The sequence below is a fragment of the Nuphar pumila genome, chromosome 11, assembly GCF_984573655.1.
Source record: "Nuphar pumila chromosome 11, dmNupPumi1.hap1.1, whole genome shotgun sequence".
NCBI classification, from domain to species: Eukaryota; Viridiplantae; Streptophyta; class Magnoliopsida; order Nymphaeales; family Nymphaeaceae; genus Nuphar; species Nuphar pumila.
The window spans coordinates 85116749-85405106 of record NC_143259.1 but is presented as its reverse complement, the minus strand read 5'-3'; the positions used below and the strand labels follow the sequence as shown (position 1 = coordinate 85405106).

Below are 288358 nucleotides of genomic sequence, written 5' to 3'. Positions count from 1 at the left end.
TCCCACGATGATCTTTTTGCACTCTTTTTGAGTCACTGAACTTTCTCGGTTTTTCTCATAATCCTTCATTTGGATGTGTCCTGACTTTTCTCTCTTTTTCGGGGAACGGTACGTCACAAACTCCATCTTGGAGATGTTCCGATCCTTCTTTTATCTCAGGGATTCTATTGATGACATTGGCTCGAAAGGTCTTAAGATGTAGCTGGAATCAAATATCTTTTAGGGTTTGTCGGTAGGTTTGTCGCACTCGCCTTCATCTCGACGGTGATCTGAACTTTCTTTGGAAGGATTCTTCACAAACTCCTTCATCTCGGAGATGATCCAAATCTTCTTTGGCCCCGGGGGTCTAGCTCGCATATTCGTCTTCATCTTGATGAAACTTGAGAGATCCCTTTTGCGGATATTTGATTACAACTTTAAATGAATGAGAAGATATGGGTTGAGTGGATTCTTTTTATAGCGCAAGATATTTCCACTGCCTGATTGCCAGAAAGTCATTTTTAACATGCACCATAGCCAAGATCAATATCAATTCGCTTCTGGCTTTTCAACATCATTGAAGATTTCTTTCATTGATCATATCGAGGACATTTCTTACATCCTTTTGATTGATCAACAAGAAAAGATTTGAATTTTACCTCTTTTTCGCAAAAAACTTCACCTTTTTGGAAAGAAATATTAGAAGTAATCTGAGGAATTTCTTTTGCGTAACAAGAATATTTGGAATCAACGATGTTTTTAGCAAATTGGCATAATATTCCAGAATTCTTTTGTGAAATAATCACTCAATATTGATGAGACCTTTAGCTGTAATTAAAACAAATGGTGTAAGAATCAGACTTTAGAAAACTTGACTGATGAAATACATTAGGTTTTGGAAATCCCGACCAGTTATGAGAAACTGGATTTTAATAATCCCGACCAGTGAAAAATACTGGATTTCAAATCCCGACCAGTTATGAAAATTGGATTTTAATAATCCCGACCAGTGAAAAATACTGGATTTCAAATCCCGACCAGTTATGAAAACTGGATTTGAAAATCCCGACCAGTTATAAAAACTGGATTTGAAAATCCTGACCAGTTATAAAAACTGGATTTTAAAATGAAGGATTTAATCTGATGGTTTGAAAGTGATTGAATTTGGGAGGTTATAACCCGAGGGTTGAGAAAATGATGAAGATATTGCAACCAGAGGTTGGGAAACTCATAGAATTTGAGAGATTGAAGAACTTGAAGGTTTGGAAATGATAGAATTGAGGAGTCGCACCCTAAGGGTTTGATCTTTTGGAACACATGACCAGCGGGAGCTGGATCTTTTGGAAATACATGTCCAACGAGTGTTGGATCTTTTGGAAATACATGACTAGCGAGATGCTGGATCCTTTGGAAATACATGACCAACGAGATGTTGGATCCTTTGGAAATACATGACCAACTGGTGTTGGATCTTTTTTTGGAAATACATGACCAGCGAGATGCTGGATCTTTTGGGAGACATGACCAACGAGTGTTGGATCCTTTTGGGAAAATACATGACCAGCGAGATGCTGAATCTTTTGGGGAAAATACACGACCAGCGAGATGCCGGATCTTTTGAAAACATCAAATCTTGGGAAGTTCAAGTCAAAATTTGAATTTTGCAAAAGGAAGGTATTTGATCAGAAGACTGAATGTAGAAAGTTATTGGTGCGATGATCGAATCCTCCAAATGAGCTCAATATATGATTGAAGATTTTGAGAAATACCCTAGTGCGAGGACTGGGTTGTAAAGATGAGCTAAACAAAGTGAAATTTTTAGAAAATAAAGATTCTTTGGTAAAAATTAATGGACCATCATAGTTTAATTGCATGTGGTCGACTTTCAGGATTTTGTCCCCTTGTCCTGAACGGGGAAATAAGAAAAAGAATACCTCATTGAAAGGAGGCATCAGGTTTATCCCTTAACCTGAAAGGGTGTTTTTAAAGATAAAGGTAGATGGAATTTTAATAAGATTGACGAAAATTTGTTTAAAACTTGACATAAATGAGCAATAGCTTGATAAAAATTTGATCAAAACCAAAAAGTGAATCAAATGAAATGAAAATAAAGATACCAAGATCTATTGAGAATTAATAAAATTTGAGGAAGAGAGCTTTTGTCTAATCCTGCCTGCATATTATGAAAGAAGGCGATTATAGATCAAAATAAAATGCCCTAGTATCATGGAGAAGAATGTAAGAATTTGACAGAAGATCATTATTTTATTGAAATGGCTCTTTGAAGAGTACAAAGGCTTTAGAATGGACATTTCAGGTATAAAACTTTTTTAAATGCAAAGTATTGATGGGATCTGGCATTTCCACTCCATCTGCATTGATTAGACGATATGAATTGCGAGGAAGTGCTTCCTTAACCACATAGGGGCCTTCCCAATCGGGTGACCACTTGCCCCGTGGTCGGTGCTTGAGATGAGCCATTGATCTGAGTACCAAATCGTTAACTCGAAATCTTCTCTCAATGATGGACTTGGCATAGTGTCGAGCTATCCTTTGTCGATAAGCTTGAGCGTGCTCTGCTGCCTTGAGCCTCTTCTCATCCAGTAAATCCAGCTGCACCAATCTCTGCTGCTGATACTGATCGAGTGGCAATTCTATAAGGGAAGCAAATTTGAGAGCGGGCTTTTGGATATGGAGTGACAATACTAGTTTAGTTCCGTAAACAAGTTCTGAAGGAGTGACATTAGTTGGGGTCCGAATGGTGGTCCGATATACCCAAAGTGCGTCATGAATTTTCTCATGCCAGTCTCGACCTGTCTTCACAGTCCTTTCCAAAATACGGATCAAGATTTTATTGATGGCTTCTGCTTGACCATTCCCTTGAGGATAATAGGGAGCTGAGAAATGATGGGAAATTTTGAATTTAGAACAAAATGTTTTCATCCTCTCATTTTTAAAATGGGTTCCATTGTCTGAGACAATATCATGTGGTATGCCGAAGCGGCAAAGAATGTTCTTGTGAATAAAAGAAACCACATGACGGCCTTCTACTGTGCGTAGAGTAACAGCTTCAACTTATTTTGTGAAATACTCTGTCGCAGCCAGAAAGTATTTGTGGCCGTTGGAAGCAGAAGGAGTAATTAGGCCCACGATGTCAAAAGCCCACATAGAAAATGACCAAGGAGAAACAACTAATTGTAGATATGTGGCCGGTGCATGAATGTAAGGCGCGTGCATTTGGCACTTGACGCACTTCTTCACAAATCTATGACAGTCCTGTTGCATGGTATTCCAATAGTAACCTGCTCGGACGATCTGCTTGATGAGAGTCTGATAGCCAACATGGCCACCACAAATCCCTTCATGTGCCTCTTGGATAATTTCCATAGCTTCTTCCTTGTCTAAGCATCTTGAATACTCAGAACTGAACCCACGGCGGTAGAGGACATTGGCAAGAATGAAATATCGGGTAGACATACGTTGAATTGCACGTTGCTCCCTTTTTGGCATTTCTAGTGGAAATTCACCAGTCTCAATGAAATTTTTGATATTTTGATACCAAGGTTTCTCCTTCTGATTGACCTAGTTTACTTGCATATTTGAATCGAAAGCGGGTTGCTCAAGTCTGCCAACTTCAAAAGAAAGACATGACTGACTGCTTTTGAAGGATAAAATGGAGCCCAAGCTGGCTAAGCCATTAGCTATCTAATTGTGCTCTCTTCTTATATGGCTGAGTTGAAATTCTTCGAAGCTGTCAACAAGAGCTAGGATGATCTTCTGATACGGAATTAATTTGGAATCTTTCACTTGTCATTCAGTGTTAACTTGACTGACAACAAGTAGTGAATCGCCAAAGGCATGCACTCTTTTGACATTGAAATTTTGCAGAATTTTGAGGCCTTGTATTAAAGCTTCATACTCAGCCATATTGTGAGTGCATTGGAAACCAAGCTTGAGAGAATAAGGGATCATTTTTTTTCTGGAGTGATTAACAAGACTCCAATCCCTATGTCAGAGATGTTTTTAGAGCCATCGAACAACAAGTTCCAAACTGGGGGCTGTTGGATATTGCATATGTGCTCATCAGGAAAATCATCTTCTGCTTTAATTTCTTCTGTCAAAGGAAAATCTGCCAACTGATCTGTGATCGCTTGGCCTTTAATCGACTTTTGAGAAACATATTCTAAGTCATATTGCATCAGGAGGACCTGCCACATCACAATCCGTCCACAGGCATTCTGATTGACAGAAATGTATAGTAGGAGAGGTTTCCCCAATTTTGGCGGCTTCAAAATTGGTGGATTAAGGAGATACTGCTTGATGCGCTCAAACGAGAGTTGGCATTTCGATCTCCATTCAAATTTAACTCCTTTTCTTAGCAAATGATTGAAAGGTTCACATCTCATGGCCAAAATGGACATGAACCTGCGAATAGACTGAATATGCCCTTGAAGGCTTCACAGTTCCCTAAGATTAGTTGGAGGCGGTATATCAATAATTACTTTTGCTTTAGCTGGATCCACCTCTATTCCTTTCTTGCTGATAATGAAGCCGAGTAATTTGCCAGACTCAACTTCAAAAACACATTTTTGAGGATTAAGTCTTAACTTGTAGAGGATAAGTCTTTCAAAAACTTGACTAAGAGCATCGAGGTGATCCTCTTCTTTTTTAGATTTAACTAAAATGTCATCCACATATGCATCCATATTCTTGTGCATTTGATCGTGGAAAATAACAACCATCGCCCTTTGATAGGTTGCCCCGACATTTTTGACCCCGAATGGCATGACTGTGTAGCAAAAGGTCCCCCATGGTGTAGTAAATAAAGTCTTCGACTGATCACGAACGGCCAACTTGATCTGATTATAGCCTGAATATTCATTCATGAAAGAAAACATGGCATGACCCGATGTGCTATCAATCAACAGGTCAATATTAGGAAGTGGATAATCATCTTTCGGGGTAGCCTTATTGAGATCCCTGTTATCGTCGCAAAAATTTTCCCGTCTTCCCTCCCTTGCGGAAGAGAGAGGGAAACGCTTTCGCGATTCAAACTTGACCGGATTTTGGAAATTGTTTTGAAATACTCGCCTCCGTTTTGAAAATTGCGGGAAAATCCATGGGATGGGGCTCGACCTGTCGGTACGAGGTTCGATCATTCCTGCCACATTTAACAGAGGTAATCGAACCAAGGACCAAAATTGTGCTTGACTTAGCGAAATTATCGAATTTATGTTCTATACTAAATGCACAGAGAATTCAGGCATGTGCTATGAAATTTTGGAAAATGTCAGTTGGAAAATATGATGTATGCTTGGAAAAATGCTTGGGAGTTGAAAATAGTTCTAAGGCAAATGATGGAAATCAATTTCTCAGGAAAACTTAGATGGAAAGGATTGGAAATCTCGAGAAAGCTCATAAAGATGTGGGAAATCATGAATGGATGAAAATCTTGGGAAAATGGAAAGAATTCTTGAGAAAAGGATAAACATTTGAAGGAAAAATGCTTGTCAGGAAAAGCTCCAAGTTTTGAAACTTTTTTTGGAAAATGATTGAAATTCATTGGAAAATTCTTTGGGGAAGGAAAATTGAAACTCGAGAAAACTGAAATCCTAAGAATCTTAGCCTTAAAACACTTGGAAAATCGATTTTGATCTTTGAGAAAGGTGAGAAACTTCTTTTGAAAATCTTGAGAAAATAACCCTTTCATGGAAAACTGTGGAAAAGCTTGACTTGGGAAAACCGATTTTGGAAAATCCTCAGAGTTTCTTGAGAAATTGATTTCTTGAGAACGAAACTTTCTTAAGAAAATCACGAGAAAACCAATGATTTCATGATGCAAATGATATGAGTGAATGAATGCACTTTGAAAGATTTTCTAAGAAATTTGTTGGAAAAATGTGTATTAAGTCAAGATAAATCCTTCACATATTCTGACTGTGGCCATGAATATGTTCAGAGTTTAACCGACTTAATGCACAATACTTTGAAAATATTAGAAATATGATGTGCATTTTAAGATAGCCTAAGAGTGTAAGCTCAATGTGACTGGTAGAAAGATGATGGATCTGGGTCTCATCCATATTCCGACTAGGGCCGTAAATATGGACTCCACCGAGTCTGTCAACTCTCTAAGAGTTGGTGCACGTGCCATTCGTGAACATCCATAGTGCTTTTGAAATAAAATGCATGAATCATAGAAACAGGATATTGCATGAATTTAAACTATATGATATGCATCCTAGTCTAAGCAGAAAATTAAATCTTATTCCAAAATTTACATTATTACATTACTAAATAAATGAAATAAAAGAAATGGCAGACTTCAGCTTCTTCTTTTGAATATCCCTGCCAAACTTGAAATAAGGTTAGCTCAAATATGTGGGTTTTTCCAAGATTTTCCAATAATATTACGAATTTATTAGAATTAATTGGATATAAACCATATTCTCATGCTTCCTTGATATTTGAAATAATGAAAATGCAAGAAATTCAGTAGAAAACAGTTTGAAATTCGAAATGGTGGTCAAAATGACCAAAATACCCCTAATTATAAAGTTATACCTTTAAAATCAAGGTTTTTTGAAGGAAAATTTGGTAAAATTGATATTTCGAAATTCAAATTGAATCAAATGATGATGAAATGCAGTATGAGGCATAATGAAATGCTTCTAAACACATTAGGACTGTAAAATCAGAATTTTACATTTTGCAATTTATCCAAAATAACGAATTTCGCTTGTTTTTCGCTTGGATCCGGGTCCCGCGGGGCCCTGTTTTGATGATATGGCTAAATCAAGCCTCAAATGAATTCCAAATTACACCAAATTCGGTATGAAGCATCTACCTACTCTGATAAACAGCCTAGATTGCTAAAAATTACGAAATAATATGATTTGAATGCTAAACTTTAAAGAAAGTCCTAAAAAGGGTGGATTTCGCCTATGGACCCGAACCAAATGCAATGCTTAATATGATAATGCAAAATTTACACCATAAAAACTTATGATATTTTGTATACTGCTAAAGGACCCGGAATGGAACACTTTTGGTTTTTACAGTCTCAGGATTTGAACTATGATGAGTTCGGTAACGGGGATTCGGTTCTGATGGAGGCAAAATTGACCTAATCTAATATAAAATGCAAAAAAATAGAAAACAGCCATAGAAATTTCTGATATTTAACAGAGCTACTCACGACACCTACAGGGACAACTTTAATGTTCATGACTTTGGCATTTGATCAACATAAACACGGATAAAAATATAACTATTCATGCCTAAAGCAACAGAACATACAAATGTGACAAAACAGAAGACGGACAAGAAAAATACGAAACAGATATCACAACTGTTCTAAAAATCACCATCTTTCAGATGAAAATAGAGGACATCTCGAAAATAACATTCACTTTTTACAAATTTGGATTTGAATCAATACCTAAAGAGAACCCATCGACCTAAGTCAATCCAAAGTCTCAGAGGCCCAAATCAGGCTCTGACACGTGTCCCGCACTCTCGGATTTTAGTCATACATTAAAAAAAATCAGAAAAATCTGAGAAACTTAGGTTAAAAACTAGACATCCTCTCGAGCTCAGAACATCTTTCTGATGGAAAATCGAATTTTCCATGAGGGATATCTCAATTTTATAAGTGAGAAATGAGTTTTTAAAACGCATCCCGGGTAACAAAAGCCGACTTATCATTTTGAAGGTTTACCATAGTAAACAAATTCAAATCCATCCGCATTTTTGGTAAATTTTTAGGGACACCTAAGGGCACATTTCATGATTTTTTTTAGAATTTGTAATGAAAAATAAATGCATGAAATGACATGTGGACTGACTGACAAAAACAGAGAACTACTGAATTTGAGCAGAATTGAAATAAATACCTAATTAAACCCAATTAACCTAAAAAAACATGTTAAATTAACGAAATAAAATACAAATTAAATTTAACTAAATGCATGAATGCTAAAAATCATCAAGGAAGTATAATTATATATTTTTATATTTGTCGTTTTATGAGAATAGCTCAATCCATCCCTCGGATGAGCTCTTTCTTCAAACGACACAAGAATCAAATCATGATATTATGAAATCAAGAGGAAAAGAGGTGCATCTTGCTTCATTATGCAGCTTTGAAACTCTTGAAAGGGACGGCTACCAATGGTTTCGTTCGTCTTTCGATCCGGGCTTCAGATGATTCACCAAGATCGACCCACGCTTGAATCGAATTGGCCACTGCACGAGCAATGTAGGTACTTCACTGCACCTTCTCCACTGAGCCCAAGGGGGGCGTGAATTCCAAGGAACACAATTGAGTTCTAAAAGGGATCTAGGCTGAAGTTCAAAATCAAAATTGGAGTCCTCTAGGCTGGGCGTGAGCCCTTGTATTTGTAGATTTTTTTTTTTAAAATTTGAATTTCAAAAAGGCTCAATTTGAGCCCTCCATGTGGCGCCATCTCAGGGGGTGCTATTTTGATTTTTTGAGAAAATAAAATGGGAAATTTGTGGGTGAGACACCTCAGCAGAATTTGAAAATTTTCAAAATTGGGGTTTGCTTGATTTTCTCTGCAGGAGGCTCCCAAATTGCGCCACCTCAGAGGGTGCTCTCTTGGAGTTTGAAATTCAAACTTTGCTTTTCTGAAGCTTCTCAAATGGCGCCACCTGAGGGGCTACTTTTATTAAAAAAATATAAAATAAATATCAAAATAGAGCCAAGTGGGGTTCTGGAATGGCACCACCTCAAAGAGGTTCTGAGGTGTAAAGTTGGAAGCAGTAGGAGCTTGCCATGTGGCGCCACCTCTGGAAGCTCTTGACACATGTCAGAAGTACAGGAATGGAAGAAGCAGACTATGCCACCCTGTCTGGAGGAGCCTTCTCAAATGGCGCCACCTCAGAGGGGGATTTGAATTTCAAATGGAGGTTGGCCCTAGAGGAATGGAGGGTGGACATGTGGCGCCACCTTAGGGTGGCTCCTACAATGCCATGTGGCAGCTGGGGAGGAGCAAAGAACATGTGGCGCCCTCATAGACAAAGTAGGAAAAGCAGAATTCAGGATTTACGCCACCTAGGTCTTGTCTGAAGATCTTTGAATGGATGCTTTTTCTGAAGAAAACCAAGAGTGACATGTGTCCTCTACTTTTTTTGAAGGAAGCTGGAGATGACATGTGTCACCTACTTTTCTGAGAAAAGTAGAAGGAGACATGTGTCATCCTGCTTTTTTTGAAAGAAGCAGAGATTGACACGTGGCAGAGGGAAGAGAAGGAGGTCCAAGCCATGTGGCGCCATCTCAGACAAAATAGAAAAGGTGAAGTTCAGGATTTGCGCCACCTCTGGAAGGATTTGAATTCTAGCTTTTTCTGAAGAGAGCAGGAAATGACATGTGGCATTTGCTTTTTCTGAGAAGAGCAGAGAATGACATGTGTCATTTGCTTTTTCTAGGAAGAGCAGAGAATGACACGTGTCACCTGCTGTAGAAGAGAATACCTCAGATGGCGCCACCTCAGAAGGAGACAACTCTACTTTTTCTGGAGGAGGGTAGGAGTGACATGTGTCTCCTACTTTTCTGAGAAAAGTAGGGAGAGACATGTGTCAGTCTACTTTTCTGAAAGGGGGGAGGGGTTGACACGTGTCCTCTGTAGGAGACACTTCAAATGGCGTCACCTCAGAGGAGACAAGCCTCACTTTTCTGGACAGGACAACACATGACACTTGGCATCTCAGGGTGATCTTTGGAATGACACATGGCGCAGGGTGGAGATGGTGGATACTGACACATGGCATGGAATGACATGTGGCGGCTTCTTAAGGTAGCCCCACACTGACACTTGGCAGATAAATGGGAGGAGAGAGAAAAGAAAAGTGGCGCCAATCCAGGGGACAAGGCTCCTATATTTTTGGGTTTTTCAAAATTCAGGTTTTTCAAAAGAAAAGCCTATGCGACACCACCTCAGTGTGGGTCCTACATTGCTTCTTTATGGAAATAAGGACAAGACAACAAAACCGCTTTTTGTAATTTTCACAAAATCTGGACTAATTGGTAAAACAGAAATTTTTGAAAAGAGTTGGCCCTTGTAGGGCGATTTTGTAAAAGAATGATAGTTGAAATAGTTTGACAAAAGGGCAAAATCTGAGGTGAAGTGGCTGAAATCCATATTAAAAACTATCCAGATCATTTTCCTGAGGAAATATTTTGAAATTCAGATCCCTGGAGGTAAAATGGGAAGAATTGATAATTTTGAAGACCCAGGGTTTTGAAATCAATTTTGAAAAGAGTTGAAATTCAAATCTGGATTGAAAATTTTGAAATCGAGAGTTCTGGACCTCGAAATGACATGTTGTGCAGTGCAGTGATATGAAATGCTCATGCAATGATATGCAATGCCATGTCTTATGCAATAGAATCTTGAACTAGGACTTGGAGATTCCTGTCTTCTGTCAGGAATAAAATTTTGAGAATCTGAGCTAAAAATAGAGAAATTTTGAGAGTTCTAGATGAAATTTAGACTTTTTCAAGGTCCGGGCTCAGAAAATGACCATTTTGCCCTTCGGCAATTTCAATGGCTGGATGATGATGTTTGGTGGAAATGCTGGAGAGGTGAATGAAAATTTGGGGTGTTTACAGATGCCCCTCTTTGCTACTAAGTCGGCTTGTGGCTGAGCTTAGTGGCAAAGAAAAACACTCCAAATTTGGGCTATATATAAAAAAAATGCCCCAGTTAGAAGGATCTAGCTGAGTATGAAGAAATTAGCCTGAGGAAGATGGTAGATATGAAGCGAAGAATGAAGAGGAAATATTTGCTCTATGAGAGCAAAGTTCAGGTTTTTGCCCTTAACTTGGATGGGACAGAAATACCTCGCATGGAACGAAGCTCAGGTTTTAACCCTTAACTTGATTGGGGAATAGAATATCTCATCGAAATGAGACTCAGGTTTGTACCCTTAACCTGATTGGGTGAAAGATGAAATACCTCTTTGATTGAGGCTCAGGTTTGTACCCTTATCCTGATCGGGCGGAAAATGGAATACCTCATCAAAGAAGGCTCAGGTTTGTACCCTTATCCTGATCGGGCGAAAAATGGAATACCTCTTTGATTGAGGCTCAGGTTTGTACCCTTATCCTGATTGGGCGAAAAATGAAATACCTCTTTGAATGAGGCTCAGGTTTGTACCCTTATCCTGATTGAGCGAAAATGAAATACCTCTTTGAATGAGGCTCAGGTTTGTACCCTTATCCTGATTGGGCGGAAAATGAAATACCTCTTTGAATGAGGCTCAGGTTTGTACCCTTATCCTGATCGGGTAGAAAATGGAATACCTCTTTGAATGAGGCTTAGGTTTGTACCCTTATCCTGATTGGGCAAAAACTGGAATATTTGGAAGGTGAATAAGACAACTTTTCTTGAAGAGGAACGAGGCGACGAAAACGGAATTGTAAGAGGCAATTTTGGAAGATGATCAAAACGATCATTGTGAAATATGAATAAGGTAAGGAGTAAGACGACTCTTTCGACAATGTGAAAGATGGATATGGCAATCTTTTGATAAGGTAACTCTTTCGGCAACACGAAAGACAGACAAGGCAAACTCTTTTAAAGAAGAGTAAGGCAACTCTTTTGACAATACAAAAGATGAATAAGGCAATTTTTCCAACGAAGAATAAGGCAACTCTTTCGGCAATGCGAAAGATGAACGCAGGCAATCTAAAGGAACAAGGCGATTCTTTCGACAACGCGAATGATGACAAAGGCAATCCAAAGGAATAAGGCGATTCTTTCGACAATGCGAAAGATGATAAAGGCAATCCAAAGGAGCAAGGTGATTCTTTCGACAACGCGAAAGATGACAAAGGCAATCCAAAGGAACAAGGCGATTCTTTCGACAACGCGAAAGATGACAAAGGCAATCCAAAGGAAAAAGGGGATTCTTTCGACAACGCGAAAGATGATAAAGGCAATCCAAAGGAACAAGGCGATTCTTTCGACAACGCGAAAGATGACAAAGATAATCCAAAGGAACAAGGCGATTCTTTCGACAACGCGAAAGATGACAAAGACAATCCAAAGGAACAAGCTGATTCTTTTGACAACGCGAAAGATGACAAAGGCAATCCAAAGGAGCAAGGAGATTCTTTCGACAATGCGAAAGATGACAAAGTAATCCAAAGGAATAAGGTGATTCTTTTGACAACACAAAAGATGACAAAGGTAATCCAAAGGAACAAGGCGATTCTTTCGACAACGCGAAAGATGACAAAAGGCAATCCAAAGGAATAAGGCGATTCTTTCGACAATGCGAAAGATGATAAGGCAATTCAAAGGAGTAAGGCGATTCTTTCGACAACGCGAAAGATGACAAAGGCAATCCAAAATTATAAGGCGATTCTTTCGACACCGCGAAAGATGACAAAGTAATCCAAAGGAATAAGGCGATTCTTTCGACAATGCGAAAGATGACAAAGGTAATCCAAAGGAACATGGCGATTCTTTCGACAACGCGAAAGATGACAAAGGCATTCCAAAGGAGCAAGGAGATTCTTTCGACAATGCGAAAGATGATAAAGTAATCCAAAGGAGCAAAGAGATTCTTTCGACAATGCGAAAGATGAAAAAGTAATCCAAAGGAATAAGGCGATTCTTTTGACAACGCGAAAGATGACAAAGTAATCCAAAGGAATAAGGCGATTCTTTCGACAACGCGAAAGATGACAAAGGTAATCCAAACGAACAAGACGATTCTTTCGACACCGCGAAAGATGACAAAGTAATTCAAAGGAATAAGACGATTCTTTCGACAACGTAAAAGATGACAAAGGTAATCCAAAGGAACAAGGTGATTCTTTCGACAACGCGAAAGATGACAAAGGCAATCCAAAGGAGCAAGGAGATTCTTTCGACAATGCGAAAGATGACAAAGTAATCCAAAGGAGCAAGGAGATTCTTTCGACAATGCGAAAGATGACAAAGTAATCCAAAGGAATAAGGCGATTCTTTCGACAACGCGAAAGATGACAAAGGTAATCCAAAGGAACAAGGCGATTCTTTCGACAACGCGAAATATGAAAAAGGTAATCCCAAGGGGAGAAGGCTAATCTTTCAACAACGCGAAAGATGATAAAGGCGATCCAAAGGAACAAGGCGATTCTTTCGACAACGCGAAAGATGACAAAGGTAATCCAAAGGAACAAGGCGATTCTTTCGGCAATGCAAAAGATGACAAAGGTAATCCTTTCGGAGAGAAGGCTAATCTTTCAACAACATGAAAGATGATAAAGGCTATCCTTTCGAAGATAAGGCTAATCTTTCAACAATGTGAAAGACGACAAAGGAAAATCTCTCGAAGGGGTCAAGATGCATCAATATGGACATCAAGCTTTCACTTAACGTCAGGATAGCTAGAAAATATTGTCAAAATGTTGAAAATTTATTGTTGATTCAAAGTAATTGAAAATGATGCTCATTGTTGTGAAAATATTCCTTCTTTTCTACCTGAAGTATTACCTCCAAACGAGATTCACTTCGTAGACTCAAGATTTGAAATCCAAATTGCTTGCGATTGACCTTTTTGAAAGAAGCTATCAATTTTTTCGATATGAGCAGGAAAGAGAATTTAGTATTATGAAAGTGATTGATGAAAGAATATTGATAATAGAATTCTACACATTTAAAGAAGATTCTTGATAAATTTGGCAGTTTGATATCCTGGGAGTTTCTCTCATGATAATCTTTCTGCACTCTTTTGAGCTGTTGGGTTTTTGCTACATTCTCCTTCATTTTGGAGATGTCCTGACTTTTTCTCTCTTTATTTTTCCTCTCTTGCTCTCTTTTGGGAAGGGTACGTTACAAACTCCTTCAACTTGGAGATGTTTCGATCCTTCTTGGACGATATTGGCTCATGGGTTAGAGATCTTTGGATGATAGCGGAAATTAAATATCTTTTAGGGATTGTCGGGAGGTTCATCGCATCTGTCTTCATCTCGACAGTGCTTTGGACTTTCCCTGGAAGGATCCATCGCAAACTCCGTCATCTTGGAGATGTTTCAAATCTTCTTTGGCCTCGGGGGTCTATTCGCTTAATTCGCCTTCATCTCGACGACAAGTGAGAGATCCCTTTTGCGGATATTTAATTGCAGCTTAGGTGATTTTAAGGAGACAGGGCTTGGATGAATTCTCTCTTTTTCTAGCGCTTAGAATATTTTCACTGCCTCATTTTCACAAGAATGGTCTTTAAAAATGTGTCATTGACTGCGATCAATATCGATCATCTATGGCTTTGCAAAACATTGAATCTTCTTTGCTGGCCATATCGAGGATTTATCTTTCATCCTTTTGGTTGGCAAATAGAAAGAATTTGGATTTTGAATCCTTCTTCACAAAATTTTTGCCTTTTTGGAAGTAATACTGAAGGTAAACTGAGGTAAAAATTTGTGCAATAAAATTCTGAAATCAACAGGTAATTGATTGACAAATTGACAAAGTGTTCTTGAAATCCTTAGTAAAAGAGATCGCTTGACATCCGAGTTGACACATCCCTGACGATGGTACTCAATTTCGAAGGTAAATCCAATACGAAGTTGGAATTTTGAAGGTAAGTCCTGGCATAATGCTGGATTTTGAAGGTAAGCCTAACTCAAAAGTTGGTTTTGAAAGACCATCTGAATCAGGACTCAGGTTTTACAGGGAAAGTTGGAAGATTCGAGTCAAAACTCGAGCCTTCGAAGGAAAGCTAGGAAGTTTGGTTTCTAAGGAGATAAAGTTTGGGTCGAAACCCAAATCTTCAAAGGAAAAACTAAGCCAATTCAGATTTTTGAGTCGAAACTCAGATATTCAAAGGAAAGTTGTAAAGTTCAAGTCGAGGCACGAATCTCAAAGGAAAACTGGGAAGTTCAGATTTTGAAGGAAAGAAAACTTGAGTTAAAACTCAAATCTTCAAAGGAAAGCTGGAAAGTTCGAGTCAAGGCTCGAATCTCGAAAGGTAACTGGAAAGTTTAGGTCTTGAAGGAAAGAAAACTTGAGTTAAAACTCAAATCTTCAAAGGAAAGCTGGGAAGTTCGAGTCAGTGCTCGAATCTCAAAGGAAAATCTTTAATCAGAAGATTGAATTTTTGAAAATCGATAGTGCGAGAGCTGAGATTGAAAGTTTTGAGAATGGCCAGTTCGCGGACTGGATTATTTGACTTGCAATGAAAAGGACCATCATATTTAGATGTATGTGGTCTGATTTTCAGGATTAACCCCTTATCCTGAACGGGGATATGAATAGAAATTGGAAAATCATGGAAAATGATTCAGGTTTATCCCTTAACCTAAAGGGGAAAAAATGGATGCAGATTTAATGCAAAATGAAATGCAAATGCACATGAAATGTAAATGAATGCAAAATTAATGCAAGTGGGTGCATATACATGCAAAATGAGAGATTGGTTTATCCTGCCTGCATACAGGATGTTTTGAGGTAAAGATAGATTTTTCAAAAAAATGCCCCAGTGTAACTAGGGAGGAAAAATTTTGGATTTTTGGATGAAAAATGTGGTAGACCATTGGAAGATTATCCCATTACTAGGGATTGAGTCGTCGTAAGGATTCGACAATTGTGTTGTCAGCCTTTTGCAAGGGAAATAAACAACGGAAAATGTGCCTTGTTACCTAGGAGAGGTCGTCAACCACGAGGAAAACACTGTTTTGAAGGAAAGAGATATCTCTTGGAAAAACAATCCGCAAACAGATTTAGAATAAGGAGAAGGCAAGTGGGTAAACAATTTCCACCACAATAATCAAGGTATGCATGAGGCAAATAAGATGAAGAATTTTGCAAATAGACAAAAGGATTGAAAATCCAATGAGAGAAAACATATGATTTTTGAAAATTGCAGGCAGGATAAAAATGCAGCTGGAAATTCGAGATCCAGTAGAACGAGAGAATGAAAAATCACCTGGAGTTTTAAAAGAAATTGGATATTTGGGAAAATCATCCAGGGTTTGAGAAAGTAAAGGGAAAGGATGAGAATATGGAAATTTGAAAATATTTTTGGGAAAATATGAGGGAAATAAAAGTAGCAAACAATCACATCCTGCACAAACATTTATGCACATACAACACTCCCTAAAAGGCTGACTTTAGATGCATTATTTTGAAAAACAGTTGTAGAACCTTAATCCTAACTCTAGGTTCAGATCATCTTTGTCCAATCCAGTTATGCCGATATACTCGAATCGAGATTCGAGGTACGTGGCATATAATTTCAACTCCGGTTCTAAGGTAAGGTTTTCCAACATCCTTGAGCGCCTACCGATATACTTCGGACTGTGGCCCGCGGTACGTGGTAGGGGGGTGTTAACCCAAATAGGTGGCCCAGTTGTGAGGCTCTGTCCCGAACTAGGGTTCTAGAAGAGAGCCCAGCAATGTGAAGACCGGGTAATGATAGGTAATTGAGGTTTGTTAAAATGATCACATGCAAGAAATAGAGGGCTCTAAGTGCTAGAGAGATAAATTTTTAAAAATCTTTGAAGAAGCATACATTGTTTGCATTCAGATCCTAAATTGAGGAGAGTTGTATTTAGACCTAAGTCTATGTGAGCATGAAAATATCTCCTCAATCTGGTCCTACCAAACCATGCCTAGGCTACATGCAGTCAATGTCAGCTAGGTCAGAATCTAGGCTCCTAGGTTCGCATGATATCAAAAGTAAAAGAGCTGACATTTTGTGAACACAGTTTCGATAATTGAACTAAATCAAGCACAATTTTGGGCAGACAAGGACAGGTCCCATCACGATCGCCAAACCTGTTATCGTCGCAAAATTTTTCCCGTCTTCCCTCCCTTGCGGAAGAGAGAGGGAAATGCTTTCGCGATTCAAACTTGACCGGATTTTGGAAATTGTTTTGAAATACTCGCCTTCGTTTTGAAAATTGCGGGAAAATCCATGAGATGGGGCTCGACCTGTCGGTACGAGGTTCGACTGTTCCTGCCGCCTTTAACAGGGGTAATCGAACCAAGGACCAAAATTGTGCTTGACTTAGCGAAATTATCGAAGTTATGTTCTATCCTAAATGCACAGAGAATTCAGGCATGTGCTATGAAAATTTGGAAAATGTTAGTTGGAAAATATGATGTATGCTTGGAAAAATGCCTGGGAGTTGAAAATAGTTCTAAGGCAAATAATGGAAATCAATTTCTCAGGAAAACTTAGATAGAAAGGATTGGAAATCTCAAGAAAGCTCATAAAGATGTGGGAAATCATGAATGGATGAAAATCCTGGGAAAATGGAAAGAATTCTTGAGAAAAGGATAAACATTTGAAGGGAAAATGCTTGTCAGGAAAAACTCCAAGTTTTGAAACTTTCTTTGAAAAATGATTGAAATTCATTGGGGGAAGGAAAATTGAAACTCGGGAAACTGAAATCCTGAGAATCTTAGCCTTAAAACACTTGGAAAATCGATTTTGATCTTTGAGAAAGGTGAGAGACTTCTTTTGAAAATCTTGAGAAAATAACCCTTTCATGGAAAACTGTGGAAAAGCTTGACTTGGGAAAACCGATTTTGGAAAATCCTCAGAGTTTCTTGAGAAATTGATTTCTTGAGAATGAAACTTTCTTAAGAAAATCACGAGAAAACCAATGATTTCATGATGCAAATGATATGAGTGAATAAATGCACTTTGAAAGATTTTCTAAGAAATTTGTTGGAAAAATGTGTATTAAGTCAAGATAAATCCTTCACATATTCTGACTGTGGCCATGAATATGTTCAGAGTTTAACCGATTTAATGCACAATACTTTGAAAATATTAGAAATATGATGTGCATTTTAAGATAGCCTAAGAGTGTAGGCTCAATGTGACTGGTAAAAAATGATGGATCTGGGTCTCGTCCATATTCCGACTAGGGCCGTAAATATGGACTCCACCGAGTCCGTCAACTCTCTAAGAGTTGGTGCACGTGCCATACGTGAACATCCATAGTGCTTTTGAAATAAAATGCATGAATCATAGAAACAGGATATTGCATGAGTTTAAACTATATGATATGCATCCTAGTCTAAGCAGAAAATTAAATCTCTTATTCCAAAATTTACATTATTACATCACTAAATAAATGAAATAAAAGAAATGGCAGACTTTAGCTTCTTCTTTTGAATATCCCTGCCAAACTTGAAATAAGGTTAGCTCAAATATGTGGGTTTTTCCAAGATTTTCCAATAATATTACGAATTTATTGGACTTAATTGGATATAAACTCTATTCTCATGCTTCCTTGATATTTGAAATAATGAAAATGCAAGAAATTCAGTAGAAAACAGTTTGAAATTCGAAATGGTGGTCAAAATGACCAAAATACCCATAATTATAAAGTTATACCTTTAAAATCAGGGTTTTTTGAAGGAAAATTTGGTAAAATTGATATTTCGAAATTCAAATTGAATCAAATGATGATGAAATGCAGTATGAGGCATGATGACATGCTGCTAAATACATTAGGACTGTAAAATCAGAATTTGACATTTTGCAATTTATCCAAAATAACGAATTTCGCTTGTTTTTCGCTTGAATCTGGGTCCCGCGGGGCCCTATTTTGATGATATGGCTAAATCAAGCCTCAAATGAATTTCAAATTACACCAAATTCGGTATGAAGCATCTACCTACTCTGATAAACAGCCTAGAATGCTAAAAATCACGAAATGATATGATTTGAATGCTAAACTTTAAAGAAAGTCCTAAAAAGGGTGGCTTTCGCCTATGGACCCGAACCAAATGCAATGCTTAATATGATAATGCAAAATTTACACCATAAAAACTTCTGATATTTTGTAGACTGCTAAAGGACCCAAAATGGAACACTTTTGGTTTTTACAGCCTCGGGATTTGAACTATGATGAGTTCGGTAACGGGGATTCGGTTCTGATGGAGGCAAAATCGACCTAATCTAATATAAAATGCTAACAAAAATAAAAAGCAACCATGGAAATTTCTGATATTTAACAGGGCTACTCACGACACCTACAGGGACAACTTTAATGTTCATGACTTTGGCATTTGATCAACATACACACAGATCAAAATATAACTTTTCATGCCTAAATCAACAGAACATACAAATGTGACAAAACATGAGGCTGACAAGAAAAATCCGAAACAGATATCACAAATGTTCTAAAAATCACCATCTTTCAGATGCAAATAGAAGACATCTCGGACATAACATTCATTTTTTACAGATTTGGATTTGGATCAATACCCAAAGAGAATCCATCGACCTAAGTCGATCCAAAGTCTCAGAGGCCCAAATCAGGCTCTAACACGTTTCCCGCACTCTCGGATTTTTGTTAGACATTAAAAAAAATCAAAAAAATCTGAGAAAATTAGGTTACAAACTAGAGATTCTCTCAAGATCAGAACATCTTTCGGATGGAAAATCGGATTTTCCATGAAGGGGATCTTGATTTTATAAGTCGGAAATGAGTTTTTAAAACGCATCCTGGGTAACAAAACCCGACTTATCATTTTGAAGGTTTACTGTAGTAAACAAATTCAAATCCATCTGCATTTTTGGAACATTTTTAGGGACACCTAAGGGCGCATTTCATGATTTTTTTTAGAATTTGTAATGAAAAATAAATGCATGAAATGACATGTGGACTGACTGACAAAAACAGAGAACTACTGAAATTGAGCAGAATTGAAATAAATACCTAATTAAACCCAATTAACCTAAAAAAACATGTTAAATTAACGAAATAAAATACAAATTAAATTTAACTAAATGCATGAATGCTAAAAATCATCAAGGAAGTATAATTATATATTTTTATATTTGTCGTTTTATGAGAATAGCTCAATTCATCCTTCGGATGAGCTCTTTCTTCAAACGACACAAGAATCAAATCATGATATTATGAAATCAAGAGGAAAAGAGGTGCATCTTGCTTCATTATGCAGCTTTGAAACTCTTGAAAGGGACGGCTACCAATGGCTTCGTTTGTCTTTCAATCCGGGCTTCGGATGATTCACCAAGATCGACCCACGCTTGAATCTAATTGGCCACTGCACGAGCAATGCAGGTACTTCACTGCACCTTCTCCACTGAGCCCAAGGGGGGCATGAATTCCAAGGAACACAATTGAGTTCTAAAAGGGATCTAGGCTGAAGTTCAAAATCAAAATTGGAGTCTCAAAATTGGAGTCCTTTAGGCTGGGCGTGAGCCCTTGTATTTGTAGAATTTTTTTGAAAAATTTGAATTTCAAACAGGCTCAATCTGAGCCCTCCATGTGGCGCCATCTCAGGGGGTGCTATTTTGATTTTTTGAGAAAATAAAATGGGAAATTTGTGGGTGAGACACCTCAGCAGAATTTGAAAATTTTCAAAATTTGGGTTTGCTTGATTTTCTCTGCAGGAGGCTCCTAAATTGCGCCACCTCAGGGGGTGCTCTCTTGGAGTTTGAAATTCAAACTTTGTTTTCTAAAGCATCTCAATTGGCGCCACCTAAGGGGCTACTTTTATTAAAAAAATATAAAATAAATATCAAAATAGCGCCAAGTGGGGTTCTGGAATGGCGCCACCTCAAAGAGGTTCTGAGGTGTAAAGTTGGAAACAGTAGGAGCATGCCATGTGGCGCCACCTCTGGAAGCTCTTGACACATGTCAGAAGTACAGGAATGGAAGAAGCAGACTGTGCCACCTCAGAGGAGTTCAAATTTCTACTTTTCTGCAGGAAAGGAGAGGCTGACATGTGGCAGTTCAGGATGATCCTTGGTTTTGACAAGTGTCAGCTGTCTGGAGGAGCCTTCTCAAATGGCGCCACCTCAGAGGGGGATTTGAATTTCAAATGGAGGTTGGCCCTAGAAGAATGGACGGTGGACATGTGGCGCCACCTCAGGGTGGCTCCTACAATGCCATGTGGAAGTTGGGGGGGAGCAAAGAACATGTGGCGCCCTCATAGACAAAGTAGGAAAAGCAGAATTCAGGATTTACGCCACCTAGGTCTTGTCTGAAGATCTTTGAATAGATGCTTTTTCTGAAGAAGGCCAAGAGTGACATGTGTCCTCTACTTTTTCTGAAGGAAGCTGGAGATGACATGTGTCACCTACTTTTCTAAGAAAAGTAGAAGAAGACATGTGTCATCCTGCTTTTTTTGAAAGAAGCAGAGATTGACACGTGGCAGAGGGAAGAGAAGGAGGTCCAAGCCATGTGGCGCCATCTCAGACAAAATAGAAAAGGTGAAGTTTAGGATTTGCACCACCTCTGGAAGGATTTGAATATTTGAATTCTAGCTTTTTCTGAAGAGAGCAAGAAATGACATGTGGCATTTGCTTTTTCTGAGAAGAGCAGAGAATGACATGTGTCATTTGCTTTTTCTAAGAAGAGCAGAGAATGACACGTGTCACCTGCTGTAGGAGAGAATACCTCAGATGGCGCCACCTCAGAAGGAGACAACTCTACTTTTTCTGGAGGAGGGTAGGAGTGACATGTGTCTCCTACTTTTCTGAGAAAAGTAGGGAGAGACATGTGTCAGTCTACTTTTCTGAAAGGGGGGAGGGGTTGACACGTGTCCTCTGCAGGAGACACACTTCAAATGGTGCCACCTCAGAGGAGATAAGCCTCACTTTTCTGGACAGGACAACACATGACACTTAGCATCTCATGGTGATCTTTGGAATGACACATGGCGCAGGGTGGAGATGGTGGATACTGACACATGGCATGGAATGACATGTGGCGGCTTCTTAAGGTAGCCCCACACTGACACTTGGTAGATAAATGGGAGGAGAGAGAAAAGAAAAGTGGCGCCAATCCAGGGGACAAGGCCCCTATATTTTTGGGTTTTTCAAAATTCAGGTTTTTTAAAAGAAAAGCCTATGCGACACCACCTCAGTGTGGGTCCCACATTGCTTCTTTATTGAAATAAGGACAAGACAACAAAACCTCTTTTTGGAATTTTCACAAAATCTGGACTAATTGGTAAAACAGAAATTTTTGAAAAGAGTTGGCCCCTGTAGGGCGATTTTGTAAAAGAATGATAGTTGAAATAGTTTGACAAAAGGGCAAAATCTGAGGTGAAGTGGCTGAAATCCATATTAAAAACTATCCAGATTGTTTTCCTGAGGAAATATTTTGAAATTCAGAGCCCTGAAGGTAAAATGGGAAGAATTGATAATTTTGAAGACCGAGGGTTTTGAAATCAATTTTGAAAAGAGTTGAAATTCAAATCTGGATTGAAAATTTTGAAATCGAGAGTTCTAGACCTCGAAATGACATGCTGTGCAGTGCAGTGATATGAAATGCTCATGCAATGATATGCAATGCCATGTCTTATGCAATAGAATCTTGAACCAAGACTTGGAGATTCCTGTCTTCTGTCAGGAATAAAATTTTGAACATCTGAGCTAAAAATAGAGAAATTTTGAGAGTTCCAGATGAAATTTGGACTTTTTCAAGGTCCGGGCTCAGAAAATGACCATTTTGCCCTTCAGCAATTTCAATGGCCGGATGATGATGTTTGGTGGAAATGCTGGAGAGGTGAATGAAAATTTGGGGTGTTTACAGATCCCTAAAATCTATGCAGATCCGAACTTTTCTGTTCTTTTTAGGGACTGCTACAATATTTGCCAACCAATCTGGATAATCAATGGCTCGGATGAAGCCTGCTTTTAACAAATCTTCAAGTCCTTCCTTAACTTGCTGCTCAATTTGAGGGTCTAATTTTCTCAATTTCTGTTTGATTGGTCTGGTTTCTGGTTTCAATTTGAGGCGATGCTCAACTAGCTTGGGATTTAATCCCGTCATATCCTCATAAGTTCAAGCAAATATTTCATGATGCTTCTTAAGGAATTGGACGAGTTTTGCTTTCTCTTCTTCCTTTAGACCCAAACCGATTTTTAGAATTTTCGCATCATCTTCCGACCCAATGTTGATATCCTCAGTTGGATCTTGAACCAAAGATGATGGCTCATCCTGTTTCTGAATGTGGGCAAATTCTAGCAATTCCTGAATGGTGGAATCAAATTCGGCTGGCTCTTCGGTCTGCTCTGCTGCCTGACTGACCTCTGCTCTGTCTTTCATCTCAGGAAACCTTGCCAATTTTAGATATTTGGGATTGATAACGAATTTTGTCATTGATTCAGGAGTTAATGGTCCTGAAAATGCCAAGAAGAGATTTTTAAGGGAAAGTACAAGCCAAAACAAATTTTTGTATAAAGTAAAGAGAATGACATAGACAAAATATAAGAATGAAATGATGGATACTCAAGTATGGAGAGAAAATTGATCTTTCATTTATTGAAAGTGAAATATTTACAAGATTGACAAAAGGATGGGACTATGTCGTCCTTACAGAATTCAGTAGAAAAGAAAAAGACAGAAAGCAGGAAAAACTAAGGCATCATCTTCTCATTTGTTTTCTCTGACAAAAATGGTCTTTTTGTTGGAATCCTGGCCGGTGAACCCCAACCCTGAACTGTCCGCATGCTGAACTGGAATGATAGGCTCTACTATGCCATCCTCATTCTTCCCCATGCCTTGGAATGGCTGATATCCATGTTTTATCAGCAGATCAAATCCATTTCTGCCTTTGAAAAACTGAGAAAATAAGGGATGAACTTTGAAGGAGGTGTAATTGATGCGGCCTCCTAACTTGAAGAAACAAGGTCCCTGCCATTGGACCGTGGCTGCAACATTCTCTTCGTCCATGACATCTTTCAGTTTCAACATCTCTAAGCTCTCGCTGAGATTGATTTCATCCGCTTCTCGGATGCTTGGAATATCAGCTGTGAATGTTGGATGGGGAAGCATAGGTTGTGGCAACCTTTCTTCAGAGTCTTCGCCCAGAATGGTGGTAATCATTCCTCCCTTGGACCATTTTATGCACTTGTGGAGGGTTGATGGAACGGCATTGGCGTTATGGATCCATGTTCGTCCCAACAAAAGATTATAAGTTGGCGGCACATTGACGACATGGAATAGAACGGTGTGTACTGAATAGTTGATAAAAATTTCCAGGAAGATCTTGCCCTTTGCAGTTTTCCCATGATTATCGAATTCATAGATTGTAATGGAATCGGGCACGTACTCTTCTTCTTTTAATCCCAGGGCCTTCGCTGTCATTTATGAGCAAATATTTAAACTGCTGCCCCCATCAACAAGTACGTGCGAGACAATCATGCCCCTGGTCCTGACCACGATGTACAGTGCATTGTTGTGGAATGAATAATGCTTTGGCAGGTCCTCATCTGAAAAAGTAATAGGCACATTAGTCATCGCCTGATTCACTATTTGTGCCATATCTTCAGGCGTGGTGCCCGGCTTCACCTTGATCTTTCTTAGTAGATCATTTAGCTTTTCCCGATGCTGGGGAGAATCGTGAGTTAATTCAAAAATAGAAATGTTAGAGAGCGCGATAATTGGCTTCTGAAGGCTTTTGGCCCGCTCTTCTGCTGCCTCAGAGGTTTCTGCTTCCTCTATGGAGGCTTCTTTTTTCAAAAATCTCCTTGGAAAGACTTGGGTTTTTCCGCTTTCAACTGACATATTCCTTATGTTTAAAAATGAGAGGATATCCCCTCTCTGAGATGCAGGCTGATCCTGATGTAGAACCATCACCTGATGCTGCAAACTTATTTCTTCGCTGGAACATGGATGTATGTGACTCTGTGGCAGGAAAGAATTTTCCAAAATGGTTGATGCTGAATGTTTTGGAAATGGGGCGGACAGGATGTCCATTTTGCCTTTTTCTTCATCCTCGATGAGGATGCTCTTATCAATGCGGTCCTTGATCAAATGCTTCAGGATGAAGCAGTATTCAGTATCATGGTCTATCGCTCTATGGAACTTGCAATACTGTTCCTTGAATCTTCCCATGATCACTGGCGGATCTGCAACTTTGGGAAGCTTCACCATTCCGTGAGATAGCAAATATTCCAGAAGTTTTTCCAAAGGTTGGTCAAGGGGAGTGAATTTTCGATCCCTGCTCCAGTTTATGTGCTTGGGTTTTTCTTGAAGGTCCCCTTTTTGTTGAGGACCGGCTGGGAGTGGTTTATCATTGCTCTTGAAGAACTTGCCTTTTCTGCCTCTATTCTGCTCGGGCTTCGTGCCACTGCCGCTGCCCTGCTTGCTGCTACTGCCCTGGTCATCCCCTGGGACCTCGGCAGAGTAAGTGAAGTGTGCTTTCTTTTTCGGATCCTGGACATTCTTGGCCAGAGCAACACCTTCGTACATTCCATTCTCTACCCCCCATCTCGAGTCATTTTGCTCGCTCCGTTAGTTCAATAAATGACTTGGAGGGATATGGGAACAGAAGACTTTTTAGGGGTTGGGAGAAGTTATTGAGGATGGCTTGGAGGGCATGTTCCTCAGAAATAGGGTTTCTTATCTTGTTACAAAGGCTCCTCCACTTGTGGATGAAATCTCTGGCCTTCTCATTGGGCTCCTGTTTGAGGTTGCACAAATGGTTCAGGGTGGACAGAGCTTCCGTATTGAACAGGAAGCGTTCAACGAACATGTTTTCAACTCTGTCAAAATCCCTTAGCTTAATGGGATTGACGTGCTTGGCATACCATTTGGTGGCTATCCCCTCCAGACTACGGGGGAAACAGAGAAATAGGGCACGGTTGTCCTCACTGAATCGGGCATATTCGGCAAAAAACATTGCCAAATGGGCCTTGGGATCTCCGGATCCATCAAACTTAATGAATTTTCGGGGGAGGTTCTCCAGATTGATGTCCCCTTCCAAGCCGAAGTAGAAGTCTTGCTTGGTGTATGACCTTTTTCCTTTATCCCGAATTTGCAGGTCTTTGACTATCTTGGTCAAGGCTTGGATCAAATCCTCTGCGGAGGCCCCATACTTGGGCTTGTTTACTGACAACGGCTCTTCCACTGGCCTTTTGGATTGCCGCAGATGTTTCAGGATGTAAATCAGCTGCTCTTCTTCAGAATTCTCTTCTGCTGACTCGGAATCTTCAGAAGTGTTGTCACGCTGTACCTTATGTTTGTTGATCTTGACGGGCCTTTTTACGGGCTTCTTCTTAACTTTGCTCTTAGAAGCCGCCTTCTTGGGACCAGCCTTAGCCTGCTCGGCCATCATTTTGGTCATCATCTTTTGAAAGAACTGGTACATGTTCAGATCAACGTCGCTCTCATCCTCTGAGTCATGCTTCTTGGATAATCTGGGAGAATTCATCTCCTCTGGTTCGCTGTCACTGTGTCGTTGAGCAGCCTGCTTACCAGCCCTTGTTTGAACCATCTTTGGATGCCAAAGTTTTTCTGCAAAATATGGGAATGGTTAGAGTATGGAGAAGCTTTTGAAAACCAAAATTTTTTTAGGAAAAGGAATGAAGGATTTCGGCAGACAATTTCAAGAGATTATCCCATTACCCGGGATTGGGTCATCACAAGATTTGTGATAATTGTGTTACCATTTGATGATAACAGAGAAATGTGCCTTGTTACCTAGGTAAGGTCGTCAGCCATGATAAAATATATTGAAGAAATGTGGGAGGAATGTCCTATTTACCCGGGATGAGGTTGTCACCAAAATTGTGATCATTTGTGCTATGAGACAAGAAATAAAAATTTTGGCCAAAAAGTAATTTTTATTGATATTTTTAACATTTAAAGACAAAGAGAGGGTGGGCAGACAGTTTGCCACCACTCTTGATATTCAGATGATATATTTGGCCCAGGAAATACAGACAGAGAAACAAAGGAGTCTCAGGTATATTTAGTGACATGGTATGCCCCAGACCACTGATCCGACTGCAGGTTGAATTCTGGCATGTTGCCTATCGAGAAGCGGGTGTTGGCACGAACCTGCCGCTGCAAAAACTGCCTGAGACATTGTTCTGGCTGATAATCAACACAAAAGAAAGGGCCAAGCAATCTGTAGCGCTTGCTGCGAGCATAGGTGTATCGAGGAACAATCTCTCTTCTGTCAAAGAAGTCTCAAATAATCTCCTCCTGATGCAGTTTCTCGATCAAAGCTCGGTACTGAATGGTTGTCTTCGGCTGCTTACCGCTGAATCTGAAAGAATTGGCCTTCGAGGGAACGTGTCGCAGAAACCACGACTGCAGGGCGTAAGTGCACCCTTCTACCAGAATGGTCTCTTCGAGGGCAAATCAAGCCAAGCCTCTGTAAAGAAAGGCTAATGCGACCATGGAGACTGAAAGCCGACGGGTCTGCTGACTTCCCCATCTTCGAAAGAGTTGGGCAACTCTGATATCTATGAAATTTTGACCATCTTGGAAGAAAGCTAATCCTACTGTGCATAGGATCATGGCATGCTGAATTCTGTCTTTTGCTGCTCGAGACAGAGTGTCAACCTCTTCGTAAGCTCCGTACTTGCGATAGAGTTTGAACAGGTCGATGAATTGATTCCCACCGATCTCGGTAAGAGGCCAAGATCTGCTTTCGGTTGCTCTGACCAAAGCTTCTCGAACATCTACCCCTTTTACGTTGATCAGGAACTACTGCTCGACGGGATCATCTGGCTGGCCAGTTGGTTCGGGTAATCCCATGATATCGCTGAATTCCTCCATTAGTAGAGTAATTTCTCCCCAAGGAAACCAGAATGTGCAGGTACGTGGATTCCACCGTTCTGCCATAGCCTGAATCAGAGTTCCATTGATGGTTCGCTTGCCTGCTGCCGATGCCATCTCCAACCCACAGTCATCCAAGTGATTTGGGAACATACGCGAGAAGGTGGAGAATCAAGAATAATACCACCGAGGGAAGAAAGGACGAGACTGGATGACCCAATGATCCAGGGATCCATCTTGAATCTGATAAAAGACATGATCTCGGGGAAAGACAGCCTCGAGGGAATCAGACGCCATTGAAATGACACTGGGGTAAAGAAGAAATGAGGAGAATTAGATAGAATGCAGGACTTACGGATAGACTCTTTGAAGATACAAACCTGGAAATTTTTAAAAGATCGAGGAAATTTTAAAGGAATTTTCTAGGGTTTTGAAGAAAATTTGATCTAAAAGAGAAAAGAAATGTAGGTAGGAAAAAATATACACCTGGGGTTCTTGAAAATAAGGGTAAGTTTTGAATAATACACCCAGGTTTTTTTTTTTGAAAAAGGTTTGATACATATATATGAAAGAATAAGAGAAATATCACACAAGTAAAGCTGCACAAATAAGGATGCGCACACAGCACTCCCTAAAGGCTGACTCTAAATGCAATATTTAAAATAGATTATAGGACCTTAATCCTAACTCTAAGGTTCAGATCACCTGATTTCAATCAAGATATGCCGATATACCCAAGCCGAAGCTTGAAGTACGTGGCATAGAAATATTTCTCTAGTTCTAAGGTAATGGTTTCCCAACATCCTTGAGCACCTACCGATATACCTCGGACTATGGCCCTTAGGTATGTGGTAGGGGGGGCGCGAACCCAAATGACTGGCCCAGTTGTGAGGCTCTCTCCCGAACTATGGTTCAGTGAGACAGCCCAGCAATGTGAAGATCGGGACAATATAGGCAGGGATGTTTTCAAAAACATGATAAACATGCAAATAAAAACCAGAAGACTCTAATGCAAGTCCTAAAGAAATAGATTAAAATGAAGAGAAGCATACACTTGCATACATTGTTTGCATTCAATCCCTGAAATTAAGGAGAGTTGTATTTCAGACCTAGATCTAATGTGAGCATGAAATAATCTCCTTAATATGGTCCTACCAAACCATACTTAAATCCTATATGCAATGATGTCAGCTTAGGACAAAATCTAGCCCCCTAAGGTTTGCATGGAAATGAAGTTGACATTTGAAGAATAAAGACTTAGATAATATCAAAGCAAAAAGAAAAGGCATAATTCGACTGGACGGAGATGGGTCCCATCTCGGTCGCCAAAACTGTGATCATCGCAACATTTTTTCTCTCGTAATATTCTCTCTTTTCCTTCTCTTTTCCTTTCCGACCTCTATTTCCTCCTTTTGAATGGAGAAAATAAAAGACAGAAAGAAAGAGAGAAGAGAAAAGAAAAGAAGAGAGAAGAGGATTTTTTTTGCGGGGTCTCACTTGACCTTAATTTTGAAAAATATTTGAGAAAATAACTTGCCTCCGTTTTGAAATAATTACGGGAAAACTGGGAGACGGGATTCGCTCGTCGGTACGAGGTTCAACCGTTCTTGGCGCCTTTACCAGGGGTAATTGAACCAAGGGTCGAATTCATGCCTTTTGCTTTGCTAAAAGATTATCTAAGAATTTATCCTAAGTCTAAATGCACAAAGAATCATGCTTATGCAATGCAAAGATGTATGCTCCTTTTAAAAATGATTTAAAAAATTCCCAAGTGTTTCTGAGATGAATCTGATAATAGAGTGAAGAAATGATTTCTAACTTTAGAACTTTAAGATTTAAAGTTCTAAGTTTTTAGAGTAATCAGAGTTTTGAGAATAAATCTTGGCTTTGAAAGGAATAATTCTGAAGTTGAGATAAAAGGAGAAGAAATGAAATTTCAAAGTCATAAATGGACTTTGAATCAGAATAGAGATGAAATGGAATTGAATTCTAACTTTGGAGTTTGAAATCAAAATGGAATGTGGGAAATCTAAATGGAATTTGAGAAATGGGATTGATTGGAAAGTTGGAATTCAAGATGGAATTTGAATCTGAAGTCTGGATTCTAAATTAAGATAAAAAATTGAATTCTAGATTTAAAATCCAAAAATGAGAATTGGGTTTGAAATCTGGGATGAAATGGAATTGGATTTAAGAATTGGAATTGAGAAAAAAAATGAGATTTGAATTCAAAGTCTGGATTCTAAATAGAGTTGAGTTTTAAAATTGAATTTCTGGATTTAGAATCCGAAATGGGAGTCGAATCTGAATTTTGAGATCCGAGATGGAATTGGATATGAAGTTTGAGATCCAAGGTGGAATTGGATCCAAAATTTGGAATGAAATTTGGATCTGAAATCTGAGATCCAAGATGAGATTGGATTCTGGAACCTAAAATGGATTTTGGATCTGAGATCCAAGACGAGATTGGATTCTGGATCCTAGAATGGATTTGGATCTGAAGTCTGAGATCCAAAGTGAAGTTGGATTCTGGATCCTAAAATAGAATTGGATCTGAAGTCTGAGATCCAAAGTGAAGTTGGATTTTGGATCCTAAAATAGAATTGGATCTGAAGTCTGAGATCCAAAAATAGAATTGGATTCTGGATCCTAAAATGGATTTTGGATCTAAAATTTGAGATCCAAAGTAGAGATTATACTTGGAAGTCTGGATTCAAGTTGGGATTAGGATTTAACTTTGGATTTGGGTTCTGAAAAGTCCAAATAGAACCTTTAAAGATGGATCTGGGTTTTGAAAACCCAGATTGAATTTTAAAACTTTAGGAAGATTTAGACTTTGAGATTCAAAATCAATCTCAAACTGTGATTGAAGATAAGAAGATAAACTTGATTTTGATTTTGAGAATGAATCAGAAACTTCAAAGTTAAATTTGAACTTTGAAATTTTGAATTTTGCATTGAATTGGAATTTTGAATATAAAATGATTTTGAAATTCCAAAGTCAAATTGGACTTTGAAATTGAGATAGAATTGAAATTTGAAATAGAAGTTCGAAGAAAGATGTTCAAAATCACTTGGGTTTTTGAAAGGAAATTTTGAAAATATGATGCAATTCTATCCTAAATGATAAATGAATTTAAAGAATTTGAAATTGGATTTTGAAAGCATATTTTATTCTTTAAATAAATTAAAAATGAGATTGAAGATATAATACATCCCTGACTATGGTCATTGAAGGTATTATATAATAACCACATTTAAATTCAAGTGAAGAATAAAATACATTTTGGTGCTTTTATAGAAATTAAAATGAAATCAACTCTCAATATACCCTGACTATGGCCATTGGTATATATATTGAATTAATTTTAAATTAAATTCTGATAAAAGAGGAAAATATTTAAAGAAAATATGATGATTTTTTGAAAAGGATCCAGTGTGGATCCAGTGTTATTTTATAAAAGATAAAAATATTAAGTTTTGTTTACATCCTGACTATGGCCATTGATGTAAATCATCAACTTAGGATTAATTACCTCTTACGAAATGGTGCACGTGCCATTCGTGTTGTCATGTGTGAGAATTTGAGAAATAAAGGAAAAAAATACATGAAAACAAGCAATTCATGATCTTTACAATGCTCATTCATTCTACCTAAAGCAGAAAATGTAGATTCTCATTTAAAATCTAATTTATTACAAAAATTGAATTTACAACCCCCAAGTAATGATATTTTCCATATATTCCCTGCAAAACAACTGGTTAGTAAAATTTGCAAAATATAAAGAAAATGGAGTAGGCTATGCTGAAGACTGACTTACATGCAATCCTATGTCTAGGTTAGTGGTAGGATGTAAATGAACCTGTTAACTACAAGGCTCATGGAAAAAAAGGGGCATGTATGTATGCCTGAATACCATACCTGTGTATATATAAAATGCTTAAGTAAGGTGCTTATTATACTGATGAGGAGAAAACTTGTAGAAAATTACACATGGACTTAGTGAAAGCTTATAGATAACTAATGTTGAAGGTGAATTTGATGCTGCCATGGAATTAATGTTATACCAAACATGATGTATTTGTGACAGCAGGTGACTGAAGGGATGTAATGTGCAGGATGTGTAGTTATGGTGATGACAAGGGATGAAGCCTGCTGATAGGGTGCAGCTATGGGTTAAGAAATGTGGCAGTGACATAGTGATGGAGCTGAACTATTGATGATGGAAACGTGCAGGTAAGTAGTGGAGGAAGAACATAGGAAATGGGGTTCAGGGAATGAGGTAGTCACATAGCAAGTTGCTGCTGTGTAGGACAACTTGATGCTACAATAAGCGCAGCTGGGGTTTATACAAGAAACAAAATGACATGGGGTGCGGGCTGTGCACAGGACAGTGGTATGAACAGTATGTTCTGCAGAAGATCTGCATAAGATGAGATGTACATAGGAGGTGTAATGGCCACAGGTAGATTGAAGATTTGTTGGGTGGTGGCAGGTGATAAGGGTTGTGTGGCCCTGAGATAACATACTGTGTATGCACGACAATGCTGAATATACAACAAGGTATCACATAGTAGAGTGCTGAAGTAAGGGGGATGTGTAGACACGACAACTTGAGGGCTGCTATGGGCACTCATAACAGTGTGGGTTTTACTACCAACCAAGGTCTGATCTCAACCCAGCAAGGCCCGGATTTCATAACAGATCTGTTGTAGATCAGAAGGATACTTGATTTCAGCTCAGCTGATTTGGATTTTAGGGCGAATCAACACCCAACCTAGGCATTTAATTTGGTTTCAGCAAATCAAGGTTTACAGTACATCAGAATTTTGAGCTAAACATTCTAATTCAACGTATCCAGGTTTTACAGCAACCAGAAATTGAAACCAAGGCTTCAGTTCTTGACTCAATAAATTAGGATTTTTCAACAAATCAAAACTGGATTTTAAGTTGAGCAAGACATCTCTTGGCTGTAGCTCAGGACACAGGGAAAGATTTGTGAGTCCTGAGGTGCAAATATTGTGCTTGAAGAACGCAACATCTTGTAAAGCACAGGATGTTGTATGCTATTAATAGGGAGGTGTAGGGAGTGAGACCACTACTGCAAGTGCAGGAGATGGTTGGTGAATGTGGGATTGCTTATATAACAGGAGATGAAGGCTGGTGGATGTGGTGTTAGTAAAGTGGTGATAAAGCAGGGGTGTGCAGAAAATGGCCTGCGTAACATACGGGGAGGGGTGTATGAGTGTGATGCTAAAGGTAAAAATGGAAGTGAAAGTGGTGATGCATATGGTGAACAGTGTGTTTTGTAGAGAAAAAAAAATAGATATATGACAATAGATAGGTATGAACTGGATACAACAACGGTGAGATGCAAAACTAATATAGATGCAATAGTGCAGTGTAGCAGGGGATGAAGATGGGCATTTGTGAAGTGTAGGTGAACATGGTATGTACACAAGGACCTTGACACACGTTGGTGCAGCTAAGATAATGTATCCAAACTGTGCCAAAAGAAGTAAACAAGCAACCCACAATTCAATTTTCTTTACTCCAATACAAAGACCGAAAACTGATCATTCCATACTTGTCTGATGTTTTATTCACTCCCGCAACCAGCTCGTTTGCTTTATTGTCCTCAAAATTTTCAATGCAACTATGCTTCTACATTATCAAAAGAATTTTTGTTGGTAAATCTTGATCATGACTTGTCTCTTTCCTCTCCTTTTAGCATTGTGCAGACTCTTTAGAGCATCAAAACACTGGTTCTCCTTATTTTCACAAACCTGTATAAAAAAAACTTCCAGATGGGAGGGGTCTGAAGGGATCTTATTATGAATGTCATCAAACCCGACACCCTCTGTGAACACCCCAAATTTTTCAAAGTTTTGTAAAAATGACCCTTTTGCCCCCGGTCCCATTTTTTGAGAAAACTGAGGCTAAATTTCAATTATTCTTCAGATTTTCTGGATTAAATTTCACATTGATATATTCAAAAATCAATTCTGGATCCAAATCCAGTGCTTTAAAACCATATTTCTTCAAAATCCGGATCCAAACGCATTTTTCTGAAGAAATTTCTCCAAAAATAGCTTTTAATTCTCAGAAAAACTCCCTTTTGTAAATATTTTACAAAAACACAAAAAAAATTAGTTTTAACCTTTGATTTCTCATAAAACTTTAGGATTTTATTCTAAAAATACAAAAAAAATTGAAAAATAACATAAAAAACCAAAAAAAATGAGAAAAGCTACAAGAAAAATGAATGATTTTTGAACTTTTCAAACCTTTTAAGATAATTTTTCTGAAAACCTCACATTTAAACCATTTTTTAAAATTTTTTCTAAAAGGGAACCACCTTTTTGAAATAGGGAAAACCTTACAACGGAATCCTCCCGCGCATCCTCTCTCTTGATTCACGATCGTTGATCTTCTAACAGCCTCCCCTCCCCTCAACCTTCAATCCTTAACGGCCTCCTCTCTCGAGCCTTCCAGGCCCTCCTTAAGAAGAGACCCCGATCTTCTGTAGGGGATGGATCTTTTTCCTTGCTAATATCCATCGACCGAATTTGAGGATATCGAGTCTTCCCACTATCACTCCGACTTCCTCCTTCTCCCTTCCTCCCTGAGCTCTTTTTGCGAGCCGCCGAAGAATAACCTCTCCTCTGCAAGAAACCGGTAAGTGCCTTTGCTCATTCCCAATTCTCTGCTAATATTCTTTACCTTGTGTTTTATTTTCTTTTTTTATTTCACAGCATCGTCCATTCGTTTTTTTTTTCTCTTTTACTTTGGATTTCACCCCATTGAGGCAACATTGTGTGCTTCGGTTTGCTTGTAGCAACACCGACCTCTCACTTGCCAAATGAACGGGATCACAATATCCCAACACATTAATGTATGGTTCATATAATTACCTTCTATTTAGATTTCGGCATCAAATGATCACAAATTTTTAGTTTGTTTTCCTTTAAAGTTCAATTTCTGTTCTTGCCTCTCCCTTATTTCAATCTGATTGCGATTTCTGTTTGATTTCAATTCCCATCTGTCTCTAATTCCATTTTCGTGCCTACTTGATTTCTGTTTAGCTGAGAATCTCCATTCATTTTTTTTTTAGTTTAAATTTTCTTTTGATCTTTTGGTAGCTTAATCATCCCTTCTATGTTTATATCTTAATCTCTGTCGTTTGACCTCTCATTTTCACTTTTTTTTTTCTTCTTTCTCCTCTTCTTCTTTATCATTTGTCTTGATTTTCTAGGATTTCTTCTGGTTTATATCTTCTTGTCTTCAGATTTCGTTTGCTCATTCAGGTGTCCGATTTCAATCTTGATTTTACCCCTCTATCTTCATCATAAATGCCTACCACATCAAGCTTCACGATTATTGCTTTCGATTGCTCCCCTGTACAGGAAGCTAACATGTACCTCTGTTCGTGGGAATCTCTATGTAGGCATGCGTCTACACTTTGTTGTAGCACATGCACAGATTCTGGTTTCATCTTTAATTTCCTTTCATCATGATTTCCCATTTATATTTGATTTAAGGCATTTTTAATTCGATTTGAGTTTTCTTGATGCTAAACATCCTGATCACTCCACATATTATCATTTCAGTTTACTGCTTCCCTTTATCTTCTTTCATTTTTTTTCTTTTTTCTTTTTTTTTTGTTTGCTATTTCCAATTCCCTTTTGAATACTCTTGGAGTGATACAGTGACATCAACATGGCATATAGCCAACAGTGATTCATGCACATCACATCAAAAGTAATCTGCATATCCCAGTATTCAGTATTTATAATTTTTAACTTTCTCAATTTCTCTCAGTTTAGATAGTTGTCTATTTGATTTGTGGCACATCTATGCAAATTGTTTCTGCCGCATCTGGATTTCTGGAAACCACATTCATTGACTTTGTTAACCAAAGTCATCGTATGTTTTTCTTCCTTTCTTTGGGTTAGGTTGCTGTAAATAGAGCTTTAGATGCATCGTTTACCCTTCTCTTCTCAATTGATTCATGTATCATAAGCATCATGATATTGAAATATACTCCCTGTTATATCTCTACAGCCCTTCCTTCAGATTTTATGTTATTGCATATTTTAGTTTATTTGATTCAATGGGTGTAGCAGCTATTCATGCCATTCACTGTATATCTTATGCACAACATTATACAAGCCTCATTCATAACATCCCACAATGATTAGTTCTTCCATGATTTGTTGTAGCTTGTGTGCACTCATAGCATATCCACTCTACCATATATTTGATTCATTGCTCTTTTGTCACATTCATTTATTTGTATATCCTCCGTAAATGGCTATTATAAAGTGGAGACCAGACGGACATGCTCCTGCTAGTCCATATCCCTCTCAGCAGATGATGGAAATGAACAAGAATCGGTTTGGACAGTTGAAGAACCTAGTTCAAGCATGGGTCGAGTTAGCAAATCCCTGTACATTTGTCTTGACAATAAATAGCATATACTCCTTGGTTCATTCTGAAAGCTACATTACCTTTCAAATGAGTGTTTCCCTTACGGCTTCCCCAGAAGATTGTTGAATTAACTACAGGCTATGATCAGGAGAATAAACTGGGAGTCCAGGTTTTTGTTTTGCTTTCCTGTTATGAAAATGTTCAGTATATGGATTGGAATACATTCTAACCTCAGGTATCAGCTAGCATTTTCTCTCTCTCAGGCCATCAGTGTGAGTCTCACTGTTATTAATTTCAAATTCACATGGATCAGACTGGACTTGGTTGAAAAGATGAATTGCCACATATTGGGCCATGGAATAAACAGTTTAGGGTGATTCTCAAGTTTAGATGTCATTTGGAATCATATTTTTTTTTCACTACTTAGGCTGTATATTGAAGAAGATGGAATATCTGATCTGACCTCACTAAACCATTTTGTTTCCGGCCTACTATCATCTGATTATGCTGATATATATACCACATTTCATCAAGTTACCTTCATCCTTTTTCTTGTAGCTTCAGGTATACAAACAATTTCTTTATGTCGGCCTCATTGCATACCAACAACATCATCCCTGATGCCAGTTCACTGCATTTCATGACATCAACATGCATATCCATCCTATTTTTTTTTTAGTTTGTTAGGTAAACATCAGGTTTTAGATGTGTGCTGGAGTCAATTTGCAAACAACTTGTGTATTTTAGGTATTGATCAGTACTTTGTTTCATTAAATACTCACTTCCTGTATTGTCTCCCATTTACTATAGGTATTTCTTTACATCTCCCTACAATATTCTCATCCAGCACATACCATTTGCATACTTCCATTGCATCATTTCACTGTCAACACACACCCTTTCGCAGTCACTGTCATCTACTTCATCACACTACATTCTTTTACAAACTATATATGTGCAACCTATACTGCAGGCCGACAAACCCTGCTATATCCTCTGCCATCATTTGTAGCATACTCCCTTCGTGTAATCATCACTCATAACTTCATTTTCTCTTTCTCCCCTTTTAGCATTCATAAGATTAATAAACTCTGTTGTAGCCCTCACTGTGCACAACTGCCTAGGCTATGATAGTGCTTGTTGTGGCTTTTTCAGCATTCATAGCAGTAACAATCGCTGCTCCGGCCTCCACTTTACACCTTTGGCAATGTTTTAGTGATTTTTAATATTGTTGAAGCCCTCACTGTGCACAAATGCCACCATGCACCTCTGCAATCACCCACACTCCTTCACGTATACACTACTCACCATGCATTGCACATCCAGCACATACATCACATTGCAACTCCTCTTTATTACCCTTACCTGCAGTGTGCCGGTTGCTACAACCTCACTGCAGCACAACCAACATATATCACCACTTGTAATTTTTATGCAGTCACTTACCATCCATACACACTACCTACAAATGACATTATCCCTCCATTTTGCTGCAACCACTGCAGCCATCTAATCCACACAGTTGCATCATTTCACAGCCTATTACAGCACTATCAACCCACGTAGCAGCCCCTATAGCTACTACACCTACCCTACCTGCTATCACATACATCCTTCCCAACACCTATATCACTTCATTGTTGCATTCATTCCACCTCCACAACCATCACATAGTCCCAACACACTAAGGCTTTAACTCCACTCTGCTGCAATTCCGCATACATTAGCAGTTATAACACCTTATTCACTGTATTTACGTGAGCACCCTGCTAAAATGATTCACTCACCATGCACCTTCCTTCCTTCCCCACAGATAGGATGTGCATCATATACATAGTCCAACAAGACTTTCTCATATATCATGTGTGTATTATAATAGGCACTTCCTCATTAAAGTAGCATATCATATATACATTCTACCATGCATCATGAACATATGTATCTCATGTACATTTAAATTCATTTTGTTATTTACCTTCTTGATCCCATGTGATATTTTTCATCCCTCTCTGTATTTTGCCTATTATGCTAACCCCTTTTGCAGGAAAATATATGAAAAGTGTCATTTTTTTTTAGAAATTGTAATTTCAAACTCCAAGTTGTAATAGCTAGATTTGAATGAGAATTTACATTTCCTGCTTTAGGTAGAATGAATGAGCATGATAAATGTCATGAATTGCTTGTTTTCATGCATTTTTGCCTTTATTTCTCAAATTCTCACAATGGTGAAACACGAATAGCACGTGCACCATTTCGTAAGAGGTAAATTAATCCTAAGTTGATGATTTACATCAACGGCCATAGTCGGGATGTAAACAAGACTTAGTATTTTTATCTTTCATGAAATAACACTGGATCCACACTGGATCCCTCTTTTCAAAACCATCATATTTTCTTTAAATATTTTTCTCTTTTATCAGAATTTAATCTAAAATTAATTCAATATATATATCAATGGCCATAGTCAGGGTATATTGAGAGTTAATTTCATTTTAAATTCTATAAAAGCACTAAAAATGTATTTTATTCTTCACTTGAATTTAAATGTGGTTATTATATAATATATCCAATGACCATAGTCAGGGATATATTATATCTTCAATCTCATTCTTAATTCATTTAAAGAATGGAATAGCTTTTCAAATTTCAAATTCAAATTCTTTGAATTCATTTCATCATTTAGGATAGAATTGCATCATACTTTTCAAAAATTCCTTTTAAAAATCCAAGTGATTGTGAATATCTCTTCTTCAAATTCCTATTTCAATTCTATCTCATTTCCAAAACATCGAAATCAAATTCAAAGTTTAAATCCAACTTGATTCATTTTATAAACTCCAAATTCAAGTTTTGAATTCAAAGTCCAATTTGACTTTGAAAATTCATCCTCAAATCAATTTTGAAAATTCCAAAATCCAAAGTTAGATCCTAATCTCAACTTGGATCCAGATTTCCAAGTATGAATCCAACTTCACTTTGGATCTCAGACTTCAGATCCAAAGTCCATTCTAGGATCCAAAGTTCAAATCCACCTTTTGGATCTCAGATTTCAGATCCAAAATCCGTTTTAGGATCCAGACTCTGACTCCATATTGGATCTCAGACTTCAGATCCAAATCCATTCTAGGATCCAGAACCTAATTCTACCTTGGATCTCAGATTCAGATCCAATTTCATTCTATGATCCATAATCCAACTTCATCTTGGATCTCAAATTGCAGATCCGAATTCCATTTAGGATCCAGAACCCAACTTTACTTTGGATCTCAGACTTCAGATCCTAATTTCATCTTGGATTCCAAATCTTGAATCTAATTCCATTCAAAATTTCGGATTCAAATTCCATCTTGATTCCAATTCTTAAATCCAATTCCATTTTTATCTCAAATTTCATATTCAACTCCCACTTCAGATCCTAAATCCAGGATTCAATTTTAAATCTCAACTCTATTTTAGAATCCAAAACTTTGGATTCAAATTCCATCTTGAATTCCAGATTTCAAATCAACTTCTATTCCCAATTCCAACTCTTAATGCCAATTCCATTTTATTCCAAATCTCAAATCCAATTCCAATTTTCGGATTCTAAATCCAGAATTCCATTCTTTTTAAAATCCAGGCTTAGGATTCAAATTCTATCTTGAATTCCAAAATTCAAATCAATTTTAATTCTATTTTTTTCTGATTTTAAACTTCAAAAGTTAGAATTCAATTCCATTTCATCTTTATTCTAATTCAAAGTCCATTTATGACTCTGAAGTTTCCTTCCTTCTCCTTTATCTCAGCTTCAAAATCATTTTTCTTAAAGATCCAGATCTATTTTTCCAAAACTCTGATTATTCCAAAAACTTAGAACTTTAAATCTTAAGTTCTAAGTTAGAAACCATTTCTTCACTCTATTATCAGATTCATCTCAGAAACACTTGGAAAATTTCAAATCATTTTCAAAAAGAGCATACATCTTCACATTCGCACAAGCATGATTCTTTGTGCATTTAGACTTAGGATAAATTCTTAGATAATATTTTAGCAAAGCAAAAGGCATAAATTCGACCCTCGGTTCGATTACCCCTGGTAAAGGCGCCAGGAACGGTCGAACCTCGTACCGACGAGCGAATCCCGTCTCCCAGTTTTTCCGCAAATATTTCAAAACGGAGGCGAGTTATTTTCTAAATATTTTCAAAATTAAGGTCAAGTGAGACCCCGCAAAAGAGTTCCTCTTCTTCTTTTCTCTTCTCTCTTTCTTTTTCTATCTTTTATTCTTCTCCCTTCAAAAAGGAGGAAAATAAGAGGTTAGAAAAGGAAAAGAGAAGGAGGAGAGAGAAATCACAAGAGAGAAATTTTTTTTTGATGATCACAGTTTTGGCGACCGTGAGGAAAAATCTCTTGATTGATTTCATAGTAAACAGAGCATTGAGCTAAAAACTGAGCATCAAATATGCATTGGGACTTGAAATATAAATTGAACATAAAAAAAAAATTAAAAGCACTAACTAGATACAAGGGAATGGTAGGCTATATCAGATGAAGTTATAGGGGAAGAAACAAATGAGCTACAGCAAAATTGTGAAATCCCACTTGATCCATTAAATACAAAAAGGGAGAGAACTATATTGATTTTGGCAGATATGCAAATTACATAGTAAGTTACTATGAAATAATATCTTATGATGGTGGCAAATTACATTTCCTCTGTGTTGCAATGGCCACACATTCGAATGCTGGGTGTTAAGAATTGAACTCATCTCATTTGCAGAAAATTCGATGATGACTGCAATCGAATCCAGTTGGAGGAATCGAACTCAAATCCAGGATCAAACCAGATGATGCCTCGGATCCAGTTACTTAAATGTTAAATACAATAGGGAGAGGAATGGCCTTATGCTACAATAGATGGGTTTGGTATTCATGCAAGAAGTTTCGAGAGGAGAGCTATGAGCCCAAGAGCAAGATATTTTGTTACACGGGTCACTTATCTTTCTCAGAGAGAGGGGAGATTGATCCCCATCGTAGAAAGGATATCAGTGTAACCCAATGAAATGCAATGCTCTTGAACATTGGAGAGACTCCAAGCGATGTTATGGGGTACTATTTACAAATTAAATCTGATCTGATACTGGATCAGATCGGAAGCTAATTGCAGATAAAAAAAAATAAAGGTGAAAAACTCCCTCCGGATGAAAGTAATTCTAAAAATCTCAAGAATGCTAAATGGATATCATGCAGACGGGAGATGATAAAATGAATATAATGCCTATGGATGAATGCAGTAGCGCGATGCCAATGGGAGATCAATTTCCCAAGGCGCTACTATATGGTGCAATGGGGATGATATGCAGGTAAAGCAAAATGTATACAGATAGTCGTTACTCAACAAGAAAATGAATCTAAAACAAATAACATTAAAAAAAAAAGAAAAATGTGCAAGCCAATCTATCATACAGGAACCAGAATTTCTATGCCAATGACAAAACAAAATCAGAAATCGACTCAACTACGGGTGAGAAGGGCATGTAAACTAAAGCGTAAACGGGAAAATTGAAAGAGTATCCCATTACTAGGGATTGAGTCATCGATGGGATTACGACAATTGCATTGTTATTCCTTTGCAAAGATAAACAACTGAAAAATATGCCTTGTTACCTAGGCGAGGTCGTCAAACCAAGATAGGATGAAATTTAATGGAATTTTATTGAAGAAAAAAAAAACATGATTTTATTAATAATAAACTTGATAATCAGAGGACACTCGAGGACCAGGAAAAATAGTGAGGGTAACAAAAGAATCTCAGCCATGTCTGGCAGAATGGTATGCTCCGAACCACTGATCTGATGTGAGATCGAACTCTGGCAAGATCCCTGATAGTGGGTGAATTTCTACGTGCTTCTGTCTCTGAGAGAACTGCCTGACACACCACTTTGGATGGTAGTATGCGCAGAAGAATGGGCCAAGTAGCCTGAATCGCTTGCCATATGCATAAGTATATCTGGGAGGTGATTCCTGATGATCAAAGTAGTCCCACACGACCTCTTCCTCCTGAAGGTTATTGATCAAGAATTGGTATCACACAACTGGGAGAAGCTTTTCACCATTATATCTGAATGAACTGGCTCAGGCTGGCACATAACGAAGGAACCAAGACTGCAATGCGTAGGTACACCCTTCAACTAGAATTGATTCTCCAAGTGTGAAACGGGTCAACCCTCGGTACAGAAAAGCGAGTGCGACCATGACTATGGAGAGACGGCTAGTCTGTCGACTTCCCCACCTTCGCAGAAGTTGAACTATCCTGATATCCATGTAACTCCGTCCATCTGGAAAGAGAGCTAATCCCACAGTGCACAAGACCATCGCATGCTGGATTCTCTCTCGAGCTGTTCGAGACAAGAAACTGACTTCCACAAATGCTCCATACTGTTTGCAGATTTCGAGCAGATCCACATATTCATTTCCATTCTCCTCTATCAATGGCCAAGACTTGTGTCCTGTCATGCGGGCTAAGACTTGCGTCCTGTCATGTGGGCTAAAGCGTCAAGGGGATCCAGACCCTTGACATTGATCAAAAATTGCTTCTCCAATGGGTCTCCAGGCTAACCAACTGGTTCAGGTAATCCCATAATCTCTGAGAATTCGTTCATCAACAAAGTCATTTCCCCCCATGGGAACCAGAAGGTACTAGTGCTCGGATTCCACCGCTCTGCCAGTGCGTGGATCAAATTGTCGTTGATTGTCTGCTTTCCCACTACAGATGTCAGTTCCAATCCACAATCGTCCAAATGGTCCGGAAACATACGAGAGAAGTTCTTGAGCCATGAATAATACCACCGGGGAAGGAAGGATCCGGTGTTGAGGACTCAATGTTCGGGAAGACCTTGTCTCACCTCGTAGGAGATGTGACCCTCAGGGAAGACTGAATCAAGTTGACTGGATTCCATCAGACTGGAAAACATGGAAAATTGAAATAAGACTTGGGAAAATACAGGAATTTTGAAAAAGATACAGGCAGAATAAAAATGATGCAGGAAATTCGAGATCCAAAAGAAAGGAAGGATGGAAATCATCTGGAGTTTTGAAGAAAATAGAGAAGAATTTGGAAAATTGTCCAGGGTTTGAATAAAACAGTAATTTTAGACAGTATATGGAAAAATTGGAGATTTTAAAAATCGTCCAGTATTTTAGAAAACTTGTGGAAATATGGAAAATAAAAGGAAATGACTATAACATATTCAATCACATCTTGCACAAATAAGTATGCACATACAGCATTCCCTAAAAGCTGACTCTAGATGCACAAGTTTGGAAATAGCTGTAGGACTTTAATCCTAACTCTAAGGTTCAGATCATCTGTGTCCTATCATGCTATGCCTATATACTCGAGCCGAGGTTCGATGTACGTGGCATAAAATCAATTTCTCCAGTTCTAGGTTCAAGTTTTCCAACATCCTTGAGCACCTGCCGATATACGTTGGACTATATCCCTTGGTACGTGGCAGGGAGGTTTTCACCCAAATAGGTGGCTCAGTTGTGAGGCTTTGTCCTGACTATGGTTCTGGAAGAAAGCCCAACAACGTGAAGACCGGGCAAAGATAGGTGGGGTGGTTTTTTAAAACATGAGCACATGCAAGCAAACAGAGGTCTCTAAGTCCTAAAGAGATAGAATTTTGAAATATTTGAAGAAGCAAACATTGTTTTCATACAATTCCTAGATTGATGAGTGTTGTATTAGACCTGGGTCTATGTGAGTGTGAATAATTCTCCTCAATATGGTCCTACCAAACCATGCCTAGTCTATATGCAATCCATGTCAGCTGGGTTCAAGTCTAGGCTCCTAGGTTCACATGATAACAGAAAGTAAAAGCTGACATTCCATGTTACACGATTTTGACAATTTGAACTAAGTCAAGCACACAATTGATCAGGCGAAGACAGGTCCCATCTCGATCGCCAAACCTGTTATCATCGCAAAATTTTTATTTTTGCAAGTCAAACTGACCTTTGAAAAAGATTTTGAAAATAACTCGCCTCCATTTTAAAATGCGGGATAATTCTGAAGAATGGGACTCGCCTATCGGTATGAGGTTCAACCGTTCTTGGTGCCTTTATTAGGGGTAATTGAACAAAGTATCAATTGTGTGCTTAGTTTTGCTCAACTTGTCTAAATCATGTTCTATTTCCTAAATGCACAAAGAATCAGACATGTGCTATGAATTTTCTGAAAATACAGATTTGAAAACATGATGTTTGCTTCTGAGATTTGAAATACTTGGAAAATTCTTGGAAAAGATGTCACTTGGAAAATCATGAATCATGGTGAAAGAATATTTCTGAGGAAAATGAAAATCGATTTCTAATGAATCTAGAGGTTTTGGGAAAATCGATTTCAAATAACTTTGGAAAAACTTGATCTTTCTGAATTCAAACTTTGAAATTGAATACATAACTTAGAAAATCATGATTTGAACTTGATAAATACTTGAAATACCATTTAAAAGCTCAGAGTTTTGAGAAAATTGATTTCTGAGAAAGACTTAGAAAATTTTGAGAAAATCAATTTCTCTGGATTGGAATTGGAGTTTGCAAATTGAATGAAATGAATGGATATAGATTTGAAAGTCATGATTTTGAGGAATTGAAAGATTTTTTTTGTATTTTTTGAGAAATGCAGTGCATTTTGAAGTTAGCCTAAGAGTGTAGGCTGAATGTGGCTAATACGAAGATCACAAATCTGGGTCTCATTCGTATTCTGACTATGGCCATAAATGCAAATTCCAGCGAGTTTGTCAACTCCATAAGAGCTTGTGCACGTGTCATTCGTGTAGACAATAGTGGATTTATAAAATGTGCATGAATTGGCATACATGGCAGTTATATATCAAAATTTAAAACTATATGCAATGCATCCTATTCTATACATGAATTGAAATTCTTATTCCAAAGTTTACATTTAATTTACATCACTAATTGAATTTAAATACAAGAAATTAAAGGAAAGTAAAGTCTTCAATGTCCCTGCAAAACTAGAAAACTTGTTAGTGAAAATATGTTGGCTTTTCTAGATTTATCCAGTAATATCTGAAAATTACTGAATTTTGCTAGATATAAGCCTTTTTCCATGATTCCATGAGATAAACATGATGAAATATGAAATAAAATAGAAGAAATAATGAAAATAGGATTTAAAAAATCGAAATTGGGGTCAAAATGACCAAAATACCCCTGATAGCAAGACTATGGCCTTGAAACCAGGGTTTTCAGAAAGATATTTTGTAAAATACAACTTTTAAAATTCAAATGAGGATAAATTAAACCAAATATGATATGTCATGATTAAAAACATAAAAATTAGGGTTTAGATTTTCGAAATTTAGGTCAAATGACCAAAATGCTCCTGATAGCAAGACTGTGGCCTTGAAATCAGGGTTTTCTGAAATAGATTTTGATAAAAACTTGGGATTTATGATTGAAATAAACATAAAATCAAACATGAAACATCCTAACATGATTCTAAACATAAAAAAACCCTAAAATTATGAGCTTATACATGAAAATAAAAAAATATCACAAATATCACAATTTTGGCAGTGTTTCTGGATCTTTCAAGTACCCTGTTTTGCAATTTGATTTATTCAAGCATCAAATGAATTCCAAATTTGATAAAAATCAACACCTGCACTTATTATCACCCTAAAACCATATTGGAATCATAAAAATATATTTTTGATATTATTTTAATTCAAAAATTACATTAAAACCCTAAAATAAGCTATTTTTACCCATGTTCACAGACTAGTTCCAATGTTAGACCCAAATCAGGGGTCAATTCACCATGAAAATTTCTGAAATTTTACAAAAAGTAAACTAGACAAAAAAACAGAATTTTTCCTTTTTATAGATCAGAAAAATCATCTCCGGTTAGGGAGAAACCCTTCTGGCAATCTGAACTAAAATATAACGAATCTAACATGGGTTAAAACAGATACTTTGGGTTGAAAATACAGAAATAAATAAAAAAACTTAATCAAAAATTTCTGAAATTTCAGCAGTGAATAGTAGACAGAAAAATAATGAACTTTTTTTTTTACAGATGCTGAATCGGATCTACGGTTTGAGATCTATGATCAGTACAAGTCAGATTAGGGTTTTGGTAAACCCTAACGAGTTTTAAATTTAAAATCCGACTCTCTGACAAAGGAAAAATATCAAACAGAAGCAAAAAATTATCAAAATTTCACAGTAAATAGTTCACATCAATAGGCATCCACTGCACCTTATAGATCTTGAATCGGATATCAGATGAGAGAAATAACACAACTGCCAGTTAACTATGAATTTCAACAACGATTCTAAACGATTGAAACTCATGGTTTAATCTTTTATTTTTTTAATAAGGTTCCCGAATCTTAAAACATCTGATTTTTTTACAGTAGTTCACTGACATATTCTTGTATCACATATAAAAAAATAAAAAATTTACAGTGAGTATTTCAATATGAACTAACATGCTCTTTATTGATCTAAGCTTAAAACACACAGAAATTTAATAAAACTCAATAAAACATGCTTTAATCAATGAGAACAATAAAAAAATACTTAAACTGTAAAACAAAATTAATTTCTATGCTGAAATACATGTAATAAACATGAATAAGTAAAAAAATAAATAAAACACAGGGAATCCATGGCTGGAATTTGATTTTACCTTTGAAATCATGGATTTAACCCATTAAAAGGGTAAATCTCATGTTTTCATGGTTAAGAATATGGAAATCAATACAATAATCGATTCTAACGGATTAGAATCTCTGAAAAAACAGTAAAACAGGGTTAGATCACCTTCTTGGACCGTTCTTGAGGTTCTTGAGGTTGAATCCATGGTTTAATCCATGCAATAGAAGGCACCAATGGCTAAATCCATGTTAAAATATGAAAAAGCATTAAATAAAACTAAAAAATTAAGAAAGTTTCTTACCTTGAGGTTGCAGCAATGGAGGAAGGGCTGGAGAGGAGAGAGAAGCTCCAAGAATCCTAAAGGAGAGAGATGATAAAATCGACCCCCCTTATGCCTCTTTAAATAATAAAAAAAATTATGTTTAAAATGGAGAGTTTTGAAGAATTTGGACTTCTAAAGGGGGGGTGCGATTTTTGGGTAGAGTTACCTATATACCCCTAACCTAATTAACCCTAATTAACCTCTAATTAAACTCCTAATTAAACCTAAAGACCCCCAAATGTGGCACCACTTGGCGTTTTTCCACATTTGGTTTTTAAAATTTTAACTAAAACCTTTAAAAACAATAGTTTAAAACCAAGTTTTAAAATAGGTTTTCAAAATAGATTTTGACTCTTCTAAACTTCTAAAACTAACCAAGACACTAACTAACCCTAGTCTAGCCCTGACTTTATCAAATATGGCGCCACCTTGAGTGGGCCCACTTGAATTTTCAAAAATGATTTTAAAGCTTGAAATTGAGAGAATTTTCAAAAGATCTTCAAAAGTAAACTTGAAATTAAAAGTTTTGAAATGGCATAGAGTTCCAACTGGGTCAGAACTCCTCTGGATATGGCGCCAACTGAACGGGCCCACATCAAGTTTTGAAAATTTTGAAATAAACTTTGAAAATAGCTTTGAAAAGGGGTTAAAATCAACAATTGAAATTCAGAATTTTGAAACTAGAGTCTCAAGCGAACTGAAACTCTGGGTTAGAGTCCTGGATTTTTAGGACTCTGAGATTTTGGGTTTTAAAGGCCAAATGAAGAAGTTTTTGAAAAGGTTTTATCAAAAAATGGTGAAATAAATCAGAAAATACAGTCATGGTTAGACTCCTAACTCAATCAGAACTCTGAAATAGAGTCCTGGATTAACCGGACTCTACAAAATGACCTAATTTTTTAAAACAAATGGAAATAAATGAAAATGGAAGTAAAAGCGAACTTTAAAACAGACTTCTGACTGGATTAGGACTCCGGGACAGAGTCCTGATCAGACTAAAACTCTAGATTTTTTTTAAATTTTTCTGAAAAACAGATGAAAGAACTTGTGAAAGCAGTGAAAACAATAACAAATATTGAAATAAACCAGAGTTCTGATTCAACTGAGACTCTGTGGACAGAGTCCTAATTGAACTAGAACTCTCAGATTTTTGGATTTTCTGAGAAAACAAATGAGAGAATTTTGAAAAACAGTTAAAAATAGGATGAAATTGAAGTTTTGGTTCAGAGTCCTGATCTGATTAGGACTCTAAGAAAGAGTCCTGATTCGATCAGAACTCTAAGAATTTTGGTTTTCTGATAAGCAAATGATGAAATTTGGGCAAAGCTTTTGAAAACCAGTGAAAATGAAGTATGAAAACCAAATTTGGATAGAGGCCTGATTCGATCAGGACTCTGGGGTAGAGTCCGGATTTGATCAGGACTCTGAGATAAAACCTCAGAATTTTGAAATTCTTTGATAGAAGTGTAACTATTTTGATAGATGGAAAGAATTTTGAAAGATTTTCTCAAAATTGAAATCAGGATCAGAGTCCTGATCCAACTAGGACTCTCTGAACAGAGTCCTGTTTTGACTGAAACTCTGAGTTTTTGACTCATTTTGAAAGATTTGGTTAAAAACAGGTGTGAACACCCCAAATTTTTCAAAAGTTTATAAATATTCCCTTTTTGCCCTTTATCTTCATTTTCTGGGCAATTGAGTCACTTTTAAATATAAATCCCATTTTATTTCTCAAGTTTTCTGAAAGTAAAATCATTTTACATATCAGACTCAATTTCGGATCCGGATCCAGATGAAGGATCCAAATCTGAGCCTCGTTGTCCAAATTTTAAATTAAAATTATAGAAAATACCAAAAATAATTTTTAAATAGCTCGAACAGTCCATCCGCCATCCGTTTGGATCCATCACATTGTATTTCTCAAAACTCGATCATTCTCTCAAAACTCGGGTCCGAACCCACTTTCTGAAGAAAATGCTAAAGTTCAAAACTTGGATTTTCGGAAAACCTCTCTCTTTGTAAATATTTCTCAAAAAAATACAAAAAAATAATATAGTCTTGTCTCTCATATTACTATGGTTTTTTTGGGTTTTATTTCAAAAATAAAAAAATCAGAAAATACCCAGAAAAAGAAACAAAAAAAAAATTCAAAATAATAAAAGGAAATGTTTTGAAAAAAATCTTTTTTAGAAAAACCTCTTTTTGGAAAATTTAGAAAAAAAACCCCTTTTCAAACCTCAAAATCGAGTTAGGGTTTTGAGGGGACCCTCTCGAGTTTCCTCTCTCTGGCCAACTCCCTCAGCCGCCTCCATCGATCTCTCCATCTCGGCTGGCTGGTGCCTCCTCACCATCTCCCGTTCACCCTCCATGTGCGATCTATCCCATCAAAACCCTTCATCACCAACAACAGTTTTTTCCCCCATCCATCTTCAACGGATTCCTCATCTTCGAGAATCTCCCCTTTTCTCTTTAAAAAGAAGCGCAAGGGAAGTCCGAGGGACCGCCTCTCACCCGCGCACCTTCCTTCACCTTCAGCGATCCGTTATCTCTCCACCTCCATTTCTTTTTCCTTTCTTTGAATCCTTTCCCTTTCGTGCCTCCTCTGCAAGCGGCTGCCATCAATCCCTCTTTACGGTGCCTCCTCCACAGGTAAGTGAATCATCTCCTCCTTGATTTTCTGTACAAGTTTTCTCACAAGTTCAATATCGATTTTTCATCTTTTTTTTTTGTTTATTAGCATACATGGTAGGGATGATCTGCTTATAGCAGAGCAGCCTACCTCTATGCAACATTGATAGGAATATATCGATTCCAATATCGTTTTCTTTTCTCATTCCTTTCTAGTATAAGTTTTATTATTTTTACATTCGTTTTCCCTATTTCAGTAAGATTTAACTGCTTCTTATGCCATGTTCGTGATACCCAAAACCCCTTCCAATCATGCTTCGACCTCCAGTGTGCGTTGTATTCAGAGCTTATTTCGCTTATGTCTTGCAGTTGGAATGATTTATGCAAATGACATCCGATCTGATCCAGTATCAGATCGGGTTCATTTCGTAGAACATTTCAATCAGTCCCACATTTCTCATAATAGGTTTAGTCTTAGGCCTTTGTCCAATTTGATTTTCCCTACCAAATGATCGAATGGTTCACCTGCATTATCGATGCTCATCTTCTTGCGTTCTGCAACTTCTTAGCTGAGCATAAGCATTGTTACCCTTTACCGTGGGTGTTTGGGCTTAATTTCTGTAGCAACATCAAGCTGACACATCATTCCTCGTCAGATCGGTCTAGTATAAGAGGTATTGGTACTTGAGTTTCATCGACGTCCCAAAACAAAATCTATTGCTCTAACTCATTATACAAGGCACCCTGATCCGGCAGCGCCCAAGAGAGACATCTCTTTTCCCTCTCGGTTCTGGGCGATCCCAAGAACGACCAGCGGCAAAAAAAAATCAGGACCGCCTACAGGAGACTCGCCCGCCAGGTAATGATGCAGATATATCTGTGATTAATTTTTTTTTTTTTTGAAGATGGGTGTCTGGTTATTGCTTGAGATATGGGCTTTTTATCTTATTGGGGCTTTGAAATGCATGTTGGATATGAGTCTTGGTATTCGTAGAAGAGCATTTTGATTATGCTGATGATCGATTGTTTGTGAGAAATTTCATTTCATGATGTTTGGTTTCAACCATCTTATGCATTATCTGTTACTGGCAGTGAAGAGAAGTAACGTTCTCCAACATTGTTGTATATTTGGGTTTAAATTTGGTTCAGTTTTTCTGGAGGTAGCTAAAGGCTTGGTTTACAATCTGAAAAAAAAAAAAAATCAGAGCTCCGTGGTGGCATAAAACTGGTTCGGAAGTTCCACACCAGCAATCTTAATTTATCCTTATTTTTTGGCCTAAAGGGAATTTGGCATATATGACTTGATGATTGTAAGAGCGTCCACCAAAATTTGTTTATGTCCGTTACCACAAGATATTCTTGATTTGTGAATCCATGTCGAAATGGGAATTTTATTGAGTTTGTAATGATAAATATCTTTTAGTTCAGTTTGACATATCATGTAAGATTTTGGTAAATTTGGTTGTCATGAAGACTCCCCCTATATCTGTTGTGGCCTTTAAAAACCTGTTGATACATTAATCTCACAATTTTTTTTTTTGTGTTTGTTCTACGCAACCTTAACTGTGCTCCAAATCTAAATTTTTCTTAGTTTTCTTGCAATTCAAACAAAAAAATAACGTCATAAAGTCCCATCCTGATGTGAATAAGCAACCTGGGGCAACTGAAAAATTTAAGGAGATAAGCTCTGCATATAAGGTATGTGTATTACTCCTTTAATCCCTTTGTATTGAGAATGAGAAGCTGTTTCTTTTTTTTAGTTCTTGGTGATGCTATAGATAATATAGGAGGTAAAGTTACTAGTCATAAGCTGCTTTCTGCTATTAAAATCTGTATCAGATTTTGTCATTTCTTAACATTGTTTGAATTCTAAACTACTGCACTGTCAGGTGTTATCAGATGATAAGAAATGGGCTTTATATGATCAATATGGTGAGGCTGGGGTGAATAGTCTGATTGGGAATTCAGCTGGAGCATAGGCGGTTTTGAATGGTTTTGTTTAGTCGAAATGACTAGAAAGAAACTATTTCAATTCCAATAGGCATCGTCCCTGCTGGTTCAGATAATTCACTGGTTCAGACTGTTCTAGGAGTCAGAGATTCTGTGTCTGCTGCAATAGCTGTAGTTCTTCATCGATTACCCGAACTGTCTGTAGTAAGGTGTTTAAAGTTCGGGAACCCACTGTTGAAAAGAATTTCATCGTTTCCACTTACCTGCCCTGCTGTGGTGGATGCTTCAAACCAGATCTGAGCCCTATTTTTATTACGAAGGGCGAGTGGTGCAATTATTGGCAGTCCAGAACTGAGAGAAAAGCAGCAGAAATGATGTATAGTGGCTGCAAATACTGATCAGAAGAAAAATCAGGTAATAGCATACTTTATCTATTTATATCTCTTGAAATTATTGACGTGATGCTCTGTTAGAAATCAGGAAATGTGCCTAAACATCTACCAATTTCTGTATTTTGTGGTATTCACTATATCTTCCTATATCACAACAAAAGGAATATGATGAAGGTAGTATTTGTGTTCTTCTTAGATATGTGGAAATTATTTTTCAGATGACCTGAGCATGTGTTATCCCGTTCCATCTTCCAATTTTGAGCTTATTATCTTGACAAAGAGTAACATTGATATATCCAAACCTAGCTGAGTGACATAGTGGCATTAAGATCTGTTATCATTTGCCACTGCATGTGGTCCCCTGTTCATCCACTTCACTATCCTTCACAAACAATAACACTTTGTTACTATCATACATCTTTTTATCTGCACTTCATAGCATCATACATTTCTCACCATTTTACCTGTTATATATGTTACATCCACAAATACAACACTCTAGCACATCATTCACACTCTTTCACAGCATTACCCATCTACTACCAAACCACACCCCACAGCTACCGTATTCTTTCTTTTCTATGGTGGTCCATCAAGAACCACCATAGTTGCTACATTTCATGGTGGTTCACCATGAACCACCGTGGTCTCTTTTCTTTTATAGTAGTTCATCAGGGACTACTACAGTAGTTGTCCTTTGCGATGGTTCACCAAGAACCCCTGCAAACCTTCTTTATTATAGTAGTTCATCAAGAACTACCATAATGATTTTTCTTTCATAGTGGTTCACAATGAACCACTATGTCCCTTCCTTTCTATGGTGGGTCATCAGGAACTACCATATTTCAGGTTCATTCATCTTGGACCATCCTGGCTCTTGACTTCATCCATTATATATGCCTTTCTCATTCAGCATAAATATATCATCTGGTATTAGACTCAACACAATCATATACAATTTTGCTCTCAACAAAGTGTTTTCTCCTGCATTATGCAGGAAAGTCATGAAAAATCTTCTCAGATTAGAGAAGTTGTTTCAAATTTCAGTTTCAAAGATTGTAATAACTTAGATATCAATAAGAATTTACATTTTCAACTCTTAGATTAGAATGAATGAGCATTGTAAATACCATAAAGTGCTTGTTTTCATGCTTTTTACCTTTATTTCTCAAAATCTCACAATGGTAAAACACGAATGGCACGTGAACCATTTCATAAGAGGTAATTAAATCCTAAGTTGATGATTTACATCAATGGCCATAGTCAGGATGTAAACAAAACTTAGGATTATTATCTCTTATAAAATAACATTGGATCCACACTAGATCCTCTTCAAAAATCATCATATTCTCAAATATTTTCTCCTTTTATCAGAATTTAACTTAAAATTAACTCAAAATATATACCAATGGCCATAGTCAAGGTATATTGAGAGTTCATTTCATTTTAAATTCTATAAAAGCACCAAATGTATTTCATTCTTCTCTTGAATCTAAATACAGATTATTATATAATACATTCAATGACCATAGTCAAGGATGTATTATATCTTCAATCTTATTTTAATTCATCTAAAGAATGGAATAGCTTTTTAAAATCCAATTTCAAATTCTTCAAATCCATTCACCATTTAGGATAAAATTAAATCATATTTTTCAAAATTCTTTTTTCAAAAACTCCAAGTGATGTAAATATCTTCCTCAATCTATCCTCAAGTCTTATAAAATCCAATTCATCCTTTCATTTTTCAAATTCAATTTCATTTTCAATCTCAAAGTTCAATTTAACTTTGAGATTTCAAAGTCATCATTTTTTCAAATTCAAATCAGATTTCAAAGTTCAATTTGACTTTGAAATTCCAAATTCATTTTATATTCAAAACTCCAATCAAATTCAAAGTTCAATCTAACTTTGAGATTCTTGATTCATTTTCTAAATTCCAAATTCAAAGCTCTAAAACCAAAGTCCAATTTGATTTTGAAATTCATTTATTCTCAAATCAAGTCTGGAATTCCAACTCCAAAGTTAGATCTAAATTACATCTCGGATTTCAGATTTTGGGATCCAATTTCCATTTAGGATTCTAGAATCCATAATCCAACTTCACATTGGATCTCAGACTTCAGATCCAAATCCACCTTAGGATCCAGAAGTCAAACTTTCACCTTGGATCTCAGACTTCAGATCCGAAATCCATTCTAGGGTCAGAACCCAATTCTACTTTTGGATCTCAGACTTCAGATCCAAATCCATTTTAGGATCCAAAACCCAATTCCACTTTGGATCTAAGACTTTAAATCCAATTCCATTTTAGGATCCGGAATCCAATTCCACTTTGGATCTCAAAACTTTAGATCCAATTCCATTTTAGGATCCAGAACTCAATTCTACCTTTGGATCTCAGATTTCAGATCCAATTTCATTTAGGATCCAGAATCCAATTTCATTCCCAATTCTAGATTTCAAATCCAAGTCCATTTTCAGATCTCATCCATTTCTATTTTTAAATACCATTTGATTTTCTCAGATCCATTTTAAGATTCAAATTCAATATCACTTCAAAATTTCATCTTCTTCTTCTCTTAAATCCATGATTAAATTCAATGTCCATTTCTGACTTTGAAACTTCATTTCCTTTCATTTCAAAGCTTCAAATCATTCTTTCAATCAAGATTTATTCTGCCGACTCTGGTTCACTTCAAAGACTTAGAACTTCCTTGATCTATCTCAAGTTCTAAAGTTAGATTCAATCATTTCTTCACTCCCTTACCAAGTTCATCTCAGAATACTTGGGAATTTTCAAAATATCTTTCAAAAAGAGCATACATTCTTGCATTGCACAAGCATGATTCTTTGTGCATTTAGATTTTAGGATAAATTCTTAGATGATATTTAGGCAAAGCAAAAGGCAGAGATTCGATCCTTGGTTCGATTACCTCTGGTAAAGGCGCCAGGAACGGTCGAACCTCGTACCGACGAGCGAATCCCGTCTCTCCATTTTTCCCGCAATATATTTTCAAAACGGAGGTGAGTAATTTTCTAAATATTTTTAAATCAAGGTCAAGTGAGACCGCGCAAAAGAGTTCATCTTCTCTCTTTCTTTCTTTCTTTTCTTTTCTCTCTTTCTTTTCTTTCCTTTACTTTTCTCCCTTCAAAAAGGAGGAAAATAAAGGTTAGGAAAGGAAAAGAGAAGGAAGAGAGAGAAAAACCACAAAGAGAGGAAAAATTTTGCGATGATCACAGATTTGGCGACCGTGATGGGACCCGTCTTCGTCCGGTTGAATCTATGCCTTTGCTTTGCTTTTATATAATCTAAGTCTTTATTCTAACATATGTCAGCTACATTTTTCATGCAAACCTTAGGGGCCTAGACTCTGTCCTAAGCTGACATTATTTTGCATATAGGATCTAAGTATGGTTTGGTAGGACCATATTGAGGAGATTATTCCTTGTTCACATTAGACTTAGGTCTTAAATACAACTCTCCTCAATTTTAGGGATTGAATGCAAAACAATGTATGCAAGTGTATGCTTCTTTTCATTTAAATCTATCTCTTTAGGACTTGCATTAGAGCCTTTTGGTTTCATTATTGCATGTTGATCATATTTTGAAAACATCCCTACCTATATTGTCCCGGTCTTCACGTTGCTGGACTGTCTCACTGAACCATAGTTCGGGAGAGAGCCTCACAACTGGGCCACTTATTTGGGTTCGCGCCCCCCTACCACGTACCTAAGGGCCATAGTCCGAGGTATATCGGTAGGTGCTCAAGGATGTTGGGAAGCCTTTTTACCTTAGAACCGGAGGAATATATTTATGCCACGTACTTCGAGCTTCGACTTGAGTATATCGGCATACCTTGATTGAAATCAGATGATCTAAATCTTAGAGTTAGGATTAAGGTCCTATCAGCCATTTCAAAATATTGCATGTAGAGTCAGCTTTAGGGAATGTTGTTTGTACATCTTTGTTCGTATATCTGTGATTGTCTGATACTTTGTATCTTCCTTATATTTTCCAAAACCCTGGGTATATATTATTCAAAATTTCCTCTTTTGTTTTTAAAACCCAGATGTATTTTTCCTTTATTCTTCTGATTTCTTCAAATTCTTTGATCCTGCCTGCAGATTCTTCAAAATTTCCTTTTATATCCTCTTTCAAAATTCCTTTTTATTCCTTACCCTCTTTTAGATAAATTTTTTTACGGGATATGTCCCTTTCAAAATTAAATATTTGTTCAAATGTTATCCTTTTTCACAGAAAAATAATGCGGTTGTCATAAATTTTAGGTGACAACCCAATCCCTCGTAATGGGATATTTTCATCATCAGACTTTGATTTCTTCCTTTATCATAATTTTCCTCCAAAAATTTCCTAAATACCCCATTTTATCCTACAGAGAGAGCATTGATATCTCATCATGGTTCGGACAAGGACTGGAAAGGAAACAGTCCCACAGCAAAGTGACAGTGAAGGAGAAGAAATGAACTCCATCAAGTCATCCAAGCAACAAGGCCAAGAAGCAGAAAACAATGTTGATTCAGCTACATACAAGTTGTTTCAGAAAGTGATGGCAAAAATGATGTCTGAACAGGCTGAGGAAAACCCTGAGAAAATATCTTCTAAAAGCAAAGCCAAGGAAAAGATCAGCAAGAAGCAAGTTCAGTATGACAGCACTTCAGAGTCAGCAGAGGAGGACTCAGAGGAAGAGCAACCGACATATTTTCACAACCCCTTGTATCGGTCCAAGAAAGTCAATGAGGGGCACGAGTTGGCAAGCAAAACCAAGTTTCAGATCCCGACAGAAGATCCGATGCATAAGCAAATGAGAGAAATGACTCTCGCAATAAAAGACTTACAAACCCAGGACAAAGTCAAAAAGGTCTACACCGGTGCAGATTTTTATGACGGCCTAGAAGGAGATGACAACTGGGAAGATCTTTCTCGAAAATTCATAAAGTTTGATGGGACCGGTAACCCCATGGCTTATCTGACTACATTTTTCGCTGAGTGTAACTGATTCAGAAAGAACAATAGGGCTTTATTCCTATGCTTTCCACGCAGTCTGGAAGGAGTTGCAGCAAGATGGTATGCCGACCATATCAACCCGATTGAACTGCGGGACTTTGACAAAGTCATCAACCTGTTCATTGAAAGGTTCATTTTCAATACTGAGGCTCTGCCTACCCTCAACCATCTTTTCAACCTAAAGCAGAATGACCATGAGAGAGCAAAAGATTTCATTCATAGATGGAGATCTACTTGCAACAGGATGAAGGATCCGATATCAGAGGGGCATGCACTCTCAATAATTTTGAACAATTTCTCTCAACTTCTGAAGGGTCTGATCTCCACTTCTCCGTCTAAATCCTTCATCAAATTAATCGAGCGAGTTGAATGACTCAAAATGGGATTAGAGAATGGAACCTATCATGGCCTCACCTTGGCAGGAGGCAGTCAGGACGTGAAAAAGAAAACCAACTTCGCCTTTTCTACCAGTTCCTCCAACAACAATGGCAAAAACAAAAGAGGTGGCAGAAAGAACCACACTGGCGGGTCAGGCAGAGATGATTGCTCCGGTCAAGAGAATGGGATCAGCAAGAAGAATAATATCCCTCCCTCGAGCATCCAGTTAGAATCAAAGCCTCAAGGGAAACCAAAGCACGATGGTTGGGGATATGACCGTGAGTTTACACCCTTAGAGCAAACACTTGAGGAAGTTCTTGAGTATATGACAACAAAATAGATGGTTAAACTTCCCAAGGTAGCAGATCCTCCTGTGACTATGGGAAGGTTCAAAGATCAGTTTTGCAAATTCCATCGGGCGATGGGTCATGACATCGAGCACTGCTTTCTTTTCAAAAACATCATCCAAGACTGCATTGATAAAAAGCTGTTGGTGGAAGATCAAGAAGAAGAGTAGCTACCCGTCCTGGCCTAGCTTCCCAAACCATGTCAATATTTTTTTCTGCTTTCTCTCTTTTTTTAGTCACCTAATAGGGACAACTCAGTCCCAGTCTTTTGTGATCTTTGGTCAACAAACTTGTAAATATTTCAGTCGTTATCAATATTTTCTATCAATGAAATGTCAATTTTCTTCGTATCTATTAATATCAAATACTTTTGTCCTTCGCCACGATGGGGCATTTATTTTGAAAAAAATTGTATTTTTCCTATTCTTTTCAAAATAAGGGACAATCCCAAAACATCATCATGAGAGAAATGATATTACCTATGAGGGATTTTCAAAATCATAAAAATCTTGAGAATTTCGGCAAAAACTTCTTCATGATCACCAAAAGTTCAATATTTTAATCTAATCTTCTTCAAAATAAACTATCACATTGATTTTCCTTTTTCAAAATGGGTTTTTAAACCATCATCTTCAAAATTAACCCTCATGATGATCTCTTATGATGATTCCTTTTCAAAGATCAACTCTCACGCTAATCATTCTTGATTTTCTTCTAAAAATGATTTCTCAATTTTCTTTCAAAACATTCTCCTTTCAATTTAAAGATCCCACATGCAGGCAGGATAAAAAAAAATTTCTTTTCTTGTCTCATTTTTTATCAATTTTTTCATTAATCTTTTGTCAATCTTGTCAATTTTCACCTTTTACTAAATCTCATCAATTTTATTGATTTTTCATTAATTTTATTTTGGTTAAATTTTATTCTTTCATATTACCCTTTCAGGTTAAGGGATAAACCTGATGCCTCTTTCCCATGAGGTATTTCCTGTATTCTCTTGCCCCTTTCAGGTTAAGGGATAAACCTGACCCTCGTTGTCCGAGGTGTTCCCATTCAGGATAAGGGATAATCCTGAAACCCCCCTTAGGAGCAATAATGCTACATATGAGAATTCTTTTGCAAATACAAGTTTTATCAATCTTTATTAATTTTCTAGATTTATATCAATTTCCCTTCATTAAATTTTCTTAAATTCTATTCTTTTTCCCATTCAGGATAAGGGATAATCCTGAGACCTTTCGTAGGAGCAATAATGCTACCTATGAGAATTCTTTTTTTAGAAACACAAGTTTTATCAATCTTTTGATTTTTCTAAATTTATATCAATTTTTCTTCATTAAATTCTTCTTAAATTCTATCCTTTCCCCTTTCAGGTTAAGGGATAAACCTAAACCTCGACATTCGATGAATTCGTTTCTCAGGATAAGGGATAATCCTGAGATCGCTCATAGGAGCAACAAATGCTACTTGTGAGAATTCTTTTATAAAGTAAATAAATTCCCTCAAAATTTTCTCCATTGTTTATCAATATTTCATCAAATTTTATTTTCCTTCCATCTGTTTAAATTTTATTCTTTTTCCCGTTCAGGACAAGGGGTTAATCCTGAAAATTGGACCGCATACAACCAAATGTGTTGGTCCATCTAAATCCTAGATCATAAATCTTGTCATCCCTTCTAAATTCAAGTCTCAAGTATATCCTAAAAAATCTCCCTCTTCCCTTTCAGGTTAAGGGATAAACCTGAATCATTGTCTATTATATCCTAAATTCTCACCAAATGTCTATCAATTCATCAAATGTCTTTCATTATCAAGCCCTCGGGTTACCATTTTATCAATGTCTATCATCTTCAAGCCTTCGGGTCACAACTTCATCAAAGTATATCATTTTCAAGCCTTCGGATCACAATTTTATCTATATCTCTCAAAATTTCAAGCCTTCGGGTCACAATCTCATTAATGTCTATCACTGTCAAGCCTTCGGACTACAAATTCATCCACATCTATCCTTTTCAAGCCTTTGGGTTACAAATTCATCAATGTATATCAAAATTCAAGCCTTCGAGTTACAATTTCATCAAATATCCATCATTTTCAAGCCCTCGGGTCACAACTCTATCAATACCAATCATTTTACCAAAAAAAATCCTACTTTCGAGCTGGTCGGGCAAACAAATCCTACTTTCGAGCTGGTCGGTCAATCAAATCCTGCTTTCGAGCTGGTCGGGCAATCAAAATCCTTCTTTCGAGCTGGTCGGGCAATCAAAATCCTGCTTTCAAGCTGGTACTTCCAAAATTTTTTGCTTTCGAGCTGGTCGGGCAATCAAATCCTGCTTTCGAGCTAATTGGTCAATCAAAATCCTGCTTTCGAGCTGGTACTTCCAAAAAAAATCCTGCTTTCGAGCTGGTCGGTCAAACAAATCCTGCTTTCGAGCTGGTCGTTCAATCAAATCTTGCTTTTGAGCTAGTCAGGCAAAAAAATCCTGCTTTCTAGATGGTCGGGCAATCAAATCTTGCTTTTGAGTTGGTACTTCCAATCAAAATCCTGCTTTCGAGCTGGTCAGTCAAACAAATCCTGCTTTCGAGCTGGTCGGGCAAACAAATCCTGCTTTCGAGCTGGTCAGGCAATCAAATCCTGCTTTCGAGCTGGTCGGGCAATCAAATCCTGCTTTCGAGCTGGTGCTTCCATAAAAATCCTGCTTTCGAGGTGGTACTTCCAAAAAATCTTGCTTTCAAGCTGGTCGGTCAAAACAAAAATCTAAATATTCCTTCCCAAGTTTCAACTCAAGGTTTCATCAAAATTTATATTGAGTGATTATTTCACAAAGGATCCTTGAAAACTTTGCCAATTTGCTAAAGATACTTGTTGATTCCAATATTCTGACTACACCAAAAGAATCACCTCTGATTACCTCTAGTATTTCTTTCTAAAAGGGTGAAACCTTTTGTGGAAAAGTGGTAAAATTCAAATCTTTTCTCTGTTGATCAACCAAAGGGATGAAAGAAATATCCTCGGTATGATTAGCGAAAGAAATATTCAATGACATTGAAAAGCCGGAAGCGAATTGATATTGATCATAGCCATGACGCGTGTTTAAAGACGATTTTCTGGCAATCAAACAGTGGAAATATCATGAGCGATAAAAAGAATCCACTCGACCCATATCTCCTTATTCATTTAAAGTTGCAATAAAATATCTACAAAAGGGATCTCTCAATTGTCGTCAAGATGAAGACAAATAGGCGAGCAGACCCCCGGGGCCAAAGAAGATTTGGATCATCTACCGAGATGAAGGAGTTTGTGAAGGATCCTTCTAGGGAAAGTTCAGATCACCGTCGAGATAAAGGCGAGTGTGATGAACCTACCGACAAACCCTAAATGATATTTGATTTCTGCTATCAACAATAGACCTTTTGAGCCAATATCATCAATAGAATCCCTGAGATAAAAGAAGGATCGAAACATCTCCAAGATGAAGGAGTTTGTGACGTACCCTTCCCTGAAAAAGAGAGAAAAGTCAGGACATCTCCAAAATGAAGGATGATATAAAAAGCCCGAAAAAGTTCAATAACTCAAAAAGAGTGCAAAAAGATTATCATGAGAAAAACACTCAGATATCAAACTGCCAAAATTGCCAGAAGTCATCTTTTCTCATGCAAAAATCTTTTATCAATGTCTTTTCACTACTTACTTTTATGAAATTGAGAATATTTCTTCTCTTCTCACATCAAGGAAATAGATAGCTTCCTTGAAGAAAAACATCAGCGCTAAAATTTTGAATTTGACTCTTAAGACCTAAAAGTTAACCTCGTTGGAGGAAGTACTCTAGGTAAAAGAGGGAATGTCTTTTACACACACGCGTACATTCTTCAAACATTTGAGTCAACTACAATTTTATCCTATTGGCAAAATTTTCTAGATATTCTAAATAATGAAATAAATATTCAATATTTATTTTGGTGCAACCTAGCATTGTTTATATCTTCCAGAAGAGTTACCCCATTCAGTTGAAGTATCTCTCCTGTCCCATCATGGTTTTGAGAAATCCGTATGGTTGTTCCCACTCAGGTTAAGGGTCAAACCTATACTTTTTGCGAGAGGTCATTAAATTCAAAAGCTATTCCCTTTTTTTCAAAGCTTTAGGGAACCCCATTTTCTTCCTCCATTCACAACCCCTTTCGGATTTGTTCATCCAAACTCCGAAGGTCCCATCATGGTCTCTTCACTTGAGGATTCCGTATGGTCGTCCCCTTCAGGTTAAGGGTTAAGCTTGAACCTCGTGCATCAAGGTATCTTCCTTTTTCAGGTTTTGGTTAAACTTGAGTCTCGTTCTGACGAGGTTTCTCGTTTTGACGAGATGTTTTCCTCCAGTCCCATCATGATTCTTCCCATCGAGGAATCCATGCTTTGTATATCCATCCAGGACAGGGTCATACTTGAACTTCATCTCGCGAGGCATTCTCTCATAAATGTCCCATCAAGGTCCTCACATATTCCTTTCCCCATTCAGGTTATCTTGATATATCTTTGTCCCATCCAGGTTAAGGGCTAAAACCTGAGTCATTCCACAAGGCTGATCTAGTCTCACCCACGAGACTTGATCTAAATTCCCTATCTTTCATCATTTCGAGATCATCACCCAAAGTCCCATCACGATTTCCTCATTCTTTACCCAATTATATCATTTTCGAGGATTTCGTCTTCCCAAAGCCATTCAGGATAAGGTTTTAAGCCTGAAAAGCCATGTCTTTCAAATAAATCCTTCCACACCCAGTTCAGATCTGCTGACTGGGGCATTTTTTTCAAAATTTGGAGTGTTATCTTTGCCACTAAGCTCGGCTTTCAGCCGGCTTAGTAGCAAAGAGGGGCATCTGTGAACACCCCAAATTTTTCAAAAGTTTGTAAATATTCCTTTTTTGCCATTTATCTTCATTTTCTAGGCAATTGAGTCACTTTTAAATATAAATCCCATTTTATTTCTCAAGTTTTCTAAAATTAAATTCATTTTACATATCAGACTCAATTTCGGATCCGGATCCAGATGAAGGATCCAAATCTAAGCCTCGTTGTCTAAATTTTAAATTAAAATTATAGAAAATACCAAAAATAATTTTTAAATAGCTCGAACAGTCCATCCGCCATCCGTTTGGATCCATCACATTGTATTTCTCAAAACTCAAACATTCTCTCAAAACTCGGGTCCGAACCCACTTTCTGAAGAAAATGCTAAAGTTCAAAACTTGGATTTTCGGAAAACCTCTCTCTTTGTAAATATTTCTCAAAAAAATACAAAAAAAAATATGGTCTTGTCTCTCATATTACTTAGGTTTTTTTGGGTTTTATTTCCAAAATAAAAAAATCAGAAAATACCCAGAAAAAGAAACAAAAAAAATCAAAATAATAAAAGAAAATGTTTTGAAAAAAATCTTTTTTAGAAAAAACTCTTTTTGGAAAATTTAGAAAAAAACCCCCTTTTCAAACCTCAAAATCGAGTTAGGCTTTTGAGGGGACCCTCTCGAGTTTCTTCTCTCTGGCCAACTCCCTCAGCCGCCTCCATCGATCTCTCCTTCTCTCCATCTCGGCTGGCTGGCGCCTCCTCACCATCTCCCGTTCACCCTCCATGTGCGACCTATCCCACCAAAACCCTTCATCACCAACAACATTTTTTCCCCCATCCATCTTCAACGGATTCCTCATCTTCGAGAATCTCCCCTTTTCTCTTTAAAAAGGAGCGCAAGGGAAGTCCGAGGGACCGCCTCTCACCCCCGCACCTTCCTTCACCTTCAGCAATCCGTTATCGCCCCACCTCCATTTCTTTTTCCTTTCTTTGAATCCTTTCCCTTTCGTGCCTCCTCTGCAAGCGGCTGCCATCAATCCCTCTTTAAGGTGCCTCCTCCACAGGTAAGTGAATCATCTCCTCCTTGATTTTTTGTACAAGTTTTCTCACAAGTTCAATATCGATTTCTCGTCTTTTTTTTTTGTTTATTAGCATCCATGGTAGGGATGATCTGCTTATAGCAGAGCAGCCTACCTCTATGCAACATTGATAGGAATATATCGATTCCAATATCGTTTTCTTTTCTCATTCCTTTCTAGTATAAGTTTTATTATTTTTACATTCGTTTTCCCTATTTCAGTAAGATTTAACTGCTTCTTATGCCATGTTCGTGATACCCAAAACCCCTTCCAATCATGCTTCGACCTCCAGTGTGTGTTGTATTCAGAGCTTATTTTGCTTATGTCTTGCAGTTGGAATGATTTCTGCAAATGACATCCGATCTGATCCAGTATCAGATCGGGTTCATTTCGTAGAACATTTCAATCAGTCCCACATTTCTTATAATAGGTTTAGTCTTAGGCCTTTGTCCAATTTGATTTTCCCTACCAAATGATCGAATGGTTCACCTGCATTATCGACGCTCATCTTCTTGCGTTCTGCAACTTCTTAGCTGAGCATAAGCATTGTTACCCTTTACCGTGGGCGTTTGGGCATAATTTCTGTAGCAACATCAAGCTTACGCATCATTCCTCGTCAGATCGGTCTAGTATAAGAGGTATTGGTACGTGAGTTTCATCGACGTCCCAAAACAAAATCTATTGCTCTAACTCATTGTACAAGGCACCCTGATCCGGCAGTGCCCAAGAGAGACATCTCTTTTCCCTCTCGGTTCTAGGCGATCCCAAGAACGACCAGCGGCAAAAAAAATCAGGACCGCCTACAGGAGACTCGCCCGCCAGGTAATGATGCAGATATATCTGTGATTTTTTTTTTTTTTTTTTTAAGATGGGTGTCTGGTTATTGCTTGAGATATGGGCTTTTTATCTTATTAAGGCTTTGAAATGCATGTTGGATATAAGTCTTGGTATTTGTAGAAGAGCATTTTGATTATGCTCATGATCGATTGTTTGTGGGAAATTTCATTTCATGATGTTTGGTTTCAACCATCTTATGCATTATCTGTTACTGGCAGTGAAGAGAAGTAACGTTCTCCAACATTGTTGTATATTTGGGTTTAAATTTGGTTCAGTTTTTCTAGAGGTAGCTAAAGGCTTGGTTTACAATCTGAAAAAAAAAATTCAAAGCTCCGTGGTGGCATAGAACTGGTTCGGAAGTTCCACACCAGCAATCTTAATTTATCCTTTTTTTTTTGCCTAAAGGGAATTTGGCATATATGACTTGATGATTGTAAGAGCGTTCACCAAAATTTGTTTATGTCCGTTACCACAAGATATTCTTGATTTGTGAATCCATGTCGAAATGGGAATTTTATTGAGTTTGTAATGATAAATATCTTTTAGTTCAGTTTGACATATCATGTAAGATTTTGGTAAATTTGGTTGTCATGAAGACTCCCCCTATATTTGTTGTGGCCTTTAAAAACCTGTTGATACATTAATCTCACAAATTTTTTTTTGTGTTTGTTCTACGCAACCTTAACTGTGCTCTAAATCTAAATTTTTCTTAGTTTTCTTGCAATTCAAACAAAAAAATAACGTCATAAAGTCCCATCCTGATGTGAATAAGCAACCTGGGGCAACTGAAAATTTTAAGGAGATAAGCTCTGCATATAAGGTATGTGTATTACTCCTTTAATCCCTTTGTTTTGAGAATGAGAAGCTGTTTCTTTTTTTTAGTTCTTGGTTATGCTATAGATAATATAGGAGGTAAAGTTACTAGTCATAAGCTGCTTTCTGCTATTAAAATCTGTATCAGATTTTGTCATTTCTTAACATTGTTTGAATTCTAAACTACTGCACTGTCAGGTGTTAGAAGACGATAAGAAATGGGCTTTATATGATCAATATGGTGAGGCTGGGGTGAAGAGTCTGATTGGGAATTCAGCTGGAGCATAGGCGGTTTTGAATGGTTTTGTTTAGTCGAAATGACTAGAAAGAAACTATTTCAATTCCAATAGGCATCGTCCCTGCTGGTTCAGACTGTTCTAGGAGTAAGAAATTCTGTGTCTGCTGCAATAGCTATAGTTCTTCATCGATTACCAGAACTGTCTGTAGTAAGGTGTTTAAAGTCCGGGAACCCACTATTGAAAAGAATTTCGTCGTTTCCACTTACCTGCCCCGCTGTGGTGGATGCTTCAAACCAGATCTGAGCCCTATTTTTATTACGAAGGGCGAGTGGTGCAATTATTGGCAGTCCAGAACTGAGAGAAAAGCAGCAGAAATGATGTATAGTGGTTGCAAATACTGATCAGAAGAAAAATCAGGTAATAGCATACTTTATCTTCTTATATCTCTTGAAATTATTGACGTGATGCTCTGTTACAAATCAGGAAATATGCCTAAACATCTACCAATTTCTGTATTTTGTGGTATTCACTATATCTTCTTATGTCACAACAAAAGGAATATGATGAAGGTAAGGTAGTATTCGTGTTCTTCTTAGATAAGTGGAAATTATTTTACAAATGACCTGAGCATGTGTTATCCCATTCCATCTTCCAATTTTGAGCTTATTATCTTGACAAAGAGTAACATTGATATATCCAAACCTAGTTGAGTGACACAGTGGCATTAAGATCTGTTATCATTTGCCACTGCATGTGGTCCCCTGTTCATCCACTTCACTATCCTTCACAAACAATAACATTTTGTTACTATCATACATCTTTTTATCTGCACTTCATAGCATCATACATTTCTCACCATTTTACCTGTTATATAAGTTACATCCACAAATACAACACTCCAGCTCATCATTCACACTCTTTCACAGCATTACCCATCTACTACCAAACCACACCCCACAGCTATCGTATTCTTTCTTTTCTGTGGTGGTCCATCAAGAACCACCATAGTTGCTACATTTCATGGTGGTTCACCATGAACCATCGTGGTCTCTTTTCTTTTATAGTAGTTCATCAGGGACTACTACAGTAGTTGTCCTTTGCGATGGTTCACCAAGAACCCCTGCAAACCTTCTTTATTATAGTAGTTCATCAAGAACTACCATAATGGTTTTTCTTTCATAGTGGTTCACAATGAACCACTTTGTCCCTTCCTTTCTATGGTGGGTCATCAGGAACTACCATATTTCAGGTTCATTCATATTGGACCATCCTGGCTCTTGACTTCATTCATTGTATATGCCTTTCTCATTCAGTATAAATATATCATCTGGTATTAGAATCAACACAATCATATACAATTTTGCTCTCAACAAAGTGTTTTCTCCTGCATTATGCAGGAAAGTCATGGAAAATCTTCTCAGATTAGAGAAGTTGTTTCAAATTTCAGTTTCAAAGATTGTAATAACTTAGATATTAATAAGAATTTACATTTCCAACTCTTAGATTAGAATGAATGAGCATTGTAAATACCATAAAGTGCTTGTTTTCATGTTTTTTACCTTTATTTCTCAAAATCTCACAATGGTGAAACACGAATGGCACGTGCACCATTTCATAAGAGGTAATTAAATCCTAAGTTGATGATTTACATCAATGGCCATAGTCAGGATGTAAACAAAACTTAGGATTATTATCTCTTATAAAATAACATTGGATTCACACTGGATCCTCTTCAAAAATCATCATATTCTCAAATATTTTCTTCTTTTATCAGAATTTAACTTAAAATTAACTCAAAATATATACCAATGGCCATAGTCTAGGTATATTGAGAGTTCATTTCATTTTAAATTCTATAAAAGCACCAAATGTATTTCATTCTTCTTTTGAATCTAAATATAGATTATTGTATAATATATTCAATGACCATAGTCAAGGATGTATTATATCTTTAATCTTATTTTAATTCATCTAAAGAATGGAATAGCTTTTTAAAATCCAATTTCAAATTCTTCAAATTCATTCATCATTTAGGATAGAATTACATCATATTTTTCAAAATTCCTTTTTCAAAAACTCCAAGTGATGTAAATATCTTCCTCAATCTATCCTCAAGTCTTATAAAATCCAATTCATTCTTTCATTTTTCAAATTCAATTTCATTTTCAATCTCAAAGTTTAATTTAACTTTGAGATTTCAAAGTCATCATTTTTTCAAATTCAAATCAGATTTCAAAGTTTAATATGACTTTGAAATTCCAAATTCATTTTATATTCAAAACTCCAATCAAATTCAAAGTTCAATCTAACTTTGAGATTCTTGATTCATTTTCTAAATTCCAAATTCAAAGCTCCAAAACCAAAGTCCAATTTGACTTTGAAATTCATTTATTCTCAAATCAAGTCTGGAATTCCAACTCCAAAGTTAGATCCAAATAACATCTCGAATTTCAAATTTTGGGATCCAATTTCCATTTAGGATTCTAGAATCCATAATCCAACTTCACATTGGATCTCAGACTTCAGATCCAAATCCACCTTAGGATCCATAACTCAAACTTTCACCTTGGATCTCAGACTTCAGATCCGAAATCCATTCTAGGGTCAGAACCCAATTCTACTTTTGGATCTCAGACTTTAGATCCAAATCCATTTTAGGATCCAAAACCCAGTTCCACTTTGGATCTCAGACTTTAAATCCAATTCCATTTTAGGATCCGGAATCCAATTCCACTTTGGATCTCAAAACTTCAGATCCAATTTTATTTTAGGATCCAGAACTCAATTCTACCTTTGGATCTCAGATTTCAGATCCAATTTCATTTAGGATCCAGAATCCAATTCCATTCTCAATTCTAGATTTCAAATCCAAGTCCATTTTCAGATCTCATTCATTTCTATTTTTAAATACCATTTGATTTTCTCAGATCCATTTTAAGATTCAAATTCAATATCACTTCAAAATTTCATCTTCTTCTTCTCTTAAATCCATGATTAAATTCAAAGTCCATTTCTGACTTTGAAACTTCATTTCCTTTCATTTCAAAGCTTCAAATCATTTTTTCAATCAAGATTTATTCTGCCGACTCTGGTTCACTTCAAAGACTTAGAACTTCCTTGATCTATCTCAAGTTCTAAAGTTAGATTCAATCATTTCTTCACTCCCTTACCAAGTTCATCTCAGAATACTTGGGAATTTTCAAAATATCTTTCAAAAAGAGCATACATCCTTGCATTGCACAAGCTTGATTCTTTGTGCATTTAGATTTTAGGATAAATTCTTAGATGATATTTAGGCAAAGCAAAAGGCAGAGATTCGATCCTTGGTTCGATTACCCCTGGTAAAGGCGCCAGGAATGGTCGAACCTCGTACCGATGAGCGAATCCCATCTCTCCATTTTTCCCGCAATATATTTTCAAAACGGAGGCGAGTAATTTTCTAAATATTTTCAAATCAAGGTCAAGTGAGACCGTGCAAAAGAGTTCTTCTTTTCTCTTTCTTTCTTTTTTTTCTCTTCTCTCTTTCTTTTCTTTCCTTTACTTTTTCTCCCTTCAAAAAGGAGGAAAATAGAGGTTAGGAAAGGAAGAGAGAGAAAAACCACAAAGAGAGGAAAAAAATTGCGATGATCACAACAGGTAAAAATAATGACAAAAGACAGAGTCCTAGTCCAACTGGAACTCTGAAGAAGAGTCCTAATCCGACTGGGATTCTTGAAGAAGAGTCTGAATCCAACTAGAACTCTGGGATTTTGGCCAAAATGGAAGATTTTGAAAGGTTTTTTCCAAAACAGGTAGAAAAGGTAGTAAAAAGTAGAGTTCTGATCCGACTGAGACTCTGGAAAAAGAGTCCTGATCTAACTAGGACTCTAAGATTTTGGCCAAAATGGAGGAAATGGACAAGGAATATGACCATAACTGGTTTAAAATCCAAATGGAGTTTTGAAAATGTTTTAAAAAGATAAAAAGATAGAGTCCTGATTCAACTAGGACTCTGAAATTTTTTAGAAATTTGATAAATGAAGGAATCCAGAAGTGACACCACCTAAATGGGTCTCATCTGAGAATTGAAAATCGGTTAAAAATTGAGTTTAAAACGAATCCAGATTGTTTTCTGAGAAAACATTTCAAAATATAAGGTCCTGGGGGTTGGCAAATGACATAATGTTGATTAAAAACCCAGGTTTTAAAATTGATTTTGAAAGAAAAGTTTTAAAACTCGAATCTGGATTAAATATTTTGAAAACAGGAGTGCTGGGTCTAAAAAATGAGGTGTAATGACATGCAATGCTATGCAATGCAATGAAATGGTATGCCGAATGCATACAATGATATGCAATGACACATGAAATATATAAACACTAGATGAGGGTGAAAATTTGGGGTGTTTACAAATTTCCAATTTTGACCTACGGGTCACTCAATTCTCAATTTCGACCTTCTGGTCGCCCAATTTTCATACTCTCAATTTCCAATTTCCAATTTTGACCTCTGGGTCACACAACTTCGACCTTTGGGTCAACCAATTCTCAATTTCGACCATTAGGTCATCTAATTTCAAACCTTCGGGTTACCAATTCTATCTCAATCATTTTCAACCTACGGGTCACCTTTGTCAATCATGGTCGTATTCATTCCGCCTATTGGCCCAATATCCAAATTTCAATCATTGTCTCTTGCGAGAGACCCTTTTAGGGAGAGTTCGAGGGAGCTCATTCTTTTTGCATGCTATCCAACTCATTCACTTAGCCCCTTTTCAGGGAGAGTTTGAAGGGACAAGCGTCTTCGTGAACTGTTTGCAAAACAATTTCCAATTTCACACAAGGAACCCTTTTATAGAGAGAGGCTCGACGGAGACTCGCTTTTCTTGTGGCCCCCAATTTTCCTACTAGGCCATTTTCGTCATGGAGGATCCTCTTTTCAGGGAGAGTGTGATGGACTCGTTCCTTCATGACCCAATTTACCGACCTCACTACTATCGGCCCCCTTTCTATAAGAGAAACCTAACATTATGGATCTTTGACGAAAGCTCAATTTCTCTTCGAATGTTCATTTTGCAAACACCTTCTCTTCAGAGAAGAGAGGAGTAATTTCCATTTCCCATGAGTCTTCTCCTTTGGGGAAAGGAGAGGATAATTTTTGTCATGGATGCGTTAAGCCGGACCTTAAATGCTCTCTTTCACCAAGGATTTCAAGAACATGTTGTCAATTTGTCAATCAATTATTGATTTCAAAATCTTCATTGCACAAATCTTTACCTCAGTTTACCTTCAGCATTACTTCCAAAAGAGCGAAGCTTTTGCGAAGAAAGATTCAAAAATTCAAATTCCCTCTATTGGCCAACCAAAAGGATGAAGGATAAATCCTCGATATGGCCAGCAAAGAAAATTCAATGTTATTGCAATGACATAAATGATTGATATTGATCACAGTTATGACATATCGTTAAAAACTACTCTTGTGAATATGAGGCAGTGGAAATATCCTGAGCGCTAGGAAAAGAGAAAATTCACCCAAGCCCTGTCTCTCCAAATCACCTAAGCTGCAATTAAATATCTGCAAAAGGGATCTCTCAATTGTCGTCAAGATGAAGGCGAATTATGCAAGTTAGATCCCTGGGGCCAAAGAAGATTTGGATCATCTCCGAGATGAAGGAGTTTGTGATGGATCCTTCCAGGGAAATTCCAAAACACTGTCAAGTTGAAGGCAGATGCAATGAACCTCCCGACAATCCCTAAAAGATATTTAATTTCCGCTATCATCCAGAGATCTCCAACTCATGAACCAACATCATCAATATAATCGCTGAGGCAAAGAAGGATCGGAACATCTCCAAGTTGAAGGAGTTTGTGACGTACCCTTCCAAAAAGAGAGATAGAGAAAAAGAAAGAAAGAGAGAAAAGTCAAGACATCTCCAAGATAGAGGATGATGTAATAAACTCTGCCGAAACCCAAAAGAGTGCAGAAAGATTATCATGAGAAAAGCCTCCCAGGATATCAAACTGCCAAATCTATCAAGAATCTTTCTTTAAATTTGTGAAACTCTATTATCAATATTCTTTCATCAATTGCTTTCATAGTATTAAATTCTCACTTTCTTGTTCATATCAAGGAAATTGATAGCTTCCTTGAAGAAGGTCAATCGCAAGCAATTTGAATTTTGAATCTTGATTCTATGAAGTCAATCTCGTTTGGAGGTAATACTTCGGGTAGAAAAGAAAGAATATTTTTGCAACAATGTGCATCATTTTCAAATACTTTGAATCAACAACAAAATTTTCAACATTTTGACAATATTTTCTAGCTATCCTGACGTGAAGTGAGAGTTTGATGTCCGTTTTTGACACATCCTGACACCATTTTCATCCCTCTTTAGGACTTGATTACGGGAGTTTTCAAGATTTCTTCCCTTCTTTTTATAATTTGAGAGCGTGAGCTCTCAGATTTGCACACTTCCCTGTGTCCCCACTGTCCAACCACATACAGTCCCATTTCGATTTGAGGTCGAACCACCAATTGTTTTATCGCAAAAGGCAATTTCAAAAGCTGATTTTAGTCTCAGAAATGAGGCACCCAAAATCAATCCCTTTTCAAGCATTAGGGACCCCATTTTCCTTCCTTTTGCAAAAACCCTGTCAGATTTATTGTGCAAAATCCGAAGGTTCCATCATGGTCTCTTCCTCCAAAGATATCATTCATTTTCCGCCCAATCAGGTTATCGGTACAAATCTGAGCCTCATTTGATGAGGTATTTCATTTCCGCCCGATCAGGTTAAGGGTATAAACATGAGCCTCCTTTGATGAGGTATTTCATTTCCACCCGATCAGGTTAAGGGTATAAACCTGAGCCTCATTTGATGAGGTATTTCATTTCCGCCCAATCAGGTTAAGGGTATAAACCTGAGCCTCATTTGATCAGGCATTTCATTTCTGCCCGATCAGGTTAAGGGCACAAACCTGAGCCTCATTTGATGAGGTATTTCATTTCCGCCTGATCAGGTTAAGGGTATAAACCTGAGCCTCATTTGATGAGGTATTTCATTTCCGTCCGATCAGGTTAAGGGTACAAACTTGAGCCTCCTTTGATGAGGTATTTCATTTCTGCCCGATCAGGTTAAGGGTACAAACCTGAGCCTCATTTGATGAAGTATTTCATTTCCGCCCGATCAGGTTAAGGGTATAAACCTGAGCCTCATTTGATGAGGCATTTCATTTCCGCCCGATCAGGTTAAGGGTATAAACCTAAGCCTCATTTGATGAGGTATTTCATTTTCTGCCCGATCAGGTTAAGGGTATAAACCTGAGTCTCCTTTGATGAGGTATTCTGTTTTCCGCCCGATCAGGTTAAGGGTATAAACCTGAGCCTCATTTGATGAGGTATTTCATTTCCGCCCGATCAGGTTAAGGGTGTAAACCTGAGCCTCATTTGATGAGGCATTTCATTTCCGCCCGATCAGGTTAAGGGTATAAACCTGAGCCTCATTTGATGAGGCATTTCATTTCCGCCCGATCAGGTTGAGGGTACAAACCTGAGCCTCATTCAAAGATGTATTTCATTCTCCGCTCGATCAGGTTAAGGGTACAAACCTGAGCCTCATTTGATGAGGTATTTCATTTTCCACCCAATCAGGTCAAGGGTATAAACCTGAGTCTCATTTCGATGATATATTTCATTCCCCCCAATCAGATTAAGAGTCAAACCTAAGTTTTTTTTTTCATGCGAAGCATTTTCTGTCCCATCCAGGTTAAGGGCAAAAACCTGAACTAAACCGCCATAGAGCGAATCTATTCCTCTTTGTTCTCCATTTCATATCTACCATCTTCACCAGGCTAATATCTCTATCCCCAGTCAGATCCTTCTAACTGGTGCATTTTTTTAGCCCAATTTTGGTATGTTTTTCTTTGCCACCAAGCTCGGCCACAAGCCGGCTTAGTAGCAAAGAGGGGCATCTGTAAACACCCCAAATTTTCACTCACCTTCCTGATATCTCCACCAATCATCACATTTTGGTTCTCCGAGATCACTGGAGGGCAAAATGGTCATTTTCTAAGATTGGACCTGAAAGAAAGTCCAAAATTCATTCTCAATTCTCAAAATTTCTCTCAGAAATATCTTCAAACTGCAAATTTTCAAGACCCTACTCTTGACAAGAAGCTAGAATTTCCAATTCCTGATTCAGAATGGCATTTCAGAAGACATGTCTTTGCATATCATTGCATGAACATTTCATATCATTTCACAGCATAGCATGTCATTTCAAGATTCAGAATTCCTGATTTTCAAAATAATCAATCCAGATTCGAATTTTAACTCTTTCAAAATTGATTTCAAATCCCTGGGTTTTTCAAAATTGTCAGTTTCTCTCATCTTAACCCCCAGAACTCTGAATTACAAAAGTTTACTCAGGAAAACAATTTGGAAGGTTTATGATATTGATTTTAAAATTTCGTCAAGATTTTATTTCAAACTTTTGCAAAAAGATTTTGAATTTCTTTACAAAATCTCTGCATTTTTTATATATTTTGCCCTGAAGGACCATCTCCCTTCTAAATTTTGTAAATTTTACTTCGTATTTTCAAACTAGCCTACTATTATAAAAATCCCAAAAGAATTTATTTTGATTTTGCTTTTTATTTCAAATAAATGATGTGGGACCCGCCTTGAAGTGGCGTCACACTCAAATTCTCAGGTATTTCTCTTATTTTTAAGCAGGGCCCACCCAGAGGTGGCACCAATTTATAAAACCCTCTCTTTAATTTTCAGTTTTATTTATTTTATGAAATAATTAGTGGGCTCATGCATAGGTGGCGCCTCACTAGCACTCCCTGCAGAGAAAAGAAAATTAAAAAAAATCTTTTTATTTTCCAAAAGGTTTTCAAATCCAGCTAAGGTGGCACCACCTTAAAAAAAAAAACTGTTTGCTCATTTTTTTTTTGTTTTTACTTTTTCAGCCCCCAAATGGTGCCACCGTGAAGCCCTACCCATAAAACATTCACTTTACCTAAGTTGTAGGTAAATGAACCGAGATTTCTGAGTAAAGAAGCCGCCCCTTTCTCAAAGATGGGTGAGTTTTCAAAAAAAATCAAAAATTTGTTGAAAAGATTTTCAAATACTTTCAAAGATTGGTTGGAAAGCTTCAAAAGTTCAGATTTTTCTGATAAAACGACTTTCAAAATCTTTAAAGGGGGGATCGCCCTAGCTCTCAAGGGAGATCTCTCGATTTTTCTAAGTTCTATCTCCTTCCCTCTTCACGATTTCCAGTTTCCACCCCCTTCACGAGCCCTATTATCATCCTTCTTCAACCGAATCTTCCAGGCAGACTGATCGGACCTGTAAAGAGTCAAGGAAGTACACTATCTTCTTGCAATCTACCTTGAACATCGAATTTCTTGTGTTCAAGCCAGGCGTTTTCAAAGATCGACATCCAGGAGGCGTCCAGTTCGAGTAATTAGGTAAGAAATCATCTTATATTGGTAGTTTCTGTGAATTAGGCATCATTATTACAACATTTGCATTGTAAATCCATTACATTCATTAATGGGGTTTACATTCATGAATGTTCATGCATCGTGGATCGAGGATGCCTCTCAATGGCATCATTGATCCCTTAAAAGGTGGGTTTTAGCTGCATTCGGAACTGATTTGTTTTCAAAACTATAAATCCTCTGAAACTATATTTGCTTTTCCCATCAAGAGTTTTCAGAATCCTATCCATGCCTTCCCCATTGCATTGATTTCATCAAGAATATCAAAATCATTTGCAGGAAATCCCATTTCAGCCTCGCCTTCATGACCATATTGTCGTCTTTATATGTCTCCCCTGTTTGCTTAAGAGTGTTTATGTTTAACAGCAACATCGTCAAACTTCCTCTATTTCAATTTTTTTTATATATACCCATATGATTTTTAATAAGTATGTAGGCATATCATTGTGTTAAACGATGCCCAGAAGGGTTTATCGTACAGTAAAACAGTGCCCTTAACTCAGGCACAACATCTGTTACTTGTTCAAATCTTCTTCTTTAGATCCAGTTTTTTATTTTTCACTAACCCCCTATACTACACCTTATTTTACATCTTGTTACATTATTTCCATCATACGTTGCTTCGGTATTTCTATAGCATTTCAATAGTGTCAATTGGTTGTAGCATGATTATCATTAGCCTGGCGCCTATTGGCAGTTCATCATAAGTTCTATAATCTCTGCTGATAATGGATACAGTAAGTCAGGAAACATAGTCGTTGATTGAACAGTTGATTCATGGTTATCTTTTATAAAACCCAGATTTGGATTTTTGTTGGATCTGGGTAATAAAACTTTGCTGTAACAGAGGTGTTACGTGTTATCGCAACCATATGATTCCATTTCCTGGTGCTTGGCTGTGTATTTCTCTTAATGTTTGTTAAAATCAATAAAATCTATCATGTGGATTTTGTGTTCCATCTGGTGAGATTTGGGTTATGACATGTTATTATGAACATAGCACCTATACATTGTGTGTGCCTGATTTCATTTCACTGAACGATGTTTGAATTCAGCATCATGTATATGCCTTCATAATCTGCAAACGACAATCAGTGTCTTTGATGCACATGAGTGATCTGGAATTACTTGGCATCAATCACATCAGAGCAATGTTATTCCTGTTTTGCATATAATATATCTTTGCATCCTGTATGCGATTCTCTGTCTGTTTGTATTGCCCTGTGTCGTACCCTATTCTGCAGAGGGATCCAGCACTAGGCCCGTCACAATAGATGCCTCTAAAATATAGCTTGATGATATTTTGTACATTTTTTTATCTAATAGCTGCAAAATCGTATCACCCTCAACCCAGCACCTGTTATCTGTATTTACTTTCATTTGCAATACCATTTTTTTTTATTCCCTGTGCATAACCTCCCCTATATGCGATAAATCCTACATTTATGCTTCTATATTATGATCGATTGTTATCATTTATAACCCCTTTTGGTTCTAAGTTCGACTAGACTCATTTCCTCTATGAGATTGTTATATATATATATAGTTTTTTTTATCACATCTTGGTGTGTCCCATATCATTGTGTATATCGTTCATTGTTATATATCCACTGCCATGTCTGTATATAGGTACTTTGATCATCAGTCACCTGCCATTATGAAATCGATAAGAGCAGGAAAACATGTTTGCCTGGTATTGCGATTTTCAACTGTTGAAAGTTAATAGTGCATGTAAACTCATTTTAAATCAGCCAAAGCTCATGTATCATCTGTGTGTTACTTGTATACTGTCCAAGATTCTACACTTAGTCGTCCCAGTATATTTTTGTGATTTTATAGCTATTGTATTTCATCAGTCTTCCTTAAATCTCTTAATGCTATTGCTTGTATATATATCTAGTATTAGCAGCTTACCTCCTCTTGTAAAATCAGGTTGCCATCCTACATTAACACTCAACCATGGTAATCATTCTCTTGTGCATATTTGCAGCCTATATATATTATTCTCTATGTTTATTCTATAACCTGTCTATTGATGCTTTCATCATAGCATTCACTTAGTTATTAGGTATAGGCTCATTATTATCAATTTGTGCATTTTACCCATATCATGTCTCTTACCTTATTTGCATCGGTCAATATAAAGTTTCTGTGTTTTAGGATAAACCATCTGTTTGCATACTAATATGTGTCCTTTTTTTTATTACTATTACTCTATTACTTATGACATTTCCCATCCATCGTTATTATCCCACAGTAGTTATGTCTTTACTCCCTTTACATACTCATCTCAACACTAGCCTATTATTACCCTCACGTCTGTGCCATTCCCTATCATCCCTTCATATTGGCATTTGCCTCATCATATATCCCCTGTATACATTACAAGTCATTTTTTTTCTTTGCCATATATACTCTACATTAGTTAGCCTACCACAATTTCATTTTACTATCTGTATTAGTCCTATTGCCTATAGTATCACCTGTATATCCACATGCATCTTCTCATTAAACACAAATATGGCACTTCGTTATTGAATATATATATATTGCCTTAGATAAATGTATATACATTTAAATAGTCATGTTCCCATGCATTTAGAGATAATGCAAATTTTCATTTAATTCAAGTATTGCATCTAGGCATTTTTGTAAGCATCCCCGTCATACCTATTACATTATATTTTCCTTAAATTATACATTTCTATTGTAGTTCATGTATAGTCATTTGAGCATTGTCATCAACATTAGATTTCCCTTCTCTGTATATTGTATTTCTTGTGCCAATTCTCATTTGTAGGGAAAATCTGGAGGATGTTGATTCTTTTAGCCCTATATTTTTTTTATTTTGCTTTATGTCAGCAATGTAACAATTAGGTGTAATCTTGGAATAAGAGATTTAATTTCCTGCTTAGATTAGGATGCATATCATGTAGTTCGAATTCCTACAATATCCTGATTATGCAGTTCATGCTTTTTTTTTAGAAAATCATTGTGTATGAACACGAATGGCACGTGCACCAACTCTTAGGGAGTTGATGAACTCGGTGGAGTCCATATTTACGGCCCTAGTCAAAATATGGACGAAACCCAGATTCAGCATCTTTCTACTAGTCACACTGAGCCTACACTCTTAGGCTATCTTCAAAATCACCTCATATTTCAATTTTATAAAATAGTGTGAATTAAATCAATTAAATTCTAAACATGTTCACAGCCACAGTCGGAATATGTGAAGAGTTTACTTGGGTTTAATACACATTTTTCCAACAAATTCTTAAGAAGATTTTCTGGATATTTTTATCAAGGTGCATTCATCAACTCAAATCATTTGCATCATGAAATTACCTGCATTTTCACACTTTTCTCAAGAAAATTTCATTCTAAGGAAATCAATTCTTCAAGACTCTCTGAAATTTTTCAAAGTCAGATTTTCTTAAGTATGTTTCCTGCGATTTTCTTGGAAAAAAGTCTTTTCTTAAAATTCATTTTCAATTATTCAAAAGTTCTTCATCATTCTCAAACACTCAAAATCGATTTTCAAATATTTCAAGGCTAAGATTTTCAAAATTTCAATTTCCTGAGTTTTGATTTTCCTTCCCCAAAGAGTTCTCCTATGAATTTTCAATCATTTTCCAAAGAAAGTTTTCAAAGTTGGAGTTTTCCTGGCAAATATTTTCTCTTTCAATATTTATCTTTTCTCAAGAATTCTCTCCATTTTCCTAGGATTTTCTCACATCCTCATAAACTTTCTTATGATTTTCAAATCCTTTTATCTGGAGTTTTCCTGAGAGATTGATTTCCATCTTTTGTCTTAGAAACCTTTTCCAACTCCAAAACATTTTCCAACCATACATCATGTTTTCCAACTTGCATTTTGCAAAATTTCATAGCACATGCCTGAATTCATGTAAACACCCCAAATTTTCCACATCCATTCTCAAACAACCCTCCTCGTGCAGTGCCAACCCTGTTAGGTCAGTGTAGGAGTCAAACCCCAAGTCAGTTTCAGAAAATCACCATTTTACCAACTTTCATTAGGAAAATTACCATTTTACCCCTAGGTCATCTCGGACCTCAGTCAGTCGGAGTCAATCGAGCTCATTGGTCAATTCAGAACATTTAGAATATCAGACATTTCAAGCTCATCTGAGCTCACAATGAACAGACCAGTTTCATTTCTGACAATTCCTGCCAAAATGGGATCATTTCTTCAGAAATGAACTCATTCCTTGCTCAAATCCAAGCCAATTGTCTCTGAGTCAATCATTCATAGTCAGTCATACTCCCCAGAGTCTAACTTGAGCTCACCAGAAGTTTGAGTGCCCCCGTTTTAGTTCAAAACCATTTCTAAGTGTCCAGAAGCCCATTTTAGTCCATTTCAGCTCTTTCAGCTGAAATTGAGCTGAGTTCAGTCAGTTGAGCTAGTGTTTGAGCCTCAATTTTAGTTCATCACAGTATTACTGACATTTGTTTCAGCTCAAACCCAGTTCAGGTTTGTAATTCACTTCATTCCAGTGATCATTCCGTACCATTTCTCTAAAAATGGCAGCTTTTCTTGAAAATTCAATCGGAAAGGTCAGTTGAGTCAGTGTCTGGTCAGTTCATTTGAGTTTTGAAACTCTAGAACCCAGCTCAATCCAGCTTATCTCAATTCAATCCAGCTCGAACCCTAATTTTCAGTATCATTCTAACCCAGTAGAGTCTGAAAACCATTTCTTCAACCATTTTGCAAATTTTATCAGTTTTTATGCTTTTTGAACTGGTACAGCTGCCAATCAGGGTTTAAAATCCAAAATTCTTCATTCAGGGTTAGCACTCTTTTCTTTCCTTTCTTCTTTTCCTTTTTCCTTCCTTTTCTTCTTTTCTTCCTTTCTTTCCTTCTTCCCTTCCTTCCTTTCCCTATTCTCCAACCCATCTCACGTAAACCCTTCTTTCCCTCTCATTCCCTTCTCATTAAACCCTAAGTTGAGAATGAATTAAGACCTAAGTTGGAAAAAAAAAAGAACAAAAAGAGCCATACGGCTGCCTACCAAGGCCCCTCTCTCTCTCTCTCTCTCTCTCTCTCTCTCTCTCTCTCTCTCTCTCTCTCTCTCTCTCCCTTTTGGCTGCAACTCCCAGCCATTGAAGCCACCTCCGGAGCTCCTTCCACAACTTCAACTGGGCCTCCATCACAGCCACCTTCCTCAAGCCATTGCAGTCGATCTCCAGCACCACCTCTTCCAAAGGCTCCCACAGCAGCCATCATAGCCCATCTTCAACTTCCAGCAAGATCCCTCCATGGGTGCACCGTAGCAACATTCTTGCCATCCACCACCACCATCGATTGCAGCAGCCACCACATCAATGTCCTCGCAGTCACCCTGTAGGTACCTCCTTTCAAGCATCACAACGACGACCGGTGTCATTGCTTTCATCATCCTCTTCATAAAAAAATGGTCGCCACTGATCCAAGGGGCTAAGAGAATAGAAGATCCATCCGTTTGATGGGTTGGATCTTTTACTTCATAAGCCAACAACAAAAAAGTAAGTTATACCCCCTATTGATTTTCATTTTTCATAATTATTTCATGTTTAAAAAATGTATTTAGGATAGTTTATCATTCATTTCATGCATTTTATATAGTTTATATTATTGTTTAATTTAGAATTCATAGATCTTTGTTTACATGTAAAAATCCAGTCATTATTTCATGTCTAATTATTCGTCAATAAATGTTAAAAAAAATGTTTGTGAGTGATTTAATCTATCCTTGATTCCTTGACAAAAATCCAGATCGATTCGGGTTCTTTAACCCCATTCTAAAAATCAAAACATAAATCGGGTTTTTCTTACTCCCGAAATTTCAAGTCCAGTTTTAGCAGACAAAAACCTCTGGTACCACCCTTGTGGGAGATTCGGATTGTCCTCCAAAAATCAGAGTGGAATCATAATTGAATCTAATAATTATCTGGAAATTTTGAGGTCTTTACAAATAGTTTTGACCTCTGTCAAAAATCGAATTTCCCAGACCTCTGGGAAAATCTTGATTTTTCTTTGTCAGGGTATAGACAGACCCTAATGCACCAAGTCCACCCAATCCGTAGCTCGTCTGCAAAAACTTTTAACCCAAAAGTTATTTCTAACATGTTTTCTTGTCATTTCCTAAAATTTTGGGATTTTTGGAACTGTTTCAATATGTTTTCCAAAAATTTCTTTTCTGTCTGACAGATTTCAATATCCAGAAATTTCAGAGATTCGAGTCTCTGATAACAGTGTGCCCTTTTCCAAACCGTAACTCGAATCCCAATGATGCAAAAAGATAAAAAAAAATTCCTATTTGTCAGGGACATTTTTCCACAATTTTAGCCTTTTCCCCATCTGTTTACTATTTTTCCCACATTTTCTACCAAAACCTATCTGTTTCCCCCAAATCGTAGAGTCGCCGAATTCCGATTCAACTTGCCGAAGTGGTACAGCTCCGACCATAAGTCAAAACCAGAAAGTGTAAAAGGAAAAAATATTTTCCTTGCTATCCTCTGTCACCCCATAAAATTTGGGAAATGTTTATGGAAGTTTGATATCCGAAATCCCCTTTAGAATCAACATTTTAGGCAAAAATCACAAAATTTAGGGTTTTTATTTGAATTTCCATATTTAAAAATACAAAAAATTTATATTTTCGAGCTCCATTCTGTTTATAGGGTTATTTTAGGTGTCCATGCCAAATTTGGTTTAATTCCAAGTTCATTTGCTCCATGTGTTAGTTTATCTTTAAATTTAGAAGCGAAAATCAGGTTAAATTTGATATTTTATGATATTTTCGCCATTTTAGGGTTTTATTCATGTAAATTAGCATGTAAAATCATATTAGGGTTAATTTCAATGTCATTTGCATTTCACATTTTCCATTTTTGCAAAATTTATTTCAGAAAACCCTGGTTTCAAGGCCATAGTCTTGTTGTCGGGGGTATTTCGGTCATTTTGACCTAAATTTCGAAATTTCAATCTTTAATTTCATAAATTTTCATGCATATCATCATATTGTATTTGATTTATTTCATTTGATTTTCAAAATTCCAAAATTTACAAAATTTCTTTTAGAAAACCCTGATTTCAAGGTCATTAGGGGTATTTTGGTCATTTTGACCCCAATTTCGAATTTTCAAGATTATTTTTAAAATGTATTTATTATTTATCATGTTTATATCAAAGGGGGTATGAATTTGGGTTTATATCTAAATAATATCCGATAATTTCTCATATTTTCGGATAAATTCAGAAAAACCTACATTTTCGTTCTAATATTGTTTTCTAGTTTTGCAGAAACATTCAAGAAGAAGACTTAGCTTTTTTATTCTTTTATTTCAATTAAATGTAACATTAAATGTAATATTTGGAATAAGAGTTACATTTTCTGCTTAGAATAGGACTGCATTGCATATAGTTTAATTTCTGCAAATTCAATATCTGAATGCATCATTCATACACATTTTTCCAAATCCACTATGGTTGACATGAATGGCACGTGTACAAGCTCTTATGGAGTTTATAAACTCGGTGGGATTCGTATTTATGGCCATAGTCAGAATACAAAGAAAACCAAGATTTATGATCTTCATATTAGCCACATTCAGCCTACACTCTTAGGCTAACTTCAAAAATGCACTGCATTTTTCAAAGTTTCAAAAGGATTTCTCAATTCCTCAATTAAAATTCCCTTTCAAATTCATATTCATTCATTTATATCATTCAAATTACATTATTTTCAAATTCATTTTCCAATTTCAATTTCAAAAAAATCAGTTTCTCAAGAATTTCCAAGTCTTTCTCAGGATTTGATTTTCTCATAATCCTAAGTTTTCAAATGACATTTCAAAGCATTTCCCAAGTTCAAATCAAGATTTTCTAATGTTTTAAAATTCTCAAATTTCAAAATCCCAAGTTTTCAAAAATCGATTTTCCTGAGAATTCATTTTCCATTTCAAAAATCATTTTCCAATGAATTTCCTGATTTTCCCAGAATTCTCAAATCCATTTTCTCAGAAAAGCAATTCCAAATTTCAAAATCAATTTTCTAAAGTTCAAATTTTCCTGAGAAATTACTTTTCAATGCAAATTTCTGATTTCCAATGAAATTCAATGATTTTCCCAGGAATTCAATTTTCAAGTACTTTTTCAATCATTTTCCAAGCATAATTCAATTTTCCAAAGCAAACATCATATTTTCTCAAACTTGCATTATTTTCAGAATTTCATAGCACAAGCCTGATTCTTTATGCATTCTAGGAAAAATAGAGCATAATTTAGATATTTGAGTCGAGTTAAAGTACGTGATTGATCCTTGGTTCAATTACCCCTGGTAAAGGCGCCAGGAACGGTTGAACCTCGTACCGACAGGCAGATCCCATTCCACGGAATTTTCTCACAAATTTTCAAAACGGAGGCGAGTAAATTTTCAAAACCAATTTTCAAAACTTTGGTCAAGTTTGACTCGCGAAATTCGTTTCTCTCTCGCAAGAGAGGGGAAAAAATTTTTCGATGATAACAATTCACTGTGCATTTAGAATAGAACACAATTTTGCTAATTTAACTAAGTTGAGCACACATTTGGTCCTTGGTTCGATTACCTCTGTTAAAGGCTGTAGGAACGGTCGAACCTCGTAGCGACAGGTCGAGCCCTATCCTATGAATTTTCCCACTATTTTCAAAATGGAGGCGAGTATTTCAAAACAATTTTCAAACTCTCGTCAAGTTTGACTCGCAGAAACGTTTTCCCCTCTCTCCCGCAGGGAAGGGAAAAAAAATTGCGACGATAATAGGAAGCAAATGAACAGAGCCCTGTTGTCCTTTCTGAAGCGACCGCACTCTGCATAGAATGTGGCCAAATAAGCTTTTGGATTGCCCGTTCCATCAAACTTGAGGAATTTTCGAGGGAGATTTTTCAGATTGTCATCACCGTCTAGGCCATTATAGAAATCCTTGCCAGAGTAGGTCTGCTTGCCTTTGCTTTTGGCCTGGATATCTTTGATCACTCGAGTCATTTCCCTCAATTGCTCGTGCATCGGATCTTCAGCTGAGATCCCAGTTTTGGGCTTATTCACAGACTCGGGCTCTTCAGTGATCTTTACGAACTGCCGCAGAGGATTCTGACTGAAGACAAACTGCTCTTCTTCTTCTGACTCTTCTTCTGCTGATTCTGATTTCTCAGAAGTGGTGTCAGGCTGGACCTTTTTTCTGATAATCCGGACCTGCTTTTTCACAGCCTTCTTCTTCAATTTGCTCTTCGGAATGACCTTCTTCAGACTGGCCTCAACTTGTTCTGACATCATTCTGGCCATTATCTTTTGAAATAGACCATACATGGCGGGATCAATATCATCTCCTCTGTTCTGACCCTGTCCTCTAGCTGACTTGGGAGAGCCCATTGCCTCGATCTCGCTGTCACTGTGCTGAGGAACTGTTTCCTTTCTAGTTCTTGTCTTAACCATTCTGACAATGCCAATGATTTTTGCAAAATAAGGGGATGGTTAGAGCGCGGAGGAAGCTTTGTGAAACACAACTTTTGAGAAAAAGGCGAGAATGGAGGAATTTGATAGACAATTAAACAAGTTATCCCATCACCAGGGATTGGGTCACCACAAAACTTGTGATCATTGCGTTACCATTTTTGTGATAACGAAAAATGTGCCTTGTAACTTAGGTGAGGTCGTCAATCATGATAAAAGATATTTGAAGAGGAATAGGAGGAATGTCCCATCACTGGGGATGAGGTCGCCATGAAAATCGTGACCATTTATGCGATAAAAACAAAAAGAATAAAATTTGGCCCAAAAAGCTTTTTAATGGTGCAAAAGTTAAAATTTATGGATGATAAATTCAAAGACAAAGAGAAGGTGGGCAAACAGTTTGCCACTAGTCTCGATATTCAAAAGATACATTGGGTCTAGGAAATACAGACAAAGAAATGAAGGAATCCCAAGTGTATTTGGTTACATGGTATGCCCTAGACCACTGATTCGACTGCAGATCGAATTCTGGCATGTAGCCCGCCGGGAAGCGAGAAATGTCTGAGACACCTCTTTGGCTAATAATCGACACAAAAGAAGGGACCAAGCAGTCTATAGCGTTTGCTACAAGCGTAAGTGTAGCGAGGAACTGACTCTCGCCTGTCGAAGTAATCCCAAACGATCTCCTCCTGATGCAGACTCTCGATCAAGGCTCGACACTGAATGGCAGACTTTGGCTTTTTACAGTTGAACCTGAAGGAACTGGCCTTTGATGGCACATGTCGCAGAAACCAAGACTGCAGAGCATAAGTGCATCCTTCCACCAGAATGGTCTCTCCAAGGGCGAAACGAGATAAGCCTTGGTAGAGAAAGGCTAAAGCTGCCATAGAAATTTAAAGTTGACGGGTCTGCTTGCTTCCCCATCTTCGAAAGAGTTGGGTGACTCTGACATCGATGAAATTTTGACCGTCTTGAAAGAATGCTAATCCCACTGTGCATAGGACCATGGCATGCTGAATTCTGTCTTTTGCTGCTCGGAACAAGGTGTCAACCTCCTCGTAAGCTCCATACTTGCGATAGAGTCCGAACAGGTCAATGAACTAACTTTCGTTGATCTCAGTGAGAGGCCAAGACCTACTCCTTGTTGCTTTGGCTAATGCTTCTCGAATATCTACCCCCTTGACGTTGATCAGGAACTGCTGCTCGACCGGATCATCTGGCTGACCAGCTGGTTCTGGCAATCCCATGATGTCACTGAATTCGTCCATCATCAAAGTCATTTCTCCCCATGGAAACCAAAATGTGCAGGTACGTGGATTTTACCGTTCTGCTATAGCCTGAATCAGACTTCCGTTGATGGTTCATTTACCCACTGTCGATACCATTTTCAATCCATAATCATCCAAGTGGTCTGGGAACATACGTGAGAAGGTGGCGAACCAAGAATAGTACCACCGAGGAAAGAAGGAGTGACTCTGAATAGCTCGATGATGACTCTGAATAGCTCGATGATCTGGGAGTCCAGCCCTTATCTGATAGGAGACATGATCACTGGGGAAGATAACATCGAGGGAATTGGATGACATCGGAATAATACTGAGGTAAAAAGAATGAAGAGAATTAGATAGAAATACAGGACTTACAGATAGACTTTTGAAGAAAAGAGAGTAGACACAAATCCTGGAAATTTTGAAAAATCAAGTGAATTTAGAAAAAAGGGATTTCCAGGGTTTTTAAAGAAAATTTGGCACAAAAGAGAAAAAGAATGTAGGTAGAGGAAAAATGTACACTCGGATTTCTGAAAATAAGAGGAAGTTTTGAATAATATATCCAGGGTTTGGAAAAAGTTTGATATATAGGAGAAATACAAAACATCGCATAATCACAATTGCATAAACAAGGATGCGCAAACTGCACTCCCTAAAGGCTGACTCTAAATGCAATATTTGAAATGGCTTGTAGGATCTTAATCCTAACTCTATGGTTTAGATCATCTGATTCCAATCAAGTTATGCCGATATACTCAAGCCAAATCTCGAAGTACGTGGCATAAAAATACTTCTCCGGTTCTAAGGTAATGGCTTCCCAACATCTTTGAGCACCTACCGATATACCTCAGACTATGGCCCTTAGGTACGTGGTAGGGGGGCGCAAACCCAAATAAGTGGTCCAGTTGTGAGGCTCTTTCCCGAACTATGGTTCAGTGAGACAACCCAGCAACGTGAAGACCGGGACAATATAGGTAGGGATGTTTTCGAAAACATGTTCAACATGCAAATAAAACTAGAAAAGCTCTAATGCAAGTCCTAAAAGAGATAAAATTTAAATGAAGAGAAGCATACACTTGCATACATTGTTTGCATTCAATCCCTAGAATTAAGGAGAGTTATATTTCAGACCTAAGTCTAAGTGAGCATGCATAAATCTCCTCAATATAGTCCTACCAAACCATACTTAAATCCTATATGCATTATGTCAGCTAGGACAGATTCTAGGCTCCTAAGGTTTACATGAAAATGAAGCTGACATTTGTAGAATAAAGACTTAGATAAGATTAAAGCAAAGCAAAAGGCAAAAAATTGACCGGACGGAGACGGGTCCCATCTCAGTCGCCAACTTCTGTGATCATGCAAAAATTTTCCTCTCATTCCTCTTTTCCTTCTCTTTGTCTTTCAAGCCTCTATTCCCTTTTGAAGGGGAATAAAAGACAGAAAAGAAGAGAGAATGAGAAAAGGAAGAAGAGGGGAATTCTTTTGTAAGGTCTCATTTGACCTTAATTTTGAAAATATTTAGAAAAATTACTCGCCTCCGTTTTGAAAATTTGCAGGAAAATGGAGAGATGGAATTGGCTCGTCGGTACGAGGTTCGACCGTTCTTGGCACCTTTACCAGGGGTAATCGAACCAAGGATCGAATTTATGCCTTTTTGCTTTGCTAAAATATCATATAAGAATTTACTCTAAGTCTAAACTGCACAAAGAATCATGCTTATGCAATGCAAATGCAGAAATGTATGCTTTTGGGGAAAGTATTTTGGAAATTTGGGATTTTCCAAGTGATTCTGAGATGAATTTGATAATGGAGTGAAGAAATAGTTTTTTTTTAATCTAACTTAGAACTTTTGAGATAGATCTGAAAAGATATTTGAAGTTCTAAGTCTTGAAATAATCAGAGTTGGGAAAATAAATTTTGATTTGAAAAGAATAAAGAGAAAGGGAATTTAGAATTGAAAATTTTGAAATAAGAATGAATTTTCATAGTCATAATAGACTTTGAATTTGGATTGATTTTCAGGAATCGATTTTGAATTCAATACCTAAACAGGAATTGAATTTGAATTTAGACTTGAGAAATGGATTTGAAATTGGCTTTAAAAAATGAGAATTTTGGAAATAAAATTAGATTTGAAATCTAGAATGGGATTTGGATCAGAAATTTATCATCCAAGATGGAACTAGATTCAGAATCCTAAATTGAATTGGATCCAAAGTCTGGAATCAAAAAAATGGAGTTGAATCCGAAATCTAGAATCCTAAATGGAATTGGATCTGAAGTCTGGAACCCAAAAATGGAGTTGAATCTGAAATCTGGAATCCTAAACGGAATTGGACCCGAAGTCTGAAATCCAAAATGGAGTTGAATCCGAAATCTGGAATCCTAAATGGAATTGGATCCAAAGTCTGGGACCCAAAATGGAGTTGGATCCAAAGTTTGGAATCTTAAATGGAATTGGATCTAAAGTCTGGAATCCAAAAAATTGAGTTAGATTTGGAAAATCCAAATGAGACTTTGAAGATGGATCTGGATTTTTGGAAAATCCGGATTTTAATTCAAAAAAATGGGTTTCAAACTTAGAGAAAATCAAAATTTTGAGATTCAGAATCAATCTCAAAACCTTGATTTTGAATTGAGGTTCAAGACTCAATCTTTAGATAGCACTTTGAAGATAAAGAATAAACTTGATTTTAAAGTTTGAATTTGAAATCAGAAGATGAATCAGGAATTTCAAAGTTAAATTGAACTTTGAAATTTGATCTGAGATGTTAAATTGAATTTGAAATTGAATTCTGAAAATGAATTTGAAATTCCAAAGTTGAATTGAACTTTGAAATCTTGAATTTAGAAATTGAATTTTGAATATAAGAAGAAAATTCGAAATTTCAAAGTCAAATTGAACTTTGAAATTGAATTTTGAATTTTGAAATAAGATAGAAAGATGAATTGAAATAGAAATTGAAGATTGGTTTGAGAAATGAAGAAGATATTTGAAAATATATCTCAAAATCACTTGGATTTTTGAAAAAAAAAGAAAAAAAAATTGAAAATATGATGCAATTCTATCCTAAATAATGAAATGAATTAAAGAATTTGAAATTGAATTTGAAAACCATATTTCATTCTTTAAATGAATTGAAATAAGATTTAAGATATGATACATCCCTGACTATGGTCATTGAATGTATTATATAGTAATCATATTTAAATTTCAGAAAAGAATAAAACATATTTTTGGTGCCTTTATAGAGTTTAAAATGAAATTAACTCTCAATATATCCTGACTATGACCATTGATATATATTTTGAGTTAATTTTAAATTAAACCCTCATAAAGAAAGAAAATATTTGAAAATATGATGATTTTTGAAAAGGAATCCAGTGTGGACCCAGTGTTATTCCATAAAAAATGAAAATCTTAAGTTTTGTTCACATCCTGACTATGGCTATTGATGCAAATCATCAACTTAGGATTTAATCACCTTCTATTAGAATGGTGCACGTGCCATTCGTGTTCCCATTCATGAATTTTTTAAAACTAAAGGCAAAATGATATGAAACAAGAAATTTCTGAGATGTATGCATGCTCATATATTCTAATCTAGGACTGGAATGTAAATATTCTCATTGATATCTGGCTATTACAAGTTTGGACTTGAATTGAAATTCAAATTTCTAAATTAAGAAAGAAAATAGCATTTTCTACCTAATTCCTGCAAAATCCAAGTTTAGCATAGAGTAAAAGATGCATATGAAAGGAAGTCTACAAAATATACAATGCAAGTGACAAGAGATTCATGCATATGTTTTGCATTAAAATGCAAGTTTCAATATATCATATGGATGAGAAAAGATTTATACTGGATTGATGAAATGTTCATGCCATATGCCAAAGGTTTATACAGGGGTATATGTATGTGCATTGATGAAAAAGGGTATAAGTATAGGAATGGTCATGTTAGGGAGGGGATATACATGTTAGAGTACATGTAGATTGTAATACATGTGCCTAACGGATGGATAAAAACATATATGTGCACGACTAATGGGAACTGCATGGTGCATCATACTTTTGAAAGGGATTTAGTACCATGCAAGTGCAGGTAGTATGGGGGGTAATGCTGGGAATATGGGAAAACAGAGTGCAAGGTTGTGTGCCTTAGCATTGGTGAACAGTGCCATTTGCAGGTGGTAGCCGCAAATGGCAGTGGTGGGTGTTTGTAAGGATAGTGAGTTGGATATATGTTGTGATGGGCATGAAGGGTGTTGTGTTGTAGAAGAGGTGATACAGTGACAGTTAGTGGGTGACAGGTAAATTGCTGCAACAATAACTGTAGCGGGAAGTACAACGGTGGGTGGCAATAGGGAGAGTGATTGGTTGAGTGAATGTTGTGGCCATGAAAATGTAAATGAGGTGAGCTAAAAAGGAGAAATGTATAGTGGTAGTGGATAAAAGATGGGAAACCTAAGTGCCAAATGTGAGACACAGATGCAGTGATTGCTACTAATAGGCAACGTGAGGAGGAGTGTAGAAAGTAAAAGGGCATTACACTACATCAATGCAAGGAAGACGAAACGTTATGCTATAGGAATACATGGAAGAAAAGAAAAAAAAAAGAAAGTATTATGTTACAGCTGAATCTAAGCTCATAATAATAAAACTGGAATTTCCCAAGAGGGATTAATTTTGTCTGTTGCAGATAAAATATGGGGGGATATACATGGCACTTCAACTATCAATATCCCAGCTCCTTCATGACAAACCCCCTTCCCATGCTCGGCTCTTTCTGTATTTTGATCAAACTCAGGAATAAAGACCCAAATTCCTCAAACTGTTGAGTTTGCTTCAGGAGTAAAGGAACAATTGGAGGTAGCATATCTTTCCTACATTTGACATCAAAACCTGGGATAAAACCAACACATAACAGGAAAATAATCTGCTGCTGACCAATATCCTAGAGGAAGAGGAACTGAACAATGCAATGGTTCATCTTCTTGACCTTGAACCTTCTCATTTCTCATAACACACCACCTAAATGGATTAAATCAAGCCCTGATGCCATAACATTACAATGATATTTTCAAGGGACGTGTATTGTGAGCATGAATACTGTAACTACATACCCATCAGACTTTTTCTCATTGCCTCATATTACAACTTATGTACATAGTTGGGTTATCCCAGCTCTTTGTATTTGATTGTCACACAGATATAAAATAATATATAATAAAAAAGAAAAGAAAAAAAGGAAAACACATCTAGTTAGGTACCCTTCTCACCCATTCTCGTGAAGTGAAGGAAGAAAATTCTCTTGCTGGGGACTTTGGAACGTAGATTTCATATTAAGGATGCATATGCATGAAAATCTCAGCAACTTATGGGTTGCTGGGTGACATAACGAATCCCCATACAACTATGAGGACATCATGCGATCTTTACAAACTTCCTGCGCTTCACAACAATGATCACATTGATGCAATATTAAAGAATACAGTGGGGTTAGAAGACGAATGCAATGTGTAGAATGTAATCCAACATATATATATATAGATAGATAGATATATATATACATTGTAGTAATACACAGGAAATGCACGTAATTGAAAATACATGTGCATAGATGATAGTGAATGGTGAGGACAACGTGTCAGCAAGAAGTGATAAGTATGATTGGTAAGAAGATGCCAATGTGAGTTGAAATCCTTTAATGAGGCATATTATAACCACAAAAAGAGAAAGAAAAAAAATAATACATGTACGCATAATACACAGGAAACCATAATGAACAAAATGATGTGTTTCTCCACCTAATAGGGAGCTATTGTTCGACAACCACAGAGTGTTCTAGTGGCTCCTGGACTGACTCTACTTTGACGCAGAAAACTTATTGAGATCAAAATAACTATATGGAGCTTGATGTGATCTATGGTTGGACCCAATTAGATGCATCAACATGAACCAAAAGTTCCTAAATGCAGTTTCTAAGCTAAGACAGGGGGAGAATAAAATGTAATAAAGACGGTGGTGGTGTGGATGGTCTCTATGCCCATCGCACGCACACCCATTCAACAGGGAGAATGACAGAATAGAAAAATTTTCATTGGCCTGGCCTGGCCTGGCTTACTGACACAACTTATCGTGAGGGTCAAAAGCTCAAGCTTGAATTTATGTAGTGTATTCAGGGTACAATTTTGCAGTAAAATGAGATGTGGGAATGTGGTTGTTCTGTTGCTATCGCACGAAAGGCAGATTGGTTTGCTTAAGGCAAACCAATGCTACCGTGGTGCTTCAAAAGGGGCCGAACCAGGAAATTTAAAAGAAATCCAAAATAACGAGGAAAAGTAAAGAGAAACTAAAAAAAAACATAAGAAGATGAGCAATACTATTAAACGACATTACTAGGAAGGAAGAATAACCAGAGGGGATGGCGTACCATATTCTGAAGGAAACCTTGGAGAAGGAGAGGGAGAAGATTGATATTGGGGTTGTGGTGAAAGGAATGGATTCGTGAAGAAGAATGTGATGCTGAGGTGAAAAAATGGATGGCCTGAGGGCTTCAGACGTGCCTATTTTATAGAAGGGGGAGAGGAGAAGAATCTGGAAGGTGGCAATTGAGGATCAATGGCTGAGGCAAGTTGGATGTCGATCGAGTGGAGATCGATCGATCGATCAACCGAGAGAGAGAGAGAGTTGCGTGAATGGGAGAAGGCGGAAGCCGTTGAAAATTTTTCTAATTTTCAAAAAGAGGGTTCTTTCTAAAAGATTTTTCAAAAAGTGGTCTTCACTACGAACGGTTCCCAGGGACTTTTAAACGGAAATTTTTCGTATTTTCTTTTTTTTTCGCTCTTTTTCTTTATATTTTCTATATATATATATATATTTTTGTTATTTTTGAAATAAAATTCTAAACTTACGAGAGAACAAAGGATTTTGAAATATTTTTGTAAAAATTTGAAGATAATTACAAAAGAAGGGTTTATCAAGAATTCAAGGCTATTCTTTTGAAAAATCTTCAGAAAACAGGTTTCGATCTGAAATTTGGGGTGATATTCGAGCTTTGGACCTCGAATCGAGAAATATAAGCCAGTGGATCCAAACGGATACCGGATGAGCTGTTTGAGCCATTAAGAAAATATTTTTGATATTTTTATAATTTCAATTTGAAAATTAAATAACGAGGCTCAGATTTGGGTTTTAATACTGAATCTGGATCCAAAATTGAGTTAAATATAGAAAATGGATTTGATTCCAGTAAATTCATGAAATAAACTGGAATTTTGATTGAAAATGACTCAATCACTCAGAAAATGGGGGCCAAGGGTAAAAAAAGAAATATTTACAAAATTTTGAAAAATTTGGGGCATTTACAATTTGTCATGAAGTATATCAAAAATTAGGCAGATATTTTTTTAACTGTGAAGTATGGTTTGTGAACAATGGATGAAACAACTATCATGCAGATAACCACCATAATGATCATCAAAGATTATACAAATCTTTTCTCACGGCATGAAACAACTACGTTATCAGCATCAAACCCCATCTATCAAGCACAACTAGAAGGAACATAAAAGAACAAAGAAGAAAGAAAAATACAAAGAAGACAAAGGCGGAGGAGAAAAAAGAAAAAGAAGAAGAAATTGTGCTGCCGCAGAAAAGAGGAAGATAGGTTAAATAGATTAGGGTTTTAGACCTGGACAACGGGTCGAGTCGGGTAGGGCTTTATATAGATCTATATTAGGGCTTTACATTTTGCAGGGTTTTATGCAAGTATACACAAATCAATATCAATTTGTATTTATAAAATTACCTCGATTTGTATTATTGAATTATTCTCGATTTGTACTTTACTAAGTCTATACATCGTGTGGCTTATTTATTGTTTTTTTTTTGGCCATTTATTAATCAGTCATTGTGTAAATTGTTTCATGGCCAAACCATTGGTCATGATGTATTCAAAATAGATACTAATATTTTTTTGGTAAATGAATATGGTTGTAAATAACGTCGATTTGTATTTAAGAAGCTACAGCGACAACGATATATCATTGTTTGTATAAAACATAAATCGATTTCATGTTGTAAATCACTTTAAATTTACCTTGATTTTTTTCGTTGAATTTCACGTCGATTTGTATTATGAGTTTAGGTGGGGCAGTGATTGGATTGGGTTATACAACGATGTGTATATTTGAAGGCTAGAAGAGACAATGATTTATTTGTGCCCTTTTATCGCGATTTGTACTCATGCACATTGTGATTTTCATCCAGTTGTAGCCAACATAGAAGTCATTGTGTAGATCGCGAAAGGACACTACATGGTATAACATCTTACAAATCGATACTATAAAATACATAATATCTTACAAATCAATATACATATTGCATAATATATTACAAATCGATACGGCAATTCAGCATAATAGCTTACAAATAGACACTATAAAACACATAATATCTTACAAATCGATATACATATGGCTAGATGAGAGAACGATTTATATATGTGAATGATACATATTACAACGATTTATATATGTGAAAGATACATTATTAAACAGAATTCACACGCGATTCCTATTTTTCATGAACCATCCACAAAAATATTAACAATTCTATTAACGATTCATGAAAATAGCTTCATCCAAAAACTCTTTCTTAATAAGATCATCCAGTGTATAAGCATATTCACCTCCTGTTTTGTTAAACTCATAATAAATCTGACAATGTAGAAATTGGGTCATGCAAAGAGGTATAACAACTAACTTTATGGTAAGACTTAAACAGAATTCACATGTGATTCATGTGTTCCATAGCTCTCTTTCGAATTGATCTGAGCTTGTCATGAAACAAAACAATATAAGACACTATATTAAGTTTCACAAGAAATGCAAACATCCTTCAAACATTGATTACATACCAAAAGACTTGTAAAACTAAAGTTATCGTTCTGAAAAAAACTGGTCGGGAGGATTGAAGGTTCCAACATTATAGTGCACGTCTGTAGGGTATTGCTGCATGTTGGAAATTATATAAGTTAGATATTGATAAGTTGCACGTAATATAATTTACATGGAAAGCAATATAATGTATTACATACATGTTCATGCGAATGGCTTAGTTGCTTTTGCATAGAGGTTCATTATTTCTTAGCTCTTTTCTTGCCAACCAATTGTAGTGCACCCTTTGTCCTTTGATGACTACAATCAGTGGCAGGTTTCCTTTTGATACCCTTCGCTAGGTAAATTTTTCCTTCATAATCTACAATGTTGACTTCTGACTTGTTGAAGATGATGTTTACGCTTCAACACAACTTCTCATGAGTATCAAGGAAAGCATGATTTTTACCTCTGTTGTTCGCTCTCATTTTCTTTGATTGGTGTTCATGAGCTGCAATGGATTGAGGGTGAATTAACTGCATATTTTTAAGTAACTCCCTTGACACTTTTCTCATGCATACATAGGCTTCTTCACTTTTCAATGCCAAATCTGCAACATGCATAAGTGACCTATATAGTTGTTGGTAACAGGAGGTTATGTGGCACTTCTCATCAACACCAGATTGACTGACATTATCTATATTCAGCAGTTCAATCTTTGCTTGTCTCGTCCATCTTCGCATTAAATATGACTCAGGTATTTCTTGCATCTTCTCTTGATTAAGTGCCTTTAATGCATGACGACATAAAATACCTTAAAATTCATACTTTTTGCACGTACATTCAACTGTTCTGATGTCAATATTGTACGTGACATGTGCTTCTTGCCTTTTTTGATGCTCTTCGTCCTCCCATACAATATGGTATTTGTGCATATTCTTGGTTTGCATACATCCTTCTATGTTGCAATTCATGACATGCATAATCTTCTTCTTAATCCATTCAAATACAATTAGTGTATACAAATTTGTAGGTCGCATCAATATTTTTATGCCCAAAGTTATAGGGCATGTATTGAAGCATTTCACATCTTGTTCAAGCTCATTCTGTTTAAGACCGTCTATAAATAATTCATATTGTTCCATGAAGCGAAAAATTATTAAACATGAATACAGGGTTTTCTTCAGTGTGGCATGCATAGATTCAGCTCTTTGTGTGCTTATCATACATGCACAAAAGTATTGTCTTTCATATGTCAATGCCCACTTCTCTTTTTATGCATATAAATTTTGTAACCACACAGTCTTCAATGTCGTACATCTGAATCATTTCCTCCCAATCAGACATAAAGGTCACCTCGTCTACGCTCTCAAGTACACACCTTGTAAACTTTTTGTTAAACCTTGTCATCTGATTAATTATCTGTTGTACGTTCTTTGCTGCATTTTGAAAGATATGCCACAAATATAGGCGATGATGTGCATCTGGCCATACATGAGACACTGCAGCCACAATTGCGTTATCACCATCTATAAGTACGGCTTAAGGTTGCTTTCCATTCATTGCCTGTGTAAATACTCTGAACAACCACTCAAAGATTTCCTTGGTCTGATCATAAAAAAAAAGCGTCGCCTAATATACAACTCTGTGAGTGATGGTTCACTCCGATAAACTGTGCATATGACCACAGTTCAATATTAATTTTCACTGTCGTATAAAAAACAAGCACATCATTGAAGTATTCATAATCTACTCTTGACTTTGAATCTGCCCAAAACATATTCACAGCATATCCATCTTCATCCAGTTGCATTGCACTAAAGAAACCATGGTCAATGCTTGATTTCTTCTATAAGTAATCAACCAAAGAACATATTTCTTTATTCTTCATGTTATGTGTCCTCTTTCTTCTCAAGTGGTTTCTTAGATCCATAGGTGTGAATAGAACATTCTCGTGACCACCATCTATGTATGCGCATAAATTGTATGTCTTCCTTGGTGCAATGCTAGCGCTATCAGCTATTTCAGCAATTGCAGCATGCACTTCAGTTACTTTACGATGTGACCTTAACATAGGAGTCATAAATGAAGTTGTTAAATCATGGTTATAATCACTAATTAAAGTATGAACTACATATTTCTCATTCGGAAGTCTTCTTAACACCATTCTCACTGGACATCCTGTGAACACCCCAAATTTTTCAAAATTTTGTAAATATTCCCTTTTCGCCGCTGGACACCATTTTCTGAGTAAATTGAGTCAATTTCAATCAAAATTCTAGTTATTTCTTAGATTCACTGGAATCAGAAACTATTTTATATATCTGACTCAATTTCGGATCTGGATCCAGTGCCAAAATCCAAATCTGAGCCTCGTTATCCAATTTCAAATTAAAATTACAAAAATATCAAAAATATCTTTGAATGGCTCAGATAGTCCATCAAGTATCCATTTGGATCCACTGTCCTATATTTCTCGATTCAACATCCAAAAACTCGAATAATTCCTCAAAACCCGAATCCAAACCTATTTTTTAAAGAAAATTCCAAAGATCAAAACCTGAATTCTCATAAAACCCTTCTTTTGTAAATACTTTTAAATTTCACAAAAATATTTCAAAATACTTTGTTTTCTCGTAGTTTTAGAGTTTTATTTTCAAAATTACAAAAAAATACAGAAATTACAAAGAAAAAGAACAAAAAATCAAAATGGAAAAAGAAAATACAAAAAGAAAATAGCCCGAAAGCTCCTTTTTGAAAATCGTCTTTTGTTAAAAACCATTTTTTTGAAAAACCTTAGAAAAAGAGCCTTTGTTTTGAAAATTTGGACATGCTTTGAAAAAGCCCCTAACGACTTTCTGTTGCAAAGGGATCGCAGAGGCCGCTCTCTCCCACTCTCGATCTCTCTCTCCCACTCTCTCTCCCTTCTCGATACTTCTTCGGCTTCCTATATAAACAAGTATCGAGAACCATCTAGGATCGTCGATCTTTGCCCCATCCTCCTTCATGATCGCAGTGTCCATCTCTTCTCTTCCCCTTTTTCTCCCTCTCATAGTTTCTCCTATCCTCTCTTTACACCTTGGATCCGTTGAATAAGACCTTGCAACAGAGAATCCAATTGCATTATCAATTGAAGGGATCGGATCGTTTCCTTCCTTCAGAGCACCAGACTACGGTAAGTTCCATTTCCTTTTCTCTTCCTCTTCATCTTGTTTTTCTGGTTTTTCCTACTCTTTTCCTTAAAGCATCCACGTAGAATCAATCTGTTTATAGCAAGATTGATCCACGTATATGCAACATTAACAAAATTCTCTAATTCCAACATATATTTCTTTTTTCTACAACTTATCTCTAAATTCCTTTTGATTTTCTTTTCTGGTAGGCCTTTGCCCAATTTACCACTTATTTTTCTGTCTATGTACAACTTATTCCTATTTTTGAATTAATTTCACCATCAGCATTCCATATATAGTCTTCAATAGATCTATTACATTATCTGTTTCAGTTGATTCACATACCGATCAACCCGTTTGTGGGCTTTGATCTGGTTGTGTCATCAAGCCTCAACATCATCAAGGATCGTATCACGATGTTGATACAGATTGGCGACTAGATGTATCCTCTTTACATTGATTTCCTATATGACGCATGCTCCTTCTGGAGCCTCGCAAGATCCTATGAGATATGCACCAAGGCCTCACACTCTTGTTCGATTGATGTGAATATCTCAGGCCATCTCACAGTAAAAAAAAAAAAAACAATGTGTGCTCTGCTGTGAAAGCATTGTATGATCTGCAGTAAAGTCCAATGCATTTTGTTTTGAGGTGTTCTATTGGAAATAAGTTACTCATGTTCATTATCAATCGACCATCAATCCATTCCCCTGATGTGTCGTAAAGATCAATTGCCATACTAATTCATTATGAAATTGGTTGTTGATCCATGAATGAAATCATCTCTATGCCTTGCATCTGCTAGATCCAACATATTTTTTTTCTCTTTTCCTTTTCATTTTTCATTTCATTTATTAGTTGTTGTATTATATTTTTCATTCCCTTTTGTTAATTCCATTTCTGTATTTACACCTTGTTAGTTCCTGTACATTAGTGCCATTGGTCGTGTTATCAGACCTAAGTTTTATCACACCCTACTGAGCTCCAAATACCTATTGCTGATCAAGCATAGATTTCATAGTTCATGATGAAGCCCTTCTGGTTTCACTGAAAATTTCTTTTACAATTGGTTTCGTGTCTTTTCCCAATATCATACCACTGAATATCTGTGTTGGTAGGAAACAAAAATTTCAATACTATCGAATTGACTTGCTCTTTCCTTTTATCAACTTCCTTATCTTTACTTGGGTTTTTCTTTGAGAAATTTCATCTAATCGAATTGGTCATGGCCATTTGAGTTTGTGGGCCTCTGCTGTTGAGCATTTCTGAATGAGTTTTTTTCTCAGTAAAGTGAAGTTTGTTTACTCTGATGATCGGGGAATAAAGAAGATAATAGAGGACCTTTATGGACAAACCTGAACGTGCTTTTGGTAGATGCAATGAGGCCAATTTCAAAATCACTGAATATGGTGAGAGGATGAAAGATGGCGATAAAGGAAGAGTTGTTTTTCTGGAAGGGAGAGAATCATTCATCCGTTGCGTCTTTTGTAGAAGCTATCTCAAATTTGATTGCAGTAAATTCATGGTTAGATTCATCTGATGAAACTGCCGAGAATCGGGAGAATTCATCTTGCGGAACAACTCTTACAAATCAACCATCTAAAAATAGTTTCTTTAGAAATAATGATGTAAATGGTAGGCCCATTGGTGCAGGGTAACAACCGACTGGCAACAGTTATGACTCGCTGAGGTGCTTCTGCATTTGGATTCTACGAGCCTGGGTGTACAAACAAATACTACAGCAAAAATTGTTTAGTGTATCACTGTTTCCCTGCATTCACCTTCACTACTGCAACCTACCACCCCCATCACCCTTCTTTTGCACATATCAAACCTACCTGTCATACCTCACCCATTATCATCAGCCAACATCCTGTTGTCATTAGCCACAACACCATTACTTCAACACCCTGCAACAGTAGGCATATTCACCTCTTCCACCTATCACCCAACATTACCTATGTTCAGCACCATATCTCCAACACTTACCATCCTTCACCATTTACATTTCCTGCAAAAACTATATTGTTCACCACCTCACCTTCCTTTGTACCCTTCAGCCAATGTTGTTTATACGCATTTACTCTACCAAATGTACACCATGATGCTTCTACTTTATTGTCCATCACATACAGCAAACCTCTTGCCGTCACCATCTACATTTTATCACCCAGCTCACCTTCATTATCTATTTTTGATCCCCAACCGCACTCCATGTACATCCTCATTGCATTATATAATAGTACACATACAACCCCTACTCAGCCTTCCCCTTTTAGCAGCTTCATGAACATCTCTATAAACCCACACCACCTGCACAACTTGCTCCATCCCTCCCTGCATGTCTGCGACAGATTTTAGAAGTTTTCTCATACATACGTTGTCATGCATGTTTCATTACATCCATAAACATCCTATATTTTTCATTTCAGCAAAAAGCATCTCTATATACATTTTAGCAAAGACAACCCCATTCACATTCACCTAGGCATGGCATACACATCTCCTTATTTGGTATATGCTTTGCATTTATAATACCCCTCCTCATTAACATAAGTATGTCATGTAGGAAAGACATAGGTAATTCTTCCTTTTATGAGCATGCCACCTGTAATATATATATATATATATATATATATATATATATATATATATATATATATATATATATATCACTTAGGATACACATTTCTCATTTAACATGGGCATTGTAGCATAAACATAGCATTTTCTATTCTCCTCTATATTTTGCACTTTGCCAACCTTGTTTTGAAGGAAATGTACGGAAAATGTTATTTCCTTTCTTAGCTTAGAAATTGTAATTTCAATTTCAATTTCAGAATTGTAATAGCTAGATGATAATGAGAATATTATATTTCCAGTCTTAGAATAGAATGTATGAGCATGCATTTTGATAAAATTATGTGTCTCATATCCTTCTTCTCTTTTATTCCAAAATTTCACGAATGGGAACACGAATGGCACAAGCACCATTCTAATAAAAGGTGATTAAATCCTAAGTTGATGATTTGCATTTATGGCTATATTCAAAATGTGAACAAAATTAGGGTTTTCATCTTTTATGGAATAACATTGGATCCACACTGGACCCCTTTTCAAAAATCATCATATTTTCTAAATATTTTTCTTCCTTTATCAGAGTTTAATCTAAAATTAACTCAAAATATATATCAATGGCCATAGTCAGGATATATTGAGAGTTAATTTCATTCCAAACTCTATAAAGAAACCAAAATGTATTTTATTCTTTATCTGAATTTGAATATGATTATTATATAATATATTTTATGACCATAGTCAAAAATGTATTATATCTTTAATCTTATTTCAATTCATTTAAAGAATGAAATATGCTTTTTCAAAAAAAAATAATTTCAAAATTTTTTTTACTTCATTCATCATTTAGGATAGAATTACATTATATTTTCAAAATTCTTTTTCAAAATCCAAGTGATTTTGAGATATATTTTCAAATATCTTCTTCATTTCTCAAATTAATTCCTATATATAGATTCAAATTCATCTTTATATTCTCAATTCTATCTCATTTCAAAACTCAATTTCAAAGTCCAATTTGACTTTGAAATTTCAAATTAACTTCTATATTTAAAATTCAAGTTCCAATTTCAAAGTTCAATTCAACTTTGAAAATTCAAATTCGTTTCCATTTTCAGGATTCGATTTTCAATATCTCAAATTGTATTTCAAAGTTCAATTTAAACTTTGGAATTTCCATATTCATCTCCAGGATTCAGTTTCAAATTCAATTTGAATTTCAAAGTTCAATTCAATCCCAGATTCATCTGCTGATTTCAAAAATTCAAGTTTATTCTTTATTTCTCAAAATCTCCAAAGTTCTATCTAAAGATTGAGTCTTGATTCTCAATTCAATTCATTTATCGAAAACCAAGGTTTTGAGATTGATTCTGAATCCCAAAATTTGTTTTTCCTTAAATTCAAGCTCACTTTTAAATTCAAATTTTCCGAAATCCAGATCCATCTTCAAAGTCCCATTTGGATTTTCAAAAACCAATTCCATCTTGGATTCCAGATTTCAGATCCAATTCCATTTAGGATTTCAGATTTCAAAACCAATTTCATCTAAAATTCCATATTTCAAATCCCATTTCATCTAGGACTCCAGACTTCAAATCCAATTCCATATTGGATTCAAGATTTCAAATCCAACTCCATCTAGGATTCTAGATTTCAAATCCGGATTCCAATTCTAACTCTATTTTTCGAAATTTACTCTTTCTCAAGTCTAAATTTAACTTCCAAATTCAATTCTTGTTTCAGGTTTTGAATTTAAACTCAAAATCAAAGGTCCCTTTTCATAATTGATTCTTGAAAACTGATCCAAATTCAAAGTTCATCTTGACTTTGAAATTTTATTCTTACTTCAAAATTCCAATTCCAATTCCAATTCCAATTCCAATTCCAATTCCAATTCTCCTTTTCTCTTCATCCAAGATTTACTTTCCAAACATTGATTATTCCAAGACTTGGAATTTCAAGTCTCTTCTTCCAGATCTATTTCAAATTCTGAGTTAGATTCAAAAATCTAACTTTTTCAAACCAATTTTTAACCCTTTTGAATCATTTTCTTCAAGCATCTTCAAAATTTATTTCAAAAATCACTTGAAAAAACCCCCAAAAAATTGAATTATTCTTCTCAAAAGAGCATACATCTTTGCATTGCACAAGCATGATTCTCTGTGTATTCTTTAGCCTTAGAGAAATTTCTTAGGTTCAATCCTTGGTTCGATTACCCCTGGTAAAGGCGCCAGGAACGATCAAACCTCATACTGACGAGCGAATTTCGTCTCTCCATTTTTTCATAAATTTTCAAAAAATGGAGGCGAGTAATTTCAAAATATTTTAAAATTTTAGGTCAAGTGAGACCTTTGCAAAAGAATTCCTCTCTCTTCTTTCTTTTCTTTTCTCTCTTCTTTTCTATCTTTTATTTCCCCTTCAAAAAGGGCATAGAGGCTAGAAAGGCAAAAGAGAAGGAAAAATAGGAAATAAAGAGGAAAATTTTTGTAATGATCACAGATTTGGCGATCGAGATGGGACTCATCTTCGTCCGGTCGAATCTATGCCTTTGCTTTGCTTTGATATTATCTAAGTCTTTATTCTACAAATGTCAGCTTCATTTTCATGCAAACTTTAGGAGCCTAGACTCTGTCCTAGCTGACATAATGCATATAGGATTTAAGTATGGTTTGGTAAGACCATATTGAGGAGAATTCATCCATGCTCACTTAGACTTAGGTCTAAAATACAACTCTCTTCAATTCTAGGGATTAAATGCAAACAATGTATGCAAGTGTATGCTTCTCTTCATTTAAATTTCTATCTCTTTAGGACTTGCATTAGAAACATCTGGTTTTATTGCATGTTGAACATGTTTTCAAAAACATCCCTACCTATATTGTCCTGGTCTTCACGATGCTGGGTTGTCTCACTGAACCATAGTTTGGGAGAGAGCCTCACAACTGTACCACTTATTTGGGTTAACACCCCCCTACCACGTACTTAAGGGCCATAGTCCGAAGTATATTGGTAGGTGCTCAAGGATGTTGGGGAGCCATTACCTTAGAACCGAAGAGATTTATATGCCACGTACTTCGAGCTTCGGCTTGGGTATATCGACGTATCTTGATCGGAATGAGATGATCTAAATCTTAGAGTTGGGATTAAGGTCCTACCAGCCATTTCAAATATTGTATTTTAGAGTCAACTTTAGGGAGTGTTGTTTGTGCATCCTTGTTTGTACAGCTGTGATTCTGTGATATTTATTTATTATATTTTCTTATATTTTCCAAAGACCCTGGGTATATTATTCAAAATTTCCTTTTTGTTTTCAAAATCCAGGTGTATTTTTCTTTTCTTCTTTTGATTTCTTCATTTCTTTTGATCCTGCCTGCAATTCTTCAAATTTTAAATCTTTTCCATCTATTTTCAAATTTTTTTTTCTCCTATCTTTCCAACGTATCTTCTGATTCTATTCCAAGAATTCTTTCGCCTTTTTAAAGTCTCTTTTTGTCAAGAGATATTCTTTTTTAAAATAGCATTTGTTCTTTATATTTTCAGTTGCTTATTCCTCCCCCACAGAGTAACAATGCAATTGTCACAAATTCTGTGATGACTCAAATCCCTAGTAATGAGATATCATTTTTCAAATCTATTAACCTGATACATTCCCTTGTCAAAAATTTCGCCCAAAAATTCTTCAGTTTAAACCCTCCTTTTTATTCTACAGAAAGCATCAGCATTCTAGCATGATTCAGACAAGGACTGAAAAGGCGACAGTTCTACAACAAAACGACAGTGAAGCAGAGGAAATGAATTCCTCCAGATCATCCAGACAACGGGGCCAAGAAGCAAAAAGTGATATTAATCTGGCTACATACAAGTTGTTTCAGAGGGTGATGGCCAAAATGATATCTGAACAGGCTGTGGAAAACCCAAAGAAAATATCTTTCAAAAACAAAATCAGGGGAAAAGTGAGCAAGAAGCAGGTTCAGCATGATAGTGCTTTAGAATCAGCAAAGGAAGACTCAGAGGAAGAGCAACCAGCATATTTTCATAACCCCTTGTATTGGCCCAAGAAAATCAGTGAGTGGCACGAGTTAGCAAGCAAAACTAAGTTTCAGATCCCAGTGGAAGACCCATTCCACCAACAAATAAAGGAGGTAACCCGCGCAGTCAAAGAGTTACAAGCTTAGGGTAAAGGCAAGAGGACCTACACCGGTGCAGACTTTTATGACAGCTTAGAAGGGGATGACAACTGGAAGGATCTTCCTTGCAAATTCATAAAATTTGATGGGACCGACAACCCCAAGGCTCATCTGGCCACATTTTTCGCAGAATGCAACCGGTTCAGAAGAAACAACAGGGCTCTATTTCTATGGTTTCCACGCAGTCTGGAGGGAATTGCAGCAAAATGGTATGCCGACCTGATTGAACTGTGAGATTTTGACAAAGTTATCAACATGTTCATCGAAAGGTTTTTCTTCAATACCGAGGCTTCGCCCACCCTCAACCATTTATTTAATCTAAAGCAAAATGACAATGAAAAAGCAAGAGATTTCATTAATAGGTGGAGATCCACTTGCAATAGGATGAAGGAGCCAATCTTAGAGGGACATGCATTGTCAATAATTTTGAATAACTTCTCTCAACCTCTGAAGGGTCTGATCTCCACTTCTCCATCTAAATCCTTCATCACATTAATAGAGCAAGTTGAATGGCTCGAAATGGGGTTAGAAAACAGAGTCTATGACAGCATCACCCTGGCAAGAGGCAGTCAAGATAGAGAAAAGAAAAGCAACTTCCCTGCTAGTTCTTCAAACAACAATAAGAGTAACAATGATAATATTTCAGAAGGATTCAAAGGCCCAAAGAAGAAGTTCTTCAACCATGACAAGCCTCTTCAGTTCAATCCTCATCATAAAGGGAAAAATCGAGAAAAATCAAAACGCAAGGACTGGAGTGTTGACCGAAAGTTCACCCTACTGGACCAAAAACTCGAGAATGTTCTGGAATATTTGCTCGCAAAAGGAATGGTTTGTCTACCAAAAGTTGTCGATCCCCCAGCAATTATGGGAAGATTCAATAACAGTTTTGCAAATTTCACCGAGCAGTGGGGCATGACATAGAAAATTGCTTCGTCCTGAAGCATATCGTCCAGGATTGCATTGACAAAGATCTTCTGGTGGAGGGTGATAAAGAAGAAGAATCAGCTATACAGCCAAGCTTTTTCTGAACCATGCAAGATAGTGATAAAATGTTTCTGCTTTCATACTTTATGTCAGTCGTCTTATAGCGGCAAGTTAGTCCCAGTCCTTTTGTGACCCTTTGGTCAAAAACTTGTAAATATTTCAGTCTTTGTTATCAGTTTTGCTTATCAATTTAATATCAATTTTCTTCATGTCTTTGATGATTTAATGTCTCTTTCTTCCCCGTTATACTGGGGCATCTTTTTTATTATCATCATTTCATAAAGATTCATCTTTCAAAAACCTTGTATGCAGGTTGGATAAAAAAAAATCTTTTGTCAACAATTTCTTATCGATTCTACATCAATTTCCAATAGATTCTCATCAAAAAAATTATTCTCATCTTTTTTCCTTTCTGGTTAAGGGACAAACCTGAACCTCTTCCTAACGAGATATTTCTTCTTTCTCTATTTAGGATAAGGGATTAATCCTGAAATCAGGCCACATACAACTAACTATGATGGCCCATTAAAATCAGGAATCCTTCATCAAAGCATTTTCATTTTCTGAATTCAAGCTTCAGCTTTATTAACTTCAACATTCTTTTTCCCCTTCAGTTTAAGGGATAAACCTGAGTTTCCCATTCAGGATAAGGGATAATCCTAAGACCCCTCATAAAAGCAATAATGCTACCTATGAGAAATTCTTTTTCAAGTCAAATTTTCAGTAATTTCCTCAATTTTTCTCCATTTTTATCAATCTTCCATCAAATTCTCTCTCTTTCTATCTTCTCAAATTTCCTTCTTCCCTATTCAGGATAAGGGGTTAATCCTGAAATCAGGCAATATACAACTAACTATGATGGTCCATTTAAATCAAGAAACATTCATCAAAGCATTTCCATTTTCTCAATTCAAGCTTCAGGTTTATTCTCTTCAACATTCTTTTTTCCCTTCAGGTTAAGGAATAAACCTGAGTTTTCCATTCAGGATAAGGGATAATCCTGAGGCCATTCATAGAAGCAACATCAGTCATCTATAATGGTCCCTGTTTTTTATTGAACTGATAGTGTTCCCAAAGGAACTGATAGTCGTTCTTCGTTGAACTGATAGTGTTCTCAAGGAACTGATAGTAGTTCATCACTGAACTAATAGTGTTCCCCCAGGAACTGATAGTCATTCTCTGTTGAACTGATAGTGTTCTCAAGGAATTGATAGTCGTTCGTCACTGAACTGATAGTGTTCCCCTAGGAACTAATAATTGTTCTCCATTGAACTGATAGTCATTTGTCATTGAACTGATAGTGTTCTCCCAGGAACTGATAGTCGTTCTCCGTTGGAGTGATAGTGTTATCAAGGAACTGATAGTCGTCCTTAATTGAATTGATATTGTTTCTAGCAAACCCATGTTATTCTTGAATGAACCAAGATTCTTAGGTTGGGGTCCTTCAGAACCAACTTCATTCTTCAAAAATTCATTCTATAAGATAAACCCCTACTGGTCCAATATATTCTTTGCGGCTCTTAGGTTGAGTCCCTATTGAGCCATTGTTGTTTTTAATAAAACCTCATTTTCATATTATTTCTTCCAAAATTCAGCTAAAGGTCCCATTAAAATCTATATTGAGTGATTATTTCACAAAGGATTCTCAAAAACTTTGCCAATTTGCTAAAAGTATTTGTTGATTCCAATATTTTACTACATAAATGAATCACCTCAGATTACCTCTAGTATTCTTTTAAAAAAGGTGAAGCTTTTTATGAAAAGGGATAAAATTCAAATCTTTTCCCTCTTAATCAACCAAAATGATGTAAGAAATATCCTCGGTATGATTAGCGAAAGAAATATCCAATGATATTGAAAAGCCAGAAGTGAATCGATATTGATCATAGCTATGGCGCATGTTTAAAGATGACTTTCTGGCAACCGGGCAGTGGAAATATCCTGAGCTATAAAAAGAATCCACTCAATCCATATCTTTTCATCCATTTAAGCTGCAATCAAATATGTGCAAAAGGTATCTCTCAATTGTCATCAAGTTGAAGACGAATATGCGAGCTAGACCCCTGAAGCCAAAGAAGATTTTGATCATCTCCGAGATGAAAGAGTTTGTGACGGATCCTTTCAAAGAAAGTTCAGATCACCGTCGAGATGAAGGCGAATGTGATGAACCTCTCTACAAACCCTAAATGATATTTGATTTCTTCTATCATCTAAAAGATTTTTTACCAATGAGCCAATATCATCAGTATAACTCCTGAGAAAAAGAAAGATCGGAGCATCTCCAAGATGAAGGAGTTTGTGACGTACCTTTTCAAGAAAAAAAGAAAAGTTAGGACATCTCCAAAATGAAGGATGATGTAATAAACTTCTCGCCAAAAAACCAAGAAAGCTCAATGACTCAAAAAGTGTGCAAAAAGATCATCGTGAATAAAACTCAGATATCAAACTGCCAAAATTGCTAGAAATCATATTTTCTTATGCGAAATTCTTTTATCAATATCTTTTTATTACTTGCTTTTATGAAATTAAGAATATTTTTTCTCTTCTCATATCAAGAAAATGGATAGCTTCCTTGAAGAAAATCAACAACATTAAATTTTGAATCTGACTCTTGAATTTAGTGAGTTAACATCATTTGGAAGGAATACTGTAGGTGAAGAGGGAATATCTTTTGCACACACGTGCATGTTTCCAAGTATTTGAGTCAACTACATTTTTTATGTTATTGGCAAAATTTTCTAGCTATTCAAAAATGAAATAAATGCTCAATATTCATTTTGATGCAACCTGACATTGTTTTCAAAAAGAGTAACCTCGCTCCTCGAGGTATCATCCCGCTCAGGATAAGGGCTAAAACCTGAATCACAAAAGGTCACATATTTTAAAAGCTATTTCAGTCTCAGCAATGAGATACCAAGATCAATCACTTTTCCAACTTTAGGGACCACCATTTTTGTCCTTTTGCAAATGCCCTCTCAGATTTGTTCGTCCAAACTCCGAAGGTCCCATCATGGTTTCTTCGTTCAAGGATTCTGTATGGTCGTCCCTTTCAGGTTAAGAGTTAAGCCTGAACCTCGCTCCACGAGGTATCTTCCGTTCAGGTTTGGGTTAAACCTGAGCCTCGTTCCGACGAGGTTCCTCATTTCGATGAGGTAGTTCTCTCAGTCCCATCATGGTTTCTTCCTTCGAGGATTCTGTATGGTTATCCCTTACAGGTTAAGGGTTAAGCTTGAACCTTGCTCCTTGAGGTATCACCCTTTCAGGATAAGGGTTAAGCATGAACCGTTCTCCACGAGGTATCCTCTATTTAGGGTTGGGTTAAATCTGAGTCTCGTTCCGACGAGGTTTCTTGTTTTGATGAGGTAGTTCTCAAAGTCCCATCATGGTTTTTTCCGTCATAGAATTCATTCTCTTCATATCCATCCAGGAAAGGATTGTACCTGAGCTTTATCCCACGAGGCATTTTGCTCAAAAATGTCCCATCAAGGTCTTCATGTATTCCTTTTTCATTCAGATAAGGGTAGAATCTGAAATTCATCTTGATATATCTTCGTCCCATCCAGGTTAAGGGCTAAACCTAAGTTGTTCCCAAAAGCTTATCTTGTCTCACCTATGATATAATATCCAAAAAATTCTAAGTTCTTTTTTTCTATAGCATTATGAAATTCTTGAATTTCGTGCCAATATATAATCATGATTTCTTTAAAAAGTGAATGTTTGAATATATTTGTAAGGTTTAAGGGGTTTAATTAGGTTAAAATGTAGTAAATATAAACCCTACATGTTTTGGATATTAGAAGAAATTCTAAGGGATGTCTAATTGAAAATGTCTCTCTTAAAAAGAAAATGTTGAATTTTCTTTAAGTAAATTTATTTAAATAATGTGAATTAACAAAAGTAGATTGGGAACATATACATATTAATATGCTTAATAAGTTGGAATTAGTGGATACTTAATGTCTTTACATTTTTACATGATTTGTGGTTATATAAAACAAAAATGATTTTTATTGGAATTTTATAGTTATTTAATTATAGTTTAATAAAATAGATTTTTATTATAAATTAAACTCATTTTGTTAGTTTAGTAGGAGCCCATAGGTGGGTCGTCCCATCCTATGTGGCATCTTACTTCAAGTTTTATTTTGAAAATAAAGAAATGGTGAAATTCAAGCTTATTTAAAACTTAAATAGTCAAAGTGGAGATCAAGGGCTCTCATGGGCCCACATGTATTGATCAAGGGCTGGAATTAATTCCAGCCCATTACCTAACTCAAGAGGGGTTATAAAACCCTCCCATAGCTCACGCTGCCCTCATTTGGGCTGGAAAAAATTTTTGGAGCCTCTCTCTCTCCCAAAAACTCTCTTCTCTCTTTCCCTTCTCTTTTTCCCTTTTCTTTAAGGTTTCTTTAGCTTTTTGAGTGCAAAATCCAGACCTCGAGGGGTGTATTGAGGTTATCCAAGGCCCTCACCTTGCTGGAAGAAGGATCTGATCGGACGGATCGTGCAAAAAGATCCATTCAACCATCAAAAAATGTTTTCTTCAACAAAAGGTAGGGTTTCTATGCTTTTCTTGAAAGAACGGAGTTCTTGGCATGAATTTCTATGCTTTTTCATGAGTTTAGATCATGATAAAACCCTCCTAACCATGGGTTTGACTCAGATCTAATGATCCATGGTAAAAACATGTTTTCCTTTAAAGAAAACCCTTTTTAAAATCGAATTTTTCATAAAAATTGATTTCTCCAAAAATAGATTTGTGAAAATAGTTAGTATTCAATTTATTCCATAATGTTTATGCAAATGATGGTTTGGGTTGATATAATATGTTATTGTAGACATACCCTAAAAATTTTAGGGCTTTCTATGGTCGAAATTTAGGGATATTGTGATTTTAGCAAAAATTAGGTTTCTTAGAAAAGAAAATGGTAAATTCATCAAGAAAGTAAATTTTGTAGGTTGATTCATGCAAGATTTTATATTGTCTGATAGATTGTTATTTGTTTAACCATTTGTGAGTTTTGTGGATTTTTTTTAATTCTATTGAATGTATTTTTCTTAATTTCTTTTGATTATTTCGAGATTCGGGTGACTCGGTTTGGCTCACCCGAATGTAAATCTCGGAAATTCCAGGTCTCCAGCTTAACCTTCGTTCAGTAAAATGGTTGTTTCTCTCTCGTCCAGAAAATTTTTGACAAACGGATTATTACGTTGGAAATCTAACTCAATTTTGCATCTACTGAAAAAATTTGGGCTTTGTTCATGCACCGAGCATGCCTCTCTGATAGTTGGAACAAAAACTGATAGGTCTGTAGTAAAACATTCATAACTCCCTCATATGGAGCAGTTTTTACAAACGGTTTGCGGCTATGGACAGCTAACAAAATTTCTTATATATTGTAGAAATTTCAGCTTTGTTCATGGATCCAAAAAAATTTTGTGAGCTCTGTACCAGTCTAACAGAGTTAAGAAATCGATAAAATTTGGGCAAATTCATAAATCAAGGCTCAAAAGATGCATAGTTTATATATTTTTATGCAATTTATTTATAGAATTAACATGCATTATGTGAATGATTATGCAGGTCTGATTTTATGCAATTCTATATGATTATGGCATGAATTGTTAATAGAAGTTTACACAGTTAACATCATGGATCTAAGGATCCAATGAATGCAAGTTATGTTTTAATTTCTGAAAATGTGTGGGCTATATGTATGCATACTTATCATGATGATATGATTGTTACTTTGATGTAGATGTTCATATACATATTTCTTATTGAATTTGCTATGTACATTAGCTACATGGTGTGTAAAGACAAGTAAGATATTCATCCCTTGCATGTGCTCAAGTTCGGTTTCAAGTCATATCAAGTGAATCTTTACACTGCTTTATAAAAATGCATCCACAATCACAAAGTAGTTAAGTTAATGTGGCAAGAAAAGTAAGACTGTAATCAAGTAATCGTGTGACATTAAAACTCAAGGTACTTGCTGGGAGAGTAGCAAGTGATACACAACTTTGTGGGGCAAGTTTGTTACGAGCACGGAAGGTTGCTCCTCCCCTCCAACGATTTTAGGGAAAAAAACTCTGCATTAGACTGCAGCGTAGAGGTTATAGTACTCATAAGGAAAAATTGATGCATCGGGTTGAAAGGTGTTGAGAATCTCTCTCGTATTAACGTTCCTCGCCTCATCTTATTGAATGGACCTGGCCAGGCTAAAGCCACCCTTGTATGTAAAACATGTCCTGTGTCATTGTCCTGATCTGAGAATGTCTGCTTGCATCGTATCAGTAGGGCTAAGAAGTGATAACTTAAATGGTGTGTGCATTAGTTTGGCATCGTATGTATCATCTAATTAAGAAAATATAATTAAAGATAAGAAAATATGCATTCATTGAAGGGCTTCAGCATATGCTAAGTTATGCATATTATTTGTTCATGCATTTTGTATTTTGAATATATGGATCAATGTTTTTCTGTCAAATGTGAAAATTCTAAACATGCATGATTAGTTGTATGATTGTTTAAGTTAAATTAAATGTTAACCATGAAATCTCTATTGAAATCTTTGCCTTGTAATTCTGTCTTACAAGTTTAGCATATTTCACTCTACTGAGACATGTTTTGTCTGACCCTATATAGTTTAATATTTTCTAGGTGAAGAGTAGGTACTTACGTGCGAAGGCGGAAGGCTGCGATGGGGACTAAGCCTACCTTTCCTCTGCTTCATGGATTCTGAACTCTGATTTTATTTTAATTTAATTTAAGGACAAATGTGATTAATTTTGGATACTGTGGAACTTTAATTGTATTTCATGCATGGTTAATTAGTTGTTAAATTTTAAATTCCATAATTATATGTTTGTAAGTGTTCATATGTAGTAGCATGCAAAGTTTTGTACCTGGTGTATTTTTCCGCTGTTAACTGCTAAAAGATTTAAATGTATTTCAAAAAAAAAATCCATCATTTTTCAGGTTTCAAAAATTGGGGTGTTACAAACATGGTATCAGAGCATAAGGAAAGTATGGCTCAAAGCTCGTCCAACTGACCACCATCGCTGTAAGTTTGTTTCAATTTTTATTCGTTTTGATGATGTATTATGAAAATTGTATGCCTATAATTATTTCATATGATAAATATTGCAAGAATCAAAACATAGATCTGATAGGGTCACATGAATAAGAATTTGTGTTTTATGCTAAATTTATAGGCAATCTGAATCCATATGTGTGTTTGTAGATGGTCGGACGACAACCCCCAGGTTGGACTGCTCAGAGGGACTTCATTTTTGAAGCCCTCGTGAATCTGATGGCCTATTGTCAGAACCATGCCGGCAACGGGGGTAATGGAAATGGTGCAGGCCATCAGCATGATGGTCACATAGTGGCACCAGCTGAGGATCCAGATGCGGCGAAGGAATGGGTCTGCGCCATAGGCGAGATTTTTGAGATTCTCGAGGTTCCCGCTGAGAGGCAGGTTTCTTTTGCCACCTACCAGCTCCAGTGTGATGCCAAGAGCTGGTGGAAGACACCTGTGAGGTACGCTACACGCCTGACGAGCTATGCACCCTCACATGGGAGGAGTTTACAGTGGTGTTCCTGGACACCTACTTTCTCCAGTACGCATGTGATCGCAAGATGTAGGAGTTTTTGGATCTTCGGCAGGGGTCTATGAAGGTGGCAGATTACACTACACGCTTTCGACACTTAGAGAAGTATTGCTCGCATACTTATACCACTGACGAGGTGCGGGCTAAGAAGTATATGCATGGGTTACGTGATGGCCTGAGGACGAGAGTGCTGACCAGCCGTCCTCAAAACCTCAACCAAGTCATCGAGATGGCCACACTACTACAGGTGGGGAAAATTAGAACCTACTTTTTGGTTTTTCCAAAAAAAAAATCTTGATAGATCGTAACGATGTCTTTGTGATGCAGGATGACTGGGAGTCTTCTAAGAAGACTCAGCCTAGTCGTTTTGACAAGTCGAATGGCAGTGGGAATAAGGCCCCTCGACCAATTGCAGAGAGTCATAAGGCGCCACCCGCAAAGAAGGCCAAGGTATAACAGGGCGGCACACAAGCGCCACAATCTTATGCAGTATGTAAGCACTGCAACAAGAGCCATCCTGGAGTCTGCTACAAAGTCTCGGGTGCATGTCTCAGATATGGGAAACAGGGCCACTTCATCAAAGACTGCCCTATGAGGTCAGCTCAAGAGAGAGTTGCCCCTGTTTCTAAAGGACCACACCAGCCTCAGCAGCAACGACCTCAGCAGTCCCAGGCGCAAGGACAGAAGAAAGCTACTGGACACGTGTATGCGACTTCTGCAGAGGAGTTGCAAGAAGATGCCAATGTCATTGAAGGTACAATCCCTATTGCAAAGTTTGATAAAGTTTTTTTTTACACTGGTGCTACGCATTCTTTCGTATCTATACGTTTTGCGAATTTGATTGGTGTCACGATGACTTCTTTGGGATATATTCTGAAAGTTATCACACCTTCGAGTGGTAGCTCTATCGCTCGTACCTATCTATCCAGAGTAGAGGTTATGATTGCAGGGCAGAACCTCCCTGCCAATCTTATCCTTTTGGATATGGTCGGTTATGATGTGATTCTGGGCATAGATTGGATGTATGAGCATTACGCTTATATGCTTTGTCGTGAGTGACGCATTCAATTTACTCACCCCGATCAGCCTGTACTTGAGTACAAGGCATGTAAAAAGGAGAGCAAATGACAACTTATTTCAGCACTAAAGGCACATCATTGTGTAGAAAAGGAGTGTGAGGCCTTTTTGGATAGTGTGTCTTTGTTAGACCCCAGCACTACACCATTGGAGGACTTGGACGTAGTTCAAGAGTTTTCAAACGTCTTCCCAGATGACCTGCCAGGCATATCGCCTACCAGAGAGGTGGATTTTGCGATAGAGTTGGTACATGGAACGACCCCGATGTCCAAAGCACCCTACCGTATGGCCCCAGCAGAATTAGAGGAGTTAAAGAAGCAGCTGCAAGAATTGTTGGACAAAGGCTTTATTCGCCCCAGTGTTTCACCTTGAGGTGTTCCAGTGTTGTTTGTCAAAAAGAAGGATGGGTCAATGCGTATGTGCATTGACTACAGGATGTTAAATCAGGTAACAATAAAAAACAAATATCCTCTTCCCAGGATCGATGATTTGTTTGATCAACTTCGAGAGGCCAAGGTCTTCTCCAAGATTGATCTTTGATCAGGGTACCATCAACTGAAGATCAAAGAATCTGACATGCAGAAGACAGCATTCAGGACGCGATACAACCATTACGAGTTTTTGGTGATACCCTTCGGGTTAACCAATGCCCCTGCGGCATTTATGGACCTAATGAATCGGGTCTTTCGGCCTTACCTAGACCTTTTCGTGAACGTATTTATAGATGATATCTTAATTTATTCTGAGAGTGAGGAAGATCATAGGGAGCATCTGAGGATTGTCCTCGAGATACTTCGACAACATCAGCTATATGCTAAGTTCTCGAAGTGCGAGTTTTGGCTTAATCAAGTTATGTTCTTAGGTCACGTAATCTTTAAAGATGGGTGTCAGTCGACCCTGCCAGGGTGGAAGCAGTCATGGATTGGAGACAACCTAAGAGCATATCAGATATACGTAGTTTTCTTGGGCTTGCAGGCTATTATCGTTGTTTTATCCAGGATTTTTCGAAGATCACTTCACCTATGATGAAGCTACTTCGCAAAGGAATTAAGTTCGTCTGGACTCAACAATGCAAAGAAAGCTTCCAGAAGCTAAAGAAGAGGCTTACTACAGCCCCTATACTCACATTGCCTTCTGGGCAAGGAGGCTTTGTGATCTATAGTGATGCATCAGGTACTGGTTTGGGATGTGTTTTGATGCAGCACGGCAAAGTGATCGCTTATGCATCACGTCAGCTGAAAGTGCATGAGTGAAACTACCCCACTCAAGACTTGGAGCTTGCTGCAGTAGTTTTTGCACTGAAGGTATGGCGGCATTATTTGTACGATGAGCAGTTTGAGGTCTTCTCAGATCATAAGAGCCTCAAATATATCTTCTCACAGAAGGATTTGAACATGAGGCAGAGACGATTGTTAAAATTTCTGAAAGATTATGATTTCTCCATTTCTTATCATCCAGGCAAAGCCAATGTAGTGGTTGATGCTTTGAGTAGAAAGGCTAGAAGCCTTGCAAGTTTTATCAGCAGTAAGTGGAGATTACTCGAAGACCTGATAGATTGGAAGCCTTTTGAAGTAGAATCAGGTCAGATTCAGATCGTTAGCACGGCAGTGCGGACAGAACTCATGGACCGGATCATCGCCTAACAGAAGAATAACCCTGAATTCAATAAGATGATTGCAGCATGCAAGCAAGACCAGTCAGCATTGCACTTAGAAAAGGATGGAAGCATCTGGTATGGCCAGAGGCTCTGGGTGCCCGCAGAGCCCCAGTTGAGGAAAGAGTTATTGGATGAGGTGCATCGTACCGAATTCACTATACATCCCGGAAGCACCAAGATGTATAAGGATCTTTAAAGGAATTACTAGTGGCCCAGCATGAAGAGAGATGTCGCTGAGTACATGTCGAGATGCTTAATCTGCCAGCAGGTCAAGATAGAGCACCAAAGACCAGGCGGTATGATGCAGTCGATTGAGATTCCGTAGTGGAAGTGGGAAGACATTACCATGGACTTTGTGGTAGGTCTACCCAAGACACGTCAGTAGTATGACACCATTTGGGTGATTGTGGATCGCCTTACAAAGTCGGCACACTTCTTACCGACCAAGGTGAATCAAACCTTAGAGAGTTTGGCAGATTTATATGTCGACGAGATTGTCAGATTACATGGGGTACCTGTTTCGATTATCTGAGACAGGGATCCTAGATTCACGTCAAAGTTTTGGGGGAAACTTCAGAAAGCTTTAGGGACAAAGCTTAAGTTTAGTATAACTTTTCACCCCCAAACAGATGGTCAGTCAAAGAGGACTATTCAGACACTCGAGGATATGTTGCGAGCGTGTGCATTGGAGTGGAAAGGTGACTGGAGTAAGCACTTAAAGTTAGCTGAGTTTTCCTACAACAATAGTTATCATTCGAGTATCGGCATGGCCCCATATGAGGCATTGTATGGGCGACTCTATAGGTCCTCTGTTTGTTGGAGAGAGGTAGGTGATCGAGTTGTCGAATCACCTATAGTTTTGCAGCATTATACGGATCAAGTATTGTTGATTTGTAAGAGGCTTTTGACAGCGCAGAGCCGTCAAAAGAGTTATGCAGATCCAAAGAGGTGAAAGGTTTCTTTTGAGGTTGGTAATCATGTGTTTATCAGGATATCGCCAACGAAGCGCGTTTTTCGGTTTGGCAAGAAAGGAAAATTGAGTTCGAGGTATGTAGGATCGTTCCTCATCCTCGAGAGGATAGGAGGCACTGCGTATAGATTGGCACTTCCCCTTCAATTCTCTAACATCCATGATGTTTTTCACGTGTCGATGTTGCGGAAGTATGTGCCAGATCCCACTCATGTTATTCAGTATGACGAGGTCGAGGTTCAAAGAGATCTCACGTTTGAGGAATGGCTGGTAGAGATAGTAGATCGACGAGAACAAGTGTTGCGACATAAGTCAATTTCACTTGTTAAAGTACGATGGCAGCAACACGGACTTGAGGAGTGTTCTTGAGAGCCCGAGGCTGATATGAGAGCTAAATATCCACACTTGTTTGGTACATAATGTTAACCAAATTTCGAGGACGAAGTTTTCTTAAGGGGGGTTGGATGTAATATCCGAAAATTTCTAAGTTCTTTTTTTCTATAGCATTATAAAATTCTTGAATTTCGTGCCAATATACAATCATGATTTCTTTAAAAAGTGAATGTTTGAATATATTCGTAAGGCTTAGGGGGGTTAATTAGGTTAAAATATAGTAAATATAAACCCTACACGTTTTGGATATTAGAGGAAATTCTAAGGGTTGTCTAATTGAAAACGTCTCTTAAAAAGAAAATGTTGAATTTTCTTTAAGTAAATTTATTTAAATAATGTGAATTAACAAAAGTAGATTGTGAACATATACATTTTAATATGCTTAATAAGTTGGAATTAGTGGATACTTAATGTCTTTACATTTTTACATGATTTGTGGTTATATAAAACAAAATCGATTTTTATTGGAATTTTATGGTTATTAAATTATAGTTTAAAAAAATAGATTTTTTTTGTAAATTAAACCCATTTTGTTAGTTAAATAGGAGCCCATAGGTGGGTCGTCCCATCCTATGTGGCTTCTTACTTCAAATTTTATTTTGAAAATAAAGAAATGGTGAAATTCAAGCTTATTTAAAACTTGAATAGTCAAAGTGGAGATCAAGGGCTATCATGGGCCCACATGTATTGATCAAGGGCTGGAATTAATTCCAGCCCATTACCTAACTCAAGAGGGGTTATAAAACCCTTCCATACCTCACGCTCCCTCATTTGGGCTGGAAAAAAATTTTGGAGCCTCTCTCTCTCCCAAAAACTCTCTTCTCTCTTTCCCTTCTCTTTTTCCCTTTTCTTTAAGGTTTCTTTAGCTTCTTGAGTGCAAAATCCAGACCTCAAGGGGTGTATTGAGGTTATCCAAGGCCCTCACTTTGCTAGAAGAAGGATCTGATCGGACGGATCATGAAAAAAGATCCATTCAACCATCAAAAAATGTTTTCTTCAACAAAAGGTAGGGTTTCTATGCTTTTCTTGAAAGAACGGAGTTCTTAGCATGAATTTCTATGCTTTTTCATGAGTTTAGATCATGATCAAACCCTCTTAACCGTGGGTTTGACTCAGATCTAATGATCCATGGTAAAAACATGTTTTCCTTTAAAGAAAACCCTTTTTAAAATCGAATTTTTCATAAAAATTGATTTCTCCAAAAATAGATTTGTGAAAATAGTTAGTATTCAATTTATTCCATAATGTTTATGCAAATGATGGTTTGGGTTGATATAATATGTTATTGTAGACATACCCTAAAAATTTTAGGGCTTTCTATGGTCGAAATTTAGGGATATTGTGATTTTAGCAAAAATTTGGTTTCTCAGAAAAGAAAATGGTAAATTCATCAAGAAAGTAAATTTTGTAGGTTGATTCATGCAAGATTTTATATTTTCTGATAGATTGTTATTTGTTTAACCATTTGTGAATTTTTTGGATTTTTTTTTATTCTATTGAATGTATTTTTCTTAATTTCTTTTGATTATTTCGAGATTCGGGTGACTCGGTTTGGCTCACCCGAATGTAAATCTCGGAAATTCTAGGTCTCCGGCTTAACCTCTGTTCAGTAAAATGGTTGTTTCTCTCTCGTCCAGAAAATTTTTGACGAACGGATTATTGCGTTGGAAAGCTAACTCAATTTTGCATCTACTGAAAAAATTTGGGCTCTGTTCATGCACCGAGCATGCCTCTGTGATAGTTGGAACAAAAACTGATAGGTCTGTAGTAAAACATTCATAACTCCCTCATATGGAGCAGTTTTTACAAACGGTTTGCGGCTATGGACAGCTAACAAAATTTCCTATATACTATATAATTTTCAGCTTTGTTCATGAAGCCAAAAAAAATTTGTGAGCTTTGTACGAGTCGAACAGAGTTAAGAAATCATTAAAATTAAGGCAAATTCATAGATCAAGGCTCAAAAGATGCATAGTTTATTTGTTTTTATGCAATTTATTTATAGAATTAGCATGCATTATGTGAATGATTATGCAGGTCTGATCTTATGCAATTCTATATGATTATGGCATGAATTGTTAATGGAAGTTTACATAGTTAAGATCAAGGATCTAAGGATCCAATGAATGCAAGTTATGTTTTAATTTCTGAAAATGTGTGGGCTATATGTATGTGTACTTATCATGATGATATGACTGTTACTTCAATGTGGATGTTCATATACATATTTCTTATCGAATTTGCTATGTACATGTGCTACGTGGTGTGTAAAGACAAGTAAGATATTCATCCCTTTCATGTGCTCAAGTTTGGTTTCAAGTCGTATCAAGTGAATCTTTACACTGCTTTATAAAAATGCATCCACAATTATAAAGTAGTTAAGTTAATATTGCATGAAAAGTAAGAGTATAATCAAGTAATCATGTGACATTAAAACTCAAGGTACTTGCTTGGAGAGTAGCAAGTGATACACAACTTCGTGGGGCAAGTCTGTTACGGGCACGGAAGGTTGCTCCTCCCCTTCCACGATTAATGGGAGAAAACCTTTGCATTAGACTGCAGCGTAGAGGTTATAGTACTCATGAGGAAAAACTGATGCACCGGGTTGAAAGGTGTTGAGAATCTCTCTCGTATTAACGTCCCTCATCTCGTCTTAGTGAATGGACCTGGCTAGGCTAAAGTCACCCCTGTATATAAAACATGTTCTGTGTCATGGTCCTGGTCTGAGAATGTCTGCCTGCATTATATCAGCAGGGCTAAGAAGTGATAACTTAAATGCTGTGTGCATTAATTTGGCATCATATGTATCATCTAATTAAGAAAATATAATTAAAGATAAGAAAATATGCATTCATTGAAGGGCTTCTGCATATGGTAAGTCATGCATATTATATGTTCATGCATTTTGTATTTTGAATGTATGGATCAATGTTTTTCTGTCAAATGTGAAAATTCTAAACATGCATGATTAGTTGTATGATTGTTTAAGTTAAATTAAATGTTAACCATGAAATCTCTATTGAAATATTTGCCTTGTAATTCTGTCATACAAGTTTAGCATATTTCACTCTACTGAGACATGTTTTGTCTGACCCTATATGGTTTAATATTTTTCAGGTGAAGAGTAGGTACTTGCGTGCGAAGGTGGAAGGTTGCGATGGGGACTGAGCCTACCTTTCCTCTGCTTCATGGATTCTGAACTCTGATTTTATTTTAATTCAATTTAATGACAAATGTGATTAATTTTGGATACTGTGGAACTTTAATTTTATTTCATGCATGGTTAATTAGTTGTTAAATTTTAAATTCCACAATTATATGTTTGCAAGTGTTCATATGTAGTAGCATGTCAAGTTTTGTACCCAATGTATTTTTTTGTTGTTAACTGCTAAAAGATTTTAATGTATTTCAAAAAAAAAATCCACCATTTTTTGGGTTACAAAAATTGCGGTGTTACACGTGAGACATGATCAAAATCCCCATTTTCACCATTCCAGGATAATCACCCAAAGTCCCATCATGATTTTCTCATTCTCTGTTATCTAGTGATATCATTTTTGAGGATTTTGTGTCCCCCAAGTCATTCAGGATAAGGTGTTAAGCCTAAGAATAATGATTTCAAAATAAATTCTTCCACACCGAGTTCAAATCTTCTGACTGGGGCATTTTTCAAAATTTGGAGTATTTTCTTTGCCACTAAAATCGGCTTTCAACCGGCTTAGTAGCAAAGAGGGGCATCTGTGAACACCCCAATTTTTTCATAATTTTCTAAATATTCATTTTTTGCCCCTGGCCACCATTTTCTGAGTAAACTAAGTCAATTTCAATCAAAATTCTAGTTATTTCTCAAATTCACTAGAATCAGAATCTATTTTATATATCTGACTCAATTTTAAATTTAAATCCAGTGCCAAAATCCAAATCTGAGCCTCGTTATCTAATTTCAAATTAAAATTACAAAAATATCAAAATTATCTCTGAATGGCTCAGACAATCCATCTAGTATCCATTTGGATTCACTGTCCTATATTTCTCGATTCGATGTCCAAAAACTCGAATAATTCTTCAAAACCTAGATCCAAACGCGTTTTCTAAAGAAAATTCCAAAGATCAAAACCCGAATTCTCAGAAAACCCTTCTTTTGTAAATAAATTTAAATTTCACAAAAATATTTCAAAATCCTTTGTTTTCTTGTAGTTTTAGAGTTTTATTTTCATAAATAGAAAAAAATACAAAAATTACAAAGAAAAAGAACAAAAAATCAAAATGGAAAAAGAAAATACAAAAAGAAAATAGCTCGAAAGCTCCTTTTTGAAAATCTTCTTTTGTTAAAAACCATTTTTTTGAAAAAACTTATAAAAAGAGCCTTTATTTTAAAAAAATTGAAGGGCATGCTTTGAAAAAGCCCCTAACGGATTTCTGTTACAAAGGGATCGCAGAGGCCGCTATCTCCCACTCGATCTCTCTCTCCCTTCTCGATCATTCTTTGGCTTCCTATATAAACAAGTATCAAGAGCCATCCAGGATCATCGATCTTTGCCCCATCCTCCTTCACGATCGTTGTGTCCATCTCTTCTCTTCCCCTTTTTCTCCCTCTCATAGTTTCTCCTTTCTTCTCTTCACATCTTGGATCGCAGACTACGGTAAGTTCCATTTCCTTTTTTCCTCCTCTTCATCTTGTTTTTCGGGTTTTTTCTACTCTTTCCCTTAAAGCATCCACGTAGAATCAATTTATTTATAGCAAGATTGATCCACGTATGTGCAACATTAACGGAATTCTCCAATTCCAACATATATTTCTCTTTTCTGCAACTTATCTTTAAATTCCTTTTGATTTTCTTTTCTGGTAGGCTTTTGCCCAGTTTACCACTTATTTTTCTATCTATGTACAGCTTATTCTTTTTTTTTATTTAATTTCACCATCAGCATTCCATACGTAGTCTTCACTAGATCTATAACATCATCTGTTTCATTTGATTCACATACCGATCAACTCGTTTGTGGGCTTTGATTTGGCTATGCCATCAAGCCTGAACATCATCAACGATTGCATCACGATGTTGATAAAGATTGGCGACTAGATGTATCCTCTTTACATTGATTTCCTATATGACGCCCGCTCCTTCTGGGGCCTCGCAAGATCCTATGAGAGATGCACCAACGCCTCACACTCTTGTTCGGTTGATGTGAATATCTCAGGCCATCTCACAGTAAAAAAAAAACATGTGCTCTGCTGTGAAAGCATTATATGATCTGCATTAAAGTCCAATGCATTCTATTTTGAGGTGTTCCACTGGAAATCAGTTACTCCTGTTCATTGTGAATCGACCATCAATCCATTCCCCTGATGTGTCGTAAAGATCAATTGCCATACTAATTCATTGTGAAATTGGTTGTTGATCCATGAATGAAATCATCTCTATGCCTTGCATCCGCTAGATCCAACAGATTTTTTTTCCTTTTCTCTCTTCCTTTTCATTTTTCATTTCATTTATTAGCTGTTGTATTATATTTTTCATTCCCTTTTGTTAATTCCATTTTTGTATTTACACCTTGTTAGTTCTTGTACATTAGTGCCATTGGTCGTGTTATCAGACCTAAGTTTTATCACACCCTACTGAGCTCCAAATACCTATTGCTGATCAAGGATAGATTTCATGGTTCATGATGAAGCCCTTCTAGTTTCATTGAAAATTTCTTTTACAGCTGGTTTCATGTCTTTTCCCAATATCATACCACTGAATATCTGTGTTGGTAGGAAACAAAAATTTCATTACTATCGAATTGACTTGCTCTTTCCTTTTATCAACTTCCTTATCTTTACTTGGGTTTTTCTTTGAGAAATTTCATCTAACTGAATTGATCATGGCCATTTGAGTTTGTGGGCATCTGTTGTTGAGCATTTCTGAATGGGTTTTTCTCTGAGAAAAGTGAAATTTGTTTACTCTGATGATCGGGGAATAAAGAAGATAATAGAGGACCTTTTATGGACAAACTTGAACATGCTTTTGGTAGACGCAATGAGGCCAAATTCTAAATCACTGAATATGGTGAGAGGATGAAAGATGGCGATAAAGGAAGAGTTGTTTTTCTGGAAGGGAGAGAATCATTCATCTGTTGCGTCTTCTGCAGAAGCTATCTCAAATTTGATTACAGTAAATTCATGGTTAGATTCATCTGATGAAACTGCTGAGAATCGGGAGAATTCATCTTGCGGCACAACTCTTACAAATCAACCATCTGAAAATAGTTTCTTTAGAAATAATGATGAAAATGGTAGCCCCATTGGTGCAGGGTAACAGTCGACTGGCAACAATTGTGACTCGCTGAGGTGCTTCTGCGTTTGGATTCTGCGAGCCTCGGTGTACATACAAATACTACAACAAATTTTTTTTAGTGTATCATTGTTTCCCCTGCATTCACCTTCACTACTGCAACCTTCCACCCCCATCACCCTTCTTCTGCACATATCAAACCCACCTGTCATACCTCACCCATTATCATCAGCCAACATCCTGCTGTCATTAGCTACAGCACCATTACTTCAACACCCTACAATAGGAGGCATATTCACCTCTTCCACCTATCACCCAACATTACCTATGTTCAGCAGCATATCTCTGGCACTTACCATCCTTCACCATTTGCATTTCCTGCTAAAACTGTATTGTACACCACCTCACCTTCCCCTGTACCCTTCAGCCTATGTTGTTTATACACACTTACTCTACGTAATGTACACCATGATGCTTCTACTTCATTGTCTATCACATACAACAACCCTGTTGCAGTCACCATCTACATTTTATCACCCAGCTCACCTTCATTATCTATTTTTGATCCTCAGCCGCACTCCCTGTACATCCTCATTGCATTATATAATAGTACACATACAACCCCTACTCAGCCTTCCCCTTTTAGCAGCTTCATGAACATCTCTACAAACCCACACCACTTTCACAACTTGCTCCATCCCTCCCTGCATGTCTCTGATAGATTTTACAAGTTTTCTTATACATACATTGTTATGCATGTTTCATTACTTCCATAAACATCCTACATTTTTCATTTCAGCAAAAAACATCTCTATATACATTTTAGCAAAGACAACCCCATTCGCCTAGGCATGGCATACACATCTCCTTATTTGGTATATGCTTTGCATTTAGAATGCCCTCCTCATTAACATAAGTATGTCATGTAGGAAAGACATATGTAATTCTTCCTTTTATGAGCATGCCACTTGTAATATATATATATATGAGCATATCACTTAAGATACACATTTCTCATTTAACATGGGCATTGTAGCATAAACATAGCATTTTCTATTCTCCTCTATATTTTGCACTTTGCCAACCCTATTTTGTAAGAAATGTACGAAAAATGTTATTTTCTTTCTTAGCTTAGAAATTATAATTTCAATTTCAATTTTAGAATTGTAATAGCTAGATGATAATGAAAATATTACATTTTCAGTCTTAAAATAGAATGTATGAGCATGCATTTTGATAAAATTATGTGTTTCATATCCTTCTTCTCTTTTATTCCAAAATTTCACGAATGGGAACACGAATGGCACGAGCATCATTCTAATAAAAGGTGATTAAATCCTAAGTCCATGATTTGCATTTATGGCCATATTCAAAATGTGAACAAAATTAGGGTTTTCATCTTTTATGGAATAACATTGGATCCACACTGGACCCCTTTTCAAAAATCATCATATTTTCTAAATATTTTTCTTCCTTTATCAGAGTTTAATCTAAAATTATCTCAAAATATATATCAATGGTCATAGTCAAGATATATTGAGAGTTAATTTCATTCCAAACTCTATAAAGGCACCAAAATGTATTTTATTCTTCATCTGAATTTAAATATGATTATTATATAATACATTTTATGACCATAGTCAGAAATATATTATATCTTCAATCTTATTTCAATTAATTTAAAGAATGAAATATGCTTTTTCAAAAAAAAAATTCAAGTTTTTTTAATGCATTCATCATTTAGGATAGAATTACATTACATTTTCAAAATCCAAGTGATTTTGAGATATATTTTCAAATATCTTCTTCATTTCTCAAATCAATTCTTATATATAGATTCAAATTCATCTTTCTATTCTCAATTCTATCTCATTTCAAAATTCAAAATTCAAAATTCAATTTTAAAGTCCAATTTGACTTTGAAATTTAGAATTCACTTCTATATTCAAAATTCAAGTTTCAATTCAAATTCAATTTCAAAGTTCAATTCAACTTTGAAAATTCAAATTCATTTCCATTTTCAGGATTCGATTTTCAATATCTCAGATCGTATTTCAAAGATCAATTTAAACTTTGGAATTTCCATATTCATCTCTAGGATTCAGATTCTAATTCAATTTGAATTTCAAAGTTCAATTCAATCCCAGATTCATCTCTTGATTTCAAAAATTCAAGTTTAAAATCAAATTTATTCTTTATTTCTCAAAATCTCTAAAGTTCTATCTAAAGATTGAGTCTTGATTCTCAATTCAATTCATTTATCCAAAATCAAGGTTTTGAGATTGATTCTAAATCCCAAAATTTGATTTTCCTTAAATTCAAGCCCACTTTTAAATTCAAATTTCTCGAAATCCAGATCTATCTTCAAAGTCCCATTTGGATTTTCCAAAACCAATTCCATCTTGGATTCCAGATTTCGGATCCAATTCCATCTAGGATTTCAGATTTCAAAACCAATTTCATCTAAGATTCCAGATTTCAAATCTCATTTCATCTAGGACTACAAACTTCAAATCCAATTCCGTATTGGATTCCAGATTTCAAATCCAACTCCATCTAGGATTCCATATTTCAAATCTGGATTCCAATTCTAACTCTATTTTTTGAAATTTACTATTTCCTAAGTCTAAATTTAACTTCCAAATTCAGTTCCTGTTTCAGGTTCTGAATTTAAACTCAAATACAAAGGTCCCTTTTCAAAATTGATTCTTGAAAACCGATCCAAATTCACAGTTCATCTTGACTTTGAAATTTCATTCTTACTTCAAAATTCCAATTCTCCTTTTCTCTTCATCCAAGATTTACTTTCCAAACTCTGATTATTCCAAGACTTGGAATTTCAAGTCTCTTCTTCCAGATCTATTTCAAATTCTAAGTTAGATTTAAAAATCTAACTTTTTCAAACCAAATTTTTAACCCCTTTGAATCATTTTCTTCAAGCATCTTCAAAATTTATTTCAAAAATCACTTGGAAAAACCCTAAAAACATCTGAATTATTCTTCTCAAAAAAGCATGCATTTTTGCATTACACAAGCATGATTCTCTGTGCATTCTTTAGCCTTAGAATAATTTCTTAGACAATATTTAGGCAAAGAAAAAGGTATAAATTCGATCCTTGGTTTTATTACCCCTGGTAAAGGCGCTAGGAACGGTCGAATCTCGTACCGACGAGCGAATCCCGTCTCTCTATTTTTTCGCAAATTTTCAAAAAACGGAGGCGAGTAATTTCAAAATATTTTCAAAATTTAGGTCGTGAGACCTTTGCAAAAGAGTTCCTCTCTCTTCTTTCTTTTCTTTTCTCTCTTCTTTTCTATCTTTTATTTCCCCTTCAAAAAGAGAATAGAGGCTAGAAAGGCAAAAGAAAAGGAAAAAAAGGGAATAAAGAGGAAAATTTTTGCAATGATCACACATCCACATCTTAAATCTGGCTTGCTCTTTGTTGGATTTCCACTTGACTTATTTCAACCTTCCTTAGAACAAACATATGTCTTTCTCACCACGACACTCTGTGCATTTTTTGACCAAGAATACCTTCTAACACTGAAGCCAAGTTTTAAGGCATAATCATTATAAAATTTATACGCAGCTTTATCATTATTAAACTTCATTCCTTCTACGGGAACAGAGTCAAGTGTACTATCATGTATATTCCCAATGCCTGCACCTTTATCAAGTGTATTGTCATGATCGTCTACCTCATTATCGAATTGCATTTCTTCTGCTGGAACATTCAAGTCAAGAGTGAATTCAATGCCTACACCCTTCTTATCATGTGCATAATTAGTGCACATGTTCACTTCTCCATAACTTTCCAATGATTGAGATAGATCATCTTCATTGCAACCAGCTCACCACTGTCATAAGCAAGATAGCATTTTGTGTTAGCTAGTGCATATGTTTACTATGATTTATTCAAGATGCATATAACAACAGATACGGATAAGGTTAAGCAAGTCAAAGAAACAATTAAATGAATCACAATATAAAAGCAACAACGATTTGTTATTTGCTTATACTATGCATCGAGTTGTTACTTACCGTGCCAATAAAAGAAATGATTTATCGTATATGTGTGTTGATGATAGTGATTCACGTGACAGCGATTTAATTATATCTATGATATTGTGAAGTGATTTCAATAGAAATCGCTAAATGAGCAGCAATTTGAATATGAAAATCGCAACCGCAAGCGCGTAACAATGTATCTGCACGCACATGTTTTAAAAGTCTTTCGACAAATATCTTATAAACTGATACTAGAAAACACATAATATCTTACAAATCGATATACATATTGCATAATATATTACAAATTGATACGATAATTCAGCATAATAGCTTACAAATCGATACTACAAAACACATAATATCTTACAAATCGATATACATATTGCAAATTATATTATAATATACATATAATAAATTATATTATAAATCGATACAGAAAATCAACATAATAGCTTACAAAATGACACTACAAAACACATAATATCTTACAAATCAATGTACATATCGCAAAATATATTACAAATCGATACAAAAATTCAACATAATAGCTTACAAATTGATATTAACAAACAAAACAATATCTCACAAATCGATAGTATGTTACTAAAACCACAATTTGTGATACATTGCATATACTGAGTGAATGAATGATACCGGATGGGGTAGAGGCCCTTCTTCGTATCTATAAACAAGCATTCTTGTCAATAGGTCCCAGCGTCTTATAAATATCGTTAAGTTTCCAGTCGTTGAAAGGACAAGATCCACCTGTAATAACAAAACAACGCCTTAATGGCACTCACGACGACATACGTTCTTCAACAATAGCATGACATGGAAAGGTACTCACAATGCCTTAATGGCACTTGTTGGAATGTTTGTGCATCATTGCTTTTTTCCATACTGCCTAACAAAAATGAAAAAGAAGAGAAGACTGTAAAAAGAAATGGCCGACAAATGCCCCTATGACGCCCACCAATGATCAAACCAGTCGATCGATTTATACTTATCTCTGCAAGGTAAGAACGAACCCAGGAATGTTTTGTAACACAAGGCAGGAACGATAAAGTGGCAATGTGTTGTAACATAATCTAAAAACCTAGGCAGGAACCTGGACTCAAGATGACGGCAATGGTTGCTCCAGCGGCAATAGATGACAGTAAAGGGTGTGTCATCAACGGGAGCTCTTGTTACAGCAGATGGTGTAAAAGTTTACTGCTTAGGGAGAAAATGGAACATTTGGACTTTGAAGAGTTAACATCATCCTCAACTTTCTGGATGGAGGACATTTTTGTCCTTTTCTCAAACCATCATTTCCCTTTTCTGGATGAAGGGCATTTTTGTCCTTTTCTTGAACTGTCATTTCATGGCGAGAATAGTAGGAAAGGGTACTTAAGTCTTTGCAACTTCACTGGACTCCGATGTTAAGTGATATTAACACACATAGGAATACGAGCCCCACGTGCTTATATACGTGGCGATCATTCAGAACCCCGAACAAGCACTGTAGCAAACAATGCGTCTTCGGGGGAGAACACACAACACCCTCCCAGTTTTTGGAGTAAAACATTGGGAGACTGAAGACTATCTATAGGGATGTAAACAGGTCAGGTTTAGGTATTGCCAAGTCTAACTTATTCAGGTTTGGTTTTGGATTCATGTTCGGATAAAATTTGACAAAACCAAACCTAAAACTGACTAACTTAAAACCTGGCATTTACACTTAATTGGTTTTGGATTAAGTGTACAACAAAAATGATGCATTTCTTGAAATTCTTCATAATTTTTGAAATATGCCCTATGTTCAAATCTAGAAATGTCTTTCTTTAGGACCATTTTACCCTTTACATAAGCGAACCTTCTGAAGTTCATGCGATATATTGGTATGCTCTTTGGGTATCACAAACGCTCACTAAACAGTAAAATTTGCACTTTTTTTTTGCATATCTCATGAAATCTACATAACCAAATATGTGAACTTCTTGTAACTAAAATATATTAAAACTTTACAAATATTTCACTAAATTCATATATAGTACAAAGTTTTCATAACCAAATATGTGAACTTTCTATAACTGAAACTTGTCGTAACTTGGCAAATATTTCACTAAATTCGCACATATATTATAAAGTTCGCATAACCAAATTCATGAACTTCTTGTAATTGAAATTTGTTGTAACATCATAAATATTTTATTAAATTCACATATATAGTACGAAGTTCGCATGACCAAATTTGTGAACATACCTATCATAACTTCACAAATATTTTACTATGTAACATCGGTTATAAGCTAGATTATATGCATTTTTGAAGTTTCTTAGATATCACACTATGAAATATCAGTCACAGTCTTCTAGAGGTAGTTCTAAAATCTGGCAACCAACATATTCCAGTTTGGAGATATTAAGATAACTATTATGTTGGAGGATATAGCATGAATCACAAGATTTAAGTACCATAGAGAGTCAGTGGGTGCACATAAGTGGAAAGATTACAAGCACCTTTTAGGTATTTATCTATAAACGGATGAGGATGTGTTCAAAGGGAAGGGCGGCCTTAGGGTGGACAAGGAGGTGACAACATTCTTGTTATACTTTTTTGGCACGTATTTATTTATCAACATTGGTGAAAAGTCAATCCATAAATCATACAGTTAATTATTGCAAGACCTGAATCACATTGATGAATACGCATGGGGAGCAACCTCACTTGCACACCTATATACAAGTTTAAGTGTGATGATGCGTGAACGAAAAAACATCACCGGCCTGTTGGTTGTGTTGAAGGTATTTATTTCTTCATTGTACCTAAACTTTTGAGTTATTGAACATTATTGATGTACTATGATGTATATTAATTCATATTAATCTTTGTATTGATCTTTGCAGGTTTGGATATGTTAGCATATATCCATTGGAATGCCCCTAAGATATGATTGACTCCCTCAATTTTCACATGTTGCAATGTGGAGTTGATCATGCAATGGTGATGAGAGAAATGATCGAAGAGCGTAGTGTCCTCACATGGGAATGGCCCTTGCATTGCATTGTTGTGTAGGCTGATGAGGACATATGTAAGTATTCTTAAAAAATATATATATTTTTATAAATAATGTGATATATGACTAACCATGAATGAAACTTCATTTGGTAAAGTGGTATCCCTACAAAGACGTGAAGGAGGATGAGAAAAATCAAGATATGCTTGTGCAAGTGAAGGATGATCATGCATACATTTGACATTTTATTCATCTTATTTTATGCATGATCCGTGTTAGAATCGCTTTCAAAACTCATTTTTATCGTTAGTTTTGATAAACCACATTGAAATTAAATTTATCAAAAAAATCGCATAATTCAAAGCTTGCCCTGCATTTTTCAATGTTTTGTTTAGTTTAAGAATTTTTAAATTAGTGGTTTAATTAGTTTAGAAGAGTTCAAGTAAGAGTTGTAATTAGTTTAGGAACTTGATTTAGTAAAACACATTTTTTTCAAAAGACCTCTTTTTAGAAATTATTGAAAATTCTTGGATGTCTTGAAAAAAATTGTGTTGACCTAATTAAAGTAATATAAATAGTATAGTTTAGGAGGGAGGAATAACTTTTTCCCAGCAGCTCACACCCCCCTTGGTTCTCTCTCCTCACTCTCTCTCTTATCTCTCTCTTGCCCCTCTCTCTCAAAATTGATTCCTTCTTTTCTTCTTCTTCTTCTTCTTCTTCTTCTTCTTCTTCTTCTTCTTCATGCTGCTAGCCTCTTTCATCGTCAGCAATCTCATCTTCTTCGTCGAGGAGGTGCATCTGCAGCCCGGGATTAACCACCTTCTTCTTCCCAACCCGTCCATCGGAAACGATCCACGAGGTGACCATTTCTTTCTCCACCCCTTTTTCGTAGTTTAGGATCATGGCATGCATCGTTGTTTATTTTTCCGCATATTCATGGCATGTAGCATAATCTGAGTTTATTGCATTTAGTTTAGTATATTTTTTTCATCCATTTTATTGAAAAAGAAAAGAAAAATCCATAAAGTTAGTCTTGTGCTATTATCCAGTTTCAACGTTTTTATTTTTGTTCATTCAATCAACGTCTTTATTTTTATTTAATCAACATTTTTCTTAGCTGTTTTTAAACAATATTTATTGTTTGTATTAGTTTTGTTACAGCAGCGTCTATTGCATTTAGAAGTCTGTAGTTTAAATTTCTTTTGTTTCTCATTTTAGTTTAGTATTATTTGTTAGTTCAACCGTTACACTAATGCTCTTATAGATTATTTGATAGTTAGGTTGTTATTGATTTATTGTTTGATGCTATCAAAAGTATTGTAGCGTATTGTTATTAGTCTCAACATTTTCTATTTTTCTTGTATTTTATTAGTAGGTTCAGCAATATTTTGTTTTCATTAGCTTCAGAGTTTTCTTTTAAATAGGTTAAGCATCTTTTCTTTTTAGTATATAGGTCAATGTCGTTTGTTAGTTTTTACACAGCATCAGTCTGTTTTTATTTTGTTTTATTTGCAGCCACGTTTTGTTTCAGGCGTCTTTAGCATAGAGCGTATGTAGCCTTTAAGTTCTTCTATCTTTTTTATTTGACAGTTTCAACATATAACATGCTAGTTTACTTGTTCATTAGACATTTTTTACTTAGTCGGTTTAGCCCATTGACTATTGAGTTTTAATTTATATTATTAGTGGTTTTTACATAGTGTTTTGTGTATGTCTTTCTCTTTTTATTAGTCACACATCTTCATTATAATGACATCTTAGTTATTTAATAATGTTCCATTAGTCATTAGCTAAGAGTTTTCATTGATTGTTTGCATTAGACGTTCTTCATTTTAAGTGTTCATTAGGTTAGTGCAGTTCATGGGTTGCTTGTTTGTTAATGAGTTTTTTAGTATTATTTGATTTTTCTTTATTGATTAAGTATGCAAATTTGTTCAACGTATAGTTCATGTTAATTAGTTTAGTTTGGTATTAGCTTTTAGTTAATTCGTTATATTCTTTTAGTTTTACTTTTCTTGGTTTTAGTTAGTTATCTAATTAATTATGCTATTTTGTTTTTCTTGTGGTGTATTTCATAGTTAGTTCATGCATTTATTTCTGTTTGTTGTGATTTTTCTCTATCCTTGTCATTATTTTTCTTGTAGATTTCTCATTTTTGCTGCATGTTTTATATTTTTGTTTTGTAGGAAAGCGTTTGGACGTGCAAGAGAAGTGATTTCAAGCCTCTAAAGAACCCTCAGAAAGGTCCCTCAGAGAGCCCTCAGAAAAGCAAAAGTTCAAGAAAACATACATTACCTTTCTTTTCTTTTCTTTTTAGACTAGGATTTTATTTCATTTATTCAATTCATTGGGTTATAATAAGGCCTTTCTATTCTTTTATTTGTTAAGCCCTCTGCGTAGGGCATTACTTTTTAGTGATTTATTTATTTAATTAATTCATTTTTCTTTATGTTGGAAATAAAGAGTAGCATAGTTGTGTGTTTGAATACGAGTATATCCCATTCCCTCAGATCGACCCAGACTCCACCACTCATGCGAGCCGGTTTTTATGTTTTTGGTGTCTGGCTTTCACAGAATTTTTATTAAAAATATTATTTTAAAAAGAGTTTTCATAAAACTCACCAAATTTTGGCGTCATTGTCGGGGAACGACGAGTAATATAAGTATTCACTTTATTGCCATTGTTTGTTCACGTTTAATTAGGTTGCTAGTTTATTTTCTGCATTTAGGTTAGAACCGCGTTCTTGCATAACGTAGAGACCAGCTTACTTTTCCTGCACAGCCCACCTGCTAGGATACCCTTAGAGGTGACTGCGCATGATTGGTACCGTGCGCATAGATTTTATTTTCTGCAAAATCTCTCCTAAGTGAAATTGCGTGGTGTGTGTTTATTTCCTGTTTTTTTGTTCCTTTCCTTTGTACTCGCTTTGTGGTTTGTTGTGGTTTAGCCGCTTAGCGCATTAGGTAGATAGCAAACCAATGTCTAGGATGGTTGTTGCACCGGTCTACCCTTTAGTGTATGCACGGGCGACGCTCTCTTGAACCCGAACTTGCTGAATTTGTTGAAGACCTCGAGTCCTTCTTTAGGAGAGCCCATCGATCCAACCCCATGGCTGAAGATCAGCAGTTGATTTGTCCCCTTAGGGAGTACTTCATGCCCAACACATACACTCCTGCCTCCTGCATCACAAAACCTGATGTGGGAGCGAACCATTTTGAAATCAATGCCAGTGTCATCCAGATGTTACCCTCCTTTTATGGCCTTAGCAACGAAGACCCATATCGTCATCTCGACGAATTTCTCGAGATCTGCTCTACGGTGAGGATCAATAATTTTAGAGATGATGCGTTAAGGTTGACGTTATTCCCCTTCTCGCTCAAGGATAAAGCCAAGCATTGGCTGAAGGCTCTCAATACGGTTCAAATTACTACTTGGGAACACATGCAAAGGGAGTTCTTAAAGAAATACTTTTCAATTGGTAAGACGAACCCGTATCAAAAGTCATCACCAGCTTTTCGCAGATCAAGGGAGATATGTTCCATGAAATGTGGGAGAGAATGAAAGATCTTCTCCGCAAGTGTCCCCACCACCAGGTGCCCCGCTGGCAACTGGTGAAATATTTTTATGATGGTCTTACTGAGAAGAACCGTCAAATGGTTGGCGTTGCATGTGGGGGCACTTTTATGCTCAAAAGTGAAGATGAAGCATGGGCCCTTTTTGAAACCCTGAGCGAGAACTCCATGCACCAGGCTTCTGCTTCACGATCTGAGAGGGCAACACCTGCGCAGAATGGCGCAAAGAAGGCTGATATATTCGAGATAGGGATGCACCTTGAGTTACAAAACAAGGTCAATCAGCTGCCCCAGAAATTGGATTTGTTGTTGTCGGGTCCCTCTCCAGCCCTGCATGTGTGTGTGTTGTGTGCTAGCCCTGCACACCATGTTGTTGACTGCCCCGTTGTGCCACAGTATCATGAGTTTGTCCAGGAGAAAGTTCAGATGGCGTAGAGTTTCGCTGGGCCCGCACCCAATCCATATTCCAGTACATATAACCCAGGCTGGTGGAACCATCCCAATTTTTCGTGGAGAATTTCACAAGCCCAACCTCCCAACCCTTCCTAAATCCAACCCAGGCAATGCGGTTATGCACCTGGATTTCAGAGAACCAGCTACCCTTCAGCTCAACCTACTTATAGTCAGCCCCAGTCCAAGGAGCCTTCATCTAGCCAGTCTTTTGAGGACAAGAACTCAGACATAAACAGGGAAATCCAAAAAAAGATAATAGAAAAGGGCTCAAAGATATTGAACAATCAGTATAACCTGGTCATAAAATTTTAAAGTTCAACAGCTTGGATTCAACACCATGGTGAAAGCTGAAAGTTCAAACATCCAAGTTGAGCAAATTAATGTCAAAACTATAGTACATAACTGATGAGATAAACAAAATTGCACACTATTATAAAAACTCAGAGACTTTAACAAGTTGATTTACTCTGAATAAACAGTCAAATTCTAGTGAACTTCATATGTTTGGTTGAAATTGTTCACAAAAGCCATTACCAAATTCGTCCAAGTGGTATATATATATATATATATATATATATATATATATATATATATATATATATATATATATATATATATATATATATATATATATATATATATATTATGAAAATAACTTGATCATACAAGAGTTCTCAATAGGATTAACTAACATCGCGAGTCAATCGTTGTCTAAACAATGCATCAACTCTCCATATTGTATAAGCGTTTCCCATTTGAAAAATCACCAATTTTAGAGCTCACAATACTCCCCCTGTGTACACTCCCAGATACCATATTAAATCTATATCTAGTTGTTTGGTACTCAGACCTTAATCAAAATGACTTGTCTGAAATTTCGGATGATTATGATCATTGCTACTTTCTTTACACTTTTTTTTATAAGAACTTACAACCACCAAGATGACTTGTCTGAAATGCCAAAGATATAGACTAGAGTGCCAAAGAAAAACCAGTAAGACGGATAAACCCTCAGTTCAAACAATAAATATGCTTGCAGTACTCAAATCTGCTACAATGTGAAGGTTGAAACAATGCCTATCAAGATGAATAAGACAATGGAAATGGGTGTTCATTGTAAGATTGGTTATAACAGATACTACACATTGCTTAAATCATAGTCATGTCACAATTGCGTGCTATAGCAATGTGATGGCAAAGTGAAAAATAAGCAAATTATAGCAGAACCAGACTTAACGTAAATATAGCACAAATACAATTTGAAGGCACCTAACAATGAGCATATACAGTCAACAAATCTCAAAATTGCAATAACTTGCATGCTTAATTTTTTTTCCTGGCCATATCAAAAGGCATTGAAAATACATAAAGCAACATAAAGTTCGTGCCGCACTCCCAAATCAGGAATGAAGCAGGAGTTTATGATGTCTCAATTATAAGCATCATAAAGTTCATGCAACACTCCCAAGTCTGCAATAAATCAGGGTTAAAATGTCTCAATTAGAAAACAGGCCAAGAAATGTCGATGTGTTGCACAAGGATTGCAATCTCATCCACTAATTGGAACTGAGGTTAAATCAACACATAACATCAAAGAAATAAGTTGATGTGCTATTGCAAAACATTGCTACAGTACCAGAATTTCCTCAACAGTCAAAATTTCGGTTTGTTTTCAATCTTTTGTCCAATAGTTACATAACATACAGACAACACACAAGAACAATTTGGTGCATCCTACTGAGTGCTCATAGAGATTTTTTTTTTCATTACTACACAAATAATAGATCAGCTATTACAGCAAAAATGCATCTTTGTTAACTGCTGATATGCATACGAAATATGCTAGCAACGTTTTGAGGACCTCATAGACGTTCCCTAAAATAATTTTTTTTCCTTTCGAGGAAAACTAAGAACACCATTTCATGCAATATGATAGAAACAAGAAGAGTCCTATATGTGACAGGGTATTGATAGATCTTTGAGAAATTGAACCCATACAAGAGTCCCATGGCACTACGCACAGGTATAAAGAGACGGTACCCCTACATGAAGATGGTGCGCAACATACTCATTTTCCATAGCACCATGTGTGATCATCGCAAAATTTTTCCTCTCATTCCTCTTTTCCTTTCTCTTCGCCTTTCTAACCTCTATTCCCTTTTGAAGGGGAAATAAAAGATAGAAAGGAGGAGACAACGAGAAAAATGAAGAAGAGAGAGGAACTCTTTTGCGAGGTCTCACTTGACCTTAGTTTTTGAAAATATTTAGAAAATTACTCGCCTCCGTTTTGAAAATATTGCAGGAAAAATTGAGAGACGGGATTTGCTCGTCGGTACGAGGTTCGACCGTTCCTAGCGCCTTTACCAGGGGTAATCAAACCAAGGATCGAATTTATGCCTTTTGCTTTGCCTTATTATCATCTAAGAATTTATTCTAAGTCTAGAGATGCACAAAGAATCATGCTTGTGTGAATGCAAAGATGTATGCTCTTTTGAAAAGAATGATTTTTGGAAATCTAAAATTTTCCAAGTGAAAATGTGATGAATAAAGGAAGATGTGATTTCTGAATAATTGAATCTAACTTAGAACTTTGAGATAGAAAAGATATTTTGAAGTTCTCAGTCTTTGAAATAATCAGAATTTGGGAAGATAAAGCAAAGTCAGAAATGGGCTATGAATTTTTAATTTGAATTTAGGAGAGGGAATGAATATTTGGAATGGAATTGAATTTTATGTTTGAAGCTTGAAATCAAAATGAGATTTGAGAAATCCAAGTTGAGTTTGAGAAAATAGAATTGGGTTTAAGAGATCAAGATGGGATAATGAGAAATGGAGTTGGTTTTTGAAATTTGGGATTCGAGATGGAATTTGAATTCAAAATCTGAATCCTAGATGGATTTTGGATCTGAAGTCTGAGATCCAATATTGAGTTGGATCTGAAATCTGGAATCCTAAATGGAATTTGGATCTGAAGTCTGAGATCCAAGATGGAGTTGAATTCTAAGATCCTAAATGGAATTGGATCCGTTGTCTTGGATCCAAATGAAGTTGAATTCTAGGATCCTAAATGGAATTGGATCCAAAGTCTGGGATCCAAAAGGAAGTTGAATTCTAGAATCCTAAACAGAATTGGATCCGAAGTCTGATATCCAGAATGGAGATTGGATTCTAATTTTAGGATTGGATTTTTAAATTTAGAAGATGAATCAGAGATTTTAAATTAAACTTTGAAATTGAATTTGAGATATTGCATTGATTTTGAATTTGAATTTGAATTTTGAGAATGAACTTGGAATTTCAAAGTTGATTTGAAATTTGAGATTTGATTAAAATTAGAAATTGAATTTTGAATATACAAATGAATCTCAAAGTCAAATTGGACTTTGAATTTGAAGCTTGAATTTGGAATTAGAAGATGAATCAAGAATTTTAAAGTTAATTTGAACTTTGAATTTTGATTGGAGTTTTGAATATAAAATGAATTTGAAATTTCAAAGTCAAATTGGACTTTGAAATCGGATTTCGAAAATGAGATAGAATTTGATGAATTGAAATAGAATATTGAAGAAAGATTTGAGAAATGAAGAAGATATTTGAAGATATATCTCAAAATCACTTGGGTTTTAAAAGAATTTTGAAAATATAATGCCATTTTATCCTAAATGATGAAATGAATGAAAGAATGTTGAAATTGGATTTGAAAAGTATATCTCATTCTTTAAGTGAATTAAAAATAAGATTTAAAGTTATAATACACCCCTGACTATGGTCATTGAATGTATTATATAGTAATCACATTTAAATTCAAGTGAAGAATAAAACACTTTTTTGTGCCATTATAAAGTTTAAAATGAAATTAACTCTCAATATATCCTGACTATGGTCATTGATATATATATCTTGAGTTAATTTTAAGTTAAACTCTAATAAAGGAAGAAAATTTTTTAAAATATGATGATTTTTAAAGGGGATCCAGTGTAGATCCAGTGTTATTCCATAAAAGATAAGAATCCTAAGCATTGTCCACATTTTGACTATGGCCATCAATGCGGGTCATTTGCTTAGGATTAATTATCTCTTATTAGAATGATGCGTGTGTCATCCATGTTCCCATTCGTGAAATTTTGCAGTAAAAGGTAAAATGAGATGAAACAAACAATTTCTAAAATATACAAATGCTCATACATTTTAATCTAATGCAAGAAATGAAATTTTATTATCATCTAAGTATTGCAACTTGGAAAATGGAATTAAATTTACAATTTCTAAGCTAAAAAAACAAAATGACCTTTTTCACATATTTTTCTACAAAACAGGGTTAGTAGGAGATCACGGGTGGAAATCCGCAAAATATCATACTTGAACTTAGAATGCCACTAACATATTCTATACTAACAAATGTGGTGTAAATGGCAAAACACATATGAGACTGATATGTTAAACTAATGAGGATTGAATATCAAGATATACCTGAAATATCTAAACTAATGTTGGAAATAAATGCTAAGCTAATTAATATGCATATGTGATGTGAGCTAAGTATTGCATATTGGAATTGTACAAGGCTAGAAAGGATACATATAGAGTGAATAAATATGTGAATGAAAATGCTGACATCTCAAACAAAAGGTATGATAGCCGTGGATACATAGCATTGGTGGCAAGAAAAAGCAAATAGTGGGTGGAACACTATGTTATGGGCTGGGAAAACATGAAGATTGTGGTGCTGAAATGTATATGCAGCAGGTGGTTTACAGCTGTGATAAGAGGATGCAGCATGTTCATGGGATGTAAAGGGGAGTATAATGAGAGAATATAGTTAAAGAATGATATACAACAGGTTTTGGTAATACAGGGAACACAAAATGAGTATATAGCAACTCGATCCTTTGACTTCATATAATCAACCTCAGCAAGGTGGATACTTACCTCAGTTCAAGTTCCCAAATTGATTTATCTCATCATGGCAGTTTAATGAATCACTTTCAGCAACAAATTTTTTCATATTGATCTTGACAAATGACCTTTGATTATTTCAGCAGGTAGATTCTGACGATGTTGAACCACTGATTTCTATGACAGCATATCAAAGATGGCTTCCACATAACATTTATCAAGGTGGTAGACTTAACAAAGATACTTACTGTATGTATGCATGTGATGAAGGTCAAATATGTACCGACATATATGGGAAAATTGGTGACAAACCTGCCAAAGTAAATTCATTGAAAAAAAAATGCAACACAAGATGAAATATGAAAGATGAGGCATTTCTGATCCGATCTGCTTTTTGTTTCAACCATGGTGGTTACCATGTTTCGATTATGGTGATACCAAGCCAAATGTCAGAAACCACCGAATGCAACTATAAATCTTCCCCAAGGAGCCAACACAGAGTCGACCTCTTTAAAAGAGACACAACCATTGTTTCAGCACCAAATTTTTCCACAATCCAGAAATTAGAACTGGGAATGTAAAAGAAAACTTGTTCATTCAGACTCCATTAGAAACCTGGCTCAGGTCCCAAATTTGATTCGATCACCTAGTCCGACTCTCTATATCAACTCAACTAAATTGGTAATCACCTAGTCGACCTGAGAAACGCTAGAGGGATTTGGATGATCCAGGAAAAAGACAAGAACAGAGATTCAAAGGGGCCAACTAGCAGTGGCTCCAGAAACAGTAGAGGAGGTCAAAGGAGACCTCGATTTAGACTTTTACAGTTTTGAAATTCATGTCAACAGACCTATTTTACCACAGTCGACTTCAGCGAATCGGACCTCCATGATGTCATTAACTGTAATTCAAACTCATGTTACAGAAGCTCCGATGCTTGCTCCAGCAGATCATGATGGGTGACTTTGATTAATGTAGGACAATATTCAAATGGAATGGGAAGAGCTAGATTATAACAAATAGCATCATTCTAATGCAGGTTTATTTGGACAGGAATTGCTCATAACTTAGCATGCTTGGGTCAAGCTATTGTGCAGATAAAAAAGAATAGTGTGATAAAACTAAGACAAAATGCAGAATTTAAAGCTACCATGATCATAAAACAGGAGGTAAGTAACTGCTAAAACCAGGGATGCTGATGTGCGTGTATGCTGAATTGATATGTGATGAGTGCCAGTAATATGTGACCATGGGTGATGAGTGCCAGTGATATGTGACCATGGAGATGATAAGGGAATGTGCAATAAAATTGAAACAGATGAAAGTATTGCTACAAATATTGAAGAGCATGAGTATGGAAATGCAAGGCATTGTGGAGCAGAGCCCATACCTTTGTCCCTCAGATCCTTGTTCAGTATGGTGATTGTTCCAATCATAAATAACTATAGTGGATATAGCAAACATTTCCAGATTTGAAATTAGATAATGCAGGGAACCCATCGACCATTGGAAAGCAGTTGAACTTGTTTTGCATTAACATCAAAATTGTTGGGTTCAATCAAAGTTCCATAACCTGGAACACCTTCCATTTCTTCTTCAAGATGGTGGCAAACAGATTTCACGCTATAATTCTGGTGGTAGCTTCTCCTGGTTTGGAGATCTTGAACATCTATTCTTGCACTTGACGGCTCTGATCCATGGTGGAGGCCAATGAAGTTCCCGAGAGCGATGCTCTTGTCATAGAAGAAAAAAATGTAGTTGACACTGTGTCAAGATCTGATAAAGATTGAGAGGAGAAACCTGGAGATACAACAATCAACGTATGGAAAGCATTGACTTTTGCTACACACGGTTTTCAATCATTCTCACATGTACAAGTTGCAATCAAAGGGGCCATCCATTACTCTGCTGAGCCATGGATCTTTAGCACTTCAGTCAGTCAAAAGCCAAGTAAAGCCATCAACTCATCCTTCAAATCCGACGTACCTCGACTGGGATTCTTAAAATATGACCAACACCCATTCACCAGAAGTTTGTTTGAAATCACTTGATCTATGAACCTCAACACATCAAAGAGCCTTAAATGCTACCATAACCAACTCCCAATAAATACCACCCTTCCCCAAAACAAAAAACACTATGTAGGAACCACACAGATGAAAAGAGAAAACCAGAAAAGGGAGAAGTGTGTAATCACAATATTTCATTTGAAATTCTAATGGAGTTAAAGGGAAAACAAAGCATGGAGATTACCCTTCTAGCAAATGGCATGGAAGGCCCACAAAGTTTGACACTAAAATGAGTTATTGGGCTATAAAAGTAAATAAATCAAAGAGCAGATCACCATCCTCTTCCTCCAGTTTCACTTGGAGCCAATTTTATCCTCCCTGTTCTTGTTTTCTGTAATGTTACGACTATTATCATGGTCTGCTGCAAAGGGGGAAGGGAGTTAATATATACAGATTGTAGGAAATGTAGACATCGATCCTTCAAATCTAATACAATAAATAAGTTAGAAAAATCAATTTTGGATGCAGATTCTCAAAGCTTAAACATTGAAAGGATGTTTGTATTCAGGCAGAGGATGAGTTGATTCCTGCTAGGCATAAAGCAAATTCAATCTTATAGATCACGGTTTTGAAGAAGATGAATCAGTACAGATTTTACCTCAAAAATGAATCCAGATCACATGTTGGGTATTACTCCAATTCTGATCTGGATTTTGAAACAAATGATATTGGGTGGAAGATCAGTTTTGCATTCCATGAGGTAAAAAAAAAAAAAATACAAACAGACAGCCGAACATCGAAATATAAGCCTATTATTCAAGAGAAAAACAAAACAAAATGTCAAGGGCAAAGATCACAACATAAATGGGAAATCCAGAATTCATAAGAGAATCAAACTTGAAAGTGAAGTCAAAAATTAACAGGGGGATTGGATTGAGATCCAGATGAAACATGCAAGATAATGGATTTTAATAACATAATCAGAGCCAAAATAGAATCACGAATAAACCATCAAAGCATAAAAACTGTTGGAACAGGGTCATTCCTTTTGTTGTGGCATTAGGTGGATCGACAGTGTTGTACGCAAGTCGATTTCACCTATCATGCTTTTTAAGGAAAACAAAGTTAAAATAGTGAAAGCGTAGTGATACAAAATCTTTATTAAAACCAAAATAATAAAAAAAAAGAAAGGAAGCTTAAGAAAACCAGAAATGAATACGCTGAAGCAGCACAAAGAAAGAGAAAAAAAAAGAAGAAAAAGGGAAAAACAGTAGGAAAAGAATGGGGGCTCACCTTTGCGGCGTTACAGAAATTCTGAGAGAAGAAAAGAGTTGAGGTTTCTTCAGTAGCCTCGAGGGGAAGGAAGAGATCAGAGGTAGAAGAAGAGGTGATGCGATGGTGAAGGCGGATCTTCTGTGGGGATCCTGTGACTCGGCTTTGATTGAGAGGGGGGAAGGTGTAATGCTCCTGCCTATTGCTGCAGGAAGGGCCGGTTTCCTCTAGTTGCTGGGATGATCGATCGACTTCCTTCAGCTGACGTCAATGAGAAGGGTGAAATGAAGAAGAGGGGATTCGTGGGGAAGAAATAAGGCGATGGGGAAGAAAAAATCCAGAAATCAGAAGGATGGAGGGGCATGATTCTTTTAAAGGGGGAGAAGGAAGTTTTGAGAGGACGATTCGGTTGGAGATGAGCGGTCGACGAGGAGATCGTTGGTGATGAAGGCTTCAAAAGAGGTGATCAAAGGAGATGAAACAGAAGAAGTTTCGTGAAGGAAGGCCGAGAGAGGGAGGGAGAGAGAGAGAGTTTTGAGCGAACGAGGGAGACACCTCATCTCCTGAGAAAACGATTTTAGGGTTTTCTCTCCTTTTTTCTTTTTTTTCCAGGGACACCCTTCAATTTTATCGAAAATTTCAAAACGAGGCTTTTTCAAAATGGATTTTATCAAAAGGATGATTTTTCAAAAAGGTGGTTTTTAAGAACTTTATTTTTTTTTTGTATTTTCTTATTGATTTTCCTATTTTTTGTTCTTTTCATGAAATTTTCTACATTTTTTGTATTTTTGAGAATAAAAACTCTAGAACTAGGGAAAATGAGAGATTAAAACTATTTTTTGGATTTTTTGAGAAATATTTACAAAAGAGGGGTTTTCTAAGAATTCGAGCTTTTATTTTTAAAACTTTTCTCAAAAAAAGGAGTTTTGGATCCGATTCGGATCAAAACTAGGTCAGAAATAAGACTTTGAGTCCGAATTCTAACAAACCTATGGAATGAATGGAATTTTTGGTTGAAAATTGACCTAATTGTTCAGAAGACGGAGGTCAAGGACAAAAAGGAAATTTTTGGATTTTTTGGAAAATTTGGGGTGTTCACAGATGCCCCTCTTTGCTGCTAAGTCGGCTGTAAGCCGAGCTTAGTGGCAAAGAAGACATGTCAAATTTTCTTAAAAAATGCCCCAGTCAGAATGCATGAACTGGGTGTGGAAGAATTGGCTTTGTAAAACATTATTTTTCAGGTTTGGCACCTTATTCTGAAAGGTTTTGGGAAGAATCGAAATTCTCGAGAAGAAAGTAATTTGGACAGAAGAAGATGAGGAAATCGTGACGGGACTTTGGGATGAATATCCTGAAATAGTAAAATGAGAGATTTTTGAAAGAAGTCTCAAGGTTAAGACAAAGATAAGAATTTTTTGAAAAGACTCAGGTTTAGCCCTTAACCTGGATGGGACATTTTTAAAAACTACCTCGTGAGACGAGGTTCAGGTATAATCCTTATTTGAAATGGATATACAAAGCATGGCTTCCTTGATGGGGAAAACCATGATGGGACTGAGAGAAATACCTCATCAGAATAAAGCAATTCTCTTTAAAAAGTATACACAATGCTAGGTTGTATCAAAATAGATATTGAGCACTTATTTCATTTTTGGATAACTAGAAAATTTTGTCAATGAGATGAAATTGTAGTTGATTCAAATGCTTGAAAGTGTGCACGTATGTGCGAAAGATATTCCCTCTTTTTACTTAGAGTATTTCCTCCAAAATGAGGTTAACTTCCTGGATTTCAGAGTCAAATTCAAATTTCAAAGTTGTTGAGTTTCTTCAAGGAAGTTATCCATTTCCTTGACATGAATAGAGAAGAGATACTCTTAATTTCATAAAAGCGAGTAGTGAAAAAACATTGATGAAAGGATTTTGCATGAGAAAAGAGGATTCCTGGCAATCTTGGCAGTTTGATATCCTGAGGCCTTTTTCATAATGATCTTTTTGGCACTCTTTTTGAGACATTAAGCTTTTTTGGGTTTTGGGGAGAAGTTTGTTACATCATCCTTCATTTTGGAGATGTCCTGGCTTTTCTTTCTTTTTCGGGGAAGGGTACGTCACAAACTCCTTTATCTTGGAGATGCTTCGATCCTTCTTTTTTTTCTCAGGAATTATATGGTGATATTGGCTCATTGGTTAAAAATCTCTTGATGATAGCAATAATCAAATATCTTTTAGGGTTTGTCGGGAGGCTCAACGTAGCCGCCTTCATCTTGACGGTGATCTGAACGTTCCCTAGAAGGATCCATCACAAACTCATTCATCTTGGAGATGATTCAAATCTTCTTTGGCCCCAGGGTTCGAACTCGCATATTCGTCTTCAACTTGACAGTAATTGAGAGATCCCCTTTGCGGATATTTGATTGTAACTTATATGAATGAGGAGATATGGATTGAGTGGATTCTTTTTATTGCTCAGGATATTTCCACTGCCTGATTGCTAGAAAATCGTCTTTAAACATGTGTCATAGCTATGATCAATATTGATTCGCTTCTAGCCTTTCAACATCATTGAATATTTCTTTCGTTAATCATACCAAGGATATTTTCTTACATCCTCTTGGTTGATCAACAAAGAGAAGATTTGAATTTTACTCTTTCTCGCAAAAAGCTTCACCCTTTTGAAAAGGATACTAGAGGTAATTTGAGGTGATTCTTTTGTGCAGTAAACTATGAGAATCAACGTATTTTTAGCAGATTGGCAAAGTTTTCGAGAATCCTTGATGAAATAATCACTCAATATAGACTTTGATAAGACCTTGGGCTGAAAATTTTGATTTTGGCAATTTTTGATGAGAAAAACTGGATTTTACAGGACCAACTTAAAAGATGAGGTTTAAGTAAAGAATTTTGGTAAAGGATCTTGGTAAAAGAATTTGGTAGAAGAATTTGCTAAAGGAACAGTGTTAAACTGGAATTTGAGAAGGATCTTGGTAAAGGAATTTTTGGTGAAAAGATTTTGGTAAAGGACCAGTGTTAAACTGAAATTTGAAGGACGAATTTGAAAAATTGGAAATTTGAAGGGTTAGTTTTGAGAAAATTGAAAATTTGAAGGACCATTGTACACATTGGAATTTTTAAAAATTTGGAGTTTTGAAGGACCAGTGTAAAACTGGAACTTTGAAGGACCAATTTATGAAATTGGAATTTTGGAAGGACCAATATAAACATTGGAATTTTGAAGGACCAGTGTAAAACTGGAATTTTGAAGGACCAATTTGAGAAAATTGGAATTTTGAAGGACCAATGTAAACATTGGAATTTTGAAGGACCAGTGTAAGACTGAAATTTTGAAGGACCAATTTGAGAAAATTGGAATTTTGAAGGACCAATGTAAACATTGGAATTTTGAAGGACCAGTGTAAAACTGGAATTTTGAAGGACCAATTTGAGAAAATTGGAATTTGCAAGGACCAATTTGAGAAAATTGGAATTTAGAAGGACCAATGTAAACATTGGAATTTTGAAGGACCAATGTAAAACTAGAATTTTGAAGGACCAATTTATGAAATTGGAATTTTGGAAGGACCAATGTAAACATTGGAATTGTGAAGGACCAGTGTAAAACTGGAATTTTGAAGGACCAATTTGAGAAAATTGGAATTTTGAAGGACCAATTTGAGAAAATTGAAATTTTGAAGGACCAATGTAAACATTGGAATTTTGAAGGACCAGTGTAAAACTGGAATTTTGAAGGACCAATTTGAGAAAATTGGAATTTGGAAGGATTTTGATGAAGGACCAGTGTCAGACTGGATTTGGAAGGACCAATGTGGGAATTGGATTTGATGAGGGACCAGTGTTAGACTGAATTTGGAATGACCATTATAGAAGGTTGCACTGCTTCTATGAATGGTTTCAGGCTTATCCCTTATCCTGAACGGGAAAGAAGGAACTTTGAAGAGAATAAACCTGAAGTTTGGAACTTAGAAGGGATCAGCCAGAAGGCTAAATTTTTGGAAGAAGGTTCCCACCTGGCAATTGGGTTTTTGAAAAAGAGTCTGAGTCGGAACTCGGATATTTAAAAAGATGGATGGACCAACCTGAGAATTGGGTTTTTTGATAAGGAGATAAGAATTCGAGTTAAAAATCAGATATTTAAAAGGAAGATGGAATATATAAAGGGGAAAACCCGAGTCAGAACCCAGATCTTCAAGATAAAAGAGAAAATTGAGTTGGAAAACTCGAATTTTCGATGCAACGATTGGTTCCAACATGAGCATTGGATCCAAAAGGAAGTCTGAGTCGGAACCCAAAACTTCAAACGAAAGATAAAAGGAGAAAACCCGAGTTGGAACTCGAATCTTCAAGATAAAAGATAAAAGAGAAAATTGAGTTGGAAAACTCAAATTTTTGACGCAACGATTGGTTCCAACACGAGCATTAGATCCAAAAGGAAGTCCGAGTCGGAAACCGGAGCTTTAAACGAAAGAATAAAGGGGGAAAACCCGAGTCGGAACTCGGATCTTTAAGATAAAAGAGAAAATTGAGTTTGAAAACTCGAATTTTTGACGCAACGATTGGTTCCAACACGAGCATTGGATCCAAAAGAAAGTCGGAACTCGAAACTTCAAATAAAAAGATAAAAGAGAAGACCCGAGTCGGAACCCGAATCTTAAAAAGAAAGGTAAAAGATAAAAGAAAATGATTTGTCCAATGCGAGCATTAGAACCAAAAGGAAGCCCGAGCCGGAACTCGAAACTTCAAAAGAAAAGATAAAAGGAAGACCCGAGTTGGAACCTGAATCTTTAAAAGGAAAAGATAAAAGAAAATGATTGGTCTAGAACCAAAGGGAAGCCCGAGTCGGAACTCGAAACTTCAAAAGAAAAGATAAAAGGAAGACCCGAGTCGGAACCCGAATCTTTAAAAGGATAAGATAAAAGATAACAAAAAATGATTGGTCCAATTAGAACCAAAGGGAAGCCCGAGTTGGAACTCGAAACTTCAAAAGAAAAGATAAAATGAGGACCCGAGTCGGAACCCAAATCTTTTAAAAGGAAAAGATAAAAGATAATTAAGAATTGATGAAAATTAAAGAAATTATGGAAGATGATTCAGGTTTATCCCTTAACCTGAAAGGGAAAGGAATAGAATTAATAAATTGGATAAAAATTGATAAAAGGTTGATAAAGAAAAAAAATTGATAAAAAATTGATAAAGAACTGGAATTAATAAAGAATTGACAAAGATTGACAAAGATCTAAATAAAAGAATGGTAAAGCTTGGTAGAAAAATTGAAAATACTTGGAAGATGATGAAGGACTTCAGGATTATCCCTTACCCTGAAGGAAGAAGGACCTCGCGAGACGAGGTTCAGGTTTATCCCTTAACCTGAAAGGGAAATTCGGGTTTATCCCTTAATCTGAGTGGGGAAATTAAAAGAAAAAAGGAATACCTCATAGTAAAGAGGCATCAAGTTTATCCCTTAACCTGAAAGGGTAGTTGAGATAAGAATTGACAAGAAAAATTAATAAAATCAATGAGGGATCAATAAAATTGAAAAAAAATGATAAAGATGAATAAAATTGATAAGACTGATAAAAATTGACAAATGAAAAGAGTTGATTGAGAAAAGAATTGGTTTGATATTGCCTGCACGTGGGATCTTTAAAATGAGATGAAAAGGTTTTATGAGAAAATCATTTTTTTTGGAAAGAGGATCAACCATGAGGTTGATTTTGAAAAATGATCAACACGAGAGCTAATCTTTGAAGAAGAATCAATACGAGGGTTTATTTTTGAGGAGAGATCATCATGAGGGTCAATTCTTTGAAAACAGTGGTTAAAAATCAATTTTACAAAGGAGGATCAACATGGTGGTTGATTTTGAAAAAGGTTGGACCAAAATTTTGAACTTTTGGTGATCATGACGAAGATTTTGCAGAATTTTTTCAAATTTTTGTGATTTTAAAAAACCCTCATATGTAATATCATTTCTCTCATAGAGGATGTCGGGATTGTCCCTCATCCAAAAAAAGAATGGGAATTTGATGGCAAAAGAATATTTTGAAGTTGTAAATATAATTTTATCAATGAAAGATACCCCAATATGGTGAAAGAAGTAAGAATTGAACACAAAGGTATAAAGGAAAATGATATTTCATTTATAAGCAAAACTGATAACGAAGACTGAAATATTTACAAGCATTTTTGACCAAAAGGTCACAAAAAAACTCAGGCTAACTTGCCCTTACAAGATGGTTGGTAAAGAAAATGGAGGAAAGCAGAAAGACTCTAGTATCATCAGTTTTTTAGATGATCTGGGAAAGGTTTGGTCAGGACAGCAGGCTGCTCTTCATCTTCATCCTCTATCAGAAGGTTTTTATCGATGCAGTCCTGGATAATGTTCTTTAGGACGAAGCAGTGCTCTGTGTCGTGCCCCACTACTCGGTAAAACTTGCAGAACTTGTACTTCCATTTTCCCAGAGAGACCGGGGGATCAGCAACTCTCGGAAGTTTAATCATATCTTTGCTCAACATATATTTAAGGACTTGTTTGAGGGATTGCTCTAAAGCAGTGAATTGGCGGTCATAACCCCAACCTTCACGTTTTATTTTTTCCTTCTGTTTGGCCAGAACTGGCTTGTCATTCTTCTTGAAGGTTTCCTCTTGCTGACTTGTCTGCTTGTTCTTGTTCTTGTTATCCTTGCTGCTACTGCCCCCAGAGTTAGCTGAGAAGGTATAATTTGCCTTCTTTTTTAGGTCTTGACCGCTTTTGACGAGAGTGATGCCCTCATAATTTCCATTGTCCATCCCCATCTCGAGCCACTCAGCTCGTTCAATAAGCTCTATGAATGATTTTGATGGGTAAGTGGAAATAAGGCTTCTGAGAGGCTGAGAAAAATTGTTCAAGATAACTTGGAGCATGTGCTCTTCTGAAATGGGGGTTCTCATCTTGTTGCAGGTATCTGTCCACCTCCGAATGAAGTCTACGGCCTTTTCCTTATCTCTTGTTTCAGATTGTATAAGTGATTGAGGGTTGGCAGTGCCTTAGTGTTGAATATGAACCATTCCACGAACAGATTAACAACTTTATCAAAATTTTGCAGCTCGACGGGTTTAACATGCTCTGCATACCATTTTGCTGTTACACCTTCTAAACTGCGAGGAAAGCACATGAAAAGGGCCCGATTGTCTTCACTGAATCTGGCGCATTCGGCGAAGAACATTGCGAGATGAGCTTTTGGGTTGCCGGATCCATCGAACTTAATAAACTTTCGGGAGAGGTCTTCCAAGCTGTTGTCCCCATCTAAACTGAGGTAGAAGTCTTGCCTAGTGTACACTTTCTTTCCCTTATCTCGAATCTGCAGATCTTTGACCATCTTAGTCAATACTTGAATTGAATCTTCTGACGGGACCCCATCTTTAGGCTTGTTGACTTATTCAGGCTCTTCTGTCAAGTCCACGAACGCTACTGGGCCATTAGTGAGCTTGAAAGGCATCACTAAAAACTCACAATGCCCATATATGGATCTAAACATGGTCTTCTAGACGTCCTCTTCCTTGATCTGCAACTGATGATACCTTGATCGAAGGTCGATCTTCAAAAATACCTTGGTCATCCGTAGTTGGTCGAACATATCATCGAACCTGGGCAGAGAATACTTATTTTTCAGTCACCTGATTCAACATCCTGTAGTCTAGACAAAGCCTCATAGATTCATCCTTCTTGAAAAATAAAATTGGTGCACCCCAAAATTCCTTGTCAAGAAACTTCTACAACTGCAGCTCCCTAAGCGCAGCTAGTACGATACAGTGTTTTCGACACTGAGGCGGCAACCCCGGTAACACTATTTTGTCACCCAGGCCTTCTCCTTGGCCCCAAACCTTTGCGTAGTTGGTTTCTGTCGATCAAGTCAATACGTAAAGCAAATTGAAGGACTGTGGCTTCCACCTGGTCAGCTGATGTTATGTCTGGGCGCAGGCAGAGGAAACCGCTGATCATCTCTTTGGCCGCTGCCCTATTTTCATCCAGCTGCTTGGAGCCTTTTACTATTGCATGCCTCACCTCCGGTTGGGACCAGGGACCTACTATTGCAGCCCCACACGATGCGCTTCAACAAAAAACGGAAAATACTTTGGAGATGGCTTCTCTCAGCTTTCTGGTATATTTGGAAAGAACGGAACAGTAGGGTCTTTCAAGGAATATCCTCAAAATTTCAGCTGATCCAGCGGTTGTTTTCAAGGGACATTTCAATCCTTGCCAAGGACAAGTGGCCAGACGAAGACCTTACTCGACTGGGTTTCAAAGGTCTGAATCTTGCTAATTCGTCTTATTCGCTGTTGTAGTTTGCTTCTCCTGCCTTGGTGTGATTGCTTATCACACCTGTAAATCATATTCATCTCAGATATTCAAAATTAAAAACCCTACCCTAGAAATGTACTTTGGAACTACTACATGTAGCAGGCCACTGTTGATCTTAGTGTAGCCAGAGAAAAGGTTCGGCAGCTGAACGTTAATTCTGTTTACGTACTTGTGTCAACTTTCCTATACTATCTCTAAGCTGAACATTGAGGTAGACTTCCAAATCTGGAAAGAAAAATAGGATGAGGATGGATGGGCGCCTTGATCACAGCCTGATTAGATTGTCATTTGTTCCTCTGCTATTCAGTGCCCAGTACATTCCCCAGGAAACTGTTGTGGTTATCAGGCCTTATGAACTTTTCTTGGCTGCGGAAAATTATCTCAGGCATGGTCTGCTCGAATGTGCTGCATGCTCAGGGCATGAGAACAATAGCTTTTGTCACTTAAGGAGTGCATTCCACCAGCCAAAGCACATCTGTGCTCCGGCATCTATTAGGTTCATGCTTCCTGTCTTGCTGTTTCTTAAAGGATATGACAGTCTTCATGTGCATCTTGTTGTACCTCTAATGGAGATTAGTGTTCTGATATCATATGTAGGTTGTTATTCTTTTTTATATAACACAGACAATGACGTAGATGATACTAATTTTTAGCACAATACCATAACTGACGCGAACTATAAAATATAACAAACAAGGCCAATTTACTTCTTTCTTGGCAGTTTTGCTATTTTGTTTGGTCAAAATCTTGATTTTTTCAGGCACCTTACATGGCGCTTGATTTTTTCAGGCGACAAAAAGGTAAAACCGTCAAGAAAAAACAATTGGCTAGATTTGTCACATTTTGGGTTGTAAATTGGCTATGTTTGTCAAAGTGTCATCTACGTCTTTGTCAGTGCATAATATCTCTTGCAATCTGCATTATTTTAACTTAATTTGGTATAAACATCAACTTCCATAAACACTTTGTAACTGTACAAGTCGATAAAAAACTTGACAAGAAAGAGAAAGACCAAAATAACAAAAGTCAGTTGCCACAAAGAAATGGGCTTTATCATTTAACAAGGCGTCAAACGTCTACCAGATTATGTCTGAGAAAGAATATTAACATATAAACAACTGAATTTGGTCTGTTCTTTCTTGTCCTGCTAGAAAAATCCTCCTATCGGACAAAGACAGATGGGGGGAGGAACACATACATTATCTGTCCAAACAACCTTTGAATTTGAATTTTGTACATCAGGCAGCACCAAATGATGGAGACTTGTCTCAGTTCTACGTGGGTCAGTGTCACTAACCTTACTGTTGTTATCTTTTGTTCCCTTTCATTTTCAGATGTCCCAGTGTCATTTTCTGAGGAAACTGTCAAACAAGAGTTTGTGGCATCTTACCAAGGGATTTAGGGCTCAACCAAAAGGCTTCACAGGCATCTTCTTGTTCTTTGCACCTGCTGTTCCATCCCAATGCTATAAGATGTGTTCTTTTCAATTGAGAACAACCTATCTAAAAAATCAAATACTTTGAAGTGATTAAACATAGGCTATAATAGAAAGATCAAACATGTGAGTTATCAACTTGCTTAACAGTGAATAAAAACCTAAGCTACATCAACGAGTAGGTTACCAACCTGCTTAATGGAAATTAGACAATAAAAATGAGAAAAATGGCTTATAGACAGATAAAAGGCTATTCAGCAAGAGAGATACTTTTATACCTGACAACCAAAAATGAGTACAGATAAAAAAACAAATGCAGTAGCGGTACAATAAACATGCAGATTACATGGCAAATTTCAGGCTTGATTAGTAACAGCAGACTTGCCTTAAGCTTAGGCCACTATATCATGATGCCTCCATTCTATCAGAAAATAACATTGACCTTATATAATTTGGAGTTTCTATAACCAAGTGATGCAACTTAATGCGCCATACTTGTGCACATTGCCATGTCAATATTTGGTTAACGTTGAGCCCTTAACCCTCACAATCTATGTCACAGGGATTCACCCAATAGGGTGACACACCCACTGCGGTCAAAATGACCCTGGGTGCAGTCAACCACACCCAGGGTCATATCTGTCCAAAATGGACTCGGTCAAAATATGGACTCAGTCAACTCTGGCCGAGTTCATTTTGGAGCACAAAACAAAACTATGAAAAGGGGGTACCTCGAGCCCCCCCACATTAAAAAAAATAAGGGGTAGCTTGAGCCCCCCAAGTTTTTTTAAAGTGCCGCATCGCCGCACCCGCACCTATGCGACATAGCTCACAATCTATACCGTTGTTTCAAAGAACAATGGTTTAGTTTAAACATCAATATATTAATTATGGGTAAATATATGTTGGTTCTCTACCATTACACCATATGTCGGTATACACTTGTTTTGATGGATCTTGTAATGAAATATGGCAAATACAAACAAATACCGCTTAAGGGCAAGTATAACATACACAAATGGAGACCGCTTATGGGTCAAGACACAATCACATACACAATGCCGCTTATGGGCAAGAGATAATAAAAATATATAAAGAATCTATTGATAGTGCTTGAGAACAAGCATAAAATTTACAAAGGGGTTCAATCCCTATATATACACAACACACATCTCATACAGCCTTGGGACCATCTCAAACACTGGGACCATCTCAAACACCAAGAAATAGGGAAGTTGGGGAGGTCCCAACGACTCTATGGGATAAAGACTATGATGGCATTTAGCTTTTAAGCTAAAGGAAATTATATACATAAAAAACAAAATACCTAAAGTGACCCTAATGAGCACAACTAATTACATATGATGAAATGACTAAAATACCCTTAGTGGGTTATATATATATATACACACACACACACACACACACACTTTAACAGATCTAACCACCAAGTGTAAGATCCAACCATACAGATGTGTCTAGCATGGTTTATTTACTGTGTTAGAAGGTTTTATCATGTTTAATATACCACAAGATGTCATTGTTTAGATGGTGAAAAATCTATGGCTCACAAGTCACAATTCATGAAAGAGGGTGGTTTAAAAATGATATAAACCATTGTGTTCGAGTCAACTTTAACCATGAAAATAGTAAATGGAACATGTTAACCAAGATCCCAAGTTTAGATTTTGCTCTTGGAGCTTAAATCCATGCTCTGTACCACCATAAGTTATGGTGGTACAGTACCATAATAGAAGCACCCATTAATTATATAGCTTATATTAGATATATATTATATATAATAAATATGATCAACAGCTTAGAAACTTTGAAAACTGCCAAGCAATAATTAAAAATACTTGAAAAATTTTGTAATCTTCCATATCCTCGCTCAATTCATGCAATGCAACATCAAATACCTAGAAAGAACCCTCATAACAACAATACTACAAACCTTTGATATCATCTAAACAGGTCAGGTGTCCTAGAAATCAAGATCAGGTGGTAAGTTGCAATCAAGCTCTTGAGAGTTTGGATATGCACTAGTCACACGTTTTCTCACTTAGGGGACCAAAAGACAAAGTAACTATCAAAGTCATCAGTGTGACAAACAGATGCACAAATATAATTAGAATGTACAGTAGTGACCACCAATAACCGAATATACTCTGACAGGAGTTGTACCTGAAATTATATGGATAAAAAGTTTATTGAAGGCTATTCAAAGGTCAATCGTTTCCTGTTAGGAAGAGGATTCTTCAAAAAAATATTGTTAGGGGAAGGTATTAGAAATCTTTACTCTGGTATAGTTGCAACATAATGTTTCTTTTGTTCTTAATGTTTTATTAATTTAACGGCAGGCATGTAATTCAAATGATTGGCACGTTCCTTGAACTATTTGTGTAAAGGTTCTTTTATTGTATAAAATACACGAAATCTCAAGTGTGCCAAATTTTCTGCCCATCATCTTCTGGAAATTAGTAAGCTAGTCACACTATCTACCAGCAATGTGAAACATGGTTAACTTAATCATGCTTAACATAAATCTAAAAATATACAAAAGATTAAAAAATAATGCATTGTTCCAAATGTCCCAACCTGTATGTCCTGAACCATTACAAACTACCAATATCCCTAAATTACCTTAAGTGAATAACCATATCATCTATCAACTCTTAGAATGTTGTTCTCTATGCTGCCATGTACAATGTGCTCTTGTCGAGAATCAACTCTCCAGGTGCCATCAATGATAAACTTTATCTGTCAGAGAAAAAAATCATAGCACCAGATTATGGAGGGTTGTTCAAACTTAAATATGACAGTCAGGAAAGCAAGACCATGCCTTGATACCAAAGAGTTTTACATAACAAAAGGCTTCACATGAGAAATAAATAAAAATAACTAAAACATGTAAAACATGCTACACACTACAAACAACATCACTAAATAAAATGGACACTATGCTCATCAAAAATTCCAAATAATTCAATTCCTCCTTTTATAAAAGAAAGTATTTGTATGATTAAAACAAAACCACAATCCAAAGGGAGGCCTTTATAATACAAGAATCAAAATTAGATAGCAGCACAAAAAGTGGCCCAAGAACATATTTTACTAAATTACAAGTATTTTGTTAGAAACTGCTAATTGTAGAGATATGATATATGATTCTCACGACCTATGGAAATATTACCTTCTATTCTCCTATCAAAGAACTAATGACTGGCAGTTTGGCCATTATTTATGATGATATATGTAAAGCAGTAGTGATAATCCACAGCCTACTATGCATATTAATAAGATATAGAATCCATCATTTTGTGGGTTTCTAGAACTGGTAAACCATGTTCTGGTAGGAGATGATCAACATATCCCATCTGCTAAGTTTTTTGGCTCACATAATATTGGGACTCATTGACTAAGGTTAACTTTACATCTCAACAACACATACTGCATGTAGTGTGTGTGTGTGTGTGTATTAGAGGTGAGGTCAACACAATTATTCAAGACGTGGTGCCAGTATTCTTCCTACACCACCACGCCTAGATCTTCAAATATTGTTTGCCACATGTATATGGATAGAGAGAATCTATCAGTTCAATTTTTTTATTTAGACACACACCTTGGGTTCCAGTTGATCACCAGCATGCTTTCTCATATCCATGGCATCCACTCAAAGGCCACAATAATCCAATAGTATGCAACAATTAGCCTCTTCACAGATTGGCTCACAAGATGATACCTTAAGCTTCATCATTCACTTAACTCAGCATAGAGCATTATCTAACTACTATGTCACATAACATGGGTATGGGACACATAACAGATACACTTGGTTTGACACGAGAGAATGTATAGAAGGTAAAATGTAGAAGCAACTATTAATCTTGGATGTCCCCTTTGGGAGCTCTCTCTCTTTCTCACCAAAAAGATGGTGTTTCCAAACAATAAATGAAAAGTGATTAGGAGAATAGCACCGACCTAGAACAAGTATATAGAAGGTATCAGTACCCAGTTGATATGAATAATACTGCATTCAGTAATATGATTATAAAAAACTCACTCCACTTAGAGCATGAGAACATTATCAGATTTTGAACTATGAAACTAAAGAACAATCAACAAAATGTTCTATGCTCATGACCTCATAAACTCCAGGATAAAGCCATAAGGTAGTTGACCACCACATCGACAACCTGCAACAAATGTTAAAACAAATAAGACAATAAGGGTTGAAACAAAGGTATAACTTTATAATGCAAAAGAGGAGAGGAAAGGAAATAACAATAATAACAACAACAACAACATCAATAATCATAGTTACTAGCTAGAAAGAAGACAACCTAAAAATAATAACAGTTTCTCTTCTCTCAGAAATTATCAACATCAAATACACCCACTCTGCTTGTTCTAATCAGGCAATGCTGACCACAAAGTGATGTAGAGAGGTTAGATGTGAGAGGCAGGTGGTTGTCTTTACACCATGCTGAACACATCTATATAGTCAGATTTGGTCCATAATGCTTGAACCTATGATTTCCAGCTTAATAGTTTTGTGCCTTCAATAGCACGAAATATTAACACGATATTGTATAAAATTCGTGTGAACCACGCTATTGTATAAAATTCATGTGAACTGGGTGCTTTTGACACTTTTTGCAAATTCATCCATCCCGATGTATTCAGCATGGTTCATTTTCTAGGAAACAACTGTTCGATCATGTTTTCCCAACAACAAAAAAAGGCGACTTTTGGATGCTTGAACATTTACGAAAATTCTGAGTTGTTGATTTTCAAGCCTTAAAAAATCCTATTTATGTATCATAATCGGACAATCTAAGAGCCAATTCTTATAAAACCAAGCATGTAGATCACATTTGTATGGTCAAATTAAAAACAAAAATCAAATGCCCATTAAATTATCAGTTAACATAAAAAATTAACATATATTTATTTTACACAGTTGAGCTATATATATATATATATATATATATATATATATATATGTCACATGGACTCTTCGCACCCGCACCCAGGCGGGTGCGACACTTGGACACAACTTCCTTTGTGTTAGGTGAAGTCAACCACACCGAGGTCCATTTCTATCCAAAAGTAGATTCAATTAACCCTAATCAAGTCCATTTTTATCTATATTATATATATATATACATAAATGCATACAAATACACGTAGCGTTAACTTAAAACTGTTAACAATTATATATATATATATATATATATATCCTCCCCGCACTCCCGCACCCAAGTTTTTTTAAAGTGCCGCATCACCGCATCCACACCCGCACCTATGTGACATAGGAAGCAACACCGTCTATATAAAAGCGAGAGACCAGAATATTCAAACTATAGAATATAGGAAACTAGCAAGTCTTAGTGGAATAAGAAGCCAGTCCTATATTATAATATAGGAGAATACTTTGAGGAGGCTTATTTTACATAACTGAATCCTATTATCACTAAAAAATTGAATAAAATGAAACAAGAAAATTCTTTAGGTTAAGATGTGGAGAAAAAAAGTTGAATAGAAAACCTTGATCCATTTGGAGTTGTGATCCCTGAAGTTGTATCGGGTTCCATTCTTATTGGATGATGCCAACCATTGAAGCTGCCTGCTACCTCAACTATTGTACCATCACCCTGGTACTCAATACGAACCTACTAAAAGGAAGTAATTTGGTTATCCTACGCAAGGAAACAAGTGGTGGCATACAGCTTGGCCGAAGAATAGCGACTAGTGACATGTTCAAGATGAATACTGCACTAGAAAAGCTTTAAATTCTTATCAAATGGTTTCCCCATGAATAACATATGCATTGACTCTTAATAATAATATAAAAAACACAGAGAATCAAACACATACGTACCTCTTTTAGCCCTGACAGATTCTCCTCAAGAGAATTTAACAGAGCATCTTTTTCAGAAATAAGCCTCATTGCTTTGTCAGTCTCTTTTGTAGCTTTTGTTTGTAGAATGGATAAAGCAACCTGCAATCAAAAGCAAAATCTTGATCCCCCATGCAATTTAACAATTATTCTTAAATGAGCTGAATCATAATTAGGGCTCAACAAACACAAAAAGATTGTATCTAACTATCTAGTCTCTATTGTCTATAAACAGTCAGGAGTTTCAACTTCAAGAAAGGCTTAACAATTAGTTTTTAAGGAAATAAGGAGCATATGTTGCAAAGCAAAGTTTTAAGAATTAGTCTCTATTGTCTGTAAATCATTTAGGAGTATCAACTTCAAGAAAGGCTTAACAATTAGTTTTTAAGGAAATAAGGAGCTTATGTTGCAAGGCAAAGTCTTAAGAATTAGCTTTTAAGAAAATAATGAGCTTATGTTGCAAGGCAAAGGCTTAAGAATTAGTTTTAAAAAAATAACTTATGTTGCAAAGCAATAAGTACGTCAGGGAGTTGGTTATTAAAGACATGATGTACCAAATGATGCAAGTGGTTAGTGTAAGGAAACCAACAAAATCACAATAGAGTGCCACTAAGGCTACAATGAATCACAAAAGCAAGGTGGTCACTTATGGACCCACACAATCTCACAAGGAGAATCACACTAACAACTCACAAGTAAAATATCATATGTTTCACATTAACAAAGTGCTTAGAAAAGCATACCTACTACAATGGGGAAGATCCCCTTATATAGAAAAAAGAGAAGACACAAAAAGACAATAATAATACAAGAGAAGAAGACTAAAGAATAAGACAAAGGGAGCAGCCCAAGTAGAGGTTAGGCTAGCCCCCAACTAGTTGGGCTGTCCCAAGTCATATTGACTATAAAAATACAACAACAACTACGCCTTCATCCCAAAACAATTGGGGTCGGCGATATGAACCAAAAAAGAAAATCATTCTGGGTCTTCCACATGAATCCTTCTCCTCCAATCATTTATATTCAATGTCATGTCCTCGGTGAGGTTCAAAGCTATGTCACATGGGTGCGGGTGCGGGTGCGGGTGCGGGTGCGGGTGCGGGTGCGGGTGCGGGTGCGGGTGCGGGTGCGGGGATTCGGCACTTCCAAAAAACCTGGGTGCGGGGTGCGGCAGGGGCAAAAATGTAAATATATATATAAGGGGGTGGACACCCATTTTGCGTCCCCAGGACGCACTGAAAGGGCTTCCGCGCATCCGTCGTTTGTGTGGACGTCTCCAAGGATTTTTCAGGACTAGGGAAAAAACCATCTCTACGCCGGGTTGGCTAGGCTCAGTAGTGTTCAATCCTAGGTCTGGTACCAGTCAAGCTTGAGCCCCAAATCCGTCAAATCAATATATGCACTTTGTCTTCGAGCCACGCCCAACTGAAAAGGATAAAAAAAAACATGTGCCCTCTACGTCATTGCACCCAACTGAAAAGAATGCACTTTGCTAGGCCCATGTCCATTAAGCTAGTTCAATCCCAAGTCTGCATATCACAACCATCGTTGGTGGTTAGGGGTGTCAATCCGTCGGACTTGGTTTGGACACAAATATTTGTGCACGAAGTACTTGATCATCCTCTATCTTAGGGACAGGGTCTGTCAGTTGTGGGGCCCAAGGCAATCAGTGCTTAATGCACAAATTTTGTGCCATGTGATTGCAGCCAATCCGGACCCAACCTACATGGGATTGGGATATGCAAACCTTTGAGACAGATGGCAATGAATACTTTCACTCAGAGTTGCAGGAGAATCTCCAATAATTCTTCATGCCATTATTATTAGCTCTTCACAAAAAGATGTTGAGGGGAAGAACTTCAGGTCATTCCAAGAGATTTTGCGCGTTGGTTGGGCTGCTAAAAGATAGCCATCATCAATTACACTTGAAAATAAATTTGGGTTGTCAGTCTTTTTATATCTAACACCAACAAGAGAATGCCACGGTGCCTCTACGAATAAGTAAAGAATCAAATCAATGATGACTGCTTGGTGTGGTCTTTGTCCATGAAAGGCCGAGTCCAATTCGATCTTAACCGTTGGTTTTGAAGATGGCTGGCCGAGATGGTGGTCTCATCTAAGACGCATGAGCAGTGAGGCTTTTGTAGTCCAACTTTGTTGAGTAAGACAAGGGTGGTAGATTTTAGTTTGAACACCTGGCCGGTATGAATTTTTACCCAAAGAAGTAGAGTCTTGTAAATCGTGATGTTTCTGATTCCAACAGTATTTTCTCGCCCTAGAAAAATAGAAAGAGAGAAAAAGACCAACAGTATTTTCTGATTCCAACATTATTTCATAGGGCAAAAATTTTTAAAAAAAAAAATCCAAAAAAAAAGGACCGAAATGACCCTGGGTGCAGTCAACGCACCCACGGTCGGGTTGACCGCACCCGGTGCCGCACCCGCGTCGAGTCGCGTCGACGCGGGTGCGGCACCCTGCTTGCCGAATCCCTGTTACATAGGTTCAAAGCATTCATATCCTTTCCTATCATCTCCATCCAAGTCTTCCTAGCCTACCCCGACCTCTTTTAACTAATATATTTTCCCATTTCTCCATCCTTCTAATTGGAGCATCATTAGGCCTTCGCTGAATATGTCCAAACCACTGTAAATGATTCTCTCTCATCTTATTTTCAATGGGTGCAATGCCTACCTGTCAAAAAGGAGCCCTTGTTCTTCTGTACAGGCCTGTCATCGAGAGAGAGAGAGAGAGAGAGAGAGAGGGCGTCAGTCCATCGTGGCTGCACCTTTCATTCTATTAATGTGTTAAGTGTATAAAACTAGGGTACAGAAATACCCCTTAATAGCATGCTAATTTACATTATACACTAATTGGGTCTGGACCAGAGTTACCGGAAGCGCCTAGGCAAAAGGGGAAGCGCGCTTCGGAAGCGCGAAACGTCGCGCTTCCGAAGCGTGAGGGGAAGCGTCCCCCTTTTTTGGGAAGCGCGCTTCCCTCTTATGGGAAGGACGCTTCCCCCACGCTTCCCCCTCGCTTCCCCATTTTTTCATTTTTCGCTTCCCCTCGCTTCCGGTTCGCTTCCTAGGTCGCTTCCGAGACAGTTCAGAATTTTCTTCTAAGTGGTCCCACACTTCCCCGCTTCCTAAATTTTTTAAAGTGCCTAGCTTCCCGCTCCCGCTTCCCGTATCGCTTCCCGCTCCCGCTTCCTCGACTGGTAACTCAGACATATACATAATGACGACTTTTTTCCAGCCTCCCTCAAGTTGTGCATGGTGCTGAACCATGAACAACTTGTTTTTCAGAAACCAATATATCACAATTAAGGGAACAAGTAATTATTTAATGCGAACTCAAATTCTAACATGCACATAACCGAAACATTGATAACAGGTAAAATCTGAAAATTTAGTGCACTAGACTGAACTTTCATCAACTTATGACAACATATCTAATGTATACAAATCTTAATATTAGATCTACATAATCCGGTACATTATCCACATCGAAAATTCTTTTGAAATGTGTAATAAGTATGAATCTACATTCAACACATGCGAAAAAAATTCCGATTTTCTAATTCGGCAAAAACCCCCAAGTGTTTCATCACTTTACTAACATTTTTTTTGTTCAAATATGTCCAAACCAAGCCCAGCCGACCAGTCGGCTGGGCTCTGCCAACATATGGCTGCCCAATCAACACACCAACAGTCCCCATTTGTTTTTTTTGTGCTTTCATAATCAAAACTTTGTTTTCTATTTTTAAAAAAAAAAAAATTTGACCAGGCTGAGCCGTCGGCTAGGGCTCAGGCCCTGCGCCTAGCAGACCACCAGCCTGCCCAGAGTATTCTGCATACTAAGTCTGTCCAGAGAAAAAAAATTTCTTTTTGTTGACAGGCATGCTGCCAGGTGCACAGCATACCCATGAGTTTTTAAACCTGCAACGTCCCTACACAAGGTAACAGTGCACTAGCTTATCTTACCAAACAATAAAACACAAGTTGAATTTCCAGTTTTACACTATGATCTAATCATGTTTAACCACAATAAAGTATGGCAGCAAAACAAACTTTGGTACAAAAATTTCTGATCCAACATAAACCAGGAAATAATTATATTTGTTCTGTTAGGTATAAAATTTTCAAGGTGATATACACTTTATATATTCAAATCAATGGTAAACACAGATTTAGGATGGGCCAAATAAATCGAATCCTACTCAAACAGATTCTGATTTTAGCCCAACGTGAGACCTAGTTCAAGAACAGTGATGCGGCCCAACATGTGTATGCCCAGTTTACCATCCTAATCCAATTCAATCTCAGCAAAAGAAGACTGATTCTTGTAGATTCATAAACACTAAACTAAGTCCTTTGCCTATAGAATCCCACGAGAAAAAAAAAAAAGAATCGTACAACATGCCCATTATGAAAATAATATAAATATATAATAAGACTCAGATTACAGCATGTTTTAGCGTACACAAACAAGAAACACGGTTCTTGAATCAAATAAAAAAAGAGCCGTACAACATGCCCATTATGAAAATAATATAAATATATAATAAGACTCAGATTACAGCATGTTTTAGCGTACACAAACAAGAAACACGGTTCTTGAATCAGATACATATTTGTATGAGATTAAGCATGCTGGACACAGGTTTATCCTATCATAGATTTACAAACTGGTTTGCATAATAAATACCCAGATTTATTATCGAACACAGTTTTTCAACAGATTTGACATATATATATATATATATATATATATATATATATATATATATATATATATATATATATATATGCATCGGTCATAAAGCATGGTTTTGCCAGGAGAAAAGGGGTTTAAAAATCTGAAATACACATGTCCAGACATGCATATATCGATATTACATAGGTTGATTATGGGAACCTAAATCAGATTCATGATTTCCTTCAAAAATATCCCATAAATCAGATTTAGGATCTTTTCCCTATTTGAATCAAAAGAAAGAACTCGTACCTTTACCGTAGATCGAAAAAAAACAAGAATAATGGTGGAAAACGATGGATGATCAAAAAAGAAAGCCCTCTTCTTCCTCCTCTCATTTTCTCTCTCTCTCTTCCTCTCTTTTTCCTTCTCTTTCTCTTTCTTCCCCCTTTTTTTGATCTACTTATAGAGCTCTAGATGGGCTGGAGAAGAGAGTGCAGCCCCAGCTGAAACTCTCTGCTCTCTTAGAGTTTTCCAAAAATTTCAAAACTCTTAAGTTTGACTTTTTCAAAGTTTTATTTTATTTGAAACTCCATGCTTCTCCAACCTTCTTAGATGCTTCTAGGTATGTTTAAAGGCTCTACTAAGAGTCCTAAACACTCTAAAAAAATAAATCATGGAATTAATTAAAAATAATTATTTATTTATTTATTTATTTATTTATTATAAATAAATAAATACATAAAAGCTTCCAAAAATTATATTATTGAACCAAAACACTTCCGAAGTGATTTTATATGGGTTTAATGGCTCTACTTTGAGTCCTAAACAATTTTCAAATTAAATTTTCGGAATTACATTAAATTAATTAATTAATATTAAATACTAAATAAATTTCCAGAAGCTTCCAAAATTTATCAAATTAACTTAGGAGGTTTCTTAACATTAATAAACCCCAATTTAAAGGTTTCTGATCAATTTAAAGTTGGAAAAACCGTTGGGCATGGATTTGGATCTGAATCCACATCTAAGATCCAAATCCATCTCAAAATCCAAATGGGTCTTGAGCTAGATGAAATCCAGATTAATATGGTTCTTGGATGGAGTCCAAATCCATATTAATTTGGATCAAATCCATCAGATCTGTTCTGATCCAAGTCCGGATCCGAACCAACAAACTGCTCAATTTTTGAAAAGATGTGATTTTCAGGCCAACCGTAGCCTGAATCGAGGAAAATAAAATATCGTTACGCTCAGAATTTTGAAACGCATCTAACGATATATAACTCGAATTTCGCTTCTGAAATTCTCCCGAAAATAACCCGAATTTCGCTCAAATTTTGCTTGAATTTAAAGGTCAGAAATAAAACTTTTTCACGTTTAGATTGGTTCATTTTGACCTAGTTGATAGGACCTAGGCCAAGCCCAGACTCAAAGACATCAGTCTAAAAATCGAGCCTCAAACGATTTTTCTCCCAGACTTAGAAGAAAATTTGAGGAAGTGGGAAGCGTGGAAGCGATACGGGAAGCGAGGCACTTTCAAAATTTTAGGAAGCGGGAAGGATGGGATGACTTAGAAGAAAATTACGAACCGTCTCGGAAGCACCTAGGAAGCGAACCGGAAGCAAGGGGGAAGCAAAAAAAATAAAATTACAAAAAAAAATTAATAAAAAAAATAAAAAAAATAGAGAAGCGAGGGGGGAGCGTGGGGGGAAGTGTGCTTCCCATAAATGAAAAATGTGTTTCCCATAAAAGGGAAACACGCTTCCCATTTATGGGAAGCGCGCTTCCCTGCACGTTTAGGAAGCACAACGTTTCGCGCTTCTGAAACGCGCTTCGGGGAAGCGCGCTTCCCCATGTGCCTAGGCACTTCCGGTAACTCTGTTTCAATGTTACTGAGTATATGTTGATAACTCTATTTGTTATTATATATATAGCTGAGTTCTGAATATTTGGTAACACATGACAGCATGCTTGTATTCTCCGCATTTTCCTACATACTTAGACTTGATCTGCAATTGGTTCTGAAATATTGACCGTGCTTGCGATGTGAACCACCTAACATAGCTTAAATTGTGTTTATGTTTTGAGGTGTATCGATAATGTTAGGCATTTTGTCATAAAGGTATTGAAAATAAATTCAGTGGTCGTTAATTTCTATAACAGGAAAATCTAGGTTTTTAATTGAACCACTATGTTAACTAATATAAGATAATTATTCATTAGTTATCGACTTTTACCATGTGGCAAGTTATGATTTTCATTTAAGAATATGGTCTAGAGATTTTGCACTTAGAACCGGTTTAGGGGTAATAACTAAATTCTTGCTATTGACATACCCAGTTGGTGATTCTTGCACAAGACTGCAACACACACACAAGCGCTCAATTCATGTCACACTTTTGTTGTACCTATGGTGTTGTATGAATACTACTCCTATAAAGGGTTAGGTTCGGGATTGAGTAATACTAATATGAGGCCCGATGAAATGGCTATTAGCATGAAGTTTTAGAATCACTCTTTCGTGATTTAATTGGAAGGGTTACTTACTTAAACTTATCAAATAAAGAACTTATGTCTGAGCCTGCGGGTCAGATGTTGTTGGCCCCTAAGAGGCCAAGCAGGAGAGTCGGAAGTCCCGATTGGGGGCCCTGAGCTTCTAATATTAAGATATAAGAAAATGCAAAGTTAGTATTCCTGCCTGTCTGGTTTAGAGGTATCGAGGCATTAGTGTTTGATGGTTTAAAGGTACCTGACCACTCTGAGTAGGTTTGCACAATTAAATGGTTAAAGTTTTGGTTACATACCTACTTAAGGTATGAATGGTGGGGGATCTACTACTCCGGTGGTATGATTTAATTTTGGAAAAACTTCAGTGTCTTTGAGCTACTGGATCTGGAAAAACACAGATACATCGAGAAATATAAATTAATAAGAGAGCAACACACTCAGATTCGAGCTTACCTTGGAGAGGGTAGGTGGTACACAATTTCGGGGACATGTGCTTCTTGCTTCAAGCGGTAATGGCTCGTTGGTCCCCAGTTCCCGAAGTTAGGGACCCGGACTATAAAATTTGTCATAGGCGGTAGCTCCACGTTCTTCTAAAGAAGTTAGGGATGCATCATGTTTGTTCGGCCTTTGAGAGATTCTCTCGGTTATTCAACCGCTCTCTTAGGATTTCAGTTTTAGTTAGACATTCGGGTTAATAAAACGCCAATGCATAATAAACCCCTGAATGTTCTCTTCTGTTACGGTTGCCTTGGCCTGTGAGTACCCGTGGGATAATTCAAGAGAAACATTAAATTTTACTTCTTATCACTCAGACAAAACATTGTAAGCTTAGTACTTTGATATGTTAACTTGTGATTAGATAATTGAGCATGTGATTAATTATTTACACCTGTGATTTATTTATTTGATTAGATGATGATTCATGATATGTAATAAATTAGTTTCCTGTTACTTATTCATCCATGTCATGCATAGTATCATGCTTTACTGTCCATAGTAATTTCATCACATTGCATACTTGTTACACAATACTTCTGCAAAATCATAGTATTCCCTACGCAAACTGGTTGGAGTCTGACACAAATTACTTTATTATTTTTCAGGAGAAGAATAAAAGATCAAGAGCGATTGCGGGATGGTGTGCGGACCTAGATAATATGATCTATTGTGTTCCCGGGATGTCAAAAGTTAATTTGACTATTATTAATTATATTGATCAGTCATTCAGAAACTCTGACCTTATGTTTCAAACTTTTTATTAGAAATTAAATGAATGGTAATTGCTTTAAGGATTCCTGTGATGCGCCTGAAATGCTTAGCTTGTTTAAATTAGAATACTTCTGCTACCTTGAAAAAAAAATCTCAAAAATTTTGGGTTAAATTTTGGGGCATTACACCTTGGGTCATGGTCCTCGTCTTATTTTGGACGTTACATACATAAGCTATATCTCTTAGACAATACATATCTTGGGGATACTTCCAAGAATCACTAGCAAATTCAAATTTTGCTAAACTAGAACACTTTTTATGTTCATACTATTGATGAGTCACCCATGATTTTGGAGAGACCCATCTTCCACTCTTTTCATCTTCTTTCGTAGTCGGCAATGGCTTTGTTCATGTCATCTCCTTGAAGCGTCACTTCTTTATCGTTTTCATTCTTGGTAAGTACAAGCTTTGGTTCTTTCTCGGTATCATCCACCAAACTCCATAGACCCCTTTTCCAAATTTTATGTTTCACTATGGATGCCCACATTACATGCTATTGTTGAGTCTTACTGGAATGAAAACAATTTCTTGTTCATATTCCATAGATACGAAAGAAGAAGAGAAAGAGAGAGAGAAAGAGAAGAAGACGGAGAGAGAGAAAGAATGGAGGCAAAATTCTTTTGGAACACCATAAGTCCACGATCCCACGATTTCGCGTCCACATGAACAAGTTTCACGTAGATCTCAATACCGAAAGTGGGTTTCGAAGGCTCTTCGGGAGGAGTTGATGTGTGAGGCCCACATGTCAAAGTATTCTGTTTATCCTGGCAATACAAAGATGTTCAAGGATCTCCAGCGAACTTATTAGTGGCATGGGATGAAACGGGACATTGCAGCATTTGTGTCGTGATGTCTTGTCAGTAAGTTAAGATCGAGCACCAGAGGCCTGGTGGATTGTTACAATCGTTGGACATCCCCGAGTGGAAGTAGAACGACATATCGATGGACTTCACATTAGGTTTGTCGAGGACCGGTCGTCAGCATGATGCTATCTGGGTGATAGTAGACCATCTGACAAAGAGTACATATTTTTTGCCGATCAAGGTGAGTAAGAGCTTGGTAGATTTGTACATTGATGAGATCGTCAAACTACACGGGGTACCACTTTCGATCATGTTGGATCAAGATTCTCGCTTTATATCTCGTTTCTGGCACCAGTTGCAGAAAGCCTTGGGCATCAAACTGAAGTTTATTACAACTTTTCATCCACAGACCGATGGACAGACAAAGAGTATGATCCAGACTCTTGAGGACATGTTGAGAGCATACGCGTTAGATTGGGTTGGAGACTGGGATAAGCATGTGAAGCTTGAAAATTTTTCATACAACAATAGTTATCAAGCTAGTATTGGTACGGTCCCGTATAAAGCTCTGTATGGTAGACCTCGTAGATCTCCGGTATGTTGGGATGAGGTTGGCATTAGAACGGTAGAATCTCAAGAGGCGGTCCAGCAATATTCAGATTAGGTGTGAATGATTCGCCAACAGTTGATTGTTGCACAGAGCTAACAAAAGAGTTATGTCGATCAACGACATAGGGAGCTCAATTTTGTACTAGTTGAGTACGTGTTCGGATATCGCACGTTTGAAAAAAAGGAAAAGCTTAGTCCTCGGCATATAGGACTTTTTGAGATCCTTGAGCGGGTTGGTGAGTCAGCGAATCGAGTGGCACTTCTGCCTTAGTTTTCTCAAATCCACAATGTTTTTCATGTTTCGATGTACAGGAAGTATATATCAGACCCCTCACATGTTATCTAGTATGAGGCAGTCAACGTACAACCGAACTTGATGATAGAGGAGAGACCGGCGGAAATTGTGGATCGCCAGGAACGAATACTTTGGAGCAAGACGATTTCGTTTGTGAAAGTGCAGTGGCAACATCACGGGCTGGATGAGTGCACCTAGGAGCTTGAAATCGATATGCACAACCATTATCCACATTTATTCGGTATATTATTGTAACACCTCAAAATCCCAAACTTGTAATCTTTTAAGAAAAATTTAAATCCTTGGCAATCAATCCTTTTCCAGAGTTTTAAAATGGCAATTCAACGAAAAATGGTGTTTGAAATAACAAGTCAACGAACCTTAGGCGCATTAAGGGAGAACTTTCCTTTACACAAAAGATTTGTATCTCCATATAAGCATTGAAACCACATAGATTCAAAACAAGGTTTTTAATAATTAAAGTTTGTACAAAAGAGGGATTTCAAAAGAAACCCTTATCCAAAATTTCAAAACGTTCTCAGGAACGAAACGTTAGAGAAAGAGTGGGATCTTGATATCATTATGTCATCGCGCCATCACCTACCATACCGACCTAATCATCACTTGTACCCCATAAAATGGGTCAGACTTATAAAAACCTGGTAGGTGCATAGATATCAAAATTCAGAACAAACTCACATATGTATTGTTCTTTTCGAGATGTGTAGTTCAGAATAAATAAAATGAGCATGATAATCTTGTTTTGATATTAATTGTTTTGAGGGTACGTACAAGAAAAACATAGAAATAATTGAGACTGCCTGGAGGTTTGTTATTCTATGTATTTTGATAGCCCGGACAACTAGCGGAGTCTGCTCCTAAGAGGACGGTCAATGACCAAGAGAGAATTCCCCAGAAGCATACATGGCAAGAGATGCATCTGAACTTCTGCCACCTAGGATAATTTTTGGTAGCCCAGTCTCCTAACTCCGATGATTGAGGATGTCGAGTCATTGCTACTCGAGGAGCGTAGTTGTTAACAACTTGTTCATCGAAGTTTTTATACCATCTCATGTTCTCTCTCTTGACGGAACCAAAGAGACGAATGGGTACGTCAGGTTCTATTTTAACTGATGACCCATTCTACATGCTCTAGTGTTTTACACCAAATAAAGTATCTAGCCTGTGAAGGCGATCACCACTATTTATGTAATTTTCTTTTAATCATCGTGCAAATTACCATAAACCTTTTATCCAATTATCGTAGTACTAACATACTTATCCCAGTCTGACTTGTTGACGAGACTGGCGGCAAAATAAATGACAATTTAAATGGACAAAAATATACAAAACTGCGTCCTAGCATATATATATATATATATATATATATATATATATATATATATATATATATATATATATATATATATATATATATATATATATATATAAAGTTAGAAGTAATTCATCATTTGTTCTCGTATGCAACTTTCCCCTACCTCGAAGATAGTCTGACTTGTTGACGATTCCGACCATATGTTCTTAAAGGCTCGTGCCTCGGTAAACGTGTCTCATCCATCGTTCCAAAGTGGTATGCTGCAATTGATTGCACTGTGTTAAGTTCTTAGATTTGAAAGAAAGGCGACGACGATTGCATCGTAGCGGTCGAACTTGAATCCAGTTCGAATAGACCAGATCGAGTCGGGCTTAGAAGAACCGAGTCAGACTCAATGCACACAAGTCAACTCGGGTTACGGGGCTGACTCAGGCTGCGCTCGGTGATGGCCGAGCTGGATCTGGCCCCCGAACAAGACAGGACTGAGCTTAGGTTCGATCCTTCAACTGAAGGAACCAAGCTGGGCTCGGTTCGATAGAAAGGTCCAGGCAGGAGGGTAGGACCCTCCTGCTGAAAAAAAATTGAGATAGGTAGGAGGGTTGCAACCTCCTGTCGACAAAATATAAGCAGGCAGTAGGGTCGCACCCTCCTACCGGAAGAACAAAAATAGGCGGGAGGGGTGTATCAGATTTGCTTTCGTATGTATCTGGTTCAGCTTCCATATGAAAGAAGGAGAGAGAGAGAGAGAGGGATGCACAATGGTTGGGGCGGCACTCAATAGCTCGACCTCCAAAACCCTAAACATTATAAAGTAAAACATATACAATGATATTACAAGAATGCCATTAATGAGGTTATATTGAGCATGTGTTTCATTTAACATGCGTATGGATCTGGATCTAGATCCATACGCAAACTGTATTTTAACACCCTCCCTCAAGTTGTACATGATTTTGGAGTATGTACAACTTGTTCTTCAATAGCCAAAATTGATGTCTTGTTAATCCCATGGTAAACAGGTCTGCCACTTGATCTTATGTTCGAACATGACGTAGTTCTATCTCCTTCATCTCAACTTTCTGCCGTATAAAATGTTGATCAATCTCAATGTGCTTCGTTCTGCTATGCTGGATAGGATTACATGCAATGTTTATTGCGCTTTGATTGTCACATAAAAGAAATGATCGAATAATTGTCTCCCCAAGATCACTCAATAAGTGTAATCCATGTGGCTTCTGTCGTTCCTGCAGCCATCGATCTGTATTCAGCCTCTATACTTGATCGTGCCACTGCCTTTTATTTTCTGCTGCTCCAGGACACTAAATTGTGCCCAATATATACACAATATCCAGAGACAGATCGTCTTTCATCTGGATCCCCTGCCCAATCTGCGTCTGTATAAGTGATGAGTTCATGTCCTCTATGCAGATTATCGTTCTTGCGATAAACAAGTTTGTCTCCTATAGTTCCTTTTAAATATCTTAGAATGCGCTTCATAGCTTCCATATGACCCTCCGTTGGAGCATGTATAAACTGGGATACCTGATTGACAGCATAAACTATATCAGGTCTGGTAAAGGTCAAGTACTGTAACATCCCCACGAGACTTCTATACGTTGTAGGGTTGACACAAAGATGACCATCTTCAGAGCTCAGCCTTTGATGTAATACACTAGGAGTGCTGACTGGTTTGCAATTCGTCATCCCGGCTCTTTCCAGAAGGTCAAGAGTGTATTTTTGTTGCATGAGTGTCAATGTGTCTTGTTGTTTGTCAACTTTCACACCAAGAAAGTACCGCAACTCCCCTAAATCTTTCATCTTGAAAGTTTTCATTAAAAATTGTTTCACGTCTTGAACATGATTATCTGAGCTCCCAGTGATCACAATGTCATCAACATATATAAGAAGAAGTATAACAATGTCTGCCTTTTGGTAAATAAATAGTGAGTGATCCAGAGAGCATCTTCTAAAACCATAACTCTGAATTTGCATAGAGATACTTTCAAACCAGGAACGGGACGCCTGTTTCAACCCATACAGAGATTTCCTTAGTTTGCACACCCAGGCAGTAGGATCCTTCTCGGCATAACCTGGTGGTTGCTCCATATACACTTCTCCCTTTAAAGTTCCATGCAAAAATGCATTTTTAACATCGATCTGGCTAAGGCTCCAACCTTGATCAACTGCTAGGGATATGATGATACGAATAGTACCCATTTTGACTACCGGACTAAAAGTTTCATCGTAATCTTCACCATATTGTTGTGTGAATCCTCGAGCAACAAGTTGTGCCTTATATTTGTCAATACTTCCTTCAGGCTTATACTTTATTTTATAAACCCATTTTGAGCCAACTACATTCTTTTCTTCTGGCCGAGGGACTATTTCCCAAGTCTGGCATTCATGAAAAGTTTTCATTTCTTCATTCATAGCTTCAGTCCAATGACGGGATTGAAGAGCTTGATTAAAACAAGTGGGTTCATCCTGTTTTGTGAGCTGAGACATAAACAACTGGAAATCAAGGGAGAAGGTCTCATAACTCACCCATCGTTGAATAGGATGCTTAATGCATGACGGCCTTTGAGCCGAATCATTGGCGATGCTTTCCACATTCCTCGGCTCTGTATTTTTGTCCCGTCTAGTGTATATCTGTCCAGAGAAACGTTCTACTGGGGGTGGCTCAACTGGAGATAATTCAGCATGCATCTGTGAGTCATTCAACTCCCTACTCAAGCCGAAGGAAGGACAATTTGTTTCACATGTTTCTCCTGTATTAGCAAAAAGATCTGCGTTCATCCATGGATCATATACTTCTAATTCTCGAGGTGGCAACGCTGCAGAGTCATTGGCCTGAAAATTTTGTTCGTCAAAAACAACATTTCTGGAGGTCCTAATACGTTTTGTAGTAGGGTCATAGCATCGATAACCTTTGTATTCATATGCATACCCAACAAATCTGCACTTGACAGCCTTGTCCTGAAACTTATTTCACAGAGATGAATCAATATGTACATAACATACACAACCAAAAACACACAGCTCATCGTAAGAGGGATGTTGCCCAAATAAAGTATAATAGGGAGATTTCTGATCCAAAAGTGCCATAGGAAGATGATTTATGATATGAACAGATGTGTGAATAACTTTTGTCCAGAGACTAACGGGCACATTGCTATCATGTAACATGCTCATTGCGCTCTCGACAATATGCCTGTGTTTCCTTTCTGCAACCCCATTTTGTTGAGGAGTATGAGGGCAAGAAACATGTTGACTTATTCCTTTATCCCGAAGAAAGGCAATAAACTCGTTCGATGAATACTCTCCTCCACCATCACATTGTAAATGCACAATATCACAAGCAAACTTTGTTTTGACCATCGAATGGAATTCCCGAAATATTTGAAAAACTTCATGTTTATATTTTAAGAAATATATCCAAGTATAATGAGAATAGGAATCAATAAAGACAACATAGTAACGACTGCCAGAAAGAGAAGGAATAGGTGTGGGTCCCCAAACATCGGAACAAATAATCTCAAATGGTTTTGAAGCTCTTTTATTTATAATATGAAAAGAAAGAACATGGCTTTTGCAGAGTTCGCATGAAGAACATTTATTATTATTATCAAAAAATGAACATAAACTAGACTCTGGAAGGAGACCATCAGATACAAGATTTCCAACGAAACCTCGACTACAATGTGCCAAACGACTATGCCAAATATCTGGCTTATTACAATGAGATGAATTAAAAACTTCCAATGAAGGAAAAAACAAAGACTCTGAAGGCGAAGACACTGAAGAATGCTTGGACGACTTCAACTGGAGGACTGGGACTGAGGGCGAAGACACTGAAGGAATCTCCTTGAAGACGTACATGTTTTCTTGTCGCTCCCCCTTAGCGAACGTCTACTTCGTTCGTAGATCCTTAACATAAACAGAAGAGGGAGTAAATTCGATGAAAGAATTCATATCGTCAACAAGTTTAGCTACAGAAACAATGTTCTTTTTAATATTAGGAGTAAGAAGAACATTGGACAAGTGAAGTGAGGACTTTGACATAGGGATATGTGCATTGCCAGTATGACTAATGGAGTGATAAGTTCCATCTCCCGTAACTATACTACCTTTTTCAAAATAAGGCAATAAGTGAGATAACTTACACGCATTACCCGTAACATGTGTGGCGGCACCTGAATCAACATACCATTCGCCTTGTTCATTTTGCTTGATCGTCATCTGTGACAATGCTGATAACAAAAGTTGTTGCACATTTGTGTATGGCACTTTTGTGTCCACAGCAGTAGCTGATTTATTCTCAATTTTGTTTATTTTTTCTCTATTCTGTAGATTGAACCAACAATCAGCTTTCACATGTTCTCTTTTGTTACATAAGAAACAAGTGGGCACTCTCCTCTGATTCCCTGTATTAAAAACCCCTGAAATATTAGGTGAAGGCAAGATACCACGTCCTCCCTGCCCAAAACGTCTGCGGCCTCTGCCTCCTTGATGCCCTCCATTCCCTCGTCCAAAACCTACAGAAGTGTCCATGGCCAAAACTGAATGAGAACGAGCTGATTCATTTCCTTCTGCCCTTTGCTTCATAATCATCTCATGCTGGAGAAGTTTCGCTTGGAGGTCATCAAAAGTGGGCAAGTGAGGAAGGCATGATAAAGCTGTGGTAAACATGTCAAAATCAGGACTCAATCCATTGAAAAGTTGTTGAACTTTATCTTTATCTGCAATAGCACTTCCAACAACAACCAATTGATCAGTAATACTCTTCAAGCGGCCTATGTATTCCATGACTGTCATGGAGCCTTTCTTCAAACTTTGAAATTCATTTTTTAAGTACATAACTCGGGCTTCTGATATCTGAGAGTATGTCTGAGACAGCTTACTCCACAGATCTGCCGCAGTGCAATCATCTGAAAAAGTAACCAACACTTCTTGAGAGAGTGTTGACGTAATATAAGCAACCAAAGATTGATCCTGCTTCCTCCAAGCTGTATACTCTGGATTCTTAATAGAAATGGTAATTGTGTCACCCTTCTCATCCTTGGTTTTCTGTAAAATAAGTCGTGGCGGTATAGGAACTAAACCATCTAAATGTTCATCGAGATCCTGACTCCATATAAAAGGAAGGATTTGCCTCTTCCAGGTCAAAAAATTAGAATGAGTAAGTTTTTTTATAACGAGCTGACTCAAGAAATTGGCAAAGGGACCGGATGACGAAGAGTAATCCATATCAGTGGAACAATGAATAAGCAAACAAGATGAATGAAAAGAAATAAACAGATTTGAGATCACTTCATCAATCAGTAAAACTTTAATAAGGCATATATCTGTACTACCAAAAGTGTTGCACAAAGAACACTAAAACAGCAATAAAGGAAAGGAAAAACTTGTGGAATCAAAAAGCTGGTTTGAAATAAAAAAGGGGACTGCAGTCGGTTTGTCTGCAATTCAAGGATGCAGTCGTTGATGTTTAGGAAAAGATAGAACCAACACAGATCTGAAGAACCAGTCGTTGATGTTGAGGAAAATATGGAATCAACACAGACGATGGAATGAAGAAGATAAACAGATACCAATGAACGAGAATAACAAAAAATGAGTAACAGAAAAGAAAGGAACGATGAACACGCTGAAAGGAAAAGAGAAAAGGTACCAACTTTCAGAAGATGAGATTTCAGATCTGCTATTCACGCTGGAACTGTCCACGCTGGGACCTGTTCACGCTGAAAAAGGGGGCTGCTGTTCATGCTGAAAAAAGGGTTTCAGAAGATGAGATTTCAGATCTGTTGTTCACGTTGATCAGGGGCTTGATCTGCCAAGTTTCAGAACTTCTTCACGCACAGGATTAATCCAGCTCTGATACCATATCAGATTTGCTTTCGTATGTATCTGGTTCAGCTTCCACAGGAAACAAGGAGAGAGAGAGAGAGAGAGGGATGCACAATGGCTGGGGCGGCACTCAATAGCTCGACCTCCAAAACCCTAAACATTATAAAGTAAAACATATACAATGATATTACAAGAATGCCATTAATGAGGTTATATTGAGCATGTGTTTCATTTAACATGCGTATGAATTTGGATCCAGATCCATACGTAAACTGTATTTTAACAGGGTGGTGCCCTCCTGCCAATGGAAAAGAGAGAGAGAAAGGAGAGGCAGACAGGGGAGGGGCTTGCTTGACGGAAGGGGAGACAAGGGAGCGGCCTCAGCCACCCCCTGTTGGTCGTCCCTACCACTGGAAACAAAAAAAAAGAAGGGGAAAAAAAGGGGAGGGTGCTCGACACCCTCCCTTCAAGCGTGCTAGAGAAACCATCGCAGGTGGCTCTAGGCTGCCAGCAGAAAACAGGGAAAGAGAGAGGAGAGGGTGCTCAGCACTCTTCCTCCCTGGCGAGCCAGAGCCACCGACAGTGGTGGCTCAGGTTGGCCGGTGGTCGACACCCTCCCTCCCCGGCGAGGTCCATTCTATCAGCGGCAGACAAAGGAGAAAGGAGAGGGTGGTCGACACCCCCCCCCCACCCCCCGATGAGGTCCTGTCTGTAGGGGACAGACATAAGAGAAAGAAGAGGGAGCAACGGCGGGGGGGGGGGGGGGGGGGGCAGCGTCAATTCGGGTGTGCCAACGACAGGAAAAAGACGAGGGGAGAAAGAGGGAAACAGACGGAAAGAGATTAGGGGTTTCAGCAGGGACAGAGACGAGAGGGAGTTGAGGAGAGGGATGAGAGGCTTCGAGGGGCTCGAAGGTGAGCATGGGGTTCCGGCGTGAGAAAAATCTCTGCGTGAGGGGAGCTCCAGAGGTGCGCCGATGTGACTCAGGTGAGGGAGGGTTGGGGTTGTGCACTGACGTGACTCAGGCGAGGTGCAGGGAAGAGCGATCTGAGGTGAGGGTTTTAGCAGAGTGAGAGAAACGGGCGAGCTTGGGTGAGGGAGAGTCGGGGAGAGAGAAACGGGAGGGTCTGAGTTGCATTAAAAAGAAACCCCCCCTGTGGGGGGTTTAAATCAAGGTTGCCAAACTAGGAAGCGGAAGCGGGAAACGATACGGGAAGTGAGAAGCGATGCATTTTAAAATGTATAGGAAGCGGGAAGTGATGAATAAAAAAAGAAATAAAATAATTGAATGTGAATCATAATGAAACACAAATAAAAACTAAAATAAAAGTGACTAATATTAAACTTCATGATTTTTTAGTGTAAGAATTAAATTTTTAACAAAATCTAAAAATGATGATTACCAATTTAGAGAAAGCACGTGGAAGTGAGGAGAGAGAAAACACATAAAAAGTTGAGTAAGAGCACATATAAGATGAATAAATGAAGTGTGTTGAAAGCATAGGAGAAGCGTGGGGGAATCGAGGTTCTCATCAAGTTTCGAAAGCGAGGAGTATCGCGCTTCCGAAGCGAGTTTTCGGGAAGCGAGCTTCCCACCTATCTAAGAAGCTTCCGATAACTCTAGTTTAAATAGGCTAATCGGGGGGTGGGGGCACCCAGATCTGGGTTGGATCTGGATCCAATTTTTTTTTTTTTGTAAAAACACGATTCTTTATATTCTACCTGTCTTAAAAGAATTTCGTCTTCGAAATTTCCTTTAAAGGTTATCTGTAAAGATCGTAATCTAAGTTAATGAGGATGCATAACTCGTGTGTGTAAATCTAAACATATAAACTCTTAAAGTGATCAAGACAACTCACAATGAGTTCCTGGAAAAAGTTTTGGACTAATCATTCGGTTAAACAAAATTTATACGTGATTTCATTGATTAACTTTTGTTTGGCAAAATTCGCAATTTTACCGTATCACAAAAAGTCTTAACCTACAACTATTAGAGTGTCTATTTGCTATTTTCTACTTGTTCGATCATGATGGCATAGACATGGCTTGTCAATACTTTTTGTGGTTATTGCTGAGGCTGTTGTTCTTATTGTTGTTTTTATCAATCTGTTGCCTTCTTGTGACATTCTCAGGTGTAATGCTCGATCTTTCCACAATATAGACAACCTCCAGTATCTCGAGAGCATGGTTGTCCAGGATGAACATAGTTGCACTTTAGGCATATCTGATTTGGCGGTTGTTGTTGCTTATTTCCTCTATCTTGGTTTTGTTTATTGAATGGGGGTCTCTGCATTTTGCCATTAACAGGTTGTCGCTTGTTGCCCTCACTAGTTCCAACAAACTTTTTGTCTTGTATATCCTTAACTTGCTCCCATTCCTCAAGGCCTTGCGCGGCCATCTACCTCTTGTTGTGCTTTTGTTTAAGGTGGCATTCTTCCACAGAATGGCCTACCTTACCACAAAAGATACAATCATTAAGATTCCAGGGGCAGATTTGACCCGGGTGAGCTTGATGGCATTCCATCTGGTTACCAGGTCGTCCTAGGTCTGCGCTTTTGTAAGCCAACCTATCCACCCTATGATTCATGTTCTGAACAAACGATTGAAGTTGTTCAACGGCTCCGGCAATCTCATTATATCACATCTAAACCAAAACATATTTCTTTAATCATAATATATACAAAAATAATTTAATCAAGAATACTTATAGTGTGATGCAGATGTCGGATGATCAAGAATCATTGTATTCTCTGTCGCTCTGATACCATTTATAACGCCCTAAAATCCTCAAAATCACAAACTTGTAATCTTTTAGGAAAATTTTAAATGCTTGGCAATCAATCTTTTTTCAGAGTTTTAAAAGGGCAGTTCAGCGGAAAATAGTGTTTGAAATAACAAGTCAATGGACCTTGGGCGCATTATAGGTGAACTTTCCTTTACACAAAAGCTTTGTATCTCCATATAAGCATTGAAACCACATAGATTCAAAACAAAGTTTTTGATAATTAAAGTTTATACAAAATGGGATTTTAAAAGAAACCCTTATGCAAAATTTCAAAACATTCTTAGGAACGAAACGTCAGAGAAATAGTGGAATCTTGATATAATTACGTCATCGTGCCATCGCTTGACATACCGACCTAATCATCACATGTACCACATAAAACGAGTCAGACTAACATATGCATTGTTCCTTTCGAGATGTGCAGTTTAGAATAAGTAAAATGGAATCTTGTTTCGATATTAACTGTTCTGAGGGTATGCACAAGAAAAACGTAGAAACAACTAAGACTGCCCGGGGGTTCTATGTATTTTGATACCTGGACAACTAACCGAGTCCGCTCCTAAGGGGACGGTCAATGACCGAGAGAGAGTTTCCTAGAGGCATACATGGCAAGGGATGCAACGGACTTCTGTAGAAGTCAATGACATCTACCACCTAAGATAATTTTTGGTAGCCCAGTCCCCTAACTCCGATGATCGAGGACGCCGAGTCATTGCTACTCGAGCAACGTAGTTAACTTGTCTATCGAAGTTTTTGTATCATCCCATCCTCTATCTTGACGGAACCAAAGAGACGAATGGGTACGTCAGGTTTTATTTTAACTGATGACCCATTCTACATGGTCTGGTTTTTTAAGCTAAATCGAGCATCTTGCCTGTGAAGGCGATCATAACCATTTATGTGATTTTTTTTTAATCATCGAACATTTTCACACTATGAGGTTACCATAAACCTTTCATCCAATCATCGTAGTACTAATATATCGTGCATGTCTCATAGTACCACTACGATGAGAAGGATATTGGTTTCTCATAAAGAAATCCCAACATCATTTAAAAAAATCCAAAATATTGTGCTTTATGCCTCGAATATCCGAGTCATTTCGGATACCAAAATGAAGGACCGAACGTACGTACCACTTAGGGTGACGTAGTCGAAGCCTTTTCGTTATGCTGGTTTGAAGGAAAGACTCGATTGCGAATACACAAATGACAAATACTTGTTTTGCTTTTCGAGACAACGAATAATACGAGCTCTGAAATCTCACATGTAAAAACCTTTTAAAAATAAAGAAGCAAGGATGCGTAAATTTGCGTCTTTAAATACATGCATGCGTAATATAAAGTAGGCAGAAGTATGCGAAACTGCATACCTTATAAAGTTATATATATATATATATATATATATATATATATATATATATATATATATATAGTAAAGCATAAACATCTGCACATTATAGTGCGGCACCAAAGTAAATGACATAAAGCAAGGCTCGATCTGCGAAACCATATATCGAGCTAAATAAATTGTGTAAGCGATGCGCGATATACAAAACCGTATATTGGCTAAATAAATTGCGTAAGCAAGAGCCTCTGTAGATTACAGCATGGCGTCAAAGTAAATGACGTAATTTAAATGGACAAGAATACGCAAAACTAAATCCTTGAGTTAAAAGCACATATATATATATAAAGTTAGAAGTATTCTGTCATTTGTTCATGTATGCAACTTTCCCCAACCTCAAAGATGGTCTGACTCGCTGACGATTCTGAGCGTAGGTTCTTAAAGGCTCTTGCCTCGGTAAACGTGTCTCGTCCATCGTGTCGAAGTGGTATATTGCAATTGATTACAATGTGTTAAGTTCTTAGATTTTGGCAAAAAGCGAGATGATTGTATTGGAGCGATTGACTTTGAATCCAGTTCTAACTGATTGGATCGAGCTGGGCTCGAAGGAACCGAGTCAGACTCAGCACACACGAGTCGGCTCGGGTTATGGGGCTGACTCGGGCTGCGCTCGGTGATAGCTGAGTTGGATCTGGCCCCTAAACAAGACAGGAACGAGCCTAGGCTCGGTCCTTCAACCGAGAGAATGAAGTTGGGCTCGGTTCAAACTGAGCTCAGCTCAGTAGAAAGGTCCAGGCAACAGGGTAGCGCCCTCTTGCCTCCTGCTGAAAAAAAAATGAGACAGCACCCTACTGTCGACAAAACATAAGCAGGCAGGAGGGTCGCACCCTCCTGCAAAAAGAACAAAAACAGGCAGGAGGGGTGGCTCCCTCCTACCGATGGAAACGAGAGAGAGAAAGGAGAGGCAGACGGAGGAGGGGATTGCCTGACAGAAGGGGCAACAGGGGAGCGGCCTCAGCCACCCCCTGTCGAGCGTCCCCTACCACAGCAGCAGTAGGGGCCTATGGCTGCTGCTGGAAACGAAAAAGGGGAAAAAAAGGGGAGGGTGCTCGGCACCCTCCCTTCAAACGTGCTAGAGCAACCATCGCAAGTGGCTCTGGGCTGCCTGCAGAAAAAAGGGAAAGAGAGGAGAGGAGAGGGTGCTTGGCACCCTTCCTCTTGGCGAGCCAGACCCACCGGCAGTGGTGGCTCTGGTCAGTCAGTGGTCGACACCCTACCTCCCCAGCGAGGTCCGATCTGCTGGCGACAGATAGAGGAGAAAGAAGAGGGAGGAGAGAGTGGTTGGCACCCCCCCCTCCCCGACGAGGGCTGATCTATCGGCGATAGACAGAGGAGAAAGAAGAGGGAGCAGCGGCATACCTAAGGGAGGAGCAACGTCGGTCTGGGTGTGTCGACGACCGAAAGAAGACGAGGGGAGAAAGAGGGAAACAGGCGGGAAGAGAGGAGGGGGTTTCAGCAAGGAGAGAGATGAGAAGGGCTCGGAGGTGAGCAGGGGGTTTCGACGTGCAAAAAATCCCGACGTGAATCAGGCAAGGGAGGGTCGGGGTCGTGCGCCAACGTGACTCAGGCAAGGTGCAGGTAAGAGCAAGGTGGGGTAAAGGTTTTAGCAGAGTGAGAAAGAGACGAGCGGGCTCGGGTGAGGGAGAGTCGGAGGGAGAGAAACAAGAGGGTCTGAGTTGCATTAAAAAGAAACCCACCCCTATGGGAGGTTTAAATAGGTGAATCGGGGGGGGGGCACCTGAATCCGAGTTGGATCCGAACGAGTCTTTACAGTTATAATTTCATAGACGAAATTCCTTTAAGGGGTTAGGGATGTAATATCTCGCAAATTTTGCCTAATTTTGAAATTTAAGTAAATATAATTTTTTATTAAATAAATATATTTTTATTATTTAAATTTATTTAATGTATATAATATATATACATGTATGTGGCTGACGTGATTTGGATCCTAATATTGGATCTTGGATCCTTTGGGCCGAGATGCAAGATCCATATGATGTTAGATGGATCTAGATATGGATCTTGGACCCTTTGGGCCAAGATCCAAGATCTAATTGTAGTTGGATAGATAAGCTTTTAAAATTTTATTATAATATTAATAACATAATATGTAATATACATTTATTTAAAAGTTTTATCTTGGAAGGACTTTTAATTCTTTATAGAAATAAAAGACCTATTTTAACAAGGATGTCCCTCTCCATGGGGAGTCCTTTTCATACTATAAGACAGGAGAGAGCCCCCTCTCTCAACATCGGTTTTGAGAGAGAGGGAGAAAGCTGAAACACAGAAAAAAAATAGAGAGAAAAAGGGTTGTACCTTGAAGCGAGCGATAGAGAGAGAGAGTAACGAGTGAGAGGGCTGCGTGAAAAGGCCGAAGTTTGCTCGCCCCGGTGAGGTCTGGTCTGTCGACGACAGACATAGGAGAAAGAAGAGGGGGGAGAGGGAGCAGTGTCGGTTCGGTGTACCAGCAACAGGAAGAAGACGAGGGGAGAAAGAAGGAAATAGACGGGAAGAGAGGAGGTGGTTTCAGTAGGGAGAGAGATGAGAGGGAGTTAAGGAGAGGGATGAGAGGCTTCGAGGGGCTCGGAGGTGCACCGACGTGACTCGGGCGAGGGAGGATCGGAGTCGTGCGCCGACGTGACTCAAGCGAGGTGCAGAGAAGAGCGAGGTGGGTGGGGCTTTTAGCAGAATGAGAGGGAGACGAGCGGGCTCGAGTGAGGGAGAGAACCAAGAGGGTCTGAGTTGCGTTAAAAAGAAACCCCCTCTCTGGGAGGTTTAAATAGGTTAATCGAGGGTGGGTGGGGGGAGGCACCCAGATCCGGGTTGGATCCGAACGAGTCTTTACAGTTATAATTTCGTAGACAAAATTCTTTTAAGGGGTTAGGGACGTAATATCTCACAAATTTTGCCTAATTTTAAAATTCAAGTAAATGTATTTTTTTATTAAATAAATATATTTTATTATTTAAATTTATTTAATGTATATAATATATATGCATGTATGTGGCTGACATGATATGGATCCTAATATTGGATTTTGGATTATTTGGGCCGAGATGCAAGATCCATATGATGTTAGATGGATCCGGATATGGATCTTGGACCCTTTGGGCCAAGATCCAAGATCTAATTGTAGTTGGATAGATAAGCTTTTAAAAATTTATTATAATATTAATAAGATAATATATGTAATATACATTTATTTAAAAGTTTTATCTCAGAAGGACTTAATTCTTTATAGAAATAAAAGACCTATTTTGACAAGGGCGTGCCTCTCCATGAGGAGTCCTTTTCATATTATAAGACAAGAAAGAGCCCCCTCTCTCAACATCGGTTTTGAGAGAGAGGGAGAGAGCTGAAACACAGAAAAAAAAAATAGAGAAAAAAGGGTTGTACCGTGAAGCGAGAGAGAGAGCAACGAGTGAGAGGGCTGCGTGAAAAGGCCGCAGCTTGCTCTCCTCTTCAACATCCCCTTCTTCTCCAACTTTTTTTTTATGCAGCTACAAGCAAGGGCCGCGGGTTCTTCTCTTTTTCCAGTAGATAGGACGCTAGCATGGGTTGAATCACGTGGGTTTTAAGAGGCTCATGCTGAAATCCAAACCCTTTACAGGCCAGCTGAAACCAAAAACTCCCTTGAGAAGGACTGCGTGGTTCTTGGATAGATATATACATATATATGTTGAACCGTGTCCAAGAAACCGATCTACCTGTTTTTTGAATATATATATATATATATATATATATATATATATATATATATATACCTTAATCTGCGTTCTGTTTTAGAAACAGTGTCAGGCATGGGTTGAGAAGAGGATCAGATCTGTGTATTTGTGAACAGATTTTGGATTCCTCCTAAAAACTTGGTTGACCCAGCTGATTTGAATATCAGTTTTGTTTGATTGGGTGTTGATTGGCCAAAAAGAAAATTCAGGTTCATGTAAAAGAATTGCATATATATATATATATATATATATATATATATATATATATATATATATATATATATATATATATATATATATATAACAGACTGTTTTCTTTCTGGTCTTGAATTGGGCTCACGTTAGGCTGGGTTCAAGGGTATTCTTGTGGGAAACAGATTTTTTTATTTGGGTTAAATTTTTTAATCTGCGTTTTCTTTTGACTAATGGGATCAACAGTAGTCATCAACAAAGAATTCTATATATATAGGGAAAAGGGACCATCCAACCAAATAAAGGTCTAAAATCTACAACCAATGATGATCGGACAGGAGCATCTCATTGAACGGACCTCATATATTTACTCTATAATTTATTTACCAAGAAATATGCTTTACAGAAAGACTTACAACATATAGACATTTTTTCCAAACGTGAAAAATCGATAGCTCACAATGCATTTAAAACTTTACAAAGCATTGTGAGCCGTTGATTTTTAGCACTTTCAAAAATGCATCTAATTATCAAAAATTCATAATCCAAAATATGTTGCTCACTAAATGAATGATAAAAATCCAAAATGTAAAGTCCGATCGATGAAAAATACGATTATTACAGAAGGAAAGTTGTAGATTTTGGATCTTCTTTTTGGTTGAACGGTCCCCTTTCCTATATATATATATATATATATATATATATATATATATATATATATATATATATATATATATTCACTAGAATAATGAGAACTAGAAATATGGGCATTTCAAGGTTTTGATGCAAATCCAACCATGTACATGTTTTTTGCATGGTAAATTTGTTAGGAATCAAATGTTAGAACATGTATTTTCGATGCAAGAATGTGATTTTTGAATGTTGGAATATTTATGAAGATTATGAGCCATTGACTTTAAAGCCATGATTCAAGAGCTGGTCCTTATAAAGCCAAGCATGTAGATCACATATGTACGGTTAGATGATCACATATGTACGGTTAGATGATCACATATGTACGGTTAGATCTAAGAGAACAAAACAAAAAACCCATGAAAATTGTGGTTCACACGGTAGTTTTCATATTTCCAATTCTCATATTCTAGTGACTCTCCCTCTATATATATATATATAGAGAGAGAGAGAGAGTGTGTGTGTGTGTGTGTGTGTGTGCGCGTGTGTGATGCAAATATACTGAATGAGTTTTTTGGATTTTGTGGTGCTTTTCACGATTCCGACCCCATAAATGTGTTTGGCATGGTCAATTTGCTGGGAATGGACATTCGGATCATGCGTTTTTGATAGAAAAAAAAAGATATCTGAGGTCCTAAAAGTTTATAGAGATTTTTTTAATCTTATAAGAACCCACCCATGTGTCCAAATCAATGTTGTAAGTATCGTACCATATTGATACGGTACGATACGTATCATTACTATGAGAAAAAGCATTACGATACATACTTGTATGGCGATACGAGTGTATTGTATCTGTATCATATATATCATACTATTGTATGATACAACCCTGTATCGTGCCGTATCGTACGATACACCTTCAACTCACTTTAAAAAGGGCCGAAACTTGTTTTTTATATTTTGGATTTTAAAGACCTCTCAAGGGCCGACTTCCTAGGAGGCCATTAGAGGGATATCCACACACCCTAGGAGTCGTGAGAGCGATTTGAGAAACAATCAATGCAAAAGGAAAAGGGCTTTTGCGGTTTGCTCAAGTAAGAGTGCTTTTCCACCATTTTTCTACTCAAGTGGGTTAAGGTAAACAAATCTTTATTATGAGTAAAATTACAAAACTACCCTCCAAAAAAATTGCTTAACAGCCCTAAATCCCCACCTTATGGGCAGGAGGCACTGCCCTCCTGCAATCCTCCGCCAACTTATCACGAAGTTGGATCCGCAAAAATTGAAAATTTATATCAAGGTAGAAATTGTAATGAAATATGCGAAAAAACAAAACAAAATCCTCAAAGGGCTTACAATAACATAAACACAAAGTGCACATCAACAAGCCCACCAAAGGACAACTCAAGGTGTCAACATAGGCAATACAAATAGCCACTAAGGGTAATACCATGCATTAAGGCACAAAAGCAAGGTTAAAAATAAATAACATTTTATTCATAATATACTCATAAAATGAGTTAGAATGCTTTAGAAAACCATTAAAGAATAAGAGGGGGTTCACCCCTATTTGTACACAAGTAGTCTCAAATAGAGTTGTTGGACTCTTCCAACAACTCTATTTGACTAGTCAACTTTATGTTTACTAGTTCATAAAGAACCCAACTCTATTTGGTCTTTGACCAAATAGTCCCTATAAAAACAGAAAATGATAAAAAAGAACAAAATAAAGTAAAAGTACTAATGTGCCCCTAATGGACACAGTCTATTACAAAGGCTAAAATGACCAAAATACCCCTAATGAGTATTTACCTATTATATCATTATAAACACACACATACAACTTAACAGAAATCAGGCTCCACAATCCAACAAAGATGGCATCTATGTAGTCAAAAGCCCAGAGTAGGCACAGACTAGTCCACCTAGTCGGTCTAGGCGTATGTAAAACGCTTAGGCTTTGCAATTCCTATGTGGGCACCTTAAAAGATACCAATTTTGCTGACTAAGCACCAACTAAGGCACCTAGTCAATGACTAAGCTGCCCCTACCTAGGCACGAGGGTATTTTAGTCATTTATTATTTTAGATATTTTGTTATTTTTTTGTATATATATAATTATATATGTGTGTCTTTGTGTAATTTGTTCTATGAAATGATGAAAACATGCTTAGTTATTATATATACATGTGTGGGTTACTTTGTTTTGGAATTTTTTCTATAAAACATTGAAAGCATGCACAATTAATTTTAATTGATCATGTTTTTTATATATGTGTGTGTTACTTTGTTTCCGATGTATATATGTATGTGTTATTGTGCTTCTATGAAAAGTTGAAAGCATATTTTGTTGATTATACTGAATATGTAATGAATAGTTGAATATATATATATATATATATATGTGTGTGTGTGTGTGTGTGTGTGTGTACAATTATATATGTATATTTTGGTTATGTATATTAATATATTTTGTGAAAGCATGTGTAATTTTGTACTTGTGTAATGAAAACATCTTACAACCTTGGACAAAATCAAACGCTCCAAGAGCTATGTACATAGATCACATTTGTATGGTTAGAATTTAAAAATAAAACGAAAAAAAACTGAAAAACCAATTTAGCATATTTCACTTAGCATGTTTGCAACATTGTATATGTGTGTATGTGTGAAATTGTCTATGAAGAGACAATACGCATACAAGCATAAATACTTTATAAAAGAAGTGTACGAAGACACTCTCACAACACTTGAACAAAATACGCAAAAAGCGTAAAAGTAGCAAACATGCAATAATGCATGTATTTCATAAAAAGGAGCAAATGCTTGAGACTCTCAAGCTTAAAGAAAACCAAGGGAGAACACCCCTATTTATACAAAAGTCAAGAGGTGCAAAGGGGGGCTCCCAAAGGAGTCGTTGGGGAGCCCCCAACGACTCTATTGGGGGACCCCCAATGCACCTTTTATGAAAAGAATAAATAAAAAAATAAAATAAAAAAATAAAAAGGTAAATTACAACATATTCCAAATGGAATATGCGCAAAATATGAAATTACAAGAATACCCTTTTCGGGTAAGAAAATAAATAAATAAAGAAAATTATATAAATATATATATATATATATATATATATTTATATATATAGAGATACATATACATATATTATATGTATCTCTACGTATATAAGTATATATATTTATACTTACAACAAAGATTTTGGAGATACATTTTAACACCCCCCGTCAAACTTACGGTGTGATAACCGCAAGTTTGTCAAGAAGGAAATGAAATCTGGGCGAACAAAGTGCTTTGGTGAAGAAGTCTGCAAGTTGATACTCAGACGTCACGTATGGTAGATCAATGACCTTCTTCAAGTATTCTTCTCTGACATAATGGCAGTCCATCTCTTTATGCTTTATTCGCTCGTGAAAGGTGTGGTTCTTGGCAATATAAATTGCACTTTTATTGTCACAGCATAACTTTGTTGGTTCTCTAATAACCACTCACATATCTTCCAAAAGGCGTCGAATCCATACAATTTTCATGGTGGTAAATGTCATGGCTCTATATTCGGCTTCATTGGATGACAAAGAGACCTTCTGTTGTTTTTTACATCGCCATGAGATCAAAGACTCGCCTAAGAAAACACAAAAGCCAGTGGTGGAGTGACGATTACTAGGGTCACCTCCCCAATCTGAGTCAGTATAAGCAAGTAATTTTAATTCAGAAGAAGAAGATAGAAATACTCCCTTATTTATTGTTTCTTTCAAATATCTGATGATGCGAAGGACAGCACTCATATGAATGGTTGTAGGAGCGTGTTGAAACAGACTGGCGATGTATATAGCATGTGACAAATCGGGTCGAGTAATGCTAAGATACATTAAAGACCCTACCAACTGCCTGTAAGGAGTAGGATCGGTTAGAGGAACACCGTCGTCAATCTTCATTTTTTATCCCACGACTTCAGGAGTTTCGCATACTTTGTCATCAGAAATTCCTGATCTGTCAATAATCTCACAAGCAAGTTTAGACTGAGATAGAAAATAACCACGTTGCGAATAGGCAACCTCAATTCCAAGAAAATATGTCAGAAAACCTAAGTCTGACATCTCAAATTTTGAAATCAAGACGGACTTAATACCCTTGACTCCTTGAACATCATCACCTGTAATTAACATATCATCAACATAGAGTAATAGTATCACAATCCCTTCATTAGATTTTCTAGTAAATAAAGCAGTGTCAGTATAACATGAGGAAAAACCATTTTCCAGCATTACACTGATAAACCTGTCATACCAGGCTTTGGGGGCATGTTTCAAACCATAGAGGGCCTTTTGAAGACGAAGAACTTTATCTTTAGGAATCTTCATGCCTGATGGAGCATCCATATACACTTCTTCGTTAAGATCACCATTTAAAAAAGCATTTTTCACATCCATTTGAAAAATGTTCCAATTTTTAATAGATGCAATAGTAATAAGACATCTAACTGTAACCATTCGGGCTACAGGAGCAAAAGTTCAATTTCATACTCTTGCACATACCCTTTTCAACTAAGCGAGCTTTATACCTTTTCGGAGATCCGTCGCTCTTAGTTTTAACCTTAAAAATCCATCGACAACCTATAATTTTCTTTCCTATAGGTAGAGTTTGGAAATCCCAAGTTTCAGCCTTTTTAAGAGCATTAAGTTCACTTTGCATAGCTTCTTGCCATTCTATACATTTTTTAGCTTCTTCAAAATTCCTTGGTTCAAAATAAGAGTGAATGGCACTAAGACAAGCCCTATATCGGGGTGAGAAAGAATCAAAAGAAACAAAACGAGTTGGAGGTCTCCTATTCCTTTCAGATCTTCGGTGATCGACAGTAGGAACAAGCTCACTATATTGGTCAATAACACTTCTAAAGGTGTCTTGGTTTCTACGAGAGTAGGTTATTGGATCACTTGAAATTTTACTTTCTTGTTCATTGAGTGAGTTATGTTCACCAATGTCACCATCAATTTCTTCATCATGATTTGATGATACATCAGCATCACTAGATATATCATCATTACTAGACAATAAGTCAAATAGGAAGGAATAATCAAAATTTTCTTGTTGAGAAATATTTTTTTCAAAGCCACTTTCATTTTCTAAAAAAGTTACATTTCTAGAGACATAACTTATCATCGCGAAGATCATAACAACGAAACTCTTTTTGAGTTTCGGAGTATCCAAGAAAGGCGCAAAGGATAGCCTTGGGAGATAGTTTGTCATTCTTATCAGTAAGTATAAAACACTTACACCCAAAAACTCGTAACCTACTATAATCAGGTTCAAGCTTATATAAAATCTCAAAAGGGGATATTTTTCCTAATATCCTAGATGGTAAGCAATTTATCAGATAAACAGAAGCAAGAGCTGCTTCTGCCCAAAAGTTTTTAGGAATGTTTTGGGAAATAAGAAGGGTCCTAGTGGTCTCAATGATGTGCCTATGTTTTCTTTCGGCCAAACCATTTTGTTGAGGAGTTTTAGGACAAGACCTTTGGTGGACAATTTCATGATCCTCAAGATATACTTTAAATTGATTGGAGAGATATTCCCCTACAAAATCACTTCTAAATATTTTTATATTACTGTTGAATTGATTCTTGATCATTGAATGGAAGGTTTTAAAACACGAAAAAACTTCTTTGAACTTGAGAAAATAGATCCACGAATATCTGGAAAAATCATCCACAAAATAAGAAAAGTCTCCTTTTGAAGGAACAGTGCGGGTCCCCAAACATCCGAATGAACAATTTCAAAAGTTTTAGAAGAGAACATAGTTCTTTGCTCAAAAGGTAAACTTTGCATTTTTCCGAGAATACAATCACTACAAGAAAATGAACTTTTACATAGGTCTTTTGCAAAATGTAAATAAGACAACTTGGTGATATTAGAATGACCAAGTCTTTTGTGCCATACATTTATATCGTTGTTTTGGGCCACATTACAAAAAGATTTTGGAACTTGAAGAGATTCCATATAGTATAAGTCTCCTTTTCTAAAGTCTTCCCCAATCAATTTCCCGGACCGGCGATCCTGTATTAAACATTTATCACAAAAGAATTTAATATCGCAACTATGGTCCGAGAGTTGAGAAACAGAGAGAAGGTTTAAGTTTAGTGTAGGTATAAATTTAATTTTTGGAATAAAAAAATCTTGAATTTCAAAATTACCTATTCCTTTAATTTCACGAGAGGTTCCATCCGCAGTGGAAACAAAAGAGGGAGAAATATTTTTTGAGAAATCGGAAAGTGAAAACATGTTTGGGGACATATGAAAAGATGCACCGGAGTTCAAAAGGCAAGAGACTTTACCTAGAAAGGAGGAAGTAGACACGGCGGCACCGGAGGTAGCTCCCTTGAGGAGAGGTTGAAGGGCTTCCACTATTTGATTTAAAGAGAGTGACCCACTCGATGATGCCTCTTCCTTTTGCGGTACACCGATGGTAGCCATTGCGAGAAGCTTTTTCCATTTAGGACATATGGGTTTGATATGTCCGGGTTCTTTACAAAAATGACAAATAATTTTGCTATAGTCCCTTTTTCCTCTTTGCCCTCCATTTTCACCTTGATTTTATGGTTTAAAATGAGGGGGACGATAGGTTTTTACATTGTTCCCGGGTCTTGACACGGCATTGACCTCATTGCTTTCTTCATGATTACAAGGAACCACAAGAACACTTGATCCTTGTTTACATAAACTCATTCGAGTCTCCTCACCACTTAATTTGGTGAGCACATCTTCAAGAGAGAGAGGAGTAAATGAGGATAGAAGAGAAGACCTTATTTGCTAAAATTCGGACCTTAGCCCATTCAAAAAATTGAAGAACTGATCTTCTTCAAGTTGCTTGTGACGGAGTTCAATTGCCTCTCCACTCCATTTTGGTTCAAGCATGGCAAGCTCATCCCAAATGGAGGAAAGATCGGCAAAATATTCCCTAATAGTCATTTCACTTTGAGTAAAAGAGAGAGCCTTCTTTTGAAGATAATACTAATGAGATAGATCCCTCGATGTATACATTTTCTCAAGATAATGCCAAGCTTCCGTTGCCTTTTTGAATTTAATAATGTTGGCATTAATCTTAGTTTCAACGGATGAAAAGAACCAAGAAAGAATCTTGAAATTCTTTATTTCCCATTCATCGTGCTTCTTAGAATACTCTTCAAAAGCTCTAACCTTTTCTTCTCCTTCAAGAATCTTGATTTCACTTCTGTTTACCACAGTTATTTTGGGTTCCGGTTCCGGAATTGTGCCTTGCACATAACCCCATAGCCCCTTCCCTTTTATGTGAGCCTCCATGTTTCCAGCCCAAACATGATAGTTGGACTCATTTAATTTGAAGTCAAGAGTAAAATGAGACTCTTTTTCGCCCATTATGAAGTAAAGAGGAAGGGAGAAAGGGCGTACCAACACAATATTTCAAATTCTAGCTTGCGCAAGATTCTTCTAAAATATTTGAAAAGCAAGATCCATCACTTCAACCTCCAAAAAGTCGAAGGCACGCTTTTCGAGGCACTCGAAAAGAAAGGAATCTCACAATCCTCTATCACCAACCGAGCTCTGATACCATGTGAAATTGTCTATGAAGAGACAATACGCATACAAGCATAAATACTTTATAAAAGAAGTGTACGAAGACACTCACAACACTTGAACAAAATACGAAAAAAGCGTAATAGTAAACATGCAATAATGCATGTATTTCATAAAAAGGAGCAAATGCTTGAGACTCTCAAGCTTAAAGAAAACCAAAGGGGAACACTCCTATTTATACAAAAGCCAAGAGGTGCAAAGGGGGGCTCCCAAAGGAGTCGTTGGGGAGCCCCCAACGGTCACATTTGTGACCGTTGGGGGCCCCCCAACGACTCTATTGGGGGACCCCCAATGCACCTTTTATGAAAAGAATAAATAAAAAAATAAAAAGGTAAATTACAACATATTCCAAATGGAATATGCACAAAATATGAAATTACAAGAATACCCTTTTCGGGTAAGAAAATAAATAAATAAAGAAAATTATATAAATTTATATATATAGAGATACATATACATATATTATATGTACATGTATCTCTACGTATATAAGTATATATATTTATACTTACAACAAAGATTTTGGAGATACATTTTAACAGTATGTAAATCACCTATGGTGCTACATGGGCACCTACAGCCACCTACTAGAAACCATGGGTGTAGGCTGCATCCTCTCAATCAAACTTCATAGATGCATTCAGCATAGTTATCCGGTAGGAATCATGTATTGGATCATGTTTTTTGGATTAACAATAAGATTTTTTAAGTTATGAAATTTTGGTGCATTGTGGGCCGTTAATGTTTGAAGATCTTAAAAAACATATATGTACATCACAATCATATGATCCAAAGCTTGTTTCCTACTAAGTGTATGTAGATAAGGATGCCAATCGGTCGGGTTTGACCCGGACCCAACTCATACCAAACCTTATAGGGTTAGGATTTGGTGATAAAAAGGGAGATCTGATTAGTAACCAGGTCGGACTCAAAGGGCCCGATTAGTATATGTAGTGGGGTATGGTTTGTAAAATTTCATGCAAGACCCGGGTCCGACCTAAGTTCTGATTAAGAACCATGGTTTTTTTAATATAAAAAAGATAAAAATATTATTTTATCGGGTATGGACACAGGTCTGGTTTATGTAATCTTATAGGACCTGGGTATGGTTTTTCTTATAGCAGACCCAATAGGACTCAGGTTCGGACCCAGTACTAGTACCTAATAGTCAGATCCGGGTTTGGACTCACCTGGGTTTAGACCAGATTTGACCCGTTGACACCCCCATATGTAGATCATATCTGTAGAGTTTGATCAACAAGAAAAACCTAAAAATTGTGAAATTTATGGTTTCTAATAAATAGGTGCTCCTAGAGCACCTTATCGTTTCTAATTATATATATATATATATATATATATATATATATAAACAAGTATCACGATACCACTGTCACCGATATTGGCGATATTTTGAAAATATCGTGAGAAATACAGATATTTTAAGGTAGACGATATTAACAGTAATATATCGCCAGAAGTCAAAATATCGTGATATTTTTTGGAAAAAAGCTTTTTTTTTAAGTTTGCATTTCCTTTTTTTTCTTTTATATTTTAAAACCTTTAAAACATGTTTCTTTATATTTTTTGGAAGAAAAATAATGAAAAACTTATTATTTTCTTAGCTTTTTGTTGTTATTTCTATTTTTCAATTTTTTAAACTCTCGAGATATGCCTGAGATTTATCAACTTTTGAAAATCTGTCCGAGAAATACCCTCGCTGATACAGGTGACTATGCACGATACATAGTCAACCAACTTGAACCCATTAACAGGTGGATGTCTTTTGCTACATCCGATAACCACCAGATCAAGAAGCATGATACAGCCAATTTGAAGTTCTGAGTTAATAGTATGAGTGAAATCTTTACTGACCAAAAGCTCCATCTCAAAGTGTGGTTGGATGATAGATTAGAAAATATATGTTTTATTGAATTAAGCATACATATTTAAGAACAACTCATGAAAAACCAACCAAGCTTTGATATAATATCTTGGTGAAAGGAAAGAAGCAAAATAAGTACCTTTTCATTCTCAATGTGCTGTTTCAATTCTAATAATTCCATCTCCTTATGGTGCTACAACATTGAACATACCATAAATGACTTAAATTATTTCACCAATGACTAGCAAATTACACAGAGAGAGAGAGAGAGGATCACCATACAAGCATGGTTTTCAATCGATCAATCTGAAGCTGGCTATCATTCTCACTGACCTGTAAGGTCAGAAAGCACATATTATCATATTCACAACAAAAGTTGAGCACTCGCTATGCAGTAGCTGAAATTTTGAGCCATATCACTTACCTCAAACTGATTCGGTTCAACTGAGCTACTATCAGTAAATTCACCATTGGTAAATTTTTCCTGCCTGCAGTTCATTTGGAGTTGAAAATGAATAGATATCGTGCATGATTAGCAGTCACATGATTTTGTAAGAAAATCATCTGACACATCAATTGATTTCTTTTCTACATGGATAATCAAACCCAAGCAACCAGAATCACATTCAAAGAGAAATGTGAAGAATAAACATAAAAAAGTACTACTAAAAAAGACAAGCATGTCATCAGAAATATTTCCCGATTGTAGAGCAATTCTCTCACAGTAAACTCTTCTCTAGAGGACAAGCAACAAAATGACAGAATACTCAACAGTCCAAAGTCTTGTTCATTAATCTACTAAAGCCCTCACTTACAATGTTAAATACATGAGACAATGGATCTTGTGGGAATTCTGTTCTTGAGACAATGCCAGAATTAAGGTTGTAACAAGTTTATCGTAACCCATATCAGTTGGGCCAAAATAAGATATATATATATATATATCATAAAAAATCGTATTTTAAAAAAATTCTAAAAAATTCAAAACACAAGAAACAATGATGAATTGCATCAGATAAAACCATAATATCGCATATCAAAAAATTATGAGCTAAATAAGACATCGAACATCCAACAATCAAGATAATGTGCCATGAATAGCATGCACATCTCACAAGAAAAATGCAAGCTATGAAATAATATCATATGGGTACGGGGACACTTGTGTGCGGCTAGAGCGGTAGAACCTTTGTGAGGATGTACACTGTCCACGAACGGGTAGCCGCAAAGTCGGTGAACTCCTGTGAGGAAGTGTATGGTCCAAGACCAGGTATACCCTCTAGGGCGGTAATTCCTTGTCAGGTCGTATATCTCCCGGATCAAGCGATCCGACGTGGATCTTTTTTTTTTGCTTACCATAAAAAGTTACGGTGAGTTGTGATGATCTTCTAAGTTTGTTTGAGATGGCCAGTTATAAATCTATGGTTTTGGCTTTCTGTTTTAGCATGATTACATGCAAGACTCAGATGTGAGAATCAGATCTTTATTTGATTTTAGATCATGTTTTGGACCTTCTACGGAAGGGTAGGCTTTTCTGAGAAAGTATGATGCCTTAGTGAGTCATAACCGGTGACAGTTGGCCACGTAAGGCCTTGAGAGATGGGAATAGTTTAAGGTGGTTCAGGACAAAGCGTTTGTTAGAAGTAGTGAGAGCGATAAACGATGACCTGGATTAGATGCAGAGATCCCGTTCTAGGATCGAGAACAAGCTTGTTGCGTGGTAGTTCACAACTTACGATCAAATGGATCGTATGTTGCGTTTGTCAGTTGCATTGCTTCTTTGCTTTGAACTACTTGCTTGCACTACTTACGCATTTGCACTGCTTACGCGCTTGCATTACTGACTCGCTTGCACTACTTACCTGTTTGTACTGCTTACCTGTTTAACTGCATATCTGCTTTTAACTGCTTAATTTGCTGAATTAAACGTAGTTAATTCAGTTTTTTGTAGTCTCTCTTGTGCACCTACTAGTTTTTCACAAAACTAACTCATTCTATGGGTACAGGTGATGATTAGGTACACTACCGGCGATGGCGCGATTGCAAGATGGCTTCAAAACTTCTTCCTGCTCTTAGCTCGCGTCCTGGACGCTTTGGGTTTGTAACGGGTTTTCGTTAGGATACCCTAATTTTGTGAGTTTTGGTTCTTTTAGCTAACGTGCCCAAAGTTGTCAGCTTGCCTTCTGATTTAACAAAAGAAAAATCTTCCGCTGATTTCATAAACAAACTCTGAAGGAAAGAGATATTTTTAGTCTCTTGCCTGTTTTTCTGAAAAGGTTCGTAAATTTGAAATTTGGGGCGTTACAATATTGGTGGCGATCTTGAACTCCATGGTATTCATAAGCCATGAGAGTATTTGTGTATTGCTTGCCTCCCAATCTTCCAATTTATTTTGGTATTCTTCCAAGGCTTTTTCTTTTTCTTCTTCGGACAAGGCTTTGACTTGATCTCCTTCTTTTCTAGTCAATTTGAGTTGTGGTTCACTAGTAGAACCACTAACAAAACCCCACAATTTTTTTCCTTTGATATGATTCTCCATAGCCGTCGCCCACATCAAGTAGTTGTTTTCATTGAGTTTGTAGGTGATGACAGTGGCGGACTCTCTTTCTCACATAATGAATACTTGAGTTTAGAATGGAGGAGATAGAGAATGATCAATGATCGAAGAACACTTCCTTTACGAGATTCTCCTTCTTTTAAGAGCCTAGCTCTGATACCACGTAACGAAACAAGGTACACTGAAACAATAGTAAAACAAACACAATGCTAACAAAGGGCTTTAATAAACTCACTTAAGGTTGGTCACTAATAGACCAAATACAATCTCAAAAGAGATAAAAATACCAAACAGCACAAGAGGCATACAAGCCTATAAGATGAAAAACAACTCTAGAGAAAACCCTCAAAAGCTTCTAAAAACATTGAGGAATAACAAGGGAGATAGAGCCTCACTCCATCACATGGGAGGCAGTCCAGCTCTTTGGACTGCCTTCCAACAGTATTATGACTGTTGGGTGGCAGTCCAACGTCTAGTTGGACTGCCTCCCAACAGTCATATTTTGATTGTTGTGCCCAACCGTCATCTATGTCACAGGGATTCGGCTAGCAGGGTGCCGCACCCGCGTCGACGCGACTCGACGCGGGTGCGGGTGTGGGTGCGGCACCGGGTGCGGTCAACCCGATCCTGGGTGCGTTGACCGCACCCACGATCATTTAGGTCCTTTTTTTTGGATTTTTTTTTTTTTAAAATTTGCCCTCTAAAATGGGCTGCGAAATTTTTTTAAAAAAAAATCAGCTGACAGCTGTTGATGGGCTGCGAATTTTAAAAAAAAAAAAATCTGCTGACAGCTCCTGTCAGCTGCTGACAGGAGCTGTCAGCAGAGAAAATCGGATTTGAAAAGGCAGCTCCTGACAGCTCCTGCGATTTTTTTTTAAAAAAAAAATCTGCTGCCTGTCAGCTGCTGACAGGAGCTGTCAGCAGAGAAAATCGGATTTGAAAAGGCAGCTCCTGTCAGTCCTGGCAGGAGCTGTCAGCAGCTGGCAGCTCCTGTCAGTCCTGGCAGGAGCTGTCAGCAGCTGACAGCTCCTGTCAGCAGCTGACAGCTCCTGTCAGCTGCTGACAGCTCCTGTCAGCTGCTGCCAGTCCTGGCAGGAGCTGTCAGCAGCTGACAGCTCCTGGCAGGAGCTTTTCAAATCCTTTTTTGCGTAAAGGATTTTCTCTCTCCCCTTTATATATATATATATATATATATATATATATATATATTACATTTTTTCCCCTGCCGCACCCCCGCACCCGGGTTTTTTGGAAGTGCCGAATCCCCGCACCCGCGCCCGCGCCCGCGCCCGCACCCGCACCCGCACCCATGTGACATAGACCGTCATAAATATGACTGTTGGGCAGTTTATTTAAAACAATGCTAAATTACATTTCAGTCCCTAGTGGACTGTACTATATGATAAAAGACAAAAATACCCTTATCGAGTATTTGAATACAATTTTATTTTTAACATATAAAAGGAACATGACATTTTAACATATACTTCCCTGCCACTTCCTTAAATTCCAGTGATCTTTCAGCAAAATGGCTGCCATGGCCTGATGAATTGTACTTTGTTGGAATGCTGATCAGATCTATGGGCAATTTTTACCATCCCTTGCAAATCCACTTTTTTATGACCGCACCAGTAGGGCTGGGAAACAAGCCGAGCCTGCTTGCCATGAACTCGTTCATGTAGCTGGTGAGCCGAACCACGAGCAGCTCATTAACCAAAAACAAGCCGAGCACGAACAAAGGGTGATAGGATTTGTTCAGCTCGTGTAAGCTCATAAAATTATAATATATAAAATTTTAGTACAATATCTATCATAAAAAAGTCAGCTTTGTATTGTTGGTAAGGATCAGTGTTGTGAAAAGCATTGAGGCGTAGCGAGGCGCTCCACCAAAATCTGAGAGGAGGCATAAAGCATAAGCCTCAATTTTTAAAAAAAAAAACTTAAAAAGACTATGAAAAAGTATCTAAAATTATAAAAAAAAAACTTTATTGATGAAGCAACAACCACCAGAAAATAAAAAATCACAAATAAATACTGAAAAAATATGAGATTAACATGTAAAAGTAACATTAATGCAGCGAAATTGAAAACATAATCGTAAATCTGGTTCTAATAGAATATTTGCAGCGAAATTGAAAAATCTAGTTCTTCTCAAGAAAATATAGGTATATATAAAATTTAAATTGTAGGGCATTTTAAAACGCACACCAAAAGTTTTGGCCATAATAAAGAGCTTCACGATAACAACATAAATGGGAGCAATAAGGTGTTACTTTAACATTAAAAAATGGTTAGAAAGAATCACAACCATGAAAATATTTAAAAATAAACTTCAAGCATAAAAATATTTAATTACAATATCCTAAAACTCTAATACATTATAAAAACAAAAAAAAAATAAAAAACAGAAAAAAAAAATTTAAAAAAAAAAGATAAACATTGTATATTTGTGCATGAACTACAGCATTTTCTCAATTAGAATAGTTGAATGCATTGTATGAAAGCAAAGAGAGACAAAATCCATCACATGCCATCATAAAAATGAGAAAATAACAAAGACAGGGGCGATTGTATCACGCGAGAGAGAGAATGTTGTATCACGCGAGAGATGAGAGAAGAGATAAGAAGAGGAGAACGAGAGAGAGAAAAAAACGTACCTGTTTTGGGGCTCCACCACGCGAGAGAGAATGCTGTCAGCCTGTGAGAGCCGTGAGGGAGAGATGGCTGCCGTGAGGGAGAGAAGGCTATGAGAGAAAAAACAGAGATAGGGGGTGAGAAAAAAAATAAAAGAACATAAGGGAGTCGATAGGGCTTTGTTTAAGCCCTAATTTTTGGTTGAATGAAGGTTTTGACCCTCATTTGACCAAATAAATCAAGGCATGTATGCCTCATTCTGAGGCGCGCCTCGCCTCAAGGCTTATGAGGCGCACGCCTCGAGGGTTTTGCGCTTTACACATGCGCCTCAAGGCATGAAGCCCCTCGCCTTGAGGCGAGGCATGCTTTTTGCACCTTGAGGCGCGTTTTTAATAACACTGGTAAGGATGTATGACGTAAAAGAGAGGCCTATAGTTGTTGTTTTTTTTTTGAGAAAGGCAAAGAGAGGTCGGTAGTTCAAATCCCATGGTTGTCATTGTTAAAAAGCAAGTTTTTTTAACAAGCCAGCTCGTGGTTCGGCTCAGCTGACTCGAGCTCAGCTTGTGATTGAGCTCAGCTCATCTAGCTATGAACATGACCCGAGCCCGAACAAGATGGGATTGACTCGATCGGCTCGTTTACCAGCCCTATCCACCAGTCCAATCCACATGATTAGCATGATAAAGAGATCCTCCCACTTGCTCCTACTTAGCAGCAGCTCCCAACAATTACTATGAGAAGCATCCCTTCTACATTATAACACTCCACCTTACTAGACCCTTCTTCCTCCCACTTTTCTATCTCTACTATATCACCAACCTACATTGGATTTGGGAGCATGTATTGTGTACTACTTAACCTACTCTCATTTTTCATATATTGATTAATAAAAGTCCAGCACCTATATTCATGATTCTTAATTAGTATCTTTTATTTTCCTTTGAAATAAAACATTTAGAAGAGAATTCTTTGTTAATAGCAACAGATGAATAAAACAAGTCACCAACACAATGAAATAGGCAGGAAACATAATGGGAAAAAAGAAAGTTGAGTGGAAAATAACCGACCATCATATAAGGCATAACTATAAGATGTAACTAAAGTATGCAAGAGAATCTCGTAAAGGAGTCATAACTCTTTCACACCTTCAGATTTCTATGTATAATGCCACCTTTTCTACCACTTTTGATTATGTCATCCACATGTTACAAACTGTACTTGTTATACCTTACTCCATACGGTCTTTATCACATGGTGCAACAAATTTATCCTTTGTTCTTTTGTATAGCCCATGCTATGTCAAATAGGTGCGGGTGCAGAGAGTGCGACAGCAATTTCAAAAAACTTGGGTGTGGGGGTGCAGTGTGTGTGTGTGTGTGTGTATATATATGGGTTAATCTACCATGAAACCAGTTAGGTTTAACATTAGATGGATTTAACCATATGAAAATAACTAAAACACACTAAAAAAATGACATTTTTCAAAATGCAAGGTTACTTTTTGAGGTCAAAAAGGTAACTTTGATAGCTTCATAAAGTTACTTTTTTGGAAAAGGTGTTTGACTTTTCAATTCCCTCCAAAGTTCAAAAGACCTATAATGCCCAAAAAAGTAAACTTGTATTTTCAAAAATGTCATTATTTTAAGGGTGTTTTAATCATTTTCATAAGGTTGAATCCATCTAATGTTAAACGGTAGATTAACCCTAATATATATACGTGTATTTGTGTGTGCATTTATGTGTTTTTATATATTATATAGATAAAACTGGACTTGGTTAGGGTTAACCGAATCTACTTATGACAGATGGACCTCAGTGTGGTTGACTTCACATAACACAAAGGAAGTTGCGTCCAAGTGTTGCACCCGCATCGGTGCGGGTGCATTGCCTAGCCCATATTACTTTGATTCCATACAAAAACTCATTTACCATTTAGAGAAACATTAACTTGTTCATCATCACATGATTGCAAATTTGTAGGAACTTTAGTTCCTAACATAAAGCTTTATATATACTTTACAGTAAAACAAACCTGGGAGGGTACAAAGCAGAAGTTGACCCATTGTTATATATTGAATGGTCAGAACTTTGAGTAAGATCTTTCAAGCTTCTTTCACTAGGACTAGTGGCTGTGACTTCTATCACGCCATTCACTTGAGTAATTGGCTGGTTAGTATCAGCAAGAGAGTTTTCTAACCCATACCGAAGATCATGGCACATGGGCAATATTCTGTCCTCACATTCCAGAGCACCTGTATGACAAATAGCATCACTGTTAATACCACATCCAAGAAATAACTTTGGAAATGCAGGTGAGGGAAAATAAAAAAGAGGAAGAAAAGAAGGTATGCTGAACCTTCTAGCCATTGTTCATACTGCAGAACTCCAAAGGTTGAACAATCTTAGAATGAAGAATGACTAATTCAGTTATATAAAATGGAAACATGATGTATTTGGAGTAAGCATTGAATACAGTGTTGTGAAAAGCGTAGAGGCGTAGCGAGGCGCTCCACCAAAAACTGACGCGAGGCGTAAGCCGCAAGGCGTAAAGCATAAGCCTCAAAATTTTCTTTTGAAAACTTTAAAAAAATATAAAAAATATCTAAAAATAAAAATAAATAAAAACATGCTTTACTGACGAAGCAACAACCAATAAGAAATAGAAAATCTCAAATAAATAGTAAAAAATGTGAGATTAACATATAAAAGTAACTATAAAACTGATCATATAATGAAAAATATCTGAAAACTAATTATATAACTGAAAAATATAACTTCTTCGAAAATCTCAAATAAATACTAAAAAACATGAGATTAACATATAAAAGTAAGTAAAAAACTAATTATATAATGAAAAATGTCTGAAAACTAATTATATAACTGAAAAATATCTGAAAACTAATTATATAACTGAAAAATATAACTTCTTCGAAAATCTCAAATAAATACTAAAAAATATGAGATTAACATATAAAAGTAACTAAGAAACTGATTATATAACGAAAAATATCTCTAAACTAATTATATAACTGAAAAATATCTGAAAACTAATTATATAACTGAAAAACTTCTGAAAAATATAATATAACTTCTTCTTCTTAAACTAATTATATAACTGAAAAATATCTGAAAACTAATTATATAACTGAAAAACTTCTGAAAAAATCACCTTTTTCACCTCAAGGCACACTTTTAACAACACTGATTGAATATAAATGACCATAATGAACAACTCAACAAATAAGAAGCATAATTGCAGTAATTAAATATCAAAGCACCAAATATCACATAAACAATTGAATTGTAAAATCATAAGACAACCATGCCATTATATACTCTAAAAATTTAGTATGCCTTACCGGTTATGTTCAAGATATGGTTTCTCAGATGTGATCAAACTTTCAGATATGTAAAGGCTTCAGATCTGATTCTGAATCCTGGCTTCTATGAATCAATCCTTTAGAAAGAAAGATAACCAAATGACAAGGGAACAAGAGAATAATAAAGACCAGATAAGAGGGAAAAAGACAAAAGAATAGAAGAGACGAGGATGAATCACTTTGATATCATTTAAGAAAATGAAGTGTGGAGAGAGAGAAAGAAGAGTGACAATGGAGAAGAATTAAGTGTTTAAAAACTCAAGTTTGAGCTATGAGAAAGACAAGAAAAAGGGCAAATCTATCAGGCAGCACTATTCACTAGATACAATTGAGAAGAATGAGAAAATCATGAAAATGTGCACGTTTATAGTTTAATTACCAATATGTGTATAAAAAATGAAAACCACATTTATGTCCCTATTAATCATTTTTGCATCCCCTCAAACTCAAGACAATGATGTGGAACTCTACGCAAGTTTGGAAAAAAGGGTGCAAACTGAGCAGTAGGTTGAGCCATAATGAAGAAATGTAACAGTTGGTGCTCAAAGTGAACATAAGATAAGGAACTGATGTCATTTAGATACTCTATCACACCTAATGACAATCATTCTTAATACATTTTGTGCACTCATGAAATTCAAGATTCAAGGTATACAAAGGTATACTTTTTTGCGTATTTAATGTTTAGCTTAGGTATATCTGTGTACCTTTTAGGATTTAGGTTAAGTATACTTAATGTATTGCATGCTTTGGGTTAGCTTAAGTTTTTTTTAATTCTTTTTTCGTCATTATTGAAATGACAATATTTATTTTTATATTTTCTATTTTCTATTTTTTTGTCACTTTTTAAATGACCAACTAGTTGTTAAAATTTGTTGTCAAACTAGCTATTAGGTGTATTCCTCTATATATTGTTCATTATTTTTGTTGTATAGTTGGGAGAGGATGTGTATAAATGTAAAACCCAAGATTTTTCCTTGATAATTAAAATGAATAAATGATGGATTATTGATGCATTTATGACTATAATTGTGAATTCTTTATTTTCTTGATTTTCTTTATTTTGATTAATTATGAACCCTTGTCTAAGTTATGAATAATATTTTAAGAATAAGCGAAAATGACTAAGGTATGAAACTATTTGAGTTTGTGTGGTTTTGGATCTTAGACTTCAGTTCTAGATCTAAAATCGTCATTTGGAGTTGAGGTGTTGCTTGGATTGGATCCAATTTAAAATATTAATTGGATCTAATGGTTATGGATTGGACCCTCATAGGGAACGTCCTATGTGGACCCCCATTTGGATCCAAGAGTCCATATGAAATAAAATATCATCTAGTTTTAAATTCAGACCAATAAATTAAATAAAGATAAAAGTGATAATTAAGATTTCTAATCTTAGAATTTATTTTAAACAATAATCAAGAGATTTAAGAGGGCGGAATGTTCCATACCTCTAGAAGAGCCCATGATGGTTAGAACTTTCTAGAGTTGGTTGTTGAATAGTCAAACCTAATAATCCTACTTAAATAAAATTAGAAAAAAATCAAATAACTAGAAAAATTTAAATCTAGAAAATAATTAAAATTTTCTAGAAAAGACTCTTCCCCTCAACACGATTTTGGAGAGAGTCCCATAAGAATAGACTAAGGTTGTGAAGAGGGATATATATACCCCCTCTCCTATGCTCCTCTCACTTTTTCAGAAAAATCTCTCTCTTTCTCTTTCATCTTTTTCCTTTTTTGCCTTTTTTGACTTCTAAGTAGATCTTGACTAGTTAAAAAGTCTAGTTCAAACTGAACTAGACAAAAATAAAAAAGACAAAAAGAAAAGAAAAATAAAATAAAAAATAAAAATTTTAATAAATAAATTATTATATTATTATATTATATATTTATATTTTTAACAATATCACAATTAACAACTTACCACAATCAACTTATCATTCAAGCATTTAACCAAATATCATGCATGAACAAACATTATCCAAAGCCAAATATGTATAATGCATAAACTAATGTTGAACAGTAAAATATGCACAATTGGATGCACATGCATAAATAACTTTATTTATTCTAATTCTACTCTATGTCATATCTAAATCAAGTAAATGTTGTCCTTTATAACCTTTCTCTCTTCTCTACATATCCGTATCATCTTTTTATATCTTTCACTCTCCTTTCACGCTTATCCATATATATAAATGAAAACTATTATTGCCTCTCACTCATACTCTATTAATGGCTTCTCTCACTAGTCGATAAACTCACCCATAGTAAAATCTATATATATATTATATATTTCAATACTATGTCCTTCTCAACCTAATATAATACACTATCCTCAAACATTGATTTGATTTGTCATTCACAAGTCTCTTAACTTACTCCTCACGGATTTCCTTATTTGAGTAAAATCTAAAAATCACTCACTTCCAATGTCATTCAAAACCTATCAAAATTATTTTCATTTCCTCTATTTAATGGATTGGTTCATCACACACCAATTCCACTCGTATCTATCTATCATCCTACAAATTATTACCCACTTCAAACTCGCCCTTCTTAGTCCTCCTTTTTCCTTACAAACTCTTGCAATGGCCTCTTCCTCCTCTAACAATGTGATTACCGCAGCAGATCTAAGGTATCCAGACTTGTTTCACAATTACAACTTACTATGCTCTCGCCCCATTCATGAAGGTAAATTGGTTAACTTTGACGACTTCATGCTCTTTGACTTAGACACCTATCTCCCTGAACTCAAACCTCTACTAGGATCTTCATCCCCAGCTGCCTATTATCCCGAACTAGTTCGACTGTTTTATACAAACTTCTCTACCGATCATGAACAAACCACAATCACCAGCAAAGTCCGCGGAAAGCTGATGATTTTCGATTCTTCCGACCTAGGTAGAATTCTAAACCTACCTTCCACCGGTACCGACCTTAACACCATAATACCAATCGAACGATCGATACTTCGAAAAATACTTCTCTGCACCAACTGCTACCAACTTCCATGGCACATGAGGAATCTCCAACCTCATGCTCAACTACTTGCCCAGATTCTTCTCCACAACATCTATCCCAAGCTTCCCCGCCAGGGATTAGTTCCTCGAAAAATCTTTCTTCTTATCTACGCAATTTTTTCTTCTCTTCCGATAAACTGGTCATCCATTCTTTTCGACCTTTTTATTCGTTATCAAAAATTCGAGCCTCTTCTTTTTGGGTGTTTCATAACTCCCATTCTCAAATACTTCAAAGTACCCCTTCACAACGAAGTCATCCTCCGTCCCTCTCAGGTCCTCGATGATACCACCTTCAATCTAAGGTCCCTGCACATGCCCGGCTCTGATGAAGCAGATCCAACATCCTCCTTCAATTACTTTTCTGCTATGATGGATATCGAGCACTCTCAGGATCGTATCCTTCGTAATCAAGCCCTGTTGCAGCAGACTCGCAAGCGGAATCGTGCCGACCGAACACATTCACCTCCTCCACCTTCGAGATAAACTCATTTTTTTTGGTCTGTAATAACTTTTAATTACTTTTGGACTGTAATATTTGGTCTGTAATAACTCTCTTACTCAGATCCCTTCCTTTTTGTCCATGACAAAGAGGGAGAAAACCTGTCTCCATTATTGGAGAAATACTCTCTTTAAACATTTTTCAAATTTTTTATCATATTATTATTTCTATGCATAATGTCTTGTTGACAGGGGGAGCATATTTTGTCATCATCAAAAAGGAGGAGAATGTTGAGAAACTCTGTTTTGATGTCACATAATATGATACACTGTCGTATTTGATTTTATATGATATGATAATATGTCATCTTGAAAAATGTTATATTATGACTGAATATGTTTTGCCATAACTCTAACGAGTATTTGATGCAAGGATATCTCACCCAATAAGGATGGAGACTTCCTGTTCAAGTACAACTATGGTGCAATCATACTCCTTGAAGAAAAAGCTTGATGAGCCATGCATTCCTAAAGTTCAAATAAAGAGATCGGCTACCTCAAGATGAAGATTTTTTTCTTCTTTAGAGTCATATGTAACAGAACCTTCAGGAACTTGCATATTGCATATTACATACTCATTCATAAATACTATATCATAAAAGTATACGATAGTTTCAAAAAGCTCCTTTTTGAAAACCAATAATTGTACCTTCTTACAACCCTTTATAAAAAAGATATTTTGTCATGTAATAATTGTACCTTACACTATATACAAGACAACATGAAAAAGAAATGTAGGAAAAAGACAAAAACATAAAATCGGCTACATAAGAAAAACAAATATAATATGTTTTTGAAAAGACTTTAGTTACCTTCTTTAAAGAAATGTTTTTTTTATATAAGAAGAAGACAAAAACATAAATCGGCTACACAAAAGAAAAACAAATATAATATGTTTTTGAAAAGACTCTAGTTACCTTCTTTAAAGAAATATTTCTAATATAAGAAGAAGACAAAAACATAAATCGGCTACACAAAAGAAAAACAAATAAAATATGTTTTTGAAAGGACTCTAGTTACCTTTTTCAAAACCATAAAATGTCGACTTACTTGAAGTCATCATTCTCTTTACAAAGCATTAAATACCTCCTGTAACAAATCCTTGTTAATATCCTTCTCAAAGAATGTCGACCTTCTTTTGGTCATCATTCTCTCTGGAGACTTTGAAAAACACAACATAAAGAAAACACTTGACATGACTATGTACAAATAAATATCTCAAAGCACTCATTGTACTTACACTCATTTAAAGCAAAGAAGTACTAATGTACCTCAAATCATTAATTAGAATAAAGACAAAACTAAAACCCAACGTTCAATGTACTATTGTAAGAAATAGACTTTTTACATAAAATATGTATTACCTAAAATATTACAACGACTAGTGTACCCTCTATTTTACTTTTATGGAAAAAGGCATTCTCGAACTTCTCTAAAAGATATTTTTGAAATGACATAACATTTCACATTTCAAAAAAGTTACAATTCCAAAATGTAACGACTACTTTTTAAAAGCTATATAAACACACTCAAATAAACTATTCAAACAATGGAATGGAATAGACGTGTGAGCTTCCAACGAGAAAAATTCCTATTCGATATTTGAAAAGAGAGCCTTGAAAAAGAAAGAGAAAAAGTCAAGTCCAGCTCTGTGACAAAGAGCATCCTCTGAGTGACAAACAGAACATTCTAAGAATCCTTCATTCGTGCATTCATATCATTCTGAAGGTTCTATAGGAAGTATTGTAACTCTGTTATTCACTGTATTCCTTCTTTGTTGAAAGAAGTAGACCTCTGTGAAAGAGGGTGTTGCCCTTCTCTGTTGAGAGAAGAAGACCTCTGTGAAAGAGGGTGTTGTCCTTCTCTGTTGAGAGAAGAAGACCTTTGTGGAAGAGGGTGTGCCCCTTCTCTGTTGAGAGAAGAAGACCTCTGAGGAAGAGGGTGTTGTACTATTTATCCGGTGACTCGGATGTTATAGTGGAAAGCTCAAGTGGTTTGCTTGGGACTGAATGTAGGTCTGGATACTGACCGAACCAGTATATATTCTGTGTTTTATGTGTTGTGCCTTATTGCCTGATTATTTTATTTTATCGATCTTTATCGTATTTCACTATTCACCCCCCCTCTAGTGGAATTTCAAGAGAATCCAAAGAAAAATACATACCAAAATACGAGTCTTGAGTCAAATTCGTACATCAATTCAAATCTTTCTTTTGAAGTACAAACATGAACAAGATACCAAGACCAAGATGCCTTGCTCTGATACCATGTCATGAAATTGTTAAATTATGTAAATCAAACTTGTAATTTCATATATATATCTTATATATATAAGGTAATACATATACATATATTATATATATATGTATATGTATTTACCTATTATATATATAATATATATATATATATTCCTATTTTAGTCTTAGGGGTAGTTTAGGCATTTTACACATATTCTTTTTTATGAATATGTTTTTTTGTATTTTCTTTTTCCTTTTATTTTCTTTTCTTTTAATGCATTGTACCTACCTTGGGAGGGGCCCAACACACTAGTCGTTGTACCCCTCCAACGGTCACATTTGTGACCGTTGGAGGGGCTCCAACGACTATGTGGAGCCCCTTCCAAGGTCTCCTAATGCCCTATAAATATGGGCACTCCCTCTTGTATTTCTCTTAAGGGTGTTGGGGTTTATTGCCCAACCTTTTTATTGTTTATGAAACTTATGAGTACATTTGCACATTTGTGATTTCGTGTTTTGTGTTTTTTGTGCACAAGTGTTCCAAGTGTTCTTGGTGTGTGTATGTTCATACATTTATATCGTTCCATCGACTATAGTATCTTGTTAAAGATACTTTTACATGGTATCAGGGCCTCGTTGAAGAAGTAATTGTGATTTTCCTCCGTTTGAGTATCTTGAAAAGCGTGCCTTCAAGCTTTTTGAGATTGAAGTGGATCATCTTCTTCGGGCAATATTTTAGAAGCCTCTTTTATCAAGAAAGACGCGGAAAATACTTAAGGTACGTATTATTTCTTGTCTTCTTTTCTCTCTAATGAGCGAAAAAGACTCTCATTTCTCTCTTGGGTTTAAGCTTAATGGCTCAAACTATCATATTTGGGCCGGTAATATGGAAGCCCATATTAAAGGAAAGGGGCTTTGGGGTTACATTCATGGTTCAATACCAGAGCTGGAACCCAAAATCACCATCATTGAAGGAGGGGAACTCTTGAAGAATATTCAAAAAAGCATGATGATTGAGAAATGAAGAACTTCAAGATCTTATCTTGGATTTTTTCATCCATTGAGACCAAGAATAACGCCAATATCATCAAATTTAAAAAAGCTTCTGAAGCTTGGTTGTATCTTGAGAAAATGTACACTTCAAGAGACTTATCTCACAAGTACTTTCTCCAAAAGAGGGTTTTAACCCTCCAACAAAATGATATGACCATTCGAGAGTACTTTGCCGAATTATCCTCTATTTGGGACGAGCTTGCCATGCTTGAACCAAAATGGAGTGGAGAAGCTATCGAGTTAAGGCACAAACAACTTGAGGAAGACCGATTCTTCAATTTTCTAAACGGCCTTAGACCCGAATTTGAACAAGTTTGGTCCTTTCTTCTCTCCGCCTTTACATCTCCCTCCCTTGAAGATGTTATCACTAAGCTAAGTGGTGAAGAAACCCGTATGGGGATTAGCAAGAATAATCCTAACATTCTTGTTACCTCTTCCGCTCAAGAAGATGGTGAATTGGTTAATGTCGTGTCAAGACCGGGGAATAACGTGAAGACTTATAGACCTCCTCATTTCAAGAACCAAGGAAGAAATGATCGATATGGCAAGAGGGACTATAGCAAGTTGACTTGCCACTTTTGTAAAGAACCGGGACATATCAAACCTATATGTCCTAAATGGAAGAAATTTATTGCAACGGCTATGGCATCCCAAGAGGAAGAACGACCTTCATCAAGTGAACCTCTTTCTCTTCAACAAATCGTAGATGCTTTGCAACCTCTTCTCAAGGGAGGCATTTCCGGAGCCACTATGTCATCTTCTTCCCCCGGTAAGACATCTTGGCTTTTAGATTCCGGGGCATCCTTTCACATGACCCCAAGTACTTGCTCCCTTTCAAATTTTTCTAAAAATACTCTTCCATCCTTTGTCTCAACCGCGGATGGAACACCTCTTGAAATTAAAGGAATAGGCAATTTTGAAAGACAAGATTTTTTTGTTCCAAAAATTCGTCTTATCCCAAAACTTAATTTAAATCTTCTTTCCGTCTCCCAACTCTCGGACCATGGTTGCGATATAAAATTCTCTTCTAATAAATGTTGGATACAGGATCGCCAGTCCGAGAGATTGATTGGGGAAGGCTCTAGAAGAGGAGACCTTTACTACGTTGATTTTCTTCAAGTTCCCAAGAGTCAATTTTGTAATGTTGTTCAAAACAAAGATATTCATGTATGGCATAAGAGATTGGGTCATCCCAATATTGTTAAAATCTCTTATTTGCCTTTTATTAAACATCTTTGTAAAAGTGATTTTATATGTAATGAATGTATTCTTGGGAAAATGAAGTGTTTGCCTTTTTCTCAAAGATCCATGTTTACGACAAAACCTTTTGAAATTGTTCATTCTGATGTATGGGGTCCGGCTCCTGTAATGTCAAAAGGAGGATTTTCATACTATGTGATTTTTGTGGATGACTATACTAGGTTTTGTTGGATTTATTTCCTTAAACATAAACATGAAGTTTTCTCAACTTTTAAAAGCTTTCATATGATGATTCTAAATCAATTCAATGGGTCCCTAAAAATCCTTAGGTCCGACTCTGGAGGAGAATACCTCTCAAATGAATTCAAAAGTTATCTTGAAAATTTTGGTATTCTTCACCAAAAATCTTGTCCGAAAACCCCCCAACAAAATGGGTTAGCCGAACGAAAGCATAGGCACATCATTGAAACAACTAGGACTTTACTCATTTCACAAAACATTCCAAAGAATCTCTGGGCTGAGGCAGCCCTTACCTCTGTCTATCTGATAAACAAACTTCCATCGAAAAATTTAGGCAAAATTTCTCCCTTTGTAAAATTATACAAGAAGGAATCTGATTATAGCAGGTTTAGGGTCTTTGGATGTAAATGTTTTGTTCTTACTGATAAGAATGACAAACTTTCTCCTAAGGCCATTCCTTGTGCCTTTCTTGGCTATTCTAAAACCCAAAAGGGTTTACGTTGTTATGATGTCAAAAGTGATAAACTATATGTTTCCATAAATGTGAGTTTTTTGGAAAATCTTAGTGGATTCAAACGTGGTGAATCTCATAATGAGAATGTGGACTATTCTTTTCTATTTGATTTACTGAATAAAGATGATGACTCTAGTGATGATGAGTCAGATCAAGGTAACTTAAATGAATTTGAAACTGAGGAAAACGTCCCTTTGCTCCCTTCATCACATCAACATACTGATGAAGGGTTACCTAGAGACCCTATCACCTATACTCATAGAGATCGAAACAACTTTAGAAGTGTTGTTGAAAGATATGATGATACTGCTCCAAGTGCTTCTCAGAACGAAGTAATTCCTCGTAGAACCGAAAGAAGTAGAAAGACTCCTTCTAGGTTTATTTCCTATTACTCTTTTTCACATAAATATAGAGCATGTCTTAGTGTCATTCATTCTTATATAGAACTTAGAAATTTTGAAGAAGCACAAAAGTACCCTGAATGGATTAGTGCAATGAACAATGAACTTGAAGCTCTGAGAAAAGCTAAAACTTGGGAGTTTCAAAATCTTCATAAAGGTAAGAAAACAATAGGGTGCAGATGGGTCTTCAAGGTAAAGACTAAAAGTAACGGATCCCTTGAAAGATATAAAGTTTGTTTGGTTGCAAAAAGATATAGTCAAGAGTATGGTATTGACTATGAAGAAACTTTTGCTCCTGTAGCTCGTATGGTCACTGTCTGATGTCTTATAACCGTTGCTTCTATCAACAAATGGAACATCTATCAAATGGATGTTAAAAATGCTTTTTTAAATGGTGATTTAAACGAAGAAGTTTATATGAATGCTCCACCTGGGATGGAGACTCCCAAGGGAAAAGTGTTTCGTCTTCAAAAAGCACTTTATGGCCTAAAACAAGCCCCCAAGGCCTGGTATGATAGATTTAACTCTGTAATGATCGAAAATGGATTTGTTTCTTGCTTTACAGACACTGCTCTATTTGTTAGAAAATCCAATGCAGGGATTGTGATTTTATTATTATATGTTGATGACATGCTCATCACTGGGAGTGATTCTAACGGGGTTAAAAGTATAAAATCTATCTTGAAAGATAAATTTGAAATGTCTGATTTGGGTTTTTTAACTTACTTTTTGGGGATTGAAGTAGCATACTCTCCTAGAGGTTACTTCTTATCTCAAACTAAGCTTGCTTCTGAGACCATTGACAGGTCAGGTATTACAGATGAGAAGCTCTGCGAAACTCCTACAGTAGTAGGGGCAAAAATGAAAATTGATGACGGGGTTCTTCTTTCGGATCCTACACCCTACAGACAGCTTGTAGGATCTTTGATGTATCTGAGTATTACCAGACCAGATATATCTCATGTAGTCCATACTGCAAGTCAGTTTCAGCATGCGCCTACATCAGTTCACATGAGTGTCATCTTGTGAGTCGTAAGATACATAAAGGGTACTCTAAATAAGGAAGTTTTTCTGTCTTCTTCATCCGATTTAAAATTGATTGCTTATACTGACTCTGATTGGGGAGGTGACCCAAATAACCGTCACTCAACCATTGGTTTTTGTGTATTCTTAGGAGATTCACTAATTTCGTGGAGATGCAAGAAGCAACAAAAGGTGTCGCTCTCCTCAACTGAAGCTGAATATCATGCTATGGCAACTACTACCATGGAGATTGTTTGGATCCATCAACTGCTGGAAGACATGGGGATCACAATTGAAGGGCCCACCAAGCTGTGTTGCGACAACAAGAGTGCAATCTACATTGCGAAAAATCACACCTTTCATGAGCGGACTAAACACATCGAAATGGACTGTCACTATGTTCGTGAAGCATATCTCCGGGGAGTCATTGATCTCCCTTATGTCACGTCCGAATACCAGTTGGCAGATTTCTTTACTAAAGCCTTGTGCGCCCCGCGGTTCAACTTCCTTCTGGGCAAACTATCGGTCATCTTGCCCTAAGTTTGAGGGGGGGTGTTAAATTATGTAAATCAAACTTGTAATTTCATATATATATTTTATATATATAAGGTAATACATATACATATATTATATATATGTATATGTATTTACCTATAATATATATATATATAATATATATATAATATATATATATATATATTCCTATTTTAGTCTTAGGGGTAGTTTAGGCATTTTACACATATTCTTTTTTATGAATATGTTTTTTTGTATTTTCTTTTTCCTTTTATTTTATTTTCTTTTAATGCATTGTACCTACCTTGGGAGGGGCCCCACACACTAGTCGTTGGACCCCTCCAACGATCACATTTGTGACCGTTGGAGGCTCCAACGACTATGTGGAGCCCCTTCCAAGGTCTCCTAATGCCCTATAAATATGGGCACTCCCTCTTGTATTTCTCTTAAGGGTGTTGGGGTTTATTGCCCAACCTTTTTATTGTTTATAAAACTTATGAGTGCATTTGCACATTTGTGATTTCGTGTTTTGTGTTTTTTGTGCACAAGTGTTCCAAGTGTTCTTGGTGTGTATATGTTCATACATTTATATTGTTCCATCGACTATAGTATCTTGTTAAAGATACTTTTACAGAAATAGCACGGAACCCAAGACATTTCAAATCATAGTCCAAACCCAAGACATTTCAAATCATAGTCCAAATGCCAATCGAAATGTATTTGAATCCTAACAATATGCAAAACTTGATACAAGTTGTATGAATAAATGAATTCATTCATAATGAACAAAAATACATAAAAGAAATAAATACATAAAGGTCTCACTATAATACACTAAAACACACACGGAATAACCTAAAACTACCCCATCACTGTAACGCCCCAAAATTTCAAACTTGCGAACCTTTCAGAAAACAGACAAGAGACTAGAAAAAATCTCTTTCCTTCAAAGTTTGTTTATGAAATCAGTGGAAGACTATTCTTTTATTAAATTCAGAAAGGCAAGCTGATAACTTTGGGCACGTTAGCTAAAAGAACCAAAAAGTATAAAATTCGGATATCCAAAGGAAAATCCATGACAAACCCAAAAAATGTCCAGGACGCGAGCTACGAGCAGAAAGAAGAAGTCTTGAAGTCATCTTGCAATCGCGCCATCGCCCGTGGTGGACCTAATCATCACCTGTACTCATAGAATGTGCTAGTTTCGCGAAAAACTAGTAGGTGCACAAGAAAGACTACAGGAAACTGAATTAAGTACATTTAATTCAGCATGCTAAGCAGTTTATAGCATATCAGCAGTCAAACTGGTAAGCAGTACAAAGCAGGTAAGCAATTCAAAGCAAGTAAGCAGTTCAAAACAGAGTTACCGGAAGCGCCTAGCTAAAAGGGGAAGCGCGCTTCCCCGAAGCGCGCTTCGGAAGCGCGAAACGTCGCGCTTCCGAAGCGTGGGGGGAAGCGTCCCCCTTTTTTGGGAAGCGCGTTTCCCTTTAATGGGGGACGCGTTTCCCTTTAATGGGGGACGCGCTTCCCTTTAATGGGAAGCGCGCTTCCCATCACGCTTCCCCCACGCTTCCCCCTCGCTTCCCCCACGCTTCCCCCTCGCTTCCCCTGTTTTTTTCAATTTTTTTGTATTTTTTATTTTTTATTTTTATTTTTTTCGCTTCCCCCTCGCTTCCGAGACGCTTCCTAGGTCGCTTCCGAGACGCTTCCTAGGTCGCTTCCGAGACACTTCCCGAATCGCTCCTAAGTGGTCCCACGCTTCCCCGCTTCCTAAAATTTTGAAAGTGCCTCGCTTCCCGCTCCCGCTTCCCGTATTGCTTCCCGCTCCCGCTTCCTCAACTGGCAACCATGGTTCAAAACAAGTAGTGCAACTGTCAAACACAGCAGATCGTAAGCTGTGAACTACCATGCAACAAGTTTGTTTTCGTTCTTAGAACAGGGTCTCTGCATTTAATCATTATCACATCATCGGTTGTCGCTCTTACTATTTCTAACAACTCTTTGTCCTGAACAACCTTTATTTATTCTCATCTCTCAAGGCCTTATGTGGTCAACTGTCACCTGTTATGACTCACTTAAGGCGTCATACGTTCTCAGAAAAACCCACCCTTCCATAGAAGGTCCAAAGCATGATCTAAAATCAATAAAGATATGATTCTCGCATCTGGGTTCAACATATAATTATGCTAAAACAGAAAGCCAAATCTATAGATTCATAATTGGCTATATCAATCAATCTCAGAAGATCATCAAAGCTCACTATAACTTTTTATAGTAATCAAAGCTCACAAGCTTCACGTCGGATCGCTAGGTTCGGAAATTGTACGACCTCGCGAGGAATTACCACCCTAGATAGTATACCTGGTCTTGGACAACACACTTCCTCACAGGAGTTTACCGTCTTTGCGGCTACCCGCTCGTGGACAGTGTATATCCTCACAGAGATTCTACTGCTCTAGCAGAGTCACCTTAACAATGCTCGCAATACATACAATTACCATTAATTGGTTTCGTCCATCTGCAAGTAACTACATTAATCGTAAGGTATAAAGCATTGCATCGCAAGCCATTCATAAGCTATACATGATAAGCAATCATACGGCAGCAATTATATCATAATATGTAAGCAACTTATAAGACAAGCGGCCACATCAATCTTAGTGGTCATCAGTTCGTAGATTACAAGTTGTATGCAATCACATCAATCATAAGAGATGCAAGCCAAAGTGATACATTACAATAAGCACCAAGCACGTCTCACGACCCATCAACCAGTGTGAACAGACTTTATGTTTCGATATTACTGGCCTGCGGGTATGCGCAGCCAAAACGTAGAAACAACTGAGACTAGTTCGGGCGTCTGTTATTCTATGTTTTCAATAACCCAAATAGCTAGTTGAGTCCGCTCCTAAGGAGACGGCTTTAGCCGAGAGAGGATTTTCCAAAGGCAACTAAGCAGTGTCACAAATGCATCCAACTTCTGCAGAAGTGTTGAGCTAACTTTTGTAGCCCCTTGCCCCTAACTCCAATGACAGGGGAGGCCAGATCTTTGCCCGTAGGGTGATTGTTAACCTGTCCATTGGAGTTTTGTACCGCTCTGTCCTCTCTCTTGAGAGACAACAAGAAGCGAATGGGTGTGTTAGGGGTTGCTTAACTAACGACCCATTCTATGTTGTGTTTTTAAATCACTTGAGCATCTTGCCTGTGAAGGCGAATAGTCACCATTTTATGTGATTACAGCATTGTGCATTTAGCATTGTTCGAGGTCGCACGACCGTCTCATTCGATCATCGCAGTACTAGCGTGTAGTGCACGACTACAAGTACTCTAGGATGAAAGGGGTATAGCTCCTCAATAGGAGCCTCAACAGAAGTGTTTCACAAAGATGTAATGTTTCTCAAACTTTACTTTGCATTCTTTATCTTTTGAAACCGCCAACAACTTGTGTCAACATCTGGCATGTGATTATCTCGAATCACATCCGCTATCGGAGTATCTACATGCCTCGCATGACTCGATACCGGCCTCGATAGACGGGATACGGGTTTCTCAACAAAACCTCCCGCTAAGAAGTTCGCTCGAGCCCCAATTCGGGGTTACCCGAGATATGGCGAATAGACGAACAGAACTGACCAAAACACATTCTTCCAAATGCTTCAATTTGGGCAGTCTTTGATGCTATTGCGCAGCTCCCTAAATCTCAAGTCTACTCTGCAGGACTGCGTACTCGAAGAGCCAGGATCCTTGCGAGGTATCCCTCTCCTTAGACGAGGATGTATCGTCAACCTCTCGACTCAACTCTTGTCGTAAGAGAGAGAGAGAGAGAGTGGTAAATGCCTTTGCATCCTCGAAGAGGATGCCCTTATAGCATGTGCAATGAGCGAAAACCTAAGTGTCATCTACAATAGAAAGGCAGTCACAAAACATTTGCAAAAGCAAGAGCCTGGGCGCAAAGCGCGACGGCAAGGTAAAGACTTGACAAAAAGTAAAGGACAAGGATCGCGAAACCGCGTCCTTGAGTTAAATATGTAGTCGCATAAATATATATTTTTATATATATTTATTTAATTGTCCTTTTTAGTTAATTGAACTCAATTCAATTGTCCAAGTCCTCCGTGCAATCTTCCCCTACCTCGAAGAGTTGCAAGCTTGCTCGCGCCTGCGGGTATACACGATTGATGGCTCGGGTCACGAAGCGTGAGCAGGATCTGTCGTACGGGTTGCAAACGCGACAGTCTTAGCAAGCTAACACCAAAAATAGAAGATTAGGGGCACTGGCGTCGCCTTGACGTAAGGAAAGCAGAGGCAGAGGCATCGTGCCCTTGCGCACCTGCTATTAGCGCAAGAAGCAGGGGTAGGGGTTGCGAGCTCCTGCTGACCTGTTGTCAGCAAACTACGATGAGGCAGGGGGTTGTACCCCTACCCTCAGAAAGCGAGGGCAGGCAAGGTCGCACCCCTGCCTGACAAAGTAGAAGAGAGGCAGGGGCAAAGCCCCTGCCTGTCAACAACGACGGTCTGGCAGGGGGCTTCCCCCCTGCCTGTCGAACATGCAAGGAGGCAAGGGCTTGGCCCCTGCCTGATGAAATCCGAACAGGCAGGGGGTGAAGCCCCTGCCTGATGCCAGGGAAGAGCGAGGCAAGGGGGGCTTGCCCCTGCCTGCAGAAAAAACAGTAGAGGCAGGGGTGATGCCCCTGCCTAAATAAAAAAGAGGCACAGGGAGGGGGCTCGACCCCCCCCCCCCCCCCCGCCGTAACAGAGAGCAGGGAGAAGGGAAGGGAGCTCGACCCCCTCCTCTGCCGGAAAAGAAGCAGGGAGGGGCTCGACCCCCTCCCCTGCTGTAATAGGGAGTAGTGAGGGGCTCGGGCCCCTCCCCTGCCGTAAGGAGACGCAGGGAGGGGCTCGACCAGAGTTGTCAGTAGAGGAAGCGGGAGCAAGAAGCGATACGGGAAGTGGAAGCGGGAAGCGAGGTACTTCTAAAATTTTAGCAAGCGGGAAGCGCGGGGTGACTTAGGAGCGAACCAGGAAGCGTCTCGGAAGCGACCTAGGGAGCGAAGAAGGAAGCGACATAGGATTCGAGTGAGAAGCGAAAGGGAAGCGAATAAGAATCGAAAGAGAAGCAAAAATGTAATTATAATATTATATATTTTTTATTTTATCAAAAAATAAGATTTATGTCATCATTAACAAAATAAAACATGTATCTAAGACAATAAATAATATAAGTTGTAATTGTCTAACAAATGCATCATATTGCAACTGTCAAGCATTTAAAAAATCATACATCAAGAGAAGATCATAATTCGAATTCTTGTTGCAACCATTTAACAAATGCATGCAAGCACTAAATAATGCATTAAGAAAACAATTAAATTTGATTAAAAAGTGTATATTTTTCAACGAAAGAATCAAATAACTTGTTATTTGATGTAATTGTTGTAAATCTTGTCATCTCTGCAACATAAAAAATGAGAAATCAATAAACTCAAAGATTACATAAGGATATGGTTAAATTTTTAAGCTATAAATTTTTAAACTGTAAATTATAAACTACGAAGTTGTAAACTCTAAACTTAAAATTAACATAATCCACTACTTCACTTCATCATACAAGATTCAAAATAAAAGTACATATCAAACCAACAAAATATTACAAGACCATAACAAACAAGTAACATAAAAATGCCACCAATTAAACACCGACATTGTAGGATTCAGTGCATCTATTCTTGCTGCATTTCGGCTAAATCTTCCACTTCTTGATGCAAAAGCCATAAGTTGTGACCTATAAAGTGTAGATATCACTTCAAGCGCGAGCATTGCACCGTCTAAGATATCATTATCCTTTTCTGTAAAAAAAATGTTTAATAACTATAACAAGAAAATGCAAATGAAATAATAAAATAATTAAATCATTAAAATTTAAACTTTATTAAATAGATAGAATAAAATTTTTACCAAGAGAAACTCGTTTGACCCCTCCTGCTGTTGGGATCTTGAGATACTCCGACTCGTAATATTTTGGAGTAAGCATGTAGGCTAGACTATGGAGAGGCACATTCATTCTATCCCATCTATTTGAGACAATCTTATAAATCTTTTCATACAAATTTGGTTGTCCTTTTAGATTGTCTTTGATTTCCCCCAACATCTTGTCCATGCCTTCATACACTTCACCAATTATAGGGCCTTCCTCATCACAAAAATTTAATCATCTTATATATGGGTTTTGTAATCAATAATGCTAAACGTACAAAATCTCAATATTCTTCGTCAAGAAGAGTTGTTTCTGTTGCAACAACCTTTTTTTTCATAATTTCATCCGTGCAAGACTGCTTTCACTCACTCCATCTATCTGAAATTACTGTGAGCCTCAAGCTCTCCCTCACATCAAGCAAGCGCTTCAAAGTAGTACAATGTGAAGCAAACCTTATTTTTGCAATCTTTATTAACTCTAATTTTTCATTGTTTCTAAAGATTGCAGTGTCTTTGAATGATTTATAATATACTTCACAATTTCTTTACTCTGCAAATATGTTTCTCTCAACCAATGAAACTCATGTGCCAAATCCTTAAAGATCGAATTAAGTGTGTGCACAACACAAGGTGACAAAAAAATATACTTATACGTTTGTTTTAATTCTTTACCTGCTCTTCAAAAATTGTGGGGCCTTGTAACGTAGTGCTTGACAGTGAGAAAGAGTGTGTTCACAGAGAGTTAAATGAATTTCGAGAAGAGTTTGAGGAGTTCGGAGTTTTCATTGTCTCAGACGGTTGGACAAATATCAAGAACAAACACTTGATAAATATACTTGCCTCAAACTGTTTTGGCTCGATGTTCTTATATGCGAGCGATTTTTCTAATGTGCAACAGTCAACTGCAAACATTGTCGAGTTTTTTAAGACGGGATTTAGACTTGTGGGGCCTTGTAATGTAGTGCAAGTGATTACAGACAATGCAGCAAATTGCAAGTTAGCAGGTAAAGAATTAAAACAAACGTATAAGTATATTTTTTTGTCACCTTGTGTTGTGCACACACTTAATTTGATCTTTAAGGATTTGGCACATGAGTTTCATTGGTTGAGAGAAACATATTTGCAGAGTAAAGAAATTGTGAAGTATATTATAAATCATTCAAAGGCACTAGCAATCTTTAGAAGCAATGAAAAATTAGAGTTAATAAAGATTGCAAAAATAAGGTTTGCTTCACATTGTACTACTTTGAAGCGCTTGCTTGATGTAGGGAGAGCTTGAGGCTCACAGTAATTTCAGATAGATGGAGTGAGTGAAAGCAGTCATGCACGGATGAAACTATGAAAAAAATGGTTGTTGCAACATAAACAACTCTTCTTGACGAAGAATATTGAGATTTTGTACGTTTAGCATTATTGATTACAAAACCCATATATAAGATGATTAAATTTTTGTGATGAGGAAGGCCCTATAATTGGTGAAGTGTATGAAGGCATGGACAAGATGTTGGGGGAAATCAAAGACAATCTAAAAGGACAACCAGATTTGTATGAAAAGATTTATAAGATTGTCTCAAATAGATGGGATAGAATGAATGTGCCTCTCCATAGTCTAGCCTACATGCTTACTCCAAAATATTACGAGTCGGAGTATCTCAAGATCCCAACAGCAGGAGGGGTCAAACGAGTTTCTCTTGGTAAAAATTTTATTCTATCCAGTGTTGTTAAAAGCGTTGAGGCGTAGCGAGGCGCTCCACCAAAATCTGAGGCGAGGCGTAAGCCTCGAGGCGCAAAGCGTAAGCCTCAAAAAAAAATATTTTTAAACTTAAAAAAAACTATAAAAATGATCTAAAATTATAAATAAATAAGAAATGCTTTATTGATGAAGCGCCAACCAACACGAAATAAAAAATCTCAAATAAATACGAAAAAAATATGAGATTAACATGTAAAAGTAGCATTAATGCAACAACTTGATCTATATAAGTATCTAATTGCATAAATATGAGCATTCATTCAATAAAAAACTAACATTAACAACAAAATGCATATTAGCACTAACATCATGTCATAATTAAAAAATGCATGTTAACATTAACAACCAAATGTTAATGTATTTGTCCAGAATTCTTTAAAATAAGAGTGTTAACATTCACAATTACAACTGAAAGTCCCAAAAAACATATAAATGGCCAATAGCTCTATGATATGAATTAGGGCCTAGGCTCTTGTTGTGTCTCGTCATCATCAATATTTAAGTCTTCAATATCATCATCTGAAGAATTCATATAAATAGGTTCTTCTTCATCTTCATTCTCTAACTCTTCATCATCTACACTTTCTTCATCCACGTCCTCAATTACTTCTTTTGCTTTTCTTTTTCCTTCAATAAAAAAACATGTATTAAATATTTAGGTTATGTAATTAAAAAAATACATTTATATTCATAGCTAGGTAAAAGGAATATAACTTTACCTCGATCTCTTGAAGACATGTCTTGCCTAAAACCACTTTGTGAAACATGAGGTGAAGTGACTTTTTCAATAGGAACATGCTCAATGGCATTTATGTCGAAGTTCGGATCCAACCATGAATCCTCCAACCAATTGGGATCACTTGGCAACACTGGATCTTCCTTCTCCACAATCCACTCATCGTCTGAGTCTATATGATCTAGACATATAGGGTCTTTGGTAGCCCTCCTCTTCATATTTCTCTCTCTTAATTTCATATTGTACATTACAAAAACCAATGCATTCATCTTCTCTTGTTCAAGTCTATTCCTTCGTTTTGTATGCACCTATAATTTCAAATCATTGATAATCAAATATAAGATAATTAAAATATAAAAATGTATTTCAAAAATAAAATACAAAGTCACAAACCAATGAGAAAGTACTCCAATTCCTCTCACAGCCCGATGCACTGCATGTCAAACTTAAAATTCGAATTGCAAAATTCATCAACTCAGGATTTTCGTGCCCAAATGAACTCCACCAATCAGCTGCATTCAAATAAAATAATAAAAAATTGATAAAAACATTAAGAATGTCATAATTAACAAAAACATAAAAAAATATTGACAAATAACAACATAATTGCAAACTTACCAGGACTTTTTAATTTTCTTGTTGTAACAGCTGCCTCTCTGCCAAACAAGCCATTTGCCTTTTTAAATGCATCGATTTGTGTTGTAATTTTCAACCGAATATTTGCATCAGAAACTAATTTTTCAACACAATCATAAAAGCCACCCATAACTTCTCCATCAGGGTTGAAGTTGTCAGCATAATGAAAATGTGGATTTAAATAATAGGCAGCTGCATGCAAAGGCTTATGAAGTTGCAAGTCCCATCGTCTATCAATGATATCCCAAATAGGTTTATATTTTCTTTGGACATTGTCAAGGTTTGAAGCAATTTCCTCCTTCGCTCTATCCATTGCCTCATACAAAAATCCCATAGCAGGTTCATCTGCATCAACGAGTCGCAACACTTTGACGAGAGGTAGTGTAGCTTTAATTGCATATGATATGGCAGCCCAAAACTTATGATCATTAAGAACAATACAAGAAATGTTCTTAGCATCAGATTTCTTATAGTAATTAGATGTTCTAAAATTTGAAGATAAGAACATCGACTTTAACTCTTTCTTATAACATCCAATACTATGAAGTGTAAGATATGTTGTGGCAAAACGAGTGACGGCTGGACGCAGAAGTTCTTTCTTCTTTGTGAATTTTCTCATTAAATTTAATACCCATGCATGACTATAAATGTATCTTGTAATTTTTTTTGCCTTTTCCACTGTATCTTTAAAAATTGATATCTTTCCAATATCTTCTAACATAAGATCCAAGCAGTGGGCTGCACATGGTGTCCAAAAACATGTTTTTCCTGCTGTTAACATATTTCCAGCTGCCACATAATTTGGTGCATTATCTGTAATGAATTGCACCACATTACTTTCACCAACTTCTTTAACAACTTCTTCAAACAACTGACACAAATTTGCACCAGTTTTTTTCATGTCGCTGATGTCAACAGACTTCAAAAATACTGTCCCAGATGAGCTGTTCACAAGAAAATTAATTTTCTTCCTTTCCCATCTGTCCAACCATCTGCCATAATACTGCAACCAACCTTTGGCCACTCTTTTTTGAACTCTTTCAAAATTTCATGAGTACAATCTACCTCGTCCTTCAAAATCCACGTTCTGATCTCATGATAAGAAGGTGGTTTGAACCCTCGCCCATAATTTGCAATAGCTTCTACCATTGCACCAAAATATGGACTGTTGCAAAGATTAAATGATAAGGCATTTGCATAAAAAAATCTACCAATGGCACGACATGCATTTTTTCTTTCATCCCTTTTGAAAGCAGTGTTTATTGTGGTTTGCCGTGCTTCTTTGTTCACAAAAAGGTCCATAGGACCAGCTGCACTTGTTTTTGCATCACTACCTGATCTACTAGCTTCTTTATTCACATTATCGCCGGTTGATGATCCAAAATAAACACTTCTCCCGATATCCAACTTGGTTTGCTCTAACTCTTCTTTCTTTAGCCTCTGATCCTTTAGATGATTCTGAAAAAATCTTTTCACGTCATGTGGAACCGCTTCGCACATGCTTACACCATGCTTTGTGCCAGCTAAGTGATGTTTTAGCCTATAGATGCCTCCTGTAGTCTGTTTATGACAGTAATTGCAAATTACATGTCCTACAAGTTTAGGATCTTTAGTAGGATTTGGAACTTTAACTCCATGATCCCATCCTACATCTTTTGCCATTTTTCAACTGCAAAAATACATAACACAAAATATATATTAACATCATGCATTCTGCTGACCACATTACATGAAAACAAATGCAAAATAAACAATCTTGGTGTATAAGCTATATACGAATCCTAGAAAAAAACATAATTGACGAAAAAAAAATAATAAATATAATTAGGTCAGTTTTTTAATTGGGTCTTAAAGTTCATTCAATAATGCACACTTATAGCCACACACACACATAGTAGAGATAGAGTGGAGGTGGTTTGGATCCCAGATTTCTTCTCAAAAACAAAAAGAAAACACCAACCAACTCCGGAGATCAACCCCAAGAAATTGTGAAAATGCCGGAAAAAAAAACATATATTGAATATGCTAAACAGAGGTCACCATTATGTTTGAATATTTCAATTGTGTGTTCTATCTCAGTTTACACAGTAGTGAAAAGAAACCTACAACCCCACAATCTGTTTTAGTTTGCTTCATTATCCTATTGTAAAAGCACTCAAAACTGAGACTGTTTTCATACTCAAAGATGTGAGCCAATAAAAATCACAAATTAATTCAATTAAAATGGGTTATAGTGTAAAATATCCTATGGATCAACATCTAGATAGACCTAATAGCATCTTGAGAGATCCTTAAATAGTCAGTTTGAAGAAAAAGTTGCTTTTTATTGTTTCATTCAACAAATTTATTTCCAAAATGTAGGTCGGGTGGGCTCCTATACATCAGAAACTGATTGAAATAACCATACAACTGCTCCTTTATGTCCAACTTTTATCTTCAAGAGAAGTTGCGCTGAAGTGACCACCAACATGACAAGGGATACAAGTTCCATAAGAGCCTTTTCAGTTCCATAAGAGCATTATTGACGAAAAACCAATTCAATGCATGCTTAAACAATTCAGGACATCGCATATTTGATTGCACACCAAGAAATCATCATCGCTACAGTTATATGGACAAAAAAGGAAACCAAGGGACCGCAGTCATATGGATAAAAAATGACTACAATTATTAATAAAAATCTATTTCATATGGACAAATCAAACTATTTGCTGCAGTCAGGGCTGGGCTAGGACTGGGCTGAGCTACAAAAATGGATAAAAATCTATTTCATATGGAATCAGGGTTGGGGTAAGACTGGGCTTTAAAAAAAAAAAAAAAATTAACTGTTTCGGGAGGCAGGACTGGGCTACAGCCCAGTCCTGCCCCCCCCCCCCCTAGATACGCCCCTGGTTAATAAAAAAAAAACGAAAAAGCCATACCTGAAGGAAAACGATGATCGGCGACGAGTGGTGGCCGGCGGCGAGTGGTGGCCGGCGGCGAGTGGTCGCACGGCGAGTGGTTGCACTGCGAGTGGTCCCTTCTCAGCAGAGGCGGTGATCGGCGAGTGGTGGTCGGCGACAGCAGTGGCGGCGGCGAGTGGTCGCACGGCGAGTGGTCGCACTGCGAGTGATCCCTTCTCAGCAGAGGCGGTGATCGGCGAGTGGTGGCCGGCGGCGAGTGGTGGCCGACGGCGAGTGGTGGCCGGCGGCGAGCAGTGGCGGTGGACGAAAGGGGACGGAGTGGAGAGAGAAGGGGCGAGGGCTTTCCCTCGCCCCGAAGCACCTGTGTCTTTTTTAAAGACACAGGTTCTCGATCTTTCGAGAATACGGGCCCGGATCCGGGTCGAACTCGGGTCCGGGCCATCCGATGTTTAATGCGCGCCTCACTTTGAGGCGCGCCTCGCCTCAAGGCGTACGCCTCAAGGCGCATGAGGCGTACGCCTTGAGGCTGTTGCGCTTTTTACGTGCGCCTCAAGGCGAAAAGGGTCTCGCCTCGAGGCGAGGCGCGCTTTTTGCTCCTTGAGGCGCGCTTTTAACAACACTGATTCTATCTATTTAATAAAGTTTAATGATTTAATTATTTTATTATTTCATTTGCATTTTCTTGTTATAGTTATTAAACATTTTTTTTGCAGAAAAGGATAATGATATCTTAGACGGTGCAATGCTCGCGCTTGAAGTGATATTTGTTGGAAATGAAGAGCTATCTACACTTTATAGGTCACAATTTATGGCTTCTGCATCAAAAAGTTGAAGATTTAGCCGAAATGCAGCAAGAATAGATACACTGAATCCTACAATGTTTGTGCTTAATTGGTGGCGTTTTTATGGTGGTGATACACCTGAATTGAGAGCATTAGTCATTAAGGTTTTATCTCAACCTATTAGCACATCTTCTGCAAAAAGAGTGTGGAGCACCTATAGTTATATTCACAATGTTAAAAGAAGTAGGCTCAATGAAGATCGTGCAGATACCTTAGTGTATATTCATTCCAATCTTCGATTGATTGACAGGTATGATTAAATTATGTTGTATTTTTTTTTATATTTTTTTTTCGCTTTTTCTATCATTGATTATTTATTATCATTCATATTTTATATTCTTGTTATAAAAAGGTGCAACAATCGCTATAAAGAAGGACCTAGTCGAAAATGAGATATCAATCCAGAACTTCCTATTGTAGAAAACAATACGTTGAGATTGGAGGACATGCGTTGGAGAGATTTGGATGATAGTGCACAACAATCAAGCATTATTTCCAAATCCAAACCCAAACCCAAAGATGCACAAACAAGAGCTCCATTACCTCCAATAATCATACGTACAAATGAAGTTGAAGAGGATACAAATCAATCCAATAGAGCTAATAGAACTGCAGATATACAAGAGCGACCATCAGTTCCTCAAGGTCGGATTGATCGTTTCTTTAGCAGAAGACCTAGGCAAGGTATGTTGATATTATGTTTTTTATATTTTAAATTATGGTTTTTAAACATTTTAATTTTTTAACGTATTCATTATAGGAAATGAAGGAAGGAGTAGAAGACATGGTCGTGGAGGACAAGAAACACGTGATGATGCAGACGTTCACGATCTATTGCTGACTTGAAGGAGAAGAGAAAGATGACAGATTAATGAACTCTTGAATTATTAATTATTTTTTTGATGATGTAGTTGGAGTAGTCCAACTTAAAAACTTTTATGTTACTTTTTTGTTATGGTCTTGTAATATTTTGTTGGTTTGATATGTACTTTAATTTTGAATCTTGCATGATGAAGTGAAGTAGTGGATTATGTTAATTTTAAGTTTAGAGTTTAGAACTTTGTAGCTTATAATTTATAGTTTAGAAATTTATAGCTTAAAAATTTAACCATATCCTTATGTAATCTTTGAGTTTATTGATTTCTCATTTTCTATGTTGCAGAGATGACAAGATTTACAACAATCACAACATCAAATAACAAGTCATTTGATTCTTTCGTTGAAAAATATACACTTTTTAATCAAATTTAATTGTTTTCTTAATGCATTATTTAGTGCTTGCATGCATTTGTTAAATGGTTGCAACAAGAATTCGAATTATGATCTTCTCTTGATGTATGATTTTTTAAATGCTTGACAGTTGCAATATGATGCATTTGTTAGACAATTACAACTTATATTATTTATTGTCTTAGATACATGTTTTATTTTGTTAATGATGACATAAATCTTATTTTTTGATAAAATAAAAATATATAATATTATAATTACATTTTTGCTTCCCTTTTGATTCTTATTCGCTTCCCTTCCGCTTCTCACTCGAATCCTATGTCGCTTCCTTCTTCGCTCCCTAGGTCGCTTCCGAGATGCTTCCTACGTCGTTTCCGAGACGCTTCCTGGTTCGCTTCTAAGTCGTCTCGCGCTTCCCGCTTCCTAAAATTTTAGAAGTGCCTCGCTTCCCGCTTCCCGCTTCCCGCTTCCCGCTTCCCGCTTCCTTGACTGCCAGATCTGGGCCAACCAGAACCCGAATTCAAAAAAACAAGATATCGTTGCGCTCAGAATTTCAAGACGCATCCAACGATATATTACATGACTACCAAATTCTGAATTTCGCCCAAAAATAACCCAATTGCTCGAATTTCGCTTGAATTTAAAAGTCGAAATTAAAACTTTTTCTCACGTTTCGTTTGACTTGCCTCGACCTTGTCAATGAGACCTAAGTCAAGCCCAGACTCAAAGACTTCAGTCTAAAAATCGAGCCTCAAACGATTTTTCTCCCAAGCTAAGTACCAAAATACGCTTACACAGATCTGCTCATTTGCCTCCTGAAACCTAGTCACGCAAAAAAAAAAGAGCGTTCCAGATTCGATTTTCAGATTCAGTTTTCAGTTTTGAAATTTGCTCCTTCATCCCCTATTGCACACAGCAAATATCTCTTATTTCAAAACCCATTCTTCACAAACTCCTTATGGCTTCTCTAGTCCCCTTGATTCTTCTTTCCTTTGTCAGCTAGTCAGTGATAAGCTGAATGAAGGTAACTTCATTACTTGGAAGAAGCAAATTCTTCCCCTTATCAGCAGTCATGATTTGGTGGGGCACCTTGACGAAACTGAAACTGTGCCTCCAGAATTTGTTCCTGCACAAGTCACTCAAGAGAGTAAGAAAGATTCTCAGACAAGGGAACCTTCACCGTCAAACAAGCCTTCATTAATCAGAAACCCAAAATTCATATCATGGAGAAAGAATTATCAGGCTGTTGTTGCCTTTATCACAGCTACCTTATGCCAGGAGGTACTACTGCATATTCCCACCAGTGTTTCTTCGGGTGACCTATGGCAGATATTACACAGCTGGTTCGAATATATATATATATATATATATATACCATCTGAAAACGGAGTTCGGGACCTTGCAGAGAGGTAATTTCAGTGCCTGGGACTTCCTCAATCAAGTTAAAGTTATACCGGATCAGTTAGCTGCCATTGGGAGTCCTATATCTGATGAGGACATATGTACTCAGACCCTTAGAGGGTTGGGACATGAGTAAAATATGTGTGGCTATGAATATGAGCCACACTCCAAGGCCCACCTTCGATCAACTTCGCTCCATGTTGCTTGAATTTGAATCAGTCTTTAGTTTGTCATCAAAGGACAACATGTGAATCATGAAGTGTTGGTGGCCAATGTCTCGGTCGGCCGACCATTCCGGATCCGAGCCGGACCCGGATCCGAGCCCAGCCCGGATCCGGTTTCTCGAATTTTCGAGAAGCTGGTACACCCCCCCCTTTTTAAAGGGTTCGGGTGTCTCGGGCGAGGGCATTTGCCCTCGCTCGATTCTCTCTCATCTCTCTCTCTCTCGTTCTCGGCACAGCTCCAGCGACCCGCCGACCAGCGAGCGCTCGATCGGCCATCCGGCAGCCACATTGGTGGTGGTCAGCTCCCCTCCTCCGTGCTAGCGTCGAAACCGATGTCTTCTCCTTCTTCTCCGGCGACTCGCCGCCGATTGCTGCAGGTAGGTGCCCTTCTCCCTCTCCCCGGAGCTCGGGTTGTCGGCAGGGGGCCTGGCCCCCTGCCATCGTCGGTGTGTCGTGGGGGAGGCTTGGCCCCCTGTCACCGATGATGGGTCGGCAGGGGGGTTAGCACCCTGTTGCTGGCGATTCGTCGGCAGGGGGCTTGGCCCCCTGCCGTCGTCAGTTTGTCAGCGAGGGGCCTGGCCCCCTGCCGTTGTCGGTGTGCCGGCAGGGGGCTTCGCCCCCTGTCGCCTCTGTGTGCCGGTAGGGGGCGAAGCCCCCTGTCATTGTTTCGGCTGGTCGGCAGGGGGCTTCGCCCCCTGTCACCGTCGGCTCGCCGACAGGGGGTTTTGCCCGTTGTCGCCTTTGGGATTGTCGACAGGAAGCTTGGCCCCGTGTCACTGTCTCTTTGGTTGTTGGCAGGGGGTGGAGCCCCCTGTCTTTGTTTCGGCTTGTCGGCAGGGGGCTTCGCCCCCTGTCGTTGTTCTGTTTGCCGGCAGGGGGGGGGGGGGGGGCTGTCGTCATTTTGTCTGTCGGCGGGGGGGGGGCCTGCCCCTCTGTCATCGCTTGTTGCTTCTGTGTGCCGGCAGGGGGCTCCGCCCCTTGTCGTCGTTGGTTGCCGCATGGTTTGTTCGTCAGGGGCCATGTCTGCCTGTCTCTGCTTGGCGGCCAGGCCCTTGTTTCGCTTTTGTCTTATGCTAACCTCTTTGGCGTGTGCAGGTTGCACGACAGAGCGCACACGTGTCTCGTAGCCTGAGACCCTTCGAACTTACGCCTGCAGGCGTGCAGAAACCCGAGACTCCCCAAGGTAGGGGAAAGTTGCGCGAAAGGACTTTGAATGAACTAAAGAAAAGATAATCAAACAATATGCATATATACATATATGTACGTTCTTTTAACTTAAGGATGTGGTTTCGCGATCCTTGTTCTGTTTACTTTCCAGTTCTTTACTTTTTGTTGTCGCCGCGCTATATGTGCCTAGGCTTTACTTTCTGTCTTTTAACTCAAGGACGCGGATTCGCGATCCTTGTCCTATTTACTTTCCAGCACTTTACTTTTTGTTTCCACCGCGCTATATGTGTCCAGGCTTTCTTTTTTGTTCTTTAACTCAAGGACACGGTTTCGCGATCCTTGTCCTATTTATGTTTCAGCACTTTACTTTCTGTTGCCCCGCGCTTTATGCGCCTTGGCTATTTATGTTTCAGCACTTTACTTTCTGTTGCCCCGCGCTTTATGCGCCTTGGCTATTTACGTTTCAACACCTTACTTGTTGTCCTGCTTGCTTACGTTTCAGCACCTTGCAGGTACCTCTAGAAATTGTTGTCAGCATTTGAGCTCATTTGAGTATTTCTGGTGACTTGTGGCTATAAACCTAGTCGCATCTCTTGGCAGTGTTATGCGATGCTATGATGCGTAGCACAAAGTGAATGGGCCTCATGTTCTGCATTTGGATATCTCAGTAAATGATTATCATGCGCCTTCACAGGCAAGATGCTCGAGTGGGTTGAATAGACCAGGGCATATAGAGCAAGGCGATGATGATGAATAACCCTTCATCGTGCTTGTTCGGGCTGGTTCATCAAGAGAGATGATGGATGGTAAAAAACCTCCGATGGACAGGCCATTCATGGCTATTTCGGGCAAAGATCTGGCTTCCCCGATCATCGGAGGTAGGGGAAATGGTGTTACCATAAGCATCCTAGGTGGTAGTCGCCCGGTACTTCTGCAGAAGTTGGATGTATCCGTGGGCCCTTTTTAGCCTTTGGGGACTTACTCTCTCGACCACTGGTCAGTCCTTCGGGGTATAATAAAATACATAGCATAATGAACCCCCGAACGGATCTCGGTTGTTTCTACGTTTACACATTGTGCGTACCCATAATGTCAAGATAATAATCAGATCACAGTATGGCATGCTCACAGCTGTTGTTTGTTCTTTTCTCGGACTGCATGATTTTACCTTGCTATCAGTTGTTATTTGCAATAGTTAGAAGGTATGCATCATAAGTCTGGTTGTGATTGCTTACAGTTAGATTGATATCACTGTAATACTAGTTTACTTGAGCTCATGATATCTTGGTTAGTTTTGTTGTTTTCTTGCATATGTTGTAGCAGATTCTACTTGCTTCTATTTAAGCATGCTTTAGATTAGTTCATTTTATTCCTTCTGCGTACCAACCAGTTTTCAAGACTAACCCCATTTTTTATGGGTGTAGGTGACAGGTAGCTCTTCTTACTGGCGGCGGTGCAGATGCTACGTGGTCAAAGCCTCGCCTCTCTCGTCGACACGCTGGCTATTCGGTTTTGTACTTTTTGTTGTTTTGGGTGGATACCCTTCTGCCTTGTATAAACTAAACTCTTTTTATGAATATACTATTTTTTATCCTTTGCTCACTATTTCTGCTTAGAAAATGGGCTTGTGTTTGTGCTGACTCTTTTTGCTAACGTACTCAGAAGAATCGACTTGTGCTTTTAAATCCTTTGGTATCTTTAAAAATCTTTGCTGCAAACTCTGATTTTCGAAGGTATTTTTATTCAAATCCTTGTCTCTCAAGTTGAACTTCTGGGGCGTTACACCGTAGATCTGGTGGACGAGGTAAAGGATATGGAGAGGGCAGCAATCAAGGTAATGGAGTTCTTCCCACCCCCCTCCTAGTGGGCAACAAGGAGGATCACGAGGGGCACATTCAAATCTCATCTACCAGATGTGTAGGAAGAAAGGACATGCTTGCTTAAATTGCTACCAGCGTTATGTTCCCACCAGTGTTGCGAAAAGCGTTGAGGCGTGTTAAAATGTAAAACTGTACATATATGTATATATAATAATATTATATTATTATATATATATATAAATACATTTTAATTTCTTTCTTTTCTGTATTTTTTTTCCTTTATTTTTATTTTTTGTCTTTATGTCATCTAGTTCAGTTTGAACTAGAATGACTGTTGCTAGTCAAGTCCTGTCCAGACTTGACTAGCAATAGAGCTGTTGGACTGACACATTCCAACAGCTCTTAATAGAGCTGTTGGACTGTGCCCAACAGCTCTATTGAGTCCTCTTTCAGCTGTGTATATAAAGGGGTGCAGCCCCTCTTGTATTTTACTCCAATGCTTCTTAAGCAATTGGTTTTTCATATCAATAAAGAATACATTTTTATTTTTATTTTGTTTCCAGTTATACCCTTTTTAAGGGTTATGCTTTAGTGTCATTCTTGACACTTGCTCTTGTTAATCAAAGCTCGTGTTTCGAAGATCCCCATTTCATTTCAAGGCGTAGCAAGGCGCTCCACCAAAAACTGAGGCGAGGCGTAAAGCATAAGCCTCGAAAAAAAAATTAAAACTTTAAAAAAGATTATAAAAAAAATATCTAAAAATAGAAATAAATAAAGAAATTGTTATTGATGAAGTAACAACTAATAAGAAATAGAAAATCTCAAATAAGTACTGAAAAATATGAGATTAACATATAAAAGTAATTAAGAAACTGATTACATAACTAGAAAACTAATTATATAATTGAAAAATATAATGTCCTATAAAGCAACCAATACGCAATAGAAAAGCTCAGATAAGTACTAAAAATATGAGATTAACCTATAAAAAGTAAATAAATAAAGAAACTAATAAATATAACATATAAAAGTAAAGAAACTAAAAGAAACTAATAAATATAATATATAAAAGTAAAGAAACTAATAAAAAGGAAATAAATAAAGAAACTAATAAGAAGTAAATAAATAAATACATAAACTAATAAAAAGTATATCTTCCTCTTCTTCTACTAATAATAAATATAACATATAAAAGTAAAGAAAATAATAAAAAGTAAATAAATAAAGAAACTAATAAAAAGTATATCTTCTTCTTTTTCTTCTTCTTCTTTCTTTTTTTTTGCGCCTCACGCCTCAGGCTGGCGCCTTGAGACGCAGAGGGCCTCGCCTCAAGGTGAGGCGCGTTTTTTATTTATTCACCACGTTTCAAAGCGTATATGACTTCTTCTTTCGAGCAGTGACCCAAGACTACTAAGTGGGTATATCCTGCATCCTTATCTGGGTAAAATAGTGATGTTGATGCATTAAGCATGTCCTTCAGTCAAGTTGGGCTGCATGTTACGGGAATGCAATACATAATGCAATTGGACAAAATGTTTGGAAAGGAGGTCAAAAATTTTTAGCATGGGCAGCATCTTCAAATCCACAATCTCCTGCACATAATACATGGTTGGTTGACTCAGATGTTGCACATCATGTGAAAGGTGATTCAAGTAAGCTCTCTAGCCTTATGCCCTATCGTGGTAATGGTAGTTTTTATGAAGATGATTGTGTGTCCAACATTGGTGCAGAAAATCAATCTGAAAAAGAAAATTTCAGCATTTTTTGGCACAGTACTAAATGCCCAGTAATGAAAAAGAAAATTTCAGCATTTTTTGGCCCAGTACTATATGCCCAGTAACGAAAAATTGCAGTCAGCCCAAATGAAAATTCAAATGCAGCATCAACCAAAGTCCAATCTGCTGATTCAAATGAATTTGTCCAGCGACCTTCAGATCAGCCAACTCAATCAGTTTTTCAGTTCCTTCTCAAAGTATATACTCGACACAAGGCAGTATATGCACATGCAAGCAATAGGGCCCCAACACAGCCGATTGTAGTGTACGGCAAGGAGCAGCTGATCATAGTTTGCAGCCGGTTGAATGTAGTTTGTGTGATGTTGCATACTCAGAACCAACATCAACTGATGCAACTTTAGACGCAGTCTCGGCTGAATCTCGCATGCATTTATCATCACCACCTAGAGTGTTCACAAGAGTGAGACACCCCCCACAAAGATGGCTATCTTATGGTGCTTTCACAACAGATTTTCAGATTTTTGCAGCAAGCCTTCTTTAAGAGAGAGAACCCAAGTTTTATCATGAGGCTTGTCGAAATCAACGGTGGATTGAGGCCATGAAGGAGAAAGTTTCAGCCTTGCACGAATGTGACACTTTAGATGTGGTTCCAAGACCCCCAATGTTGTAGGATATTGCTGGGTGTATAAAATTAAATACAAGAGTGATGGTAGCATAGAGCATTACAAAGCACGTTTGGTGGCTAAGGGGTACACCCAAGAGCATGGGCTTGATTTTGATGAGACGCACACTCCCGTAATACACATGGGAACTATTCGAGTAGTTCTTTCTTTAGCAGTTACTCATGGTTGGGAGCTGAGTCAGCTAAATGTGAAGAATGACTTCCTTCATGGCGTGCTTCATGAAGAGGTATATGTAGAACATCCACCAGGGTATACAGGACGAAATTCTCAGGCCATAGTACTTAAGTTGAAGAAGGGCCTTTATGGCCTCAAACAAGCATCACGGACATGGTTTGAAACTTTTAGTGGTGTCCTATGAAGCCTTGGCTTTGTCCAAAGCCAATGTGATTATTCATTGTCCATTCATCATGATCACCAACGTACCATGTTGGTCTTAGTATATGTTGATGACATTATCATCACGGGCAATGACACCTTTTGAATCACGAAACTAAAGCTCAGATATTTTTGGGGTGTTGAAGTTGATAGGACACATCAATCCATAACTCTCGTATGCTCTTGATCTCCTCAACAGGTTTGGCAAGTCATACTGCAAGCCTGTGTCCATGCCCATAGCGGTAAATACTAAGCTAATAATGAGTGGGCCTAATAATGATGCTCTTAGCAAACTTTTGGTAGCTTGGTTGGAGCATTGCAATACCTCACCTTTACTCGTCCAGATTTAGTTTTTGTTGTGAATCAAGTCTGGCAGTTTATGCATGAACCCAGAAAGAGCCATATGGATGCTACTAAAAGAATATTGATGTATATGAAGGGAACTCTCTCATGGATGGATTGCTATATAGAGAGAGTCCCAACAAGGGTACAAGCCTCTCCTTGGTGATACAGGCGTATTCAGATGATGATTAGGCAAGCGATCCTGAGACTAGACGCTCTCTGACAGGGTATGAAATTTTCCTTGGGGACTACCTCGTATCATGGGCTAGTTGCAAGCAACGGACTGTGGCAAGATCAAGTACAAAAGCTGAGTACCGGGCCATGGCAGTTGTCACTGCAGAAATCTTGAGAATACGTCATCTTCTTCCTTCACTACATCAACCCATCACTAGATCTATATTATTTTATAACAATAAAAGTGTCATTGTCATCGCCTCTAATCCGGTCCAACATGAGAAGATGAAGCATGTAGAGTTAAACCAACATTTTATAATAGGGAAAGTTGAAAGCAAGGAGATTCAACCCCTATTCATTAAGGGTGAAGAGCAAGCAGAGGATTTATTCAAGCATTGATTTCTTAAGGTTTCTTAAAGCCAAACTGAATATGGTTATGAGGGACCCATATTCAGTTTGAGGGGGCGTGTCAAGAATATAATATACCCTATAAGTTGAGGCTATTTGTGTCGGTTTATAATTTAGCTTTTACTTGTAATTTCCCCATATGCATACGGGTATTTTTGTATACCAAAGTATATTTATAAGATGGAGCATGACCTAGGCAGGTTAACGACCCCCTTCAGTTTCTTCTCCCCTCTCTCTCTTCTCTTCCTTTTCTCTTCACGTGCAGCTGCAGGCTCAAGAGCTGGAGGTCCATTTCTGTCACTTCAAAGTATCCAATAGAGCAACATTTCAACGCCCTTGAAGAAAGCTTGCCCCTTACATGTTTAGGTACGAGAACCAAACAGGTACAACCAAATATGTTAAAAAGAAACAACAAGGTGGATGATGACAAAGATTTTCATGTATGGCACACCAAAAAAATAAAGGCACATAGTTACTTTCAATAAGGTGGATGATGTCTAAAATTACTTCTTCGTCCCTAGTCTCGCAGCTTTTTACATGTAATAGCAATTAAGTAAATGTCCTTATTTATATTTATTTTATTTTATTCTCCATTTATTTAGGACATTATGTGTAAATAAGCAAATACCCCTTTGAATCCATTAAAAGTAGTTAAAAATACAAATTCTTAAGGAATAAAAAGTCAACTCCAAGAGCCCACTATAAATTTCAGAATGTTATGGATCTGCCCAAGATAACATGTATATAAAGCTAAAGTATATCTTTGATTTTAATTTTTTAAATTCTTAATATATAATTACTTTGTTACAAAAGTTTTAAAAGCCTCAAAAAAATTACCATAATTTAGCTGTCAAATTTGGTTCTCTTATATAGGGCACCCTTTGCAACATTTGGACAAATAAGATGTTAGTTACTTCCACTCAGTGTTGTGAGAAGCGTTGAGGCGTAGCGAGGCGCTCAACCAAAAACTGAGGCAAGGTGTAAGCCTCGAGGCGTAAAGCGTAAGCCTCCAATTTCTTTTTTGAAAACTTTAAAAAAAATTCTAAAAAAAATATCTAAAAATACAAATAAATAAAGAAATGAGTTATTGATGAAATAACAACCAATAAGAAATAGAAAATCTCAAATAAGTACTGAAAATATGAGATTAACATATAAAAGTAATTAAGAAACTGATTACATAACTAGAAAACTAATTATATAATTGAAAAATATAATGTCCTATAAAGCAACAACCAATACGCAATAGAAAAGCTCAAATAAGTACTAAAAATATGAGATTAACCTATAAAAAGTAAATAAATAAAGAAACTAATAAATATAACATATAAAAGTAAAGAAACTAAAAGAAACTAATAAATATAATATATAAAAGTAAAGAAACTAATAAAAAGGAAATAAATAAAGAAACTAATAAGAAGTAAATAAATAAATACATAAACTAATAAAAAGTAACTAAGAAACTGATTACATAACTAGAAAACTAATTATATAATTGAAAAATATAATGTCCTATAAAGCAACAACCAATAAGCAATAGAAAAGCTCAAATAAGTACTAAAAAATATGAGATTAACCTATAAAAAGTAAATAAATAAAGAAACTATTAAATATAACATATAAAAGTAAAGAAATTAATAAAAAGTAAATAAATAAAGAAACTAATAAATATAACATATAAAAGTAACTAAGAAAATGAAACTGATTAATAGAAGTTAAAACATATGAGATTAACATATAAAAAGTAAAGAAACTAATAAAAAGTAAATAAATAAAGAAACTAATAAATATAACATATAAAAGTAAAGAAACTAACAAAAAGTTCTTTTTTTTTTGCGCCTCACGCCTCAGGCTGGTGCCTTGAGGAGCAGAGGGCCTCGCCTCAAGGCGAGGCGTGGCTTTTGCGCCTCAAGGCTCGTTTTTTATAACACTGCTTCCACTTGTACTATCACTTTAATTATCAAATGAACTATGCTAGTATAATATGCAAAACAACTGGGTGTTGATGGTTAGCAGGTCTGAAAATATTCAAGAATCTGACATATCTTACAAACTATTGTGCTCACTGCACACAATTTTGCAGATAGATGACAGCAAGTTGTTGAAGACAATGAATGAATACTAGATACATCACCTTCAAAAGATTCCAACTCTCCAGTCATAATAAAGCTTGCTGCCTTTTCATGCAATGATACAGGAGGAGAAGGTTCTTGTTCACAGATATTCCCAAGCTTACTAGGTACCATACCATTAGAACTGTAGACGTGATAAATATTATGCTTTGGCGAGAAAAGACCACTTTCTGATAGAGCACTCCTGTCATCCTGGCCTTCTACAATTTTATAAGCCTTAGAATAGACCTTGAAGGCACTAAAACTCAAAAAAAAAAAAATCATACCTGCATTTTGCTGATCATGTTCATTGAGAAAATTAAGTTTCACTGCAGTGTTTGTTTCCATCAGTGTATCAATCTCTATTGAACTTCTGAGAAGCTCGCCTATCAACTTGTACCCTCTTCGCCTTACAACATTAGCAAGATCTTGTCTGCAGAGTCAGCATAGGCATCTTGATTCAGAATACAGGGAAATGGGACACATCACCAATCCTTTAGGAAGGGAAACACATACAAAGAATACGTGAATGTCATACCAGGTTCATCCTGTGTTACACAAGCTAGATATTCAAGCAAAAGTAAACTACAAGGTAGAAATGTTTAAATATTAAGGATACATTTGAATACCTTTTTTTCTCTGAAGAACAATAAATGAATACTCTTTGTAATTTTATGCATCGACGACATTGCAATATTACTCCATTTCCTTTTCAATTTTGGCACCCTTTTAGATGCATTGAAATCCATGTTACCTGGTCACTGATACGAGTGTCAATGTCGGACACAAGTGCAAAGTGTTGGACGCATAGTGCCTTAAAAAATAAGATACATGGGCTATATATATAGATAGACAGATAGATAGATAGAGTATTGTGCAAGTTCCAAACAATTTATCTCCTAGACCGCCCCAGACCCCTTTAAAAAACATACTTGCATGTGTTTAATGCTTAATCCAAACCTGTAAATGTGTTTATCATTGCTTGTTCACTAAGAACCATGCTTTCCCTTCGAATCAATCAAACAAGAATTCTTAATTTTTAGTTAATCAAGTTTTTGGTGTAATATGAAGCATTGTTTTTTTTGTTCAGCTAAAAACACATCTAAACATTAAAAATGTTTAAACCAATACATGTTTTCTACTAAATAAAACATAGAGATCACATCTACACATTTAGATCAAGTAAAAAACACATACACATATATCATAGTCACCTGTATCGTTAAAGGTAATTTTTCGAAGGTATTTATCAGAGAAATTTTCAAAAGTTGATAAATCTCAAGAATATCTCAAGAGTTTAAAAAATTATAAATAACAAAAAAGCTAAGAAAATAATAAGTTTTGTATTATTTTTTTCCAAAAATACAAAGAAACATGTTTGAAAGGTTTTAAAATATAAAAGAAACAAAAAAATAGGAAATGCATACTTAAAAAAAAAAGAGTTTTCCCAAAAATATTGCGATATTATCGTGATAATATCGCAATATTATCATGATAATATGGCAATATTATCGTGATAATATGGCAATATTATCGTGATAATATGGCAATATTTTGTCTTCTGGCGATATTTTGAAAGTATCGTGAGCTATGTCACAGGGATTCGGCTAGACAGGTGCTGCACACGCGTCGACGCGACGCGGGTGCGGGTGCGGCACCCGGTGCGGTCAACGCACCCAGGGTCATTTTGGTCCATTTTTTATTTTTTATTTTTAGATTTGCCTTATGAAATGGGCTGCGGAATTTAAAAAAAATAAATCTTGCGGGGACCGCTGCCCCCCTATAATCCCCCGTCAGAGGAGGCCCCCCCTGGACCCCCAGCCACGGTCGAGGGAACCCCCGGACCCCCCTTCTATATATATATATATATATATATATTTTTTTTTTTTTTTTTTTTTTTTTTTTTGCCGCACCCCCGCACCCAAGGTTATTGAAAGTGATGCACCCCCGCACCCGCACCCATGTGACATAGATCATGAGATATTACCTTTAATATCAATTACCTTAAAATATCAGTATTTCTCGCGTTATTTTCAAAATATCGACGATATATGTGATAGTGATATATATACCACAGTCACCTGAATCATTAAAGGTAATTTCTCGACAAAGGTAATTCTCGGAGAAATTTTCAAAAGTTGATAAATCTCAAGAATATCTCGAGAGTTTAAAATTTTAGAAAAAATATAAATAACAACAAAAAAGCTAAGAAAATAATAAGTTTTGCATTATTTTTCTTCCAAAAAATATAAAGAAACATGTTTTAAAGGTTTTAAAATATAAAAGAAACAAAAAATAGGAAATGCAAACTAAAAAAGAGTTTTTCCCAAAAATATCATGATATTTTGTCTTCTGGAGATATTTTGAAAATATCATGAGATATTATCTTTAAAATCGGCTACCTTAAAATATCAGTATTTCTCATGATATTTTCAAAATATTGTCAATAACAATGACAGTGATATACACACACACACACACATACACACGAAAAATATTTAGTACTAATAAAGGTACAAAACTATTGAGGTAGAAATAAAGGTGAGAGCTGCATCAAACTCGATCTAACCACATATATGAGTTCATTATGGTTCATTTGCTAAGAATCGGACCCTGGATCATGTTTCTCTGATGTAAAAATATGATTTTTTGAGTTTAAGTTTTGATACATTATGGACTGTTGATTTTTGAATCCCTTTTTACATGTCATAATCGCATCATTCAAAACTCACTTCCTACTAAACAAACCATGTTGATCACAACTGTAAGGTCTGGTCTACAAAAAATTGAAAAATAAAAATAAAAAAAAGATTATTCCTAAACAACAGTTCATTACCTTCAATAGTACCAGATATATATATGTATATATATATATATAAAATTTATTTAGATGTATATAAATATAAAGAGAGAGAGAGAGAGAGCCATTTTCTAGAAAGCATAATTTTTTGAAGATTTCATTAAGAAACTCTAGATTTTTAAACAAAACCTAAACTGTTTTGTTGATTCACGGTAAATGTATGCATGATACTGTGATGAGATTCTTGCAAACTGAGAAGCTTTGGTCATTGTTGTTATAACATTCATATTAATGTAAGAGGATAAAATTAGACCCCATGTCTGAACCTTGAATACTTGTGTATCTCAAAAATTCAAATGGATAAATATGCTATTCGCCCAAACTCCGTAAAATGTGAACCTCTAGGCACATTACATTTAATGAATATAACATGCATTTGGTTCTCAGACAATTAATAAGGAAATCCCTTTTATTTTATCCTTCTAAGAGAAATCAGTCTCACTTAGATGAAGACAATCTAAAATTCTCAGATAAAGTATCAGTAATCCAGGAGAAAATTTTGAACACTTTTACACGGATGAGCAAGCCGCCCAAATTTTAGCAGTTGAAATGAACATGAAGAGTCCCTGAATTACACAAAAGGTACATAAAGTTTTACAAGACCAGAAGATCAAAGCAAGTGATTGGCAAGATCACTTTAACAATCGAAGAAAAAAATCTTGAAAAAACCAATGGTGACATGCAAAAGAATAGACATCTCATTACATCAAATCGTGAAAAACATTTTATACAATGGAGACTGTATGAATGGTTTTCACTTTATACAAGGAATTTCTTAATGCGATACTAAATACGCATGAGCCAACCTCCTACATGATGAAGCCATTTGTAATAGAAGGTGGATACAAGTAATGAATGAAATGCATGTAATGCATTAGAAGAAAACAATGGGAACATGTTCCAAGGCCCATGAACCAAAATAAGGTTGATTATAAGTGTGTACAAAATCAACTATAAAACAAATAAAAGTATAGAAAGTGTAAAATGAGACTTGTTGTGGAAGGATATAATTAACAAGTAACAACAAGAGCTAAATTATGAACAAACATTCAGTCCTATGGTTAAGATTGTTATAGTTCTTTCACCAGTATTATCACATGGTTGGACATTACCTATGTCACCTGACTCGTCTAGGCACCCACCACACGGGTCGATGCAACACAATGCAGGTGTGGTCAACAGCATCTTGGGTGTGCAGACCAAGTTCAGTTCTGTCCATATTTAATATATATATATATATATGTATATATATAAGAAGGGAGGAGGGTTTTGAAGGGTTAGGGCTCTTGGTCCCCAACCCCCACAACATGCCTCTGCTCTTGGTTTTCCAGTGTCCCTGTCTCTCCTGTGGCTCACCAGGTATACTCTCTCTCTCTCTCTCTCTCTCTCTCTCTCTCTCTCTCTCTCTCTCTCTCTCTCTCTCTCTCTCTCTCTCTCTCCTGTCTTGAATGACACCTGTAGGGGTACGTGTCATCCAAGACCCGGTCACCATGAGCCAGGTTGTCCTTGTCCGAAACTGACTCAGGTTCAAATCGGGCCTGGGCCTAAATTGACCTGGACAGTTTAGGCTCAAGTCTGTTCAACCAGGTCTTGTTCAGACCTACGTCAAAGCAGCCCAGGTCGGGTTGACTCAGACCTGGATTTGTTTTCACTCTTCACCAAGGTCTGAATCAGGCCTGAGTCAAAGCAAACCCAGGTCTGAATCCCTGGGTCAAGATAGATCTAGGTTTGGGTCAAATTTGGCTTGGGTTCTCTTTGATCAAGGCCTGGATTGAACCTGGTCAAAGCAGATTCAGGTTTGACTAAGCCAATCACACACACACTCGCACTCTAGTTTTTTTAATGTGACGTGTTGCCACATACACACCCACACCTATGTGACACAAACATTACATTAATTGCATGTAAAGAATATCTTTTTACATGTACAATAGAAAGAAATACAGACAAAGCACCCAGCAGGATTCAATGAGGCAGATCCTAGTAAACATGTTCAAATTAAGAACAATTTATACGCTGTAGCAAGCATCTCACACTTGATTTCCAAGTTTTCATCAAGCTCTTAAGGAGGAGAGATTTCCAAATGCAATAATTCATCAATCCTTACTGGTATATCAAGGAGTAAAGGGTGTGGTTATCATACTGCAAGAAGGTCTGCATCTCATTGATGAAAGAAATTGTGATTGTGCTATTTTCTTGGCACTGAGGTAGATAGAACTAAAAATCAAGGTTGTAAGTAGCATATTGTAACCCATATCGGTCAGGCCCAAAGTAAGATATGTATCGTATCGTAGCATATTGTAAAAAATCGTAAGTTTCGCTAAAAAAAAACAAAAAATTCATAGAATACAAGAACATAATATATTTATGTGATAAGATTAACTAAACATAGATGTCTTTAAACATTTAATAACACGCATTTGGTTGTGTAGCCTGTTAAATAATATGTAACATCCTAAGCTAACTAGGAATTGTTTTTTTCTTTTTAGTTTAGTTAGAATAGGATTTTTCTTCTTTTTATTTTGTACTTTTTTAGCCTTTTTGACTAGTCAATATTTGACTTAGTCAAAAAGTAAAAGTCATTGGACTCCCAATAACTCTCTCTTCTACCCTCTCTCAATGTAATATAAATATGGGGCTTTGCCCCCTTACAATGTAAGCTTCTCTCAAGGGTGATTCCCATTCAATAATACATTTTTTTCTTTCTTATTGTTGTATACCGTTTTTTGGGTATGTTGTATGAACCTTTGTGGTTCTTGTGAATGATCTTTCTCAACACTTTGGTTGGAGCTATTTGAAGTTTTGATTGATGATGATCCAAGAACTCATCTTCTTACATAGTATCAGAGCTTAATGATCAAGCTAAGTTTATTTTCGGTGCATCAAAAAATGTGTCATTCAAAGTTTGAAAAAAAAATGAAGTTCTTTTCAAGTGTATGTGAAATTGTGATCGTGTAAAAAGCTTAGAGGAACACTCGTACTCATTATCGGTGGTGGAGTACTCATTATCCTCTCTTTCATCTCTTCTCTTCTTCTTCTTTATTCTTCTTCTTTCTTCCTTTTTCTTTATTTTTCTTCTCAAGCCTTATAAAATGGATGACAATGACAATGTCACCATTAAACCTATTAAGCTCAATGACTCTAGCTATCTTATATAGGCTTCAATTATGAAGTACCTTTTATGAAGAAAGGGGTTGTGGGGATTAGTTGATGTAAAACCCTCGTTTTTTCGAAAAAAAAGGTTTGGAGCCGGGTCCGACCCGGACCTGTTAGGGTTAAAGCACGGAGGGGCAAGGGTTCTTTTAAACCCTCTTCTCCTCCCGTGTGCCGCACTCCCCCTTACGAAAAAAAAAAAGGGGAAACCCTTTGAGGGTTTCCCGAAATGCATCCCCCCCCCCCCCCGTGTTTGAAAAACACGCAAGGGGAGAGGAGGCCCTCACCTCACAGCCCCTCTCCTCCTCCTTCGCTTTCTCTCTCGTCCCCCTTTGCTGCATGTCCGACGAGCCCCTACGCGTGAGCCTTCCCCCACAGCCGGCGGCGGCGGCGATCTAGCAGGTAAGCATCATGCTCTCTCTCTCTCTCTCTCTCTCTCTCTCTCTCTCTCTCTCTCTCTCTCTCCGTACGACGTGGCCGACGACAGTGCCGCCTCCCTCTCCTTCTCGCTCTTCCTCTCAAACCCTTGCTCGGCAGCGGAGCAACCGAAGCCAACGGACTCGCCTCTCGCAACAGCAGCCTCCCTCTCGCTGGAAAAAGGGAAGCACAACTCATTGGAGACTTCAATGGCTGGAATGGGTCACACCACCAAATGGAAAAAAACGAATTTGGTGTTTGGACTATCAAAATACCAAACTCAGATGGCAATCCAACAATTCCTCATAATTCAAAAGTGAAGTTCTGTTTTAAGTGTGCCAATGGAGCATGGCGTGATCGAATCCCAGCCTGGATAAAATATGCAACAGTTGATCCCACAAGATTTGCAGCTGCATATGATGGAGTATATTGAGATCCACCCCCCTTCGGAGAGGTATCAGTTCAAATATGCTCGACCAGCAAAGCCTTTGGCACCACGCATATATGAAGCCCATGTAGGAATGAGTAGCTCAGACCCACACATCAGCTCATACAGAGAGTTTGCGGACAATGTCCTGCCGCGTATTAAGTCAAATAACTACAATGTTGTCCAGTTAATGGCTGTCATGGAACATTCATATTATGCATCTTTTGGGTATCATGTTACAAACTTCTTTGCTGTTAGCAGTAGATCAGGAACACCCGAGGATCTTAAATATTTGATTGATAAAGCTCATGGTTTAGGCTTGCAAGTATTAATGGATATTGTTCACAGCCATGCGAGTACAAATGTGACAGATGGCCTTAATGGTTATGATGTGGGCCAGAGTACACAAGAATCCTACTTTCATACTGGTGAAAGAGGTTATCATAAAGTTGTGGGACTGTCGTTTATTTAACTATGCAAACTGGGAAGTCCTGTGTTTTCTTCTTTCTAACTTGAGATGGTGGCTTGAGGAGTTTCAATTTGATGGGTTCCGTTTTGATGGGGTTACGTCCATGTTGTATCATCATCATGGCGTTAACATGGTATTTTGAGGAAACTATAATGAATATTTCAGTGACGCTACTGATGTGGATGCCATTGTATATCTTATGCTAGCCAATTCTCTTATCCATAATCTCCATCCTGATGCCATTTTGATTGCTGAGGATGTCTCTGGTATGCCCACACTGGGTTGAGCTATTTCTGAAGGTGGAATTGGTTTTGATTATCGGGTGGCCATGGCAATCCCTGACAAGTGGATTGATTATCTAAAGAATAAAAGGGATGAACTACGGTCTGTAAAGGAGATTGTCTTGTGCCTGACAAACAGGAAATACACTGAGGCATGTGTTTCATATGCTGAGACTCATGACCAGACAATTGTTGGTGATAAGACACTCGTGTTTCTACTAATGGGCGAGGAAATGTACACTGGAATGTCTTGCTTAGGGCATGTCTCTCCTATTTTTGATCGTGGGATTTCGCTTCACAAGATGATTCATTTCATAACAATGGCATTAGGAGGCGAGGGCTATCTTAATTTCATGGGTAGTGAGACTGCACGACAGGTCCCGCTCATTCTCCAACAGCCCTTGCTCCACCATCATCCTTCTCTATTTTTCGATTTTGATCAAAGGTACGGGTCTTCTCTTTTGAATATGAGTGAGAAATCGAATGCCGGTTCGATTCTATGCAAGATTTAGACGTAAAATCTATGAAAAAATGAGTAGATCCATATGTCTACTCTATAATACATGAGAGGATCCATAGATCCTCTCCCATGGGTTCATTTTCGATTTCCTTCACCCCTTTTTACAATAAATTTCTATGTATGTTTCTTTTATGTCAAAACAGAATTTATTTCATGATAGAATAGCTTGTGATTGTGGTTGTGTTATGGTATTACCAATTCCCATAGATGTGCCTTTGACTCCTTTCATTCTTACGAAAATAAAATTATGTACATGCTTAGTTTTATGCAAAAACAGAGTTTATGTTATGATAAAGATAGCGGGTTATGTGTTGGCATCATGATAAAATCGATCCCCATGGATCGGTTCTTGATTCTCTTTATCTTTTCAATAAAATTGTATATGTAGACATGCATATATTCGTCTAGATGTAATATGCACATGTTAAATGCATGAATTCATCTAAGTATAATATGCAAACATGCAAGTGGAATGCATATGTTACCTATAAGTCTTGTGGGAATTGTGTGTATACCGGTACATGTATATTAGTGTTAATCATGCCTAATGCCTACACTTGAAGTCACGTATGCAGTGAATACAGGGCTCCTTAAATCTGAATATGCATGCGTACTACAAGTTTGATAGCATGAATTTGTTTGCTAATAAAATATATATATATACATATATCATTTGTATTGTATGCTGCCCGTTGTAGATTCCAGATTTTTACGTGCTTATGATTAACATGTTTTGCGTGATCAATATTCTAAGGCAATGTTACTACATGGGCATTTTGTGAATATGTACCAATCTGAATTGTTGGGTCATGATGCATATATGTAGTTACAAAAGTAATCACATGTGTAAAAAGACTTATGAATGAAGGCTTGCATGTGATGTGAGTATGTGAATTAAAAACATGCATTTCATATGACTGAATGCAAGGTTTTAAAACCCGTGACTCGGAACTCGACTCGTTCTTTATTGACTCGTGACTCGGCGGGTCAACTCGGTGACTCGGACCGGGTTAACTTTTAATTTGTCTGAAACCATGTTTTTGAGTAAACATAGTCTCCAAACGTCTGTAAGAATATAAAAACAACTGCAAAGAGCTATAGAGGTTTGCTTGAATAATTGAATTTGATATCTATACAAGCACTTTGACTAATTCATGACTTGAATTAGAGAATTTGGTCACCATGACTTCAGTCTGCTACTACCTAAGGTTCCTAAAATGGCCAATCATATATGCTAGCTTGTTTTAAAAGTTTTAATTCCCTCTCTAACAAATCCATAAATGTAAAACAGGGATATATGTGCATATTGAAAGTTTACAGAATGCCCAATATCAACATAAATAAGCAATTTTCTCATGTATAAAACTATGCAGGAAATATATTAATAGCACAACTATAAAAAGACTACTAATATTTGAATATGTACAATGTTTGTTCACATAACAAATGGATGATGAAACCTAAATGTGACTTCCCATAGGCACAGTTGACCCGCCATATATAGTGAGAATCATTTCTTTAAAATATTTTGCTAGAATAAGTTGATAAGATAGGGTGAACAGTAGTACATAGAATCATTTCTTTATTCTATGGATTTAAATGATTTTTTATCTTTAAATGATTTTTATTTTTTTTTATACAAAATTTGGGGGTAACCCTTGTTAAAATATATGTACTTATATATTTCGAAACTGTAATTTGAAACTCAAAAAACAAATTTCAAACATCCCAAAACTCGCCCGAGTCAGGCCGAGTCAAGCCCGAGTTTTGGCAAACCGAGGTTGTCTTGCTGGGTTGACTCGCTGGAGGGGCGAGCCGAGCCGAGTCAGCCGAGTCTACAAGTTGACTCGGCGAGTTTTAAAACACTGACTGAATGCATTAAATAAAAACATGCACTTGATATAGTTGCACACGAATTAAGTAAATACATGCTAATGAATATTTTTGTTTGCATATATGGATGTGCATTTAGAAAGCATGTGGTTTATTTCCTATATGACATGTTGGATACGAATGCATGTCTGTTAACATGTTATGACAAAGTTTGTTTTGGTACAAGTGCATACATGATATGAATGTGTGCTGCCCTGAAATTCAATTTCTAGCCCCGAGTTATGTTCATGTGTGTGGATGTTAACATATGTTATGAATTAATAGTTTCATGTGCCTATATTTATGTGACATGTTTAATTATCATGCATTTATGGATTGGTTTCAAGTGCATATGCATACAGGAAATCGATGTGTGTTTATCATGTACAATCCTGCATAAATGTTCTCATGTACTTATGAATCATGAATGAATGCATGTGTTAAGTGATTTCATGAAAGCAATTTAACATGGATGGTGAACACATGTATATGATTGTGGTAGCTCATGCACATTGTTAAATTGGTATGAATGAATGTGCATTTGGAATCATATCGATATACTTGCATAAATTCCATATTGTTATGATTTTTGCATATGATGCATCGATGTTCGAAATGAATCATTATGGGTCTGGTGGGCCTCGAGCGTTGATTTGCTCTTTCTTTATATATTTTAAATGCATCGCAAAAATTACATTTATTTTGATTGCACTATATTGCACTGTTCTATGTGTTTCCACGGGCGGGAGTCCCGTGATGGTTCTCGCAGGGGTAGATATGAGATTTTGCCCTTATTTTTGCATGTTGAATTGCAAAACTTAATAATTGGTATTTAAATAAAAGATAATAAAAAAGAAATAGTGTAATGTATAAACTGAGATCTCCCATCGGAAGAATGGGCATCTTAGAGGTTCGGTTTTGGGGAACCACGAGGATACAAAAACTCTGTGTGCTTTACTTTGACCCCTGAACCCGATATTGAAATTATTTCTCCTAGCCATGGTTTTAGGGAGAGTCTGCAACTTTACCTAGAGGTGGTGTGTTTGACATAGATGTTATTTTGGTATACCAAGGAAGTGGCACTTGTAGGCGTGGAGTGTCTGTAGTGTCCCGACATTAGATGTGGAGGTCTAATGTTCCGAAGGTGATTCGGTCGAGGGCTAAGTTTGGAACCCAGTAATAAAATACAACTTGTGTGCTAAGCTACCCTGAGAACCTAACTTGACCTCGAAGAAATTGTACTTGCTTGGTGTATCCGCAGACAACGGTAATCAAACAGAGAAACTTAAATTGTATCATTTAATAGGGCATGCATACAGAAAGGAAAACTTTAACGAAAGACAAGAAAGTATTCGTGCATTGCACATAAATCATGCATATTCCTGCTATGCATTAGATCATTCATATTTTACATGTTCCCTTAATTGCTACATGTTGGTGGATGCATGATGTTTAATTTCTAATGCACGTTAAATGCCCTACTTTCTTAAATTGAAATTTCTGTTGTTGATTAATGTTTTTGCATGCTTAATAAATGTTGCATGAATGCTTAATTGAATTATGTAATTGTCATAATTGCATTCCTCTAAATTATTGTATGAAATGTATTTGTGTTCTTTATGCTTATTTATTTTCATTGGAAGGATATGTACAGAGAATTCGTCGAATTTCTGACCCCCTATTTCTATGATTTTTCACAGCCGCAGGGAATCAGTGAAGCGACCGGCTTCTGGGAGAGTCACGGATGTCACGCACTTACTAGACTGATCACAGATGGACAGTGTGGCTCTACTTTTATCTCCTTTTTGTTTCATTTAGTTGATATTGCACTCTGAATATTTTTCTTTATACACTTGTCTCGAGACTTGCTACTCATTATTTTAATAAAAGGTTTGGTTTGGTATGGATGATAATTGTAAGCTCTATTATGGTTGATCTTTATCCAATTGGGAGTGGAACTGTAAAGGCCCCGGGTTTCTGGGAAGATTTCCGCAATGGTTTAAAAAAAAACGCATTTTCAAGGGGTATGAGTTGGGGTCGTTACTGTTGATGGAACCGATTTAGAACCTAAGTTGATCCTTACAAAGGTAGAAGGTGAGAAAGAAATACCTCTTATAAAGGTTAAGAAAAACAAAGTCATTACCACTTACAAAAAAAAGTTGAAGGAACAGAAAATGAGACATGCCAAGATTATGTCTTGGCTCATAAGTAGTGTCGATATCAAAAAATATCCAAGTCTTGCAAAATTTGAGCATGCAAACGATCATTGGATTATCTTAAGAAAATGTATTCTCTTAAAAACATTGCACATGTGTACAACTTACAAGACAAAGTTTGAAATACAATTCAAGGGGACAAGAGCATTAGAGAGTACTATAATAAAACAACAACAACTACGCCTTCATCCCAAAACAATTGGGGTCAGCGATATGAACCAAAAAAGAAATTCATTTTGGGTCTTCCACATGAATCCTTTTCCTCCAATCATTTCTATCCAATGCCATGTCCTCGATGAGGTTCAAAGCATTCATATCCTTTCCTATTATCTCCATCCAAGTCTTCCTAGGCCTACCCCGACCTCTTTTAACTAATATATTTTCCCATTTCTCCAACCTTTTAACTTGATCATCATTAGGCCTTCGCTGAATATGTCCAAACCACCGTAAACGATTCTCTCGCATCTTATTTTCAATGGGTGCAACACCTACCTTCTTACGTATCTCCTCGTTCCGAATCTTATCTTTTATTGTATTTCCACACATCCATCTAAGCATCCACATCTCAGCTACACTCATTTTTTGAATATGATGTCTCTTGGCAGCCCAACATTCCGTACCATATAGTAAAGCGGGTCTAATAGTCGTCCTATAAAACTTTCCCTTCAATCGCAATGGCATTCTACGATCTCACAATACTCTAGTTGCACTTTTCCATTTCATCCACCCAACCTTTATCCTATGATTTACATCTCCATCAATTTTTTCATACTTTTGAATGATAGATCCCAAATATTTGAAACAATCATCCACCGATATTTCTTGCTCACCAAGCTTCACTACACTCCCATCACTACTTCGTTGCTTACTAAACCGACATTCCATGTATTCTGTCTTACTCTTACTCAACTTAAAACCTCTTGCTTCCAATGTATGTCTCCATAATTCTAACTTAGCATTAACCCTAGCTTTAGACTCATCAATCAAAACAATATCATCAGCAAACAACATACACCACGACACATTTTCTTGAATTGATCTCGTAAGCTCATCCATCACTATCGCAAATAGGAAAGGGCTTAAAGCAGATCCTTGATGTAACCCAATCGTTATCGAAAAATTGGTTGTCACCCCTCCACAAGTTCGGACATTGGTTACTACTCCTTCATACATATCCTTAATTATACTAATGTACTTGAGAGAAACACCTTTCTTCATCATTGTCCACCAGAGAACATCCCTAGGTACTCTATCGTATGTCTTCTCCAAAACAATAAAAACCATATGCAAATCTTTGTTCCTCTCTCTATATCTTTCAATAAGTTGTCTAAGAAGATGTATAGCTTTCATAGTTGATCTTCCAGGCATAAAACCAAATTGATTCTCCGATATCATGACAACCTTCCTCAACCTAGACTGAATCACCCTCTCCCAAAGTTTCATAGTATGACTCATGAGTTTTATACCACGATAGTTTGTGCAATCTTGTATATCACTCTTATTCTTATATAAAGGCACCAAAGTACTCTTCCTCCACTCATTAGGCATCTTATTTGTCCGCCAAATCTTGTTAAAAAGATTTGTCAACCATTCTAAACTTTTCTCTCCCAAGCATTTCCAAGCCTCGATAGGTATACCATCTGGGCCAACTGCCCTTCTTGATTTCATTTTCTTCAAAGCCTCTGCAATTTCATTCTTTTGAATCTTGCGCATGAAGTCACGATTTATCTCATAAAAAGGAATGGAGAAGTCTCCAAGATCTTGAGCATGACTATCATTAAATAGCTTATCAAAATAATCTTTCCATCTCTCCTTAATCTCCTCATCTTTGACTAAAACCCTTTGTGTTTCATCTTTGATACATCTAACCATACCCAAATCCCTCGATTTCCTATCTCTCATCTTTGCAAGCCTATAAATATCCTTCTCGCCTTCTTTGGTATCCAACTTGTCATAAACCTCCTTATATACCTTAGCCCTCGCGTTTCGAACTACTTTCTTAGCTTTCTTCTTTGCTATCATATACTTCTCCAAATTCTCATTATCACGACTCTTACTTAGATTTCTATAACACTCTCTTTTTACCTTAATAGCTAATTTGACATCCTCGTTCCACCATGATGTATCATTACCTAGTGGTGCACCGCCTTTAGACTCACCCAATACCTCCTTAGCCACTTTTCTCATGTCACCCACTATCTTATTCAACATTGATTCTGAATCCTCCTCGAGACACCAATCAGCTTCCTTAACTACCTGCTCTACAAACATTCCTTGTTTAGCTCCTTTCAGTGCCCACCACTTAATTCTAGAGAGTACTATAATAGCTTGTCAGAATTATAAGAAGAGTTGTCTCTCCTTGAACCAAAGTGGCATTGTCCACAAGACATAGAACTCTGTCAAAATCAAATAAATGTGGAGTATTTCTTCAAATTTATTAGTGATTAAGATTGAAATTTGAATCAACCAAATATGTTCTTCATCGAGAAAATGTTCCTTTAATAGAAGACACAATAGAAGAATTAAACATGGAAGAGAATAGCCTTAAGAAGAGAATCTCCAAGTGTGATGATGACTCGGTTCTAACCATATCTAGACTAGGAAATCATGTTCGTACATACAAACTCCCACGCTATGGGAGGACAAATGATGAGAAACAAGAAAATGAATTTGAAAAAAGGAAAGTCATTTGTTACTATTGCCGAGACCTGGGACATGTGAAAACTTATTTTCCAAAATTGAAGAAACCGTATGAAAAGAAGGTTGCCTCTGTCGGACCTCCACAAGAATCAAGTGAATCATCCATTAGAAGCATGTCCTTAACACAATTACTGGAGGCACTTCAACTACTACTCAAAGGAGCATCTTCATCCACTGGTTGGCATCTCTGATCCCGATAAATCTTTTTGGCTTCTTAACTCAAGTGTCTCTTTTCATATGCGGTCAAACATTGATATGTTATCCGAATGTCATAACTCAAATAGATCAAATATTTTTACCACTGATAGAACAGCTCTTGAAATAAAAGGAATAGAAAATTTCAAAAATATTTCTCAAAATTCAAAAAGATTTTGTATTCCACAAATTAGATATATTCTTAAACTTAACCTAAATCTTTTATCTGTCTCTCAATTATTTGACCATTGATGTAATATTTTCTTCTCCTCTCGTGGTTGTCGAGTGCAGGATCATCAATCAGGGAAGCTGATTTAAGAAGGCCATAGAGAATGAGGCTTATACTACATGGATTTTTTGGAAATACCCAAAAATACATTATGTTGTAATATTCAGAAAATAAATTTTGATCTATGGCACAAGAGACTTGGCCATCCTAGTGTATCAAAGATCCAGTTTTTTTTAAAGATGAAAAAATTTTGTAATTTTGAAACATTTACATGTGAAAAATATATTCTTAGAAAAATGAAGAGATTACCTTTTCAAGAAAGAACCTTTGTCTCTTCTCGACCACATGAGTTAGTAGATTCAAACGTGTGGGGATCCGCACCTATTATTATATCATAAGGTGATTTTATGTATTATATAATTTTCGTAAATGATTTTACAAGATATACTTGGATCTATTTTCTTAAGCATAAATCAAAAGTTTTCTCACATTTTCAAATATTTTATAATCTAGTCAAAAATCAATTTAAGAATGATATTTCAATCTTTCGCACTGATTCAGGAGAAAGTTTTTATCAAAAGAATTCAAAGATTATTTGAATCTATATGGTATTACACATCAAAGATCATGTCCCTATACTCCTCAACAAAATTGTTTAGCAGAAAAAAAGCATAGCATATTATAGAAACAACAAGAACTTTACTCATTACACATCACGTACCAAAGACTTTAGACTTTTTAAGCCGAAGTCACTCTAACTGCAGTTTATCTTATTAATAGAATGTCATCCTCTTCATTAAACAATATATCTCCAGCTGAAAACCTTTTCAAGCAAATTCAAAATGACAAACTCTCTCCTCGTGCTATTCCTTGTGTTTTTTAGGATATGCAAATCACCAAAAAGGCTATAGATGTTTTGCCCTTAAACTAAAAAGTTACATGTATCAAGGAATATATCCTTCTTAGAAAAGGAAAGTTTTTTAGAGTGAGAACTCTAAGGAAATAGATGAGTATTCTTTTTTGTTGGACTTAGTTCCAAAGATTGATGAAGGTGATATTGATGAAAGTCAAGAAGATCAAAATGACATGACAAGTATAGAATCATTTAGTGATCATCAATATTGTATTCAATATTCTAGGCAGGGTAATTTAGAAAAACTATGTACTCTCTAAAAATATACTAAAGAACAGGAACAAATATCAACTAGAAAGTCATCTAGAGTGTCAAAAGTTCCCAAAAAAATTGTGTCCTATGAGTCTTTTTCACTGAAGTATCAAGCCTACATTGCCTTAATATAGTCCTACGTAGAACCTTCTAACTATGTTGCAGCAAAGAAACAGTATGAATGGGTCGAAGCAATGACAGCGAAATTAAAAGCCTTAGAAAAGGTGAATACCTGGACTATTTAAGATATTCCACCAGGCAAAAAGCCTATAAGCTATCCATGGATGTATAAAGTTAAAACCAAGAGTGACGGCACTCTTGAGATATTTAAAGTCTGATTAATTGCCAAAGGCTATTCCCAAGAGTATAGAATAGACTATGAAGAGACTTTTGCCCCAGTCGCTAGAATGACCACAGTTAGGATCTTAATAGCTCTTGCCTCAGTAAAGAAATGGCATATATATCAAATGAATGTCAAGAATGCATTTCTCAATAGAAGCCTAGCCGAAGACATGTATATGGAACCACACCAATATTCTCAAAGGAAAAGCTCTTCGTTTAAATAAGGCTTTGTATGGGCTTAAGAAAGCCCCAAAAGCTTGGTATGATAAATTTAGTCAAGTTATGCTTGATTTTGGTTTTCAATATTGTTTTACTAACACAGCTTTGTTCGTTAAGAATTCTGATGCAGGTATTATTATTATTCTCCTCTACGTAGACGACATGATCATCTCTAAAAGTGATAAACAGGGAGTTGACAACATTAAAAAATTTCTCAAAACACACTTTGAAATGAGTGATTTGGGTTTTTTAAAATTCTTTCTTGGCAAAGAAGTTGCTTATTCTTCTAGAAGCTATTTGCTAACTCAATCTAAATTTGCTCCAGATATTGTTGACAGGTCTAGTATCTCAGATGAAAGACAGATCAAAGTGAAGATTGATGATGGAAAATCGCTTGAAAATCCAATACCTTACAGACAACTTGTTGGAGCATTGTCTTATTTCTCCATTGCAAGACCTGACATTACGCATGTAGTTCACAGAAGTCAATTTCAGCATGCTTCTACCACTGTTCATATGGGAGATGTTTTACGTATTATTAGCTATATTAAAACTTTCATTTTTCGAGGACATTTATTGTTTGCTTCTTCCTCCTTAGATTTAACTGTTTATATTGATACAAACTCGGAAGGCGATACCAATGATCGACACTCAACTACTGGTTTTTGTGTATTTTTAGGTGAATCATTGAATTTTTGGAGGTGCAAAAAGCAACAAAAAGTCTCTCTCTCGTCAACTGAAGTCGAGTACAGAGCTATGGCTACAACCACTATGAAAGTACTTTGGCTAAGGCGCTTGCTTCATGACATGGGTGTTGAGAGTACAGAAGCATCACGACTATATTGTGGCAACAAAAGTTGTATTTACATTGCTAGCAACCAGACATTCCACGAAAGAACCAAGCATATCGTAATGGATTGTCACTATGTATGAGAAGAATTTCTACATGGCACCATTGATCTTCCTTATGTTTTTTCAGAATATCAACTGGCAGATTTCTTTACGAAACCTTAGATGTTCCTCGATTTCACTCTCTTGGACAAACTTTTGGTTATTCAATCGTATCGAGAGAGAGTGTGTTAATAATATGTAACATCCTAGGCTAACTAGGAATTGTTTCTTTCTTTTTAATTTAGTTAGAATAGGATTTTTCTTCTTTTTATTTTGTACTTTTTTAGCCTTTTTGAGTAGTCAATATTTGACTTAGTCAAAAAGTAAAAGAGTCGTTGGACGTTAAAGTCGTTGGGAGCCTAACGACTCTCTCTTCTACCCTCTCGCAATGTAATATAAATATGGGGATTTGCCCCTTTACAATATAAGCTTTTCTCAAGGGCGATTCCCATTCAATAATATATTTTTTTTCTTTCTTATTGTTGTATACCCTATGACAGCCAGCATAAAAACTTAGTCATACCCTATGAATATGAACCAATATGAGAATTTCGTTGGGGCGTTCCCTACTCAGCGACGCGTTGTACTCTATAGGCCCGGAGGCAGTGATAAATGGGCAAGGGTTGCTAGGTCGTCGCCCGGAAGCGACGCGTCACACCGGCGCCCGGGTGTGGTGTCAAATAGGCAAGGGTTCCCTCACTTTGTTGGACGGGTGGGGGTAAAGAAGTTAGTCCAAGACCATAAAATTAGGTTAGCCACTTGGAACATAGGATCTTTAACTGGTAAGTTGGTAAAGTTAGTAGATGTCATGTGTAGGAGAAAGATTGATATTTTATGTTTACAAGAGACCAAATGGGTAGGTGAGAAAGCAAAAGTGATAGAACCTTGGGGATATAAGATTTGGTATACAGGAATAAATAGGAATAGGAATGGAGTAGGGATTGTTATGAGTCATGAGTTTATAGATAATGTAGTTGAGGTCCGTAGGAAGGGTGATAGGATTTTACTTATTAAATTAGTATTAGGTTCGGAGATTATTAATATTATTGGTGTTTATGTACCTCAAGTAGGTTTAGATGATTCCATTAAGCGTCAATTTTGAGAAGATTTAGATGAAGTAGTACAAGGGATATCTTATGGAGAAAAGCTTTTCATCGGCGGTGACCTTAATGGGCATGTAGGCATTAGTAGGAATGGATTTGAGAGTATCCATGGAGGCTATGGTATAGGTGAAAGAAACGAAAGTGGAGAAAGGATTTAAGATTTTGGTTTGTCCTATGATATGATCTTAGCAAACACTTGGTTTAGGAAGAGGGAGTCTCACCTAGTAACATTTAAAAGTGGGGTTAGTACGAGTCAGATAGATTTTTTCCTACTTAGAAAGAGAGATAGGGGTTGTTGCATCGATTGTAAGGTTATACCGAGAGAAAGTGTAGCTACACAACATAGAGTCTTAATTTTAGATCTTAGAATTAGACAATGCCGCAAAAGGGATAGACATAGGATAGATCCTAGAATTAAGTGGTGGGCACTGAAAGGAGCTAAACAAGGAATGTTTGTAGAGCATGTAGTTAAGGAAGTTGATTGGTGTCTCGAGGAGGATTCAGGATCAATTTGGAATATGATAGCGGGTGGCATGAGAAAGGTGGCTAAGGAGGTATTGGGTGAGTCTAAAGGCGGTGCACCGCTAGGTAAGGATACATCGTGGTGGAACGAGGATGTCAAATTAGCTATTAAGGTTAAAAGAGAGTGTTATAGAAATCTAAGTAAGAGTCGTGATAATGAGAATTTGAAGAAGTATATGATAGCAAGGAAAAAAGCTAAAAAAGTAGTTTGAAACGCGAGGGATAAGATATATAAGGAGGTTTTGGATACCAAAGAGGACGAGAAGGATATTTATAGGCTTGCAAAGATGAGAGATAGGAAATCGAGGGATCTGGGTATGGTTAGATGTATCAAAGATGAAACGCAAAGGGTTTTAGTCAAAGATGAGGAGATTAAGGAGAGATGGAAAGATTATTTTGATAAGCTATTTAATGAAAGTCATGCTCAAGATTTTGGAGACTTGTCCATTCCTTTTCATGAGATGAATTGTGACTTCATGCGCAAGATTCAAAAGAAAGAAATTGCAGAGGCTTTGAAGGGCAGTTGGCCCAGATGGTATACCTATCGAGGCTTGGAAATGCTTGGGAGAGAAAGGTTTAGAATGGTTGACAAATCTTTTTAACAAGATTTGGTGGACAAATAAGATGCCTAATGAGTGCCTCTATATAAGAATAAGGGTGATATACAAGATTGCACAAACTATCGTGGTATAAAACTCATGAGTCATACTATGAAACTTTGAGAGAGGGTGATTGAGTCTAGGTTGAGGAAGGTTGTCATGATATCGGAGAATCAATTTGGTTTTATGCCTGGAAGATCAACTATGAAAGCTATACATCTTCTTAGACAACTTATTGAGAGAAATAGAGAGAGAAACTGATGCAGGGCAGGATGGACCCAGACCCTACTCCAAGACCCGTGACCCAGATCCAGATCCATCAAGAAGAAGACCTGGATCTCGTCTCGGGTCCATGACTGGACCCGAGACCCGGATCCGCCAGTTGAATAGTTAAAACCCTCTCCTAGGGTTTTACGAAAGCAGAGAAGATTAATTCCTGGGCAGCAGCCTTTTCGTTCTAGCATATTTTTACTTTCTTTCCCTTTTGTCTCATTCCTTTGCCTTGTTTGCTATTTTCATTTATTATTCAACATTGTTTCTCGTTCATTGAAGTTCTTGATTTTCAATAAAAGGAGGTTTTAACCCAGTCACCATCAATTTGGGTGACTGTCTCTCTTATTTTCTGCCCATTGCTGAACGTGAGAGTCATATTTCTTCTTCCTGCCAGCCGGTAAGTTGCAACCGACCCTCACCACTGCATCAGTTGGTATCAAAGCCAACGCCTTTCTCCTCGACAGCAAGATGAGTTCGGAGGTGAGGGGCGATCCTGTGACAGAGACCGAGCAAGAGGATGTCGGCAACACAGACCCAATGCTACGGATGATGGAAATGATGACGAAGATGCAGGAAAGCGTATTGCGAGTCATACCGGGACGTGGCCAGTATATCACGGCGATTAGATGGGGTAGAGAGTCGAGTTGCAGTGATGGATTCACCGGCAGTACCACCATCAGCGTCTACTCAGCAGGTTGGTGTTGTCCCTGTCGAATCTGTGGCTGTGACCCAACAACCCTTCCCATTAGTCGTGCCATCTGGTGGTACAGGGAAGGAGTTAGGCAGGGACGTCAGCCAGCCATTGCCCCACCAAAGGCCACCGACGATGATTCGTGGAACGCAGCCACTAGAATGGGGGAAGACAGCCTGCCCATCAGCCATGTTGGCGCGCAAGCATGGCAACGACCCACGCAGCAGGGGCTGCCAATCGAGCACGGTCTGCGTGGGCCGAACCCAGAGTTCCTCCCGAACCTGATGTCGAGTCAAGCTGCAAACACACCCACCTCAGTCCAGACTGGGGTGGGTCTGTCAATTTTCCCAACACTTGTGCGCGGGGGCGCTGTTGCAGCGCATTTGCAGACCAAGGGGACTGAACCCCTAGGGATCGGACCTGCTCCAGCAGGGTCCGGTCGAGATCCCACTAGGATCGGACCCATACCCGATTTCCAGGGACCACCCTTTGGGTTCCCGGTGGCGGGTACGGGTCCTGCAAACCCATATCCAGCCTACCCAGTTGGGTTTGGATTGCAGTTTACTACGAATCCGGCCCAACCCGTTATTTTCGAACCCCAAATGGAACCCCATACCGACCCAAACCTGTATCGGACCCGGACGGAGCTCAAGCTTGATGTTGAGCCGGGTCAAAACCAGACCCATCATTGTATGGATCGTGGATCGAGTTCAAACCAAGCCTTTTACCACAACTCGATCCCCGATCCAACCTATTCAAATTTGGGTCCGACGAATAGTCTAGGATTAGGCTCGATCCATATCCAGTCGGGCGAATCATCTCAGTCCAATACCAACCCAACCAAATACCCGAACCAGAACCAACCCGGTAACCCACTTCAGATCCAAAACCCAATACCATATCCTACCCAATACCATTATCCTAACCCGACCTATAACCCAAACCCATACTATCCAATTCCTACCCACCTAGAGCCCAAGAGCCGACCCATCCTTCCGCCTATCGCAGGACCACCTGTCATACCGGTACCCCAACGTCGGACACAGATGGCTCCCGCCCATGGGCCAGCCAGACCAAGGCAGATTCAGCAGGGACCGGCGCGACCTGAGCGTCATCCACACGTCATTGGAGTAGCACAACACCAGCAGTCAGGCGAGGAGAACCGCGATGATAGGGCAGTGTGGGACGATACTTTTTGGGATGAATACCCTGCAGGTTTGGTGGAAGCCCGTCAGCAGAGAGCACCAGAGCGCCCCTCCATGTATGGGGTGAAGTTAGAGCTTCCAGAGTTCGCAGGTCGGTTCGATGCAGAGCAGTTCTTTGATTGGTCATATGCCGTCCAATTCTTCTTCGACTACCACGACGTCGTCGAACACCGTCGTGTCTCCCTAGCCTCTACTCGGTTAAGAGGTCTAGCACAGACATGGTGGGTTGAGATGCAGCGATCGAGGGAGCGACAGGGATTAGAGCGTGTACAGACTTGGGGAGAGATGCAGCGGTTGATGCAGTCTAAGTTTGTGTCGTCAGATCACGCCGAAAGAGCCTACAAGGAGTACCTGACCCTGCGTCAAGGCACCAATACTGTGGCGGATTACACTGCGGAGTTCCATCGTCTCTCCCTACGAGTGCAAATCGAGGAGACCGCCCGCCAGCAGGTCACGAGGTATATTTCTGGTCTCCGTCCTGCTATTTCTGACGACTTCAGTTGTATCACAGTCGAGACACTGGATCAGGCAAGTAGTTATGCTATGAATGTAGAGGAGAAACTGAAAAGGAGGCAGGAACATAGAACATCCCGTAGTGATCAGTCCAATCAACCCAAGTTGAGTTTCCCAACCAGGGGAGCGAGCTCCCCTAGGAAAAAAGACTCAAAGTCCACCCAAGGAGTCGACCCTAGCAAACCCGATCAGTCTGGACCCGCGTACCACACCAGATCCAAGGGTAAGCCCCATGAGTCCATTGTTCGTTGTTTTAGGTGTCAAGAGTTAGGTCATATTGCGTCCAAGTGTCCCACCATGAATAAGAACACTCATCTAGCAGAGGGCATTGTTGAGTCTGCGTCCGATAGTGAGAGCGAGGGTGAGTCGCTTGTTGAGGGGAATGACGAGGTGAAAGTCGTAGAGTTCGATGGCAGCATCGAAAATTTGTTAACCATCCGTCATGTGTTGACCACATCCCGAGAATCGACCCCCACGAAATGGTTACGAAATAATATTTTTAGAACCCGGTGTAACTGTGGGGGCCGTACGTGTGATGTTATCATTGATACTGGAGCGTGCGAGAATATGGTGTCCGAGAGTGTCGTGTCCACCTTGAACCTAAAAACAGAAAAATTGTCCCAACCTTATAAAATGGCATGGTCAAGGTCACGAGGTGCCCATCACCCTGCGTTGTCTAGTTCGATTCTCTATGGGGAAGCATTACCACGATGAAGTATGGTGTGACGTGGCGCCCATGAGTGCGTGTCACATCCTATTGGGACGTCCCTGGCAGTTTGACCGTAAGACCATCCATGATGGCCGTAGGAATACGTACACATTTGTCTTTCAGGGTCATAGGATAGTTCTCCTTCCCACCAAGGAGACCGGGTTGCCCCGGCTAGCGGGCCTATTTGACCGATCTTCCCTCCTTGGGCTGCCCAAAACTTGGCACTTTTCTCCTACATCTAAGGTGTCTGATCTATATGCTTACTGTGGAGACAACAAGTCGTCAGAGCCAACTTCTTTCCCACCAGGGGAGAATGATGCAGGGCAGGATGGACCCAGACCCTACTCCAAGACCCGTGACCCAGATCCAGGTCCATCAAGAAGAAGACTCGAATCTCGTCTCGGGTCCATGACTGGACCCGAGACCCGAATCCGCCAGCTGAATAGTTAAAACCCTCTCCTAGGGTTTTACGAAAGCAGAGAAGATTAATTCCTGGGCAGCAGCCTTTTCGTTCCAGCATATTTTTACTTTCTTTCCCTTTTGTCTCATTCCTTTGCCTTGTTTGCTATTTTCATTTATTATTCAACATTGTTTCTCGTTCATTGAAGTTCTTGATTTTCAATAAAAGGAGGTTTTAACCCAGTCACCATCAATTTGGGTGACTGTCTCTCTTATTTTCTGCCCATTGCTGAACGTGAGAGTCATATTTCTTCTTCCTGCCAGCCGGTAAGTTGCAGCCGACCCTCACCACTGCATCAGAAACAAAGATTTGCATATGGTTTTTATTGATTTGGAGAAAGCATATGATAGAGTACCTAGGGATGTTCTCTGGTGGACAATGATGAAGAAAGGTGTTTCTCTCAAGTACATTAGTATAATTAAGGATATGTATGAAGGAGTAGTAACCAATGTTCGCACTTGTGGAGGGGTGACAACCAATTTTCCTATAACGGTTGGGTTACATCAAGGATATGCTTTAAGCCCTTTCCTATTTGCTATAGTGATGGATGAGCTTACGAGATCAATTCAAGAAAATGTGTCGTGGTGTATGTTGTTTGCTGATGATATTGTTTTGATTGATGAGTCTAAAGCTAGGGTTAATGCTAGGTTAGAATTATGGAGACAGACATTGGAAGCAAGAGGTTTTAAGTTGAGTAAGAGTAAGACAGAATACATGGAATGTCGGTTTAGTAAGCAACGAAGTAGTGATGGGAGTGTAGTGAAGCTTGGTGAGCAAGAAATATCGGTGGATGATTGTTTCAAATATTTGGGATCTATCATTCAAAAGTATGGAAAAATTGATGGAGATGTAAATCATAGGATAAAGGTTGGGTGGATGAAATGGAAAAGTGCAACTAGAGTATTGTGAGATCGTAGAATGCCATTGCGATTGAAGGGAAAGTTTTATAGGACGACTATTAGGCCCGCTTTACTATATGGTACGGAATGTTGGGCTGCCAAGAGACATCATATTCAAAAAATGAGTGTAGCTGAGATGCGTATGCTGAGATGGATGTGTGGAAATACATTAAAAGATAAGATTCGGAACGAGGAGATACGTAAGAAGGTAGGTGTTGCACCCATTGAAAATAAGATGAGAGAGAATCGTTTACGGTGGTTTGGACATATTCGGCGAAAGCCTGATGATGATCCAGTTAGAAGGATGGAGAAATGGAAAAATATATTAGTTAAAAGAGGTCGGGGTAGGCCTAGGAAGACATGGATGGAGGTGATAGGAAAGGATATGAATGATTTGAACCTCACCGAGGACATGGCATTGGATAGAAATGATTGGAGGAGAAGGATTCATGTGGAAGACCCAGAATGATTTTCTATTTTGGTTCATATCGCCGACCCCAATTGTTTTGGGATGAAGGCGTAGTTGTTGTTGTTGTTGTTGTTGTTGTTGTTGTTGATTGTTGTATACCCTTTTTGGGGTATTTTGTATGTACCTTTGTAGTTCTTGTGAATGATCTTTCTCAACACTTTATCAAACTCCAGCTCAATGATTTCCTTCATTTATGGCATCGTTCAATGGCTTGAGATGATGATGGGTCATCTCCATCTTCTAAATAAAAAACCACCTCTGAAAATTTCTCTCCCACAAATGTTGTGCGTACTCATGTCTTTTTTTTATCATCTTCTATATAAGACTAGTAAGAAGTTCAACACGTATATCAAAAGGAATGAGATATGTAGATAATTTCGTGGTAGAGTTGTTATGCCTCACAACATGACATTTAAATCTATACAATTGATCATGCATTACAAAACCACAAAAGTTACACTCACTATTTCTTTCAAACACATCTACAAGTCAACTGGTGTACAATATTTCAATGCAGGATGCTTTAAGAGGCATCCTCCAAGACCTCCACCCTCCATCGACCTCCTAGAGCATGGATTACTAAATCTAATCACTAGAAAGATATAAAACAATGCTCAATAAGACACTTAGGGACAAATTTTGAGTTCTAAAGACAAAAAATATGATTAAGGGTAAAAAACTAAAGTAAAATAATATCTTTTAGAAACATAAAAAAAAAGGAGTTTACCATCTTTCAACTTCAATCATAGACAAATGAAGCAAAGAACAAAGATTTTTTACCTTATCTCACTTCCTTGAGTAAAAATTGGTAAAAATGCACTCTTATGCGAGAAAACCACAAAAGCATCTTCCTTGCGCAAGAATCGGACCCTAAAATGCTCTTAAGTTTCCTATGGGTGTATGGGTTTTCCTCTAAAGGCCTCTACACAAATGAAGAGATCGACCCTAGGAAGATCTTTAAAACCCAAAGTAGAAAAGAAAAAGTTTACACATTTTTAAAGTGCACCTAAAGTGTATCGTATGACACAATACACACTCATATCGTGATACAAGTGTGTATCGTATTGTTAGAGTAAATAGTAACGACACGTACCATATCGTACGGTACTTGCAATTGCTAAAAATGAAAACAAACACTCCCAATATAAGTACATGGTATATATGCATAAGAGGTTTGAAAATCAATCATTGGATATTTAGATACTGACTGGGCTGGTGATCCATATAGCAAAAGTGAGCTTTTGGTCATTGCATATTTTTGAGAAAAAAACTTCATGAAGAAGAAAACAGACAAGCATACAAGATTGAGTGCTGAAACAAAATATAAGGATAGTGTTGTTATTATTTAGGATTGATATGGATACAAAGTTGGATGGAAATATTAGGCATAAAAGAATGCAGATCAACTGCATATTGTGATAATAAAAGTTATCATTAGCTCTAAATCCTGCATTTCATAATAGGTTACTGCATTTATCGTCAAGTATTATGTTCCTAGGCTAATTGTATTTGGAACACCCACCATGCACTATAAATTTATTAGCAGGTATTTCCCTTCACCTAATTAACAGGAAGGAATCATGGCTGCTCACTCCATCCTTTGTTCTCCTCTCTTCTTCTAATGGGCATCAGATTTTCATGGCAGACCTATTGCTGAATCTGATTCTTTGAGCAAACCCAAGATCCTATTTCAAAATAGGCATTGGGCATCCCTCTATAGATTCTCCCATAGTCAATACAGTGCCCCCTTAGCTGTCATTGTGTGGTTAAGTCACAGAAACCTGAGGTTGAGACCAGCACTGCGCAACATCAATAGACATGTAATCTGGATCCTATATCTATTTGGGTCCAGAATAATATTTCATTCCCCAGGATCCAATTCATAGTTACTAACTCATTAAATTTAAGAGCCAGACAAATGACCTTAGGCTCCACAACGCTGCTAATATTGCCCTTTTCTAAGTATCCTCACCTGGCATGTCATTATTCCGAGTTCCTGGAAAGATTGACATAGTTAGTAACTGCCGAAAATATGCACAAAAGTTTCCAGCAAATGCAGTTCATATTTCAATGTTTATAGTGACATTTTTCAGTTAACTTCTTTGGTGGATTTAAATTGTTCCACTCTTTTGGTTTCAAGGTTAGAAGTCGAGATAAAACTTTTGGTTGTGATAATGAAGATAAGGTATTGTTCGGTCTAAACTATTGTCTTATCAAAGTGTGATGTAAGCACCAAAGCCATGCATGAGTGTGCACATATTTTATAGCTCTATATCTTGATGGTTAAATAGACCGAACAAGCCAAAACTTTACCTGTTGTTTCTTTTCCATTGTGAAAATTGACTGAATGAGCCAAAATATTACCCATTGTTTCTTTGCCATAAAGAAGATTTGATATCATTTTCATCTGGGCTTACTACATTCCTAGAAATATACAATTTTCATGTTGCACGCTTGCAAGCCTAGTGCATTTAAATCACTGTATGTAATTTTTTTGTTAAATCTCATATGTATGAAATAATTGATTATCAATGCAACATAATTGGATAGATAAAAAAATTCCGAATGCATATGGTTCATGAAAATGCAAAATTTAACATTTACTGCACGGCAATAGAAACTGAGGTTTGTTTTACTACTCATGAATTTAGTTCATCCAGTGAAGTTAATTTTAAACTGGGTCTTAAACAAGATATCTTGATTAATATGACCAAAAACATTCATGTGAAAATTTTCCTTTTATCAAACATGATCAGCTCAATGACCTTCCATGTTGAGAGAGCTCCTTCATTGACGGTACATGATTTGGAGGAAGGCCAACTGCCATGATGAATTCTTTAAGCTCCCTACAAAGATCTGCATTGCTTTTAAATGGTCTGGTGACCCTCGAACTTCTGCTAGACATGTATTCCATGCACACACAAAAAAAAAGAGAATCAAGTGTATCAAGTGTCAAGGATCAATTAAAGACAAGACCATGAAAGAGTTTACAAACAGGTAATTTTGTGCAACCATTTAATGCCAGTTATGAAGCATCTAGCCAACAATGGAAGTGCATTTTCGCGTTATACACAAAAAACTGGAAGTATTTGAAGGTGTATAATCCAGCAATTGTTGATCTTGGTATAGGAATAGCTCATGATGCCAATGATGGAAGCATAGACAGATTCCAATATAGCAACTTCTTACACCACATCTAACTACAAAATGCAAGGAAAGCAATAAAGGAGACAGAGCAGCCCTGCAAACTTGTGATGCACATGTACCAGAAACCAACAACACAAATTAGTGAACTTGTACAAGCAACAGAATACATTTGCTTGAAGGACATGGTGTAAAGAGAAGGTGTGGGTTTTGGAAAACCGCATACAGCATTAAATGCTGATTGTGGATGTCCACCAACCAGATCAGATAAGTGGAAATGCTACAATGAAAAATAGAGAAAGCGGAGACTCAGATCAACATCTTCCAGCCACAACCATAACTAAAAACTGTTCCAATCAATATTGTTAAAAGCATAACAGTGCTCGTATAGGACAGGCACAAAATAGAATATGTATCCTATCATACCATATCATAAAAAATCAAAAAAAAATTAATAGAAGTCCAAAAAAATAAAAAAAAATAAAAAATAAAAACTTAGAAAAACTTCTAAAAAAATCATAATGCAAAAAAGAAGATATTGGCTACAAAATAAAACCACAATATTGTAATGAGACACAAATAACCATGCAAGAAATTGTAAAAAAACATATTTCATCCATGTAAAATAAAAATACATATATATAGCAAATAGAGAAACACTCACCCTCACACATTAGACATACTCTCTACACAATATACATACACACATCATCTTACTATCTTTCATTCAACTAACCATTAGGCACAAAACTAAAGTCTAGTTGGGTTAACACAATAATAACCCTAACAAACATATAAGAAACAAATACAAAAAGAAAAAAATAAAATAATATGTTTACAAATAACCTAAGCTATTAACATCCAATAGGCATACTCTCCTTTGGCTTTGATACCATCTTAGTGTGAGTTCAAAGCCAAATAGAGAGCTATATTGAAAATATCAGTCAATGGTGTTAAGAAGTATACCTTATCTAGTGAAGAGCCCAAGCTATGCAACAATGTTGTAAGTATCATAGTGTATCATACGATATGCTACAATATGTATTGTATCTAAGTGGCTTTTGATACAATTGGAGCATGTATATTGTCTATATCAGGCTATTGTCACATGTATACGAATGTGGAAATGGGAAACAATGCACATACGCTTGGCACGATATGATAATTTTAAAAAATTACGGCGACACGCGGACATGGTCGTACACATAAATATGTATGCATATGTGTGGGTGTATATAAAACAGAAATTCTAAATCATTCTAATTAGGAACATCAAATAATGAAACTAAGTTAAAATTGAAATGTAATGTAATTGATAAAAACATTTAAAAGAAAAAGAACAAAATAAGTAAATAAGATCATAAAAAACAAAGATAAAGCTAATGACTAGTGTTGTGAAAAGCGTTGAGGCGTAGCGAGGCGCTCCACCAAAAACCGAGGCGAGGCGTAAGCCTCAAAAAAAATTGAAAACTTTAAAAAAATTATAAAAAAATATCTAAAAATACAAATAAATAAAGAAATGCTTTATTGATGAAATAACAACAAATAAGAAATATAAAATCTCAAATAAGTACTAAAAATATGAGATTAACATATAAAAGTAACTAAAAACTGATTATATAATTGGAAAATATATGAGATTAACCAAAAAAAGTTAAAATATACTACGAAACTTATTACATAACTGAAATAACTGGAAAATATATGAGATTAACCTACAAAAGTTAAAATATATGAGATTACTCTAAAAATATGAGATTAGCATATAAAAGTAACTAAAAAATGATTACATGACTGGAAAATATATGAGATTAACCAATAAAAGAAAAAATATACTAAGAAACCATTTACATAACTGGAAAATATATGAGATTAACCAGCAAAAGTTAAAATATATGAGATTATTCTAAAAAATATGAGATTAACATATAAAAGTAACTAAAAAACTGATTACATAACTGGAAAATATATGAGATTAACCAACAAAAGTTAAAATATACTAAGAAACTGATTACATAACTGAAATAACTGAAAAATATATGAGATTAACCTACAAAAGTTAAAATATATAAGATTATTCTAAAAAATATGAGATTAACATATAAAAGTAACTAAAAAACTGATTACATAACTGAAAAATATATGAGATTAACCAACAAAAGTTGAAATATATTAAGAAACTAATTACATGACTGAAATAACTGAAAAAATATACGAGATTAACCAACAAAAGTTAAAATATAGTAATATACTAAGAAACTTATTACATAACTGAAATTACTGGAAAATATATGAGATTAACCTACAAAAATCTGTTTGATTATGTCTCAGAAGTCTTGTTGTAAAAAAAAAAAATTGTGCCTTGAGGCACAAAGGGCCGCGCCTCAAGGCGAGGTGCGCCTTTTGTGCCTCAAGGCGCGTTTTTGATAACACTGCTAATGACACAATGTTGACGGTGTGAAACTGGTTTGACTGTATCCATGAAGTGTCGTGAAGTATTGACACGGGATACACATGCTAAGTGAAGCGTTTGCGTGACATAGGTATCAGGTGTATTGTATGATAAGCCCATATACCATATGATACAGCCTGATACGACACATATCGCATGACACATTTTTTGTCAAAACATATAATGTCCTTTAGGGCCAGTTCATACAAACTCTTAAAGAGCTTGAGAGAGGCAACCACACACCCTAGAGAGCTCGAGGATAATTTAGTCCAATGTCTTAAGTATTGTACTGTATCGTAAGCGATACAATACACACTCATATTGTGATAGGAGTGTGTATCGTACGATACAGCCATGTATCATGATGTATCATATGATTATGGGTGGCAAAATCTGACCAGACCCGCCAACCCACTTCTTAGCCGGGTTAGGGTTTGGCTTAAACGGGTTTGTGTCGTAAACGGGTCGACTCGCCTAACCCGTTTATTAAACGGGTCGTGTTCGTGTTAGGGGTATGCGAACCCGCCAAACCGTTTGACCGGTTTAATAAACGGGTTAGGCGGGCGGGTCAACCCGTTTACACGAACTCGTCAACCCGCAACTCATTTACACGAACCCGTCAACCCGCAACCCGTTTGACAGGCGGGCGGGTCAACCAATTTTTTTTTGTGTTTCTAATTGTGTTATTCAGGTTAGACAGGTTATTCGGGTTGGTTATCGTGTCTATGTTATCGGGTCGACCCGTTTAATAAATGGGGTCGTCGTGTCGTGTAATCGTGTCGTGTCGACCCGGGCCGTTTATTAAACGGGTTAACCATGTCGTGTTGGGTTACCCGTTTAATAAATGGGTCGTGTTCGTGTTTGCCACATCTGACCAGTTTAATAAATGGGTCGTGTTCGTGTTGAGGTATTCTGACCCGCCAACCCAACCCGCCGACCCGACCCGATTGCCACCCCTACATATGATACACCTTTGACGCACTTTAAAAAGGGTTGAAAGTTATTTTTTATTTTTGGGGTTTTAAAAACCTCCTCAAGTTGACTTCATCATTTGTGTAGAGGTTATTAGAGGAGTATTCGCACACCTTAGGAGTCATGAGAGCGATTTGGAGGCCGATTTGTGTGCAAGGGAGAGGGCTTTTGCGGTTTGCTCAAGTAAGAGATTGGTTTGCTCAAGAGTGCATTTTCACCATTTTTTCACTCAAGAAAGTGGGTTAAGTTAAAAAAAAACTCTATTATGAGTAAAATTTCAAAACTACCTTCCAAAAAATTTTGACTCGGGGCTTACGCCCTCAAACACCCACCGAAAATTAAGGATTTATATCAAGGTATAAATCAAGTTTCACACTACTGCAACAAAGATGGCATCAGATGATCTCTGGCATGGCAATGGGGCATTCAAGTAATGAGTAGAGACCGATTGAAAAGCACTGTTCTTGTGAGATAGTTGATGTTTGATGATGTATGATGCAGCTCATAGAGACATAAATGCTTCATATTTGATTTTATGATTGTATTTTGTGCAATAGTGATGGATGAGCTTACGAGATCAATTCAAGAAAATGTGTCGTGGTGTATGTTGTTTGCTGATGATATTGTTTTGATTGATGAGTCTAGAGCTGGGGTTAATGCTAAGTTAGAATTATGGAGACAGACATTGGAAGCAAGAGGTTTTAAGTTGAGTAAGAGTAAGACAGAATACATGGAATGTCGTTTTAGTAAGCAACGAAGTAGTGATGGGAGTGTAGTGAAGCTTGGTGAGCAAGAAATATCGGTGGATGATTCTTTCAAATATTTGGGATCTATCATTCAAAAGTATGGAGAAATTGATGGAGATGTAAATCATAGGATAAAGGTTGGGTGGATGAAATGGAAGAGTGCAACTGGAGTGTTGTGCAATCGTAGAATGCCATTGCGGTTGAAGGGAAAGTTTTATAGGACGACTATTAGGCTTGTTTACTATATAGTACGGAATGTTGGGCTGCCAAGAGACATCATATTCAAAAAATGAGTGTAGCTGAGATGCGTATGCTGAGATGGATGTGTGGAAATACAATAAAAGATAAGATTCGGAACGAGGAGATACGTAAGAAGGTAGGCGTTGCACCCATTGAAAATAAGATGAGAGAGAATCGTTTACGGTGGTTTGGACATATTCGACGAAGGCCTAATGATGCTCCAGTTAGAAGGATGGAGAAATGGGAAAATATATTAGTTAAAAGAGGTCGGGGTAGGCCTAGGAAGACATGGATGGAGGTGATAAGAAAGGATATGAATGCTTTGAACCTCACCGAGGACATGGCATTGGATAGAAATGAATGGAGGAGAAGGATTCATGTGGAAGACCCATAATGATTTTCTTTGTTGGTTCATATCGCCGACCCCAATTGTTTTGGGATGAAGGCGTAGTTGTTGTTGTTGTTGTTGTTGTTGTTGTTGTTGTTGTTGTTGTTGTTGTTGTTGTATTTTGTGCAATTCATTATTGTTTCATGTATTTCTTATTTTGGGCCCGACTGATTCAAGTAACAATACGATACTTGCAACCTTGATTTGGACATGATTTATTGCAAGATGAAGAAAGCTTTTGAGTTTTCAAGGGAGCTTCTTTCCACATATTTTTCGAATAGGTTAAGGTTTAAAAAAAATGGTTTTGTTATTGGATGGTTTGGAGGAATATGGCATGAACGGACTTGGCAAGGCAATAGGGCACTCAAATAAGGAGTGGAGATCAACCTAAAATTAGATGTAATTTCTGTGAAACCCCATTTTTTAGTGTTTTCCTATACACCTTGCGCAATATGATCCTTGTTGGGAAAGCTCAAGAAGATAAAGAGCTCCATTAGATATCAAATTGGAATTACTTACTAAGTTATATAAAACTATGCATTAGTGTTTCACTTGTTCAAAGGCAACTCTCTGAAGATAAAAAGAGATTGTAAGGCCAATGCATGTGGTATGCAACAAACTTTATACTTCTTCAAAGCGCATTAGATCATAAAACATTCCTAAAACATTCCACGGGAATGTGCTTATGACAAATCATCATACTTTTCAAAGATGTAAGAAGGAAAAGGTTGTGGAGGAGATTGTCGTGAATGTATCATTTTTGGAAAAAAAAACTTTAATTAATTGTGGAAACAACAAGACAAACAATCAAACTCCTAAGGGTGACTGATTGCGAGGATACACTAAAAACAGGCCACTAGTGGATGGGGCCAGGATGGCAACAATGAAATGTTGTGGCGGCAATGAGGAAAAAAAAGAAATAGGAGTCGATCAGATATAATTGTCAAAAAAATGGGAGTGGTAGTTCAAGCATTCACTTCACCAAGCTGGACATTTTCTCAATTCATCACTCCAAATTCTACGTGTTATCAAGAAAACATCAAAACACCTTGTTAGTTAAACTTAATTTTGATCCTCAAGATCTTCTTTAATTACAATGTATTCCGTAGAGGTGAAATAAATGAAAGAGAAGTTAAAATATCTCAAGAGCAGAGGGAGGATCCTCAGCTTACTTAAACACATTGAAAATCATTGTGCCGCTGGGACATCAGGAGTCTCAAAACGCCCAATAAATGGCCGTTCCACACCAAACATGTTATCAAGACAACCAGAGAAATGGGGGAAGATCACACAAGAGGAGGATAAGGGAGCAAAAGTGGAAGATAAACAGGTACGCAGGAGGTGGAATGAAATCAAATGCACAACTTCCACCAGGCACAATCATTAAAGACTTGAGTCTTTCCGCAAGGCAAGAAACGAGCCTGCGGATAACTTAGCAGAAAGCTTGTGTCTTTCACTCTCTGACAGAATCAAAATCCAAAAAAGCGTAACACAAGACACAAAGCAGTGCTCCCTGCCACAATAGTAAAAGATATAACTGAGGAATCGAATACTATGAGCAGCCATCCGCTCCAGGGAAAAGGCTAAAAGAATGAGTCCTATTATCCAACCTATAATGCATTACAGATATATGGTCATTACACTTAGCTCAAACAATCAGTTCAGCGAGCCAAGAAAAAAAAAGAATCTTCAAACAAAATAATGAATGCGGTGATTCAGTCACAACTACCAAAATGAAAGAAGGGGGAAAAGAACAAAAAGAAGCAGAAACAAGGTCAAGTGGATACCTTGAAGAACTCTTAGAAGATGAGGCCACTAAGATGAAACAACGGGAAATAGGTCTTTGATGGAACGCCGGCGTGAAGCTGCCGAACTTGGGCCGAGGGCTAAAGGGGTTTGCGCTCTGTGGGTTGCATGGCGTGCCACAAAAGGCCATGGCCGCCGCTCCTGTTGCTGCTGATGCTTGAAAGGGGAAGGGGAAGGTGAAGATGATGGACATTTGTGGTTGTGAACGGGAATCGGGGAGAGTCCTTCCTTTGGGGATTCTCTCCTTTTGATGTGTAGATTTCGCTTTATGATATCGCGCGAATCATCGGAGAGAAAAAGGGTATGAACAGTGAAAGTGTGAAACGGGGTAACCTTTCTCGTAGGGATTGCCGAAAGCTCGCCGTGTGGCAGCAAGGTCTTTGTTTCAGGAAATCGTGCATTGTCCTTGACAAGAGTTGTTGACGCGGTTGAGAGTTGGGTCCTTGCATCCACGAACCTTCTGCTGCATGTAAAGCCTAGGTGTCGTGGGTTCAACTTTTTCGCACTTGCTAAACTTTCAGAACTCACATCCAAGGGACTTGCCCGCAAGACTCCACCTTATTGCGAAGCAGGTTATATGTTCCTCTCCGGAACAGGCAGGTGCGTGTTCTCAGGTCTGAATGAATGTCACGTATGTAACCACATTGGGCTCATTTCCTCGTGTGTATGCATCACTTAGCATCGAAGTCTAGTATATTTGCAAAGACTAAACTATCATTTCCCGCCATTAGCACCATGAAACCACGTTTCAAGTAATGTACCAAAATCTCGTCTAACCTAAAAATAGAGGATAACCTTTTGTTTTCGCCCTAACCAACACCTCTACTTGAAGAGTCTCAACCTCGAAATATGTCGCCCTCTCCATTCCGGATCACCCTTACACCTTTAGAGGAGCACTCTTTCTCATCGTCTCCTACCGAAGCACCTTTTACCGTCGTCTGCTGCCAGACCACCTTTTACTGTCATCTGTTGTCAGACCACCCTTTGTCGTGCAGCTGAGGATCTATCAGATATTAAATCAACAAGAGCGGGTTTAAAAGTATACTCTGTAGTTGGTAGCTACGTGTTCTTCTGCAGAAGTTCTAACAACAACTATGTATCAGGGGTCACATCCCACATATCATTTGCAAGCAAATGAGCTCATTCGTAATGGTAGTCCACTGCACCATTCAATTGGATACAGTTTCTCAGATGTTTGTTATGTTCAATATTGTTTCAATTGGTGGTTGTACATACTCATCGAAGAGAAATAATTGAAGATCTTTACAAAGAATGGGTTGACCTTGCCAAAGGAAAGGTGATTCAGCTATTTGTAATGATCTTTGATTTATTATTTAACTTGCCAATAAAAGTAACGATTTATAGTATTAGCATGTTTTGACGTGATTCATACGACAAATATCGTAATAATTAACACTAGCAAACACATAATATCTATTTACAGTGATTCATACTTCAAATAATGTGCAGCGAGTTTAATAGAAATCGCTAAATAAGCAACAATTTGAACGCACGCATCGATGTACATATCACATAATATAATATAAATCGATATGACAATTCAGCATAAACGCTTATATTACAAATCGATATGATAAGTGTAAGTACTGTTATGCCTCACAAACACTGGACAACAACAATCTTGGTAACTTCACAAATCATAAATACAAATCGAGAAGCCTGATCCATCAGATATTGAATGACACATATTTTGGTAACAAAGCCAAATCGACATGATTTATAATTTATGAGTTATGATTTACACGTTTAAAGCAGCAACAATTTATACATTTAACGCAGTAGCGATTTATGATATATAAAGTTACCAAGATTTGTACTAAAGTTTGCTAAATCGTACAACGAGGTTTACTGTTGAATCTCAAACGTTACAACGATATATATTTATGAAGGGTGTGATTTATACATCGACTTATAAATTTGAAGCAACGATTTGTACGTTTGATGCAATAGCGATTTATAATTGTTGATGATAGTGATTCACGTGACAACTATTCAATTACCGGAATGACACTTTAAAGCGGTTTTCATAGAAATCGCTAAAGAAGCAATGATTTGAACACGCAAATAGTCACCTCATGTCCCTACAATTGTTATTCCTCACGCACAGGTTTCAATTACATGCTACAAGTATCTAACCCTAAACCCTTTTCTCGAAACCTAAAACCCTAAACCCCAACTCTAAACCCTAAAACTAACCCTAAACCTCAAACCCTGAACCCTAAACCATAAACCCTAAACCATTTTCCCAAAACCCTATATCATAAACCCTAAACCTTAAACCATAACCCTAAACCCTAAACCCTAACCCTAAACCCTAAATATCTTACTAAACTCTAACGGCAAACACTAAACCCTTAATATATTACTAAACCCTAAACTGTAAACCCTAAACCCTAACCCTAAACCCTCACCCTAACCCTAAACCCTAAACCTAAACCCTTAATATCTTACTAAACCCTAAAGCTAAACCCTAAACCCTTAATAAATTACTAAACCCTTAACCTTAAACCCTAAACCCTTAATAAATTACTAAACCCTTAACCTTAAACCTTAAACCTTAAACCCTAAAACCTAGACCATAACTCTGAACCCCTAAACCCTAAACATCGTGTTGATTTGTTCTTTAGTAAGTCTAAACATTGTGTCGATTTGTTTAAAGCTATTTTCTTTCCGCCTTTTATGAATCAGTCATTAGGTAAATCATGATATGACATATCGTTCACGTAGAAAATGCTCGTAAAAGCAAATCACGATAGGATATCGATCGCATAGACAAAGCTGGTAAACAAAAATCGTTATAGGACAAATCGTTAATGATTTAGGTTTGTTGCTGTACAGATCTTGATAGAACACTTTTTCTATAAAACAGTGATAACGATTTGCAACTTTAACTTAATGTTTGTTGCAAATCGTGATAGAACACTTCTTCTATATAACAGTGATAGTGATTTACAACTTTTAAATAGTTATCAACTTATAAATAGATTTGTACTTTACTAAGTCTAAACGCCGTATCAATTTGTGTACACATGCGTAAAACCCTATTTTATGTAAAACACTAATATAGATCTGTGTAAAACTCTATTCTATGTAAAACCCTGTCCGACCCGTTGTCTTTGTCTAAAACCCTAATCTATTTAACCTCTCATCTTTTCTGCGGCAACGCAATTTCTTCTTCTTCTTATTCTCCTTCTTCTTATCCCTTGTATTTTTCTTTCTTCTTTGTTCTTTAGTGTTCCTTCTACTTGTGCTTGATAGATGGGTTTTGATGCTGATAACTTAGGTACTTCACGCCATGAGGAAAGATCTGTATAATCTTCAATGATGATTATGGTTGTTATCTTCTGTGTATACATCGATATATTCATGACACATACGACTATGATGTATTTACCGTGAAGTATATCGAAGCTTACGCAGAATATAACGACCATAATCATCTTCAATCGTTGCCACCATATGGAAGCAAGTACAAATATTTTGCATGATAGACAGGAGGTGATGTTGATGTTCATCTATGTGATCTATTCCTACTGTCGGATCCTCCATTGTTCGCAAACCATAATTTGTAGTTGGAAAAATATTTGCCTACCTTCGATATACTTCATGACAAATATGTACATAGAATCAGTTGCTTTAAGGGGACAATGCTTGAGCGGATGTTTATGAAGCATATTCACACATATACCTCTCTATTACGACAATGAAGTCATACACGATACTTCAAGTATAAGGTTTTGATGATGAACAAGTAAATCAACTGCATTTCAGCTAAGGCAATGAAAAAAGATGGCAAGAACTGAAGAATTCGATGAATCTATGAAGACTAGTGTGCAAATGTAAAATTCATTAAATGTTTTAGATTCTTGTAAGAGTCTTACTTAGAGTGCATATTTCGATTGCATTTCCCCTAAAAAATCTTTAGAAAAACTTTTCTAAAAGAACGCTTCTTGAAAATCATTTTAGAAAACTCTTTACTTAATTTTTAATGTTTATTAGTCGACCAGTAGACTCACCAATCGACCAATCTTTTCGCGCCAAATTTTCTAAGCAAAAATGTCATTCTTGTAAAATTAGTCGACCGAAGGTTTTATCAGTTGATCAGACAGAATGTCTGTTTTCTTGAAAATTTAGCAGCAGTCGACTGAAGGTTTTAACAGTCGACCGGACAGAACGTGTGTTTTCAGAAAAATTTAGCAGCAATCGACTGAAAGATTTTTCAGTCTACTGATGATATTATCAATCAACTAACTTTTTCTTTAGTCGACTAAGTTTCAAAACTTCAGATTTTCAAACGGCTATGATAAACATATTAGTCGACCGACGATAACTGTAGTCTGCTAATATTTAATTTTAGTCGACTAACTACTGTTCCAATCGACTAATTTTGTTATTTTTCTGTAACTTTGAAAAGACATATCTTTTCATTTTTCAAACGTTTTGATTATTCAAAATATACTATTTTGACACCCTTTCTTACCCTCAACATAGGGAATCTTTCAACTATAAATATGAGTGCATTCCACACTCAAAAACATCGGATTGAATTGAATCATATCGAATTACATTGAATTACAAAGATCGAATTCTTTGATTTTCACTCCTATTTATTCAAGTATTTGTTTTCTCACTCACTTGATATTTTCACTCCAGTTTTACACTCAAATTCTTTTGAGAGCTAGTGAATTCATGAGTTGAGTATTTCAACAACCTCAAAAGCCAATTGCGTTCCATTTAAATTCACAAGAAGGGCTCACAGTTTGATTGTAAGCTGATTGTTTTATTTTTCTATAAAAAAAAAGGACTCCTTGGTTTAAAGAAGTTGTTTGCTTTCAGTAGGATTGTTACTGAAAGTGAGACCGGATTTGGTCTGTATGATCTTTTAGTTACACAAGGTTGATAGTTGAAATCTCAAACGGGTTTTGCTTGGGGATTGGATGTAGGTCTGGAAGACCGAACTAGGATAAATTCTTATGTTCTTTGTATGATTGCTTTGCGAATTTTAAAATCCTTCAAAATTTCAAAGACGCTATTTAAAAGCACTATTCACCCCCTCTTTAGTGCTTGTTGCCTCGATCCTTTAGCACTTTCATATGGTATCAGAGCAATGTTAGTTATATTTTGATTTGACCATCATCTAACATGACAACAACATCATCTCAGCACAAAGAAGGATGCTCCTTTGTTCGTCCTCCTCGCTCCGATAAAACTAACTATGACTATTGGAAAGTAAGAATGACAATATTCTTACAATCCATGAATCTCGAAATTTGAAGTTTTATTTCAGAAAAGTACCAAATACCATCAACTGATTTCAGCTAATGGACCGATGAAGAAAAAAAAACTGCTTCACTCAATGCCAAAGCTGTGAATGCGTTGTATTGTGACGTTGACAAGGTAGAGTTCAATTGCATCTCTCAATGCTCTACATCAAATGAAATCTGGCATAATCTTCTCATTACTCATGAAGGTACGTCAAAGGTAAAGGAAACTAAGATTGCTTCTTTGGTTCATAAATTCGAATTATTTAAAATGAAACAAAATGAGTCTATATCAGACATGATAACAAGAATGACCGATATTACTAATACTCTCAAATCCCTTGAGAAAGAATATTCGCAAGTGAATTTAGTTAGAAAAGTCCTGAGGTATTTAACTCCTGAATGGGAGAGAAAGACTACAGCTTTAGAGAAAGCCAATGATTTAAATGACCTTTCTCTTGAAGACTTAGTTGGTAATTTGATAGCATATGAAGTTCAACTTCAAGATAGACAAGAAGAAGAACCTTAGAAGAAATCTCTTGCTTTCAAGGTCATTTCTGACTCTGAAGATTCAGAAGAAGATGAAGATATTGCCTTCATCACAAGGCAATTCAAAAGATTCATCAAAAAGGAAAGATTTCAAAGAAAGGTAAAGAAAATAAATTCTTCCAATCCTAATGAAGTCAAGTGCTTTAACTGCAAAAAAGGTGAACACATCAAGAAAGATTGTCCTCTTCTCAAAATCAAGCCCAAGGACCAATTCAAGAAGAAAAAGGCATTTCAAGCATGTTGGGATGATAGTGACTCATCTTCCGATGAAAAATCTAATGAAGAAGTCGCCAACATGTGCTTTGTAGTATAAGAAGACTTGGTAAGTCAATATGAGTATGATGATTTATTAGAAGCATTTAATGATTTATATGCTAAATTTAAGAATCTTAGTTCTAAAAACAAAGAATTAAAAATTGAAAATTCAACTCTTGACTCTCAAAACAAAGTGTTACTTCAAGAGATAGAAGATCTCAAGAATGAAAACTCTTGTCAAGCATTTGAGATAAAAGAAATTGAATTAGAACCAATCTCTTATAAGAAGAAATAACAAGTCTAAACGAAAAAATCAAATGATCTTCTTTCTATAGTGACCAAATTCACTAATGGACAAGAAAATCTAGAAAGACTTATTGGTTCTCAAAGATGCTCGGTTAACAAAATCGATTTGGGATATAGCTTATTGATACTCAAAATAGACCAAACTATATGGTGAAGAATTAAAGACAAAATTATCAAAGAACTCAATTTTCTAATTATAATAGAAATGCATTTAATCATGGTACTTATAAAACTTATAAGCCTAGACATGATTACTCTAGAAATGCTAAATCTTTTTATAGAAAGAATATTTATTCTCAAAGGAAACCAAAATCCAAATGGATATGGGTTCTTAAGACTAACTCTCATGGACCCAAAGATAGAAATGGGTCAAATGCTTTGTCTTCTAATTTTGTTGTAGGTACACAAAATAAGGAGCAAATGGATCTTGGATAGCAGTTGTTCCAAACATATGACTGAAAGGCCGAAGTTATTTTCCACCCTCCAAAGTAAGGATGGAGGAACCATCACCTTTGGTGACAATAACAAGGGAAAAGTAATCGGTATTGGTAACATTGGTAATCCAAAATTTATCTTGATAGAAAATATTCTTTTAGTAGAAGGTTTAATGCATAATTTGTTATCCATTAGTCAATTATGTGATAAAGGTTTTCATGTTTCTTTTGAATATGATTTATGCTTAATTTCTTATTTTCAATTTAAAAATATCATTTTTAAAGGTAAAAAAAGGAATAATGTGTATGAACTTTATCTAGATGAGTTACCCACTTTTAATGAAAAATGTCTTATTGTTTCAAATGAAATTCAATGGTTATGGCACAAGAGACTTGAACGTGTTAACTTTAAAATAATTTCTAAGTTATCCAAGAATGATCTTGTTAGAGGCCTACCTAGAATACCATATAAGAATGACCACTTATGTGATGCTTGCCAAATGGGTAAACAAATCAGGAGTTCTTTTAAAGCAAAAGATATAGTTTCAACAAAACATCCTCTTAAACTTTTACATTTAGATCTATTTGGACCATCTAGAATTCAAAGTTTGAATGGTAGCAAGTATGCCTTTGTTATAGTAGATGATTATTCTCGATTTACATGGGTGATTTTTTTAAAAAGTAAAAATAATGTTTTTTTTTGAATTTTTTAAACTTTGCAGAAGAATTACAAATGAAAAATCTATATCTATTATTACAATTCATAGTGATCATGGTGGTGAATTTGAAAATGAATATGTTCTAAAGTTTTGTGATTTACATGGTATATCTCACAACTTTGCTTTTCCTAGAGCGGCTCCATAAAATGGAGTTGTTGAAAGAAAGAATAAAAAATTGCAAGAATGTGTTAGAACCATGCTTCAAGATAAAAATTTACCAAAATACTTTTGGGCTGAAGCAATAAATACAACATGTTATGTTTTAAACCGTGTTCTTATTCGACCAATCTTATATAAAACATGTTTTGAATTGTATTATGATCATATACCAAAGATCTCATATTTCAGAATTTTTGGTAGTAAATGCTTCTTGCTAAATACCAAAGATAATCTTGATAAGTTTGATTCAAAATTAGATGAAGCAATATTTCTTGGATATTCTTCTAGAAGTAAAGCTTATCGTGTTTTTAATAAAAGAACATCTTGCATTGAAGAATCTTTACATGTTGCATTTGATGAGAATTGTGAGCAGATTATACCTATAAGCGAAGGAGAAAAAGTCATATTTCAAGAAGAACCTTTGATAGAGAGCACTTCTCAAGAAAATGTTTCTCTTCCACCAGTTTGGAAATAAGTTCTTAATCATCCACATAAGCAGGTTGTTGGAGAAATAAAGAATGGTGTCCAAACTAGAAGGCAATTGCATTATATTGCAAATATTGCTTTCATATCTAAAATAGAACCAAAGAATATCAATGAGGCTTATGATGATGAATTTTGGCTTTTAGCCATGTCTGAAGAACTTGACCAATTTACTAGGAATGATGTATGCGATCTAGTTGATAGACCAAAGGATCATCCGGTAATTGGAACAAGATGGGTCTTCCGAAATAAGCTGGATGGAAATGGCGAAGTCATTCGAAACAAAGTAAGGCTAGTAACACAAGGCTATAATCAAGAAGAAGGCATAGATTTTGATAAAACCTATGCACCAGTGGTTCGATTGGAGTCAATTCGAATGATGCTTGCTTTTGCTAGTTACATGAATTTTAAGTTATATCAAATTGATGTTAAGAGTTCATTGTTAAATGAACATATCAATGAAGAAGTTTATGTAGATCAATCTCCAGGCTTTGAAAATGAAAAATATCCAGAAAAAGTCTACAAATTAAAAAGAGCTTTGTACAGACTCAAATAAGCACCAAGAGCGTGGTATGAAAGACTGCGAATTTTTTTAGAACAATCTGGTTTTTCCATTGGTCGGGCAGACTCCAGTTTATTTATTAAAAATCTTAATTCAGATATTCTTATTGTGCAAATTTATGTTGATGACATAATATTTGGTTCTACTAATGGTTCTCTTTATAAAGAATTTGCTAAAGCTATGCAGAAAGAGTTTGAAATGAGCTTGATGGGCGAATTGAACTACTTCATTGGACTTTAAATAAAGCAAACTGAAGAAGGAATCTTCATCAACTAGGCTAATTATACAAAAGAACTTCTTAAGAGATTTGGGATGGACTCATCGAAATCAAGAAGAAATCTTATGAGCATAACTACTTTTCTTGACAAAGATGGAAATGGTAAAAATGTAGATACTAAGCTCTACAGAGGTATGATCGGATCTCTATTATACTTAACTGCTGGTCGACCTGATATAATATTTAGTGTTTGTATGTGTGCTAGATTTCAAGCTAATCCGAAAGAATCTCACTTAACTGCAGTAAAACAAAATCTTCGATTCTTGAAAGATACTTCAGATTTTGGTTTGTTTTACCCAAAATCATCTTCCTTCGATTTAGTTTCATATAGTGATGCAAATTTTGCAGAAAACAAATCTGATCGTAAAAGTACTAGCGAAACTTGTCATTTCTTAGGACATTCCTTAGTCTATTGGTTTAGTAAAAAGCAAAATTCAGTGTCACTCTCAACAACTAAAGCGGAATATATAGCGGCTAGTTTAGTGTGTTTACAAGTACTATGGATGAAACAAACCTTAAAAGATTTTGGCTTGAATTACTCCACAACAACTATTTATTATGATAACACTAGTGCTATAAATCTTTCGAAAAATCATGTTCAGCACTCAAGAACTAAGCATATTGAAGTTAGACATCATTTCTTACGAGATCATGTTTTAAAAGGAGATATTTTATTAAATTTTATACCCACTAATGAACAATATGTCGATATCTTCACTAAACCACTTAAAAATGAAGATTTTATGAGAATTAGGAGAGAACTAGGCATTTGCTCATTTTTAGATTTATAAATTTGTTTTTAAAAATGCTATTTTTGAAAAATCTCAAAATCGCACATTTTTAGTCGACCGATAAAATTCTAGTCGACTGATGTTTTTTAAATTTTAACTGAAGGGACCCGATACCCCTTGGTTTTATTTTAAAGGGGCAATCATTTTTATGCCCGTGTTTTCTTTAAAGTTTTTTTTTAAAAAGGACCCGATACCCCTTCATTTAAAAAAAAAATCGCACCGTTTCGTTTTTATGCTCGTGTGTTTTCCCCTTTTCATAAAAAAAACCCTCTCTTTCTCTCTCCTCTGTCTCTTCTAAAAACCCTAGGAGTGTCGGACGAACTCCTTCTCACTGGAATCCTCTAGCCGTGACAGAGTGCTTCTTCAGCAATCGACGCTTGCAACAACATCCACCGCGTCACCTCTGAAATTCCACTAGAGGGGGGGTGAATAGTGAAATACGATAAATATCGATAAAATAAAATAATCAGGCAATAAGGCACAACACATAAAACACAGAATTTATACTGGTTCGGTCAATACCCAGACCTACATCCAGTCCCCAAGCAAACCACTTGAGCTTTCCACTATAACATCCGAGTCACCGGATAAATAGTACAACACCCTCTTCCTCAGAGGTCTTCTTCTCTCAACAGAGAAGGGGCACACCCTCTTCCACAGAGGTCTTCTTCTCTCAACAGAGAAGGACAACACCCTCTTTCACAGAGGTCTACTTCTTTCAACAAAGAAGGAAAACAGTGAATAACAGAGTTACAATACTTCCTATAGAACCTTCCGAATGATATGAATGCACGAATGAAGGATTCTCAGAATGTTCTGTTTGTCACTCAGAGGATACTCTTTGTCAAAGAGCTATACTTGACTTTTTCTCTTTTCTTTCTTTTCTTTCTTTTCTTTTTCTCTTTCTTTTTCAAGGCTCTCTTTTCAAATATCGAATAGGAATTTTTCTCGTTGTAAGCTCACATGTCCATTCCATTCCATGTTGAACAATTTATTTGAGGGTGTTTATATAGCTTTTAAAAAAGTAGTCGTTACATTTTGAAATCGTAGCCTTCTTGAGATGTGAAATGATATGTCATTTCAAAAACATCTTTGGAGAAATTCGAAAAAGTCTTTTTCCATAAAAGTAAAATATAGGGTACACTAGTCGTTGTAATATTTTAGGTAATACATATTTTATGTAAAAAGTCTATTTCTTACAATAGTACATTGAACGTTGGATTGTAGTTTTGTCTTTATTCTAATTAATGATTTGAGGTACATAAGTACTTCTTTACTTTAAATGAGTGTAAGTACAATGAGTGCTCTGAGATATTTATTTGTACATAGTCATGTCAAGTGTTTTCTTTATGTTGTGTTTTTCAAAGTCTTCAGAGAGAATGAGGACTACAAGAAAGTCGACATTCTTGAGAAGGATATTTAACAAGGATTTCTTACAGGAGGTATTTAATGCTATACAAAGAGAATGATGACTTCAAGTAAGTCGACATTCTATGGGTTTGTAAAAAGGTAACTAGAGTCTTTTCAAAACCTTTATTATATTTGTTTTCTTTGTGTAGCCGATTTTCATGTTTTGTCTTTTTCCTATATTTGAAAACATTTCTTTAAAGATGGTAACTAGAGTCTTTTCAAAACATATTATATTTGTTATGTAGCCGATTTCATGTTTTGTCTTTTTCCTATATTTAAAATCATTTCTTTAAAGAAGGTAACTAGAGTCTTTTCAAAACATATTATATTTGTTTTTCTTTATGTAGCCGATTTCATGTTTTGTCTTTTATATGATGTAAGGTACAATTATTACATTTTGAAATCATGTCAAAAATACATTTTTCATAAAGGGTTGTAAGAAGGTACAATTATTAGTTTTCAAAAAGGAGCTTTTTGAAACTATCGTATACTTTTATGATATAGGTTTTATGAATGAGTATGTAATATGCAATATGCATGTTCCTGAAGGTTCTGTTACATATGACTCTAAAGAAGAAAAAAATCTTCATCTTGAGGTAGCCGATCTCTTCAGTTGAACTTTAGGAATGCATGGCTCATCAAGCTTTTTCTTCAAGGAGTATGATTGCACTAGTTGTACTTGAACATGAAGTCTCCATCCTTTTTGGGTGAGATATCCTTGCATCAAATACTCGTTAGATTTATGGCAAAACATATTCAGTCATAATATAACATTTTTCAAGAGGACATATTATCATATCATATAAAATCAAATACGACAGTGTATCATATTATGTGACATCAAAACAGAGTTTCTCAACATTCTCCCCCTTTTTGATGATGACAAAATATGCTCCCCCTGTCAAAAAGACATTATGCATAGAAATAATAATATTATAAAATATTGAAAAATGTTTAAAGAGAGTATTTCTCCAATAATGGAGACAGGTTTTTCTCCCCCTTCGTCATAGACAAAAAGGAAGGGATCAGAGTAAGAGAGTTATTACAGACCAATAATAAATATTACAGTAAAAAAAAATAAGTTTATCCCGAAGGTGGAGTAGGTTGATGTGTTCGGTTGACTTGATCCGACTGGAGGGTCTGTAGAGTTTGCTGCAACGAGGCTTGACGGCAAAGAATACGATCCTGAGAACGCTGGACATCCATCAGAGCAGGGAAGTAATTAAAGGTGGATGTTGGATCTTCTTCATCAGAGTCGGGCAGGTGCAGGGACCTGAGATTGAAGGTAGTAGCATCGAGGACCTGAGAGGGATGGAGGATAACTTCGTTGTGAAGAGGTAATTTGAAGTATTTTAGGATGAGAGTTATAAAACACCCGAAAAGAAGAGGCTTGAATTTTTGATAACGAATAAAAAGGTCGAAAAGAATGGAGGACCAGTTTATCGGAGTAGAAGAAAAAATTACGTAGATAAGGAGAGAGATTTTTCGTGGAACTAATCCCTTGCGGGGAAGCTTGGGATAGATGTTGTGGAGAAGAATCTGGGCAAGTAATTGAGCATGAGGTTGGAGATTCCTCATGTGCCAGGGAAGTGGGTAGCAGTTGGTACAGAGAAGAATTTTTTGAAGTACCGATCGTTCGATTGGTACTATGTTGTTGAGGTCTGTGCCAGTGGAAGGTAGGTTTAGAATTCTACCTAGGTCGGAAGCATCGAAGAACATCAGCTTTCCTCGGACTTTACTGGTGATTGTAGTTTGTTCATGATCAGAAGAAAAGTTTGTATAGAATAGTCGAAGTAGTTCAGGATAGTAGGCAGCTTGGGATGAAGATCCTAGTAGGTGTTTGAGTTTGGGGAGAGAGCTGTCTAGGTCAAATAACATGAAGTCTTCATAGTGAACCAACTTTTCTTCATGAATAGGTCGAGAACAAAGTAAGTTGTAGTCATGAAAAAGATCTGGATATTGTAGATCTGCGGCAGTGATTGCAGAGTTTGAGGAGGAAGCCATTGCAAAAGGGAATTGAGAGAGGAGGAACGAGTTTGAAAGTATGTATGAAGATAGTGAGCTACGAGTGGTATTGGTGAGGAATGAACCAATCGATTAAATAGAAGAAAAAAATAATTGTGATAATAATTGAATGACAATGGTAGTGAATGATTTTTGGATTGTAGTTTAAATAGGGAAATTCGTGAGTTTTAAGTTAAGGGACTTGTGAATGACAAATCAAATCAATGGTGGAAGATAGTGTATCATATTGGTATGTAAGTTAAGAAGGACATAGATTTGAACAAATATACTATGGGAGAGTTTGTCGAGTAGTGAGAAATGTCATGAATTGAGTATGGAGTGTCATATTGAAGAGAGTGAAGAAAATAATGGCCTAATAAAACAAACAACTTTTTCTACATGATATTACTTGATGTGGAAGCATTCCAAATTCGTGAAGAGTGATTTTGGAATAAGACAAACAAAGATAAGTGAGTGAGAGACAATAATTTGTTATTTAATAAGTATATATTTTGATATGTGTGGAAAAAGAATGAATAGACATAAAGAAGGGTGATACGAATATGTGGTTTGACATATATGACATTTTGGAAAGAAAAGAATGCCTTAAAAAAATGTGTCATGATTAATGTGTCTTCACATTTGTGATTTCTATGAGTATACGTAAATATGAGAGAGACATACTTTGACTATGAATAGTGGTGAGAGAGATGATGAGACAAAAAGATATTCATGAGTGAAGAGTAATAATTGCTTACATAAGAATTATTTTTGTGGATATGCGTGGAAGGAGTGTGAGTAGTCATAGAGAGAAGTGAGATGACATATATGGATTTTTGAGTAGGATAAAAAGAAAAAAAAATTCATGATTGATATGAGATGAAAGACATGAGATAAAGTTATGATTGACATGAATTAATGTTTATTTGATAAACATATTTTTAAAGAAACTCGATTTGAGGAAGTTCATAGTTTTTAGAGAATAAAGTTAAGTTTTAAACTAGTAAAGGAGTCATAAACACGAATTGACAAGAATGGAGGCTCAATTCGTATGAGAGAGAGAGAGAAAGTACTAAAGGTACTAATGAGAATAAAAAATATGAAGGACAAGGTTTTAATGAGTCTCGATTGGAGAGAGATATAAAATATATGAGAAGGAGCTTCGTATAATATATAGAGAGAGAGATAGATAAAAAGGTGATACAAAACGTACTAATGGGTGTAGTACAAGTGTTTTTATGATACTTTTTGTAAAAGATGTAAAGCATGAAGAGATGATAATAGATAGTTCTTTAGGCTATGATATAAAAGATGATATAGTAAAAATTTACGTGAGATATAATCGAGTGTACGTAATCTATGATATATCAAATGATATAGTAAAAATTTACGTGAGAACATAGCAACTAGATCTTTAGAAAAAGGTAAAAGAACAAAAAAAAATAATCACTCGATTTTAACTAATAATTTGAAAAGCAAGAGTTCTCATAAACTAATATGTTATCATGTAGAAGGTGAATCAATTTATCGTAAGAGAAGTTTTCACAAAAGGACAAAAATAATAAAGGAGTTATGAGATGAGTGATGGGAACAATGTTATGATAGCTTTTAATATAATTAGTTTTTATGGATATGAGTGAAAGAAGATAGGACAAGGAGTCATAATGGATGTGTACTTGAAAGATGACAAGTTGAAAGACATAAAGAATGTGTCTTATAAGAGTTTAAAGTATACGTGAATATGGAAACCTAGTTTGACTAACAAAAATCGATAAGAAGAAAAGCTATTTAAAATAAGATTTTAACAAAACTTATAACAAGTATTATAATAAGTGTGATTAATTTATAAGTCACTTAGTTTGCATATTCCTAGTTCTCTTCTAATTCGTGTAAAGTCTTCATGTTTCAATGGTTTAGTGAATATGTCTGCTAACTGTTGATTAGTGGGTATGAATTTTAGTTTAATTATGTTGTTTAAGACTTGTTCTCTTAAGAAGTGGTGTCTTATTTGAATGTGCTTAGTTCGTGAGTGTAAAATAGGATTCTTAGATAAGTTTATAGCACTCATGTTATCACAGAAAATAGTTGTATTTTTAAAATTTAAACCAAAATCTTTAATGGTTTGTTTCATCCAGATAACTTGTGTACAGGCTAGGCTAGCAGCAATGTATTCA

General features: G+C 36.9%; 2 protein-coding genes and 1 pseudogene across 8 annotated transcripts; 1 reads left to right on the top strand and 2 right to left on the bottom strand.

The window, feature by feature from the left end:
* Positions 1 to 152086: 152086 nt before the first annotated feature.
* LOC149822457 (5'-AMP-activated protein kinase-like protein) lies at positions 152087 to 273394 on the bottom strand. Of its 7 annotated transcripts, none has more exons than XR_016426021.1 (15): positions 272935 to 273394; positions 265971 to 266099; positions 238094 to 238239; positions 237830 to 238027; positions 201238 to 201457; positions 199229 to 199315; positions 194439 to 194502; positions 194297 to 194347; positions 194154 to 194207; positions 158376 to 158495; positions 158042 to 158166; positions 156636 to 156687; positions 155135 to 155251; positions 152447 to 152505; positions 152087 to 152377 (listed from the first exon to the last, which is right to left on the bottom strand). XR_016426021.1 is itself a non-coding variant. In XM_089980988.1 (14 exons), the coding sequence occupies exons 1-13, from the start codon at positions 273144 to 273146 to the stop codon at positions 155153 to 155155; spliced, it is 1557 nt and encodes a 518-aa protein (XP_089837114.1). In that variant the 5' UTR covers positions 273147 to 273394; the 3' UTR covers positions 152087 to 152554; positions 155135 to 155152. The 7 variants fall into 7 exon arrangements, 5 of the variants coding, with proteins under 5 accessions (XP_089837114.1, XP_089837112.1, XP_089837113.1 ...); XR_016426022.1 differs by having other exon boundaries at positions 152447 to 152502; XM_089980988.1 differs by having other exon boundaries at positions 152087 to 152554.
* Positions 221414 to 224221, bottom strand: LOC149822459 (uncharacterized). The gene is made up of 4 exons (XM_089980984.1): positions 222373 to 224221; positions 222148 to 222266; positions 221738 to 222062; positions 221414 to 221645 (listed from the first exon to the last, which is right to left on the bottom strand). The coding sequence occupies exons 1-4, from the start codon at positions 223289 to 223291 to the stop codon at positions 221476 to 221478; spliced, it is 1533 nt and encodes a 510-aa protein (XP_089837110.1). The 5' UTR covers positions 223292 to 224221; the 3' UTR covers positions 221414 to 221475.
* Positions 243299 to 245925, top strand: LOC149822458 (1,4-alpha-glucan-branching enzyme pseudogene; annotated as a pseudogene).
* Positions 273395 to 288358: the final 14964 nt, after the last annotated feature.

What these genes read in the sequence shown, in the direction of transcription:
- LOC149822459 (XM_089980984.1), bottom strand. Translation starts at nt 223,291, where the DNA reads ATGAAAAAAACTGGTGCAAATTTGTGTCAGTTGTTTGAAGAAGTTGTT. An exon ending in AAGAAAATTAAAAAGTCCTG is followed by an intron (nt 222,267 to 222,372) that starts GTAAGTTTGCAA and finishes ATTTGAATGCAG; the next exon opens with CTGATTGGTGGAGTTCATTT. An exon ending in ATTGGAGTACTTTCTCATTG is followed by an intron (nt 222,063 to 222,147) that starts GTTTGTGACTTT and finishes TTGAAATTATAG; the next exon opens with GTGCATACAAAACGAAGGAA.
- LOC149822457 (XM_089980988.1), bottom strand. Translation starts at nt 273,146, where the DNA reads ATGTCCATCATCTTCACCTTCCCCTTCCCCTTTCAAGCATCAGCAGCA. An exon ending in TCTGCTTTGTACCCTCCCAG is followed by an intron (nt 199,316 to 201,237) that starts GTTTGTTTTACT and finishes TTTCTCTCATAG; the next exon opens with CCTTCTCTCCCTCACGGCAG. An exon ending in ATCGATTGAAAACCATGCTT is followed by an intron (nt 194,208 to 194,296) that starts GTATGGTGATCC and finishes TCAATGTTGTAG; the next exon opens with CACCATAAGGAGATGGAATT.